Genomic DNA, 261035 nt, shown 5'->3' with positions numbered 1-261035 from the left:
CCCCACCTTCGCAGACGCTCTGCGCGCACCTCCCAAAAATTGTGACCACCGCAGAAGCCCCGCAGACAAGAGGGCTCTGATTGGTCCACTCTACATCCGCTGTACACGCACTTCCGCTTCCCTACTTTCCCGGTTTGGTTTGTTTTCACGACCGGCATTTTTAAAAACACGAGCGAAGCTGGAGCAGCACGAAGAGCGGTTGATTGAGGAAGTACGTACATCTATACGACTCCAGTTCTAGTCATTATAAAAAAAAAAGTTCTAGTCATTATAAGTAACCGGAGGATAAACACTCCACTAACCACACCCACCAACTACTCCTAGCGACTTCGCGCCCCCTTGCGTTGTGCCAGTGAATAACATCGCGCACACCTATTACTCCCCGCTCAACAATAAATTACAACTGTCTGCGAAAAGCTATCTGCGAAAGCCTTGTCGCAAGAGCATGCAGAGGCCTTAACACAGCACAAAAGTTTACCATTGTAGGTTTTTGATGAACCAAGTGCCTCGTGGGTTCACATACCGCACGCTGCCGTTATTTCCCCCTAATCACGAGTTTGTTGGTCTTCCAATATGGCGCAGAGTTTGTTTACTTCCGGTTTCGGGTGACGTCAGTGAAAGGGGTCTAATGGGGGCATTACCGCCACCCACTGGATTGGGGTGTAAAGCAGTCTGAACAAAACGTGTAAACATAAACATAGGAGAAATGAACCCGTTTTTCTAACTCGTCCTCACTTAGTCTACTTTTCTTTTTTGATTAGTCTGGATTTGATATTGTAAATTTAAATGTGAATCAATGTATATTCATCGGACATGAACAAATGAATAAATCTTGAGTAATCTTGAGGGGCGTGTGTGTCCGGGGGGGGGGACGAACCAACCCTCCGATCCCCCCTGGCTACGGGCCAGAAGTTATATTCTGAACAATTAATTGCTCATCCTACCAATGTTGAAAACTGGCCGGCAAAAGTGACGATGGTTCAACATCGTATATTCGACCTTCTCTGACGGTCGACAGATCAACCTTTACCCACGGTGATTCAACAGTGATAAATCGACCTTCTCCGACGGTGGAGAAATCGACGTTTCACGGCACCGTTTCAGCGTTGATTTTCTGACTTACGACGGAAACCGACCATTCTGACCAAGAATCGGCGCCGTTTCAACGTCCCTCTGCTATTTGGGAAATGTTATTACAGGGTAATTTAGGTATTTTATTATTAATTTTTCAACATATCTGAGGTAAATGTTAACGTTGTAGGTAATTCTGTGGCATTTCCATGCTCGCTGGGTTAGCAGTTTCATGCTAAATGTTATTACAGTGTAATTTAAATATTTTTCTGTTAATTTTTCAACACATCTGAGGTAAAAGTTGACGTTCTGGATGCCTCTATGTCATTTCCACTCTCACTGTGTTAGCAGTTTGATGCTAAATGTTATTACAGTGTAATTTAGGTATTTTCTTATTAATTTTTCAACATATCTGAGGTAAATGTTGACATTGTAGATAATTCTGTGCCATTTCCACTGTCATTGTGTTAGCAGTTTGATGTTAAGTGCAATTACAGTGTAATTTAAGTATTTTCGTAATAATCTTTCAACACATCTGAGGTAAAAGTTGACGTTCTGGATGATTCTGTGTCATTTCCACTGTCGCTGTGTTAGCAGTTTGATGCTAAATGTTATTGCAGTGTAATTTAGGTATTTTCTTATTAATTTTTCAACACATCTGAGGTAAATGTTGACGTTCGGGATGATTCTGTGCCATTTCCACTGTCACTGTGTTAGCAGTTTGATGCTAAGTGTAATTACAGTGTAATTTAAGCATTTTCGTAAAAATTTTTCAACACATCTGAGGTAAATGTTGACATTCTGGATGATTCTGTGCCATTTCCACTGTCACTGTGTTAGTAGTTTGATGCTAAGTGTAATTATAGTGTAATTTAAGTATTTTCGTAATAATTTTTCAGCACATCTGAGGTAAAAGTTGACATTCTGTATGATTCTGTGTCATTTCCACTGTCACTGTGTTAGCAGTTTGATGCTAAATGTTATTACAGTGTAATTTAGGTATTTTCTTATTAATTTTTCAACACATCTGAGGTAAATGTTGACATTCGGGATGATCCTATGTAATTTCCACTGTCACTTTTTTAGCAGTTTGATGCTAAATATTATTGCAGTGTAATTTAAGTATTTTCTTATTAATTTTTCGACATATCTGAGGTAAAAGTTTACATTCTGGATGCCTCTATATCATTTCCACTGTCACTGTGTCAGCAGTATGATGCTAATTAGAATTACAGTGTAATTTAAGTATTTTCGTAATAATTTTTCAACAAATCTGAGGTAAATGTGTTAGGACTTGGACTGTTTTGGCCTCTAGAGGCCGCTGTTATTTCCTTTTCGTGTCTTGTTTATTTTGGCCTCTAGAGGCCGCCACTGTTCCTGTGTTTTGTGTTTTTGTTAATTGCCTGTTAGTCCTAATTATCTTCACCTGTGTCCTTAATTAGTTTGTGTATTTATACCCCTGAGTTCAGTCCTCTTGTCACGGAGTCTTTGTGCTGTTATGTTTATCTCCAGTTTCCTTTGTACTGTGTTTTGTGGATCTTCTGAGCTTTTGCATTTTTGCCTTTTTCTTTTTGAATTATACTCTTTGTTTTTGTTTTTTTTTTGTTTTGCCCTGGATTGTATATAGTGTACATAGTATAAATAAACCTTTTGTTACTTTTTCTACTTCCGCCTCACGCCTCTGCATTTGAGTCATTCCCCTGGTGGCCTAGTGGGGGTTTGCTGGATCATCACACCAACGAACCAGGTTCGAATCCCAGCAAAACCCTAACAGAAAGACTCCGTCATGACCGACTCAGCAGAGGCTGCTTCAACTGTCTACCCGGCCAACCTTCAGGGAATTATGGCAGCTTTGACACGCTTCGGAGCGACCATGGACGCTCATGGACGTACGCTCACCAGCCAACGTGAGGCCCTTGCTCGCCACGAGGAACTGCTTCAGCAAATTGGGAAAACCCTGGCACAGCTGACATCTCTGCCTGCATCTCCTGCTCCTGATCCAGTTCCTGCTCCTGATCCAGCTCCCACTCCTGATCCAGCTCCCACTCCTGCTCCAGTGCCTCCTGCCATGCTGCCTTCTTCACCTCGCGAACCCAGCCTTCCTGCACCACAGAGGTATGACGGCAAGCACAGTGAGTGCCGAGAGTTCCTTACCCAGTGTCAACTCACCTTTGAGCTTCAGCCTACCACCTACACTACGGATCGCCGCAAGATTGCCTTTGTGATCACCTTATTAGCTGGTAAGGCGCGAGCCTGGGCTACTGCTATCTGGCAAAGACAGGGACCTGAGTGCTTTGATTTCCAGCTGTTTTCTGAAGAGATGCTTCGGGTCTTCGATCAGGCAGACATCAGTACCGACGCAGCCCGAAAGCTCATGACCATCCGGCAAGGAGGAAGCGTCGCAGATTACGCCATCTCGTTCCGAACACTCGCAGCAGTAAGTGGATGGAACGAGACTGCCCTGGTGTCAGCCTTCCACCATGGTCTGTCTGACCCCATCAAGGACGGTCTGGCCTCTATTGGATGCCCAAGTGACCTCGAAACCCTCATCTCACATGCTATTCGTCTGGACAACAGGATGAGAGAATGCCACCAAGCCTTGAGCCCCCCCAGCCTCCCTACCTCTACCTGGAGACCATCTACCTCCTTCAGTGACTGTCCAGAACCCATGCAAGTGGGTCGTACTCGCCTCTCCGCATCTGAGAGGGAGCGCAGAAGGAGGGACAAGTGCTGCATCTACTGTGGCAAGCCTGGTCACTTCCGAGCATCATGTCCCGAACTCTTGGGAAAAGGACCGCCCCGTCCAGCCGAGGGAGGGTTGTGACGGGGCCTACCCTCTCTCCCGGACTCCCTGGTCAAGGAATCTACATCCCGGTCTCCATCTCCTGGGGTGAGTCTGTCCACTCTTGTCAAGCTTTGATAGACTCAGGGGCGGCTGGGAACTTTATGGATATTCACTTCGCCCAAAGCATCAATATACCTACTGCACCTCTTGAAGTCCCTCTGTCTGTGTCTGCCCTCGATGGCCAAGCGTTAGGTGATGGAAGAGTCACCCAAGTTACTTCTCTAGTCTTCCTCCAGTCTCAAGGTCACAAGGAAGAAATATCCCTGCACCTGATTCCTTCACCTGAGTTCCCAGTTATTCTAGGCCTTCCTTGGCTTATTCGCCACAACCCTCGCATAGACTGGGTAACAAGCCAGGTTGTGGAATGGGGCCCTGCATGCCATGCCTCTTGTCTGCTCTCTAGCTCTCCTGTGTCTCCTGCCGAGCCCCCTGATCTCACTGAGTTATCTCAAGTTCCCACAGAGTACTGGGATCTCAAGGAAGTATTCAGCAAGAGCAGGGCCGCCGTTCTTCCTCCACACCGGGCCTACGACTGTGCCATCGACTTGCTCCCTGGGACTACCCCTCCTCGTGGCAGACTGTTTTCCCTCTCTCAGCCAGAATGCAAGGCTATGGAGGAATACCTCAAAGACGCCCTGGTCTCTGGGTTCATTCGACCCTCCACCTCACCTGCTGGTGCCGGCTTCTTCTTTGTCGGCAAGAAGGATGGGGGGCTTCGACCATGTATTGACTACAGGGGCCTGAACAAGATCACTGTGCGCAACCGATATCCCCTTCCGCTGATGTCCACTGCTTTCGACCTGCTCCAAGGCGCCACCGTCTTCACCAAGTTGGACCTACGGAACGCATACCACCTCATCCGTATCCGACAGGGAGACGAGTGGAAGACTGCCTTTAACACCCCGTCTGGGCACTACGAATACCAGGTGATGCCCTTCGGACTCACCAACGCACCAGCTGTTTTTCAGGCCCTAATCAACGACGTCTTAAGGGACATGATTAACCTGTACGTCTTTGTCTACCTCGATGACATCCTTATCTTTTCCAAGACCGTGCAGGAGCACCGCCACCATGTCCGCCAGGTTCTCCAGAGGCTGCTACAGAACAATCTGTTCGCCAAGGCCCAGAAATGCGAATTTCATGTTCCCGAGGTCTCCTTTCTGGGATTTATTGTACGGACAGGCCAACTCCAAATGGACCCTGCCAAGACCCTGGCCGTCCGGGACTGGCCTACTCCCAAGTCCGTTAAGGAGGTTCAGCGGTTCTTAGGATTCGCTAACTTCTACCGCAAGTTGATCAGGAACTTCAGTTCTGTGGCAGCACCCATGTCAGACCTCACCAAAGGGACAGGTGGATCTTATGTCTGGTCTCCTCAGGCAGAAAAGGCGTTCAAAGACCTCAAGGCCCGCTTCTGCACGGCACCCATTCTGGTCCTCCCGGACACCTCCCAACCATTCATCGTGGAGGTGGACGCCTCGGACAGTGGTGTCGGCGCGGTACTCTCTCAACGTTCGGAAGGAAAGCTGCACCCCTGCGCTTACTTCTCCCACCGCCTGAGTCCTGCGGAGTCCCGGTACGATGTGGGGGATCGAGAACTGTTAGCGGTCAAACTGGCCCTTGAGGAGTGGAGGCACTGGCTGGAGGGAGCGCAACATCCATTCCTGGTTTGGACTGACCACAAGAACCTGGAGTACCTCCAGCAAGCCAAGAGACTGAACCCTCGACAGGCTAGGTGGGCCCTGTTTTTCAGTCGGTTTGACTTCACCCTCTCGTACCGTCCCGGCTCCAAGAACACCAAACCTGACGCACTGTCCAGGCTGTTCTCTGCCACTAACAGGGAGAATGAAGTCGGGCCTATTATCCCGGTGTCCCGGATTGTGGCCCCTGTCCGCTGGGGTATTGAGGAGGCTGTTCGACGAGCCCAACGCCAGGACCCCGGTCCTGGGACGGGGCCACCGGGCCTCTTGTACGTCCCACATCAAGCCCGGGCCAAGGTTCTCCAGTGGGGTCACTCTTCCCCTCTCACCGCCCACCCGGGAGCTCGGAGGACCCTGGACTTCCTGAAAAGACGCTTCTGGTGGCCTAACATGGAGCAGGAAGTAAGGTCATTTGTCCTGTCCTGTGAGGTTTGCACCAGAACCAAGAACCCACGACAGCGTCCCCAGGGTCTCCTGCATCCTCTGACCATTCCCCGGCGTCCCTGGTCCCACGTGGCAGTCGACTTCATCACGGGTCTCCCTGAGTCACAAGGTAACATGGTCATTTTGGTCATTGTTGACAGATTCTCCAAGGCCTGCCGCTTCATACCTCTGTGCAAACTCCCCTCTGCTCTTGAAACAGCGAAACTTATATTTAATCATGTCTTCCGAGTCTTTGGTCTTCCACAGGACATCGTCTCAGACCGAGGGCCCCAGTTCTCCTCCCGAGTGTGGCACGGGTTCTGCAAGGTCATCGGAGCCACTGCCAGCCTCTCCTCTGGGTTTCACCCACAGTCCAATGGTCAGACGGAGAGGCTCAACCAGGACCTGGAAACCACCCTGCGAGGCCTGGCTATGGATAACCCGACATCATGGAGCACCTGGCTGCCATGGGCAGAGTACGCCCACAACACCCTGCAGTCATCGGCCACCAAGCTGTCGCCATTCCAGTGCCAATTCGGGTTCCAGCCACCTCTGTTCCCGGACCAGGAGGAGGACGCGGGGGTGCCCTCGGTCAACCAATATGTGAGACGGTGTCGCAAGACCTGGAGCAAGGTCAGGAAGACCCTCATACAGACCTCCAGAACCAACCAGACTCAGGCCAACCGCCACAGAAGACCTGCACACACTTTCCGCCCTGGGCAGCGGGTTTGGCTGTCCACTAAGGACCTTCCGCTGCGGGTGGAGAACCGCAAGCTTGCTCCTCGCTACATTGGCCCCTTCAAGGTGGTGCGCAGGGTGAACCCTGTCTCCTACCGGCTCCAGTTGCCCCGGACTCTGAGGATCAACCCCACTTTCCATGTTTCCCTGTTGCGGCCTGTACTGACGTCTACGTATGCCCCTGCCCCTAGGAACCCCCCACCCCCCCGCATCTTCCAGGGGCAGACTGTGTTCACTGTGCATCGCCTGCTTGACTCCTGCCGGGTCCGTGGCGGGTTGCAATATCTGGTGGACTGGGAGGGCTATGGTCCTGAGGAGCGCTGCTGGGTTCCTGCTCGGGATGTCCTAGATAAAGAACTGTGTCGGGACTTCCATTCGGCCCATCCGGATCGCCCTGGGAACGTCAGGAGACACTCCTAGAGGGGGGGGTCCTGTTAGGACTTGGACTGTTTTGGCCTCTAGAGGCCGCTGTTATTTCCTTTTCGTGTCTTGTTTATTTTGGCCTCTAGAGGCCGCCACTGTTCCTGTGTTTTGTGTTTTTGTTAATTGCCTGTTAGTCCTAATTATCTTCACCTGTGTCCTTAATTAGTTTGTGTATTTATACCCCTGAGTTCAGTCCTCTTGTCACGGAGTCTTTGTGCTGTTATGTTTATCTCCAGTTTCCTTTGTACTGTGTTTTGTGGATCTTCTGAGCTTTTGCATTTTTGCCTTTTTCTTTTTGAATTATACTCTTTGTTTTTGTTTTTTTTGTTTTGCCCTGGATTGTATATAGTGTACATAGTATAAATAAACCTTTTGTTACTTTTTCTACTTCCGCCTCACGCCTCTGCATTTGAGTCATTCCCCTGGTGGCCTAGTGGGGGTTTGCTGGATCATCACACCAACGAACCAGGTTCGAATCCCAGCAAAACCCTAACAAAATGTTGACGTTCGGGATGATTCTATGTCATTTCCACTGTCACTGTGTTAGTAGTTTGATGCTAAGTGTAGTTACAGTGTAATTTAAGTATTTTCGTAATAATTTTTCAACACATCTGAGGTAAATGTTGACGTTCTGGATGATTCTGTGTCATATCCACTGTCGGTGTGTTAGCAGTTTGATGCTAAGTGTAATTACAGTGTAATTTAAGTATTTTCGTAATAATTTTTCAACACATCATAGGTAAAAGTTGACGTTCTGGATGACTCTGTCATTTCCACTGGCACTGTGTTAGCAGTTTGATGCTAAAGGTTATTACAGTGTAATTTAGGTATTTGCTTATTAATTTTTCAACACATCTGAGGTAAATGTTGACGTTCTGGATGATGCTGTGTCATTTCCACTGTCACTGTGTCAGCAGTTTCATGCTAAATGTTATTACAATGTAATTTAGGTATTTTCTTATTAATTTTTCAACACATCTGAGGTAAATGTTGATGTTCGGGATGATTCTATGTCATTTCCACTGTCACTGTGTTAGCAGTTTGATGCTAAATGTTATTGCAGTGTAATTTAGGTATTTTCTTATTAATTTTTCGACATATCTGAGGTAAAAGTTGACGTTCTGGATGCCTCTATATCATTTCCACTGTCACTGTGTCAGCAGTTTGATGCTAAATGTTATTCCAATGTAATTTAGGTATTTTCTTATTAATTTTTCAACACATCTGAGGTAAATGTTGACGTTCTGGATGATTCTGTGTCATTTCCACTGTCGCTGTGTTAGCAGTTTGATGCTAAGTGTAATTACAGTGTAATTTAAATATTTTCGTAATAATTTTTCAACACATCTGAGGTAAAAGTTGACATTCTGGATGACTCTATGTCATTTCCACTGGCACTGTGTTCGCAGTTTGATGCTAAAGGTTATTACAGTGAAATTTAGGTATTTACTTATTAATTTTTCAACACATCTGAGGTAAATGTTGACGTTCTGGATGATGCTGTGTCATTTCCACTGTCACTGTGTTAGTAGTTTGATGCTAAGTGTAATTACAGTGTAATTTAAGCATTTTCGTAAAACTTTTTCAAGACATCTGAGGTAAATGTTGACATTCTGGATGATTCTGTGCCATTTCCACTGTCACTGTGTTAGAAGTTTGATGCTAAGTGTAATTACAGTGTAATTTAAGTATTTTCGTAATAATTTTTCAACACGTCTGAGGTAGAAGTTGACGTTCTGGATGATTCTGTGTCATTTCCACTGTCGCTGTGTTAGCAGTTTGATGCTAAATGTTATTACAGTGTAATTTAGGTATTTTCTTATTAATTTTTCAACACATCTGAGGGAAATGTTGACATTCGGGATGATCCTATGTAATTTCCACTGTCACTTTTTTAGCAGTTTGATGCTAAATATTATTGCAGTGTAATTTAGGTATTTTCTTATTAATTTATCGACATATCTGAGGTAAAAGTTTACATTCTGGATGCCTCTATATCATTTCCACTGTCACTGTGTCAGCAGTTTGATGCTAAGTGTAATTATAGTGTAATTTAAGTATTTTCTTATTAATTTTTCAACACATCTGAGGTAAATGTTGACGTTCTGGATGATTCTGTGTCATTTCCACTGTCGCTGTGTTAGCAGTTTGATGCTAAGTGTAATTACAGTGTAATTTAAGTATTTTCGTAAAAATTTTTCAACACATCTGAGGTAAAAGTTGATGTTCTTGATGATCCTGTGTCATTTCCACTGTCGCTGTGTTAGCAGTTTGATGCTAAATGTTATTACAGCGTAATATAGGTATTTTCTTATGAATTTTTCAACACATCTGAGGTAAATGTTGACATTCGGGATGATCCTATGTAATTTCCACTGTCACTTTTTTAGCAGTTTGATGCTAAATATTATTGCAGTGTAATTTAGGTATTTTCTTATTAATTTTTCGACATATCTGAGGTAAAAGTTTACATTCTGGATGCCTCTATATCATTTCCACTGTCACTGTGTCAGCAGTTTGATGCTAAGTGTAATCACAGTGTAATTTAAGTATTTTCGTAATAATTTTTCAACAAATCTGAGGTAAATGTTGACATTCGGGATGATCCTATGTAATTTCCACTGTCACTTTTTTAGCAGTTTGATGCTAAATGTTATTGCAGTGTAATTTAGGTATTTTCTTATTAATTTTTCGACATAGCTGAGGTAAAAGTTGACGTTCTGGATGCCTCTATATCATTTCCACTGTCACTGTGTCAGCAGTTTGATGCTAAATGTTATTCCAATGTAATTTAGGTATTTTCTTATTAATTTTTCAACACATCTGAGGTAAATGTTGACGTTCTGGATGATTCTGTGTCATTTCCACTGTCGCTGTGTTAGCAGTTTGATGCTAAGTGTAATTACAATGTAATTTAAATATTTTCGTAATAATTTTTCAACACATCAGAGGTAAAAGTTGACGTTCTGGATGACTCTATGTCATTTCCACTGGCACTGTGTTCGCAGTTTGATGCTAAAGGTTATTACAGTGTAATTTAGGTATTTACTTATTAATTTTTCAACACATCTGAGGTAAATGTTGACGTTCTGGATGATGCAGTGTCATTTCCACTGTCACTGTGTTAGTAGTTTGATGCTAAGTGTAATTACAGTGTACTTTAAGCATTTTCGTAAAACTTTTTCAAGACATCTGAGGTAAATGTTGACATTCTGGATGATTCTGTGCCATTTCCACTGTCACTGTGTTAGTAGTTTGATGCTAAGTGTAATTACAGTGTAATTTAAGTATTTTCGTAATAATTTTTCAACACGTCTGAGGTAAAAGTTGACGTTCTGGATGATTCTGTGTCATTTCCACTGTCGCTGTGTTAGCAGTTTGATGCTAAATGTTATTACAGTGTAATTTAGGTATTTTCTTATTAATTTTTCAACACATCTGAGGTAAATGTTGATGTTCGGGATGATTCAATGTAATTTCCACTGTCACTGTGTTAGCAGTTTGATGCTAAATGTTATTACAATGTAATTTAGGTATTTTCTTATTAATTTTTCAACACATCTGAGGTAAATGTTGACATTCGGGATGATTCTATGTAATTTCCACTGTCACTGTGTTAGCAGTTTGATGCTAAATGTTATTGCAGTGTTATTTAGGTATTTTCTTATTAATTTTTCGACATATCTGAGGTAAAAGTTGATGTTCTGGATGCCTCTATATCATTTCCACTGTCACTGTGTTAGCAGTTTGATGGTAAGTGTAATTACAGTGTAATTTAGGTATTTTCTTATTAATTTTTCAACACATCTGAGGTAAATGTTGACGTTTGGGATGATTCTATGTAATTTCCACTGTCACTGTGTTAGTAGTTTGATGCTAAGTGTAATTACAGTGTAATTTAAGTATTTTCGTAATAATTTTTCAACACATCTGAGGTAAAAGTTGACGTTCTGGATGCCTCTATATCATTTCCACTGTCACTGTGTTAGCAGTTTGATGCTAAGTGTAATTACAGTGTAATTTACGTATTTTCGTAATAATTTTTCAACACATCTGTGGTAAATGTTGACGTTCTGGATGATTCTGTGTCATTTCAACTTTCGCTGTGTTAGCAGTTTGATGCTAAATGTTATTACAGTGTAATTTAGGTATTTTCTTATTAATTTTTCAACACATCTGAGGTAAATGTTGACGTTCGGGATGATTCTATGTAATTTCCACTGTCACTGTGTTAACAGTTTGTTGCTAAAGGTTATTGCAGTGTAATTTAGGTATTTTCTTATTAATTTTTCGACATATCTGAGGTAAATGTTGACGTTCTGGATGCCTCTATATCATTTCCACTGTCACTGTGTTAGCAGTTTGATGCTAAGTGTAAATGCAGTGTAATTTAAGTATTTTCGTCATAATTTTTCAACACATCAGAGGTAAAAGTTGAAGTTCTGGATGACTCTATGTCATTTCCACTGGCACTGTGTTAGCAGTTTGACGCTAAATGTTATTACAGTGTAATTTAGGTATTTTCTTATTAATTTTTCAACACATCTGAGGTAAATGTTGACGTTCTGGATGATTCTGTGTCATTTCCACTGTCGCTGTGTTAGCAGTTTGATGCTAAGTGTAATTACAGTGTAATTTAAGTATTTTCGTAATAATTTTTCAACACATCAGAGGTAAAAGTTGACGTTCTGGATGACTCTATCTCATTTCCACTGGCACTGTGTTAGCAGTTTGATGCTAAAGGTTATTACAGTGTAATTTAGGTATTTGCTTATTAATTTTTCTTCACATCTGAGGTAAATGTTGACGTTCTGGATGATTCTGTGTCATTTCCACTGTCGCTGTGTTAGCAGTTTGATGCAAAGTGTAATTACAGTGTAATTTAAGTATTTTCGTAATAATTTTTCAACACATCTGAAGTAAATGTTGACTTTCTGGATGACTCTATGTCATTTCCACTGGCACTGTGTTAGCTGTTTGACGCTAAATGTTATTACAGTGTAATTTAGGTATTTTCTTATTAATTTTTCAACACATCTGAGGTAAATGTTGACATTCGGGATGATTCTATGTAATTTCCACTGTCACTGTGTTAGCAGTTTGATGCTAAATGTTATTGCAGTGTAATTTAGGTATTTTCTTATTAATTTTTCGACATATCTGAGGTAAAAGTTGATGTTCTGGATGCCTCTATATCATTTCCATTGTCACTGTGTTAGCAGTTTGATGCTAAATGTTATTACAGTGTAATTTAGGTATTTTCTTTTTAATTTTTCAACACATCTGAGGTAAATGTTGACGTTCTGGATGATTCTGTGTCATTTCCACTGTCGCTGTGTTAGCAGTTTGATGCTAAGTGTAATTACAGTGTAATTTAAGTATTTTCGTAATAATTTTTCAACACATCAGAGGTAAAAGTTGACGTTCTGGATGACTCTATCTCATTTCCACTGGCACTGTGTTAGCAGTTTGATGCTAAAGGTTATTACAGTGTAATTTAGGTATTTGCTTATTAATTTTTCAACACATCTGAGGTAAATGTTGACGTTCTGGATGATTCTGTGTCATTTCCACTGTCGCTGTGTTAGCAGTTTGATGCTAAGTGTAATTACAGTGTAATTTAAGTATTTTCGTAATAATTTCTCAACACATCAGAGGTAAATGTTGATGTTCGGGATGATTCTATGTCATTTCTACAGTCACTGTGTTAGCAATTTGATGCTAAATGTTATTACAGTGTAATTTAGGTATTTGCTTATTAAGTTTTCAACACATCTGAGGTAAATGTTGACGTTCAGAATGATGCTTTTTCATTTCCACTGTCACTGTGTTAGCAGTTTGATGCTCAATGTTATTACAATGTAATTTAGGTATTTTCTTATTAATTTTTCAACATATCTGAGGTAAATGTTGACGTTCGGGATGATTCTATGTAATTTCCACTGTCACTGTGTTAGCAGTTTGATGCTAAATGTTATTGCAGTGTAATTTAGGTATTTTCTTATTAATTTTTCAACATATCTGAGTTAAAAGTTGACGTTCTGGATGCCTCTATATCATTTCCACTGTCACTGTGTTCGCAGTTTGATGCTAAGTGTAATTACAGTGTAATTTAAGTATTTTTGTAATAATTTTTCAACACATCAGAGGTAAAAGTTGACGTTCTGAATGACTCTATGTCATTTCCACTGTCACTGTGTTAGCAGTTTGATGCTCAATGTTATTAAAGTGTAATTTAGGTATTTGCTTATTAATTTTTTAACACATCTGAGGTAAATGTTGACATTCTGGATGATGCTGTGTCATTTCCACTGTCACTGTGTTCGCAGTTTGATGCTAAGTGTAATTACAGTGTAATTTAAGTATTTTCGTAATAATTTTTCAACACATCTGAGGTAAATGTTGACGTTCTGGATGATTCTGTGCCATTTCCACTGTCACTGTGTTAGTAGTTTGATGCTAAGTTTAATTACAGTGTAATTTAAGTATTTTCGTAATAATTTTTCAACACATCTGAGGTAAAAGTTGACATTCTGGATGATTCTGTGTCATTTCCACTGTCGCTGTGTTAGCAGTTTCATGCTAAATGTTATTACAGTGTAATTTAAATATTTTTCTGTTAATTTTTCAAAACATCTGAGGTAAAAGTTGACGTTCTGGATGCCTCTATATCATTTCCACTGTTACTGTGTTAGCAATTTGATGCTAAGTGTAATTACAGTGTAATTTAAGTATTTTCGTAATAATTTTTCAACACATCTGAAGTAAATGTTGACTTTCTGGATGATTCTATGTCATTTCCACTGTCACTGTGTTAGTAGTTTGATGCTAAATGTTATTACTGTATAATTTAGGTATTTTATTATTAATTTTTCAACATATCTGAGGTAAATGTTAACATTGTAGGTACTTCTGTGGCATTTCCATGCTCGCTTTGTTAGCAGTTTCATGCTAAATGTTATTGCAGTGTAACTTAAATATTTTTCTGTTAATTTTTCAACACATCTGATGTAAAAGTTGACGTTCTGGATGCCTCTATGTCATTTCCACTGACGCTGTGTTAGCAGTTTGATGCTAAATGTTATTACAATGTAATTTAGGTATTTTCTTATTAATTTTTCAACACATCTGAGGTAAATGTTGACGTTCTGGATGATTCTGTGTCATTTCCACTGTCGCTGTGTTAGCAGTTTGATGCTAAATGTTATTACAGTGTAATTTAGGTATTTTCTTATTAATTTTTCAACACATCTGAGGTAAATGTTGACGTTTGGGATGATTCTATGTAATTTCCACTGTCACTGTGTTAGCAGTTTGATGCTAAATGTTATTACAATGTAATTTAGGTATTTTCTTATTAATTTTTCAACACATCTGAGGTAAATGTTGACGTTCGGGATGATTCTATGTAATTTCCACTGTCACTGTGTTAGCAGTTTGATGCTAAATGTTATTGCAGTGTAATTTAGGTATTTTCTTATTAATTTTTCGACATATCTGAGTTAAAAGTTGACGTTCTGGATGCCTCTATATCATTTCCACTGTCACTGTGTTCGCAGTTTGATGCTAAGTGTAATTACAGTGTAATTTAAGTATTTTTGTAATAATTTTTCAACACATCAGAGGTAAAAGTTGACGTTCTGGATGACTCTATGTCATTTCCACTGTCACTGTGTTAGCAGTTTGATGCTCAATGTTATTACAGTGTAATTTAGGTATTTGCTTATTAATTTTTTAACACATCTGAGGTAAATGTTGACATTCTGGATGATGCTGTGTCATTTCCACTGTCACTGTGTCAGCAGTTTGATGCTAAATGTTATTACAATGTAATTTAGGTATTTTCTTATTAACTTTTCAACACATCTGAGGTAAATGTTGATGTTCGGGATGATGCTGTGTCATTTCCACTGTCACTGTGTCAGCAGTTTGATGCTCAATGTTATTACAATGTAATTTAGGTATTTTCTTATTAATTTTTCAAGACATCTGAGGTAAAAGTTGACGTTCAGGATGCCTCTATATCATTTCCACTGTCACTGTGTTAGCAATTTGATGCAAAGTGTAATTACAGTGTAATTTAAGTATTTTCATAATAATGTTTCAACACATCTGAAGTAAATGTTGACTTTCTGGTTGACTCTATGTCATTTCCACTGTCACTGTGTTAGTAGTTTGATGTTAAATTTTATTACAGTGTAATTTAGGTATTTTATTATTAATTTTTCAACATGTCTGAGGTAAATGATAACAATGTAACTTCTGTGGCATTTCCATGCTCGCTTTGTTAGCAGTTTCATGCTAAATGTTATTGCAGTGTAATTTAAATATTTTTCTGTTAATTTTTCAACACATCTGATGTAAAAGTTGATGTTCTGGATGCCTCTATGTCATTTCCACTCTCACTGTGTTAGCAGTTTGATGCTTCATGTTATTACAGTGTAATTTAGTTAATTTCTTATTGATTTTTCAACAGATCTGAGGTAAATGTTGACATTGTAGATAATTCTGTGCCATTTCCACTGTCATTGTGTTAGCAGTTTGATGTTAAGTGAAATTACAGTGTAATTTAAGTATTTTCGTAATAATTTTTCAACACATCTGAGGTAAATGTTGATGTTCTGGATCATTCTGTGCCATTTCCACTGTCACTGTGTTAGTAGTTTGATGCTAAGTTTAATTACAGTGTAATTTAAGTATTTTCGTAATAATTTTTCAACACATCTGAGGTAAAAGTTGACGTTCTGGATGATTCTGTTTCATTTCCACTGTCGCTGTGTTAGCAGTTTGATGCTAAATGTTATTACAGTGTAATTTAGGTATTTTTCATTAATTTTTCGACATTTCTGAGGTAAAAGTATACGTTCTGGATGCCTCTATATCATTTCCACTGTCACTGTGTCAGCAGTTTGATGCTAAGTGTAATTACAGTGTAATTTGAGTATTTGCGTAATAAGTTTTCAACACATCTGAGGTAAATGTTGACGTTCTGGATGATTCTGTGCCATTTCCCCTGTCACTGTGTTAGTAGTTTGATGCTAAGTGTAGTTACAGTGTAATTTAAGTATTTTCGTAATAATTTTTCAACACATCTGAGGTAAATGCTGACGTTCTGGATGATTCTGTCATTTCCACTGTCGCTGTGTTAGCAGTTTGATGCTAAATGTTATTACAGTGTAATTTAGGTATTTTCTTATTAATTTTTCAACACATCTGAGGTAAATGTTGACGTTCGGGATGATTCTATGTAATTTCCACTGTCACTGTGTTAGCAGTTTGATGCTAAATGTTATTACAGTGTAATTTAGGTATTTTCTTATGAATTTTTTTACACATCTGAGGTAAATGTTGACATTCAGGATAATTCTATGTAATTTTCACTGTCACTGTGTTAGCAGTTTGATGCAAAATGTTATTGCAGTGTAATTTAGGCATTTTCTTATTAATTTTTCGACATATCTGAGGTAAAAGTTGACGTTCTGGATGCCTCTATATCATTTCCACTGTCACTGTGTTAGCAGTTTGATGGTAAGTGTAATTACAGTGTAATTTAAGTATTTTCATAATAATTTTTCAACATATCTGAGGTAAATTTTGAAGTTCTGGATAATTCTATGTCATTTCCACTGTCACTGTGTTAGCAGTTTGATGCTACATGTTATTGCAGTGTAATTTAGGTATTTTCTTTTTAATTTTTCGACATATCTGAGGTAAAAGTTGATGTTCTGGATGCCTCTATGTCATTTCCACTCTCACTGTGTTAGCAGTTTGATGCTAAATGTTATTACAGTGTAATTAAGGTATTTTCTTATTAATTTTTCAACACATCTGAGGTAAAAGTTGACGTTCTGGATGCCTCTATGTCATTTCCACTCTCACTGTGTTAGCAGTTTGATGCTAAATGTTATTACAGTGTAATTAAGGTATTTTCTTATTAATTTTTCAACATATCTGAGGTAAATGTTGACATTGTAGATAATTCTGTGCCATTTCCACTGTCATTGTGTTAGCAGTTTGATGTTAAGTGCAATTACAGTGTAATTTAAGTATTTTCGTAATAATTTTTCAACACATCTGAGGTAAATGTTGACGTTCTGGATGATTCTATGCCATTTCCACTGTCACTGTGTTAGTAGTTTGATGCTAAGTTTAATTACAGTGTAATTTAAGTATTTTCGTAATAATTTTTCAACACATCTGAGGTAAAAGTTGACATTCTGGATGATTCTGTGTCATTTCCACTGTCGCTGTGTTAGCAGTTTCATGCTAAATGTTATTACAGTGTAATTTAAATATTTTTCTGTTAATTTTTCAACACATCTGAGGTAAAAGTTGACGTTCTGGATGCCTCTATATCATTTCCACTGTTACTGTGTTAGCAATTTGATGCTAAGTGTAATTACAGTGTAATTTAAGTATTTTTGTAATAATTTTTCAACACATCTGAAGTAAATGTTGATTTTCTGGATGACTCTATGTCATTTCCACTGTCACTGTGTTAGTAGTTTGATGCTAAATGTTATTACAGTATAATTTAGGTAATTTATTATTAAGTTTTCAACATATCTGAGGTAAATGTTAACATTGTAGGTACTTCTGTGGCATTTCCATGCTTGCTTTGTTAGCAGTTTCATGCTAAATGTTATTGCAGTGTAACTTAAATATTTTTCTGTTAATTTTTCAACACATCTGATGTAAAAGTTGACGTTCTGGATGACTCTTTGTCATTTCCACTGGCACTGTGTTAGCAGTTTGATGCTCAATGTTATTACAGTGTAATTTAGGTATTTTCTTATTAATTTTTTAACACATCTGAGGTAAATGTTGATGTTCTGGATGATGCTGTGTCATTTCCACTGTCACTGTGTCAGCAGTTTGATGCTAAGTGTAATTACAGTGTAATTGAAGTATTTTCATAATAATTTTTCAACACATCTGAAGTAAATGTTGACTTTCTGGATGACTCTATGTCATTTCCACTGTCACTGTGTTAGTAGTTTGATGCTAAATGTTATTACAGTGTAATTTAGGTATTTAATTATTAATTTTTCAACATATCTGAGGTAAATGTTAACATTGTAGATAATTCTCTGGCATTTCCATGCTCGCTGTGTTAGCAGTTTCATGCTAAATGTTATTACAATGTAATTTAAATATTTTTCTGTTAATTTTTCAACACATCTGAGGTAAAAGTTGACATTCTGGATGCCTCTATGTCATTTCTACTCTCACTGTGTTAGCAGTTTGATGCTAAATGTTATTACAGTGTAATTACGGTATTTTCTTATTAATTTTTCAACATATCTGAGGTAAATGTTGACATTGTAGATAATTCTGTGCCATTTCCACTGTCATTGTGTTAGCAGTTTGATGTTAAGTGCAATTACAGTGTAATTTAGGTATTTTCGTAATAATTTTTCAACACATCTGAGGTAAATGTTGACGTTCTGGATGATTCTGTGCCATTTCCACTGTCACTGTGTTAGTAGTTTGATGCTAAGTTTAATTACAGTGTAATTTAAGTATTTTCGTAATAATTTTTCAACACATCTGAGGTAAAAGTTGACATTCTGGATGATTCTGTGTCATTTCCACTGTCGCTGTGTTAGCAGTTTCATGCTAAATGTTATTACAGTGTAATTTAAATATTTTTCTGTTAATTTTTCAAAACATCTGAGGTAAAAGTTGACGTTCTGGATGCCTCTATATCATTTCCACTGTTACTGTGTTAGCAATTTGATGCTAAGTGTAATTACAGTGTAATTTAAGTATTTTCGTAATAATTTTTCAACACATCTGAAGTAAATGTTGACTTTCTGGATGATTCTATGTCATTTCCACTGTCACTGTGTTAGTAGTTTGATGCTAAATGTTATTACTGTATAATTTAGGTATTTTATTATTAATTTTTCAACATATCTGAGGTAAATGTTAACATTGTAGGTACTTCTGTGGCATTTCCATGCTCGCTTTGTTAGCAGTTTCATGCTAAATGTTATTGCAGTGTAACTTAAATATTTTTCTGTTAATTTTTCAACACATCTGATGTAAAAGTTGACGTTCTGGATGCCTCTATGTCATTTCCACTGACGCTGTGTTAGCAGTTTGATGCTAAATGTTATTACAATGTAATTTAGGTATTTTCTTATTAATTTTTCAACACATCTGAGGTAAATGTTGACGTTCTGGATGATTCTGTGTCATTTCCACTGTCGCTGTGTTAGCAGTTTGATGCTAAATGTTATTACAGTGTAATTTAGGTATTTTCTTATTAATTTTTCAACACATCTGAGGTAAATGTTGACGTTTGGGATGATTCTATGTAATTTCCACTGTCACTGTGTTAGCAGTTTGATGCTAAATGTTATTACAATGTAATTTAGGTATTTTCTTATTAATTTTTCAACACATCTGAGGTAAATGTTGACGTTCGGGATGATTCTATGTAATTTCCACTGTCACTGTGTTAGCAGTTTGATGCTAAATGTTATTGCAGTGTAATTTAGGTATTTTCTTATTAATTTTTCGACATATCTGAGTTAAAAGTTGACGTTCTGGATGCCTCTATATCATTTCCACTGTCACTGTGTTCGCAGTTTGATGCTAAGTGTAATTACAGTGTAATTTAAGTATTTTTGTAATAATTTTTCAACACATCAGAGGTAAAAGTTGACGTTCTGGATGACTCTATGTCATTTCCACTGTCACTGTGTTAGCAGTTTGATGCTCAATGTTATTACAGTGTAATTTAGGTATTTGCTTATTAATTTTTTAACACATCTGAGGTAAATGTTGACATTCTGGATGATGCTGTGTCATTTCCACTGTCACTGTGTCAGCAGTTTGATGCTAAATGTTATTACAATGTAATTTAGGTATTTTCTTATTAACTTTTCAACACATCTGAGGTAAATGTTGATGTTCGGGATGATGCTGTGTCATTTCCACTGTCACTGTGTCAGCAGTTTGATGCTCAATGTTATTACAATGTAATTTAGGTATTTTCTTATTAATTTTTCAAGACATCTGAGGTAAAAGTTGACGTTCAGGATGCCTCTATATCATTTCCACTGTCACTGTGTTAGCAATTTGATGCAAAGTGTAATTACAGTGTAATTTAAGTATTTTCATAATAATGTTTCAACACATCTGAAGTAAATGTTGACTTTCTGGTTGACTCTATGTCATTTCCACTGTCACTGTGTTAGTAGTTTGATGTTAAATTTTATTACAGTGTAATTTAGGTATTTTATTATTAATTTTTCAACATGTCTGAGGTAAATGATAACAATGTAACTTCTGTGGCATTTCCATGCTCGCTTTGTTAGCAGTTTCATGCTAAATGTTATTGCAGTGTAATTTAAATATTTTTCTGTTAATTTTTCAACACATCTGATGTAAAAGTTGATGTTCTGGATGCCTCTATGTCATTTCCACTCTCACTGTGTTAGCAGTTTGATGCTTCATGTTATTACAGTGTAATTTAGTTAATTTCTTATTGATTTTTCAACAGATCTGAGGTAAATGTTGACATTGTAGATAATTCTGTGCCATTTCCACTGTCATTGTGTTAGCAGTTTGATGTTAAGTGAAATTACAGTGTAATTTAAGTATTTTCGTAATAATTTTTCAACACATCTGAGGTAAATGTTGATGTTCTGGATCATTCTGTGCCATTTCCACTGTCACTGTGTTAGTAGTTTGATGCTAAGTTTAATTACAGTGTAATTTAAGTATTTTCGTAATAATTTTTCAACACATCTGAGGTAAAAGTTGACGTTCTGGATGATTCTGTTTCATTTCCACTGTCGCTGTGTTAGCAGTTTGATGCTAAATGTTATTACAGTGTAATTTAGGTATTTTTCATTAATTTTTCGACATTTCTGAGGTAAAAGTATACGTTCTGGATGCCTCTATATCATTTCCACTGTCACTGTGTCAGCAGTTTGATGCTAAGTGTAATTACAGTGTAATTTGAGTATTTGCGTAATAAGTTTTCAACACATCTGAGGTAAATGTTGACGTTCTGGATGATTCTGTGCCATTTCCCCTGTCACTGTGTTAGTAGTTTGATGCTAAGTGTAGTTACAGTGTAATTTAAGTATTTTCGTAATAATTTTTCAACACATCTGAGGTAAATGCTGACGTTCTGGATGATTCTGTCATTTCCACTGTCGCTGTGTTAGCAGTTTGATGCTAAATGTTATTACAGTGTAATTTAGGTATTTTCTTATTAATTTTTCAACACATCTGAGGTAAATGTTGACGTTCGGGATGATTCTATGTAATTTCCACTGTCACTGTGTTAGCAGTTTGATGCTAAATGTTATTACAGTGTAATTTAGGTATTTTCTTATGAATTTTTTTACACATCTGAGGTAAATGTTGACATTCAGGATAATTCTATGTAATTTTCACTGTCACTGTGTTAGCAGTTTGATGCAAAATGTTATTGCAGTGTAATTTAGGCATTTTCTTATTAATTTTTCGACATATCTGAGGTAAAAGTTGACGTTCTGGATGCCTCTATATCATTTCCACTGTCACTGTGTTAGCAGTTTGATGGTAAGTGTAATTACAGTGTAATTTAAGTATTTTCATAATAATTTTTCAACATATCTGAGGTAAATTTTGAAGTTCTGGATAATTCTATGTCATTTCCACTGTCACTGTGTTAGCAGTTTGATGCTACATGTTATTGCAGTGTAATTTAGGTATTTTCTTTTTAATTTTTCGACATATCTGAGGTAAAAGTTGATGTTCTGGATGCCTCTATGTCATTTCCACTCTCACTGTGTTAGCAGTTTGATGCTAAATGTTATTACAGTGTAATTAAGGTATTTTCTTATTAATTTTTCAACACATCTGAGGTAAAAGTTGACGTTCTGGATGCCTCTATGTCATTTCCACTCTCACTGTGTTAGCAGTTTGATGCTAAATGTTATTACAGTGTAATTAAGGTATTTTCTTATTAATTTTTCAACATATCTGAGGTAAATGTTGACATTGTAGATAATTCTGTGCCATTTCCACTGTCATTGTGTTAGCAGTTTGATGTTAAGTGCAATTACAGTGTAATTTAAGTATTTTCGTAATAATTTTTCAACACATCTGAGGTAAATGTTGACGTTCTGGATGATTCTATGCCATTTCCACTGTCACTGTGTTAGTAGTTTGATGCTAAGTTTAATTACAGTGTAATTTAAGTATTTTCGTAATAATTTTTCAACACATCTGAGGTAAAAGTTGACATTCTGGATGATTCTGTGTCATTTCCACTGTCGCTGTGTTAGCAGTTTCATGCTAAATGTTATTACAGTGTAATTTAAATATTTTTCTGTTAATTTTTCAACACATCTGAGGTAAAAGTTGACGTTCTGGATGCCTCTATATCATTTCCACTGTTACTGTGTTAGCAATTTGATGCTAAGTGTAATTACAGTGTAATTTAAGTATTTTTGTAATAATTTTTCAACACATCTGAAGTAAATGTTGATTTTCTGGATGACTCTATGTCATTTCCACTGTCACTGTGTTAGTAGTTTGATGCTAAATGTTATTACAGTATAATTTAGGTAATTTATTATTAAGTTTTCAACATATCTGAGGTAAATGTTAACATTGTAGGTACTTCTGTGGCATTTCCATGCTTGCTTTGTTAGCAGTTTCATGCTAAATGTTATTGCAGTGTAACTTAAATATTTTTCTGTTAATTTTTCAACACATCTGATGTAAAAGTTGACGTTCTGGATGACTCTTTGTCATTTCCACTGGCACTGTGTTAGCAGTTTGATGCTCAATGTTATTACAGTGTAATTTAGGTATTTTCTTATTAATTTTTTAACACATCTGAGGTAAATGTTGATGTTCTGGATGATGCTGTGTCATTTCCACTGTCACTGTGTCAGCAGTTTGATGCTAAGTGTAATTACAGTGTAATTGAAGTATTTTCATAATAATTTTTCAACACATCTGAAGTAAATGTTGACTTTCTGGATGACTCTATGTCATTTCCACTGTCACTGTGTTAGTAGTTTGATGCTAAATGTTATTACAGTGTAATTTAGGTATTTAATTATTAATTTTTCAACATATCTGAGGTAAATGTTAACATTGTAGATAATTCTCTGGCATTTCCATGCTCGCTGTGTTAGCAGTTTCATGCTAAATGTTATTACAATGTAATTTAAATATTTTTCTGTTAATTTTTCAACACATCTGAGGTAAAAGTTGACATTCTGGATGCCTCTATGTCATTTCTACTCTCACTGTGTTAGCAGTTTGATGCTAAATGTTATTACAGTGTAATTACGGTATTTTCTTATTAATTTTTCAACATATCTGAGGTAAATGTTGACATTGTAGATAATTCTGTGCCATTTCCACTGTCATTGTGTTAGCAGTTTGATGTTAAGTGCAATTACAGTGTAATTTAGGTATTTTCGTAATAATTTTTCAACACATCTGAGGTAAATGTTGACGTTCTGGATGATTCTGTGCCATTTCCACTGTCACTGTGTTAGTAGTTTGATGCTAAGTTTAATTACAGTGTAATTTAAGTATTTTCGTAATAATTTTTCAACACATCTGAGGTAAAAGTTGACATTCTGGATGATTCTGTGTCATTTCCACTGTCGCTGTATTAGCAGTTTCATGCTAAATGTTATTACAGTGTAATTTAAATATTTTTCTGTTAATTTTTCAACACACCTGAGGTAAAAGTTGACGTTCTGGATGCCGCTATATCATTTCCACTGTTACTGTGTTAGCAATTTGATGCTAAGTGTAATTACAGTGTAATTTAAGTATTTTCGTAATAATTTTTCAACACATCTGAAGTAAATGTTGATTTTCTGGATGACTCTATGTCATTTCCACTGTCACTGTGTTAGTAGTTTGATGCTAAATGTTATTACAGTATAATTTAGGTAATTTATTATTAATTTTTCAACATATCTGAGGTAAATGTTAACATTGTAGGTACTTCTGTGACATTTCCATGCTTGCTTCGTTAGCCATTTCATGCTAAATGTTATTGCAGTGTAACTTAAATATTTTTCTGTTAATTTTTCAACACATCTGATGTAAAAGTTGACGTTCTGAATGCCTCTATGTCATTTCCACTGACGCTGTGTTAGCAGTTTGATGCTAAATGTTATTACAGTGTAATTTAGGTATTTTCTTATTAATTTTTTTACACATCTGAGGTAAATTTTGACGTTCGGGATGATTCTATGTAATTTCCACTGTCACTGTGTTAGCAGTTTGATGCTAAATGTTATTACAATGTAATTTAGGTATTTTCTTATTAATTTTTCAACACATCTGAGGTAAATGTTGACGTTCGGGATGATTCTGTGTAATTTCCACTGTCACTGTGTTAACAGTTTGACGCTAAATGTTATTGCAGTGTAATTTACGTATTTTCTTATTAATTTTTCGACATATCTGAGGTAAAAGTTGACGTTCTGGATGCCTCTATATCATTTCCACTGTCATTGTGTTAGCAGTTTGATGGTAATTGTAATTACAGCGTAATTTAAGTATTTTCGTAATAATTTTTCAACACATCTGAGGTAAAAGTTGACGTTCAGGATGATTCTATGTCATTTCCACTGTCACTGTGTTAGTAGTTTGATGCTAAGTGTAATTACAGTGTAATTTAAGTATTTTCATAATAATTTTTCAACACATCTGAGGTAAATTTTGACGTTCTGGATAATTCTATGTCATTTCCACTGTCACTGTGTTAGCAGTTTGATGCTAAATGTTATTGCAGTGTAATTTAGGTATTTTCTTTTTAATTTTTCGACATATCTGAGGTAAAAGTTGACGTTCTGGATGCCTCTATGTCATTTCCACTCTCACTGTGTTAGCAGTTTGATGCTAAATGTTATTACAGTGTAATTAAGGTATTTTCTTATTAATTTTTCAACATATCTGAGATAAATGTTGACATTGTAGATAATTCTGTGCCATTTCCACTGTCATTGTGTTAGCAGTTTGATTTTGGTTATGTTTTTCTGTTTCCATGTACAGGTATCTGTGCCGCAGGAGGAATATAGGCCACAATTATAAATTATAAATAAATCATAAAATGTTTCTAAGAGCTTGTTCAAGTGTGTTCTGTTCCTTATAAATGTTAAAAGTTATGCCTCATTAGATATTTTGACAAACATTAGGAGAGGTGCATTGTTGCATGCATTTTTATATCCTGTTGTACATAAAACAGGACGTAGCCTACGCACATTGATATAAATTAAGTTTCACTTTCATGGTTGAAGTATGCATGTGTGTGTTCATCCTAGGCAAGAGCCCCTATGCTTTATTGTTAACTAGTTTAATTTAGCCTGTTTTGCTTAATTTGTAGCCTTCCTGTTGTACACAAAACAGGAAGTAAAGTTGGATGAATCATCGCTGAAAATTAAACTATAAATCGACCGAAATCCGTAGTTGAATAAAGGGTGAAAGGGGGTCTATTCTCTGTCGGCCACCATCCACTTTTCAACGTCGTTTCAACGCAAACTCGTATGAGCAAAGCGGTGTTGAATCAACGCCGGTGATCCACGATGATTCGACGGCGTATGGTCGAAGAACATGCCGATGATTCCCCATCGAATCAACGCCCTTTTGCTATCTGGGTACCTACACCTTTCTGTGTGGAGTTTGCATGTTCTCCCCGTGTCCGCGTGGGTTTCCTCCGGTTGCCCCGGTTTCCCCCACAGTCCAAAGACATGCAGGTTAGATGAACTGGTGACTCTAAATTGACCGTAGGTGTGAATGTGAGTGTGAATGGTTGTCTGTGTCTATGTGTCAGCCCTGTGATGACCTGGCGACTTGTCCAGGGTGTACCCCGCCTTTCGCCCGTAGTCAGCTGGGATAGGCTCCAGCTTGCCTGCTACCCTGTAGAACAGGATAAAGTGGCTAGAGATAATGAGATGAGAATGAGACACTTCATGGACAGAAAGAAAGGACAAAATGGGAAAAGAAAATAAATGACCTGAAACTTTTTGAATCTCAGTTTAGGGCTAATATATTTAGATTTAGGCACTGCCTAAAAGCGGAGCTCCCATCTGTTTCTTGGTTGTAGAATTTTCTGATATCAAAGCCAGTCTCTTTTGTTTTATTTGTTTACTGGTGAGCACTGGCCACGAGGCGGTGTGTATGACTGGTAATTACTAACACTGGCCACTAGGCGGTGTGTATGACTGGTAATTACTAACACTGGCCACTAGGCGGTGTGTATGACTGGTAATTACTAACACTGGCCACTAGGCGGTGTGTATGACTGGTAATTACTAACACTGGCCACTAGGCGGTGTGTCTCATCTCATTATCTCTATGACTGGTAATTACTAACACTGGCCACGAGGCGGTGTGTATGACTGGTAATTACTAACACTGGCCACGAGGCGGTGTGTATGACTGGTAATTACTAACACTGGCCACTAGGCGGTGTGTATGACTGGTAATTACTAACACTGGCCACTAGGCGGTGTGTATGACTGGTAATTACTTACACTGGCCACTAGGCGGTGTGTATGACTGGTAATTACTAACACTGGCCACGAGGCGGTGTGTATGACTGGTAATTACTAACACTGGCCACTAGGCGGTGGTATGACTGGTAATTACTAACACTGGCCACGAGGCGGTGTGTATGACTGGTAATTACTAACACTCGCCACTAGGCGGTGTGTATGACTGGTAATTACTAACACTGGCCACGAGGCGGTGTGTATGTGTGGCACCCCTGGGAGGGAATGGCCACATTAATGTTATTTTATGCAAATTAATGGGACAATTTCATTAATGTATGTGTTTCAATTTCAGTTTAAAAGTGAAGAACCAGTTAAAGGGGGTAATTTTAGTTTAAAAGCAGTGGGGCGGAACATTTGTTGTTGCTGGTTGGGTGGAGAGGAAAAGCAGCTTGGGGCGTGGAGGTTTGGCCGCAATTCAATGAAGAAGAAGAAACAAGGCATGCAGTAAGCCACAGGAAGACATTTAACTGTACAGTGAATGTGAAGTGGACATGGCAGAAAAGTCAGATGGTTGTTTAAGAAATAATGACGTTAATGTGAATGAGGATATGTTTTGGGAAGAAGCCAGTCGAATTAGGAAACTGTCAGATAGAGATAGCAGTGGAGACGAGTCTGGAAAATCTGTTATCAAAAAAACCAAGGTTGATAGAAAGATGTCTAAGGGGTCAAGCGAAGAAGTATGGAAAGTTATGGTAGTTTTTAAACAAAAAGGAGGGCCAGATTTACATCCAATCCACATTACTAAGGCAATTGAGAGAGAAATAGGAAAGATAAATCACGCCAGATTCATGGGAAATGGGAGGCTTTTGATTTTTGCTAAGACTGAAAAGCAGCGAAATAGCATCCTGATGAAGGAGTCACTTAACAAACTTAAAATTACCTCACATATTCCAGGGGCAGCATCTAAAGCTAGAGGTGTCATAACAGGAATACCAACATCAGTCTTAATGGAAGAGATCAAGGAGAATCTGGCAAGGTATGCAATAACTGATGCTAACGCTTGACCAAGGGAAAAGAAAAAACTGAAAGTACATCAATTTTATTAAGCTTCAGTAAAGACTTGCCGACTAGAGTTCAGATGGGATATATGTCTTACATGGTCCGTGAATACATTCCACCTCCATTGCGGTGTTTTAAATGCCAAAGATTTGGTCATGTGGCAGGGCAATATAGAGGTAAAATAAGATGTGCAAAATGTGGTGGTGAACACGAATATGGTCAGTGTGGGGAAACTGTATTAAAGTGTTGCAATTGTGGAGGACCACACAGTGCTGCATATGGTGGTTGTGAGAAGCAAAAGGAGGCCAAAGAAATACAGAGTTACATACAAGATTTCTTATGCAGATGCCATTAAGATAGTTAAGAAGGATAAGAGAGTTACTAGTGTTCCTACTTCACCAGAACAATCCACTTGGAGCCAGTTTGATAACACGCTAAGACTGAAAAACAGAGTTCAATTAGAAGGGAATCCTCAACATGTTAACAGGCCTAGGCCTATTCCAGCTTCAGTTACATGTAAATGTGAATGCAAAACAAAAATCACAAAAGAAACACTACTTGTGGATAAGAATGAATTCATTGCGTTTATTTGCACAGTGATGAACACAGCACTACAACACTCAAGAAAAAGTGACAGGATTAAATCAATTGTTGACATTGCCAATGATTTTTTTGGGGCCTATGAGTAAAGCTGATGTAATTCATGAAATGATAAATCTTAAATATGGACAGACTCAAGGTAGTTGAATGTATTATGGTTCTTTTCATTTTACAATGGAATGCAAGGAGTCTATTAGCTAATGGACAAGAATTCAAAAGTTACATTCAAAACTTGACAGATAAACCTGATATAATATGTATTCAGGAAACATGGTTGAAACCACACCTAGATTTTATCATCAAAGGCTTTAAAGGCATTAGATTGGATAGAAGTAATGAGAGAGGTGGTGGATGTACGACATTCATAAAAGATGGGATTCCTTACAGACGTATTAATATAGATAAAGAACATGAATGTATTATCACAGAAATATTTAATGGGCCTAAGGAAATATATAGTGTTGTTAACTATTATAACCCATGTAAGAGTTTAACAACTGACATACTAAACAATATCTTTGAGAAAAAACATCCTGAAATATGGTGTGGTGACTTTAATGCCCACAACAGCTTATGGGGTAGTAAACATACAGACATGAATGGCTTAGCAGTTGAAGAATGTTAGTTTGTTTAAATAATGGTTCTGGTACTAGGATCAATATTTATAAGAATGAGACATCTTGCATTGATTTAACCTTAGTTGACAGAAGAATTGCTTATAGATCTAGGTGGGATGTAGATCAATCAACTAATATTGGAAGTGATCGTTTTCCAATATGGTGCAAAATGGATATGGAGTTTAAGATTGATCCAAATTATATACATCACAAATGGGTGTTTAGCAAAGCTAATTGGGATGAGTTTAAAGAAATCTCTGAAGATATGCTTTCAATGATACCAGAAGTTGATCAAAACGTGGATGATATGAATAGTAGCGTAAGGTCTCTTATATACTTTGCAGCAAGCCAAAGTATTCCAATTAGTGAAGGTAAAAAGAATAAAAGAAATGTACCATGGTGGGATGATAAATGTACTGAAGCAATTAAAGAATGAAATAAAGCTTTTAAGATTCTGTGTAAAACATTAACATCTGATAATCTCTTGAATTATCAAAAGAAAAGAGCCATAGCTAGGAAAGTTATTAAAGAAGCAAAAAGAGAATCCTGGAGGCAGTTTTGTTCAACAATAGGTAGAGAAACTACAATAAACCAAGTATGGATGATGATTAAAAAAATGACCGGAAGATATAAACCATCACATATCCCTGTGCTAATGGAAGGTGATAATCAATATGTTGCTGATTCTGATAAAGCGAACCTTTTAGGTAAAACCTTTGCAGATATCCATAAAGGTAACCATCTGGAAGAATGTTTTAAGAAAAGGAAAAAAGAAGTCTTGGAAGTAAATAAGGATACTCTAGTCATGAAGGAACCAAACATGTCCAGCATGGATGCTGAATTTAATATATCAGAATTAAAAATGGCTTTAAATAACACTGCATATTCTACTCCAGGCAGTGATTACTTATGCTATGTTTAGGCAATTACCTGATGCAGTTCTACAAAAGATTCTTAATCTATTTAATAAAGTATGGAATGAGGGTAAACTACCAAATGTATGGAAAAGATCTACAATTCTCCCATTTAATAAGCCCGGAAAGGACCCAAGCAACCCAGGGAATTATAGACCAATAGCTCTCACCTCACATTTAGGGAAACTGATGGAGAAAATGATTGTGTCAAGATTAAATTACTATTTAGAGTATAATTGTTCACTTCACAGCTATCAAACTGGATTCAGGAAACAGAAATCAACAACTGATGCATTAATCAAACTTACTAATGAAATTGAAAAAGCATTGGTTATGAAGGAGGCTATGGTAACAGTCTTTCTAGATATAGAGAAAGCTTATGATACCATGTGGAGGGAAGGATTATTAATAAAATTAGGAAAATTGGGAATTAATGGGAAGATGTACAACTACATATTAGACTTTCTTTCTCAACGTACCTTAAGGGTCAGAGTGGGTGAAGCTATTTCAGAAGAATTTACTGTTGAAAATGGAATACCCCAAGGGAGTGTCATTAGTCCAATACTTTTTAACATTATGATTAATGATATTTTTGAGAAATTGGGTGAAATGAATGAAGGTTTACTATATGCAGATGATGCTGTTATATGGAAAAGGGGACGTAACATATCGCACATTACTGAATCAATCCAGAAGGACATACACATCCTAGAACAATGGGGGATAGATTGGGGTTTTAAGTTCTCTGTTCAAAAATCTCAAGTCACATACTTTACAAGAAAGAAAGTTCCAGAAAATGTTAAAGTAATGCTCTATAATCATATTATTGAAATGGGGAATGCATTTAAATATCTAGGTATGTGGTTGGATAGTAAACTGACATGGAAACTTCATACTGAACATGTTGAAACTAAATGCAAAAAGGTACTGAACTTGATGAGGATGATATCTGGTCTTACCTGGGGAGCAGACAGACAATCTTTGCTGAATGTTTACAAAGCATTGATAAGATCAACTATTGACTACGGTTGTATAACATATAGCTCAGCTTGTAAAACATCCCTTCTGAAACTGGAAAGAATACAATTAAAGGCCATTAGAATAGCTTTGGGTGCTATTAAAACAACTCCTGCATGTGCTCTTCTGGTGGAGTCAGAGGAAACCCCACTTAATTTAAGGTTTAACAAGCTTTCTCTAATGTATTGGGTCAGACTGCAGGGCAGTATTAACAATCCAGCCATATCAGTACTTAAAGATTGCTGGGAATATTACAAGAAGCATAATGGGTTTGGGTGGAACATTGACAATACTGCAAACCAGTATGGTTTGAAGGAATTAACATACAGCCCTGCATTAGCTTTAAGTGGTGTCTCTCCATGGATTCTGCCTACCCCTGAGGTTAATATAGAACTGCTAGAGGCAAAGAAAGATTATCCAAATCAAAAGAGTTTTGCATTACTTTGCAAACAATACTTGACTTCTTCATTCTATGGATATCTCCAAATTTATACTGATGGATCAAAAGATGTATTAAGTGGTAAATGTAGCATTGGAATTTATATTCCAGAATTCAAAAAAACATATGGCTATAGACTGAATAATTTCCTATCAGTTTACTCAATTGAAATGGCTGGAATTCTTTCTGCATTAAGATGGATTGAAGAAATCAAACCACTCAAGTCAGTTATATGTACAGATTCAATGTCAGTTTTACAAAGTTTTTTATCAGGTAACTCAACAAGGGAAGACTTAGTAATTGAAGTTAAACATCTCTTAGCTCACATAAGGAATATGGGACTTACTATTGAGTTTTGTTGGATACCAGCCCATATAGGAATTAAAGGTAATGAAATAGCAGACCACATAGCCAAAGAATCCATTGATAAAGAACAGGTAGACATTCATATTCCACTGGGAAAAGGAGAAGCTAAAGCTTTAATTAAAACAGAGATTATGAAAAGATGGCAAAAAGAGTGGGAAACAGAACCCAAAGGTAGACAATACTTTAATATGCAGAGTCAGGTAGGAGGGAAAAGAATAACATCAATGGGATTTAACAGAAATAAGGAGGTAGTATATACAAGATTAAGACTGGGACACACAGGTCTTAATGCAACATTACAGATATTAGATAGGCGGCACGGTGGTGTAGTGGTTAGCGCTGTCGCCTCACAGCAAGAAGGTCCTGGGTTCGAGCCCCGGGGCCGGCGAGGGCCTTTCTGTGTGGAGTTTGCATGTTCTCCCCGTGTCCGCGTGGGTTTCCTCCGGGTGCTCCGGTTTCCCCCACAGTCCAAAGACATGCAGGTTAGGTTAACTGGTGACTCTAAATTGACTGTAGGTGTGAATGTGAGTGTGAATGGTTGTCTGTGTCTATGTGTCAGCCCTGTGATGACCTGGCGACTTGTCCAGGGTGTACCCCGCCTTTCGCCCGTAGTCAGCTGGGATAGGCTCCAGCTTGCCTGTGACCCTGTAGAACAGGGGTGGCCAACCAGTCGGAGCCCAAGAGCCACAATTCTTACTGTGTTACGGCAAAGAGCCACATCGGCACATGAACATGGGCACACAAATATTACCCTTCCTTCTGCGCGCGCGGACACACACACACACACAGCCACATTGATGTCACACTCCAACTTAACCAATGCCCCACACCAACATGATAATGATACATTTACTGCAGTACCAAGACCACAGGCCAGTCATTTTCAACAGTGGCGACTGGTGAAGAAAATTGTAGGTGGGGCAGAAAGGCAGACATTGTTTACATGTGGGGATTCCCCCCATTGGGGGGGTTCCGGGGGGCCTCCCCCGAAAAATTTTGGATTTCTTAGATGCAATTTCCTGTATTCTAGTGCATTTTGGAGTTACCTGTTTAACATCGAAAATGCAAAAGCCATTTTGATTCAGCTTGAATTCTCAATTGCATGACCTGCACAAGACCTGCATTCAAATAAATAAGTATTCAAATAAATACAGTCAGTCGGAAAATGGAAATTACAAAGTGCTAATTTAATTTCCTCAAACAGTATGTGTTACTGTCTCTGATTGTTTTGTACATTTTTTGAAGAGCTGTACCTGCGTTTGTGATTGACTTTTTAACGTGATTAACTTGTGTTTACGAAGTTCACTCCCTTTCGGAAAGTCCTGGTCGATTTTAGCATGTAGTGAGCTGAAGTGACGCTGAAGATTTGAAGCCTTGAAATGCGACAATGACGACTGACATAGAAGGCAGAATGGCTTGCCATAACGTTCAACGAAAAAATATAAATCCTCCCACTCTGTTAAAAACGTCCTGTTTTCAGCTTCATATTTTCTTTTTGAAGTGCATTTTTTCCCTGCCATTTTGAGATCTGAAATTTAGCATATCATCTCGCGCACCTGCGCATTTGTCATGATGTGAAAATACCGTAATGAAACTAAGCGAAGCACCTTTAATAAAATAACCGTAATTAACTGCAGTGAAGCGAAAACGCACATAAAACCACAAACGAACACCAACTTGGACGTGAAGGTGAGAGCCGCATGACACCAGGCAAAGAGCCGCATGCGGCTCGCGAGCCGCGGGTTGGCCACCTATGCTGTAGAAGGATAAAGCGGCTAGAGATAATGAGATGAGATGAGATATTAGATAAAAGTGATGGTCTTTGTCAAGGATGTAGAGTTAAGGAAGATGTTGAGCATGTTTTATTTCATTGTAGTAAATACAGTTATCAAAGACAGAAATGGTTGGAGCTTGAAGACAGACATTCAGACATTCACAACATACTAAAGGAAGAAGGAATACAGCGAAATAGAATTAAAGCACTAATTAGTTATCTTAATGATACAGGTCTAATGAAAAGAATATAATTTTTTTTTTGTAGCCTAGTAATCTGACATAGAATCTGTCCAGTCCCTTCACACACTCCTGTACAGTAGGTGGCGGTATACACAGATTGTGATTATCTGCCATTAAAAAGAAGAAGAATAAGAAGAATTTGTTGTTGCTTCAGGTGTTGGGGGGGTCCGGTAAGGGAGCCCCACCTCCCGCCCCTCCCTCAGACACATTCTGGAGGAAAACGGAGACGCATCCTGTCTTCCTTATTCTGCTTTCCACCTGCTTTTACAGGTCAGTAAACGGGGTGTTCACTTAAAAAAATGTTTTTATTTTACTCCTTTTTATCACCGCTAACATAAACAGGAGAGGTTCAGATGGTTCGCCGAAGTTATTGCAGGAGAAACGGAACAGGAAAGGGAGAATTCTACCAAATCGCAGTGACGTACTTCCGGTTAACATGAGATGCCCACGCGCGCGCCGTGAGTCAGTTCAACGTTGGACGCCGTGGAGTTCAGAGCTGCCTTGTGCTCTTCCTTCCAGAGCGGCGCTTTTTTTTTTGATTAAATTCGGTTTTATACAGGTAATTTATATTTATGGATATATTATATTCCTTTTCTTATAGTTTCTGTTATTTTTTTCTGTTAGAAATTTCCGACTTTATGTTTTGGGAGTTGTTTTATTAATGTTAGTCACATGGACTCGTATAACTTCACGAGAGCTTTCATACCTCAGTTGGTGTAAAGCCTAACGAGGAACTTTAGGGAAGTAAGTGATAGTTCCCTTAAAAGATTCACTAAGAAGGGAAAGTAAGTGATAGTTTCCCTACAGTCTAAATTCGTAATGCTGTTATTCTACTTAAAAGTCGACAATGTCATTAAAATTGGTAATAAAAAAGGGAAGTAAGTGTTAGTTCCCTAGCAAAAAAAAAAAAAAAAGGGGGGGGGGAGTAAGTGATAGTTTCCCTACAAATGATCCACAGTCGTATTAATTTTGGGAAACACTACGTTCATAATCTTCGATCTAGCTTTGCTTTGAAGAATATTCAATGAGTGGCGTACAACTCTGCTGTATGGATGCTCCAAACGGAATTTCGTTGTTGTTTTTTGAGACAATGACAATAAATATTCAGAATCTGAATAAGACTTGTGAATTCCTATTCACACTACATATATTTATTACTCGTTCGCGGCAATTATGTGTGACCCAGGAACCTCAACTGAAACCACATCCTCAGAAGATTTGAAAACTTCTATATCTGCCATGTTTTCAGAGATGAAAACTGATCTGAAACAACATGTAGAACAGTTTGTTGCGACTGCCATCGAAAACTACGCTTATAATGAAGATTTCTGGAGTGATGAAGAGGAGGAATCTGACAGGAATATCTCTAATGCAGATCTTGCTGGTGACTTAGAAAAATTCCTTTCTCAAGATAAAGATCAACAGAAAGAGAAAAATGCTGCCTCAAGTGAGTTCCAGGACCTCGCCCAGGAGTTTGCCACAAGTGAGAAAACAAGCTCACCAATCGATGACGATCTGGTGAAGATCATAGATGGTCTCATCAATGACAAACTACCCAAAGCAAAACTCGACGAGCTTACTGACAAATATCCCAGACCGGAAAATTGTAAGCTCTTACTGGCTCCTGAGACGAACAGGACTGTGTGGACTCAGCTTAAAGACAACACCAAGAAAGCAGATACTGGAATGCAGAGATGTCAACAGATGTTTTTAACTGCAGCTTATGCTATCCTTGATGCCTCAAAAACAGCATCCGGAGAAATGAAAACCAAACTAGTCCATGCTTTGGTGCTTATCCTGTCTGGCAATAGAGAAATCAATCTGAAGAGAAGAGCTGCTAAAGCCAGATCTCAATGCCCAATACAATGCTTTATGCAATGCCTCAACTCCTATTACAACAGAGTTGTTTGGTGATGACAAGGGGAAAGAAATTGATGCAGTGACCAAAGCAAACAAGTTGGGAAAAAAGCTTATACCCCATACCCCCTAGGAAGAGTCGTGGTTCACGCTTTCAGCCCTATGGCCAGGGAAGGTCTTCAGATCGCTTTGGCTCAGCGAGGGGTCGTTATGGCGGCCGAGGATTCAACAGGCCTTTTTTAGGGGAAAGATACGCCGACCGCAGGAGGACGTCGGCGAAGTCCGCATCCTACAACAAGAGCACTCAGAATTAACTCCTCCACAACAGGTCAGCTATGATAACTTGATAAATATACTACTCGGGTCACAACAGCCTTTTATAGCTGGGCAAATAAGCCGTTATTTGAAGGAATGGAGAAAGATCACTACGGATCCTTACATTTTGCAATGTGTAAGCAACTGTCCCATTGAATTTGACTATGATCCCTCCTGTATCCAAAATGTCACTAATTATGAGCATAAATTCTCCCCAGCTCAACAAGAGGCCATTGGCAATGAAATGGAGACATTTTTGAACAAGCATATTATTGAGCCTGCAGTCCCAGAACCAGAAGTTATTTCACCCATTTTTACATGGTTACTTCTTTTTAAAAAGTATTTGGTCTCTTAATATTATTCTGGTTGTTCTAGTGACTCCATAGTTAATATGATGCTCCACCATGTGGGTACTCTGCTCGAGATACCTGTATGAACCTGAAGGGAATCGACTACATACACATCCGCTTTAAATGAATAAAGAAGGCCACTCTTTAGTCATAACATGGCTGCAGAAAGAAGCCGCTCCAGTCACCTGATCAGCAAAACTTGATAAAAGAAGAAGGATTTGTGAATGAAAACAGACAACGTACAGGCAGCCCCAGAAATACCACCAGCTGATTTGGGCAGCAAAATTGTGATTAAAATCAAGAAAAGCAGCCGAGAAACAGCAGCAAGTCTTGATCTTGATGAGAATTAGCAGATACAACTAGATGAGATACGATTCAAATCAGGACCATGGAGCATGGGGACACGAAGAGTAACGCAGCAGAAACCATTCATCAGCCTCAAGAAGAAGAAAATAAAGGTGACATCTGCAAAAGAAACACAGCAGCTTCTGGAGAAACATCTTATTTTCAGATGAATCCAAACTGAACTTGGATGGATGTGGTGGTCGAGTGTTTGTGTGGAGAAAGCCAGGAGAAGAATTCCAACCAAACTGCACTAAGGTACTATAAAGCACGGAGGAGGCTGGGGCTGTTTCTCCTACAGCGCTGTTGGTGAGCTTGTGTTCAATAACAGCGTCATGAACTTTCAGAAATCTGCAGAGAAATGATTCAACCAACAGAAGTGGATTTTTCAGAAGGATAATGAACCAAAGCAGATGACTGACAGCGATAAACATGTCTCTGCCAACCGTACTGAACACAGTTGTATACAATTATACACAAAATATACAGATAAAAAAGGAAAAGTTTCCTGTAACTTGTTTAAATGATCAATAAAAGATCTTTTTATCATCTAAACCTTTATCTTTCTGGCTGCTGAGTCATTAATATCGCGATGTTCTCTTCTGCATTTCCTGGACAGAAAGTTTCTTCCTGAATTCGTCAAGAAAGAGGAGGGAGTGTGTGAATTGGTGAAGGTCAGAAGTGTGTGTTGTGATGGAGAAAACGAAAGAGATGGATTGTGTTTGTGTTCAAACCCGTTAGAGGAAGAGAGTTGGACTTCCAGATTTTTCTGAATTTTTTTTTTCACTTTTTTTTTTTTTTTGGACATTTTAGTGGAGTCCACTGAATCAACGTTCATAAAATGTCATGAAATTAATCCTAATCAGTGCGGCTACATGGGTTATATTTCTGCACTGAAAGGAGATGAAATGGTTAATAGGAGTGTTCATGACCTCTCTGTGTTTGTGCTCCTCCTCTTCCTATTACTCTCTCTCTTTCACACACAGGACCAGGAAGTGACTCGTCATTTCAGAGAAAACAAAACTGATCTCTCTCTCTCTCTTTCAGTGCGAGTTCAGGAAAATGGCTGAGGCCAGTATTTCAGTAGCTCAGGACCAGTTCATGTGTCCAGTGTGTCTGGATCTCCTGAAGGATGCGGTGACTATCTCCGGTCACAGTTTCTGTAAGGTGTGTATTAATGGCTGCTGGGATCAGAAGGGCGTCTACAGCTGTCCTCAGTGCAGAGATGCTTTCACTACAAGGCCTGTTCTATGCAGAAACAACATGCTGGCTGAAGTGGTGGAGAAACTGAAGAAGACTGAAGTCCAAGATGTGGAGTGTGATTTCTGCACCGGGAGAAAACACAAAGCCGTCAAGTCCTGTCTGATGTGTTTGGCTTCATTTTGTGAAACTCATCTGAAACCTCATCTTGAAGTTCCTGCTTTGAAAAAAACACATTAATTGAAGCCTCAGCAAAACTCCAAGAGAAGATCTGCTTTGAACATAACAAGCTGATTGAGATCTACTGTCGTACTGATCAAGCCTGCATCTGTTATTTGTGTATGTTGGAGAAACATAAAGACCATGATGCTGTTTCAGTTGCAACAGAAAGAGCTGAGAAACAGGTGAGAACTAGAAATCTTTCCAGAATTAAATCATCTTAATTATAGTTTCCCATCTAGAAACAGGTGCTTTAGTCAGTGATATGATTTGAACTTTAATTTCAATGTGTGTCTCAATCAGAAGGATTCTGTAAAAGCTGATTAAAATTGTCTGTGTTCTGGTGAACAGTGTGTTAAATTTATCTTCAGTGATGGTCGTAATCTGGTTCGGGGTGGGTTTCCTGATAACGGTGCCCTTTAGACCTAAAGAGAGAGGTGAGAGACTCTCTTAAGGAACGAACGTTGTCTCTGTACATGGTTTTCCTGAACTCACTTGTAAGAAGGAGTCTAAAGAGCAACAGGACGAAGAGCGTCTTTGCAGTTTGCGTCCCCCATATAGGCATTAGTAGCTGCTAAAGGCAATTGTATTAGACATAACGAACAATGTCCAAGTTAACTAACTGTGTAAACATTAGATGTGGAGAAGACTATGGCAACTTGGCGGGCAAATCCACAGAAAGTCATTTGACTAATCAGACTGCATAGAATAAAACATTTTATATCCCTCAATATGCTTCCGCAGGTTGGATGGTGAGTTTTTGTAGGCTGTGATGTGCTCCGTTTTAGGCAAACAAAGCCAACATTTAAAATGAAACGACTCTTTATTCCTTTCAGAAAACTGAACCATGGGTTCTAACTATAGAACCGTGGGTGTGTGCATTCCCCAGAAGAACCGCCTCCTTCCATTCTGCTGTCAACTGATCGTGTTAAATAATGCTGCGGAGAAATCATTGATCTTGATTTTATCCAGTCTATGGACGTGACGTGACCCTAGTGATTACTGATAGACTGTCTCAGTGTCACCTGCGGAAAAACCAATCACGTTTTAGAAAAGAAAAAAACATCCACTTTCAAAGCTGCTTCATAGTAACGAGTAACGAGGACCTTGATAGAAATGTAGTGGAGTAAAAAGTACGATATTTGTCTTTCAAATGGAGTGAAAGTCATAAGTTTCCACAAAAAATACTCAAGTAAAGTACAGATACTCAAAGTGTACTTCAGTACAGAACTCAGGTAAATGTACTTCGTTACTGTCCACCTCTGATAATTAACTCGATGTATTTGCAATGTAGAAGAAAACTAATTGAACACCACCAGCAGATTCAACACCAGTTTCCCCCGCTGACTGTGAGAGTCCCTCAGAGCCGCATGCGCATTCTGTGGATTCGGCAGCGAGCGAGTCGCTCTTTGTTTTGAACGAGTGCTCCGGGTCTCTCGTAAATTCCGAGCAAACTAAAGGACGACTTGTGCTACGATGTTGTTCGGGAAAACCACGTTAGCTTGATGATGGATCTTAAGAGGTCATTTAAAACTCTCTTGGCCTTAAGAGGCTTTCGGGAAACCCAGCCCAGATCAGTTAGTGAACATTTTTCTCTCTCACTCCACACACACACACACACACACACACACACACACACACACACACAGAGAGTACATAACCTTCAGAGTGAAACGTGAATGTACTTTGAACTGACATTAATATGGAACCAGTTCGCTCGTACTGTATAAAAAGCTGAATGTATTTTATTTGTCCTCAGAGTGAGTTAAAGGAGGAGCAGATGAAATCCCAGCAGAGAATCCAGGAGAAGCAGAAGGTGGTGCAGGAGCTGAAACAGGCTGTGAACACTATAAAGGTGAGCAGAGACAGAGCTGCTCCTAGAAACACGGACAACATGGACAACGAGTCATTTACAGTCCCAGTAAGAGAGGGAATGATAGATGAGCTTTAAATCTTGTGTGTGTCCTAACAGCTCAGTGCACAGACAGCAGTGGAGGACAGCGAGAGGATCTTTACTGAGCTGATCAGCTCCATGGAGAAAAAGCGCTGGGAGGTGACGGAGCTGATCAGAGATCAGGAGAAGGCTGAACTGAGTCGAGCTGAACGAGTCCTGGAGCAACTGGAGCAGGAGATTGCTGATCTTCAGAGGAGAGTCACTGAACTGGAGCAGCTTTCACACACACACAATCACATCCATTTCCTCCAGGTAACACTCACTGTCTGATCTACAGAGGCAGCTGTTCCTCACACACTCTCTAAAACACCTCTCATTAAGGGAGCAATAAATGTCCCTGTCTGACATCACAAGTGGGTTTTACATTTCATTTGCTTTCTGTAGGTTTTAGCTTCTGGACGTCGCTCTCCTCAACTTCAAAGACCAGATTTTCACACATCCAGCGTCACTGTCCATCAACATCTCTCATTTGATGGAGTGAGGAATTCTCTCTCAGATCTGAAAAAGAGACTCGGGGAATTCTGTGAGGAGGAATTCAGCAAAATCCCTCCACATGGTAAGAGGAGCTGTTCCTGCTGGAGAAACACAGTGATGTTATTTCTTAGCGATGCTCCTGCTTTCTTTTCTGCAGACACTTTATTCACCCGACACTTTGAACTAAAACACTGATTTAAAATTGTGCTGACTCTGTCAGTTACTGGGTGGGGTTAGGTTTCCCCTAGTGGTAGTTTTAGGCACTGCAGCTTTAATTTGTAGTCACTTCCTGTTATATGCACGAGGCACTTCTTGTTTCAACCATGCCTGTTACAAGCCATTACAAATGTGCTCCTCCAGAGATTCAGCTGTTTTAACCTTGGAGTGGAACCAACAGTGAGTTGTTGTTGTCGTTTAAGATCACTGTGGTGTTGAAAGTGATGATCAAAATGTTTAATTTAAGTTAAAACGAGATTGGCATTGTTAATTATGCTAATCATGGTTAGCAGTGCTAGTTAGCCACACTGCTGAGTCATTTAGCTTATTGTTAAGCCTCATTTACAACATGCTATACATTGTGTTTTGTGTGAAACGTTGCTAGTTAGTATATTTTCACTTTACCTGTTTACTTACCTGTGTAAATACAGGGATGTGATTTGGGGCTGGTGAAATTATCTGAAAACTTTAGCTGGGGGTCTGGGGGCCGCAGGCCCCCAGCTGGTCCAGGGCAGCGGCCTGGTGGGGGGACAAGGGGGGGAAGCCCCCCGAAGCTCCTGGGTCCTGGGAAGCTTCTGGGGTTTTCTGACTTAAAAATTGTACTAAAATGGCAAGCAAACACACATGAAAAAAACTTGTCATGATTAACAAATTCAAGCCAATTTAATGGTCAACATGCAACTCTGACACGCGCTCTCTCTCTCTCTCTCTCTCTCTCTCTCACTCTCACACACACACACACACTTGTCTTTGCGCACTTGTGGGTCAACCTGACAAGACCATGCATTGTGGGAACCACCCTTTCTAAAGGACATACAGCAATGAAAAAAATCCATGCAGCAGCCTTGAGTGGATGTGAACACACATGTGACCTTCAAATTATCAGACAGACAAAGTAGAGGTCTTTGACCTGACAAGAACCTAACTCCTGGGGACTTGTCAGGTTTCAGTGCTTTGTGGTACCACAACATACACACCCATTCTGGTTTTTCTTACATTCTTAGTACCACTTACTATGCATACCAATTTAACTTTAAAGAACTACTCGATCATGACTGCGGGGGTGAAATCAGTGGAAAAATATTGCTGCATGACATTAATTTACATTGATGACATACAAAAATGTGGATTATACTGCAACTGAACAAACCAACATCCCAGCCTGCCTAAAATCGGCCACCATCATCCCAGTCCCTAAAAAGACACCCACAACCAACTTGAACGACTTCCGCCCAGTAGCACTCTCCCCAGTCATCACAAAGTGCTTTGAAAAACTGGTACTGAGACACATCAAAGCCTGTCTCCCCCCCCCCCCCCCACCCTCGACCCACATCAGTTTGCATACGGACCAAACAGATCCACTGAGGATGCAATAACCACTGCCCTCCACTCTGCACTGAGCCACCTGGAGAAAAAGGGGAGCTATGTCAGGATGCTCTTCATTGACTATAGCTCAGCCTTTAACACAATAATACCGGACATCCTCATCCCCATGTTGGCCAACCTGGGGCTCCCACCCTCCACCTGCTCATGGATTAAAGACTTTCTGATTAACCGACCCCAGCACGTGAAGCTGGGCCCCCACCTCTCATCCGCCCGCACGCTCAGCACCGGCTCGCCACAAGGTTGTGTCCTGAGCCCTCTTCTCTACTCACTCTACACACATGACTGCAGACCCACCCACTCTGAGAACATCATTGTGAAATTTGCAGATGACACAACGGTGGTGGGGATGATCACAGAGGGGAATGAGGTGGCCTACAGAGATGAGGTCCTTAGACTCAGGGAGTGGTGTGCAGTCAACAACCTGGCGCTGAACATCACCAAGACTAAGGAACTCATCCTGGACTTCAGACGGAACAAAGCCGCCCCAGCCCCCCTGTACATCAACGGCGAGAGAGTGGAGACCTTCAAATTCCTAGGGGTTCACATCTCTGCCGACCTGTCCTGGTCAGCTAACACCACTGCACTGGTCAAAAATGTAAATGAATCAGAAGAAATGTGAAAAAAAAAAAAAAACATAACTTGCCAATGAATCTTGCCAATTGCACATCATTGAGCACATGAATTTAACACTGCCTAGACAGAGCCTAAAGCATTATCAAGGAGCTCTCTAACTCAGACCACTACCAACAGTTTGTTTAACATTAAATGGTATGTTTAATTCAATTGTAAAGACACAAACATGCATTATACAAACACAAACAAAAAAAAAACCTTTAATTGTATGCGATTGCATCATTTTGTGCGTTTGTTGTTCCTGTCAAAATGTGACATTATTTTAACAGTAGATTTACGCAGTTTAACACAGCTTCATGAGGACATCAGCTTTGAATGCTTTGTTGCCATCAGAACATGCAACTTGCACTTTCTAGAACTCAGTCACACAATTATGACGACAAAAAGGTTGCCAACATCTGTACTATAAAACAAAACATTTCTTTTACAAATCTTGTGTGTTGTGATCCGATTCTTCTGAATTTTACAGGCATCTATCAAGTAATTCTCGGGTAATTCTCGGAGGACTGAAATCCATCAAATGCTTTAAGTGAATGATCATTTTGCCATCAGAACATGCAACTTGCACTTTCTACAACTGTAAAAACCATTTTTAGCTTAACTCACTCAATTATGATGACAAAAAAGGTTGCCAACATCTGTACCATAAAACAAAACAAATTTCTTTTACATCTTGTGTTTTAGAGCTGTGATCCGATTCTTGGTGTAGAATTTTACAGCTAACCAATTCCTGTCTTTCAGAGCTACTTTCTCTTGTGCAAGGCGCCGTTCACATTCAGCTTTCCCAGGAACACGACACGTGGTAATGAACGCCATCATATGCTTTTCAACGGCAGCGATCTCCTCCTTATTCCACAACCTCCTCGTCACTGGTGGGCGACCTGTGTGAGATTTGTATACAGAGGGAAGGAAGGGAGGGATGGATGGATATAGAGGAGAAGAAGGGGAGAGAGACATGTGAAATTCCAGTTGTCAAAGACAAACAATCTCTATCAACTTGGAACACATCTTACATTTCTTCTTTGGGGACTTCCTTTTACAGGTTTTTGTAGGGGTCACGGTGCCCTGCAATGTTTCACAGCACGCCCTCACATCTGGATCCACTGTTGTCATCCCGCTGGGCTCAACACAGCGTCCTGAAATTCAGGGAAAATAAGTTTCTGTATATGTCTGTAACCACACATACATTTAGGTCCTGCATACATTGCATACATACATGTATTTGGGACCATGTGGGGGGGAAACATGCCTTGTGTGTCAGACTCACCCTGTCCCTTAGAAGCACTGTCAAGGTTTACATTCTCTGAGATAAGCAAGGACATGGAAAAGGCAAGCAGATTATAGATTGTCTGACTGGAACAACTGCAGTCAGTACATTCATTTAGACCTGCTAATATTCCTATCTAAAGTCTACCTTTTAGACAGAAACATATGAGGACAGACATCAGAATATGAAAGTGCATACCTTGTGTGTCAGACTCATCCTGTGCCTCATAGTCACTGTCAAGGTTCACATTCTCTAAAATAAGCAAAGGGATGAAAGGCAAAAAGTAAAAAATGTAGCAAATCATTTGATTGGTAAGACATGATTTTGATCTAAGAATTATTCTAGTTTAAGTCTACCTTTTACACAAAAATATATGAAGAAAGACATCAGAAGTACCTTCAGGATCAATTGCGATCTCGTCTAGGCTTTTTCCTTTAAATTCTGCCAAACGTCCCTGGTCAAGAGCCAAGAGGACTTTGCTTATTTTTGCAAGCTGAAGGATGCCTTCAGGTAGCCTGTAAAACTGGCGATGTACTCTGATATCATGGCCAAGAAATGTGGCCAACTGGTCCAACTCTGTATTACTGAGGTTGAGTACTTGAGAGAGAGTTCCAGTTTGTTTGCGCAGTTTTGTAGAAGTGAGACTTGTGCAGTTTTTAATACCGCAGTCCTTGGCAAAATCTCTGATGCAGTCAGAGCCACGGAAGCATGTCAATACACATGGCCTGGCAAATAGATAGCCATTTTCCTTAAGAACTCCACATTCATGCCGCTTAGCAACAAGGAGGTCCAACGATTGCTGCATTTCTGGAGTTAGGAGGACCGGGACTTTTCTCCCTCTCTTTCCTCTGATTTCCAACCTCCTGAAATGCTGACAGTTTTTTCTCGAGGTTGGAAAGGGCCTCACCCACATCTTCCTGCAGATCTAATGGATGTGGTGCTAAGTAGGCAGAGAGAGGAATTTTTGAAACTTCTCCTGTTCTACGTTGATTGAACATCATGACTTGTGTCAAAGTGATCTTCGCCAATTGTGACCAAGTCTTTTTAGATGGCTCTGAGGACAGTTTGTTGCAAAACTGTTCTTGCTGCACATCCAAATAGGAGTGGAGAGTCTGAACATCTTTAGTGAATGGAATCAACTGAGGAACATTCCATTTTGATTCTTGCAGTGTTCTCAGTGACGCAGCTGAAATTACTTCATTCCATCTGGCTTCGTATACTCTGCGGAATGAACGAGCACATTTTGCTGCAATGTTGTTGTTTTGAACACATGCACGACTTTCAAGAAGCTGCGATATCTTTACCAAACTGTGTCCAATTTTGAGTGCAAGACTTGGATGCTTGTAGGTGTTGGATTCAGACACAAAGCCAGCCACAAGTTGCACTGCTTGCACAACATGCATGAAATTTTCAGGTCTTATGTGATCTTCAATGGTGTGGTTTTCTTCGAACACATCAAAAGCCTTCCCAGTTCACGCATCTTTTGGCGGATATATTCGTGTTTGCTCACATCATGTTCATGCTTGTTAAACAAATGCTCACCATACTCCATGATACAGACATCAGATTTGACTGCAAAGTAAACATCATCTTGATTCATATTGTTTAAGACTTTCCAAAATTCTGCTTTGACTCCAGGTGGTGGTGGTAGAGCAAAAGCACAAAGAGCTTGCACTCGTGTTTTGCCAGGCTTCACATAGTCACTAGGCTTGAGCTTGCATATCATCACATGGCGCCACATCAGCTTCTTTGTGAAATAGCCCTGGCAAAATAAACAATGAGCAAAATCTTTAGAGGATTTAGTATCCTCTTTAGGTTGCTTCCGAGGAACAAGCTTTCCAACACCAGTGTTTAACACCTCAGAATTGTGTGCAAAGTTGCCTCTATTTCTCAAATGTTCCAGGTGCAGTCGTCTTTGTTTAGAACCTTTTGGAAGAGACACAGCCTTTGCAACTTCTCTCTCATTTTTATGAGCATGCTCCAAATGCCTGGCCATTTTTATGAATCCCTTTTTACAGTATAAACAGTACTGTTTTTTGTTGTATTGTCGTGATCCGTCTTTTTTTTTTTTTTTTACAGACAGCAGGTATGGTAGGGAAGTCAGCAGCTCCATCTGAAGTAGTACTGTCAGGACAAACCTGTGTCAAATTTCCATGAAGGTCTTCTGTATGTGATATTTCATTTTCTTCTGGTGACTGTCCATGAAAAGAATGTGTTTTGCAACGAGATGCACTTCTGGAACGCTGGAACCTTTTCCGTCTCAAAGCATTGCTGTTCCCCTTTCGTAGGGGCGAGCGTCCCCTTGGGACAATTTTCTTCTGATTGAACATTTCAAGAACTTCGCTTGTGTCTGTTGCATCAGAAGAATCCTCACTCGTAGAAGGAACGTATTCATCCTCACTCTCATCTGACATCTCAAAAAGCTCATAGGAATCAAAATCTGTTTCTGTTAATCTTTGGGGAAAAGAGATAAATTTTATTAAAAATAGCACAGTTAGTTCACTTTTTCAACTCAATTTTTAAGTCAAATGACCCAAACATAATATATAGTGTCTTGATTACCTGTATGCTTTTGGTCCTCCTCAGCTTTGGGACATAATGTTCGTCTTGGTCTGACTCAGACTCTGAGGACTGCAGAATTGGATTACAACTCTAAAGAATAACAAATTGACAACAAAGTGACATATAAGTGACAAAATAGAAATGCATTCCGAGAGGTAAAACAAAGAAAAAAACAAATACTTAGGTGGTAATAATGATTAAAAAGTAAACTTTCCACTTGAATTGTAACTGATCATCCAAATTCACATGTAAAGTGTGTGAAACCTTCATATAAAATTCAGAAGTAAATTCATGTAAAATCCACACTCAAATGTAGACTGTAAATCATTTGACGAGTGGCGGTGCTAGGATTTTCAGCAACCCTCTAGTGCCGCCCCTGCATTTGACAAAATTTAAATGACAATACATTGTGGTCCACAATTACTAACTAACCAGAAAATGGTGTGCTTGGTCATATTTAATGACTATGGTCTGTCCCCATGAAGGCACCAAAAACAAACTGACAGTTCAAAATGGGCTTTCCAGAAAATTTACCTTTTTCTTGGACGGTGGTGAAAGCGGATCACAGTCCACAGATGTATCGGAGCCGTCTGCTACTGCAGACTCATTCACAAGATGTTTTTCTCCAATCTAAAAGACATACCATATACATTTTTTTGGCACTCGCTGTTCAGGGCGGAGTGATTTGGAGCGCAGGATGCCTGCGGAGCCGAGTGTATCCGTGTATTGGCGTTGCTGTGTGCACGCGAATCGTTTTAAAAACGTTAATCTGATGATCCGCTGATACGGTCTAATGTAAACACCACCTATGTATTCTTATTATTGTTCAACTTTCTTCCGTGATGGAAGTCTATGGCAACCTATAGAACCGTATGGTAAAAAATTGTGAAATTTTGCACACACATTGGGGACGGCACCCTGATTAACTTGACCAAGTGTCATGTATGCAAGTTAAGTGGTCTAGCGCCACCAATGGATCAAATTTGGAGTTGCGTCCATGAGTGTAACTTTTGAGCTGTATGCCCGATTTTCAAAAATCAGGTACCCTTGGAATCCTTGGGTCAAGCCAAGTTCAACACATCCTATGATGTAATTTTCCGCCATTTTGGATTTTGTTGAAAGTGAAACAAAATTTTCAGCGGTCGCAAATTTAGCCTGCTTGTCATGAAAATTGGAACACATGGTCTTCAGGCCATTCCCCACAAAACTTACTGATAGCCGTTTAGAAATTCAAAAGCATTTGCCTGCCACAGCCAAACGAAAATGGCGGCGAAACCGCCAAACAGGAAGTGAGGTCATATCTCAGGAACGGTTTGACGTTCCAAGTTCAAACTTGGTACAGACTCTTGACCCCATCCTGAGGACACTCATTAAATATGGTGACCTTTGACCTCTGGGGGGGCGCTATAATTTTAACATTGTTATAAGATCATATTTTATAGGTCACACATTTTCTTATGAAATTGGTAACAGCTGATCTTCAGACCAATCCTCACAAAAAGGTACTCAGTGTCAATTTTTTTTTTTTTTAAGCATTTACCCAAAAGCTCCCAGGCAGGAGATAAGTTCACATCTCTGTGAATCTTTGGTTGTTTGTCATGTAACATGCAGTCAGTGTTGCATCTGAAGACCATTGCGGACGCTGCCATTTCTGCTAGACCCCCACATTGCTGCTTGCAGCTACACTATATTGCCAAGAGTATTTGCTCACCTGCCTTGACTCACATATGAGCTTAAGTGACATCCCATTCCTAATCCATAGGGTTCAATATGACATCAGTCCACCCTTTGCAGCTAGAACAGCTTCAACTCTTCTGGGAAGGCTGTCCACAAGGTTTAGGAGTGTGTTCATGGGAATTTTTGACCATTCTTCCAGAAGCGCATTTGTGAGGTCACACACTGATGTCGGACGAGAAGGCCTGGCTCTCAGTCTCCGCTCTAATTCATCCCAAAGGTGTTCTATCGGGTTGAGGTCAGGACTCTGTGCAGGCCAGTCAAGTTCATCCACACCAGACTCTGTCATCCATGTCTTTATGGACCTTGCTTTGTGCACTGGTGCACAGTCATGTTGGAAGAGGAAGGGGCCAGCTCCAAACTGTAAAAACAGTCTGCATGCCTAGGTGCTTGATTTTATACACCTGTGGCCATGGAAGTGATTGGAACACTTGATTCCGATAATTTGGATGGGTGAGCAAATACTTTTGGCAATATAGTGTATATTTTGCAGGTGAAATTAGAGTCAGGTGATTTCAGTCAGTGGGATGACAATCAGGCATGAATGGGCGCCCTGTTTGATTTAAAGAACAGGGATCTATCAAGGACGGCTCGGTGGTGTAGTGGTTAGTGCTGTCGTCTCACAGCAAGAAGGTCCTGGGTTCGAGCCCCGTGGCCAGCGAGGGCCTTTCTGTGCAGAGTTTGCATCTTCTCCCCGTGTCCGCGTGGGTTTCCTCCGGGTGCTCCGGTTTCCCCCACAGTCCAAAGACATGCAGGTTAGGTTAACTGGTGACTCTAAATTGAGCGTAGGTGTGAGTGTGAATGGTTGTCTGTGTCTATGTGTCAGCCCTGTGATGACCTGGCGACTTGTCCAGGGTGAACCCCGCCTTTTACCCGTAGTCAGCTGGGATAGGCTCCAGCTTGCCTGCAACCCTGTCGAAGGATAAAGCGGCTACAGATAATGAGATGAGATGAGGGATCTATCAAAGTCTGATCTTCACAACATGTTTGTGGAAGTGTATCATGGCACGAACAAAGGAGATTTCTGAGGACCTCAGAGAAAGTGTTGTTGATGCTCATCAGGCTGGAAAAGGTTATAAAACCATCTCTAATTTGCATTGTTGTCCTATATTACTTTTTAAAGGAATTTATTAGAAGCCTAAGAACGAGGGGTGCCAATAATTGTGGAGGGCGCTGTACTATCTATAGATTTTTATGTATGTATTTATTTTACATACAACTGCTGCTGTGTTATATTTTAACCCATCAGGCCCTTGTGAATAATAACTAATACACTGCAAATTATTGCTTTAGATCTGATTCCTTCTACTGTGGTTTACCTGTCTTGATCTTCGTTTGTAGTTTTGCAAACGACATTGGGATGTACAAGTTTCCTTCCCTAACTTTTCCTGAAGACACCGGTGATAATTTTCGGTTTCTTCTTCCACAAGCTCCCGAATGTGTCTCCTCAGTATGCGCAGAATATCGACCGCCTGAATCCAGCGTCCGAAATTTTTGTCACTACTCTTGGAGGAATCCATTAATGCTGATATGGTTTGTGGTACAATTGACCCGATTTCAAACAGAACATTTTTTTTTTTTTTCTTTTTCAAACAGAAACATGTCACGCCTATGGTTGCCCGATATTCAGTCTTTTCCACAGGGTCCAGTCACTGATCTGTACGTAAAATAGCTAGAGAGCTCATTGGCCAATCAGAGTGACGGAATCTGTCCGCCATATTACCACGCACATCGGATCGGTATGGTATAGACCCCTTCGCATGTTTGTAAACAAACCGACCGTTGCCAGGATGCGCGCGCAGCCTGGACTCAAACAATGGCGCTGCCCATAGACCGGCATTACGAGCTGTCAGATTATGCAAAACAATTGTCCTTACAAGATCGAGAATGCTACATAAATAAGTTAACTCTAACAAGTGGACATCGCCTACCGGATCCGCATTTAATTAAAGAGTGGACGGACGATGTTAGTATAAGTTTTCCTCTGATACCTGAAGGCAGTCATACCAGTGGCGGCTGGCTCATAGGGGGCGCTCGGGCGCCGCCCTCCCACATGTGGAGGGGAAAAAATATAAAATATATCGATATATATTTTTTACAAATTTTATTATCAATGTCAGTTTTACTTAATAGTGTGTGCCTACATGCGATCTGAATTATTTAAACAACATTTCCACCGACAGACGCGTATCATTTCTCTTCTTGGGCGCTCGGCAAAGCGCCCCAGAAGTGCAGCGGAATAGCCAATCGTGTATGGTTGCTCGGGAAAAATCATAAATATTTGGCCAATCAGCATCGCCGAATTTAATGGTTTTGGGGCGCTGGAAATTTCGCCCCTGCTACAGAAAATGCATCTCTCTCTCTCTCTCTCTCTCTCTCTCTCTCTCTCTCTTTGATGTTCAAAACTAGACTTTTGGTTCATATTGGACAATAATCACACAGCTTTCTTGTCATAGTTTGTATTCACAACAAGAGTGTCAACACTGTGTTTCACTCCCCCTCTCTCTCTCGTTTCACAGAAATACACAGAGCTCAGAACACACACACCTCATTTCAAAGTCACTCTCTTCACTACACAGTACATCAGCAAGGGGGCCGGATTAGATGTTCATTTGGGCCGGATCCGGCCCGCGGGCCGCCACCATGGCACCAGTGCTGTAGAAGGATAAAGTGGCTAGAGATAATGAGATGAGACTATCTTTATTTATTTATTTATTCCTTTCCTTGCTCTATAATTTTAAAGCAAGGTTTAGGTTTTTTGAAAGGCGATATATAAATTTAACTTATTATTTGTGCGAGAAGTGCAAATATTATTATTATTATTACACTTGTCCTATGTCTTTCCTCGGCCTCAGTCTTCATTCCTTTCTCATACGAATCCCTGGGAGCTTTTTTTTTTTCCTTCCTCATGAAATTTGCTGTCATCTTTTTCATTCGTCTCCTTCTTTTGTAAACACGTGTTCAGTCCTATGAACAAAATTTACTGTTTACAAAATTTACTGTATACTGTTGAACAAAAATTAAACAGAATATATTGAATATATGCATATAATATACAGAGTATAGTTAAAACTATAAATATATAATGTAATGTTATGTATCCACTTACATCTATCATTTGATGCAGCGTTGACACCATCGTCCTCATCGCCCTCCTCCTCCTCGGTCAGCTGACTCACAGGGGGAGTGCTTCCCTCATTCTGTGAACTGCCAGTGGAATCGGCTGTATCGCTTGTATTCAGAGAGAATGCTGGCGACACTGTAAAAAAAAAAAATCCGTTATTTTTACGGAAAAACACTGGCAGCTGTGGTTGCCAGAATAATCCTGTTAAAAATACAGTGAAATGTAAACATTACAGAATAACTTGTACATTTCACTGGGATTCCATGTACAATTAATGATAAATGTAAATTTTACAGGTATTCAATGTACAATAATCAATACATAACTGTTAATTTTACGGATATTCATTGTACAATAAACAATGATTCAAAATGGTTACAAGCAATGATCTACTAGATAGATATTTTTTGGGGGGGCTTTTTTCACCTTTATTGGATAGGACAGTGTCGAGACAGGAAATGAACTGGAGAGAGATCGGGAAATGACTTTGGGTCAGAATCGAACCTGGGTCCCCGGATTCATGGTATGGCGCCGTACTCGACTGAGCCACAACGGTGGCCATTTTTTTTTTTTTTAACAGGGCAATGATGTAATTTTAACTATCACATTCTGTTTTAGTATTACAGTTTGTCTGTGTTTAAACTACAATTTGTAAATTCTACAAAAAAATGATAAATTCAACATATTCTTACTATTTAACATATTTGGTTAGGAATTTTACAGTATATTGATGTAAATTACACACTGCTTCATTGTTTTTGTATTTACAGTTTTTTTTATGTCATGATTTTACATAAATTCACTGTTAATTCTATGGACGTTTTTTACAGTGTGTCAAGGGCTTATCTTGTAAAACCCGATCCATTATATAATAATATGGAAACTTACTACGTCCAGCCCCAGACCTATTGTGATTCTTTGCTTTGTGATAAACGCCCATCGACACTTATTTTCGATCGGCACTGCTCCGGAGTGCGACCGGCCGCATCTTCGCCCATGAAGCGGCGGAGATACTCGACAGTTGTCCGTACACGTCGATATTTCTACCAAGAGCTGTTAAACTGTGTTTTGTTGTTTCTAAAACAATGACAAAGTTCTAAAGTTCTATTATTGGCACCCCTGCATTGAATACTGTGTACACCCTCCCTTTGCCAGTAAAACAGCACTGAGTCTTCTCCTATAACATTTTATAAGGTTGGAGATACAAAGCAGGGAATCTGAAACCATTCCTCTTTACACAATCTCTCCAGATCATCCAGTGTCTGAGACCCTCTCTTGTGCTCCCTCCTCTTCAGCTCACCCACAGGTTTTCATTGGGGTTCAAGCCAGGGAACCGAGATGGCCATGGCAGAAGTTTGATTCAGTTTTAGTTTCCTGGCAGAGGCAGCCAGATTTTGATTTAAAATGTCCCAGTATTTCATGGAGTCCATGATGCCATGCACCCTAACAAGGTTTCCAGGGCCTTTGGAGGAAAAACAGCCCCAAAACATCACAGAACTTCCACCATATTGTACAGTTGGGATTGGGTTCTTTTCATTACAGCCATCCTTCTTTGAGCCATCCCACCTTGAGTGTTTATTGCCAAAAAGCTCCATTTTTGTTTCATCAGACCAGAGGACACGATTCCAGTCAAAGTTGTAGTAGCATTTCACAAACTTCAGGTACTTACGTTTGTGGTTAACTGACAGAAAAGGCTTTTTTTCCTGGCATAGCTTCCAAATAATCTGTTGGTATGGAGGTGGAGTCTGATGGTGGTTTTAGAGATTTGGAAACCCCAACATTTTATTTTTCTTCTAATTCACCAACAGTGATCCTTGGAGTTTTTTTGTTTTGTTTTTTTACCTCTCTTACCCTCCTCACTGTACATGGGGTCAAATAAACTGGTCATCTTCCAGTCAACTGTGTACAGTAACAGTTCCAGTTGGTGTCCACATTTTTATTATTGCCCTAACCGTAGAAATTGACATTTTCAGGCAAGTTGCTATTCTTTTAGAACAATTCTCTGACTTCTGAAGGTAAACACACTTCTCCCTCATTTGGTTTGTGTGTTCTCTTATCTTTCCCATGTTGATGGATGACTAAGGGAATTTGGCTTCTGTGTCACCTCATATTTGTTCCCCGGTTAATCAGGAAGTCATGGATTACAGCTTGAAAGTTCCTCCACACTCCAATCAACTCAAACATGTACAATTTAAATGGGAAACATGCTTCAGTTGCATTGTGTTCATTATCATTTCCAGGGGTGCCAATAATAGTGGCATGTGTTTTTGCTGAAAATAATTATTTCTTCACGAGGGATTTGTTTTTCCTCTGAATAAATTTATTCCAATTAAAGGTTGGATTCTTCTCATTTTTTTCAGTGTGAGATGAAGCAACTTCACTAAAAGGTGGAGTTTTTCTAACCCTTTTCACCAATCTTTACAAGGGGGGTGCCAATAATTATGGAGGGCACTGTACACTTGCACACTGCTAGCAAATCACAACAGCTCACACTCTGTTAAAAAGCACACACACGAACACTTTTCCACGTGTTCATGCTCTCCATTAATGATCTTGTTTAAATGCTCCCCAGAACTTCACTAGTTACAGTGTGTTTGACATGCCTTTTCCTTGGATCAATTAAAGATGACAAAAGATATATACTATCCATGTAGGTATAAGTCTAATCTGTTTCTATGTCTTTAATTTATCTTCATTCATCTTTCACTCACCGGGTACATCACTTCCCAGCTGGTCCACCCTGTCCCTCAGTTTTTTGATATCCTGTTCATAATCAGAAATCAGAAACACTTTAATTGCCAGGTATGTGGACACACACGAGGAATTTGACTCCAGTTCACTTAGCTCTCATAGTACAAAACAGATAAAAAAGCGTAGACACAAAATCAAACAAACAAGCAAACAACAACAAAAATAGGTGCATAGTGCAAAGTAATCCTGGTAAGTCAAGTACGGAATAGTTAAATAAATATAAAGTATACAGTGAGCACAGAATGACGGTATAAGTGTTCAGATATTTTACAAGTGATATTACTGATATATGAATCTGGATTTTAGCTGTTCATCACAGAGACAGCCTGAGAGAAGAAACTGTTCTTGTGTCTGGTTGTTTTTGCATACAGAGATCTATATCGCCTCCCTGAGGGGAGAAGATTAAACAGATTGTGACCAGGGTGTGATGGGTCCGCAGAGATGTTACCTGCCCGTTTCCTGACTCTGGACAAGTATAAGTCTTGAATGGAGGGCAGGTTGACACCAATAATTTTCTCTGCAGATCTTATTGTCCGTTGCAGTCTGTTCTTCTCCTGTTTGGTGACTGATCCAAACTAAACAGTGATGGAAGAGCAAAGAACAGACTGCATGATGGCAGAGTAGAATTGTGTCAGCAGCTTTTTAGGCAGGTTGAGCTTCCTGAGCTGGCGCAGAAAGTACAACCTCTGCTGAGCCTTTTTGATGATAGTGACTGTTTGTCTCCCATTTCAAGTCCTGAGAGATTGTGGAACCCAGAAACCTGAAGCTTTCAACGGCAGTCACAGTGTTGTTGTTGATGGTGATGGGCAGCAGAGTGTGTGTGGGGGGCCCCTCCTCCTAAAGTCCACTGTCATCTCCACAGTTTTGAGCGTGTTCAGCTCCCGATTGTTCTGACCACACCACCAGACCAGCCGTTCAACCTCCCGTCTGTATGCAGACTCGTCACCGTCCCGGATGAGGCCGATGACCGTTGTATCGTCTGCAAATTTCAGGAGTTTAATGGACAGGTCTCTTGAGGTGCAGTCGTTGGTATAAAGGGAGAAGAGCAGTGGGGAGAGCACACACCCTTGTGGAGCACCAGTGCTGACAGTCCGAGTGCTGGATATGAAGCTCCTCATCCTCACCTGCTGCTTTCTGTCAGTCAGGAAGTTTGTAATCCACTGACAGGTGGAGGAGGGCACAGTGAGCTGGGTAAGCTTGGTGTGGAGGATGTCTGGAATAATGGTGTTGAATGCCAAACTGAAGTCCATGAACAGAATCCTGGCGTACGTCCCTGCAGAGTCAAGGTGTTGCAGGATGTACAGTAGTGCAGTCCCATATTGATTGCATCAATGATGCTTGTTCATATCCTGTTCATGCTTGTTCATCTTCTCTTGTATTTCATTCAGCTGGTTTACTGGAGAGCCCAAGTTCTCCAGCAAATCTTTGTTTTGGTCCAGGAAATTTTTCATGCCCTGCATCTCTTCCTGAAGCCAGCATGGACATAAAAACAGACCAGCTATTTTTCCAGCGTTTGGATTAAAGATTCAAAGCTGCAACGGTGATGCTATTTTTTATATTTTATTTTGCTGTTTTTGACCAAACTGGCTTACCATTACATTACAGAGAGAGAGATGGCCTATCGATTTCATAAAATTGGTGAAATTTAGTTACCTCTGAAATTTGGTCACTGTGATATGATTATTTCTGCAATATCTCACAAAATATCAGGCCATTCTGTGGCTGGGAATTTATTTAATTAGAGGGGATTCCTGAGAAAATAATGAAATCGCTCACTTCGTGCAGTCAAGCAGACAGAGGAAGTCTGTATACGCATGCGCAGGTTTCCCTTTGAGCGTGCACTGACAGTTCCATCATTCTGTCGCTAAACGAACAGCTGATCACACCGGGGTGCTCGCTGACCGCCGATATTTATTAGTTTGGTCCTGCGTTTCCTTTCCTTCGCAACATCACATCTTTTCTTCTTGCTTTCCATTACTGTAGTCGGTCTTTCACGTTTCATTCGCACACTCACGTCCTCCGTTTTTCTCTCCTGTTTCAGATTTGTATCCCACAATGCCTTGCGCAAACGGGGAAAGCCCACCACGTGAAGTGTGACGTAGTATCTTGAATTGGGTCATGTTGAAGCAGGCAAAAATAGCGGAGAATTTAGGGCCACATGGCCCTAAATTCATTAATTGTTCTATTTTAAAAAACTTAATAAAATCGGAAGTCTGTGATTTCAATTGAGTAGCTTTCGGTCCACTAAACTAAAATAATTGGGTGTCAGGGAAAATTCTTTTTGTGACCTACAGCTAGAGCTGTGCAATATATCGTATTTTTATCACGATATCGATATTGGTGTCAAACGATATCAAAATTCATAATATCGATATGAAACGATTTTTTGTCATTTGTAAGGTAAAACAACCCTTCTGTCCCCTAAGGCACACCGTAGCCTTGTATACGTCATCCATTCTACTCCCGCGATATCTCCGCAACAGTAAAAAATCAGTTCTTCTGTTTTCATACGTGTTGGGTGATTTGATATATTGATTTAATATGTTGTTTGATTTGCTTGCTAATAGTTATAATAATACAATTAACATATATTTACGTCATATTTTTGGATGTGGGACTGGGTAATGTAAAAATGGCATCTACGGAAGAAAACAAGCACAACAATATTAGCACATATCCAGCTTGCTAGCTGTGTTAGATGTGTTAAACCGTGTGGATTTAAGTGGAATAATTGCGAGTCGTCCTGTGGTCAAGGCAGCGTTTTAAGGTAAGGCAATTTGGTTATTAATGTTGCCCGCCGCGGCATGTTTACTTGGGTTCATTTGATTTTGGCTTGTGCATCTGCAGCAAGCATCATGCTTTGAAGTAGGTTCTGCTAAGGACGGGTTTATTGCGCGATGTAGACGGACTCAGATGTAATTACATTGTTTTTAAAATTCCGTGCGCTTAAAACGGTGTCCCCCTGCTAATCATGTAGCCCTAATCATGTGTTGCTTTTACTTTTCCTAATGGCGAGTGAAATATCTCTGCAAATGGTATTTCAATGCTGACATGCCAAAAAGATAGCGGAGTCCACATTTGGAAGATGAAGGAAGAGAAGCCTGATGCTTGAAAATAGATCGCTTAATCCACAACGCATATCTGTATTTGAGACATAACCTGCAACTAGTGGGGATGTTTTGGAATGACTGTGCATAGGGTGTTTTGGCCACAGAACACTAACCCACAGTAGTAGGAGGACTACTGGGTTCGTGGATTTTGTCTGTTGACTGAGCGAAGCATGGTGTTTGCCTTGTGCCATTTCACGTAGCATCTAGCCGCAGTGCCACCTACACTTTCAGGGAATGTTTACATGCCGCTGAGCTATTTTCATGTATGTTAATTCTTAAGGACTTGTCTCTATATTGTGCGTGTTCACACACGGACTGGCCATCGGGAGTAGCGGGAGTTTTCCCGGTGGTTCAGCGTGGGCCGGCGGAGAAAAAAACAAAACAGTTGCGCTCTGGCCTTTAATATGATAAGCAATGTTAACAGTTTCTTAAAGAAACAGTTAACATTGCTTATTACAGTTGCGCGCTGGCCTTTAATATGATAAGCAATGTTAACAGTTTCTTTAAGAAACTGTTAACATTGCTTATCATATTAAAGGCCAGCGCGCAACTTTTTTTTTCTCCGCCGGCCCACACTGAACCACCGGCCCACCGGGAAAACTCCCGCTACTCCCGATGGCCAGTCCGTGTGTGTGCGTGTTTAATGTTGGTGTCTTAACAACACACAAGCTTACGTTGTAGTGTGTGTGTGTGTGAGAGAAAGAGATTTTATCCTTGGCTGGCTACGAGCCAGTGTGGACGTTACGCAGTAATCACTGGTAATACCAGCGCTGGCTCCATCCTCTGTGATCGGAAATGTTGAGTGAGGAGAACGTGAGCCTTGTGCAGGCTATAGGACCTATGCAAAGTACGCGCTTGCACAGTAAATAGTTTAAGTAAAAGGCGTTTCAGGGTACAACGGGAAGGGTTGACAGGTAGCCTATGAGGCCTGTACTATAAAAATGTGGCCCGGTGCCTCGGGTGTTGATGATCGGGGCTTTAAAAAAAAAGGTGTATAAATATCGTTTTAAAAATCGCGATATCGATATTTACTGAAAAAATCGTGATATTGATTTTTTTCCAATATCGAGCAGCCCTACCTACAGCTGAAAAATTTGAAAGGCAGTCTACCTTTAATCAAAACCATACCTAAAGTTTATTCAGTCTAAAGAGATGTTATAAATTTATTTATATAAACTTATAAAACACTCGTGTATAGACACAAGTGTTTTACTGGGAAATACACCACTTGTATTTTTCATATAAGCTACATCTGGGACATGGAGAACCAAAACCGTGACAAATCTCAATATCATTCCAATTATTTGGTATCGACTACAAATAGTCTGCTCATGCGCAGTTACTCCGCACGTTTGTATTTTGAGTTCTATGAGATATAAATAAAAGCGACTGCATCTGATTTCTTTGTTATCGTTTGAGTCGTCACGCTAACTTGAAAATCAGTAGTTCAAAAAAAAAAAAAGTATGGATGATAAAATATTTGTTGAATTTGGGTCTCACAAAATATCATGAGTTGTTAGTGTCTGTCTTCAGCATCGGCAAATGACTGCTTGCTCACCACTAACAAATCACGATATTTTATTCAACCTCGTCCAACGACTGCTTAACGTGTCTCTTGTGAAGAAATCGATGAATTGTTTTGATAAATTTGGGTACGTTTTGTTTGTTAATGTGTCTATATAATAAAAAGAAAATCACACGTTGGCTTGAAGATATGAAGTTTATCTTCTCATGTTGAAAAACTTGTATTTTTCATACAAAATACACTGAGGATCTGAGTGACATATTTTCTGATATTTCACTCCGATGATGTCACTCAGTGTTTTCCTGCTAACTTGATGCGTGTTGTCAAAATGATGAATCGGTTCAAAATTAAAATTTTCATTAACTTGCATATTTTTTGTGGATGTGTCCGTATAATATAAAGAACATTACACGGTTGTGGGAAGATATGAAGTTTATCTTTTCATGCTGAAAATATTTTCACTTGTTCGCTTCATGAAAATGTTCAGCACTCGAAGATAAACTTCATATCTTTGCACAATAGATAGATAGATATAGATAGATACTTAATATGTAAAATAATTATTGCTGTGTTGTGTCTTAAATAGCTGATACCTTCTGTATATTTTTTGATATGTCTTTTAGTCCCGGTGCATGCTTCTCAATAACCTCAGCCAGCTTCTGAACATTATTTATAAAGCCATCCAGCTCCTGTTTGCTGAACGTGAAGTCAGGAGAATGCATCATTTTGTTTCTCATAGTGATGACCTGCATGATGAACAGAAAAATGAAAATAAGCATGGCATCCCATTTGGCTTAAAATTTATACTTATTATATCATAGAGTTATCAGCTTTGTCTGTGCATATACAGGCAAAAACACAAACATTAAAATGAAAAAAGGAATACATGTGACCTGAACATTTCAATAATTTTACCTGGATTAGGTACTTGCCCTCTGTAAAGGCTTTAAAGTGCTTGCACTGAGTCATGAAGCTCAGGATGGCAGAAATGTCAAACTGATCAAAACTGTGATGATCTTTTGTTCCACGTGTAACTCTGCCTACCTGGGTAGGCTTCTCGTTGCTATCTAATAAATCTAATGCATCTAATAGTCAACTGAGTTCTTATCCCTGGGTTCGAACAGGAGGACTGCAGTAGTGAACACTATTATATTATAGTATTACCGCCACACCACCCAATAACACAGACAACAATTAAGGTTTATAAAAAAGAAATTATTCTGTATTGTTACCTTGAACGCAGAAGAGGATCAATAGAAGTCAATATCTAAATCTAAAATGGATTTAGCTTCAGTGTGCAGAGGGAATTATTATGTGATGGGAAATGAATGCAAGGTGTGAAACAAATGTGGTGTAGTACTACATGAATATCTGTAATGTAGAAGGAATACGGTGTAATATCAATATATAATATCAATGAATGTTATGTAGTGTTAAATGGGGTGTGATGTTCGATGAGTGTGGTGAAATGTAAATTTAGTGTTGTGTAAAGCTAAATGGCAATCACCGTGAAATTAGGGCATTCGGTGTACCATACCCAATATCAGGATATAAAGGAAGAAGTATCAATCAGGTATAATAGGCCAGGGATGAGAGTGGCTTGTGATGAAAAAATCTGAAATATTAGCCGGGGGTCTGGGGGCCCGGTGGGGGCCCAGGGGGCGAAGCCCCCCGGGAGCTCATGGATTTTAGAGATTTTTTACCCTAAAAACCATTTATCATCAAAATTTTACAAATGTTGTTGAAATACCATACCCTGTTTGCTTACAAAATTGACACTAATACAAAAGTAGAAGTCTCTTTCAAGTACATACATTACTTAAACTTTCATTTGATAAAGATCAACTACACCTATGTAAAGGAAACATTGACATAGGCCTTTTGTGATAAATTTTGCATATACATTCCAGGTGAGCACCAACATGATACTTCAGATTTGCTGCTCTAAATCCAAACTAAGGTAACACATTCACTGCTATATTAAATAATGGTTTATATGATTTATGAATACATTTTTCCTTTGGTTCTGTAAAGTGTTTGTCTATTTACAATATATACAACTATTTACAGTTTCATGGTGCAGAAAATTTATTTCTTCTTTAGTTTGAGCTTGGGCAGCACGGTGGTGTAGTGGTTAGCGCTGTCGCCTCACAGCAAGAAGGTCCTGGGTTCGAGCCCCGGGGCCGGCGAGGGCCTTTCTGTGCGGAGTTTGCATGTTCTCCCTGTGTCCGCGTGGGTTTCCTCTGGTATGGTATAGACCCCTTCGCATGTTTGTAAACAAACCGACCGTTGCCAGGATGCGCGCGCAGCCTGGACTCAGAAACAATGGCGCTGCCCATAGACCGGCATTACGAGCTGTCAGATTATGCAAAACAATTGTCCTTACAAGATCGAGAACGCTACATAAATAAGTTAACTCTAACAAGTGGACATCGCCTACCGGATCCGCATTTAATTAAAGAGTGGACGGACGATGTTAGTATAAGTTTTCCTCTGATACCTGAAGGCAGTCATACCAGTGGCGGCTGGCCCATAGGGGGCGCTCGGGCGCCGCCCTCCCAAATGTGGAGGGGAAAAAATATAAAATATATCGATATATATTTTTACAAATTTTATTATCAATGTCAGTTTTACTTAATAGTGTGTGCCTACATGCGATCTGAATTATTTAAACAACATTTCCACCAACTGACTCTCATTCAACGGTGAATTTCCACCGACAGACGCGTATCATTTCTCTTCTTGGGCCCTCGGCAAAGCGCCCCAGAAGTGCAGCGGAATAGCCAATCGTGTATGGTTGCTCGGGAAAAATCATAAATATTTGGCCAATCAGCATCGCCGAATTTAATGGTTTTGGGGCGCTGGAAATTTCGCCCCTGCTACAGAAAATGCATCTCTCTCTCTCTCTCTCTCTCTCTCTCTCTGTGTCTTTGATGTTCAAAACTAGACTTTTGGTTCATATTGGACAATAATCACACAGCTTTCTTGTCATAGTTTGTATTCACAACAAGAGTGTCAACACTGTGTTTCACTCCCCCTCTCTCTGTCTCGTTTCACAGAAATACACCGAGCTCAGAACACACACACCTCATTTCATAGTCACTCTCTCACACAGAAATCTTACACTCACCTTAGAATCAGACACACACACACACACACACACACACACACACACACCACCTCACTCAGTCCCACACTCACCTTAGAAACCTTCCTCCCTCTCTCTCTCACTCACTCATTCACTCTCTCTCTCTCTCTCTCTCTCACACACACATACACACACACACACACACACACACACACAGTTGATTTGTATAGATTCAGCTGAAATCACCCTTGCTGTAAACTTCACTCAAGAACTTGAGTATTGTATTGTATTTGAAACCGTTCCTTTCCAAAGCATAAATGGAGCCTAATATAGCTGTAAATTGTTAATTTACTTTATCTGTGAAACTGCTGATTTTGAGAAGGAAATTAAATTATTATTGTGGAATTGTCATTTTCTGACTGTTCATTTGAATGCTTATACTGGACTAGGCAGGGAACTCTACTGGCACACACCAGCCCCACCAAGAATTTTTTTCACCAGCCGCCACTGAGTCATACTATTTACAAAAAATGTCAAACTCAGAAAAAAAAAAAAAACTATTTACAAAAGTAGCCTGCCATCAACATTCTGGTTACAGCGAGACTACAACTTGATTAACAATGGGACATTCATATTCATTTTGTTTTAATCAAATTATGCCAGTGATGTGATGGCAATGTGGCTTTAGCTACAACAGCAAATACCAACACTAAACAGCAATTTGCAGGAGGTGATGGCATGAAAGGAATGATAGTGTAAAGAGCGCAGCTAAGAGAAATCAGAGCTGCGTAAAAAGCGAGAGGCAGAGAGCAGAAATGAAACTGAACGGGGTGGGAGCTAGGTTAGAGCAGTCAACGCAAGTTGGCATTTAGAGTGAGGGCACACAATTTTACCTTTCCATCCCTGCTTTAAAATTGTGATTTTCGGCATACACAAATAATGATGGCACAAAATCTGGACTGCTTGATTTTAACCCCATCACTGCTACGATTCTGACACCCGACAACACAACAACTAGGCATTCGCTGAGTCTTTTTTGAGTCCAGGCTGCATGCGCAATTTCCTCTTACGTATGAATGACGTTTACTGCGAAGGGGTCTATAGAGAGCGTGCACGTGACGTCACGAGGTCACATGATATTTGTTTATCCGCCATTTTGGACGGCAAGGTCGCGCATAGAACTTAGACGAACCCGTTCTAATTATCAAGTGTGTGGGAGTAGATCTTTCGAGAATGGTTATATCTTGTTCAGCATTTGGTTGTACCAATAGACAGGGCCAAAAGGAGGGCCTGTCATTTTATAGATTCCCTGCAGACGCGGAGAGATGCGAAAATGGGTGTCCGCTGTGCAAAGAGAAAACTGGAACCCCAGTTCTACCAGCCGAATTTGTAGTGAACACTTCATATCAGGTAGGTGTAATCTTCTAATTCAGTACTCCTAGTACATCTATTAAGTTGATTTTCGGATTGAATGATAGCTGCATACCACAGGCGATTGCTCTAAGACAACGAGGGAGGCTCAGCCTCCTCTAAAAATGACAAACATCGTGTAGGATGAATTGCGCTAGGCTTATGTTATAGCCGACCTTATAACATTGCTATTTCAGATCCAGAATCATAGAAATATATGTGCTCAACCCAACTACAGTGCGAAATCATTCCGTTATAACTTTCCCCAGTTCGCCTTATGTGTGCGTGAGTTTTTCCCCCTCGTGACAGCGCGATGCAGCCCAGCCTCAGTGGACTTCAATGGCATTTGGGAGCTATGCGCTTTCAATCTCAAAATGCAAGACGGTTATTGGACAAATACTGCGAAAACACCCACCCACCGACTCCCAGCCTCACAGTGGGAGGGACATGGCAGTTTCCGCGAGGAGACTGGTGATTGGTGAAAGCGGCCGGATATTTTCTTTGATTGACAGCTCGTTTCAAATATAGACAGGCAGTGGTGAATCTCAGTTCAGTCCCATGCGGATTCGCAAGTGCTGTGGTGTATTGTAAGAGATCAGCTTACATTTCGATTTCATTCATTACATACGGTTTCTACCAGCTTTTTTAGTTTGTATATATTTTCATTGTAAATAAAGTGTAAATATAGTGTTGTCAAGTTTGCTATCTTAGTTCCAGAAATTTCGTTTATTTGAGTGACTGAACTTGAAATTGAGGGGGCTAGTCAGCTAGCAAGAAAGCTGCGCACAGATGCCAAGCATTGCTGATTTAATTTTGGCGAAGCCATTTGCCAGTCTTACTTTCGAGGAAAAAATTAAAATTAAAGAGCAGGGTAGACCAACGCCTCAAATTGACTTGGTGAAAAAGGTAGGGAATAATACTCGTTCCTTTCAGCTCTCCTGGTACGAGAAAGTGAATTGGCTAACAGCAAGTGACCCACATCAACAACAGTAAATAGGCTACTTTAGTAATATGTCATGGATGGACCAAAAATATAGAATCTATTTAAAATGTTTATGCTGAGTATATTATATTGGAATATATATTTCTCTGGATATGAATTAAACACAGCTACAATTTGGAAAACATTTTTAAACAAAAACACAGCCGAGAACATTTCACACTACAGACCTGGATTAAATGTGAAGGGTTATCAAAATTGTCAATAGAACATTTCTCAGTCAAAATAAGTAAAAAATAGGGAAAGTGTCATTGAATGAATTGTGTGGCACCCAGCTCTATGTTTGGCTCCCCAAGGTCAGTGCTTGTGCCTATTCCAGAACACTCTGCTGTTACTGCTGAGGTTCCTGACAAAGAGCTGCTTTCAATAATGATCAATTTTTAAACAACATGCCACAATTTTAAAATATAAAATGTTAAAATGGCGGCATGGTGGTGTAGTGGTTAGCACTGTCGCCTCACAGCAAGAAGGTCCATGTCCGCGTGGGTTTCCTCCGGGTGCTCCGGTTTCCCCCACAGTCCAAAGACATGCAGGTTAGGTTAACTGGTGACTCTAAATTGAGCGTAGGTGTGAATGTGAGTGTGAATGGTTGTCTGTGTCTATGTGTCAGCCCTGTGATGACCTGGCGACTTGTCCAGGGTGTACCCCGCCTTTCGCCCATAGTCAGCTGGGATAGGCTCCAGCTTGCCTGCGACCCTGTAGAAGGATAAAGTGGCTAGAGATAATGAGATGAGAGATGAAAATGTTAAAATATACCCCCCCCCAACACCACCATCATGTATATTGGACAGTAGGCTAATGGGCCAAAAGAACCTGTTATTTCACAGTTTGTGACGCTGCCAACAATCAGCCAGATCAGAGGCAAGAGTATGGGCAAAATTGATGTGTTTTTTTCTTTTTTCTTTTAAAATCTGGAAATATCGTAACCGACCAGCCTCCCCTTTTTGAGAGACTACCAGCTGCCACTGCTGCATACTTAGAAACTAGACAGTCTCTAATGTTTAAAATGGCTATGCCTAGCCCTACTACCCTGGCCTAGTCTATGACAATGTTTTATCTTTTTGGCTCATATATGCCTTTGAAAGGCCAATCCATAGTAGGGATGGCGAAAACTAAAAAAAATCTTGACCGACCACCGAGCCTCATTAGCCGGTTAAAGTCGGTTAACCTATGAGTTTAAACAGGGATGCAAATGGCGGATGCCACCTTTTTCACGGCTGAATCGCGCAGATCCGATTTTTTTTTTTTTAGGGGGGGCGTTGGAGTGTTTTACTGTTTTTCAGACAAAAACATCAGAGACTCAGATTGTTTTGCAGGTCAAGGGGCCCAGAGGGCCCCTCCTGGGAAAAAAAACAGGGGCCCATTTCTACAATGGGGGGCCCAGTGATTATCCTTCAGTTGAAGCGAACCTAGTGAGCGAAGCGAGCCCAATGAACAGCTGGGGCAGCCCAGGGGCTGTTTTTTTCTTCTCAATTCTGTTTTTTTTTGGTATTAGGAGCCATATGAAGCAATGTAGATGACAAAAATCAATGCTTCAACCAAATATATTGAGATATTGTTTAATCAGTGGCAATATTTTGGAATTCAACCACAGGCCACTATATATCACATCTATATTATCTCATCTCATTATCTCTAGCCGCTTTATCCTTCTACAGGGTCGCAGGCAAGCTGGAGCCTATCCCAGCTGACTACGGGCGAAAGGCGGGGTACACCATGGACAAGTCGCCAGGTCATCACAGGGCTGACACATAGACACAGACAACCATTCACACTCACATTCACACCAACGGTCAATTTAGAGTCACCAGTTAACCTAACCTACATGTCTTTGGACTGTGGGGGAAACCGGAGCACCCGGAGGAAACTCACGCGGACACGGGGAGAACATGCAAACTCCACACAGAAAGGCCCTCGCCAGCCACGGGGCTCGAACCCGGACCTTCTTGCTGTGAGGCGACAGCGCTAACCACTACACCACCGTGCCGCCCTATATTATCTCCTCCTTGTAAATTATAATTGATTTTATTAACTTGTTTTCAGTTTGGTGTAGGTCTATAGTAGTAGTAGTAGTCACCAGTAGTAGTAGTAGTAGCTGTTGTAGTAGTTGATGTTGCAGTAGTAGTAGTCACCAGTGGCAATAGTAGTAGCTGTTGTAGTCGTTGATGTTGCAGTAGTAGTAGTCACCAGTGGCAATAGTAGTAGCTGTTGTAGTAGTTGATGTTGCAGTGGTAGTAGTCACCAGTGGCAGTAGTAGTAGCTGTTGTAGTAGGTGATGTTGCAGTAGTAGTAGTCACCAGTGGCAGTAGTAGTAGCTGTTGTAGTAGTCGATGTTGCAGTAGTAGTAGTCACCAGTGGCAGTAGTAGTAGCTGTTGTAGTAGGTGATGTTGCAGTAGTAGTAGTCACCAGTGGCAGTAGTAGTAGCTGTTGTAGTAGGTGATGTTGCAGTAGTAGTAGTCACCAGTGGCAGTAGTAGTAGCTGTTGTAGTAGTTGATGTTGCAGTAGTAGTAGTCACCAGTGGCAGTAGTAGTAGCTGTTGTAGTAGTTGATGTTGCAGTAGTAGTAGTCACCAGTGGCAGTAGTAGTAGCTGTTGTAGTAGTTGATGTTGCAGTAGTAGTAGTCACCAGAGGCAGTAGTAGTAGCTGTTGTAGTAGGTGATGTTGCAGTAGTAGTAGTCACCAGTGGCAGTAGTAGTAGCTGTTGTAGTAGTTGATGTTGCAGTAGTAGTAGTCACCAGTGGCAGTAGTAGTAGCTGTTGTAGTAGTTGATGTTGCAGTAGTAGTAGTCACCAGTGGCAGTAGTAGTAGCTGTTGTAGTAGTTGATGTTGCAGTAGTAGTAGTCACCAGTGGCAGTAGTAGTAGCTGTTGTAGTAGTTGATGTTGCAGTAGTAGTAGTCACCAGTGGCAGTAGTAGTAGCTGTTGTAGTAGTTGATGTTGCAGTAGTAGTAGTCACCAGTGGCAGTAGTAGTAGCTGTTGTAGTAGTTGATGTTGCAGTAGTTGTAGTCACCAGTGGCAGTAGTAGTAGCTGTTGTAGTAGTTGATGTTGCAGTAGTAGTTGTCACCAGTGGCAGTAGTAGTAGTTGATGTTGCAGTAGTAGTAGTTGTTGTAAATCTAGTATGACTAATTACCTTGGGTATCAGTTTTTTCAGGTGAATGTACTCTCTTTCTGTCGAAGAATGACAAAATAGATGTATTTTTCTTTTTTTTCTTATCCATGTTTTCTTGTCTCTTTTGAATATTTGTATATAGACCCAGGGTGTCCGCAGAGTCTAAAAAAGTCTAAAAAAGTCTAAAATTACACATTTTCAATTTTAGGCCTTAAAAAGTCTAAAATACAGAGATATTTTGCACTGTTGGTCTAAAATTTCATTTGGGTAATTTAAGACCTAGGTAAATCTTCCCGGAAGTTCCTTTCAGCACCTAGATGTCACCCGGGATTGGTTGGCATCTCGGTGCTGAAAGGAACTTCCGGGAAGATTTTCTAGTTTCGGTTGTGTTGCCAGATTGGGCGGTTTTAAGTGCGTTTTAGCGGGTTTTTAACATATTTTGGGCTGGAAAACGTCAGCAGTATCTGGCAACACTGCGAAGATTTTCTAGTTTCGGTTTACAGCGCTGACTCAGTTCGTGCAGTCGCTGGTGCTGCATAGGCTACCATGTAAGCTCTGTCAATTTCAGCGACAAATTAAAAATGGAAGTGGACGAATTGGTTCCTAAAAGAATTAGTAAGGGGTCAGTCATCTGGCATTTTTTTGGATATCATGAGGAGGACGTGGAACAGCAAATGGCAGTTTGTAAAGTGTGCAAAAAAAAACCTGTCATCACGAAAGGCAGCAGCACGACAAATATGTTCCATCACCTAAAACTCACCCGGTACAGTATGAAGAGTCTCTTCGGGTGTATTCAGACCAGGATAGTTCGATAGTTCACTTGCTTTGGTCCGAACCAAATGTTTTTTTTATTTTTTCATTTTGGTGCGGTTCGCTTTCACACTGTACATTTTAGTAAGCGGACCAAAATCTGTCAACAAAGCCACGCGCCCTGAGGTCGTTCAGTTATTGGTCAGAGACGACTTGCGCACAAAGCGTTAAGTTCAAAAGTAGTTATGGAGGCTTTCTGTGCTGTTATTCTTTTTAATGTCATCAAAGCTACATGTTTTTTCCAGTTTTTACTGTTTTCACAATTGTGCGATTACTATGCTGTTGTACAAGTAATTTATCAACGACGACTTCAAAGGGCAAGGCGGCTACGGAGGATAGCGCTGATGAGCGCACATCATGTTGTGACAGTTCTGGCTCTTCACACAAGACGGAGGAGGTATGTGTCGGGATATTCGCCTTATCCATCGTAATAGATGAATTTCTTTTTTGCGTCGCTAGTACCACCACTTTTTGAAAGGATGTCCCTGATTTTAATGTAGGTCTGACGGAGTTTCTTCACTTTTAGCCGACATTGTTCTGGGGAGCGCGTGAACCCCTTCTCCTTCATTTTCTCACTGAATACAGCAAACACGTCAGCATTTTTGTGTGTTCTCTCCAAAAGCTCAGATATGTGGACATCTGCCCATATATCCACAAGGGTACGCGTTTCTTCTTCGGCCCACGTTTGCCCCTACTCATTTTTTGTACTCTGTAGTCTAGCCTATCACTGGTCTGAATGACTGAACGACTGTTGTAAGGTTCCCTTGACAACCAAAACAGTGTTTGCACTTTGCAGTGGAGTGTCAAGACTCTGTTTCCCATAATGCTCGACAAACGATGGAAGCTCCCGAGGTACAAAAAAGCAACACTGTCAGATTAGGTCCGGTCTGCTTTCACACCTCCAAAAGGTCCGCACCAGAGTTCCTTTGGTCCGGACCGAGTCCGACCTTGCAGCTCGGTCTCGGTCCACTTGTTTGGTCCGGACCAGAGTTCGGTGGTTTGTATTCAGACCAACCCAAAAGGTCCAGACCAAGGGAAATTTGGGTCGTTTGGTCCGGACCAAACAACGTAGGTGTGAATACGCCCTTAAACTCCAAACTACTTTCCCACAAGCTAACCCCCCCCCCCCCCCCCCCCCCCCCACGAGCTAAACAAATGACCATAGCGGCCTCGTTCTCCAAAGCCACCCCATATGAGAAACCGAGTCAGAGATGGAGAGCTATAACAGATGCAATCACTAACATCATTGCCGAAGACGTGATCACAATTAGTATAGTGGAAAAACCAGGCTTCCAAAAATTACTAAACACACTCGATCCCAAATATGAGTTGCCTGGTTGCAGACATTTTACAGAGAAGGCAATACCGGAATTATACACATCTGAGAGGCAGAGCCAGAAAACATTCAGTTCAAAAGTGTGCAAAGAGAAAAATGATGATTTGCAGATCTCTCTCTTCTCTCCCTCAATCTCTCTCTCTATTGTGAATGTTCCAATGGTTCTCAGTAGTCAGGTTAATAGCTTGGAGATCTATTTTTTTTAATAATTTAATGAATGAGCACTTTTCTTATTTAGGCTAAATGTCTTTCTCAGTGTTGAGCTTGCACTTTATTGGTTTGAGCTCTGAGCAGCTCTGTATTGTGTTGCCCCTTTGTTGCAATTTTCAAGATTGTTTTTGCAGTTTGTGCCACATTTTTGTTGAATAAAAATAGTCTTATTTCAATTCAATTGTGATTAATCATGAACATGACAATGTAAAATGTGTTGTTGAAAACCACCTGTAAAGTTAACCAAGAATGTTATTTAATCTGCAGGGATTGTAGTGAAAACAGTAAAGAGTAAAAGTTAGATTTCATGGGGTCCTTTAAAGGAGATTTAAATATATTAAAATATATATCGTATATCGTGAAATGGAGAAAATGTATCGGGATATTCATTTTTTCCCATATCGCACAGCCCTATTGTCACGGTTTGTAGCAAAATGGGCAAATGCAAGTTTAATGACTGCTGGCTTGAACGCAATGATTCCGTAGACTGGTTAAAACGTGTACCAAACAATCCGTTTGAGGCGTACTGCACATTGTGCAAAAGAACACTCAAACTCAGCACCCTGGGTGTAAAGGCACCGGAATCGCACGCGAAAGCGGAGAAGCACCAGGCTGCCCATAAAAGTCTGCAACAATCGCATGCCATCACTCAATTTTGTTCACCGTTGTCAGGTCCAAGCACATCTCGAGACGGTGTATCAGCTAACTCCGTGCAAACTGTAACACTACAACATACAAACCGTACGGAATCGAATGCCTCATCCTCAAGTGATTTGCGGGATGTCTTTGGCTCCACTGCAACTTAGTTCCTCATTAATGCAAGAGCGCACCCTAGGGATGTAATGAGTTCATTGGTGAATGATAATAAATTTTGTTATTTCGAAAGTAATTCAGGCTCTCCCAATTTTCTTTATTTTTTTTTGTGCCGTATAAGTCTTAAATTTAACCTGCTATGGTCTTAAAAAGGTCTTAAAAAGTCTTAAATTGAACTTGTTCAAGCCTGCAGACACCCTGTAGACCGTAAGACGCCACCTAGTGAAAGACTTGGATCAGGTTTTACTCGCTTGGGACGCTACAAACTGGGCGGCGTAAATACACGAACGGGTCCGAACAGGTCCGACGTATATTCAATATGGCGGCGGTCAAAACAAATTCATCCGATGCTGAAATCTGTTGAATATCCAGATAATTATGTTGGAAGTTGCATATTTGTGCAAGATTTTCGATGTTGAGACCATGAAGTCAAGTAATACCAGTCCCCCCAGGATTTCGCGGGCCTTTTTTGTGATTGTTGCGGGCTAAAATGTCTGATGATGTGGGGGGGTTTCGAAAAATTGCGATGAAAGTTGTGGTGTTTTTTAGGTTTTTGTTGCGATTACATTGCAGGAGGAAGTGAAAGTTGCGAGAAATTGTTGCGGTTTTCTCTTTTTGTGATTAAAATTGAGTGATATGTTAAATATTAAGTTTTTACTGAAAATCTATTGATTAAAAAAACAAAGACACTGAGAAATGGTCCTATAAACAACTTTACCAATATAAAAGATTACCAGGACTACAAAAATGCAGAAAAATAGGCTTTACTTATCCAAATGCACCTGTTGGTTCAAAAGTTAAAGTGCATAGAACCTCACAGCACAACATGAAGTTACCTTAAAATATAATATAAATGCCTCAGCTTTCATGTAAGAAAAAAAAACTATTAATACTAGTACTGTGTGCAGGCAGTCTCTCCTGAAGACTAAATTAAACAATAATTATAAACTAATAAAATAAATGGCTCAGGCTTCATAGAAGAAAAAAAACAATTTGAACAGAATCTCACAGTATGATGCTGAAGCTGCCTAAACAATGGAAAATAAAATACCATTTTGGCAAAAATGTTGGCATCCATTAATTTCTTGTATTAAGTAAAAAAATAATGTAAAGTGCACACAGTCCTTCACTGTAAACATAACACACTTTCAGTAACAGAATTTAAGCCTACATAAACACTGACTCGCACATGCTGCTTCTCTTGAATGGAAACACGGAAGTAAGCAGTGTTGCCAGATACTGCTGACATTTTCCAGCCCAAAATATGTTCAAAACCCGCCAAAATGCACTTGAATCCCCCAACTGGATGGGAAACTGCCCAGTCTGGCAACACTGGAAGTAAGGCGGAAGGTAGATTGTCGACTTCACCTCAAGACGACGCCAACGATTGGTCAAATTTGTGGGAAAGTTGCGGTGATTGGATATAATTGCAACACCGTCCTGAATTCGCGGGGATTGGTTGAATTTGCATTGAAGTTGCAAATCGCAACATCGCGAAATCCTGGAGGGTCTGTAATACACCACGAAACATTCCAAATAGGGTATAAAATGCTCGCGTCCATATTGGCCCCTGCCCCGCTCGACAATGCGTTCATTATTCGAAATAGTGCGTCTTAGACGCGGGCGCGCCAACAATCTGAGTCTCTGAAACATACATATTTACAACCCTGTCATTACCTGGAACTCAGTTTAGATTTAGAACATTCTTAAGATAAAACGTCCTGCATAGTCTCTTTATGATAAACGTCTTAATGCTACTTACCCATGAGGTTATCAAGTAGACATTCTTCTTCGGGACCTTCCAGAGGTATAGTTGGGATACGCATCCCGCAACAAAATATTTATAAGCTTCCAGGCTCTTGTAAGCTTTGAGGGCTTTGCCAGTGTAACACGAGTCACGATTAACGAGAAAATTGTAAATGTCGTGGTAGGCCAGATCAGGCAAATCGCCGGCACCGCAGCTCCGAATTTCCCTGAACAAGGTTTGTGGCAAGTTGTACGGATCTGCAATCCCCAACCTGGAACACCTTTCCATGTAACGCTGCCTCACGTCACCTTCAAGATGCTGAACAAACTTAGACAAGTAATCGCGCGATGTAGATGGGGTATTTTCCGAATTTTCTTGGGGATTACTCCCTGGATCCATTACACTCACGCAAGGTAAACTATCCTGAAGCCGTCCAATATGGCGGAGTAAACACGGACGGGTCACGTGACTGCACATCCTCTATAGCGCATTTCATACACAGTGGCAGTTCAATGTGCTTTACAGAGGTAAAGGCAAAACAGTAAACAATAGAAAATGAAATTACATAAAATAAAGGGGGAAGAAGAGAGAAAAAAACTAAGAATTAAACAATAGTAGAAATAAAATAATAAAATGAAGTAAAAGTTCAGTAAAAAACAGCAGAATAAAATAGAATAAAAGTTAAGTAAAGTTTAAAACATGCAAAGACTGTAAAAGTTTAAAACATGTAAAGATGATGATATTTATCAGCAGGGGCGGTCCTGGGGGCGGGCCGACCGGGCAGCTGCCCGGGGCGGCACGAGCGCGGGCGCGAAAAAAACAACAAAAAACGGTCCCCCCCCCCAAAAAAAAAAGGTCCCCCCAAAAAAAAACCCCTGAAAAAAAAACAAGACGGGCGGTGTGTGTGTGTGTGTGTGTGTGAACATTTTGGATGGGGAAGCCCAATACCAAAGTTGCGCAGGTGACGTCATCAGTGTGTGTGTGCCTAACTTATCGTAGCCCCATAATATGCACAATCCCGCCAGCGGAACGTTGTACTAGTCATCAAAAAAACTTTACTACCATAGTACTACACTACTATGACATTACACAGAGTCTTAAGTAATACATTACGACTTGATCATTGCCATTCTGGTAACAGCAAATTTATAACGGGCCGTGTCCGCGATGTACAACACACGACGAGAAATGTTTAAACGACCATGTAAAGCTGTTAGTGTTGTGACGTTCGCGAACGAACCGATTCTTTTGAACGGCTCCTAGGCATGAACGATGAGAACCGAGTCTCGAGCTGGGGGAGCCGTTCTTTTTTGCCCAAGGACAAGAAGTAGGCTAAACAGCGTTTGCCTTTTATTTATTCAAGTTTTATCTGTTTGCCCGGGGAGTAAATCACTCTAGGATCGCCACTGTTTATCAGTTAGCAGAAAGCATCTGAGAACAGCTTGGTCTTTAGTCTAGATTTGAAGCTGCCAACAGCAGGAGCATTTTTGATGTCCTCTGGCAGTTGGTTCCATAGCTGTACTGCATAGTAGCTAAAAGCTGCTTCACCACACTTTGTTTTAACAACAGGTTTTACCAGTAAATTTTGCTGCTGCAATCTGGTAGATCTGATTGGGTTAGGCCGCTGCAACATGTGGAAGCCACACAAAACTGGATGTGTTATTCATCTAATTGTTGGGAAAAACACACAAAGAGGATAAGCTATTCATCAAACTGGACGTTATTTATGCATGCGTGTGTATTAAAGCTAGACTGGCTTTCAGAATTTTCCCTGACACCCAATTATTTTTGTTTAGTGGACCGAAAGCTACTGAATTTGAATCACAGACTTCCAATTTTATGAGGTTTTTTTTTTTTTAAATAGAACAATTAATGGGCGGCACGGTGGTGTAGTGGTTAGCACTGTTGCCTCACAGCAAGAAGGTCCGGGTTCGAGCCCCGTGGCCGGCGAGGGCCTTTCTGTGCGGAGTTTGCATGTTCTCCCCATGTCCGCGTGGGTTTCCTCCGGGTGCTCCGGTTTCCCCCACAGTCCAAAGACATGCAGGTTAGGTTAACTGGTGACTCTAAATTGACCGTAGGTGTGAATGGTTGTCTGTGTCTATGTGTCAGCCCTGTGATGACCTGGCGACTTGTCCAGGGTGTACCCCGCCTTTCGCCCGTAGTCAGCTGGGATAGGCTCCAGCTTGCCTGCGACCCTGGAGAACAGGATAAAGTGGCTAGAGATAATGAGATGAGATGAGAACAATTAATGAATTTGGGGCCACGTGACCCTAAATTCTCCGCTATTTTTTTCCTCCTTCACCATGACCCTATTCAAGCTACTACGTCATGAATCATGTGGTACAAATTTGAAACTGGAGGGAACAATGGAGGATGTGAATGAAACATGAAAGACTGACTACAGTAACGGAAAGCGAGAAGAAAAGAAAACATTATGTTACGAAGGAAAGGAAACTAATAAATATCGGCGGTCAGTGAGCACCTCGGTGTGATCAGCTGTTTGTTTAGCTACAGAATGATGGAACTGTCAGTGCGCGGTCAAAGGTAAACCTGTAGATGGCAGTAATGCAACACTGTGGATGCCAGCTGTTGTAAAACCCAAAAGAAGAAGAAGGTAAACCTGCACATGCACACATGGACTTCCTGTGGCTGCTTGACTGTGTGAAGCAAGCTATTTCATGCATGTTATTTGCTAGGGAATCCCCTCAAATTAAAGAACTTCCCAGCCGCAGAATGGCCTGTTTTTTTTTTTTTAGATATTACAGAAATAAACATATATCATAATGACCAAATTTCCGATGGAACTAAATTTCACCGATTTTATGAAATTGAAAGGCAGTCTCGTTTTAAGGTTATGAAAAATAAAACTTACCAAAAATTAAATGAAACTTTTTAGCATAATAGAAGAATATAACTTAAAAAGTTCATTCATTAATTTTTCCAATAAACCTCTTCTATGTTCTGACTTGCTTTTTTGTTATATGCACCTGAGCGTGTTGATCTTATGATGTTAAAAGCAAAGTTGTTTCTACATTTGGGAACTTGCTGAGATACATATTTGTTTATCATGCTTGCAACTGGTTTTGGCTGGTTTCAGTTTAATCCTTGAAACTTGTCTTCACTCACACATCTACTCTCCATTTTTCCATCGAGCTAACCTAATCAGTAATGTAATACTCTATCACCCATTGAAGCTACCCAATCACACACAGACAACTCGGCTTCTTGAATCACATCTTCCAATCATATCATTACCCCACACTCTTAAATGTGAATATATACTCATGTTTGTTCCTCAATAAACTGAGGAACATCTCTGAACAGCTGTGTCTGCGTCAGTGACTGTTACTCCGGGATCGAGCCATGAGGCAGAATCTCCCAGGCTGCAGAGGACTACATTTCTACATCATACTTTGTCAATTCAACTTCCTTCATGAGAGACAAATCAAAACCTATCACTTATTCAGTAAAAAGGGGAGAAAAAAGAAATGCTGCAGTGATACAGTGACTTGCACAAGTATTCATCCCTCTTGGTGTTTGTCCTGTTTTGTCGCATTACAAGATGGAATTAAAATGGATTTTTGGAGTGTTAGCACCATTTGATTTACACAGCATGCCTACCACTTAAAAGGTAAAAATTGTTGTTTTCTTGTGGCACAAACAATAATTAAGATGAAAAAACAGAACCGTGGATTGTGCATAGGTATTCACCCCCTTTCGTATGAAACCCCTAAATAAGAGCTGATCCAACCAATTCACAATTCACAACCAATTCAAGCAGGGGCGGACTTACCATTAGGCAAACCAAGGCGGTTGCCTAGGGCCCCCAAAATTTGGGGGCCCCTAACAGTCAGCCCCGTCACGGTAAACACCAAACAATATATATGTAATCTTAATTTGTCTCTGATATTAAGTAGTCAACGATATAAATGGAAAAACACACCAAAAAAGCATCAGAATATCGAATTCATGTGTATATAGTATTTGTCCCAGCACCCCCCGGTTGTTTTACATTGGACTCGTCCATGATCTGACGACGTAGACAGGTGCGCGATGGAAATTCAAACCAAAGCAGCGGGAACTGTAAACAAGATGAAGCGCAGTTATGAGAGTGGTTGCGCTAAACAAAAAAAAGGTCACAAAGCAAAAATAATGCAGCTGCACTTCTGAAACTAACTACATTTTTCAAATCACCCAAGTCTGCTACAGCCTCAACCTCCGCTGTTGAGGAATGTGTTCGTGTAGTTTGGCTTCCATACCTCTGCACACCACCTTTCTATGAAGACTTTGGAGAAGCCAGCAATAAGTAGGACTTTCTTTCTCATATGATTATGATGAACATGGATATTTGGAGATTAAGGACTTTTCAGTAATGTACTGGCTGCAACCTTTAAAAACTCATACCTCTCTCTTTCTCTACCCCCCCCCCCCCCCCCCCCCCCCCACCACACACACACAAACTCTCTCTCTCTCACACACACACACCCCATTATGGAATGGTGATGGAATACATGAGCAATGGAATTTTGAAGATTAAGGACATTTCAATAATGTACTGGCTGCATCCTTTACAAACTCACAATCCCTCTGTATCTGTCTCTCAACCACTGTATTGCCTGTCACTAAACGGCCCTCCCCCCACACACACAAACTCTCTCTCTCTCTCTCTCTCTCTCTCTCTCTCTCTCTCATACATTTATCTTGGCATCAGTTTTATCCCATTGAAATGTAGAGGTTTCGATAGAGTAATATCCATTTGTGTTGTAGTTCTGATAACAGTAAGATCATTTTGTATCTCTGGTAATGTGTATCTGGTAATATATATCCATTTGTGTTCTACTTCTGATAAGAATAAGATCATTTTATATCTGGTAATATGTATCTGTGGAGTAAAAATAATTGGATTTCAGATATCCTTGTTTTATTAAAATATGGAGATTGACTCTTAAAATTGGCTCTCTCTCTCTCTCTCTCTCTACTGTCCTTCTGTTGTTTGCCTTGTCGCTCTCTCTCTCTTCCTGGTTTGATCTGAGCAATAAACACTGTCAGAATTTTGGCAAATGCTGGAGTAATCTCAAACCTGTATCACTGTGGAGCTTATTTGGGGCACATTGTTAGTGGCAGTTTGCTATCTTTTTTTTCTGAATTTACAGCAAGGAGATATGGCATGTGCCAAGTAGGGATGACCATTATTCTGTGTGTGTGTTTCAAGACTGACTTTTGAGGGCCCCATGTCTGTATTTCGCCCCAAAATGGCTAGAACCGCCCCTGTTCATAAGTCACATCATTAGTTGATTAAGATCCACCTGTGTGCAATCAAAGTGTCACATGATCTGTCACATGATGTCTGTATAAATCAACCTGTTCTGGGAGGACCCTGACTCTGATACACTACTAAGCAAGCAACATGAAAACCAAGGAGCCTCCAAACAGGTCAGAGACAAAGTTATGGAGAAGTATAGATCAGGGTTGGGTTATAAAAAATATCCCAAACTTTGACTATCCCACGGAGTCCCATTAAATCCATCATAGCAAAATGGAAAGAATCTGGCACCACTACAAACCTGACAAGAGAAGGCCGCCCACCAAAACTCACAGACCGGGCAAGGAGGGCATTAATCAGAGATGCAACAAAGACACCAAAGATAACACTGAAGGAGCTGCAAAGATCCACAGCGGAGATGGGAGTATCTGTCCATAGGAACACTTTAAGCCGTACACTCCACAGAGTGGGGCTTTATGGAAGAGTTGCTAGAAAAATGTCATTGCTTAAGAAAACATGTTTGGAGTTTGCCCAACAGCATGTGTCAGACTCCCCAAACACATGGAAGAAGATTCTCTGGTCAAATGAGACTAAAATTGATCTCTTTGGTTATCATGGGAAATGCCATGTGTGGCACAAACCCAATACCCTGAGAATACCATTCCTACAGTGAAGCATGGTGGTGGCAGCATGCTGTGGGGATGTTTTTCATCTGCAGGGACAGGAAAGCTGGTCAGGACTGAAGGAAAGATGGATGTCACTAAATACAGGGCAATTCTGGAGGAAAACCTGTTTGAGTCAGGCAGAGGTTTGAGACTGGGACGAACGTTCACAATCCAGCAGGACAATGACCCGAAACATAGTGCTAAAGCTACACTGGAGTGGTTTAAAAGGAACCATTTAAATGTCTTAAAATGGCCTAATCAAAGCCCAGACCTCAATCCAATTGAGAATCTGTGGCATAACTTGAAGATTGCTGTATACCAATGTAGCCCATCTAACTTGAAGGAGCTGGAGCAGTTTTGCCTTGAGGAATGGGCATGAATCCCAGTGGCTAGATGAACTAAGCTAATACAGACATACCCCAAGAGATTTGCAACTGTAATTGCAGCAAAAGGTGGCTTGACAACATATTCACCTTGGGGGATACCTATGCACACTCCAGATTTGTTTTTTCATCTTAATTACTGTTTGTCTCACAATAAAACAACAATTTTTACCTTTAAAGTTGTAGGCATGTTGTGTAAATCAAATGGTGCTAACCCTCCAAAAATCAGTTTTAATTTCAGCTTGTAATGTGACAAAACAGGACAAACACAAAGAGGGATGAATACTTTGCAAGACACTGTAGATAGACCTTTATTATCATTGCAATGCACAAGTAAAGTGCAAGGAAATTGGTTGGCTGTCTTTTGCCAATGCAAATAACATAAAAGATAAGCCAAAAACACAACAGAAATGGTTTTGAACAAACAAGAAATGCTTCCAAGTGACACATAACATGCAGAAAACATCCAAGTAGGTTTCACTGTAGCCTGCAGGATTGGACGTGGGTAGAGAGAGATGTCATAAACTTGCCATATGTGGGCGATATGACATACAAGGGTTATGGTGAGGGTGGATCCTGTAGTTGTCCTTACATGGCTGGAGGGCCAGGTTGCAGATGTTTGTGCAGCGAGAAGCCTCTACAAACACCCAGCGGATTACTTGATAAAGTGTGGGACTGTCATGAAACCACCATTAGTCTCACTGCACGTAAAACTTAAAGGTGCAGCTTTTAGACACTTGGCAGTAATCATGCCAAAAGTTTTATTGTCATTAGTTTTAACAAATTAATGAAGCAATTTACATAAAAGCTGTCTGAGGTGACTATAAATCACTGAATAAATATTTAGAATTGCTCAAATGTAAAACAAGGTGAACTTCCCCTTTAAAATGTTCTTCATAAAGGAGTGGACCAAGATCCAGGGCAGGCATCACAAAATATTCACTGTTAGAATGCAGATAGTACCAATTAAAACATTTTGTTTGGAAAAAATAATGTCTCCCCATGTCCGCGTGGGTTTCCTCCGGGTGCTCCGGTTTCCCCCACAGTCCAAAGACATGCAGGTTAGGTTAACTGGTGACTCTAAATTGAGCGTAGGTGTGAATGTGAGTGTGAATGGTTGTCTGTGTCTATGTGTCAGCCCTGTGATGACCTGGCGACTTGTCCAGGGTGTACCCCGCCTTTCGCTCGTGGTCAGCTGGGATAGGCTCCAGCTCGCCTGTGACCCTGTAGAACAGGATAAAGCGGCTAGAGATAATGAGATGAGATGAGACTTGAATGATGCTGTTGAACTGGAGGTATTATGAAATGAGAGGTGTATGTTGGATATGTTAAAAAGAAAGCAGTCATGGTACTCAACCATTTTTTTAGTGATTTAAATTATTGTATTTTTATAAAGATGTACATTTAAATAAAGTTTGCAAGATGACACATTCAGAATGAACATGTAGGTCACGGAGTGCCCATGAACTTTTACCAGCGTTGTTGGCAGGGCAGTGAGAGCAAATTTTGACGCTTTTGTCGCGTTTGGTGTGAATGTAGGCTAAACTTTCAAATATTTGTTATTCAAAAACTCTAAACGCGACTGCTCCAGTGAGTCCATGAAAGGTTGATTTTCTGTCTTATTGTTGATAGATCAATTTCTTTAACAGTAAAAACAATCACCACAAACAACACAGAATTACCACAGATAGCCCTTCATAAATGAGCGCTTGCCATGATTGGAAGTGTTAACACAGAGATTTAGCATTTGGAGCAAATTGGAAGGCTACGTTTTTAATTTCTGTGGCATGCACTTGATAAAGTAGTGACGTTTAGCTATTACATACTACCTAGTATTCACTAGTAGTAAATACTTAAATTAAAGCACCTACATAACATATTGATTTGCAGCAAGATATAGCTTAATAAATATTGAAAATTAACTCTCTTTTGTGGCTGTTTATTAGCATACTGCTAAAGAAAAGTTACCTTGCTAGATATTGTTTTTTTTAACATAAACGATTGTGTGGTAATTTGTGTTTACAGATACCCTTTTTTGAAGAAGCAAATCTTTAATTTTCTTAATTATTAGATGGATATACAAAAATTATTCAGTGATGATTTATTACTTGTGCATGGAGTTTTAGATTATCTGTTTGTTCTAATAGCAGCAGAGAGAGAGAGAGAGAGAATGAGAGAAAAAAATAAAGAATGAAAGAGGAAGGGAGAGAGAATGAAAGAGAGAGACATACAGACAGAGAATGACAGAAAAATGAGAGAGAGAGAGAGAGAGAGAAAGAGAGAGGCTGGCAGCAGGTGAATGGTTTATAGCTTTCAATTGAGACTTCGTCATTTAATGAATAAAACATTGAAAATGTCAGTTTTATTACAGCTTATAAGTCCTGCTCTTTCTGACTAAACCAACTAAGATTGAACAAATCTGTCAGCTGAATAAAATGAATAACATTCTTAGGACCAGTAACTTGCATAAGAAAAGAAATATAAATATTCTTAGGTCACAAAATCGTTGCTCTGTGACTGCTGTAAGCTGATAGACAGCAATGATAAGAGTAGATCCATGCTGAATAGAAATTATGATGAGATTATGCTCTTTACGCTTAAGCTTAATTTATATCCATAAGGGGTAAGCATTCCCTCAGCCCCCCACCCAGTAATGGCTCAACCCCCAATCATTAATGTCTAGTGCTGTCCTTGAATGTCAGTGTAGTCTATTAGCTTACAAAGCAGTTACAACAATCTTAATAATAATAATAATAATAATAATACATTTTATTTATAAGCGCCTTTCAAGGTACCCAAGGACACTGAACAGTAGATAACCAACAATAAAAGCAGAACAATAAAATAACAATAATAAAATAATAAGAAATCAATAAAAACAATAACAATGTTATTAAAATCAAAGAGAAAAAGCCAAGCTAAAGAGATGTGTTTTTAGCTGTTTTTTAAAAGAGGACAGTGTTGAGCATTGGCGTAACGCTAGTGGCAGGGCATTCCACAGCTTTGGGCCATTTACACTGAAAGCTCTGTCACCCATAGAACAGAGCCGAGAGTAAGGGGCCGCTAATAGGTGGGCATCTGTAGAGCAAAGATTTAGAGGTGACTGATATGGAGTTAGGAGATTTGATAAATGGGGGGGGCCAGGTTATGTAGGAATTTGTAAACAAGTAAAATAATTTTGTACTGAATGCGGTATTTAACTGGGAGCCAGTGCAGGTTGTATAAAACAGGCGTGATATGATCCCAGGGCCTGGTGTGAGTGAGTACCCTAGCAGCTGAATTTTGGACTTATTGCAGCCTATTTAGTCACTTGGCTGGGATGCCATCGAGCAGGGCATTGCAGTAGTCCAGTCTTGAGGTGACAAAAGCATGTATAAGTGTTTCAGCTGCAGATGAAGTCAAGGAGGGACGGAGTTTGGAGAGACTTTTCAGGTGAAAAAAAGCTGTTTTAGTAATATTTTTAATGTGTGAATCAAAAGAGAGAGTAGAGTCCAGAATAACACCCAAATTTCTTAATTCAACAGTAGTGGAAGGCAAGGCAAGGCAAGTTTATTTATATAGCACATTTCATACACAAATGGCAGTTCAATGTGCTTTACAGAAGTAAAAACAAAAACAGTAAACAATAGAGAAATAAAATTACATAAAATAATTTTATTTTTATTCTAAAACAATTAATTAAAAGAATTAAAAGAAAATAATAAGAATTAAACAATAGTAAAAATAAAATAATAAAATGAAAAAAAAGTGAAATAACCAGGAATAGATAGCTGTGAGTGCTCCAGTTTTTTCAAGATAGAAGGGGTGGAAATGAGGATGGCTTCTGTTTTGTCTTGATTTAATTTAAGAAAATTCTGCACCATCCAGTTGTTCACAGCCTTTAGACAGTTAACGAGATTAGACGGAGGGAGTGAGTGAGAGGGTTTGGTATGAATATAAATTTGGGTGTCATCTGCATAACAGTGAAAGTTAAGCCCATAATGCTGTATTATGTGGCCAAGAGGAAGGATGTATATTACAAATAATAAGGGTCCCAAGACAGAGCCCTGAGGGACACCATGAAGGAGGGGTGATTTCGGGGATCTAAATTCTCCAATTGACACAAACTCTTCTCTCATGGTAAGATAAGATTTAAACTAGGCTAAAGAAGAACCAGTGATACCAAGCAGAGTTTCTAAGCGGCTCAATAAAAGATTGTGACATACAGTGTCAAAAGCTGCTGTAAGGTCGAGGAGAACAAGTATATTGACATGGCCAGTGTCAGCAGCTAACAGCAAATCATTGACAACCTTGACCAGGGCAGTCTCAGTGCTGTGCATGGCCCTAAACCCAGACTGAAACTTCTCCCAAAGATTATATTGAGTTAAATGCTCTTGGAGCTGATTGGCAACGATACGCTCAAGGACTTTTGCAATGAAGGGAAGATTGGAAATGGGGCGATAATTTTTAAAATCATCAATAGCTGCTCCAGGTTTTTTCAAGACAGGAGTGATAGCTGCTGTTTTGAGAGCCTGAGGGACTAATCCAGTTAAAAGGGACGAGTTTATTATCTTAACCAGCAGGGGACAGAGAACTGGGAGGCAAATCTTGACCAAAGAGGTGGGCATAGGGTCGAGGAGGCAGGTGGTAGGCCTGGATTTAGATACTAAGCCAAAGACATACTGCTCATCAACTAATGAAAAAACAGAGAAAGATCCAGCTGGTGGTGGACAGGAAAAGGGGACATTAGAGGGAGTGATGGAAGTGGATTTGATCTGCTTGTATATAGAGTTGATTTTATTTTGAAAAAATTCAAGAAATTTACAGCAAAGATCAGTGGAAGGAGTAAGAGGAAAGTTTTTAGCAGGCAAAAGAAGTTTGTTTACAGTAGAAAAAAGCTCTCTGGGGTTTCCTTGGCCTCTGGAAATAATGGTGGTGTAATAGCTGGTCTTGGCATCAATTAGAGACTCTTTATAGGCAGAGACATGGTTACTATATGCTAGTGCATGAACTGTCAGGCCAGTTTTACGACTTAGTCTCTCCAGCTGCCGACCAGCAGCCTTCATTTTACGAAGCTCAGGTGTGAACCACGGAGCAGAATGAGAGAAAGAGACAGTGTGCATCTTCAGGGGGGCAAGGTGATTGAGAGAGTCAGCAAGGTGAGAGTTATAGAGCATGACTAACTCCTCAGGGGATGAGTTTAATGATTTAGTGGTCAGAATAGGATGTAGTGTGTCTAATAAATCAGCTGTAGCTATGTTTTTTGTGTTCCTGTATGTGATGGTGCGAAATTCACGCCTACGATGGAGAGGCTCAGGGACAGCAATATTAAAAAAAATAGCCAAGTGATCAGAAACACAGAAATCTCTGGAATATAAATTTGATGGTGTAATGCCAGAGGTACAAACAAGATCTAAGATATGACCCTTTGAATGGGTGGGAAAATCTACATGTTGGGTGAAATCAAAACAATCAAGGACAGCCACAAAGTTTTTAGCAAAATCACAGTTATCTGAGTCAACATGAATGTTCAAATCACCAAGCACCAGTATAGATGGACACAGAGCACTGACAGATGAAAGCAGCTCAGACAATTCATTAATAAAAACAGAGGAAACTCTGGGAGGCCGGTAAATGAGCAAAAGCAGTAGAGGTAGACCACCAGTAAACTTCAGAGCAAGACATTCAAATGATGAAAATTCCTGCAAGGGCATAGATACAATCCTGTAACTGGAGCGATAGATCACAGCAAGACCGCCCCCCTGCCCAGTTAACCGTGGCTTCTCCATATACTCATAACCTACAGGAGTAGCTTCATTTAAAGCCAGAAAATCATTTGGTATTTGCCACATTTCAGTTAAACATATTACATCTATGCCAACATCAGTGATCAAATCATTAATATAGGGTGCTTTTTTATTAAGAGATCGCACATTTAATAAAACAAACTGCGCATTTATTGAGGAAGGGCAATTCTGCGAAGTTTTAACGAAATTTATGGGACACAAGTTCGTAAAGTCAACAGAGCGCCTCTCAACGACAGTCCGCTTGATGTTATTATTCCAGCTCCAAAACGAATCAACGTTGTTTGGATGTTGATGGCGAGCAAATGTCCGTCCAGAGCCCCTGTGTATATATTTAGGCCGACGCAGGAACCCAAGATGTTTGTGCGCAAGCAGAGTGTCAGGGAACTTGTATGTTTTATTCCCCAAATAGTGGAGATAGGTAGACGAATACTTAAGCGCCATGGAGAAGTCCCAGGAAAGCCGATGCAAAAGTTTTGGCTCACTGTAAAGCCGGTGTCGGTGGCATTAGATCAAAAACAAGGAGCCAGAGTAGAATCACTGTTGCACGCACCATCCAAGCGAGCAAACATAGGCTATACATAGAACAGCTAGACAGACACCTGTGCCCTTAACACGTTAGCCAACAGGATACTCACTTGACACTCCAGAGGGCAGGCAACTGAAATAGCCAGCCCTAGGGAGAGCAGTAGTTCATTCAAACAAAGAACTTACCCTCATAGCGAGTAAGATACTTACCCAAAAGAACAGGTAAGGCGGACACAGGGTAGTCAGCGTTAGTAGTAGCCTAGTCCATTAGTTTGACCAACAGTTCAGTAAACTCCTTTTAAAGTCCAGACAGGTAGATAAGATGAATCCCCAGTCAATACACAGTCTATCTCCTGATTTCAACAGTAGCAGATGGCTTATCTTAGGATGTCAAGAGCAAAACAGGTTTCCGAGAGCGTTGGAAATCTGACACAGGTAGTCCTGGAATCCGCTCAACAGGTTGCAGATGACATACAAGGAAGCGCGAGATAAGAAACACATCTCCAAAGAAGATTAGGGGAAAATAAAAAACACACAGATAGCGTGAAAGTAAAATGCTAAAAATAATAATAAACAAACAAATACAGGACCAAAGAGTAGCGGCTGCCAAAAGCGCCAGCATTCACTCAAAACCGGAATCTTTTCCCCCTTTCTTTTTTGTATTGTATCAGAGATTACAGTGTCTTGCAAAAGTATTCATCCCCCTTTGTGTTTGTCCTGTTTTGTTGCATTACAAACTGGAATTAAAATGGATTTTTGGAGTGTTAGCACCATTTGATTTACACAAAGTACCGACCACTTTAAAGGTGAAAATTGGTGTTTTATTGTAACACAAACAATAATTAAGATGAAAAAACAGAACCATGGAGTGTGCATAGGTATTCACCCCCTTTTGTATGAAACCCCTAAATAAGAGCTGATCCAACCAATTCACTTCATAAGTCATATAATTAGTTGATTAAGATCCACCTGTGTGCAATCAAAGTGTCACATGATGTCTGTATAAATCAACCTGTTCTGGAAGGATCCTGACTCTGCAACACCACTAAGCAAGCAACATGAAAACCAAGGAGCCTCCAAACAGGTCAGAGACAAAGTTATGGAGAAGTATAGATCAGGGTTGGGTTATAAAAAATATCCCAAACTTTGACTATCCCATGGAGTCCCATTAAATCCATTATAGCAAAATGGAAAGAATACGGCACCACTACAAACCTGACAAGAGAAGGCCACCCACCAAAACTCACAGACCGGGTAAGGAGGGCATTAATCAGAGATGCAACAAAGACACCAAAGAAAACACTGAAGGAGCTGCAATTTATTTGTATATATATGTATATAATATTTTTTTTTTTTTACTTGTGTGACTTGATATGTCCTCTTCTGCTGCTATCCACTGTCCTGCTGCAAACAGGAAATTTCCCCATTATGGGATAATAAAGGTCTTCTTATCTTATCCACAGCCGAGATGGGAGTATCTGTCCATAGGAACACTTTAAGCCCTACACTCCACAGAGTGGGGCTTTATGGAAGAGTGGCCAGAAAAAGTCAGCGCTTAAGAAAACACGCTTGGAGTTTGCCCAACAGCATGTGGCAGACTCCCCAAACACATGGAAGAAGATTCTCTGGTCAAATGAGACTAAAATTGATCTTTTTGGCCATCATGGGAAATGCAATTTGTGGTGCAAACCCTGAGAATACCATTCCTACAGTGAAGCATGGTGGTGGCAACATCATGCTGTGGGGATATTTTTTACCTGCAGGTACAGTAAAGCTGGTCAGGACTGAAGCAAAAATGGATGGCACTAAATAGGGCAATTCTGGAGGAAAACCTGTTTGAGTCAGCCAGAGGTTTGAGACTGGGACCAAGGTTCACATTCCAGCAGGACAATGACCCGAAACAGCGTGCTAAAGCTACACTGGAGTGGTTTAAAGGGAAACATTTAAATGTCTTAAAATGGCCTAATCAAAGCCCAGACTGCAATCCAGTTGAGAATCTGTGGCATAACTTGAAGATTGCTGTATACCAATAAAACAACTGTGTCACAATAAAACAATAATTTGCAACTTTAAAATTGTAGGCATGTTGTGTAAATCAAATGGGGCCAACCTCCCAAAAATCCATCTTAATTCCAGCTTGTAATGCGACAAAACAGGACAAACACCAAGGGAGATGAATACTTTTGCAAGACACTGTACATAAACATGACACACATGAGAACATTCTCCTTCCTTTCTAACAAATGCCCTGGATCGAAGGAGCACTTTACAACAATTTACTGACTGTAACTTGACTGCAACGGCATACTACTGAAATCTATGAATAGCACAGCGTGTGTTAAAGTGTACCATTCCAAGTTACATGGAACGACCTGCTTGTGAAAAACCTGAATGAACGATCTGACTGCTAATATTCCTGCTATATACAATTCAAACCAAAATGGAGTTATCCATTTATATGTATTAACCCCTGCAACAATGTCTGTCCTCCTTCTGTCGTCTCCATAGCACAGTCATCTTTCCCCATTGTTGTTCACTCCTTGCAGCTGTTGTGCCTTTAGGCTCTGAAGGCTCTGAAGTTCTGTCCTGAACTGCTCTTCAAGATCCTTGTGGCTGTTCAGGAATCTACAGATGTTCTGCAGTTTCTCCTAAACGGGAGGAAAATAAATAAATAAATAAATAAATAAATGTCACGGGACTCTAGCTTCAGCGAATTTGCCACCAAGATAAAGAATTTCTTGGAAAAAACTAGATTTGTATCAAAACTATATAATCAATTTAAAAAAACACAGGAAGCGCTCATTTTGTTTTAATTTAGTTTGCTGGCACAGAGGTGGTCACTGAGAGGAAGTCACTGTCGTTATAATATACTATAATTATAACTATTATAATATTGAGGATTTTTGGTTTGGTAGGTTATGTAGACCTTACCAGAGGTATGAGATCCCCCTGGAGCTCACGGTTGTTTAATAGGTCTCTCAGGGATTCCCTGAGCAATTCTGTCTCACACTGGCTGAGAGATTCAATCAATACTCCTTCCATTTTGGCTCCATCTACACTGTCCACCCCAGAGATGCGCGATTAACGCATGCGCGTTCTGTGCCCCTCCCCCATAGTTTGGGAAATCAGGAAGTGATGATGTATGAGCGAGCGATGTAGCAAGTAGCTGGTCGGCGTAAGAGAGGCCAAGATGGCGTCGTCGAGTACAGACGTGAAGTTAAGCTCTTCATCGGAATTCAAGTGAAGTGGACTGACAAATGGTTTAATCACAATTTGAGTAGCCTAATAACAGCATATAATTGATAATTGGAGCATACAGTTAGGCGTATGGGCAAAAGTTTGAAGAAAAAAGGAAAAAGAAGATCTCAAAAGAAGATGCAACAAGATATGGAGGTGGTGCAATTAGCGAGCTCCAGCCTTATACATTCGTCGGTGGATTCGGGTGAAGAAGACGGTAAAACTTGGTTTGATTCAAGTCCTTCTCTGGACACACATTTTACTGTGACTACCGAACCTAATACTCCTGTGAAACCCGCCAACAAGAAAAGTAAACGTGAGGAAAGAGAGATGCCGACCTACGCAAACTCTGAGAATAGCATGGACATTTTAGCTGTTATCCGAGAACTATCTGTTAAACACGATGCAACATTTCAAAAGATCTCTGCAATTGAGAAAACGACGCATGCTACTTCGAGAGAAATAGAGAGCCTCTCTGTTACGGTGAAACAGCTTGTTGTAGATGTAGGAGAAAATAAAAAAGAACTGCACCATATGGACACAGAGATTCGAGCTCTGAAAATGGAAAATCGCAACCTAAAAACTGCATTGGATGAATCCCGACGTTATGGCTGGAAATGGTTTTTGAAGCTTCACGGTTTGAACGAATCTGAAGGGGAGAATGTAAGAAAAAAAGTCATCGACATCCTTCAACAGGTGGCACCTGATGTTTCTGATCTTTTACAAGTAGGAGTGGACATCGCCCACCGTCTCGGACCCAAACAAGATAAGAAGAATCGGTCCATAATCATCCTATTCGCCGCGCGACAAGTTCGAGACGCAGTCTGGAATGCCGCGAGGAAATCCAAGTATCTTCAATCGAAACAACTATCCATCACGGAGCCCCTTTCAGCGGAGGACAGGGCAGCGAGGAAGAAGCTCTGGCCTTTAGTGAAGAAGGCTCGCGAGGAAGGCAAAAAAGCTTCTTTCAAGAACTCCTTTGCCCTCATTGACGGGAAGAAATACAACTTCTCAGATGTCTCATAAAGAATAAAAGACAACATTAACAAACAGCATAAGGCCTAAGCTGGGAAATTAAGGTTGCCCTACACACATCTGACACTTTTGGAAAGTATTATCATACCTTTTTTGTACTGCACTAACTGCATAGAGGAAATTTAAAAAATATATAACATGGCAGAATTGTCATTTTTTTAATAACTGTACCTTATATCTTGTTTTCTGTTTCTTTTTCTGCTAATTTTTTTTTTTTGATACATTTGATTCTAAACTGTGTTTCATCTTAACTAGTGTCATCACACTAGGCCTGATAGGTTGTGATTTGCCATATTGTTATCCACCTCTCCTTGGTAGGGAAGTTTGTAGTTTCCCGAAGTTTCTTCTAGTTCTAGGTAAGTGTTAATTGTTGTCTTTATGGATTTTATTTTCAAGTCTTTGTCTATGTTGTCCTTAAATGTGAGAGGGATGCGTGATATTGTGAAGAGAAAAGCCTTATTTTTATTTTGTAAAAGAAGTGAGGTTGACATTGTTTTGCTCCAAGAAACTCACTCATCTGAACTGGATGTCAAGTTGTGGAGATCACAATGGGGGAACACTATACATTATAGTCATGGGAGCAATAATTCAGCTGGGGTTGCTATTCTTTTGCATAAATTTAAAGGGGAGGTGTTAGAAACGGTGAAATCTCCTGAAGGTAGATGGGTAATGGTTGTCATTAAACAAGATAATGGCCTTTTCATTGTATGTAATGTATATGGCTATAATTCACATTTAGCAAACAAAATTTTATATGGTCAAATATTGAATAATACCAAATTACTTCTTGGAAAATATGCTGATGCTTATATAATCTTGGGAGGTGATTTCAACGAATGTGTTGACCCCAGTGTGGATAGATTCCCTTCAAAATCAAATCAGAGTACTGTAGCAAATAATTTAATTTTATCATTATGTTCCAATCTCTCCTTAGTAGACACTTGGCGATTCTTTAATCCCGACTCATTAGAATTCACTTGGTCAAACAGGAATTCCTCTCTTAAATCAAGAATTGATCTCTTTTTGATTTCTCATTCAGCACTAAATTTTGTTAAAGACATCTCACATTCTTTGGCACCTTTGTCTGATCATAAATTAGTAAAAATTAGATTAGGAGGGCAACAAGATAATCCACATTTACGAGGTTATTGGAAGATGAATAATAACTTATTAAAAGATGAAGAATTTAACCAAAGTATTAAAGATCTAATATCCGATATATTCTCTGACGTAAGTGAGGGGTATAAACAAAAATGGGAGTACTTTAAATACAAAGCAAGGAATATCGCTATCAAGAGATCTAAAATGATAAAAAATGCTAAATGGCAGTTCGAGACAAACTTATTTAACAGGATAAATGATTTGTCTAAAGACAATATTACAGAGGAAGAAAAAACAGACAAGGAAAAACTCAGATTGACACTTGAAAACTTGTATATAGATTTGGCGAAGGGGGCCTTTGTCAGATCAAGGGCCAAATGGCTTGAGGAGGGTGAAAAAAACTCAAGTTATTTTTTTTCCTTAGAGAAAAGGAATGGACAAAGAAAAGCTTTAACCTCTCTTAACATAAATGGTACTACATCCAATAACCCTTTTTCAATTTCTAAATTTGTTGAAGCCTTTTATAAAGATCTATATTCATCTAGATTTGACTGTAGCAATTGTACTGTGTTCATTGAAACAGTTAGAAACTGCATCCCGGTCATCAGTGATGCTTACAAAGCAGTTTGTGATGCCAATTTAAATACGGCTGAAGTAAAGAAAGTCCTCAATTCTATGAAAAAAGGAAAGTCACCTGGTATTGATGGCTTTTCAGCTGAATTTTATCAGCATTTTTGGGAATACATACAGGGTCCTCTGCTTTGTGTGTATAATGAATGTCTAGAACAAAAGGAGATGACAACTACTATGAAACAAGGAATAATTTCACTCATCCCTAAACCGGGCAAAGATTCGCTACTTATTGACAATTGGCGTCCGATCTCATTATTAACAATTGACTATAAACTATTAGCTCTGGTTTACGCTAGCAGACTTAAAACTGGTCTACATCATATTATATCAGAAACACAATCTGGCTTTATGAAAAACCGACATATAACCAATAATGTAAGACTTGTGCTGGATCTGCTGGACTATGCTGATGCAATACCTTCACAAGCTTTAGCTCTTTTCTTAGACTTTTACAAGGCATTCGATACAATCGAACATACATTTATTTTGAAAACCCTCAAATTATTCGGTTTTGGATCTTCTTTTATTAATATTGTTGAGATGCTTTATAGAGATATAAATAGTTCCATAATAGTCAACCAAAATACCACTAATAGGTTTGAGATTAAACGTGGAATTAGACAAGGGTGCCCAATCTCCCCCTTCTTATTTCTTTTGGTCACAGAGTTGCTCTCATTGAGTGTAAGTAACGATCTGAATTTAAAAGGTATACAAATTTTTGATAGGGAAATTAAACTCTCACAACTGGCAGATGACACTGTATTATTTTTACAGGATAAAAATCAGCTGTCTGGTGCCTTATCATTGATTGAGCTGTTCTCCAAGGCCTCAGGACTTAGATTGAATGTTGCAAAATGCGAAATCTTACCCGTAGGTAAATGTGATGATACTGTCATAAACAATATACCAGTTAAACACACTGTTAAATATCTAGGAATTCATATAACAAAGAATATGACTGATCGGCAACAACTAAATTTTACGTCCAAAATGGTTAAATCAAAAAGTATTTTTAACTCCTGGTTACAGAGAGACCGGAGTATATTTGGTAGAATCCTCTTGTCTAAGGCAGATGGTCTGTCACATTTTGTTTATCCTGCCCTCTCACTATTTATTAGTGATAAAACTCTAAAAGAAGTTAATAAGAATTTTCTTGACTTTATCTGGAAAAATAAACCTCATAAACTTAAGAAAGAGATCCTCTCAGATTGCAAAGCCCAGGGAGGCTTAGAATTTTTGGATTTTGCAGATACTGTAAATTCATTTAGAGTTGGCTGGGTCAGGAGATGTCTCCTAAACTCCAAATCCTTATGGTTTTTTATTCCGAGCTATATATTTAGTCAAATTGGCGGTCTTTCTTTTGTCTTAACATGTAATTATCTCCCTCCTAAACTACCCATCACACACTCAAAATTTCACCAGCAATGTCTCTTGGCATGGAAACTATGCTACACCCATAACTTCTCTCCTCATAAAGCACTTATTTGGAACAATACTGATATCACAATTAAAAACAAATCCATATTTTTCTCTAGATGGTATGATAATGGTATCTGTAATGTCATCTCTTTGTTTGATAGATCTGGTGTTTTATTGACCTATGAACAATTTCTGTCACGTTACAATCTCCCAGTATTATTTAAAGAATTTAACTCCATCATTAAAGCTATCCCTAAGGGTTTAATCCAATTGATAAAAAATCATTTAGCTTTTGGTGAAGATAATATAATTCAACATAAATTAATGTTAAATGGGATTGATATAATGGACATAAAGTGTAGTAATAAACATATTCGTCAGGTCCTGCAGGTTAAAAAGAGAATTACTCCAAGGGGGAAATTCTTCTGGGAATCTCTGTTTCACGACATTATCTGGAGAAAAGCTTGGCTTTTGCCTAATAAATACTGTATAACAAATAAAACAAAGGAAATTCATTTCAGAATTTTACATAAGATATATCCTGTGAATACCATTACAGCTAAATATACAGACGTCAGTGCAACTTGTTCATTTTGTGATGATGAGGATGAGACATTAGAACACCTGTTTTTTACTTGTAAAATGACCAAACTCTTTATCAATAATTTAAACAGTTACCTATTTGGCTCCTCTTATTCCCTTACTATGAAGGACTTTTTGTTTTATTATGACAACCCTGATGATAGATCTTTAGAATACGTAGTAAACTTTTTCATTTTACAGTCCAAGTTTTTTATCCACAAACGCAAATGGCAAAAGGTACAGCCCTCCTTCTGTGCCTTCAAGCTAGAAATGGACTCGCTCTTTAATTCTCTTCATGTCGTTAGAAATAATAAAAAAAATGACAGACTTTTGTGCCTTCTACATTTAGTATTAAAAAATTGATTGTCATCCTGTTGTTTCTTTTCCCCTTTGTACATTGTATATTGTTATAATATATTGGGTATTTTTTTTTCTCATTTTTCCTTTTATGTCGTGTCAGTTTGTCACTTCTAGATATTTGTATTATTATGTTGTGTACGGTTACTTATGTATTCTGTTTTTTGCATCAATAAAAAAAAAATAAAAAAAAAAATAGCTGGTCGGCGTAAGTCGTGATAAAGTGCACTTATATACATACAGAATCAACTTATATTGATGCATTCTGACTGTTTACATAAAATGTGTGTATTTTTTTAGGAGCTTTTGATGGTCCAGAGGGAAGAAAAGAAGACGTGTGAAGGTCCAGGTGTGTGTGTGTGTGTCTAAGCTCGTAGGCTGCACACTGGACTGAGAGAGTTTGTTTTATTCTGAGAAATTTGTGAGTGATGTAAAAGTGTTTATAAATGCAGTTTTTGCTCATGAACGTACTGTATATTTAACAGTGAGTTTTTGCATTTTACTGGAAAACATCTTTATGATCTGTGTGCCTTAAATGTATTTATTTGGGGTTTTGTATTTTGATTTTCTTTATTTAAAGATAGCCACTGCTGTTGTCCAGAGTCCACATCACCGAGTTTGTTTAGTTCAAGGGTTTTCAAAGTGTGGGAGAGTCAGCCCCCCCCCAGAGAGCAAATAAACAACAGTGTCCCCCCCCCTACAATTTTTGTTGTTGCTATACTTAATGTTCCATTCGTATTTTAAAAAAATGGTTGTTGTACACATTTTTTTCTTTAACACATTTTAAACATCTGTGCTTTTTTAAAACATCTTTTTTTTTTTTTACACATTTTAAACATCTCAGAGCATAGTTAGCTAGCACCTCTTGGCAGACAACACACTGTGGCAGTGGAGCATCTTCAGATCCAGTCCATGAAAATCCAAACTTTAAATAATCGTGGTCATACTTCCTTCTTTTTTTGCTTGGCCCAGACTCTGTCTCCTCACTCACTGTAGCTTTAGGTACTAAAAATCGATCCATTTTGTCTCTGGCAAAGGCTAGCTGAAGTTCGCTAAATGTCCGCAATAGCAACTGATTCTGGTTTATTTTTCCTCACGTTGCGCCACCCCCAAAGAACTCTGGCGCCCCCTAGGGGAGGCGCGCCCCACACTTTGAAAAGCCCTGGTTTAGTTAATTTTATTGCGTAGCTTGAGGCTGGAAGTTAAGTCCAGAACTCGAGGAAAATACTGTATTGTTTTGTTCACACTGAATTATGCTAAAGCCTCAAAATTATACAGTTGAAGCGGCTTTGTTTTTTTTTTAAATGCAGTAGGGGAATAAAATAACCACAAAAATAATTTTTGCTGTGTCCAGCATTATCTTTCCTGACCTGGCCACATACATTTACATAAAGCAAGCAGATTTGTCCACTCTCACTCCCCAAAAACTTGAAAAATATCCCTTTAAGGTACATTTAGAACAGATTTTTAAAAAGCGTGATTAATTTGTGATCAATTGTGAGTTAACTACAGATAATAATCAAAGCCAAAGTCCTTCCCACGCCATGTGGTGCATAGGGTGGCGCCGATCTCCGTTTCCGTAGCCCTCGGCCTTTCGCCTATTACGTAGCTAGGGTTACAGTGGGGCGTGGGTCCTCTGGTAACCGCGAGAGTTTGACTCCCCACTCACATCTGTATTGCAGCGTACCTTGCCAGACAGCAATAGGTACCATTTTTATGATGGTCTTTGGTATGACCTGACCGTGAATAGAACTCGCTATCTCCCGATCGAGAGTCGGACATGCTAACCTCTAGGCCAATTCGTGGTACAGATAATAATATTAACTATTTTAATCCATTGACAGCCCTAATTTATACACATAACCTCACTGTAAATTAGCCTGGTCAGTTAAACAATTTAAAGGGCATATTCTGGACCAATTTTGTTTTTTTTTTATCTGAAAGTACGCCCCTTTACACACTCATCCAGAAGGGTAATTTTGCACAAGGCCATCTGTCTACAGCAGAAAAAAATAAAATAACAAAATGCGTCTGGAAAAATCCCAAGGGAGTCTGGAGCCAGATTCGTGGCGTCACCTGCGGAAGCGCCAGCAGGCTGCGCGAGCTTTGCACGGTTTCAGTGCACAGTCTGTGTAGACCAAGCGCTCCCATTTCTCTCTCAGTGTCCGGTCTTTTGGAAAACGATGAGTACTAATCCCATCATGATTGGTGTTGCTACACCCTCCTACGATACATCTGTTAACCATTTTAATAATTATGCGATAACGTTGAAGAAATTTGCAGAAAACCACCAGGTCGTTTTCTCATAAACAAACCAGCGCTGACGTAGGATTCAGAGGGAGGCGTCCTGCATGCGACGTCACGAAAATCAACGTTTCTCTGGAAATTCAAATGCAAAGTTTTTTTCAGAGGCGGACCAATTCACCTCAAATGGCTTGATTTCAACTGAATTTTTCTGGTATTGTGCAAGGTAAACAAATTGCAGAGAATGCAGAATGTTACAGATATTTGACCAAAGTTTAATATAAAATAGTAGAATTAAATTGATATTGCTCCTGAATTTTCCCGTGATATGCACTTTAAAACTTCATCCACCATCATCAGTGAAGTGTGTGTAAGCGCTCTTCTGTGTTTTGAGGAAGACGTGACAACACGGGAGCACCACAGACATTTTGAAAATCTTTATCTGATCACAAGCTAATTTTATTAGGCTTATATCCATTATGCTATGTATGTTCTGTTATGTCCATGTAGCTATCCAAAAGCTTGAGCATGAGCTAATCTCATTTAGCGAGCAACATTTTAGACATTTGTTGGAGGAGGTTATGTTTTCGCTTCCGTTTGTTAGCCTGTTCCCAGCATAACTCAAAAAGCAGTAAACGGATTTTGATGAAATTTGGAGGAAAGGTGGGCCATGGGCCAAGACATTTATTAGATTTTGATGCAAATGCAGATATGTATGCAAATCCAAGATTTTATTTTGTCTGTTCCCAACGTAACTCAAAAAGTAGTGAACAGATTTGGATGAAATTTGGTGGACAGCTTTAGTATTATCCAGGCTTGTCATACTCGAGTCCAGGACTTGGACTTGAGTCTGACTCATGCCCTAATTTTAAGGACTCGTGACTTGACTTAGACTTGAGCACTGATGACTCGGACTCGTGCATTAACTGCATTCGGACTCGTAAATTGGAGACAAGGAATCTGATTTTTTCTTTAATTTTTGTAACATGCCATAATAATTTGGCATAAGATATTGATATCTACATTAATTTTTATGCTAATGTTGTGCAAGAGAATGCACATTCACCTGTTCATACATCATGTTCAGGAACAAACTAACATTAATGGCGTTAAAATGCCTGGAGAGACGCCCCTAGGATTGTCTGCTTTGCTTATACTGACTTCTCGTGCAGTGGAAGAAAATGCACTGCTGTGTGTTCCATATGTAGAAGAACTATCAAGGAGATGACGGGGATGACCTCGAACTTCGATCGTCATTTGGTAAGACTCCACCCAGAGAAGTGAGTGACACGCTATGTTCATTGCTCTATTGATAGCAGGGCTTGCTGAGCGATGAACTAGCTAGTGTTAACCCTCTCTCATGTTATTTGCCTTGTTGATAGTGGGCGGGGCTTGCTGAGTGATGAACAAGCTTTTTATCTGTAGCCTGTTAACTAAAATGAGGCAGTGGAGCAGGAACGTTAGTCCAACACAGTAGCAGAGACGCTTTCACATAAAGGCAGCAACAGCCACCATCAAATGGTGCGGTTGGAGTCTTATTCTCGGACTCGACTCATATCAATAGTGGACTTGACTAGAAATTTTCTTTAATGAATTGGACTTGAACACTGGACTTGAGTCTGGACTCGGACTCGAGGTTTAGTGACTCGACTACAACATTGGCATTACATGTTCAAGTGATTTGATTTTGATGTTGATAATATGTGGCCTGATGGAGGTATGCACTCTGCCAAGTGCCCTTCTCGTTATCACTGTGTTTCTTAAGTTGGCTTCTTGCCCAAGATGATTTTTGCAGGCATCATTTACTATTGTAATTAACAACATACTTTTTAGTTGACCAGTTATACTTTATCAAGAGTCTGACATTGCCAGTTCATTAGCAGTATAATAGTATGGATGATAACACTCCAACATGTACACATAAATGGACGATTATTTCAAAGGGCACTGCAGTGTTATTTTACAGCACCTTTGAAAATGAGTTGTAAGCAGATACTATATGGCAGTGGTTTTCAAAGTGGGGGCGCCAGGGGGCGCTAGGGGGGCCTCAGAAAGTTGGAGGGACGATAAAAAAATTGCAAAAAAAAAAATCCTTTTTTAAAAATAATTATTATTAAATATATTGTAATTAGTTTTTGAATCATTATTCTAAAATATAATTATTAATAATAATACATCATATCGAAACATTGTTTGCCATGCTTATCTCTCTGATTGCCTGTGATGTTGCTGTTTGCGCCATTTATCAACCTGCTTTGCTCCTCAAGCTAGCGTATTGCTAGCGCAAAATGGACAGGTTTTTGAAGAAGGGACCGAAGGAACAAACCAACAGCCCTGCTGTGGAGGACACTGCTGCGAAAAAAACTAAGAAGTCCTGGCCAACTAAAATCCGAAAATATGAGGCAGCATACATTAAGTATGGCTTTACAGCCATACAGAAAAATGTCCATGATTGCCCGAAATGTGTCCTCTGTCTGGAGACCCTGTCAAACGAGTGCTTAAAACCTTCGAAACTTCAGCGTCACTTGGTACAAAAACATCCGACAGATGCTGAAAAAACAGTAGATTTCTTCAGACGCAAAGAAGAGCATTTGGTCAGGCAATCTTCTGCATTCACCCAGCAAGCTACTGTCCCCGAGCGGGCCCTGAAGGCATCATTTTTAGCCTCGGACCACATTGCTCGTGCTAAAAAACCTCACTCAACTGGAGAAGATTTGATTTTACCAGTCACCAAAGACATTGTCCGAGAATTGCTTGGTGAGGATGCTGCCAAAAAAATCGATGCTGTCCCACTCTCTGATAACACCGTGAGCCGACGGATTGGTGACATGGCTCAAGACGCATCTGCTCAGCTGTTGGAGCAGGTGAGAGCCAGCGAATACTTCGCACTTCAGCTGGATGAGAGCACAGATTTATCCAATGAGGCCCAACTGCTTGTGTACATCAGATTTATTTCACAGGAAAGATTTGTGGAGGAAATACTATTTTGTAAAGCACTTGAAAGAAGAACTACTGGGAAAGACATTTTTCAAGTTTTGGACGATTACATCGAGTCTAACGGATTGGATTGGACCCGTTGTGTGGGGGGGTGTTCGGACGGAGCCGCGGCAATGACCGGGAAGATCAGTGGAGTGACCGTGCTCATTAAGCAGAAGGCCCCGCATGTAGTGGCCACACACTGCATGCTCCATCGCGAGGCACTGGTCGCAAAAAGGATGGATAACGAGTTGAATCAGGTACTACAGGAGGTTATACAGTTTATTGTTCAGTGCGAAAATATTTGTGTTGAAAACATGTTAGTTAATAATATTCTTATGCTAAACAAATGTAACAATTATTGACTATTGAATAAAAGTAAGACAAAACATTCTAAAAGTTGATGTTTCTTTACATATTTTGTAGCATTGTCTATGGGTTTGCAAAGGGGGTCCCCGGCCAGAAGCTAATGCTGTTTGGGGGGCCTTGGCATGGAAAAGTTTGGGAACCCCTGCTATATGATACTGGATTGGACTGTAGACTTTTCATACTGATCCATCTTAAACTTTTATTTATGCTGTGTTGTTTTGTCTTATACCTCCTGGATCTGCTGGCCTGCTGCAGCCACTTCAGGGACGTGGCGTAGAGTTAGTAACAACTGTTCCAGGCTCTTCTGAAAATGTGTCATCCACTCATTTGAGACCTGCATCTCACACGAGTGCATTAACTCATTCCTACAGCGTATGACCTGGGGGGAACAGAGGGATGAAATGTGTACGTCAGCTAAATGGATGAACTGTGTTTGCATGTCTCGACTACAGACAAATGAACTCCCTTTGGTCTGACTTGGAAAAGATGGTTTTTAAATACAGCTTCTCACGTCTGGAATAAGGCGGCACGGTGGTGTAGTGGTTAGCGCTGTCGCCTCACAGCAAGAAGGTCCTGGGTTCGAGCCCCGGGGCCGGCGAGGGCCTTTCTGTGTGGAGTTTGCATGTTCTCCCCGTGTCCGCGTGGGTTTCCTCCGGGTGCTCCGGTTTCCCCCACAGTCCAAAGACATGCAGGTTAGGTTAACTGGTGACTCTAAATTGACCGTAGGTGTGAATGTGAGTGTGAATGGTTGTCTGTGTCTATGTGTCAGCCCTGTGATGACCTGGCGACTTGTCCAGGGTGTACCCCGCCTTTCGCCCATAGTCAGCTGGGATAGGCTCCAGCTTGCCTGCGACCCTGTAGAAGGATAAAGCGGCTAGAGATAATGAGATGAGACATCTGGAATAAATTTTACACTAGCTTCAAACTGCAAACCTTGCGGATTTCTTCAGCCATCCTGTTCTCCTGTCATCCTCAGGGTCATTCAAAATCGGCAATTAATTGTAGCCCTAAAATGGACCTCAAATGATCAAAAACAATCAGAAGAGAATAACGAAAGCTTTTTTTGGTGTAAAGTTTTGAAAAAAAAAACAATGAGCACCATGTACACAGACGTTTGCTTTGGACTTTCAATTATATGTCAGTTAGGATCTCTCTCTCTCTTTTTTTTTCTTTGAACTCAGCATCACAGCAAATGAGGCCTTTTCTTCAACATGGTTCCTTATTCTTGAAATAAAGTACATATAATCTGACTTTGCTCACTCTTATTTGTGTGACTAGACGAGTGTCTCAAGCATTGCTTGGGAGTATGTAATACGATGTGCAACAGCGTTTCACCTCTGTGATGAGCCTCTGGTTGATGAAGCTGAAATGGTCACAGAAGTGGAGGAGATTAAGCAGTGCTGCTGCATCACATTGGTCTGCTCTGGATAAATCTGCAATCTTCGTGGCATGAAAGCCTACACAATGTAAGCAGAACCAGTAAACACATTAAAAACCAAACATCCTCAGCTGCTGAATGTGATAAGAGAAGCCACTCCATTTAACAAACAAAGTGCAGTCATACTGGGTCATTTTTGCCAACCTGCTGTATTTCTACAACGGCCTTCTTTAGGTTACCAATTTTTCTATAAACAGACAGACAGACCTACACATAAGGTGTAATGCAAACCTCAATATTAACTTTTGACACCTTAAATGGCCTCAAAAAATTTTTTTGCCCCCCTTGAATTTCCTTTTACCCTAAAATTTTGCTGTATTTCAGCAAGTTTTCAAGTACGTGGTTCAAGGCAATACGGATACGTTTTCTAGGGGTATAATTGAGTTATTTAGACAAAAGTACATGTTTAAAAAAAAAACAACATTTAAACATTTATTTCTGCAACAGAAGAACAAGACAAGCCCTGAAAACATGAAACAGAAATCAATATCATATATGTAAGACTTCCGTATGGTACTAGTACATAATACGTCTTTTTATTATAGAGTTTAGGACACAAAACACACTTTGTTTTGCCTATAACAATGACTAGCAATATCGCAAAGATGAATTATAAAACTAAAAACATTATAAAACAGGAGTCTGTATTGCAGTACCATCTTATCATTCAGTTTGCCATTGCATTTAGGAGGAAATTAAACAACCTTTATAGTGTGGTTTACTATTCGAGACACAAAAGCATGTCTTAGCATTCACTGAATGTACTTACTACGAGCTTTTTTACATATATATGCGGACGTCCTGAAGTCAACCTGGGAAAACATCGAGGGCCCCAGCGACCACTCGTAGTGATGAAAAGCACAAATGTGCACGTGCGCCTGAAGTGAGCCAATCAGAATCGCCGTTACAAATCGGGAAGAAAAAAAAAAACAAAATGATCACAGGGGAGGCGAGGATGCTGCTTAATACGCCTTGTTTTCTGTAATGTACTCGCTCGAAAATCATTTTTGTGCTTAAAGAAGGTGACCACAGGTGCGCCCGAACGGGTCTAACTCACTAAAATATTTCTGCCCGAACGTCTTGGTCGGGCAAATTGGGCATTCGGGCAATACCTGGCGTTGAGGCTTGTAATGTACAGCAAGCCAGTCATTATCAGGAAAGTAAATTCTCACAGGGTGATGCAGGACTGAAGGGGTTTATTTTGTGTTATTATATGGCATGAGCTACTTCTGATAAAATCGTGTTCTCTGATTGGTTCCTTGGCAGGCAGAATTTTCCTGTAATGCCCGTGGGCGATTACGGACTTTCTTTCTAAGGCTCCGGCTTTGAATGTTGTAAAAAATAAACAAAAACAAAATGACAAAGATGACCTGGAAATCAAAACGGAATTAAAAATAGCTGAAACACAAAAGAGTCACCGAGTTATTCAAGAAATGCGCAACAAAGAGCATTTCGAAACTGCTAACCGCTAACAGAAATTCAGTTTTGAAACGTGTTTTTTTCCTGTGTAAAACGGACCCGCCCACTCCATTCCCTCCCAGTGAAGCCGTGCGTCTGGGCGGGGCTCAAAACGACACGTTTAAAGCCTGTTGTCCAATGAGCTTTCGTCTTTCTGCCCATTAAAACAGCGAGTACACAAAGCCCTAACAGACACTAATAGATGCCGCGGCTCCAGTGGGGGTCTGTTAGCTGTGTGTGTGTGTGTCAGGGGCTTTTCACACAGACTGCACTGTTCACCACGAAACAGTGTGAGTTTAATGAACAAACAGCGCCACACTGCAGTGAGATCCTTCATCAATCTGATTCACTCAGATACTGAATTACACCAAGACGGAGGAATAAAATCGACACTTTGGGAAACGTTTCATTGCTGCATTTGAATGAAATTTTCGGGGAAGCTGGACTTCCAGTGGCGTCTTAAAGCGATCACCACTGACAGAGATGGACTCAAACATTACTGACTGTTTTAACATTTATTATTATTATTATTATTATTATTATTATTATTATTATATTTATTTATTTTTTATTTTTTTTGTGAATGAGTAAAGAGTATGCACATTGAGAACCTACTTTTTTATTATTGCTGGCGGTGGCTACTTTTAAGTGGCAGGGTTTTGATGAGATGAGAACTTTTGCACTATTTTGGATGAGAGAAGAAAACCTTATTGTTGGCAACCAAAGTTCAGTATTTGTGTTTGCAGCTTGATTGTAATTTGAAATATGAAACCAAATGTTCAGTGACAGTTTTTGCACAAGAGAACAAAAGCCTGTTCTGTCTGTGTACTTGAAGTAGTGTTATTAGAATATCTTTGTGTTCTTTAAGATGTGGACAATTTAATGTTTGGTGTCTTCTACACTATTTTGGATTACAGAACCTTTTCACTGTTTTTGCCATTTGCCTGATAGAAAACCTCTCTTACTTGAAGTACTGTTTACAATATCCACTTTTTTGTAAGAATTTTGTACTTCTGAGACACTATTCTTACTTCTGTTCTTCTGCACAATAAATGCTCAAATTACATATCTTTGGGTTTTTTGTTTTAAATCAATTTAGCTTTGCTAAGGGACTAAAAAACCCATTCAGAAACACTTCCATTATAAGCTTTACACCGCAGCATTTATACCGTGAGATAGATATCATTACCGTGAAGAGATTCAATTTATACCATGATATGAATTTTGGGTCATACTGCCCAGCCCTACCCAGAACTTTCTTGCTGTGAGGCGACAGTACTAGCCACGACACCACTGTGTCGCCTGGTGCCACCTGTCATTTCAGGTGTTTTGTCCCATTCTTCCTGTAAACAGGTCTTAAGGTATGCAACAGTACAGGGTCATTATCGTCATATTTTTAATTTCACAATTCTCCACACATTCTCTACTGGGGGAAGAGGGGACAGGCGCCCTCTCCTACAGCCATGCCAGGGGCGTGCACAGACATTTTGGGGGGGCAAGTGCTCTGGGGGGAAAAAAGGGCACTTTTTTTTTTTTTTTGCACATGTGGAACACCTTATTATAAAAGTCTGAGATTTAACCCTCCTCTTGTGTTCGGGTCGCCACTGACCCGTTTTAGTTTTTAAAGGTGTAAAACAACCACTTAATGTTAACTTATTACATCAAGGCTTTTTGACTTTGCCAGGAATCTCTAGTTGAACAAAATTAATTTTTTTTCCTAAATCTGAAAATGGTCTAGCAAAAAATATAATACTTATGTGCAGTTGTTTCTGTATGCGACGGGCTACTTCACGACAAAATAATTACAGCTTGGGCTTAGAGGGCGAACAATACATTTCCACTCGATTCATGTGTTACCTGGCTGGTGGGGCAGGGGAAGAGCTGACTGACTGCCCGATGTGTTGTCTGCGCTACGACAAGGCCGTGGCTTCCAGGACACTATGCTGCTGCAACCTCACATTGAATGCACTGCACGCTTGTTCACGTGACAGAGCAAGAGAGATAGAGGTGACACACACATGTGTGCGCGGAGGGGGCACACATCGGGACATTATTTTCACACACGCTTTTAATGCCGCGGCTTTTCTAAAAGATCATGTCAACATTGGCCTCAGTAAACTGTAAAAAAAAAATCAAAAGGGCACTTTTTTGGGCAGAGGGGCAGGTGCTTGAGCACCACCTCGTGTCTATCTGTGCACGCCACTGAGCCATGCTGTAATACGTCCCTGATGTGGGTGGAGTATAGAAGTACAGCAGGCGAGAGACGACGTTCACGCATTTTTTTTGATGCTTTTCAGCTTTAACATTTGTTTTAGACATGTACAGCCACAAACACACATGCATGCACATACAGAGTTGTGTTCTGGTCTGGGAAATCTCTGCTCTCTCCCTCCTTTTCTATCCTCCACCGTCACTGCAACAAACACAACATTAATTGACCACAGGTGCATTGACTTTGTCACTCACCTTTCCTGGCCACGCCCTCCATTCACAAACTGATGCTAGGCCACACCCCCACTGCCACACACACACACACACACACCTTTGTAATGTGAGCAGAATGTGGTTTTGCATTGTCCTGTTGAAGTCTCCCTGGTAAAGATGTTGTCTTCAAGGCAGCAGATGTTGCTCCAAAATTTCAGTGGACTTTTCTGCATTAATGCTCCATCACAGAAGTGTAAGCTACCTTTGCCAAGGGCACTGACCCAATGCCATACCATGACATACCCTGGCTTTTGGACTTGTTGCTGGTAGCAGCCTAGATGATCCTTTTCGTCTTTGGTCCAGAGCACATGGCGTCCATTTCTTACAAAAAAGACCTGAAATACTGATTCATCTGACCACAATACATGTTTCTGCTGTGTGATGATCCATCACAGATGCTTCCAAGCCCAGAGAAGTCAATGACGCTTCTGGACACAATTAACATGACTTTCTTTTTACACAGTAAAGTTTAACCTTGCAGTTGTAGATGTAACTCTGTGGATATAATTGTAGAGCTTGACAAAGATTTGCCAGAGTAATCCTGAGCCCATGTGGTTCTATCCGCTATAGATGAATGACAGTTCTTGATTCAGTACCATCTGAAGGATTGGAGACCATGGGTGTTCAGCTTAGGCTTCAGCCCTTATCCTTGACACACACATTTGTTGACAAACTGGAGATCCTCGGCCCATTTCGGCTCATAAAAGAGTTGGCCTTTCATGGATACTGATTTTGTACCAAATCATGATTACAGTCACCTGTTGTCATCACCGGTTTCAAATCACATAATTATTTAATTGTGTTACCTCGTTACGAGCCCTGAATTGCCCCTGCCACAGCTTTTTTTGGAATGTGTTGCAGGTCTGAAATGCAGGAATGGATGTATATTAACAAATGAAATAAAGTTGACCAACAAACCATGAAATATCTCAGGTTCATTCTGTCTGCAATGAAATACAAGTCAAAGTACATTAAGAAATTACTTCTTTTTTAAATTTGCATTTTCTATACTGTCCCAATTTTTTTTAAATTTGAAGTTGTAGTCTCTGGAGATTTGTTTTGAGGAATCCTGTTCGAACCCATCATTGTTACATGTATGAGACGCCAAATTGGTTAACACCACTTTATTGGTGAAGCTGGTTGCAAATTATTTGGCAACTTATTTCTAAATGTATTTTTTTTTACTATCCCGCTTATCTAAACATTTTTTTAATTCAATAAAGGTCTTCATATTGACTAAGGCATATCGGCATGAGCATCTTTTTCTTTGTTCCAAAAATGTCTAAAGAAATTGGGTGAAGTGCCTTTAAACTGAAATCTCCATCAGACTGGACTAACCTGCCCCCTTCACTTCGATCTGTTACTTTGGTTCATCGCTTTAAGGCATCTCTTTTTACTTATTTGCAAGTAACTTCCTCTTGATTCTAATTACACCTGAGATTTGGTAATAATTGATCTCTAATGTGCAGATGCATGTTAATGCATGTTTATTGCTGTGTATGGGTGTGTGGACATTTACTGGATGTGTTCTGGTATCACTGGGAAGTCAGTGGGAGTGGCTAGGACCAGGAGAGCTTTTGTCTGTGTGTATTCATGTTGATTTTGTTTTATGGATTTTTTTTTTTGGTGTGTGTGTTTTTTAAGGACCACCGTGAAACCGAGATGGTTCATCCTTCTAAGCAACTGTGCCTATTTTCATTTACAGACAACTTCATTTATACAAAGCAAATTAGAGGGAGGGGGAGAGACCTGGAAGTGGCCCTCGTTCAAATTTTCAAGCCAAGTCCACTGTCTTCTCAATCCTACTGACTGCAGCTTTAAAGGGTGAGATTGTCATGATATTTGTATAGAATTGATCGGTAGTAATCCCTGGTGTGTAGGAGAACTTTTTGGTGGATGAGACCCATGATTTCGTGTTCTGTCTGGAAGTGCTGACCTCTGAAAAAACTGAGCTCAAACTCCATCATCTAGCACAGGTTTAGAGCTGCTGTTATAGAAAATTAATCAACCCCTTCTGACCAGTCAGAATCCAGACCTGAATAAGATCTGTAGTATACGGTCTATGAAACGCTGTGTGCAGGGGCGTAGCCATCATTTTTAGAAGTGAGGGGGACAAATTGTTCAGAGGTCTATTGAGTGATTTATCATCCTCTCGCATTCAGTTGCACCTCTCCTTAGCAGCTAAAGAACCACATAACCACAAACAGCACAGCACCAGGGAACCGACTTTAGTTCTTTAAAATGATATACTGTCAAAATCTATAAATCCTATAAAGTAAAATTTATAAATAGAATTAAGAATAGTAGTAGTGACATAGCTAGTTATATTCTCTTCTCACCTGTAACCCTGCATAATCATCCCTGTTGGCCTCTGGTCCACTGTCTCCTCTCTCACTCTGCTCTTTCTGTTGTAGCAATAAAGATTAAAAAATATGTGGAAAGCAACATTTTGAAATAGAATTAGGAATACAGTAATAATAATCAACAAATTCATGTACGTTAAACTTTAACTACCACAAAAATAAATTAAATCTTTACAAAAATAAGTCAAAGGAACACAAATACATTTATATTCTTATTTTCTACCCAGAAGTGAGTAATCTTAGAGTAGCCAAAATAGTAACGTTACTCAAGTAAGAGTATTGTTACTTTAGAATAATATTACTCAAGTAAAAGTAAAACGTATTTTGCAACAAAACAACTCTTAAGAGTACAATTTATCCAAAAAGTTACTCAAGTAAATGTAACTAGTTACTACCGCCTCTAAGTTAGCTAGCTAGCTTAACTAACTAAACTGACATCTATTTGTCATCTTTTAGCTCAACATTATCTCCATTCAACAGCATTACTCAACTTACACGGTTTGTTTGGAAAAAACTGTGTAAAGTCTTTAGCCTCTTGGCTGGTTTGCTGAACATACAGAAGCGCTGCCCAGATCTGAATCACACCAAAGATACTCATACAATATTTTCTAAAGCGTCTCTGATCACCACAGCGGGGTTTGTTTGCCGCCTCAGCTCCGCCTGCTCATGATGCGTTTAGAGGCGGCTCGGAAAAACGCGTTTCCACGTGTTAAACATGAATTGAGTGGCTGTAATGGCTGTAAAAAGTGCGGGGGACAGAGGGCACAAATACGGGAAGTGCGGGGGACATGTCCCCCACGTACCCCGTGTCCGCTACGCCCATGGCTGTGTGTGTTTTAGGATGATGATGTCAAGTCCACAAAACTGGAGCTGCTCTGATTGGCTCTGGCACATAACCTGGCAGGAACAGCCAAGACCTCATGCAGTATATGTGTACACACACACACACACACACACGTGATGGTGGAGTGACTGGCTGCTTTGTGTCCCAGGGCTCCGTCATGTCTGTGTTTCCTTCTGGCTCTCCGTTTTAGTTATACTACCACAGTTAGCCATGCTGGAATCCCTGCTTGCACTCAGCGCACAATATACACTGTTTTTAACCATGACATGATGATGCACAGACCGAACAATCTGTGTTTCTGTTTCTCTCAAGTTACATGTCACTCCTGAGATGCGAGTGATGTTGGCGTCTCCTGCTCTCCAGACCTGACTGATCCATTCTGATGCTCTACTTCTAGCTGAGGTTCTCATGACTTGGCTCCTGTGGAGGACGGCCCCAAATAAAGACAGCACAAACATACACTTAGAAGATGGCTCAGGACACTTAATACAAACGATTTTACTCAGATTGTTTCGGACTACAATCACCCTGACAACTTTAGGACTGAATTTCTATTAATTCACACAAAGCCCTCACATTATCTCACCATGGGTGCCCCCAGGGGGGGAAAGGTTAGAACAATTCTAGGGGCCTAGCACTGCCATGAGGCCCTTCAAGGGGCTGATAATATGCTTTTAATGATTTTAATAAGACTTTTGAAATAACAACAATGCAATATTCCATCTGGTAAAATGAGCTAATTGAACAAGGTTGTCTATTTCTTGAGTTCTTCAACATATTGTCATTTAACCCTCCCCCTTTTGCGAAATGGTACGGTCCAGTTCTGGTAGAAGCGCGATGCGTTAAATCTGTGTGCTGATCAGTGCAACGCTACTTGCTGCTGTGTCGCGGTGCAGCAGCCAGCCAGCCAGCAGTGGAGTGCGTACAGTCTATGATCGCTAAATATGAAGAGTGGCTGTCAAAAACGTAAAGAAAGGCAGCTGAAAGCTGAGAGGGACCGGAGAGGCAGGCAACTGGTCACTCGGTTTTTCCCAAAGAAAGGTAGCTATCGCTCACGTGTGTGTTCAAAATATTAGCGAATGGTAAATGAACAGTATGAACGTGGTTGGATTAGCCTATCAAGAGAACACTTTTACAGTTTGTACAGTGACATTTTTTCCATTTTAATAACTGAACTGACTTGCGTGATAAACAAGATGAAATATTACGTTATGCTGGTGCTAATAACTAGTGCTAATAACCAGTTTCATAACTAATGGGGTGCCCTAAATATGCACAGATTCAGCCTCATGGGGACCTCCGCCCTACCAAACCACTGAACCCCCCCTTTGGAGGAGGAGATAAGCAGCAATACAACCCATAATGCTTTAGGATTGAAGTTTTTAATGAGCGAGCGCCATATACAGTTTGCTAGATTAAAGTGTTGCTAATAACAGACACCAGTCAAGTGTTTTGACATGGTTACGTGTGTGGAATGTTCACGCGTTCTAAACCATTGGTTTCAAATTGAGGAGCTGGAGAAAGCGCAGCACACATAAAAGAGGGATAGCAGTTACAACATATGAAGAAATACGTACGTAATTGATCAAATTGAAATGTCACTCTGTGTCACTTTGAAATAAATTTATAATAAGATGTTTCCTGTCTTTTATGGGTAACATTTGTAAGGCTACTGAGTATGGAGTTCATTTAAATGCATCAAACTTGAATGCATCAAACTTTTTCATGCATTAACTAACCCCTCATCAGGCCATGATGCAGCAGCCATCAAAAGTCAAATAATGACAATAGTGCAGTTGTGACGAGGGTGGGCAAAGTTGGGGGGCCCAAAATTACTGGCGGCGCCCCTGTATCTCACTGTACTGTATATAAAATTAAATGAATATGTTTTAAAACACCATTACACCTGAAATACCGAGAAATAAACACGGCACCCAAATCAGTTTTTATATATTTTGTTGCTGGACAATGAACTTATTTTCAGGAACTGTTAATTGTTTTGTGTGTGTGAAAAAATTTCATTTTAAATCAATAAACTAATTTGATACAACACAAATAATTACACTGGATATATTCAGTTCTTCAAATTGTATATGACTGATACAATTATACAATATATTGGAAGTAGTGTATACTTCAGTAAAAGGGATGGCACTGATCCCATATCAGGTTCGATCGTCTGATATCAGAGTAAATGAACAGATTTGGTCTGATCCTGTTACAAAAAGATCTAAACTACATTAAACACCAACCAAAGGACAAAGTGATAAATGTGCCTTGTAGTGAGTCTCCTCGGGGCCTCAGATTAACTCCCCAAATGCCGATCCTGTCAGGTGAGAATCCCACCAATGTCCTGAAACTGTTCCTGTCCATTTCAGCTCCCTCTCCCACTGACTGGGTTCAGATCGAGTCCCTGTGCTTTTCCACCTGCTCTTTCAGGGTTTTTAAGGGACTGAGGTCCAGGCAGTTTCATGCAGATCACAAGTTGTTCCACATTCAGTGTAGAATTGTGTGCAGTCTGATTCACTGTGCACCATGAACACACACTGACCACGTCTCCGAGTCTCTTTCATTTGTTAGAACTAAACGACTGATGTGTTTATGAATGTGTTGTCTGTTCCTCAACATGGAAATGCAGGAACACCAGAGTCTTCATCACACACACAGATGTTCATCACACACTGAAAATAAAAGAAAAACATCTGGATTAATCCCCACACACTGGACTGTGGTACTTCATGACCAACAGCATGGAATCATCTCCTGTTTATAATTTAATTCAACATTTATTCAGTCTTATATAATATCTGTGTTCTAACATTGAGCTACAACAAACGGGAACTTCCACAAGATCTAACAGGAAAGTGAGCAGACGTTTCCCATCACTGCTCTTATCCAATCCCAGGCTTTGGAGCTTTTTAAACAGTAACTCACACTGCGGTGGGTTTGATCTCTTGTTCTACATGTGCAGACATGTCATTAAGTGCAGACTTTAAGAAGAAGCCGAGGTGAAGTTTACAGGAACGACAGAAGACACGGTGTGGAGGTGGAGAGCAGGAAGGAGTGTCAGAGTGAGTCAAGTGGCTCCTTAAATCACATATTTGTGGCCGTGTGGCATTAAAGATGATCATTTTACTGAGTTTTGAGGAGAGTTGAGAAGAAAGTGTGCTGCTGATCAGAAACAGGGAAAAGCCGAGATCATCTTATTCAGACAAAAGCAGCAGGATGAAGTCAGAGACAGCAGGGTGAACATTTCTCACACTGGTTTCATTCCATGGCCTGGTCATGTGATATTTACTGACATTAAAGAAAAATAACAATAAGCTGAAATGATTATTCTTTTTTTTGACATTTATCTAAAAAAGGTGATGACTCACCTCAGTGTCTGTAGTTTGTAATGTTCATCATTCTTAAGAGCAGAGAGCAGCTTCTCTCCTGAGTCGCTTATTTCATTTCCGGACAGATTCAGGTATCTCAGGTGTGAGGGGTTTGATCTCAGAGCTGAAGCGAGAGCAGCACAGCCTTCATCTGAGACACTACAACCACCCAACCTGCAGAGACACAATGACACACACTTCACTGCCTCAGTTTATGAACATCAAGATTTACTTTGTGTGTCTTTAAATTAGAGGTGTGTGTGTGTGTGTGTGTGTGTGTGTGTGTGTAAGCTGCTTGCTGAAGGAGGAAGTGACCGCTCGCTCATTGTAATCAGAAACAAATTTCAGAAATAAATACAAATAATCAAACAGAACTTTATACGTACAATTTATTTGCAGTATTTACAAATTATTCCACCACTGCAGACTCCAATATGTTCAAGTTTGAGATGTCAATCATGTTCATTCCTGATTTACTGATTGGCAGTTGGTTATGAGGTTCCGCCCCTTTGAGAGATCTACCAATCATAATAAGGAGAAGCCGTGTGTCCAGGCGGGACAAAGGAAAAGCACACTGTCCAATAACCACAGAGATGTGTTTTTTTCCTGTGTAAAACGGACCCGCCCACACTCCATTCCCTCCCAGTGAAGCCGTGCGTCTGGGCGGGGCTCAAAACGACACGTTTAAAGCCTGTTGTCCAATGAGCTTTCGTCTTTCTGCCCATTAAAACAGCGAGTACACAAAGCCCTAACAGACACTAATGCCGCTTTTCCACTACAAACGCGGCTGAGCCGTGCCGTGCCGAGTCGAGCTGAGCGGGGCTGTTGGAGTTGCATTTCCACTACAACCGTGCTGAACCGTGCTGGCTGGAAGTGGGTGGACACATTGGGTGGAGTTAGCGAAAGTGGGTGGACGTCACGTGATGTCGTTAAGCAGCGCAAACAGTGACATCAGTGACAGTGGCGGAACAAGTCAGAGCCGGGCCGGGGGTGGGGCAAATGACCGGGCCCTTTATTAAAGCTTATCATAACATCATTTTAGGCTACAAAATGTCCGCAACTGCGGTGTTTACCAATTTCAACACTACCGGGTGCAACTATGTTATTTAGTACATCAAATTCTTCAAACGAACATGTAACTCAGAAACAAAAAACATTAGGATACTGTACATGGCTCATAATAAAACATCAATAGCCTATACTGTGCACATTATTTGAAGGGCATACGAATGAGCGCTCAGAGGTTGCAACGGTGACAGGAAGAGTCAGAAATAAAAGGAGGGCGGTGCAAACCTCACTGAATGCACTGTGTTTACCAGTTTCAACACTATGGGGTGCAACTATGTTATTTTGTACATTAAGTCCTTCAAACGAACATGTAACTCAGAAACAAAAAAACATTAGGCGACATACTGTACATGGCTCATAATAAAACATCAATAGCCTACTGCGCGCATTATTTGAAGGGCATACGACGAGCCTTGCGCTCCGCGAACTCGTCCACGATGCTCTGTATGTCACTGATTCAGTGATCTTTTAAGCGGTAGTCTCACGACCCGGATAGTAAACAATAAACATGGAGGACATGGAGTCGTTAGTGTTGCTGGTCTTGGTGCTGTGGCTTGTTGTCACCGACAACGCCAACAGATACTGGCAAGAGCGTATAGATGAGGCGAGGTGCATAAGGCTTCAGAAATTCTCGTAATTCATAATTATTCTCCTTCCGGGTTTGCGGTGTTTACAGATCCCAGCGCGCTCGCGGGGCGTGTGTGGGCATGTGAGGACACGCCTCCTCACCGATCAGTGTACAGGGGAGTGTCTGCTCACGCCCCCAACCTCAGTCGGCACGGTTTGGCTCGCTTCAGCCCCACTCCAAAACGGTGCGAGTTTTAGGGGCTAAGCAGGGCTGAAACGAGCTGAGTCGTGCTGGTTTTTGGTAGTCGAAACGCGAGCCGTGTCGGGCTGAAGTGAGCTGAAGCGAGCTGAAGTGAGCTGAAAAAGGGTAGTGGAAAAGGGCCATAATAGATGCCGAGGCTCCAGTGGGGGTCTGTTAGCTGTGTGTGTGTGTGTCAGGGGCTTTTCACACAGACTGCACTGTTCACCACGAAACAGTGTGAGTTTAATGAACAAACAGCGCCACGCTGCAGTGAGATCCTTCATCAATCTGATTCACTCAGATACTGAATTACACCAAGACGGAGGAATAAAATCGACACTTTGGGAAACGTTTCATTGCTGCATTTGAATGAAATGTTCGGGGAAGCTGGACTTCCAGTGGCGTCTTAAAGCGATCACCACTGACAGAGATGGACTCAAACATTACTGACTGTTTTAACATTTATTATTATTATTATTATTATTATTATTATTAACAACTAATAATAACTGTATTGTTGCCATGGTTTTGAATTTATTGGAAGTTCTTTTCTGCTCCTTTTTAATTTTTATTTATATGTAATTTTTTTTCTCTCTTTATTTTTGTTCCTGCATCAGTTCTCTGCAGTGGCGGCTGGTAGTCTTTCAAACAGGGGAGGCTGGTCGGTTACAATATTTCCAGACTTTAAAAGAAAAAACACATCAATTTTGCCCATACTCTTGCCTCTGATCTGGCTGATTGTTGGCAGGGTCACAAACTGTGAAATAACAGGTTCTTTTGGCCCATTAGCCTACTGTCCAATATACATGATGGTGGTGTTGGGGGGGGGGGGGGGGTATATTTTAATATTTTATATTTTAAAATTGTGGCATGTTGTTTAAAAATTGATCATTATTGAAAGCAGCTCTTTGTCAGGAACCTCAGCAGTAACAGCAGAGTCTTCTGGAATCGGCACAAGCACTGACCTTGGGGAGCCAAACATAGAGCTGGGGGCCACACATTTCATTCAATGACACTTTCCCTATATTTTACTTATTTTGACTGAGAAATGTTTTATTGACAATTTTGATAACCCTTCACTTTTAATCCAGGTCTGTAGTGTGAAATGTTCTCGGCTGTGTTTTTGTTTAAAAATGTTTTCCAAATTGTAGCTGTGTTTAATTCATATCCAGAAAAATATATATTCCAATATAATATCTCATCTCATCTCATTATCTCTAGCCGCTTTATCCTTCTACAGGGTCGCAGGCAAGCTGGAGCCTATCCCAGCTGACTACGGGCGAAAGGCGGGGTACACCCTGGACAAGTCGCCAGGTCCAATATAATATACTCAGCATAAACATTTTAAATAGATTCTATATTTTTGGTCCATCCATGACATATTACTAAAGTAGCCTATTTACTGTTGTTGATGTGGGTCACTTGCTGTTAGCCAATTCACTTTCTCGTACCAGGAGAGCTGAAAGGTATTATTCCCTACCTTTTTCACCAAGTCAATTTGAGGCGTTGGTCTACCCTGCTCTTTAATTTTAATTTTTTCCTCGAAAGGAAGCCTGGCAAATGGTTTCGCCAAAATTAAATCAGCAATGCTTGGCATCCGTGCGCAGCTTTCTTGCTAGCTGACTAGCCCCCTCAAGTTCAAGTTCAGTCACTCAAATAAACGACATTTCTGGAACTAAGATAGCAAACTTGACAACACTATATTTACACTTTATTTACAATGAAAATATATACAAATTAAAAAAGCTGGTAGAAACCATATGTAATGAATGAAATCGAAATGTAAGCTGATCTCTTACAATACACCACAGCACTTGCGAATCCGCATGGGACTGAACTGAGATTCACTGCTGCCTGTCTATATTTGAAACGAGCTGTCAATCAAAGAAAATATCTGGCCGCTTTCACCAATCACCAGTCTCCTCGCGGAAACTGCCATGTCCCTCCCACTGTGAGGCTCGGAATCTGTAGGAGGGCATTTTCACAGTATTTGGCCAATAACCGTCTTGCATTTTGAGATTGAAAAGCGCAGAGTTCCCAAATGCCATTGAAGTCCACTGAGGCTGGGCTGCATCGCGCTGTCACGAGGGAGAAAAACTCACGCACACATTAGGCGAACTGGGGAAAGTTATAACGGAATGATTTCGCACTGTAGTGAGTTGAGCACATATATTTCAATGATTCTGGATCTGAAATAGCAACGTTATAAGGTCGGCTATAACATAAGCCTAGCACAATTCATCCTACACGATGTTCGTCATTTTTAGAGGAGGCTGAGCCTCCCTCGTTGTCTTAGAGCAATCGCCCGTGGTCCTCTGGCATTAACAACTCATTTTCGTTTCAAATTCTATATTCCTGAGATCATTTCCACCATGTCACTGCTGCTCACACAGAGGGCAGTTAGTTTGAGTCTCAGGTGCAGTTTGTGGGATTCGTTACAGTGTTGTAGTAAATTTCACAGTGAGTTCAGACACATCGCAGTCGGATCAAGTCCCGTTTTGTGCTGCAGCTTCTCACATACGTCCATCTGACCCAAAGACTCTGTGACAAATCATCAGTGTGCAGTGAACAGAAACAATCTTCCTCCTCAGGACACTGATGATGAAGCTAAAACCTCTGCTTCAGTCTCACTATTAGAGAATGGGTCTTACTGAGGAGCAGGTCATGTGACTCTCAGAGAGATGATCTTACCCCAGTATCTCCAGTTTACAGTGAGGATTCTCCAGTCCAGCACAGAGACGCTTCACTCCTGAGTCTCCGAGTTTATTAGAGGACAGAGCCAGGTGTCTCAGGTGTGAAGGGTTTGATCTCAGAGCTGAACTCAGAGCAGCACAGCCTTCATCTGAGACACCACAACCATACAACCTGCAGAGACACAATGACACACACTTCATCAACAGATTTCCATCTTGGTTTAATACTGACTTTAAAGATGATGAGTGTAAAATTAATTTTATTATTCAGAATGTCATGAGGATTTAATATCACCTGTTTATTCTCATTAACAGTGTCATTAATAATGATAATACTGAGTGTTATATTGAGTTTCTCTCCTCTGTTGTGTGTGATATTAAACCATCAGCAGCTGAAGCTGAACAGAGAACAGCAGAGAGACCATGAACTTTAATCAGAGAGAGAGAGAGAGAGAGAGACTGAATCTCAGATGGGTCTCTACTAGACTTATAGTGCACTACACAGGGGCAATAAACTTGTTTCTCCATCGTCTACACAGTGCATTAACATGTATATCTATCATTTCCATGTATATCTATCCTGCGCTTCTTTCTGACTAAGATTGTCCAAGTAATCCAGTAGTAGAACTTTTTTAGCTGTAGTTTTCTTCGGACAACAGCAACAGATGCTGGACATCTCCGCTCGGCTTCAGTATGTGAACAGCCAATCAGCGGGTCCCGTATGTGTTTATGATTTTTATGCCACAATTTACAACCAATGGGAGACACCCTTTGTCAGCTGTCCACCAATCACAGGCTCCCGTGCCACAATGGCGGTTTGTTGATAAATATTTAGAAAATAAAAATATTATTACGAAATATATGAAACCATCAAAAACAATAAAAATGGTAATATATATACTGGTTAGAGGTAAGGAACATTATTCAGTGATATCGTTTATTATTAACTCCAATCGTGATATAAAAGTTTCAAGTTTGACACCTGCCCACTTCAACCGCGCTGCTGGCACACGATGTCCTTGACCCTCATCGCTCTGAGCCAATTGGTATAATTGCGACATATTTTTTGTACTTTTATATATTGTCATGTTGATGAATAAAACAAACACATTTCCCGTGAAACAAGATGAGCTACTTTAGACTGGTTCCCTGCTCTCTTAGCGCAGAGTGAGGATACAGTCCATGTCTCTGACGCTTGGTAGGATTCATTTTATTCAGGAACCAGTTCAGGAAAACACGATTTTCAATAGACACAGGTGAACTTTGTTTTGAGGAGGAGTCAGATGTCATGATGCATGATTCACTTTGCAGAATAATAATAATAATAATAAAGTTAAATTTATATAGCGCCTTTCACAAACCCAAGGACGCTTTACACAGGAGTTACCAAAAAAAAAAAAGCCACACTCGGAAGAGTAGTGTGAAGTAAAGAGAAAAGTTTTCAAGTTAGCTTTGAAGGAAGAGAGAGTGGAACATTCACGAAGTGATTGTGGTAACGAGTTCCAAAGTTTAGTAGCAGCAACACTGAATGATCTGCCACCCATAGATGCCAGTTTAAAACGTGGGACAGTCAGAAGTCCACAGACAGAAGATCTGAGGGAGCAGGAGGGACAGTACAAATGAATTAGCTCACAGAGATAATGTAACCGAGCGTTGGTACTTATCTTATAAACAGAGTTTTGTAATAACTGAGGAGACACACGTTCGGAGGGAGACACAGATCTTCATTCCATTTATTAGAACACTTTCCCACCATTCCAACTCACACACACAGATCTCGCGAGAGCATTAATACATGGCAGTCCTATGGAAAGTCCCCGAGGGGATAACATGCATTTTAAAGCTCATATTAAATCTGGGGGCGGCACGGTGGTGTAGTGGTTAGCGCTGTCGCCTCACAGCAAGAAGGTCCTGGGTTCGAGCCCCGGGGCCGGCGAGGGCCTTTCTGTGTGGAGTTTGCATGTTCTCCCCGTGTCCGCGTGGGTTTCCTCCGGGTACTCCGGTTTCCCCCACAGTCCAAAGACATGCAGGTTAGGTTAACTGGTGACTCTAAATTGACCGTAGGTGTGAATGTGAGTGTGAATGGTTGTCTGTGTCTATGTGTCAGCCCTGTGATGACCTGGCGACTTGTCCAGGGTGTACCCCGCCTCTCGCCCATAGTCAGCTGGGATAGGCTCCAGCTTGCCTGCGACCCTGTAGAAGGATAAAGCGGCTAGAGATAATGAGATGAGATGAGATGAGATATTAAATCTGCTACATACGTCCCCCCCAACGAGAATAAACGTCCCGTTTATAACAAAACAAGACACAAAACAAGGAGGGAATGCATGAAATGAAAAAAAAAAACACAGCATGAAATATGAAAAAAAAACACACTAAACAGAGACAATGCCGGCTAAACACCAGCCTAGACCCATTGCATAGAGAATACAATATAGCAACATTGCACATCCTGTTTTTTTTTGTTTGTTTGTTTTTATGTCAACATTTTTTTTTCCTGACAAGCAGTGGCGGTTCTAGACCAAAATTACTAGGGGGGCCAAGGTGGGGCCAGTGTTTTTTCAGGGGGGCACATATGGACAAAACATGGCAATATTTAAGCGTTCAAAATGTTTAGTTTAGTTTATTTAAAACCAAAACAAAATACATTGAGCATAAATACAATGAGATAAACATTCTGTCTCAATAGCCTAAACATAAAATAAATTGTGCTCAATAAATCTTAAAACCATGTTTCTCTTTTTTGTAAAATAAGATTTCTATTTTTGCATACAATGAATCTTTTCTTCAGATGTTGCTGCACTGGAGTGTCGTCCAAGCACTTGCTGATATCTGGAGAAAGATGAATACAGTAAATATGAGAGTGCTACTGAGAACAACATTTATTTATCATTATTCATTTATTAATTTATTATTATTTATATTTTATATTTATTACTTATTATTCAGACTTCACACTTTCAGGGTAGGCTATATGAATTGTAGGCCAACACTGCTCACACACATGCATTTGTTCAACATCACAAACCTGATGGTGCTGTACTTGATATGCATGGTGAATCTGGTTGTCCCAATGACTCGTTGGGTTGTCCCTCATTCTGTCCCTCAATCTGATCCTGAATGTCTTCATCCTCACTCTCAGATTGCCTTTCAGATGCCTCACTTTCCACCTCTCCAACCCTCTCTCCACCTCTGGCTCTCTCTCCACCTCTGGCTCTCTCTCCTCTTTCATAATCTTCATCTTCCTTACTCTCTCTATGTTGCTTTTTGCCAACAGGGGCAAAAAAGGACATAATGTCCTTCTTGCTCCTTTTCATGATGATAGCCTACAGTAGGCCTATACCAGGGGTGCCCACAATATTTTGATTCGCGAGCTACTTTTAAAATGACCATGTTAATATGATCTACTCGGACTAGGTTGTTACCACTACTAGGCCTACTATGACTACTAGTACTGCTACTACTACTACTACTAGGCCTACTACTACTACTACTACTACTAATAATAATAATAATAATAACAATAATGACACTTGTTTTCATTTATAAACATTCATATGCAATTTGTTTAATAATATGCAAACATGCATACAAAAAGGTGACTGAAATTTACATTCAAATTATGTTAAATGCATAAGCTTTGTACTCCTAAACATATTTTTGTTCAAATCACTGTTAACTTTTATAAACCGCAAACTACTAATATGTAAACATGAAACAAGCCCACTGTAAAAAAAAAAAGGGCTATGTTTAGAAAAAAAAGTTAAATGCATCCAGACAGGCATTGTAAACCCCAAAACATTTTTGTTCACATCAATTGACTTTTGTATAGACAGAGATTTGACATTTACAACAATTTTATATAAAAATATTTTTCCTTCTTTTATATTTTTTTCCTTCTTTCTTTTCTTTTCTTTTCTTTCTTTTTTTTTTTTTTTTACCGTGGAACTTAGCAACAGCACAACTTTAATACATAGCATACTGATGTAGGCCCTAAATCAGATCTTAATCCGATGATGATCGGCACTGGAGGGAGTCAGAGAGGGCTGCATAGTCCGGACAGTAGCTGCTGGTTGCGAGCTTCAAGCAGGCCTCGAGATGATCGTCGGACATACTGGAGCGGTATTTGGACTTAATGATCTTCATATGCGAAAAGGCCGACTCGCACAAATAAGTGGAGCCGAACAATGCGGTTAAGGAGGTGCCATTGCCGCATGTTCGGGTACTTCGCCTCCGTGAGTAAATTCCAAAACGGCCCATGCGCCGTGGACTTCAACTCGATGTCAGACTGCAGCATCAGCATCTCGTCTTCCACGGCAGACGTGTTCAGCTGAAACAGTGCCGCAACTTTTGAGGCGAGGGAATCCACCTCAGTATCTTCCCCAAATGGGTGTCACATGAATGTAGCTAGTGGCTCGAGCAAAGCAAAGCCTTGAAATCGCTTCTCAAACTCTGACTGGAGAATTTCAATCTGCTCAGTGGCGCGCACTGTTAAGTTGCGCAAACGCCCTCCCTTGCATCTCCAGCTCCGAGGCGAGGTTTCGGAAGTTTCCTAAATTACGGCGCTGCATCTTTGAAACCAGCAGTTTCATTTTGCTGGTTGTCATGGTAACCCAATGTAACAATTTTTTTGACGCAGCGCTTGGCTGACATTTCGCTTCAGGGAAAAAGCGAATTTGTTTACATGTAAAAATGACCACAACGGTTTTTTTTTTAATTTTCATAACAAATATATTAATATTTACATATCAATCATGAGATCTACCATCCCTGCCTTCGAGATCGACCGGTCGATCGTGATCGACGTAGTGCGCACCCAGGGTAAAGTAAACGGAGAGGAATGTAGCCTCTACATATCACAAGGCCATTCGAGTTTTACAAGAAGGTTAAACACTGTCGGTTATTTTACCCATTTCCCAAAAATATTAAAAGTTAGGCTACTTATTGCTGTGCAACGCACTTTTAAGAAAGCGCAATAAAACGTATTTATTATTGTAGTGAACAACAACAGTAAAACACGGATATGTGCAAACACTGATGTTACAAAATTGAATAATTTTCCTTACCTTCGCCCCTTTGCAATAGCCTAGTTCTTGCAGGGCTGCAGCTGTTATCTCTCACGTCTGAAGTTTACAATTCACGCTGCTGCTGGTCTTTCTGCTGCAGGTAACAGTGTGCGTGTAGCACTTTAAGGAGTCCGTGTAGAACACTCCGTCATGTCAGTTCCGATCTTTGAGCCAGCGCACATTGAAATTAATAAAGCTTATTATCTGTTCAGCACAGGGGCCATAACAGGGGCCAGGAGCAATTTTACAGGGGCACTGGCCCCCCCGGCCCCCGTTTAAAACCGCCTATGCTGACAAGATCACGGAACAACTTGTCACAAATGCACAATCAGTAAACAACAAAATCACTCAAATGACCAGGCGCTCTAAGCACCCTACCTGCCCTGCTACTGACCGGTCCAGGCAACACAGTGGCCTCTGCAGAACAAGGCAACTCAGCAGAAGCCGTCAGGTCATCCAGGCCAGCATCTGGTAACACAGGAGAACCAGGGATGGGGGACAAGGAAGTGTCTAATGTCAGTGGCTGAGGGGGCAATTGAACTGGTAATGTATAAGGTCTCAGTCTGTTATAATGCACGACCTGTTGCCGCTCATCACTATTGAAGGGGTTGGAGATGCGGTAAGTGAGGCCGGGAACCTCACCTGAGTCCATCACCTGCAAGACCTGATAAGGCCCTTTCCAGTGAGGGGCTAGTTTCATGCGACTTTCAACCGGGTTGTCAAGCCACACCATAGCACCTACTCCATAGGGTTTGTGCCTTGCCCTCTCATCATGGTAAAGCTTCTGGCGCTCATGAGCTTCAGCACTACGCATTCCGGCTCTACTGAAAGCAATGTCCAGTTTTGTTTGTAAAGAGGAGGCAAACTCTGTGTGAGACTCAGGACTCTGCGACTCAATAATATGGGTAGGTATCAGTACGTCTACTGGGACTCTGGCTTCGCGCCCATGGGTAAGAAAGTAAGGAGTGTAATGTGTACTAGCATGAACTGAGGTATTGTACGCAAAGGCCACCTGTTTCACATAATCGTCCCAGTCACCCCCACAGTCCAGTAATGTTTTAGCCAGTTGATCAATCAAAGTTCTGTTAAAGCGCTCAACCATCCCATCCGATTGCGGATGGTAGGGAGTAGTGCGCGTTTTTATCATCTTTAACAGACGACAAAGACCCTGCACAACGTCCGCCTCAAACTGCCGTCCCTGATCGCTGTGCAAGCACTCAGGTACACCGTGTACCAGTACATAATCTTCAAAGAGGCACCGTGCCACTGTTTGTGCTGTCTGATTAGGTAGGGGATAGAGATTAACAAACTTCGTAAAATAGTCCTCGACTACCAGTACATACCTATTTCCTCTGCTAGTCACTGGCAACTCAACAATGTCGGCCGCCACTCTCTCAAAAGGACGAGTCACACCAGAGCCTCCCAGCGGAGCACAATGAGATGGCACTGGGGACCGACGCGTCTGGCATGCCTTGCACTGCTCACACCATTTCTTTATGTCTCTGAACATGGATGGCCAATAGCAAGTCTGACGTGCTCGTTCCCACACATGCTCCACCGCAAAGTGGGCTGACGCGGGGCTTCCATGCAGCTGCTTCAGGAGGTCAGGCACCAGTGAAGAGGGGACCACAATCTGATGGAGCCTCTCACCACTGCAGGGGGAGACAACAGACCGACACAACAGTCCATCTCGCATGAGCAGGCGATCAAACTCTGCCCACAGTTTCCTCACATTAATAGAGGCCCCCCTCAACTGCGCCCTAGACAGCTTTCGTGATGATTTTAGCCAGCTGCAAACAACCTGAATATCCGCATCTGCCTCCTGATGAGCTTTAACATCCGCCAGGTCATGGTCCAAGGCGAAAAACAGTGGCTGAATAGGCCTTGGGTCACCAGTAGATGCTCCTAATGACCCGCAGGCTACTGTCAGAGGCTGCTCAGGGGAGGGTGTGGTACTGTCTATTAGCTGGTGAACGGCATTAACCCCTCCTGTGGTGTCAGGTGGGTGTATTTCACAATCAGCTCGGCTGTCTCTCTCCGGGCGTCGGGAGAGAGTGTCAGCATTCATGTGACGTTGACCATCCTTATACACTATGTCCCAGTTAAGGGGGTCTAGCTCCAAAATCCATCTACCCCGTCGGCCAGTTGGGTCATCACTAAGCGCCATGCGTCGCAGGCCCAACAGAGGACGATGGTCAGTGACAATGGTAAAAGGCCTAAGCCCAATGTAATGCCGGAATTCGCGAACAGCCCATACAACTGCCCACAGCTCGCGGTCAAATGTTGACCATCTCCGCTGTGTTTGGCTCAGAGTCTGGCTGGCGTAAGCCACCACATGCTCCACCCCTTCCTTTATCTGAGCCAGAACAGCACCTACAGCCTCCCTAGAGGCGTCAGTGAACACCCTGAAGGGCATACTGAAGTCTGGGAGGGTCACGATGGGAGCAGAGGATAGCACGTCTTTAAGGTAACGAAACGACGTTTCACAGTCCACAGTCCATTGAAAAGGCACGTTTTTACCCATTAAGTGATTCAGGGGAGCAGCATGTTTGGCAAAATTGCGTACAAAGCGCCTATAGTATGAGCATAAACCCACAAATGCCCGGACTTCTGACGTGGACTGAGGGGCAGGCCAATTCTTGACCTTATCTGTGTTTTTTGGATCGGGCTGGAGACCCTGCCGGGAAATTACATGGCCTAGGAAAATTACATGATTTCTGGCAAGGTGACACTTGGACGGATTTAACTTAAGCCCAGCGGCCTCAATCCTAGCAAGTACTTCCCTTAAGCTGGAGAGGTGCTGTTCGAATGTGTTACTATACAGAAGGACATCATCTAGGTAAACCATGCAAATATTCCAAGGCAAACCCCTCAGAACTAACTCCATCATCCTTTGGTACGTGGCAGGTGAGTTAGATAAACCCATTGGCATAGAACGCCATTGGTAAAGACCCCTACCTGTAGTGAATGCTGTTTTTTCACGGTCCTGCTCAGCGACCTCGACCTGCCAGAACCCGTTTGAAAAGTCCAACGTGCTGAACCACACGGCGCCAGCTAGTGCATCCAGTGTGTCGTCCACCCGCGGCAGAGGGTGGCAATCTTTCACAGTCACACTGTTAAGACGCCTGTAATCAACACAGAATCTCCACTGACCATTTTTCTTTTTGACTAAAACGACCGGAGAGGCCCAGGGGCTGCAGCTGTCCTCAATTACACCATCAGCTAGCAGGTCAGCCACTTGTTTCTCAATCTCGGCCCTTTTTTCAGGAGTGGTGCGGTAGGCCCGTTGTTCAATTGGTGGGTGATTCCCTGTATGGATACGGTGTTGCACAAGCGTACACTTGCCGACGTTCCTATCATTGGAAGAAAAAACATCCCTATACCGTAGGAGCAATGCAGACAGAGCCGCTTTCTGTGATGGTGAGACAGGCGAATCGGCTAGCGACACAGGGGGGGTCAAATCAGAAAAAGAGGGGTCATTAGCAGCCACCGTGGCCACAACGTGTGGTAGTGCATATACGTCTGCCTCGTCGACAGAGTAGATCTCCCCTAGATGAGTACCTTGTTGTAAAACAACATCACCTTTAGTGGGGTTCAAGACCCGAGCACAAGTCATCCCATTTTTCACTGATGTAACTGTGTGTGCTACCACTAGGCTAGAGCTATCAGGGATATTGGGCTCTAAATAGCCGACAAAATTACACGAATAGGCCTCGGATGATGTAGGTGGAAGGACATTAACAGGCACAATAATTTCACTAAGTGGGGGGAAAGTCATAGTGTTGGCTATGGTGACATTACAGCATACAGGGGTTAGGTCATTTCTCGTAAGTAAGGGGATGGTAGAGCCCTGCAGTTGAACCCTGCCGTACGGGAGGTCCAAAAGAGCATTGGTTTTCAGCATGAAATCCCAACCTAAAAGCACAGCTTGTGTAGTTCCCCTAATTACATGAAAAGTGTGCTGCCATGATGCTGTCCCCAACCACAAAACAACAGATATAGTACCCAAAGTGTCCAACATTTGTCCATTCACTGCACGGGCACTGACATAGTCTTTCTTCAGGGGACGGTTACGAAGTGCAGGGACAGACGTGCGGAAGTCAGCACTAATAAGAGACACACTTGACCCAGAGTCTAACAACACAGGGACTACTGTGCCTTCAATCACACCATTAACATAGGATACAGGGATCTCACCTTCAGTGCTGTTCACAGAGTCATACATTACAGGGGTGCTGCCACAGGTAGTGGTTGAAGGGCCCAAGAAAAGGGCAGCTGGCATTCGGCCCGCAACATCAGCTACACCCCGTTTCCCTGATGGCTGGACTGGTGGTTGCTGTGTGGGGAGATGAAGCGCACACCCCGTCTCCTGTGAGCGTCGTCCTCATATTGCATGCGTCGACCCGGGCTGAGGCTGCGTCCTCTTGGTGACCAGGTAGCACCAGGGCTCCGACTGCGGGATGGTGTGAACTGGCCCCGGTCTCTGCCAGGTGATGGGAATCTTCTGTCAGGTGAACGGCTATATTGAGGCTCATGTGACACCTGCGACTGGCATCCATAGCCTCCACAGGTGCAACGGCATGACATCCTCCCTGGTGAAGAAGAGCCACGCCACCCCCCTGGACTCGTCCTCGCCCGTAGCCGCTGATTCTCCTCCGCCATCCTTTTCATGTCGACTCTCATCTCCCTAAGCTCCTCCGTCAGGCTGTGTACCGCCCTGTGAAGCCCTCCATAATCAGTCACAGAATGAACAGAGGCGATATGCCCTACTGCGCTGCCAGCTGCTGTGACTTTGGAGGCAAAGTCCTGCTTGACTGCCTCTCTGGCGTTCTCACAACGCTCAGCAATCACCAACGCCTCCTCCATGTCTGTGGCACCTTGTTCATGACACTTGAGTTTAAGTTCAGAATCGAGACCGCCAAGGAAACGGCGGAATTTCTCCTCTCTAGTCGCATTCTCACCATAGTCTGGGAAAGCCTCCGAAACGAGACGGCTGATCTCAGCAGCATAAACAACGAGGCTCTCGTGAGGAGTGCGTGGGCGAGCCGACAGGTCGGTCCTGAAACGGTTCAAAAACTGCTTACGACCAAAGGCTTCTTTGAGTCTCTCTTTCACTGCACTGTAATCGCTCTGCACTGTCGCGGGCAGATTATCCCACAACAGGAATGCAGCTTTGCTCAAACGGGTTGGCAGAATCCTTACAAGTTCGTATTGATAGTCTCTTTCATTGCCCCGCTCGGTGAGAGCGCGCACTGCTACCTCAAATTGACGTGCCCAGCAGAGAAAACTTTGTTTGTCGTCTTCACCACAAAACGGAGGTGGGAGGTCAATCTTCACTCGAGCAACGTGACAATCCTTCCCCTGATGAAAGGGAAATGCATCCAAATTCTCTTCCTCCTTGAAATACATTTCGAATTGTCCACTAAGTTCTCCACGCTTAGGTCTGAATTAGCATAGGAAGCTGTACGTGCAAAGCTAGGCACGGATAGTTAACAGCGGTATACAAAAACTGGTAAAAGAAACGACTATTACAAAATAACCGTTCGTAAAACAAATTCAACCTACACCGCTGCCACCAATGTAACCGAGCGTTGGTACTTATCTTATAAACAGAGTTTTGTAATAACTGAGGAGACACACGTTCAGAGGGAGACACAGATCTTCATTCCGTTTATTAGAACACTTTCCCACCATTCCAACTCACACACACAGATCTCGCGAGAGCATTAATACATGGCAGTCCTATGGAAAGTCCCCGAGGGGATAACATGCATTTTAAAGCTCATATTAAATCTGCTACAATAGGAAGGGGCGAAACCATGAAGAGCTTTATAGGTTAAAAGCAAGATTTTGTATTTGATCCGAGAGATAACTGGCAACCAATGCAGTTGCTGTAAAACAGGAGTGATGTGAGCAGTGCGCTTGGCGAGTGTGAAGACTCTAGCTGCTGAGTTTTGGATGGACTGCAGGTGATTGAGCAATGTGGCAGGGAGACCATAAAAGAGAGAACTGCAATAGTCAAGACGAGAAAAAATAAATGCATTGACCAACACTTTGGCATCAGTTTCCAAGAGAAAAGGGCAGAGATGTGCAATATTGCAGAGGTGAAAGAAAGCATTCTTAGTAATTAGTTTAAAATGGGGTTCAAACGTAAGGGTGGAGTCAAAGAGAACTCCAAGGTTTTTTGTAACTTGGGAAGGACTAATAGACACACCATCAACATCAATAGTAAAACTGGAGAAGTTCAGAACCTGTCTTTTGGTACCTACTAATAGAACCTCCGTTTTGCTAGCATTAAGTTTAAGGCAGTTCTTATGCAACCATTGCTTAAGGTCAGTGATGCAAGTCCTTAGCAGCTGGACAGAGGCTATGGAAGGGGTGATAGTGATGTAGATTTGAATGTCATCAGCATAACAATGAAAGTTAAGGCCATGGTTACGAATAATCTGGCCTATAGGAGAAACATAGAATATAAAAAGAAGGGGATCAAGGACAGAACCCTGAGGCACACCTTGAGCAACAATAGCAGTGGATGATTTATGAACACCAATAGAGATGAACTGTTGCCTGTTTGCTAGATATGACTGAAATCAGGCTAAAGCTAAGCCAGTAATACCAAAAGAAGATAGTCTGGAAATGAGTATCTCATGATGTACAGTGTCAAAGGCAGCTGTGAGGTCCAAGAGAGCAAGGACATTGAGATGACCAGCATCAGTTGAGAGCAGGAGGTCATTAACAACTCTTAAGAGAGCAGATTCAGTGCTGTGCAGATTGCGAAAGCCTGACTGAAAGGGTTCATAGAGATCATTATGAGCAAGGAAAGTATGAAGCTGAGAGGCTACAACTCGCTGTTACTTTAGCTAGGAAAGGGAGATTTGAAATGGGTCTGTAATTGGACAGTGAAAGAGAATCTAGACCAGGTTTCTTTAGTATTGGTGTAACAGAAGCAATTTTGAGGGAGATGGGAACAGTGCCTAAAGCAAAACACTGATTAATCATATGAGCAATATAAGGGGAGATAGCAGGTACACAGGATTTAAGAAGTGCAGTGGGTGCAGGGTCCAGCAGACATGAGGAGGAGGACTTAGTCATAATTTCCGATACTTTAGAAGAATCAACAGGAGAGAAAGCAGAGAGACAGCAGTCAGCTTTATGAGAAAGAGCTACTTGCGAGACAGAAGAATGAATTTCAGAATGAAAGTGTTGGTAAATACTGTCAATTTTATCCTTGAAAAAATCCAAAAAAGCCTGACACTGAGCAGGGGAACTGGGAGTGGTTGAGGAAGGAGGCTGAAGAAGTTTATTTATTGTATTAAACAGAGTTTTGGGTCTATGGTTGCCACTCTTAATGATGTTAGCGTAGTAAGAGGATCGGGCAGCATTAAGAGCATCCTTATACTTTGCGATGTGTTCAGAGAAGAGTGAAAATGAACAGTAAGGCCAGTTTTCTTATAAGGGCGCTCTAGCCGCCTTCCCTTGGCCTTCATGGCCCTAAGCTCAGAGGTGAACCAAGGAGAGGCGCGATTTGCGGAGACCTGTCTAGTTTTAAGGGGAGTGAAAGTATTAAGTGTGTTAGATATAGTATTATTGTAAATAGAAACTGTATCATCAGCAGAGTAGAGATGAAAGTGGAGCAAAGAAAAAATTCTGAACTTTTGAAAGTCAAACTAAGATGGGGGGGGGGGGGGGGGGGCAATGTCCCCCGAAAAAATTTTAATAACACGCAAACCCCTGCATTCTAGTACTTATTTTCACTAAAACAAGTTATAACTTTTAAGCCTTTTTCTTTCATGTACATTAATGATTAACATGTCAAAAATATAAAATTTTATTTCCTTAGTTAATGAATAATTTTCAGGAGTGCATTGTTCTAAATTCAGAATTTTCACTATTGGATGTCAAAACTTATATAAAGTGATGCTGTCACATCTTATGTGCAATACTGCATATATGTTTAGAAAATAATAATTCAACTAGTTAATTGTTAGTTAACTAATTAAATAGTTCACACTTTCATGAAATTGAATTGATTCAACATCAAAACAGTCTTATTAATCAGATATATATTTATTGTAACAGTAAACTCATTCAGAACAGAAAAGATAAATCAGCCACATTATCTTGTAAAATTGAGCTTATTCAACACAAACTATTATCAAAAAGAGTATTTTCTTATCATCATGCCACTTTAAAGATTTCAAACTATTAATAATGCACTAAAACTTAACTGGTTTGAACTTATATATATATATATATATATATATATATATATATATATATATATATATATATATACAGGGTGCGATTTGTTTGTCAAAAAAACAGAAGGGGGGATTTTTTTTTTTAATCATGAAACGTCACAAAATTAAGGTAACAATAGGCTAACAGCTCAATAACATCCGATGATATCAAATGAATAACACTAAATGAAAATGAACACTAAACCAGAGATAGTAAATTAATCTTCCTATCTCTCTGACTAAATACACGAACACTAACACACAATAAAGTTCGCATTGCTTGTCGCGTTGCTGTGATGTTTCTCTCCCTCCGGATTAAATGGACAGTGACTCGAAAATCACTAAAATACATGAATACTAAATGAACAGTTTGCTCTGATGGCGCAGTTCATGTGGCCTTTTCTGCTTTCCCGTCGGTGCGCTATCCGCCGCGTTTCGCCCTTCTTTAATCCACATTTCTGCGAATTTCTCAGCAGGGAAGGAACGCAGGTCTGGCCCATTGACAGCGAGGAAAAGAAGGCTGTCAGTGTGGATACATTCATTCTGTTGCGCTCATCAATAAGGATGTGATTCATGGCGCTAAATCCACGTTCACACTCTGGATATTGTTATTATCTACAATGTATCTATTTGCTGGGGACGTTCGTGAACATCAAAGCTGCCACTTTGGGTCATTTTGAAAGTGAGTGCAATGTAGACCATAGAAAACTGTGTCACAACATGCCTGTCATGTCAACTTTTTTTTTTCGGTTTGTTTATTTTATTGACGGGGTTGTACCCGAGGATTTTTTTTCAGCAGAGATAAAACCAGAGGGGGGGATGATCCCCCCCATCCCCCCCAGCAAATCGCACCCAGTATATATATATATATATACATATGTGTGTGTGTGTGTGTGTGTGTGTGTGTGTGTGTCTCAGTGAGAGACATGGAATGCACTGCAAAGTTCATAGTTTTGTAAAAGTCAAAGAAGACAGTCTGCTAGGGTAAGTGAAAACCAGCTGTGAAACGGACACCACTAAATCTAGACCCTCTTCTTCTTCTTCGGTTGTTCCACAGCCTTACAGCTGTTTTGTTTTCTCCTACGCTTTCCCCAAAAGGTTCGTTCCATAGACATGGCATTTGTGACTCTTGTGTCGCGAGAGAACTCTTGAGCAAACTTTATTAGATGTGGAGACATGGACAGTGGTAGGGAATGTTCTGCCATGAATGATAAGAAAGAAGCCTCCTGGTCTGATTTCCTATCAAGAAAACTAATGATTGGTTTTGCTGGAGTCGTCTGACTGGCTGAGCAAGAAGCAGCACTGTGAACATTCTCAGAAGGCATCGTGCAAGTAGTACTGGTGGCTCCTTTCTCCATTGCATTTACATTGTGAAATACTGCGGGAAGAGTCTGGTTTGTTCTCTTCAGTCTACGAGCTTCAATGTGCTTCTTACGCTTACTGTGGCTTAGGAGGTCTTTCTTCCCAGATGACTCGTATTTAAGCAGGTCAAAACAAAAAATGGAAAAAATATATTCTCTCACACTTAAAATGTTAATATTTAGAGGTATACAAATTCATAAATGACTCATTAAATATAGCTAACCAATTATATCCCAATAAATGGCATACTAATAAATTATAATTAGAGGTCGACCGATATGGGTTTTTCTAAAGCCGATGCCGATACCGATATTTAGAGGTCAGAGTCAGCCGATGGCCGATATGAGCTGCCGATTTTTAGAGCCGATATGCTATCGTATTGTCCTTAATTGGCATGCTAAAATATCATACTAGTAAGAGGACGCACAACACTTATAAACTTAACACGATTTATTGAAAATTGAACACTCTGAAAAAATGCCTTAAATGTTACTATGTGTAAGAATATAATCCTGAATACTCCTAAACCTACTCTTGTAAATGCGCGGCCCAAGGGTGACTGTCGTGTAGTGTAGCAGTTTAGGGTTAACTTTAGGCCAGAGATAATACGCGCTGCTCTGTACATTTTGTACTTTTCATATGTTCTGTTCCTGTTTCATATCCTGATTTTGTCTATGTTTTTGTGAGAAACATCTTGTTGAACTGTGCATAACTCTTGTGTGACCTTGATACTGAGTGTGCAAAGCACATTCCATAACTTTCCACTGCTGATACTCCCTATGAAGTGTATATAAACGCCCTGACGCAGCTGTGTGTCAGGGCACGCCGAGAATAAACCAGATTGATTTAACTCATGTGGTTCGCTCTCTTCTTGTCCTCGGAGATCTCCTGGTAACGCATCTGAACAGCACGCAGCGCAATCTTAACAATTTGGTGACCCCGACGTGATACTCTCAATCAGGTAAGACATGTTTGATTGACTACCTGGTTGGAAGTAGTTCCGTAGTGCCCTAAGGAGGGCTTTGTTTTCCCTGGTTCGAGTCCAGGAAGAGCGCGCTATAGAAATTTGTGTAGTGCCCTAAGGAGGGCTTTGTTTTCCCTGGTTCGAGTCCAGGAAGAGCGTGCTATAGAAATTTAGATAAATATCTGCTGTTTGTTTCTGTTCAGATCCGTTTGCTTTACTGTATGATGGGGGGCTCGTATCCTAAACCTGAGGTCACAGACACCCCGGCGGAATGGATGAATAAGTGTGGTTTAGGCTATTACGTTACGCCGTGGCTGGACAATTTGGCTGGGTGGACGGAGGCAAATCCTCAGATTCCATCGTATCCCCGTGATGGGACGTTTAATCCAGGCTTTCTTGCTTCAGCGCACCGTATGATTTATGAAAGCTTAGGCGATCCGGATTGGGACCGCCCTTATATGCGCGCAGGGTATGATAAATGGTTTGACATGAAGAAGGTATGGGATAAATCAAAGGGTGTTTACACCCCGAGACCTGTTTTAAAGGCTATTCCAAAACCAAAACTTTCTCAGTCAACCTCCCATGTAAAGCGAGGGAGGAATAGTTACGTCCCACTCATTCCTCATCTCATATACATGTCCAGTAAATTTGTTAGCACATGATTTAATGTGCAAATTAGAAGTAAATCTCACATCCACTCCAGATGGACTAACTATTGAAGTAAGTGAAATGTGCGGTGTGCAGTATGGGTTTGGAAGCCCTCTGTATGTGTATGTCTGGCAGCTCTGTTCAGATCAGCTCGCACACTTGAACACCTCATCAGTTGACACAGATTATATGATGAGGAGCGTTTGCTCGAAATAGTCGATGTGTTGCAACCTAGAAATAACGTCGCTATGAATATAAAGGAAGAAATAGCTCCGGCTCAGGAAGGTGGCCGTCCGCGTCAGCGCACCGTGTCGACATTTTTTTGGAGGGACACACCGAATGCTTTGCAGCTCCTGCGTGAGCAGTTAACTAGGTATTTACTGGCTATGAAACAAGCGAACCGTGATCTGTCGCAGGTTACTAACTGTAAACAGGAAAAGTCAGAAGTGACGTCGGCCTTTTGGAAACGTTTTGGTGAAGTTTGGCAGCACCTGGGTGGGTTACAATTGGACATGACTCAACCCAATCCAATGTTCCTGTCCACCTTTTTATCTAACTGCCGCCCTGAGGTTCAGAACGTTTTGAAACATCACTTGAGCGATAGGACTCATTTGGTCCTCCGCCAAGCGGGTGAACGGTTGAGGACAATGGAAAGTGATGGGTTGTTAGATTGTAAGACTAATAAAGCATGTTTATCTGTGGCCCCACAGGGCCCCGGGTCGTATCGTCATAATAATGACAAAACACGCACCGGGCCTCGCACATGGTCGGGTGGGAACCGGAAGAAAACAGGCAGGTGCCACTATTGTGGAAAGGAGGGCCACTGGATGAGGGAATGCTATGCGCGGCGGAGGGATGAGCAGAGTAGGACGGGAGAATTAGGGGATGTGTTGCAAGGCCAGAATCCCGGACCTAAGGGCTATCGGCAGAATAACGGACAGGACCAGCGCTATCACGCCCCGCTATAGGGCTGCCCCCAGGGTACGGAATCCACAGCCGTTGCCATGTTAAATCTCTCTTTTAGCTCTCCTCGTAACGCGGAGCTCCCTCTTGTGCCTCTGTGTTTGGCAGGAAGGGAGTATCCGTTTATACTTGATACTGGGGCCACTATGTCCTCAGTAGGGAGGGATTATGAGGGTCCTTTATCTACACGGTTTGTTAGCTCTGTGGGGATAGAAGGGGTTCCTTTTGACTCTAGTTGTACACCACCCTTACCTGTCATCTGCACTCTGGACCCTTCATTGCGTTTTTCACACTCTTTCATTTTTATGCCAGAGTGCCCTTTTAATCTTTTAGGTCGCGACCTCATGAGTCTTCTCGGACTCTCGATCTCCTTTAGCGGCTCACACATGATTGTTGATACTCCGGACGGTGCTCCGCCTGATGGTTTTGCTCTATCCAGTTCTGTGCTGCCACATAACATTCTGAACGCTGCTTGTACGTCCCAAGCTCTTTCCCCTGTTCTCTCTGCTCTTCCTAACACCCTGTGGGCGGATCATAAGGACGATGTGGGCTCTGTGAGCTGCTCTCCGTATGAAGCTGTTATTAAACACTCTACACCTGTTTATGTTAAACAATACCCTCTGTCTCCTAGTAAGCTCGATGGTATTGACAATATTCTACAATCTCTTTTGCAGCAAGGTGTCGTGGTTCCTTGTGTCAGCCCGTATAACACCCCAGTGAACCCGGTCCCAAAACCGGATGGCACATGGCGCCTCACTCAAGATCTACGTAAAATAAATGAACTCATCGTTCCCGTGGCTCCAGTGGTCCCTGACGTTCCTTCTCTTATGTCTTCTATTCCGTGTGACCATGCTTATTTCTCTGTGATTGATTTGTGCTCTGCCTTTTTCAGTGTTCCTGTGGGCCATGAGACTCAGCCCCTGTTTGCTTTCACACACAGGGGAAGACAATACACGTGGACGCGGTTGCCACAGGGTTTCATTGACTCACCGGCGGTCTTCACTGCCGTATTGCGGGACGCGCTGGCTGATCTCTGTCTTCCCCGGGGCTCCACGGTGCTCCAGTACGCGGATGATCTTCTGGTAACGGCGGAGGATCAAGACGCTTGTGCTGCCGCCACATTGTCTCTCCTCACACTCCTGGCGCAGAAGGGTTTCAAGGTCTCCCGCACGAAGTTGCAGTTTTGCCTCACAACTGTTCGCTACTTGGGACATGACCTCTCCCAGGGTTCCAGGAGGCTTAGCCCGGAACGCGTTCAAGTCATTATGGACACTCAGGTACCTGCAACCAAGCACGCTCTCATGGCATTTCTGGGCCTCATCAATTACTGTCGTCAATGGATCCCTGACTGTTCAATCTATGACAAGTGTTTGCGTTCAGCTATAAGTCACTCAGATCCTTTGACTCAGCCCCTGGTCTGGACTGAGGACATGCTAACGGCCTTCAAGGCTCTGAAGCAAGCTTTGTGCTCCGCCCCTGCTCTCGGGCTGCCGAACTATCGTTTGCCGTTTCACCTGTATGTGTGCAATCAGAAGGGGACCGCCTCTGGGGTGCTGGCTCAGGAGCACGGGGGGGGCATGCGACCTTGCGCGTTTCTGTCTAAAACTCTTGACGCTGTGGCACAAGGGCTTCCTGGCTGTCTTAGGGCTGTTGCTGCGTGTGCTCTCATGGTCACGGACGCTGAAAAACTTGTTTTGTCGCATCCGCTCATTTTACACACTTCACATGACGTCGTGTACATTCTGCGGAATCTTAGCACTCAGCATTTGTCTGCTCAGCGTCGCTCTGGCTATGAGTTTATTCTTTTGGCCACAGAGCATCTCACTGTTAAGCCCTCCTCGTCGTTTGATTCTGTCGCCCACGCTCTTCAGCGTCTTCTTAACTCACAGGATGACGATGTTGCGTTTGACTCACATGACTGTCTTTCTAATATCGTTTTTGAGACTAGCATCCGCCCAGACTTACACTCCACCCCTCTTTCCACAGGCGACTCTCTTTTTGTAGATGGTTCCTGTTCCCGCCCTGCGGATGGTGTGTTCCTGTGTGGTTACTCTGTTTGTCGCCTCCCTGATGAAATTGTTGAAGCTCATTCTTTGCCTTTTTCTTCTGCTCAGGCTGCGGAGCTCTATGCTTTGACTCGCGCATGTATTTTGGCTCAAGACACAGATGTTACTATTTACACCGACTCACGCTACGCTTTCGGCGTGGCGCACGACTTCGGCCGCATTTGGGCGTCTCGGGGGTTTACGACAGCCGACGGTAAGCCCATTTCTCATTCTTCACTTGTTACTGATTTAATCACCGCCTGTCTCCTTCCGTGCACGTTGGCCATTGTTAAGACACGCGCGCACACAAGAGGGGACTCATTTGAAGTAAAGGGCAATTCATTCGCTGATCGAGTCGCTAAAGCTGCAGCCGCATCCGGTGTCCTGCCTCCAGGCTTTAATTGCGCTTTAGTTTCTACTGATCGCATGGTTAGCGCTGTCTTACCTGACATAGATCTCATTTCTATCCAGGCCTCGGCCTCTGTGGCAGATACACAGTTCTGGGACGCCCAGGGCGCGACAGAGAAGAGTGGCGTTTTGCTTGACGCACAGGGCCGTCTTTGTTTACCTCGTCACTGTACTCCCTTTCTCGTCCGCGAGTTCCATGGTCCCACTCATCGCGGCCGAAGAGGGGTAGTGGAGGATATGAACAGAACATTCTGCATCAATAATTTGCACACAGACGCACACAACATTCTGGACAAGTGTTTAACGTGCGCCCAGAATAATCTATCTAAACCAGGCGCGGTACATCAGCACCTTCCCATACCCGACACGCCTTTCCAAGAATGGCAGATCGACTTCACTCACATGCCAAAGCAGGGCCCGTTCAAATACCTTTTGGTCATGATTGACAAATTTTCACGGTGGATTGAGGCTTTCCCGTGCAGCAAAGAGAACGCCCGAACAGCAGTGAACAAACTTACACAGGAAATTATCCCACGTTACGGTCTTCCGGTAGGAATTGACTCTGATAAGGGAACGCCGTTCACCTCTAAGGTAACGCAGGAGCTATGTAAAGACCTCAAGATCAATTGGCGTTTTCATATCCCATACCATCCACAGTCCTCTGGCATTGTGGAGCGCGCGAATAGAACAATTAAGGGTAAGTTGCGTAAGGCTATGCAAGACGCAGGCACGAAAAATTGGGTCCAAGTTTTACCGTTGGTCCTCGCTGATATGCGCATGACTGCTCAGGTCGCTCTCGACAATTTATCTCCGTACGAGCTCGTCATGGGACGCCCCTTTCCTGTCCCTTGGCGTAGAGGCATGCAGGTTATAGGAACGGGTGATCTTGAAGTACATCTCAGCGAGTACGCGGTGGGTCTCATGCGGGTGCTGGATGAGTATTGGGCGAGAGTAAATTCCAAAAAGCCTCCCATTCCAGAGGCACACACTCACCCCTTTGAGGTAGGGGACAGAGTTTTAGTAAAGAGATTCGCTAAACTAAACGCTCCCATGGAGGAGTCACCCTACAGTGGGCCCACCGATGTACTCGCTGTAACTCGCACGGCTGTGCTAACGGACCTTTTTCCACAGTGGATCCATGCCAGCAGAATAAAGAAGGCTCCAATGTAATAGAAATCTATATTGTTGATGCTTAACAGACTTTTGTGTTTCAGAAAGTTGCTGTGACAATAGCTGACGGCCTTTTCAGGGATCCCCTTCCAGCATCTGGAGCAATCCAGTTTCGGCTGATCTACAAAGAGGGGATGGTTGGTGAGTCTTGCAAAGTTCTGGGCTGAAGAGTCTGAAAAGCACGGGAGCCTGTGATATTTTTCGCCGTCTGCACCCTGTGAGCATTAGAGAACAAAGTCAGTGACCAGTATGACTTTCTTCATCATCGTGCTGATCTCAACGCTTGGGGCAGGGTTACCCGCACAAGCAATACACCGGGACCCAAGGGATAACGAGTTTTGGAAATATATAAACTTCACTGTAAAAACATCAATGAATATGAGTAAACCCTGTTATGTGTGTTCTTTGTTACCCCATGACAGCAGCGATCCTTTTCCGGTCCGAATAGCCCCATCTAACTACTCTAAGGTTAATATGACATGGCTCAGCCTGTGGCCCTCGTATACTCAAACTAAGGTTTTCCTGACAGACAATACAGACCCAGAGGTAAGGTCGGCCAAGACTGGGGTGTGAATAATACTCTGGGCTTGCGTCAGAGTATTAAAGAGGGGATTGTAAGAATATAATCCTGAATACTCCTAAACCTACTCTTGTAAATGCGCGGCCCAAGGGTGACTGTCGTGTAGTGTAGCAGTTTAGGGTTAACTTTAGGCCAGAGATAATACGCGCTGCTCTGTACATTTTGTACTTTTCATATGTTCTGTTCCTGTTTCATATCCTGATTTTGTCTATGTTTTTGTGTGAAACATCTTGTTGAACTGTGCATAACTCTTGTGTGACCTTGATACTGAGTGTGCAAAGCACATTCCATAACTTTCCACTGCTGATACTCCCTATGAAGTGTATATAAACGCCCTGACGCAGCTGTGTGTCAGGGCACGCCGAGAATAAACCAGATTGATTTAACTCATGTGGTTCGCTCTCTTCTTGTCCTCGGAGATCTCCTGGTAACGCATCTGAACAGCACGCAGCGCAATCTTAACACTATGTTACTACATGTTAATGAAAGAAATTATTAATTTCATTTAGATTTTATTATTCATAACATTTTATTCATTATAAATAACATAATATATAAATATTATGTATTATATAAAAATGACTGTACTCATCATAACAATAAGAATTAACAAATTAATGACTTAAACGTATTAAAATGAATAATCAATAGACTAACAGAGTGCAAGAAGACTTCCATGATGTGACAACTTCAGATAGTTACTTCAAAACGGCAAAATACATGTTCAAGTTATACAGTTTCACTGTGGAACTTCCATGCCTTGAACTTTCACACGTTTCCGTTTCAACAATATAAAACTCCATCTCCCAGCATGCTGTGCAGGAAACCGGAAATAGGAACTGCAGAGGTCTAGCATCGGTCTCTGGTTCACAATCAAATCAAACATGTATACATTGCGAAAACGAATGGACATGGGATGGCAATACGTTCACAGGTTAGTTTTGCGTCCTCTTTTTGTTAACTTTTCACTTAGATTGTCCGTTACTACAGTTTAGATCGGAACATAGCGGTCACCAGCGCACTCGCGGCCACAAGGCTACGCATCGCAATGTTTCGTTTCGAGAGGAATTCTACAACTCCGATGCAGTTGAAATGCTATTCGTTTTTCCTTTCGCTAAATGAAGCAACACATCACAGATTACAACTATCATGAGAGCAAATATACGACTTTAGGACATTGAAATGTAAGAATTGAAGCCTTACCTGTAGGCTATCTCTGCTGACTCCTGAAACGTTTGTTGGCTTGGGTCTTTTGCACGCCGCGTTCTACGTAGCTGTCGTGCCAGACTTTAAATCGGCGTGACCAAATAAGAAAATCGGCCGATGCCGATTCATTAAAAAATGGCAAAAATCGGCCGATTAAATCGGCCGGCCGATAGATTGGTCGACCTCTAATTATAATATCATTTATATTGAGTGTGTGGTTAATTTTTTATTTTTACTAACATTAACACTTCAATACGCCGATACGGTTTACAATATCACGCACGCTCACTGATAACTACTTTTATTTGCGGTCATTATCAGTCACGTCAAGTCAATAAGAATTCATTCACAATTTTCTAAATCTCAACATGGATCTCAAGTCCAACAAATTAAGAATAAGAAAAAATTACTTACCACGTGCATAATGCATATCCTGGCCTGTCCACTTTCCTCACACAGTCCGATAAAAAGTCACCGTTTGCATCTTTCTCCTCCAGCCACGACCATTTGAACTTGTTCTTTACCTTTCCTTCTATGCTACGGATATCCGCCGACCTGTCAACTTGTTTGTACATTATTATTGCTGAATCGGTAAACACATTTCAATAGAGGAGGCTCTTCAATTGTCTCGCTCAATAGAAAGGTACACAAAAGAAAGACCGCGTTTTCTAAAGCACGATATCGCGATAAAATCTCGTTCACATGACATGAGGTATGTATATAAGCATATAAGGTCTCGTACACACCAACAAGCATTGCAAGACTACAAAAACGGCAACGCCCTGTCGCTGAACGTAAACAAGCCGTACGATCGCAAAACCGAATTTCTATGAAACGGAACGCGAAAAATCTGAAAAATAAATTTCTTCATTCGGAAAACCGGAGATTTTCAAGAGTTTTGTCAAATATCCGGATTTCCGGGTAAATCCAGAAGACTTTCATCTACAGGAGAGGAAACCTCAGCAAATTTACAAAAAGAAGAGAGGAGAGAGACAGAGAAAGAATGCACATCAATAGAAGAAAGATTACAGAAAGAGACAGTAGAACGCAGAGGAAGTTTAGAAGAAGGCACACTGAGACAACACTCAATCAACTTGTGGTCAGTAAAACCTCCATCAGAACCCGATACAGATACAATTTTTATACCAGTAGAGCGAAGCAAGTCAAGTATATGACCAGGATTATGTGTGGGAAAGTCAACATGCTGAGTTCAACCAAAACATTCAAAGACAGTCAAGAGCTCATCAGTCAGGGAGCAACTAGCGTCAACATAAATATTAAAGTCACCCAGAAGAATGACGGCAGGACAGACAGATGAGGCGACAGTTAGCAGCTCATTCAGTTCAGACAGAAAAAGAGATGGCGATGATTTGGGAGGTCGATAGATTAAGATCAGCAACATCGGTGTGGGAGTGGAGGTTTTCAAAGCCAGATATTCACAGGATGTGACATAATGAAAAACAATCTCTTTAAGTTTCAAACCACATCAGAAAACTGCAGCGAGACCTCCACCTTTCCCTGTGAGACGTGGCTTTGATATATATGTGTATCCAGCTGGTGAAGACATATAATAATAATAATAATAATAATAATAATAATAATAAAACTATGCTACTGCCGGACTGACAGTTCAGACTAGAGGTCTGCGTGGGTCTGATTTTTCAGTCCCGCTCCCGCCCGCATTGTGCAGTCCCACTCCCGCCCGCGCCCGCAAAGAATTATGATTTTCAGTCCCGCTCCCGCCCGCGCCCACAAAAAAAATATGATTTTCAGTCCTGCTCCCGCCCGCGCCTGCCATATTTTGTCCCGCTCCCACCCGCAAATCCCGCGTGATACAGACGTTCACGTTATTTCTCAGGAAAGTTCTTGTCTTGACACAGCGTGATGGTGCCCCACCCCCTACTTTGAGTGGATTTCAGCATAAATATCTACAGCTCACGTTGTTATTATTTACCTTGTTTCGGAATTCAGCATTTACTGTCTCTAATAATAATATTTAGTGCTGTCAAACAATTAAAATATTTAATCGCGAATCACACATTTTTATCATATGAGAAACCATTGTAATTCTCTGATCAGCATAAAAAAGTGAATGGTGCTTGCTTTGTACCAATGGTGTTCTTTTTTTTTTTATCACAAAGCAGAGCTAGTAAGAGAAGTGAATTGATTTACTGCTTGAGTTAGTCTACAACTTTAATCAGAGAGACAGGTTACACAGTGACGGTGGGCTTGACTCAATGCTATCCCAGAAATCCTTCCTGTAATATGCAAATTTGGCCACCTCTGATTGGACAGCCAAATTTGCATATTACAGGAAGGATTTCTGGGATAGCATTGAGTCAAGCCTACCGTCACTGTGTAACATGTCTCTCTGACTAAAGTTGTAGACTTATGGTGATGATACATGGGGCAACTTTTTGGGCAATGTTGCCGAGCAATGTTGCTGGCAACGGGCAACTAGGTGAGACACAGGGCAACTTTTCAGGGCAACTAACAATGGGCAACAACAGTTAGCAACGGCAGTTTACAGTTAGCTAAAAAAAATCGATGTCTTATGGTGATGATTAATTTTTGCTGTGACCATTTAATCAAGCTGTCTGTTGTTTTTTAGAGCTTTGGTGAGGTAAATTCCTCCATATAGAATATTAAAATAACAACTTACCGGCGTAAAAACAGATGAGGAGTCTCTCCATCTCTTCACTCCACTGACACTGAGCGGCCACCATATTTGTTTGAAATTTCTGATCCGAACCTCACCGGAGGTCACATGACTCGATACTCGCGTTCTGATTGGCTTATTTCAAAAAGTTGCCAGAGATCATCAAAACCATTCAGAAAGAAACAATGTTGCCCAATCTCAGTAGAAAAGAGTCAAAACGCAATTGCCCAGCAACATTGCTCGGCAACATTGCCCAAAAAGTTGCCCCGTGTATCATCACCATAACGCAAGCCGTAAATCACTTCACTCATGATTCTCTTGCTAGCTGGGTGTGAACTGCGAGTCATTAGAGTGATCAAAGGATTTCCCGTTAGAGTGATCAATGGCAAATTTAAGATGCTATTCCTCTGCCAATCTAACTCTCTCTGCAAATTTAGGCATCTTAAAATGTTTTTATTAATGCCAAATAAAATATCCAGCACAAATTATATATGATAGACATAAATTAATAATTTATACATTTTATTTCAAACACATTTTTAGTTAGCGGGACTGCAGCTTATCACCGCTCCCGTCCGCGCCACATATGTGCATTCCCGCTCCCGCCCGCGTGCGCATATGTGCACTTCCGGTCCCGCCCGCGCCCGCAATGAGCTTTCAAAATTTGTCCTGCGCCGCACTGCTTTGCGGCGGGTTCCGCGAGTCCCGCGGGACTCCCGTGGGAGTGCAGGGCTCTAGTTCAGACCTGCATCACGGAGCAGTTGCCTGTGTTGTTTAGGTTGCCAGCACTAACTTTTGTCGTCTGATCGGAGGATTACCATTCAAGTTTTACTCGTCCTTGCACAGACTTTAGTCGTCTCGGACAATCGGACGTGGGGTTTTTCGAGCATAGCACTTCTTTCAAAAATTCAATGTTTTAATGATCTTTCCTGCTCAGACAAAAATAAAAATTCCAAAATCTATTTTCCTGTAAAAATTTAAAACCAAGGATCAGCAAAGTAGCAGCAATAAAATAAAAACCTACACCAGTTTCCCCTTCATCAGGTAAACCATACAACCATCTAAATGTAAACAGTGAGGAAGGAACGTGCTTTCTGCAGCCTCAACTCTGTTACAGCTAAATCAGGCTCCAATCACAGTTCTGTACTGAAATGGAGGAAAGTCAGCATCTCCACATGCTCTTGTGAGAGACTCGCTATAGCTCCGCCCACCAGACAAACCAAATCCAAAAATAAATCAATTAACTCGTTCATACCTCAATTATAAAATAATGATTCAACTAAACACCAAACAAACATATAAAACACTTCCTGTTCACCCAGACCGCTTTACACACACAAAACACCCATATTTACCATTTCCATTAAAAACACCCCTGTCAGAATGGACCACACCACCAAACACCCCTATTTCCCTGTGGTGGTACAGTCCCCCGCTTTCCCACTGGAACCAGGAGGTGGTGGTGGAGTTGAACGGTGGTGAATGAAACTGGATATGGGGTTGTTTTACAAAGTTTTAACCAATAAATGAGAATATTTTAACAGCCAGTGTGGATGTCTGCATTTCTTGATCCCAGATGTTTCTACAGATGAGAGATGAACACGACAAAGCTGAAGGAGGGAATATTTCAGTTTGGACACAAACGTGTTTAAAAAGCCGGGAGGTCTTTCCCTGCACTTCTAAAACAACCGAGTTCGTTCAAATGGAGTTAATCTTTAGTGAACGGTGATAATGTTAGGTTGGGCTAGGAATCGAACCCAGGTCGCTGGTGTAGCGTCCCAGCAAACCCCCACTAGGCCACCAGGCAAATGACTCAAGTGCAGAGGAGTGAGACCAAAGCTAGGGTTCAAACAGTTTATTGCCAAAGCTCAGAAGTCCAGGAAAATCCAAAGCAAAAATCCACAAAAGTAAAATCCAAACACACAGGAGATACAAGGGAAAACAAAACATCCAAAAGTGCAGAGTCCAAAAATCCAAAACCAAAGAAAAGGCAAAAATCCAAACGCTCAGAAGATACAAAATGGCAAGTCTCTCATTAACAAAAAACAGCCCAAATGTCCCAAGAAAGCAAAATACCAAAAACAAAAGTACACAGGCAAAGGTACACAGAACAGAGGTGACTAGCCATGAACAGCACAAAGACTCAGTAACTAGAGACACAAACTGGGGTAGTATAAATACCCAAAGTAATAGAACACATGACCAGGAGCCTGTACTACAAACGGAGGTTAACATACCCAGAAGTAACCCAGGGTTCCCCCGCTAAACCGGGGTTGACAAAACCTGGTTATCTTGTTTGGGGTTAAACGGTACTACGACGCCAGTTATGAAGTTGATTTGTTGAACCTGTGTTAACCTAATCAGGGTTAATGCGTGTTCACGTTAAAGGGAAGGTTATCAGCGCAAATCACCACTGTTCACAATGGCACGGTCGCCGTACTTCACGGAGGAAGAATACGCTGTCATAATTAGTGTTGTGACGTTCGCGAACGAACCGATTCTTTTGAACGGCTCCTAGGCATGAATGATGAGAACCGAGTCTCGAGCTGGGGGAGCCGTTCTTTTTCTGTACTGTGTTTCAGATGAAAAAGCTTTTGCCCAAGGACAAGAAGTAGGCTAAACAGCATTTGCCTTTTATTTATTCAAGTTTTATCTGTTTGCCTAATAGTTCAAATTGTTTTGTATACAGTTTATAATGTTGTTGTGTGATATTAATGATAATATTGTGGGAAAACTACTTTGCACAGACGTTCATTTAATTTATTCTATCGTCATTTTGTTTGTTCTATTTTTGTGTATTTTATTTATTTATCTGTTTGTCTAGTTGTATCTATTTTTCTAATAATAATATATTTTTTGCATTAATAGTTTGTTTTTTCCTATTAAAATAATCTTGTGTTCTTGTTATAACTTTATCTATTCATCTGACTGTTTAGTTGTATCTATTTTTGTTACAATTTCAATATTTTTAATATAGAAAGTTTGTTTTTTTTCTATTAAAATGTTCTTGTGTGATAACTAGTTCTTGTGTTATATTTATTGTAGTTGCATCTATTTTGTATCTCAGACTTAAATATTTTTGTAAAACAAGTGTTTTTCTATAAAATATTCTTGTGTTCTTGATAACTATGTTCTTGAGTGGCTTCTTTTTTTTGTACAGAAAAGCCGTTCTGCATGGACATTCACTGAAGCCCTCATTGTTTTTTAATGGTTATTTATGAGCGTTTAGGGGTTACAATAATGTAAGTCTAGGTTGCTTTATATAAAAGGTATGTCCAGAAATATTGATGTCACTGTCTAAGCAGAGGGATCTGGCTTCTTTAGACGCTGTCTTCTTAAAACTGAATAAATATTTAAAAAGAGCCAAATGAGCCAGTCTTTTGAACGGCTCTTTTCAAAGAACGGATCACAAAGATGTGGATCCCATCAAAGAGCCATAAATCCCATCTCTAATCTGCGCTCCGATATCGCACGGGTCATCCAGGTACGCTGGCATTGTCTCTAGAGGAAATGTCGGTGGAGAGGTGGTGTTTAAAGGTCCCATGGCATGAAATTTTCACTTTCTGAGGTTTTTTAACATCAAAATGAGTTCCTCTGACCTTCTTAAGTCACCCCAGTGGCTAGAAATTTCATAATGTGTAAACCAAACTATGCCCAATATTTGAGAATGGCATGTCAAAACGGCGCGTTGAGAAGCTCTTCCCTTGCCGACGTCAGCAAGGGAGATGATCCCCACGCCCCCCCTCTGGATTCCCACCCACCGTATGGATTGCCCGCCCAGTTGTAGTGAGGAGACCATAGAGGACACAACAACATGGCATCACCTAAGCGAGCGAAACATGGAAATTGCGCTGTACATGGATGTGACAACACAGAAAGGAGTCTGTTTTTACTGCTGACGGGAGAGCCCCTGAAGACGCAGTGGCTTAATTTTATTTACTCCAATAATACGCCGTCGAGTCTACCTAAGACGGTGTATGTTTGTCGGAAGCATTTTCCTGATGAATGTTTCCACAACTTGGGACAGTACCGGGCAGGTTTTGCACATCAACTGTCACTGAAGCCTGGGTCCTTACCAAGCATCCCTGCCGCATCAGCCACAAACACCGAACAAGTAAGTGTATAACTGTTAAGTTGTTTTGCCGTGTTTTAAAATCGGTGCATTAGCCTTGCAATGGCTACATTAGCTGTGCAGCTAACCGCTTCCTGCAGTTAGCCAGGTACTCTGTGCTACAAAACCAAAAAGCATGCAGCATGCTCTGTTATAATAGCCAATCAAAACAGTTTTTACAAAGACACCCACATTATTTTTTTTAAGTCACTCATTCATTTTATTTGTTTGTTCAGTAAAAACCCAAACATTTGTTGAATTTATTTTATTTCCTCGCGTCGCACCTTAATGACATCAGCGCGCAGTATTTTTCCCTTCGCGGCTTGTTCCTTCTCTCTCGCCATAGTAAGACACCCACATCCGCTTGTTCTGACCCACTGGAGGTAGCGTCACAGTGCTGTTAGCCAATCAGAGGTAACACATTTACATGTCATGAATATTAATGATAAGACCCGCCCCCACCCTCTACCCTTCCCCGCCTCCATGCTTCTCATTAGCAAAACGACGCACTGGGAAAAGCGCTGAAATGGGGCTTTCTCCCAGGAGGCTATATCTACGTGCCGAGGGTTCATTTCCAGAAAGGCTGCGGATATAACATCCGGAAACCTCCATGAGCCTGTTTAAAGCATCAACAAACCACCATGCCATGGGTCCTTTAAAAAGGGTGTGGTTAATCGGAAACCTCGCGTTAACCAAGAACATAACCTGAGACGAGCAGGTTTGAGATGCAGCGTAAATTGCCATGGCAGCATACCTCGGTTTGAACATAGCCAACTTTCGTAGTATGGGTTAATCGGGAAGTTACGCTGCACGTGATCAAGTTACTCTCGAAGTTACCCTGGTAAGCCAGAAAACCCGCTTCATAGTACAGGGCCCTGGTTAAACTAGGCAATTAAGAACATAGGCGGGACAGTAAATAAAGAACAGGTGGGGCACAAGGCATATGAAAAACAAAGAAGCACATGGCTGTCAAAACAAACACAAATCACAGAAACAATAGCCGCCTCTAGAGGCCGAGATAGTCACAACGCCTAACAGATAAATGAGACAGTGAACAGTAAAACAGTACAGAAACAGTAGCAGCAGTTCAGCTCCTAGCTGTTTTTGTCGATAAACGGTTTAGTGCTCGCTCCCGCGCGTCACCGCTCCGTCCCTCACACTCTGCTTAAGAAATCTACATTTAAACCTTATTTTTGTTTTGATTCTAGAATCCTGTGTAGATATCGAAACGTGCTCTAAATAAATGTTTCCCCTCTATCGGTGCAGTTTCACGATAAATGGAGATGTTCGTTATTCAGGCTGTCACTTTTTCCCCAAACATCAACTTCACCGAGATCAAACCCAGAAACCCTTCACTTTGGCCACGCCCATAAACAGGAGGTGCAGAATTTTCATTGCGGTTTTGTGAGAAAATATCAAATTCTCCAGACATCTGCAAACTCGTGCAGTCAGCAGCAGCACCATCTCCAGCTGTAAACGTCGCCGTAACATTATGACGTCGATGTAACGTTTAAAAGTGTAAATGGTATTCGGACTGTGAACAGGTTCGCTGGGAATAACAGGTTGTTAGTTGCTTCTCTGTTCCAACTCCATCAACAAATCAAGAGACTCTGCATTTCAAATAAACGTTACAGCTCATAACATGAAGACCATAAGACGGCCTTCACCATTAACGTTAGCCAACTAGCTAGCTAACTTCCTGAGATGAACCTTCATCTAGTGAGCTGACCTGCTTCCTCTTCACACGCTCCGACAGAGAGGATGTGCTTCCATACCAGCTAAGGTCAGCTTTACAAACTGGGTCATTCACAACCTTTCCTTTCAGAGTTCAGTGTGAAAAGCTCCCACACTTTGGAGGTTTTTGTTTTTGAAGCTGCCTTCACGCTTTTGTGAATTTCTCTCCAGTAAGCGCGAACGTCAAAGCATTCCGAGTTAGCGCGAAAAACACACGTGATGATGTCACCAACTAATCAACTATTACATCAGTTGGGAACTAATTTGGTCATCAGTTTTAGTCGACGAAATCGATTAATCGTTACACCCCGAGTGAACAGAAACAATCTTCCTCCTCAGGACACTGATGATGAAGCTAAAACCTCTGCTTCAGTCTCACTATTAGAGAATGGGTCTTACTGAGGAGCAGGTCATGTGACTCTCAGAGAGATGATCTTACCTCAGTGTCTCCAGTTTACAGTGAGGATTCTCCAGTCCAGCACAGAGACGCTTCACTCCTGAGTCTCCGAGATTATTAGAGGACAGATTCAGGTATCTCAGGTGTGAGGGGTTTGATCTCAGAGCTGAACTCAGAGCAGCACAGCCTTCATCTGAGACACCACAATCCCGCAACCTGCAGAGACACAATGACACACACTTCATCAACAGATTTCCATCTTGGTTTAATTCTGACTTTAAAGATGATGAGTGTAAAATTAATTTTATTATTCAGAATGTCATAAGGATTTAATATCACCTGTTTATTCTCATTAACAGTGTCATTAATAATGATAATACTGAGTGTTATATTGAGTTTCTCTCCTCTGTTGTGTGTGATATTAAACCATCAGCAGCTGAAGCTGAACAGAGAACAGCAGAGAGACCATGAACTTTAATCAGAGAGAGAGAGAGAGAGAGAGAGAGACTGAATCTCAGATGGGTCTCTACTAGACTTATAGTGCACTACACAGGGGCAATAAACTCGTTTCTCCGTCGTCTACACAGTGCATTTATAGAACACTATAGATTTATATTATTGGAGAATCAAGGAAGTAAACAAAGATCATTCCATATAAATCCTACAAACATTCAGCCACTCGTTCTTGAGACAGCGTGAGAACAACAATCTCACACAAATGGGCAGAAACCCAAACCATAACGGTTTCACCTCTCAGTGGCGGAGGCAGAAAAATGTCAGTGTAATTTATGATTATGTTCGTTTGTCTAATTACTTTTTCATCCCTCAAAAAATAGGGACCACAAATAAAAAGTGCTGTAATTTCAACACCAGTCGTCCAATTTAGACGCAAGTTTCTCAAAATAAAGCTGAAGGTCTGCACTTTGAGCTCATCTTCATTATTTCATTCCATCAACAATATACTGTGGAGGACAGTGGCGGCTGGTAGTCTTTCAAACAGGGGAGGCTGGTCAGTTACGATATTTCCAGATTTTAAAAGAAAAAAGAAAAAACACATCAATTTTGCCCATACTCTTGCCTCTGATCTGGCTGATTGTTGGCAGGATCACAAACTGTGAAATAACAGGTTCTTTTGGCCCATTAGCCTACTGTCCAATATACATGATGGTGGTGTTGGGGGGGTATATTTTAACATTTTATATTTAAAAATTGTGGCATGTTGTTTAAAAATTGATCATTATTGAAAGCAGCTCTTTGTCAGGAACCTCAGCAGTAACAGCAGAGTCTTCTGGAATAGGCACAAGCACTGACCTTGGGGAGCCAAACATAGAGCTGGGGGCCACACATTTCATTCAATGACACTTTCCCTATATTTTACTTATTTTGACTGAGAAATGTTTTATTGACAATTTTGATAACCCTTATATATGCAAAATACGATAGGGGTATCGCACCTGGCTCACCTCTACAGGTACTCGGCCCTGCACCATCTGTGAGCCAGTGGGATCGCTCTCTCTCTTTCTCCTTCCCTCAAGGCACCAGCGGGGCTCTGCGTGGCAGGGCGCCCTCCTCCCTAAGCCAAGACAAAGCTTGACTGCATGCCACAACTAGACAAGAGTTGGCTGGCTTCAGCAGGTTGTCAAATGGGCACCCCCCTTCACTGGTGTTTCATCGATTTAAGCCCATGACACCTCGGAGGGGCTCGACGGCAGAACCAGCATCCTGGCTCTACCCCCGCTTGAACGCCACCCAACTCTATGCCTTCAGTTCTTCAGTAGGCCGGCTCTACCACCGCACCTCCCTTTGGATCCAAATCCAGCGTGACGCTTCTTCTGCCCGCTTGGTGGTGTTGGCCACCAGCTGCTTCCTAGCTGACCCTTCAATTCCCAACAGTCCAAGGGCTCTCCAGAGCGACCGCCCAGCAAAACCCCTGCAGCCCACCTCCACCGGCAAGTTCCAGGCCTTCCATCCATTATGCTGGATCTCGAGGATGAGGGCTTGATATTTTTTAAGCTTACGCTCATATGCCTCCTCTATCCTCTCTTCCCAGGGAACCGTCAGTTCTATGAGCACCACCTGTTTGGTACCTTTAGACCACAGTACAATGTCTGGTCTCAGGCTAGTGTGGGCTATCTCCTCTGGGAATTTGAGCTGCTTTTTCAGGTCAGCCCGCATCTCCCAGTCGCTTGCTGTGGCAAGGACCCCTTTGCTCCTCCCTCCTGCTACAGAGCTTTCTCCCGCTCTGACAAAATGGATGAAGCGAGGCCCCCTGGAAAGCTGTCTTGCCTTTTTCCTCGCCTGCTCAACACCATCGACCAACTGTGCGAGGATCTGGTCATGTCGCCATCGGAACTTCCCATCTGCAAGGCTTGAGTGACACGAGGAGAGGACATGCTCTAGGTTAGCTGTCCTTCCACAGAGCTTGCAGCTCGGGCTCTCTACCATTCCCCAGGTGTAGAGGTTCGATGGAGTCGGCAGGACATCATATGTGGAACGCAACAGGAACTTAATCCGGTGGCCTTCCATGCTCCAGATGTCCCGCCAAGATAAAGCTCTCTCCCTCGCTCCCTCCCATTTAGTCCAGCTGCCTTGTTTGCTCATGGCCACGGCTTTGACATGCCGGCTTTCCTCCTCTGCCTTCCGCAGCTCCCTTTGCACCAAGCCTCGACGCTCCTTTGGATCGGCTTTGTTCCAGCTTGTTCTGGTGAAGCAACCCAGCCCAAGCTTTCCCTGGGCTACTGACCCAATGATGTCAGCATGATGCAGTCGATCTTCCACCTCTTTCAGTGCTGTACTGGCTGACCATTTCCGGCCTGTTCTGACAACAATGCCCGCCTGCCGCACTCTCTCATCTCTACTATCTCGTAGCATCATGGCCTGCCGTATCTTTGCGACCTTATACTCCTCCACCACCGATGTTATTGGCAGCTGTAGCTTGCTGCCTGAGCTGTACAGGCCAATGGAGCAGAAGCTTCTTGGGACACCCAACCATCTCCTCAAGTAAGTGTTCAGCTTCCTCTCCAGCCTCTCCACTGTGGAAACAGGTACCTCATAAACCAGGAGTGGCCAGAGCAGTCTGGGGAGAACCCCATGTTGGTAGCCCCAGGCCTTATAATTACCCGGCAGACCACTCTTCTCCAGAGATGGCATCCAGGTTTCTGCTTGGTTAAGCATCTCTTTCACGCTCTGTCTGTCATTGAGGTCTGACCTAAACCACTTCCCCAAGCACTTCACAGGTTTTTCTTGGACAGATGGAATAATGTCCTCTCCAATCTTGAAGCGAAATCGTTCCTGGACACGCCCCTTTTTCAGAACTAGGCTTCTGGATTTTGCCGGTTTGAACTCCATTCTTGCCCAATTTATGAGCTCAATCAAGTCCTCCAAAATCCATCTTCCTTCTGACACTGATCTTGCTGTGATGGTGAGGTCATCCATAAACGCTCTTATAGGCAGCATCTGCATGCCGCTTGCCAGGACTGCACCTCGACGCAACTTCTCTGCTGACTTGACGAGAAGGTTCATCGCTGCAGAAAACAGAATCACTGAAATTGTGCAGCCAGTGACGATGCCCACCTCTAGCCTCTGCCAACTCGTGGTGAATTCTCCGCAGGTGAAACGCATGTTAAATCTGTCGAAGTAGTTCTGCAAGAGCTTCTGGAATCGCTCTGGGATATGGTAGGTCTTCAGAGTCAACTCCACTAGCTTATGGGGTATCGTCCCATAGGCATTTGTTAAATCAAGCCACAGGACTGCCAGATTGCCATTGTTCCTCTTTGCGTCCTCAATGATCTTGGAGATTACGCTGGTGTGTTCGAGACAGCCAGATACCCCTGGCATGCCACCTTTTTGAACTGAAGTGTCAATATACCCATTGTCCAACAAAAAGGTGGTCAACCTCTTTGCCAGGATCCCTAGAAAGATCTTAGCTTCCACATTAAGCAGTGAGATGGTACGAAATTGCTTGATCCCTACGGAATTTTCTTCCTTAGGGATGAAGCACCCCTCGGCAAGCAACCATTCGTCAGCAAGGAAGTTCTTCCGCCATGCCACCTTCAGTAGCTTCCAGAGTCGTTTCCTAAGCCTCTCGCAATGCTTGTAGACATTGTACGGGATGCCGTTTGGACCTGGGGCTGATTTTCCTCTGGTCTTCTTGAGAAAGCTGTTGACTTCCTGCCAGCTCGGTTCTTCACTTTTAATCCAGGTCTGTAGTGTGAAATGTTCTCGGCTGTGTTTTTGTTTAAAAATGTTTTCCAAATTGTAGCTGTTTAATTCATATCCAGAGAAATATATATTCCAATATAATATACTCAGCATAAACATTTTAAATAGATTCTATATTTTTGGTCCATCCATGACATATTACTAAAGTAGCCTATTTACTGTTGTTGATGTGGGTCACTTGCTGTTAGCCAATTCACTTTCTCGTACCAGGAGAGCTGAAAGGAACGAGTATTATTCCCTACCTTTTTCACCAAGTCAGTTTGAGGCGTTGGTCTACTCTGCTCTTTAATTTTAATTTTTTCCTCGAAAGGAAGACTGGCAAATGGCTTCGCCAAAATTAAATCAGCAATGCTTGGCATCCGTGCGCAGCTTTCTTGCTAGCTGACTAGCCCCCTCAAGTTCAAGTTCAGTCACTCAAATAAACGAAATTTCTGGAACTAAGATAGCAAACTTGACAACACTATATTTACACTTTATTTACAGTGAAAATATATACAAACTAAAAAAGCTGGTAGAAACCGTATGTAATGAATGAAATCGAAATGTAAGCTGATCTCTTACAATACACCACAGCACTTGCAAATCCGCATGGGACTGACCTGAGATTCACCGCTGCCTGTCTATATTTGAAACAGGGATGTGATTTTTCCGCGAATTCACGGAATTCCGCTTTTTTCACCTCAAAATTTGAAAAAAAAAATTTTTCCGAATTTTTTCAATTTTATGGGTTCGTAACATAAATGGGGACTTGTCCGGGAGAGAATTAATTGATTTATTAATTAATAAATAATCAAAATTTGGTCCTTGCTCGTGCGTAAGTCACCTTACGTTTTAGATCCGCTTTTGAGGCTTTTTGCGCTCTGCGCTTCCTTAAACACCCCTTGTGTTTTGTCCTCGCTGCGAATCTTTCTCCGTCCCAGGTGGTAGGTTTGTATTTTTTGCTGGTGCCTACTAGCTGTTTAGAGTTGTATTTTTTTTGTGTGTGTGTGCCGTTAACCGTAGTTATGCTTAACCTAGATGAGTTTGTTAAAGCGCCAACGCAGGAAGCGCTGCTTGGTATAACTCGTGATGAGCTTCTACGCGTTGCAGGGCATTATAAAGTTGATGTTCGTGGCAGTATCACTAAAAGTGAGTTGCAGGTGCAGCTTATCGACGCGCTGTATAGCCAAGGTGTGTTTGGCGAAGTCGAGAAAGTCGCCCCTGAACCTCCGACCACTCCCACTAAAAGCTCACTCGAGTGGAAGCGCCTAGCGCTGAGAGAGAGGGAGCTTGAATGGGAGCAAACTAAATTAAGAGAGCAGAGGGAGCATGAGCTCTGTTTAAAAAACCTGGAACACGATCACGCTGTACGCTTAAAGGAACTAGAGTTGCAGGCTAGGGCAGCTGGCGTACCATCCAGGCATGATTTTGACGTGGCTCGAAATATACGTGTAGTTCCACCGTTTAATGAAAAAGAAGTCGATAAATTCTTTAATCACTTTGATCGTGTGGCTACTACATTAAAATGGCCACCCGAGGTCTGGACAATGGTATTACAATGTGTTTTTACTGGTAAGGCCCAGGAAGCATATTCCTCTTTGCCACTAGAAGACGCTTCTGATTACCAGAAGGTCAAAGAGGCAGTACTTAGGATATATTCGCTCGTTCCTGAAGCCTATCGGCAAAAGTTCCGGTTATTTTTAAAACCCGACTCGCTGACGTATGTGGAATTTGTTAGGGAGAAGGAAATCCTCTTTGACCGTTGGTTGCAGTCACAAAATGTCACCACCCTTGAGGCGGTTCGCAACTTAATTATAGTAGAGGACTTCACCAACGGACTTCCACAGGGCGTCGCCACCTACCTGAGCGAGCATAAAGACTTAACACCTGCCAGAGCAGCTGTGCTAGCAGATGAATATGCTCTTGCTCATAAACGCGATCTCACTGGAAAAACTAGCTCTTCAAAACAAAGTGGGCTCGTTAAAGGGCCGGTGCGTGGTCGCACGCCTTCCCCGCCCTGTCAGTCGAGCGTTAGCCGAGTCAGCCAGGCGTCTAGAAACACAGTTCCAACATGCGTTTACTGTAAGAAAAAGGGCCACGTCATGGCTGATTGTTACAGGTTTAAGCGTAAAAATCAAACTTATCCCGCTTCACCAGTCAAAACGGAGACTGGTTTATGTGTTTCCAGTTCTAAAAAGGACAAAATAAATGTATCTGATTCAGATGCGGACAAATCCCCAAGTGGGTCTTTTGCGCCGTTTATTTTGGATGGCACTGTCGCTTTACCTGGAGTGCCTGGCGAATGTGTGCGTATTAAAATATTGCGCGATACCGGTGCTTCACAAAGTTTTTTGCTTAAGGAGGTGTTGCCTTTCAGCGACAGTACATATACTGGAGATGATCTCCTCGTACGAGGATTTGAAATGGGTTTCGTTAATGTCCCTTTGCTTAAGGTGTCCCTTTCGTCCGACTTAGTTACCGGTGATGTAGTTGTGAGGGTTCGCCCCTGTCTCCCCGTTGAAGGTGTAGCAATGCTGCTGGGGAATGATCGAGCCGGTGGGAAAGTTTTGCCTTGGCCAATAGTATCTCCACAGTCTTCAGGTGTTCGTCCGTCCGCTGTTGTCCCTGAAGTTTATCCATCCACCGTAGTTACACGCGCCATGGCGCAGCGCTATAAATGTGACAGTCCAGATGTTATGGTGGATTTAAGAGACACTTTCCTTGCTCATCCGTTAATGAGCAGTGTCTCATCGCCTCGCGGTTCTCATTCGGTCACGTCTAAACTCCCCCTTAGCCGCGAGCAGCTAATTAAAGAGCAAAAAGACGATCCCTCTCTGACACCGCTCTTGTCCGAGGCCACATCGAAATGTGATAATCATGTGAAACCTCCGGGCTATTTTATACAGGATGGTGTGTTGATGCGCAGATGGCGGCCTTTGACTGCCCCTGCGCATGATACATGGCGTGTTGTTAATCAAATTGTGGTGCCAGCAGTTTATAGGGATGAAGTGTTAAGTCTAGCTCACGACCACCATTTTGCGGGACATCTGGGTGTCAATAAAACTTCCGACCGAGTGCTACAACATTTTTTCTGGCCAGGAATTAAACGTGACGTCATAAGGTTCTGTAGGACATGTCACCTGTGCCAAGTCATAGGGAAGCCTAATCAAGTAATTCCGCCTGCTCCCCTACAGCCAATCCCCGTGTCTTCTGAAGCATTCGAGCATGTAATCTTAGACTGTGTGGGTCCTCTGCCTAGAACTAAGTCGGGAAATCAGTACCTACTCACGATCATGTGCAGCCTCACGCGTTTCCCCGAGGCCGTTCCCTTAAGGAAAATTACAGCCCTGGTCATCGTGAAGGCGGTTTTGAAATTTTTTTTCTGTGTTTGGTCTCCCAAAAGTCGTTCAGACAGATCAAGGGACAAATTTTCTGTCTAAGATATTCAGGCAAGTCCCTTTAACCGAGCGTGGTAAGGAGATCTCAGCTTTCGTTACACCTGATCATTTTCTACAGTATGTGTGCATGCCTTTTGGTCTTCGAAACGCCCCAGCCACCTTTCAACGATTAGTTAATCGAATTTTTGATGGTATGTCTAATTGTGAGGCGTACTTAGACGACTTGATTGTGTATAGCGCCACCTGGCGGGCTCACGTGGAACATCTTGCCACCACCTTTGAAAGACTGTCTAATGCGAACTTGACAGTGAATCTAGCCAAGTGCGTATTTGGCAAGGCCACCGTGGTGTACCTCGGCAAAGTTGTTGGACGTGGAGAAGTTCGTCCAGTGCTTGCCAAAGTGGAAGCAATTCTGAACTTTCCACCTCCAACCTCACGATGTGAATTGCGCCGTTTCCTGGGCATGGTGGGCTACTACAGATCATTCTGTAGAAATTTTTCGTGCGTTGCTGCCCCTCTTACTGACATGCTCAGCACAAAGCGTGTGTTTGACTGGGATACACCCTGTCAATCCGCCTTTGAATCAATCAAAGCGCTGCTCACTACTGTGCCTGTGCTGGCCGCGCCTAACTTTAACATGCCTTTCTCTATTACGGTGGATGCAAGCGATTTAGGGGCAGGTGCTGTCTTGTTTCAGGTGGGCAACGATGGTCTGGACCATCCTGTTGGGTTTTACTCACGCAAATTTAACCAGTACCAACGCGCCTATTCCACCATCGAAAAAGAAGCGCTTGCGCTCGTGCTGGCTCTACAGCACTTCGAGGTATATGTTGGCGGGGCAGCTAAGGTTACCGTATTCACAGACCACAACCCTCTAACATTTCTCAACCATATGTGCAACAACAACCAAAGGTTAATGCATTGGAGTCTAGTGCTTCAGGGCTATAACCTTGACATTAAACACATTTGTGGTCGGGATAATGTCGTGGCTGACGCGTTATCCCGGGTTTAGTTATACTGTTAAATGGAATTAATAATAAATTGTCGGGCTGCATTTTTCTTTTCTTCCTGTAATGTAAACCTGTTAAATATATCCTTGTGTGATTTGAAACTGTTGTGAAACACTCAAATTGTATATGCCTTTACTCTTTATGCAGACTTCCCCTGAAAGGTTCAGAATGTACTCTGGTGGGTACATTATTTTTTATTTTGCCTTTCTTGTTTTTGGGCGGTCACGTGGTTACGAGCAGTTGTCTCGGGGGCACCACCAAGGCTTGGGCAACTACTTGTTACTGGGTAGTTCTACCGGCCAATGGGTTTAAGGTGCGTAAGTACCAACCACAACGGCTGCCCGAAGATTAGGGTCTACTGTTAGGTAGATTTGTGTGTATAGTTAGTGGGGAAAATCTGAGTTTTTATATTTATGCAGTCGGTTTCACAAAAAAAAAAAAAAAAAAAAAAAAAAATATATATATATATATATATATATATATATATATATATATATATATATATATATTTTGCAATGTCTTCACCCTCCAATTTATTTCTTAAGGGTGGGGGTGTTACGTAGCCTAGATGCTGCGTTGCTTCTACTGTTTGCCCATGTGGTTGCTGTGTTTTTTTTTCTTAAGAGTGATTGTTTGCAGGTGCGCGATTCGCTGCAGGTGTGCCTTGGGTGCCGGAGCTGCCCAATTGGCCGGTGCCGCCAATAAAAGACTCCAGTCTCCCTGGGTGGATTCTCTCAGCTCTCGGATCCTCTGCTCTTTCGCTTTTGAGCCTCGCCTGCGACACTGTCTCTTCCAGCTAGTGGGCACATTCTGGGGCTTTGACCCACTCTATTTTTTGTTAAATAACACTTTTGTAGCCGCTTTTGTATTTTTGGTAAGACGCTGTTTTATTTTTCCTTTTTCAAAATGTGTGTGTAAGAATCCCTTGTTTATTTCGTTTTTTTGGAGGGATTGTTTAAGTTGAATTTTAAGACTCGCAGGCCATTATTGATGCCTTTTTGTTAACCCTTTCTCCAAGAGCATTAAAAAAAAACATTTACTTTTGAAATCGCCATCTCCTGGGCTTCTTATGTTGTGTTCCCATTTTTTCAATTTTATGGGTTCGTAACACTTATACAATTTTCTATTTATTCTAATGCAGATTTAATTTAGAATGACATTTTTAGGTTTCATGTTTTGGCTTTTTGTCAGTTAAGAATCATTGAATTTACTATAGGGGCTCAGAGTTGCATGTTGACCATTAAATTGGCTTGAATTTGTTAATCATGACAAGTTTTTTTTTGTGTGTTTGCTTGCCATTTTAGTACAATTTTTAAGTCAGAAAACCCCAGAACCCAGAAGCTTCGGGGGGCTTCGCCCCCCTTGTCCCCCCACCAGGGCGCTGCCCTGGACCAGCTGGGGGCCTGCGGCCCTCAGACCCCCAGCTAAAATTTTCAGATAATTTCACCAGCCCCAAATCACATCCCTGTTGAAACGAGCTGTCAATCAAAGAAAATATCCGGCCGCTTTTACCAATCACCAGTCTCCTCGCGGAAACTGCCATGTCCCTCCCACTGTGAGGCTCGGAGTCCGCGGGCGGGCATTTTCGCAGTATTTGTCCAATAACCGTCTTGCATTTTGAGATTGACAAGCGCATAGCTCCCAAATGCCGTTGAAGTCCACTGAGGCTGGGAGTCCGTGAGACTCCGTGGGCGGGCATTTTCGCAGTATTTGTCCAATAACCATCTTGCATTTTGAGATTGAAAAGCGCAGAGCTCCCAAATGCCATTGAAGTCCACTGAGGCTGGGCTGCATCGCGCTGTTACGAGGGGGAAAAACTCATGCACACATTAGGCAAACTGGGGAAAGTTATAACGGAATGATTTCGCACTGTATTGGGTTGAGCACATATATTTCTATGATTCTGGATCTGAAATAGCAATGTTATAAGGTCGGCTATAACATAAGCCTAGCGCAATTCATCCTACACGATGTTTGTCATTTTTAGAGGAGGCTGAGCCTCCCTCGTTGTCTTAGAGCAATCGCCCGTGGTGGAGGACAATAAAAACCCCAATAATTATTTATATCCAGGTCAGGGCTGGATTTAGGGGGGTCCTGGGTTGGGACATGCCCCACCCCCAACCGGTCCCTGCACTGCATCAAGACTTTTTTAGGACCGCATTATCTCCTGAATTAATTTACGAATCTCGTGTCAAACCTAAAGCTTGCAGGTCAAAATACGGCTTTTTACGGTTGAAAAAAAAAAACAGTTAAAAAATAATGAGTTTGGACCTTTTATCCTCTCCATCTCAGAAACTAATGCAGATACAAGCCTGAAATTTTACACGCTATTAATGGGAACAGTGACATTATTCAAAAAGTACGAAGCAAATCTGAGATGGACAGCTGGGAACATTTTTAGAAAATCTGGTGATTATTCATTTCCATTCATTCAATTTCTAAAAATTATATTTCAGACACACTGCAGTCGGATCAAGTCCCGTTTTGTGCTGCAGCTTCTCACATACGTCCATCTGACCCAAAGACTCTGTGACAAATCATCAGTGTGCAGTGAACAGAAACAATCTTCCTCCTCAGGACACTGATGATGAAGCTAAAACCTCTGCTTCAGTCTCACTATTAGAGAATGGGTCTTACTGAGGAGCAGGTCATGTGACTCTCAGAGAGATGATCTTACCCCAGTGTCTCCAGTTTACAGTGAGGATTCTCCAGTCCAGCACAGAGACGCTTCACTCCTGAGTCTCCGAGTTTATTAAAGGACAGACTCAGTTCTCTCAGGTGTGAGGGGTTTGATCTCAGAGCTGAACTCAGAGCAGCACAGTCTTCATCTGAGACACCACAATCCCGCAACCTGCAGAGACACAATGACACACACTTCATCAACAGATTTTCATCTTGGTTTAATTGCGGTTGTGAAGATGACGTGTCTCATGTTGGACTGTCTCCCGTCTCTTGTCCCAGGGCCGGTTCTGGAGGGGTAGCAACGGTAGCATTTGCACCCGGGACTGGTGTGGAGAGGGGCCCCAAAAAATAAAATAAAAAATAAAAAGAGTTCTCTCTGTTCCTGAATAAGTGCATTACTGAGTGCCTGTGAGCAAAGGAGAGCCTGAACGTTGCAACCTCCCTATTGGCTGTTTATTGGTTGTTTGTAAAAATGTATCAATTGTTGCCCTTCCCACGGGAATCATTGCGGGCTTGAGAGACGAGACCTGACGAGTTAGTTCGTTGGTTGCAGAACAAAATGTCTGGACACAAATCGGGTTTTCAGAAAAGGAAAGAAAATAAACGCAGGGTCGAAAATACAAAAAAGGAGGCAGAAAATGCAAAACGAGTATATACTTCTTGGCTTAGTAGACGAACAGAAGAAATCGAGGACACAGGGACTATCTCCGCAACACATGTTGTACAAGACATATTTAAGATCAACGATGTCCCAGGAAAGACTGTCTGCATTGGCTGTATTGTCAATCGAAAACCAAACTGCAAGACAAGTGGATTACAAAGACATCACCAGATTTGCGACAGCCAAGACATGACGCATACAGTTTTAAGGTAGGACAAATGGTTACTTTTTAAGGCAGCCCGCCGTGGCTGCAGGCTTATTTATTATAGCCCATTTAGTTAAAATAGTTGATGTAAAATGTTTATAGTTATAGTTATGTGATGGTTGTCCTGATTTAGACTGGTGTGTGTGTGTGTTTTTTTTTTTTTGGGGGGGGGTTTGCGCGATGTTGCACCCGGGTCCAGATTAGGGCAGAACCGGCCCTGTCTTGTCCAATCACAAGATATTAATAATGACGACTGAAACATTACCACTGTTACTGACAATTATTAACATTCAGTTTATTAGAGGTGCAAATGTTTCAGCACAAAGTAAATAAAGGTTGAAGAGTCGGGTTTTGTAGAATTTCTCTGCTTGACTATTTGTCACGCTCACATATTTAATTGTAAATACATATATATTATTTACCAGCTGGGAGGTCCGTATCGTGAAATTCCGTGACTGAGGTCTTGAAAGTCCTGAGCGAGGCCCTCTGGGTCGAGGTCAGTATTCAAGGCCGAGGTCATGGTATTTCAGCATACGGACCGACCTTAAGCTGGTAAATAATATATTTATTTTTTTCTTTCTTTATTTTTTTTTATTTATTTATTTGCACATGATAAAATAGATTTACAAGAAAACATAAATGGAACAAAAAACAGAAAATGTGCTGGGGGAAGAAAAAAAGCACAATGGCTTGTTCTAAGTCTTCCCCCATTTAAATTAACAAGTAATTAATGCAAATTTAACAAATTAGAGAATAACTATATTAACAATAGTAAATAATAACAAATAACAAAGATAATAATAATATAATAATTGGTAACACAATTATACATTAAACTATAACTGGTATCATAACTGAAATAAATATAAACAATGTCAATTGCAGATAAAATATAAGTTAACGAGTGAAAATAAGAAACGAATAAAATGTAACCTAGGATCTATACATAAAGTAAAAAAAGTGTAATTGATTGATTTCGAATGGTGAATAAATATTGAACTAATAACAGAAGCCTGGTGCATGGTGTAGTGTAATATTTTACAATTTGATCCGACTGAACTATATTTAAAGATAAAGGTCAAGTGTGGCTGGGGAATGAAAATAGGTGGTTTTTGAGATTACGTTTAAAACTATTCATGGATGTAAAACTTTTAAGGTGGAGGGGGAGGTTATTCCATTCAATTACACATTTGAATTGAACACTCTTTTGACCTAGGGATGTTCGCACTAGGGGGATATGTAGTTGGTCGCTTTGTCGAGTTTGGTAAGCATGAAATTGGGAATTAAGATTTAAAAAACTGTCAAACGTGTCTGGAACAGAATTTCTAAGAAATTGGAAAGTGAAGCTATTTAGCTGAAGTCTATTGATATCAATAATATTTAAAATCTTAAGCTTCGTAAATAGAGGTAAAGAATGGGCATAAAAACTGGATCCGGTGGCCATACGAACAAATCTTTTTTGGAGTAGTATTAGGGGCTGTAGTGTAGTTTTGTAGGCAGATCCCCATACAATATTTCCGTAGGTCAGATATGGGTATATTAAGCTATTATATATGGTGATAATGGTTTGTTGAGTGAGAAGATGTTTGATTTTTCCCAAAAGTTCAATAGTTTTAGATATTTTATTATATAACATGGCTATATGTGGTTTCCAGGTCAGTTTGTCATCTATTATTACACCTAAGAATTTAGCTTGACACTTTTGAGAAAGTGGCATACTTTTTAGTAAGATTTTTGCGTTATTTCTATTGTAGGTTTCATTTGTATTACAGAAAATAAGGAAGTTTTTTTTTTTTGCATTGACAGATAATTTGTTAGCCTCGAACCAGATAACTTTTTCTAATTCTTGATTAGCTAGTTTTATTAGAGTATTAAAGTTTGAGTGTGAAAGGAAAAGATTGGAGTCATCTGCAAATAAGATAAAGAAGATGATTGTGGAAGCTTGTGGAAGGTCATTGATGTAAATTAGAAATAGTAAAGGTCCTAAAATTGATCCCTGTGGTACTCCACATTGTACTGTTTTAAGTGTAGATTTAGTGTTGTTAATTTTTACATATTGCTGTCTGTCAGATAGATAAGAAGAGAACCATTTTAATGCAGAGTCATTTATGCCATATCGTTTTAGTTTGCTTAGTAGAATAGAATGATTTACTGTGTCAAATGCTTTAGATAAATCCAGAAAAATCCCAATGGTGTACTCTTTGTTGTTTATAGCTGAGGAAATTTTGTCCACTAACTGAATCAGTGCCACAGAGGTGGAATAGCCCTTTCTGAAGCCATACTGGTGTTTGTATAGGATGTTATTATGATCTAAATGTTTCAGAAGACGGTTATATATTAGTTTTTCAAGAACTTTAGATATACAGGGGAGGACAGATATGGGTCGATAATTGTTGATATTAAGCGGATCACTACTTTTAAAGATGGGAGTTACCGTTGCAACTTTTCGTAAGTGAGGAACAACTCCATTTTGCAAGGAAAGAGTAAGAATGTGTGTAAGAGGGGCAATGATAAAGGGCAGGGAAAGTTTTAGAACTTTAGCACTTATTTCACCATGCCCAGCAGCTGAATCTTTTAGGTTTTTGATGATGTCTGTGATTTCGGCATTAGTTGGTGGTATAAAGGTCGATAAATTAGATTCTACTTGTAAGGTAATGTAGTTCAGAGGGTCCTGTGGTCCTTTTTGTATTTTGCGTTCTAGTGAAGGCCCAATGTAGGAGCCATTTATTTTCACCTATGGACCCTTTTCACGTGACGTCACGACAAACGCGACCGCCATTTTGGACATGTACTACCAGTAGTTTACCACAGCCAGCATTGAGGAATGGCAGCAAAGAAAGTGTTTATTTTCAGCAAGACTTCCATCATGCCACTATATTGTTGTGCACCTGGATGTAGTAACCATCAACAAACAAGGCAAGGGTTATCATTTTATCAGATCCCGGTAGATGCTGACCGACGGAGAAGATGGATAGCGGCATACCACCGCTTGTGTAGTGACCACTTTGTTGGAAGTAAGACGAATAAAATTAGCCAGAAAAGGCATTACATTGCTGTTAACATTCTGTGGCGGTGAGTGTGTAACCAAATAGGCTAAAATAACCCATTGTAACCTCTTTGTTCTTCTGTAGTAGCTATTAGCTAACGACATTAGCTAGCGTTGTGTTCCTTTGCTGTTGGTAGACTGTAGGACAGATCAGAGGCAGTGTCCTACAAACAGCGCTTAATTTGAGGGGGAGCAAGCCGGAGCGCGCTCCGGAACCTCGGGCGTTGGCTCCGGCAGCTATTTACACTGGATCCGGTGATCCGACACCTCTCTTTACTATGTAACAAAAAAAACAAACAAACAAATAATTAAATAAAAAAATGCAAGTTTATTTAGTGTTAATGTCTGATTTTGATATCTGTCTTGTTGGCGATTTCTCTCATGAAACGACATCCACAAAATATCTGCAGATGAATTTAATTTGCAGTGTTATTACAAAACATGCCCAGAAGCGCAGCGCCGCACCCCCCTCCCCCCTCTTTTTTTTCCGCACCGGAGCCGCTCATCCTCTGCGCTCCGGGACCTCCCACTTTACAAATTAAGCACTGCCTACAAATAAGTGTTCAAAACAAGAGGAACATGTATTTGTCTCTTAAATCCAGGCCATTCCCTGTAATCTGTAACAACGATTGGAGAAAGTAATGGCAAATAGTGAGTGCACAAACCATAGAAGGTAAACTGTACACAGCGCCAGGGCAGTGTGATGGTATGTCTACTTTTAGATTGTGTTAGCTTATCAATGAACACACTCGTCACTCGACGAGTTTCACGTCTTTACGACGGATACTTAAATGTGTGTTACGTATTATTGTTGCAGTCTAAGCAGTCATTGTAGCAGCTAGATGAGCGAGAACCGAAAGGGTCTGTGCCATAAACCGTTATTTCTGTATGGCGTTGCTAATGTGTCGTTACTGTTGTTATTTCTCCCTCTGCTCGCCCTGTAAATGCCCTATGTCGCTGGATAGCGAAGGTGTTTTCTGCATCTCGCTCCTTTTTCTTGTATGTTCTCCGTTTGTCGCCTTCCTCACATTCAAACCAATTCGAGCCGAAGTCCGCTACATGTCCAAAATGGTGGTCGCGTTTACGAAGGTCACGTGACTGAAAAGGGTCTATAGGTAGGTTAGTGTAGTTTTAGATTTAGTCACTAGGGGGAGCACTTCACTTTTAGCGTAGGTCATGCAGGCACAGGTATATTACAGGTGCCTGTAATTAGAGTTAAGGAAGGCTTGGACTGGGGAAGACACGGTTCTTACCGTAGCCGTGTGGACCAGCCAAAAGGCCAAAATATCTTTTTTTTTTTTTTAACACGGCACAAACAGCACGGCGGTGAACTAGCTTTTATATTAAATTATATTTTGCAATAAACGGGGAACAACCCCAAAAGGATACAACCGGCTGGACATTCCATTGTTTGCTGCGCATTGAGAACACCTGCAATCCAGGCTGAGGCTTACAGGGTAGCCTCCACAATGTAAGAACCGTTCCCATTTTTCAATGGACTTATGACCATTTAGCTGTGGACATTGTAAGAACTCGTCTCACTTGCAATGGATTGTGAACATTTGCACTGGATACTGTAAGAACATTGGAATATTTGAACCTTTTTCTGTGGATATCATACGAATCGTTTCATTTTTATTGGACGTAAGAAATATTTCACTTTTATGTGAGCTTTTTCCGAGGACAAAATAAAACAAAGGATTAAGGAAACGCAAATTGGAAACAGGACAAACAAAGGGTTTTCTAACAGAGCTCGCTGGTGGCTCATCAAGAGGATTCCCATCTAATTGGAAAAGTTTGGAGGATCTGCGCCTACAAGCCCGCGCGAAGTGGAAGTGAGTAGCCGTGATTGGGAAACGGATTACTTACTTGTTGCGGTGCCCTTCGGCATTGATGAACTGCTGTGATTGAGTAAAAATCCTGTATGCTGAAAACCCGAAAGTGGTTGCTGAAATCTGGTGCGTGAAACTCATCTTTTTCTTGGGAATATAAGCAACGTGGACTTTCAATGAGAAAAGAAAACGTACCGGCTTTTCTAGTTCACATTTCGTTTGCCGTGTTGTTGTTTTAAGTGCTGTGCTGTTTACAGACCTATCTTTGTGCCACCTCCACATAGAGGTCTGAAAGTTTAACACAAAGACTGTTGGCTGCCGCTGCATTATTTCAATTATTATTATTTTTTGTATTCAGTGGTGTTTGTGCTCGACGTGCGCTTTGCGCAACATGGATGAAGGAAAGTCTAGCGAGGCTTCGGCCACTGCTTCCACATCAGAACACTCCAATGTGCTGAGTAATACAACTAAAGAGGATTCTGAAAAACGTGTGAAGAAATTAACAACTAAGGGGTTTTCTATGGTGTGTGATAATTTGCAAAAGAATCGTAAATCCAAGTTCATGCAAGCTGGTAAGACAAAAAGAAGGATAAATGAGCTGCTGCCTGCAAAAGTCACTTCTTATGGACCTTTTTCACTCACGTGACCTTCGTAAGTGCGACCGCTATTTTGGACATGAAGAAATAACGGTTTATGGCACAGACCCTTTCGGTTCTCGCTCGCTGCTACAATGACTGCTTAGACTGCAACAATAATACCTAACACACATTTAAGTATCCGTCGTAAAGACGTGAAACTCGTCGAGTGACGAGTGTGTTCATTGATAAGCTAACACAATCTAAAAGCAGACATACCATCACACTGCCCTGGCGCTGTGTACAGTTTACCTTCTATGGTTTGTGCACTCACTATTTGCCATTACTTTCTCCAACCCAGTGTTCGAACTATGCCGATATTTTCGGGGGGTCCCTTTTTTTCCCTTGGGGGTGTGTGCTCGTCTCAGAGCGCAGATCTCCAAACACATGAGAAGCCTATCTTAGGCACATATCACGCGGACTCCACACCTCCACACACGCATCGCGTCTGAAGTCATAACTCATCAGGGGAAATCGTGTCCGCATTGGCATGTTCAAAAAACAACCTCGCGTCAACAATGATACCTCACGCAAGAAAAAAAAAAAAAAAAAAAACAGTCAGGCTACTCAACACATCTGATCCACAGCAGCACCAAAGCATCACTGGAAATCATGTCAACAACCAATCTTCCATTTCAACACGCATCAACAAACAAATGGCACCACAAACATGAACGAATCGGTCAGGCTACCGATTCCAAACCCACAGCAGACGAATAATTAAATGCATCTTACCTTAAAGCAGAATCGACCACAAAGGAAGTGTGTTGGCACTACTGGCACAGTTCCTTTCTACTAGTTTGTGTCCCCAACCTGGCAGCAGCAGTCGTTGTCATATCGGTTTATTTTATCTTTGATGTAAACACAACACTTTGGATATGCAAATGCTTCCCGTTACACACGATTGCTATGTCAATAAACATCATTTTGCCAAAATTTTAGAGACCATCCATCTTCTCCGTCGGTCAGCATCTGTCGGGATCCAATAAAATGATAAATCTTGCCTTGTGTCTTGATGGTTACTACATCCAGGTGCACAACAATATAATGGCATGATGGAAGTCTTGCTGAAAGTAAAAACTTTCTTTGATGGCTATATTCCTTTCGATGCTTCGCCATCGTTCCTCGTTGTTGGCTGTGGTAGACTACTGGTAGTTCATGTCCAAAATGGCAGCCACGTTTGTCGTGACATCACGTGAAAAGGGTCCATACCATCAACGATGTCAAGAAGAATTTAAATGAATTTTCTGTTCTGTGCAAAGAGGCTATAGAAATGCAAAATACTCTGCTGGAGATGCCAATGCCAGACTTTGAATACCAAGCACAACAAACTTGGCTTATAGAAAAAACTAAGGAAATTAGTAAATTTGAAAATGAAGTTTGTCAATGGCTGGCTGGTGCTGTGTCCGAGGTTGATTCTCAATTTCCTAATGCTAATGTATTACCTGATGTGAGGCCTGATGATAGCATTTCCAATGTATCAAGTAAAAGATCCAGACACAAGTCAATTGTCTATCTATTCACAGTCTTCCAGCATCATTTCTACACGTTTAAAGGCTAAGGCCGAAAGAGCTGCTCTTTTACAGTCTGCTGTTGTTCTAAAGAAAATGCATGACGTAGATGCAGAGGAGGAAGCTCTTCAAATGGAGAGAACAAGACTGAAAAGAAAGAAGGAACAACTGGAAATTGAGGCAAAATTGGCAGCCGTTACAGCCAAGTTGTCTGTCCTTGTAAGTGATGGTGGGGATGGAAAGGATGCAATGAATGCCTACCTTCATGCTCAGTTACAGTTGTCAAATCGTTCTGTTTCTCATCTTAAATCTCTTGTGGTCCAACAGGACAGTGCAGCACCCCTAGTGGTGAGGCCTAAGAATAAGCATGTTTTTCAAGCCCGGTCTTCTCTTGGGCCTAGTAACCCTCTACCTTCAGTATTGCAGATACCATCACAAAGACCTGAAGCATCGAGGGATAGCTGTGGACCCAGGAACATCAATCCAGCCCCGCTTCAACACCACCTGCCATCTGTTAATGGAAATGCACCCACTCAGACACATGCAAGCCATGCTGTGTCCTCTGGTAACAATCAGCCCTCTGTGTATGATCTTATGCAACAGCAGAATGACATCATTGCTCAGTTGGTTAAAAATCAAGCTCTAGCCTCCCTTCCACCGAGAGTGATCAGAGTTTGATGGACACCCACTTAAATATGCTGCATTTATTAGATCATTTGAACAAGCTATTGAAAAGAAAACTGCTGACAAAGAAGAGTGTCTGTATTATCTTGACCAATACACCAGAGGGCAGCCAAGAGAGTTGGTTAGGAGTTGCTTTAACATGGCTCCTGGTCAAGGCTATACCAGGGCAAAGAAATTGTTAAAGGAGTACTTTGGCAATGAAATGAGAATTTCTGCAGCTTACATGGACAGGGCTATGCAATGGCCAATGATGAAGCCTGATGATGTTAATGCCCTGCAGTCTTTCTCTGTCTTTCTAATGGACTGTTGCAATGTAATGGAAGATCTACAGCACCTGGAGGAGATGAATGTTCCATCTAATCTTCGTCTGATGATGATGAAGTTGCCATACAAGCTGAGAGAAAAGCGGAGGGCAGTTGCATGTGAACTCCAGGAGAGGCGCGGCACAAGGGCGATGTTTGCTGACTTTGTGGTCTTCATTGAGCGGCAGGTGAAAATTCTGTCTGACCCTCTCTTTAGGGACTTGCAGGGTACACCATCAAACCCCTCCTTTAAGTCCAAGGCCAGACCATCAGGAAGAGGGCATGCTACAGTTGCTGCTGTTGATGCTGTCCGACCTCTAAATCCATCTGCACCCCAAGATCAGCATAAGGGTCCATCTGGACAGAGGTATGACCATGGTACATGCTTTGTGTGTAAAGACCAACATTCAGTGGTGAATTGTTCAGCTCTTGAGAGAATGACCCACAGAGAAAAACTTGATGCTCTTAAAGAAAATCGACTCTGCTTCCGCTGCCTCATGCCAGGTCACATGAGTAAGGTGTGTGATAGGCCTCTAACTTGTGCTGTATGCAAGAAGAGTCATCCAACTGTGTTACATGTTGAGTCTAAAACATCAGATGTTTCAGTCAATGCTCTTGTGTCATTGCAGACGTGTGGCCATACTGGGGCCGGGAAAGATGAGTATGTCCTCTCCATTGTGCCTGTACAGGTGAAGGCCAAGTCTGGGAGTCACATTATTAACACTTATGCTTTCCTTGACCCTGGGAGCTCAGCCTCTTTCTGCACCGAAAACCTCATGAGAGCTGAATCTTGCAGGTACCAAAACTAACATTCTCCTTCGTACACTTGGCCAAGAAAAAACAGTTACAACATTCTCACTTAATGGCCTCCAGGTATCTAGCCTGACAGGAGAAAGGTTTTTGGATTTACCTGAAGTGTTCACACAGAAAATAATGCCTGTGAGCAAAAGTAACATTCTTACTCAGCAGGATCTGAAGAATTGGCCATATCTCAAAGACATTAACATTCCCAGTCTGGAGGCAGAGGTGGAATTGCTCATAGGTACCAATGCATCAAAACTTATGGAGCCATGGGAAGTAATCAATAGCCATGGTGAAAGGCCATATGCAGTTAGGACCCTACTGGGGTGGGTCATAAATGGTCCACTGAGAGGCAGTGAAGTTAAGGGCATGTATGGCTGTTCTACTGTTACTACCAATAGGATCTCAGTTGCCAAACTACAAGATCTGTTAATTGTCCAATACAACCAGGATTTCAATGAAGTAACATCAGATGATTCATGTTTGTCCCGGGATGACCATAGGTTTATGCAAATTGTAGAGTCATCAATCCATCCAGATGAGGGTCACTACTGCTTTGACTTGCTCTTTAAATCTGCAAATGTCACATTTCCAGACAATCGTTGTGTTGCAGAGCAGCATCTCTTTGGTCTTCAAAGAAAGCTGAAAAGAAACAAAGAATACCATCAAGAATACACAGATTTCATGTCTGAAGTCATTGCAAATGGTTATGCTGAGCCTGTCCCCCATCAACAGCTGAATAGGTCTGATGGGAAGGTTTGGTATATTCCCTATCACGGGATATACCACCCTAAAAAGAAAACACTTAGGGTTGTCTTTGATTGTGCCTCTGTCTTTCAAGGAACCTCTTTGAATTCCCAGCTCCTGCAAGGTCCCCTCCTCACCAGCACTTTGCTCGGTGTACTCACCAGGTTCAGACAGGAATGTGTAGCATTGATGGCAGACATCCAAGCAATGTTTCATCAGGTGAGAGTGTCTCCAGAGCACACTGATTTTTTACATTTTTTGTGGTATCCTGATGGTGACCTAACACTTGCCCCTATGCAGTATAGGATGAAAGTGCACCTTTTTGGAGCAGTATCGGCACCTAGTTGTGCAAATTATGCATTGAGGAGAATTGTGCAAGATTACAAAGACCACTTTGAACCATCCATTCTAAACACAATACTCCATAACTTTTACATGGATGACTGCTTAATGTCTGTGTCCTCAGAAGTGAAGGCCATAAAGATGGTGAACGAGTTGACCGCAGCATGTGCCAAAGGAGGGTTCTGCCTGTTGAAGTGGACAAGCAATAGCAGTGAAGTCTTGGCCAGCATTCCAGAGGCTCAGAGATCAAAGACCACCAGGGAGCTCGATCTAGATCAAAATGCAAATGCTGTTGAAACTGCTCTTGGTCTGCATTGGCATATTGACGCTGATGTCCTAACCTTTAAGTTGGCCTTAGAAGAGCGCCCACACACATGACGTGGCATATTGTCTGTTGTGTCTTCTGTGTTTGACCCCTTAGGCTTTCTTGCACCATTCATGCTGCCAGTGAAAAGAATGCTGCAGGAGATGCGCAGACAGAACATTGGCTGGGATGCTCAAATACCTCATCTCTTCTCTCAGCAGTGGTCCAACTGGCTTGCAAACTTGCATCAAATTGCTGAGCTCAAAGTGGACCGGTGCATGAAGCCCAAGAACTTTGGGGAACTTACTCACATGCAGCTACACCACTTCTCAGACGCCAGTGAGTATGGCTATGGGACTGCTTCCTACCTCAGAATGGAGAATAAGGAGAAGTGAGTCTTGCTTTTATCTTGGGAAAGGCTAGGTTGAGGTTGCCCCTTTTAAAGCAAACAACCATTTCTCGTCTTGAATTGATTGCTGCTGTCTTAGCTGTCCATGTAGACAAGATGCTGAGAAAGGAAATGCAGCTTGAGTTGCAGCCATCAGTGTTCTGGACAGACAGCACCACTGTTTTAAAGGAAAATGACCAGATGACCTGGCCGCTCTAAGACATTTAGTCTTAAGAACTCACTTCGATTAGCTCTGCCAAAATGGCTCCTTAGTTTTAATTGGGTAATTGTGGTTTAGTATTCACTCACAATTAGGGGCCGGGGTGTAGGAGCTATTTATTTTCACCTATAGGTAGGTTAGTGTAGTTTTAGATTTAGTCACTAGGGGGAGCACTTCACTTTTAGCGTAGGTCATGCAGGCACAGGTATATTATAGGTGCCTGTAATTAGAGTTAAGGAAGGCTTAGACTGGGTTCTTACCGTAGCCGTATGGACCAGCCAAAAGGCCAAAATATCTTTTTTTTTTTTTTTTTTTTTTTTTAACACGGCACAAACAGCACGGCGGTGAACTAGCTTTTATATTAAATTATATTTTGCAATAAACGGGAAACAACCCCAAAAGGATACAACCAGCTGGACATTCCATTGTTTGCTGCGCGTTGAGAACACCTGCAGTCCAGGCTGAGGCTTACAGGGTAGCCTCCACACCCAATATTGACAAAAAAATCATTGAATTCATCACATAGTTCTTCTTTATTTTCGATAGTTTTATTTCCAATTTGAATTTTGTTCGGACTGGGTGTTTTTATTTTGTCACGATTTAAGACGTCATTTATCATTCTCCATGTTTGTTTTATATTAGAAGTGGCTTCAGTAAACTTTCTGTGATAGTATTCTGTCTTTGCAGTTCTAAGGAGATGATTTAGCTGATTTCGGTACTTTTTGTAGACACTGTGGTTAAGGGGTGTAGGGTTCTTGACGTACTTGGCATAAAGTTTGTTTTTTCTGCGTATTGATTTGAATATTCCGCTACTTAACCAAGGTTTATTTTTTTGAGAATGGTTGACAATTTTTGCGTTTTTCTTTGGAAAACATTTTTCATATAAAGATCCGTACGTTTCAAGAAACTGATTGTAAGCTTTCTCTGTGTCCATCTCGCTAAGTATGTTGTCCCAAACTATACCTGATAGGGATTCTGTAAATTTCTGAATGTTTGTCATGTTAATGAGACGGTAAGATATTTTGTCTGTCTTCCTAGTTGGTTCCACTAAATCAGATATAAGGAATATCGGAAAGTGATCCAATATATCTGTTACCATAATCCCAGCCGTGTAGTCGATGTTAAGTGTGTTTGTGTATATGTTATCAATTAAGGTAGCAGAGTGTGGGGTAATCCTGGTAGGCTTGTATACAAGAGGGGGAAAAGGAGTTAGAGAAAATGTTATTAATGTGATCAGTAGTAGGGGAATGTGAGGTTTTAAGTAAGTCTATGTTACAGTCTCCAAGAATGTAACAAGTACTCTTTTCTTTGTTGATGTTATTCAGGCATTCTGTCAATTGGTTATTAAATTGTTGAATGTCTGTATTAGGAGGACAGTATACGCAGCCAATGATGATTTTTTCCCCCTCATTACCATTTGAAAACAGTTCAACAAAAATACACTGCGTGCCCAATTCACCAATTTCAAATTTATAGAGATTTATAGAGTATAGGTATTCATTGAGCTCCTCAAAATGGCGTGGAAGGCTCCTTACATTTAAATGAAACATGGAGAGAGAATTGCTTTTTCTTGATTTGCATGTATTGATGAATGAGTCAGTGTTGTAATACTGTGTGGTGCTCTTAGAAGAACTATAGTAGTTATTAAAGAAATTTAAATCAGGGTCGAGAGATAAAGTGTGATTCATAAACATTTTCATTTAAGTCAAAGGGGTTAAAAACTAAGGTACTTAAGTCACTGTTACTTATTTTTGAAGGTAGATGGCTGTTTTTCAGTAGTGGAGATCATGAGGTTTGATTACTGGCAATGTCTTAGTCGAGTCTGGTTTCTTCATGTGTTGTCCCTCCTTGGTGTGTCTCTCGATGGGTGCACGACCAGCCGATCATACCGCAAGTATGCCACGTTTCCTCTCTCTCTTGCTGCCCGCATTTCCAGGAAGAGTTCTTTCCTCTTTTGGCGTACTGCTTCCGAAAAGTCTTCGTTGATGTAGATGTTTGATCCTTTGAGGTACTTTGCTCTCTGCATGATGGCTTATTTGTCTTTGTATCAGAGAAGTTTCGCAACAATGGGTCGTGGCTGGCCGTCTTCCTGGAATTTTCCATTACGATGAGAACGTTCGATTTCAATCTTAAGTGGGTCGAGCTTGAGTTTGTCATTGAGGATTTCTCTGACTTTCTGTTCACATTGGTACCAGTTCTCTTGTTTGTTGTCAGGGACGCCGTTGATCAGAATGTTATTACGACGAGACTGGTTCTCCAAGTAATCGGATTTATGAAGGATCGTGTTGATGTCAGCTCCTAGACGATCTATTTTCATCTCAACTTCCTTGATATTGTGGCTCTGGTCATGTTGTTTTGCTTTACTGTCTTGGATTTCCACCTGGGAGAATTGTAGACTGTCCTTTATTTCCTGCACCTCGCAGATGAGACTGTCCATTCTTTTGTTGTTAGTATCCATTACTGTTGCGATGAAAGACTGAAAGGTGGATTGTTGTCTCATCAACAGGTCCTCATATTTTGCCCTTTGTTGATCTAGCATTTCTTTCAGGGTACCAAGAGTGACTATGTCCTCATCATTTAGTTGTTTTTGTCCTCGAGTAGGCATGGTATCAATGGTATGTGGGAATTTAGAGATCACACAATTCCTACTTGGGTAGATCTAATTAGCGGAATCCGATGTAAATTTGGCGGGAGTGGGGATGGACATGCCGCGCCGTGGGGGCTCCTTTTAAGCCCACTACGGTTAATCCGTGTGAAACAGAAGTGTAGACAACTTGCTGCCAGGCTCGCCAGGCTGATCTTTACCAAATTCTAACAGAAAACGAGAGCGCCCGAAAGGGAAAACCGAGCTGAGGCGAGCCGCCATTTTGAATCCTCATTCACGGCTGTAATGCAAATGGCTTCCTCCTCGGTATACAAGTGCACTTCCATGGCAGGAAAAAACTACATTTTGCTGCCTATGTAGTCCCCTATTTATACAAAATTGAGTCATTCAGGATTCAGCCATGTTTTTGCTCGGCGTTAGCAACAGTTACAGGTTTTTAACTTTCTCCTGAAATGTTTTATTTTTTCTTCCTCAGGGTAGAAAAACTCACTTTCGCTGTGAAGACTGTAGTTATCGCTATCCATGTTGTAAAATTAATGCTATTCTCCTGAGAAATGTGAAAATAAATGTTGACAAAAATTGCGACTGTTTTTTGTTGTTGTGAACGAGCGAGTCGCCAGAGGTCGTAGGATACGGACCTGCTCGCCAGCCAATCAGAGCGCAGGATTTCATGGAAACAGGGCTGCGAAAAAAATAAATTTTAATTATTTCTTTTATGTAAAAGTGATTCTGGGGAGAAACGATCACTTAAAGAGAGAGAGCGAGCATTGGCACCTGGGGATTTTTTTTTTTTAGAATTGGAAGCTTTTATTTGTTGCTTTGTTGTTGTGTACTGAAGGGAAACAACGTTCGAGTGTTCTGGTGGCGTCCCAGGCAGATATCCGGTTTCAGCGCTGCATCCAGGGAAGCCTATTTTTAGCAATATCATAACTTTTAAAATGGATAAATTTTTGTTCGAAAGTATTTTTAATTGAAACCTGCAGGGGGAGGGGCACATCAGGGCAGTTTCCATGATCAACAAATGACATTTATTTTTGGATTTTGTTTGACTTTAAACGCTGTAACAGTAATTCACAGTTCGAGCTGTTCGGATTTGAGTTTTCTGTTGCACACGTCATCACTGACACATGGGATAAACACGAAACAAAATCTGATCACCAACTCGGGAAATAAGAGTCTGATCTAAAATATTTATAAGAGGAGAAAGGAAAAGAGTTTCAAAAGTCAGGTTTAGATGAAGCAGGCAGAGTCATATTTACTGGAACAGATCAGACATCTGATTTGTTCTCTAATTACTGAGCGACTGAAATGATCACAGCCCAGTGCTGAAGGGGTTTTATGGAGCAACTCAGGATGAGCTCACTGGCTAACAGTGCATGTGTGTATTTGTGTGTGTTGCCAGGTGCTCCTTATTTGTTCCTGGTGCCAGTGATTTACAGACTGGACATGATGTTCTCCTTACACTCTGTGTTGTCTCTCCCTGTCTGACTTTCCCTGTGTGTGGGGGGTAAAGACCTCTCCCAGAAAAGGACACCGAAATTTTAGACAGAGGTTTTTGTTTCAGAGACAAATAAATCCATCAAAGAGCTTCAGCATGAAAAAGAATAAAAGCTGTGAGGAGGTCAACAAAGTTACAATTTATAAAAGATGTCCAGACATGAGAACAACAAAAGAATAATTAGCATGTGAGGGGACTTCCGGTTTGCAGCCAGCGAGGGTGGACATGCAAGCGTGAGGTCCACAGGCGTACCTCAACAGTTGCTTTTATTTTCCGTTAAACTTTTCAAAACCATGATACTAAAACCCTAGAAAGTAATTGACTCTTTGTTGTGGCGTATGGCACAGTAGAACTTAAGGGGTCTTCAGGATATTACACCGCTGTCTAAGCGAACAGCCAGACCCGCGCACACAACCAGAATGGCGACCGGCTCTCCTAAAGGTGAAAGCCCTACCCTTGATGCAGTGATGGCAGCCATTCAGGAAAGTAAGGAAGAGATATCAAGACAGATTGATGCTAAAACAACTTCCATCCAGTCCTCACTCTCTAAGATTGAAATGGTGGTGTCAACACTAGCGGACCAAGTCGAAGAAATGGAGGGATGCATATCAGCAAATGAGGATAACATTAAAGATGCCACCACGCATATTGGGAAACTGGAGAAGGAGGTACAGTCCCTCAAAGATAAAGTGGACGACTTGGAGAACAGGAGCCGGTGAAACAACATCCGCATACTCGGGCTCCCCGAGGAGGCTGAAGGCCGCACTGCTGCGGGGTTTTTGGAGCGAGTCATACCAGAAATCCTCGGTATCGAAAACTTTCCTACCCCCATTACCTGCAAAAGAGCTCACCGCCTGGGAACCCCCCCCCCCCCCAGCAGAGGGGACATGCCGAGGCTGAGACCCATGATTGCAAAGCTCCTCAACTTTAAGAACAAGGAGAAAATAATGCGCCTCGCCAGACAAAAGGGAGAGATTCATTATGATAACAGCAGGGTTTACATCTTCCTAGACTGCAGCCCCAGTCTGCAATGCCTTAAAGACACCTTTAAGGATGTTAAAAAGAGCCTTCGGGCAAGAGGAATTGCTTATTCCCTGCATCATCCAGCCAAACTACAGATTACGCATGAGGGCAACATCAGGTGGTTTGCATCACCTTCCGCAGTGGCAGACTTTTTGAAAACTATTGGCCAACTAAACTTAATTTCTTTGAATGTCAGGGGAATCAATTCTCCAATTAAGAGGAGGAAAATTTTGACGTACTTAGAGACTGTCCATTGATCTTTCATTTATTCAAGAAACTCACTTTTCCGATGCAGAGCATATCAAACTAAGGAGAGATTGGATGGGACACGTCTACCACTCATTTAACACAAAAGCTAGGGGGGTTGCCATCCTTATTAAAAAAAATTGAACTTCAAATTAACATCAATAGAAAAAGATAGTAATGGAAGATTTGTCTTAGTTAAGGGTGAATTGAACTCCAATAGGGTTACACTTGTTAATATATGCCCCAACCACGACGATCCTGCTTTTTTTTTTTTTTAATGACCTTGTATTAAAACTTGCAACTGCTGAGGGGCACTGTTTGGTTGGTGGTGACTTCAATTTGATATTGGACCCCAATTTAGATCGATCCACGCCAAGATCTCTTAATCGCTCTAAAGCTGCTTCAACTCTGCTCAGGGGGATGAGGGATTTGGGACTGTGTGATATTTGGCGGTAACTTAACCCAAAAGCTAAAGACTTTTCATTCTTTTCAAATGTTCACAAATCGTATTCCAGAATTGACATGTTTTTAATACCCTATAATATGGCCGCCAGGGTCACTGATTGCTCTTATTTATCAGCTACGTTGTCCGGTCATAATCCTATAATATATAGATTTAGGCACTACCTAAAACCGGAGCTCCCATCTGTTTCTGGGTTGTTGAATTTTCTTATATCATAGCCAGTCTCTTTTGTTTTATTTCTTTACTGGCTAGCACTGGCCACTAGGTGGTGTGTATGACTGGTAATTACTAACACTGGCCACTAGGCGGTGTGTATGACTGGTAATTGCTAACACTGGCCACTAGGCGGTGTGTATGACTGGTAACTACTAACACTGGCCACTAGGCGGTGTGTATGACCGGTGATGCATGTACAAGTACACACACGGACAAACCACAAAAAATCGACTCGATGGGTTTACCATTTTTTCTTGGGTATGGTGCTCCGCTAAAAATAACCTGGGAGTTTGATGCTACACAATCGAAAGCCTTTACCTGGAGGTTTAAATCCTATATGCTGAAGGACCCTGAATTTATTAGATTTATGAGCGCTCACATTGATGTATTTATGGAAACGAATATTAATTCCTCATCTCATGCTTTTATATGGGAGGCCTTAAAAGCGTATATGAGAGGCCAGATCCTATCGTATAGCTCTTACAAGATCAGAGGAAGAAAGAAAACTCTTGCGAATTTGGAAAATGAAATAAGAGACCTGGAGCGTGATCATGCTCACACTAAAAGTGAAGTGGTGCTCAATACCTTGTCTTTAAAACGAATTCAATATAATAACTTATGTACTAATAAGGCGAAGCTGATTTAGCTAGGACCAGCTATCATGACTACAAATTTGGCGACAAAACCAGCAAGCTACTAGCTTGGCAAATTAAAAGGGAAGAAAACAAAAAAACTATACATTCTATTATCACAGATGATGGAAGATCCATTTTTAATCCACATGATATCAATCGTGAATTTCAATTATTCCATGAGACACTATATCAGACAGAACATGGGATTGAGAACACCAAAGCAACAACATTAAGTTCATTAACCCTGCCTAAATTAGACCCTGTTGAAAAAAACTGCCTGGATGCTAATATATCTGAAAAGGAGGTTCTTGATGTTATGAAATCCCTACAAAATAATAAAGCCCCTGGGCCAGATGGCTTCTCATCTCATCTCATTATCTCCAACCGCTCTATCCTGTTCCACAGGGTCGCAGGCAAGCCGGAGCACATCCCAGCTGACTACAGGTGAAAGGCGGGGTACACCCTGGACAAGTCACCAGGTCATCACAGGGCTGACACATAGACACGGACAACCATTCACACTCACATTCACACCTACGGTCAATTTAGTTAAAAAAAAGTTAAAGTCCTTCCCATGCCATGTAGCACATCGGGCGGCGCCGATCTCCGTTTCCATAGCCCTCGGCCTCTCGCCTATTACATAGCTAGGGTTACAGTGGGGGGCTAGTCCTCTGGTAACCACAAGAGTTTAACTCCCCACTTGCATCTGTATTGCAGCGTGCCTTGCCAGATGATAGTAGGTACCATTTTTATGATGGTCTTTGGTATGACCCGACCGTGAATAGAACTCACGATCTCCCGATCGAGAGGCGGACACGCTGCCACTAGCCGGTACGGTCAATTTAGAGTCACCAATTAACCTAACCTGCATGTCTTTGGACTGTGGGGGAAACCGGAGCACCCGGAGGAAACCCACGCGGACACAGGGAGAACATGCAAACTCCACACAGAAAGGCCCTCGCCGGCCACGGGGCTTGAACCCGGACCTTCTTGCTGTGAGGCGACAGCGCTAACCACTACACCACCGTGCTGCCGCCAGATGGCTTTCCAATTTAATTCTTTAAAACCTTTTCTGATAAGCTCATAACCCCTTTAACAAACATGATCAACAAAGCACTGACTAATAAAACTCTCCCTAACTCTTTGAAATTGGCTACGATAATTTTGCTACCAAAACCGGGAAAGGTTTGCCAAAAATGTACTTCTTATCGTCCTCTCAGTCTTCTGAATTTGGACTATAAAATTTTATCAAAGTTAATTGCATTAAGATTGGAATGTATAATCCCAAAAATTGTTAATGCTGATCAGACAGGCTTTGTTAAAAATCGATATGGATCGGACAATGTGTGTGGGCTTTTTCATATAATTGAATCAGCCCACTCACAAAACGACCCCATGCTAATACTGTCCATGGACGCGGAAAAGGCGTTCGACAGGATCGAACCCAGCTTTCTCTTTCAAACTGCTGAAGCAATGAATTTTGGAACTAAATTTATTTACTACATTAAAACACTGTTCAACGGCCCTAAGGCCCCGGTCACACCGCCCGAACTTTGCTGGAGCGTTCCTGGAGCAGTGAAAAAAATTCATCACCGCTCGTAACCGTTCACCACTGTTTAACAAAAGTTGGCCCCCGTTAAAGCAACGCCGTATACGCTCGGCCACCGCTGATGTTTCTCGAGGGGCCCTCCTACCGCTCCGAAAGTTTTGAGCTGCACAAAATATTGCGAGCGGTGAGGAGGGGGCAATTTTCCGCCCCGGCAAAGTTCACCCCCGCTCCACCAAGGCCCAGTCAAAGTTTGGCACCGCTAGACGCAAGTTCGTGGACGCTTGGGTCCGCTAGGCCAACGCAGAAATCTTGAACGCTGGACCACCGCTGCTTCGCCAGCGTTGCCCGGGCGGCGATTAAACGTTGCACAAACTTCGGTGGAGCGGTTGTAAGCATTTTACGAGCGGACACGGGGTTGCTGGAACGGTGTCGGGCGTTGAAGCAGCTATCCATGGCGGCGATGAACTTTGGTTTGGCGTTGGTATAGAGGTGTCGGAGCGGGACCAGAATTTGGCTATAAATACGGGGAGAAATGGACCAGGAGCTCATTTGGAATCGAGCTACCATTGAGTTCAGACCTCATCTATATCGAATTTGCTCAAAGTTACAGTAAAACTGTATCACCATGGATGCTGAGAGACTTGCTATGATTGGTGCACTAGTCCAGCAGCAGAATCAGAACCTCCTCAGATTGCAACAAGCTGTTGACAGATTTTTTGATTTGATTTTATTCGATCATAATGTAAAATGAAGTACAAAATACATTAAAATCAGGATTACACAAGAAAGCGCAAGCACTTATTTCCATTGTGGTCCCATTAAAACACGTAAAACAGCAATGGCAACGTTATGATTTGACTTAATATTGACTCACTGTACTATGTAAATGGTGAAAATAATAATAATAATAATAATAATAATAATAATAATTAACAACCACAATAATAAAATAATAATAATAATAATAATAATAATAATAAATTGACTTAAATTGACTAGACTAGTAGACAATGAAAATGCATTGTATAGACTAAACTGGAATTTGATTATAAAATTTGATTTCAAAAAGTATGACTAGTACCTATGGATAACAATTATAAAGTAAAATGTTGTATATATTAATAGTAAATATTAAATGATGATTAAATAATGATAAAGATAATATAATAGCAAATAATAATAACATTAAGGAAAAGACAGCAAAAACATAATGAAAATAGAAATAATCTGACTGACAGCAAACAATAAACAAAAAATAAAGTAATATGAATGATAAAGTATAAAGTAATATAAATAATATTAATAACAAACGTTTTTATAGATAAAAATATGATAAGATCAACTAAACAACAGTGAAAAAAGGGGAAAAGCTATACAGACAACAGAACAGTAATAAGAATTTTAACTAGAAAAGAAAAAAAGAAGAGAGAGAAGAAGGAGAGACAGAGTTGTGTGGGTCAGACAGTGGATACTGAGAAGGCCTGAACATGGACTGTATGACAAGCTGATGGTGGAGCTTCTATCAAAAATCTATCAGAACTTGTATCAAAACGATCCGTTCAGCTCCGTAGTCACAAGCGGTGCCGCTAAACCAACTTTATACCCCCGCCGAGCCAAAGCCCACATGCGCAGAACGCCGCTATACCAACGCTCGCTACCGCTCGCTACCGCTAAACCAACGCTAAAGCAACGCCGGCTTCAGCGGTGCACCGCTAAGCCAACGCCCGTGTTTTCGATTTTTTTCCCATTTTGTGCGCGGTGACGAGCGTTGTCGAAATTCGGCCCCCCCCCTCCCTACCGTTCAAGGAACGCTCCAGCAAAGTTCGGGCGGTGTGACCGGGGCCTAAGGCAAAAAATTTTAACAAATGGGGTCTTATTGGATATCTTCTCACAATCCAGGGGGGTCCGCCCCTGCTCTCCATTGTTGTTCTTCATAGCCATAGAACCTCTGGCTATTGCTATTCGCTCTAACACAATTACTGGTATTAGATTTGGGACGAGTGAGCATAAACTGGTTTTGTATGCAGATGACCTATTAGCTTTTGTGTCTGACCCTGCAAACTCTTCCCCCCCCCCCTACAATATTTCCAACAGTACAGTGCAGCTTCTGGCTATAAACTAAACCTTATGAAAAGTGAGGTCCTGCCCTTAAACATATAGGACAACTATATCAAGAACTTAACCAAACTTTTGCAATGGTGCTCCAGTGGACTTAAATACTTGGGCATAGAAATTCAAACTTCTGTAGATAAAACCTTTAAAGAAAATTGTCAGTCTCTTAGACCAAGTTAAAATAGATTTACAAAACTGGAGGGACCTTCCGTTATCACTAATTGGCAGAGCTAATCTAATTAAGATGTGCATCCCCCCCAAATTCTTATATCTTTCCAATGCATCCCATTTAAAGTACCCAAATTTTTCTTTGATGACCTAAATAAATCTTTATGTAGTTTTCTTTGGAAAGGTAAATCCCCCAGAGTCAAACTATCAACTCTTCAGGCTGCATACTCTAAAGGAGGGTTAAATCTTCCCAATTTTAGATGCTATCACCTTGCAGCTCAGTTTCGCTCAGTATGGTGCTGGCTACATGGGGACAAATGTCAGTGCTGCTTTTTTTGGCTGCCCCTAGTGGGTGAATTAAGCATTTCGGTTATTTCTTTAAAAATTCATAAGTCGTCACAGGAATGGGCTAGAGATTTACTTTTTTTTGACATCCTTAGAAATTTTTTCTCTACAAGTCTGGGGCCAGATTAAACCATCTGGCAGGCTGGATCTGGCCCGCGGGCCGTATGTTTGACACCTCTGTTCTAGAGCAACATATGCTCCCATCCAGACGACGTCTCTTTCAGGGAAGACATTGCATTTTCCAACATGACAATGCCAAACCACATACTGCATCAATTACAGCATCATGGCTGCGTAGAAGAAGGGTCCGGGTACTGAACTGGCCAGCCTGCAGTCCAGATCTTTCACCCATAGAAAACATTTGGCGCATCATAAAACGGAAGATACGACAAAAAAGACCTAAGACAGTTGAGCAACTAGAATCCTACATTAGACAAGAATGGGTTAACATTCCTATCCCTAAACTTGAGCAACTTGTCTCCTCAGTCCCCAGACGTTTACAGACTGTTGTAAAGAGAAAAGGGGATGTCTCACAGTGGGAAACATGGCCTTGTCCCAACGTTTTTGAGATTTGGTGTTGTCATGAAATTTAAAATCACCAAATTTTTCTCTTTAAATGATACATTTTCTCAGTTTAAACATTTGATATGTCATCTATGTTCTATTCTGAATAAAATATGGAATTTTGAAACTTCCACATCATTGCATTCTGTTTTTATTTACAATTTGTACTTCGTCCCAACTTTTTTGGAATCGGGGTTGTAATAACCTTACGATATATAATAAGATTAATACAAAGAAGAAATGGGAATCAGATCTTAACATAAGATACGACGATAATGACTGGTGTAATATCCTTGAAATCTCTCAATTAGTACTAATCTCAACAAAACACAGACAAATACAGTTTAATATATTTAATAGAACTTATATACTCCATATAGACTGCACAAAATACACCACAACTCCTCTCCAAATTGTCAGAGATATAGAACCTGTGAGGGGGACTTGCTTCATATGCTTTGGACATGTCCTAGCTTGGAAACCTATTGGAAATACATCATTAATATAGCTTCAAAAACTACAAATGTCAAGATTCCCCCTGACCCGAGGATATGGATTCTGGGAGATATACAGGTACAAACTCTAGATGTAAGCTTTACTAAAAAATATTTCATATTACTTGCGGGTACAGCTGGTAAAAAATTTATTTTGCAGAATTGGAAATCGGAGTTTCCTCCATCGCAGAGACAATGGTTAAATGAATTAACATCCTACAGCACACCTGAAAAAATCTTATTCAGTGTGAGGAGGAACCCAGAGAAGTATGAAAAGATACGGGGCTCTTTCTTGGCCTTACCATCATTACACTACTTTAATTAGTACGTCAGTATATAACTTGCTCCCCTTTACTATTTTTACTATTTTGCCTACTAAACTTCAATGATTTTATGATTATTTGGGACCTCATACATCATTTGATTGTATTATTTTTTTTTTCAGATGTAACCAAAGGTGAACTCATGCAATTGTTTATTTTATTTATATATATATATATATATATATGTACATATATATATATATATATATATATATATATATATATATGTACATATATATATATATATATATATATATATATATATGTACATATATATATATATATATATATATATATATATATATATATATATATGTACATATATATATATATATATATATATATATATATATGTACATATATATTAGTGCTGTCAAGCGATTAAAATATTTAATTGCGATTAATGTCGCAACTGTCATAGTTAACTCGTGATTAATCGCAATTTAATCGCACATTTTTGTCACATGAAAAACCATTGTAATTCTCTTATCAGCATAAAGTGAATGGGCTTGTTTTGTACCAATGTTATTTTTATTGCAAAGCATAACACGTCTTAACACAGCCACTGCAAAGTGAAACCTCAGCCGAGCACCGGTGCTAGCAAAAGTGAAGTGATCTACTGCTTGAGTTAGTCTACAACTCACAGTGACGGTAGGCTTGACATGCTTGATTATAATATAAAGTACACTATTATATTAACTTTAAGTTGTTCGTTGATAAATATTGCATTGAATCTGATCTTTACTGTTTCAGCTCACTTAACACATTTTGTACTTTTACACTTTCTGCCTGTTGATGCGTCGCGCTGTCCAATCAGAGGCGGCCAAATTTGCATATTACAGGAAGGATTTCTGGGATAGCATTGAGTTTACAGTTTAGAGGGATCTGGCTTCTTTAGATGCTGTCTTCTTAAAACTGAATAAATATTTAAAAAGAGCCAAATGAGCCAGTCTTTTGAACGGCTCTTTTCAAAGAACGGATCACAAAGATGCGGATCCCATCAAAGAGCCATAAATCCCATCTCTACTAGCGCGCCCTACCTGCGCTGGTTCTTTGGGGGGGGGGGGGGGGGGCAAAGGACTCTGGCTGTGCGGGGCGTGGCATTACAGTCTAGCTGATATCGGTTTTCTGTTCCAAGTTCCTGGCAGTTTCAAAAGCTTATGAAAAACCTACATCATGTCACAGAGCGTTAATCTCGCGATAAAAAAAATTATCGCCGTTAAAATTGAGTCAAGTTAAGGTGTTAATAACGCAACATTTTTGACAGCACTTTTATATATATATATATATATATATATATATATATATATATATATATATATATATATGTGCTAACTGGGCTTTCTTATAGCTCCCCAGCTCAGCCGCCATGTGTTGGAGTTTACCCCAGTGAACGAGAGGGTCGCCTCTCTGCGCCTTCGGATTGGGGAGAGGGCTCTTGCTGCTGTTTGTGCCTACAGGCCGAATAGCAGTATAGAGTATCCGGCCTTCTTGGAGTCCCTGGGAGAGGTACTGAGAGGTGCTTAGACTGGGGACTCCATTGTTCTACTGGGGGACTTCAATGCTCACGTGGGCGACAACAGTGACACCTGGAGGGGCGTGGTTGGGAGGAACGGCCTCCCCGATCTGAACCTGAGTGGTGTTTTGTTATTGGACTTCTGTGCTAGTCACGGTTTGTCCATAACGAACACCATGTTCAAGCTTAGGGGTGTCCATAAGTGCACGTGGCACCAGGACACCTTAGGTCGGAGGTCGATGATTGACTTTGTTGTCGTTTCATCTGATCTCTGGCCCTATGTATTGGACACTCGGGTGAAGAGAGGGACTGAGCTGTCAACTGATCACCACCTGGTGGTAAGTTGGATCCGCTGGCAGAGGAGGAAGCCGGACAGACCCGGCAGGCTCAAACGTATGTTGAGGGTCTGCTGGGAACGTCTGACGGAGCACTCTGTCGGGGGGGGGTCTTTAACTCCCACCTCCGGGAGAGCTTTTCCCAGCTTCTGAGGGAGGCGGGGGACATTGAGTCTGAGTGGACCATGTTCTCTACCTCCATTGCAGACGCAGCTGTTCAGAGCCGTGGCCGCAAGGTCTCCGGTGCCTGTCGTGGCGGCAATCCCCGAACCCGGTGGTGGACACCAGAAGTAAGGGATGCTGTCAAGCTGAAGGAGTCCTATCGGGCCATGTTGACCTCCAGGACTCCTGAGGCAGCTGACGGGTATCGGCAGGCCAGGCGTGCTGCAGCTCGGGCAGTTGCGGAGGCAAAAACTCGGAACTGGGAGGAGTTCGGGGAGGCCATGGAGAAGGACTATTGGTCGGCCTCAAAGAAATTCTGGAAAACCGTCCGGTGCCTCAGGAGGGGGAAGCAGTACTCTGCCAACACTGTTTACAGTGCGGGTGGGGAGCTGTTGACCTCGACTGGGGACATTGTCGGGCGGTGGAAGGAATACTTTGAGGATCTCCTCAATCCCACCGTCATGTCTTCCATTGAGGAGACTGAGGCTGATGACTCAGAGGTGGACTCATCCATTACCCAAGCCGAAGTCACTGAGGTGGTTTGCAAGCTCTTCAGTGGCAAGGCACCGGGGGTGGATGAGATCCGCCCTGAGCAGATCGACCCATAACCCGCGGATATCTGTGGGTTGACCCGCGAGTTGGGCGGATTTGGGTATTAATTTTTCTAAATAGTGCGGGTGCGGGCGGGGCGGGTCAGAAATAGCGAAAATTTCTCTCATACATTTCTCAGTTGGGAATTTTATGAGATATAGGTGCAATAAACATTTTGCATTATAGATGTTCTAAATTGCATGCAACAATCTATGACTGCTACAAGTGCAGACCTGCAGTATCTTGCACTCAAAGCTCTCACACGTACTGTTCTCAGTCTGGATAAACGGAGGTATTAGATGTCTACCTTGGGTTTCCTTCTCACATTTTATTCTGTATTCTGTGTTCTGTAATATTTTTTTCCTTTTGAAACGGAGATATTAATTATGTAGCCTCTTGTTCATTTTGACAGAACATTTACTGAAAAGGCGCAGGATGTTCCTGGAATGGGAAGACATGCCGGATCTTATAGAGCCAGATGAAGTACAGCATTATATGCAGTCACACTTCAGCCTTGATGAATGTAATGAAGACGTCCTTGGCTTTTGGGGGGCTCATTGTCACGATTTCCCTCTAATGTCGATACTGGCAAGAGCGGTGCTTTGAGTTCCTGCAACCAGCGCTTCAAGCGAGCGTGCGTTCAGTTCGGCAGGTCGCGTGTTGGAAGCGTGCCGAAATAGGCTAAACCCAGGGACGGTGGATGCCATTCTCTTTCTCCATAGTGCTTCCAAACAGTTGTCATAAATAGCCTACAATCGGCCAGTATTTTTTTTCAGTTTTGTTGTTTTCAATTTGTAGGATAACCTAGTTTGGCGAAATACCACAGTTATTAAATGGGCAAAATTGCGTGAAAAGACCTACAGAAGTTAAATTTGTCAGATCTGATGTTTAAATCGTTTGAGTCAGTTACTGTTGAAAACTAGTGTTTTGCGATACAAGGGATTTTGTGTCTGTGTGCGCAAGAGAGCGATGTCTTTCATCCAATGTTTCACAATCCTTCAACAAAGAACGGTGTAAAATCCATCTTTTGGTTTCTTTGTTGCTGTTTGATACACAATGTTTCCCTAAAAACGTGAATTCAGCGCATACCCTTATTGTTTTGATTAGTGTTACAAATTAATACCCCCCCCCCCCCCCCCCCGCCCTGTCCCCCTCGGGTCAGGTCGGATTTGGGTCACAATCCGAACACATTTTTGCGGGTTGGGCGGGGCGGGTTGGAAGTCCGCACGGGTCGGGTTGGGGCGGGTGTTAATAAAAAAGCCGACCTGCGCATCACTAATCTCAAGTCTCTGGATGTTGTGGGGCTGTCTTGGTTGACACGCCTCTGCAACATCGTGTGGCAGTCGGGGACAGTGCCTCTGGAGTGGCAGACTGGGGTGGTGGTCCCTCTTTTTAAGAAAGGGGACTGGAGAGTGTGCTCCAACTATAGGGGAATCACACTTCTCAGCCTCCCAGGGAAGGTTTACTCCAGGGTACTGGAGAGGAGAATTCGACCAATAGTCAAACCTCGGATCCAGGGGGAACAACGTGGTTTTCGTCCTGGCCGCGGAACACTGGACCAGCTCGATACCCTTCATAGGGTGCTCGAGGGTTCATGGGAGTTTGCCCAACCAGTCCACATGTGCTTTGTGGATCTGGAGAAGGCATTCGACCGTGTACCTTGTGGTATTCTGTGGGGGGTGCTTTGGGAGTATGGGGTTCGGGGCTCTTTGCTAAGGGCTGTCCGGTCCCTGTACGAACGGAGCAGGAGTCTGGTTCACATTGCCGACAGTAAGTCAGACCTGTTCCCAGTGCATGTTGGACTCCGGCAGGGCTGCCCTTTGTCACCGGTTCTGTTCATAATAACATAGCTGTGACTAAGCTGCATAGCCAATGTGTATTGGGAATTAAAAGTTAGATTTAAAGCCATGATTTAAGTGAGTTTTATAATTACAGAATATAATTTAGGGTTGTTAAGACTTTATGATTCTAATGTTAAGACTTTATGAGTTTAATCCTGAATCCTAGGCTTGTGACCTTCCTCCAGTCACAGAGAAGTGCTGACCTACTTTGCTAGACGTAAACATATTTGTTTAACATTGTTAAAGGCATATTCTTATTTGTTATTTTGCTTATGATTGTCTTACTACATATTGATGAAATCAAGATGTAATTTGCCTTTTCATCTTTTAGCTTTTAGATTCTTTAAACTATTCCTGTTTAAATTGGCATTAATTTCTGATGTTCTTTGACTAGACTTCGTAGACTAGATATATTATCTGTGTTTAAAAATTCCATCTTAAGTACATAGTGCCCTGACCTGAAGGGGTGTACGTAGCAATGACCTTTAAAATCTGTTTGTACCTTGCTATCATGTCATATGATCAGAAATATGTCATTATGTTATGATTTACAAACACACACACACACACACACACACATTTGACAGACACAATAGCCGTTTAGAGAGATTATAATTTTTTATAAAAGGTGTTTGTAATATTTCATCTTTGGTGAGAAGACTGTGAATAAACAGCATTGAAACCGATCTCTGGTTCTCTGTTTTTTTGCGGTGTTCCGTCCCAGACGTCTGGGTGGTACGAGGGCGGGGGTCCCGAGAAGTTGACCGATTGACCGTTCAGACTGGGTTGGACCCTAACAATTCCCATGTTGTTCCGGGTTTGTCGAACTCGCCGTAAGCCTCGCGCAGAGCATGAATTCTCCATCAACGGCGATCGGCATGCCATGATTTCGTGGAGGAGCAACTCGTGTACCAATGACCAGAGCAGGATTTCCACATTCGGGAAATCTTCTTTCTTCTTTTATATTATTTTATGATGGTTGGCAAACAGCTTTTAGGTGCATTACCGCCACCTTCTGGACTGGAGTGTGAACCAGAATGTTTACGACCCTATTGTGCTAAATTCTAATAATAATTCCTGTATCATTTAAAAACCTAAAAATAGCCCGATATCCCACATTATCTGACCTCAACTGCAATATCTCTCTGATACCTAGTGTCATATGATTTAAATCACGTAAAAGACTGAATAAGAGAGAGCTATTCAGGACACAACTGTGCCTAAAGACACAGCTTGCATCTTAAATCCACACAGTTGTGTAAGTGTGGGTGGAATCAGTGACTTGGCGCTTGGTCCTCTTGTTGATGATCGTCTTCAACACTGGCCTTTCATTTAAACTAAGATCTTTAACCTGACTACATGCTGTGAATTGCGCTGCCGATTCTTGTGATGTGACTGAAAAACCTTTTGTGTCACGAGTCTGCTACAGGTTTGTCTCTCTGATGGCAACAGTGCAGAACTTGCGTTTTCATTCCCAGGCTGCTTTCCTCCAGGCTCTCCTCAGGCCCCAACACCTCTTTTAAATCCTAACTAACTGTATTCTAATTATTTTTGTCATGTACATCAAGAGGGATTAATGCTGTAGACATTTTGCAATAAAGGTAAAAATAATTCATAGATTTCTTTATTAATTCATAACTTTGTAGCTAAAAAATCAGCAGCAGGTTTAAACACAGAGCCCTGGGAAAACAGCACTCTGCGCGTGCAGAAAAACCCAAATTACCCTGCATCACGACGGAAAAGGCCCAAATTCAGAAATACAGGATGGAGCCCAAATTGTCATTGAAAGGCCTGACATGACTGAGCAGTTTTTTCCAGAGTTAAAAGTATTTTCCTCAAAAATAGTTAATTTTACTGTATTTTGAGTTTAGAGAGTAAAATTTGGAGTTGAAGTAAAATTACAGAGTAATTGTGTAACAGAGTTGACTGTGGTTCTGAACTGAGTAAAATAGTTAATTTCAAGACACACTGAATCGAGTCAAATACCAAAATAAAGTCAAACACCAGATAAATGAAGATGTTGTAAAAATCAGTTTTAGAACTGTGTTGGAATGTGTGAAAAACATGACCTTACCCATTGGGACTTGACCTGATGGGATTAAGAGTTGGCAGTGGGAGGAGTTTTCAATCTTCTCATTGAATGGAATGGAATTTTTACCCTTCTCATTGAATACCCCTCCCACTGCCAACCCTTTATCCCAAAGCAACAGGGCATACATTTTTTGATGGCCAGTTAATTGTCCAAATCAATGGAGCAGATTTAAGTTTGTGTGTTTGATCCATTCCTCAGACTGAACAGAATCACCTCAAGTGACCAAAAAGGTTCGACACAATGGGATTGGTCATGTTTTTACACACATTCCAACACAGTTCTAAAACTGCTTTTTACAACATCATTTATCTGTTATATTTTTAAAAGCACAATCATGACATACAGACTACAGAGATATTATTGTAGCTGAGATTGTGCTGAAAACAAACGAGTGCTCCGAGAGCACAATATCCCCCGCTGGCAACTTGGCCATAACTCTGGTAAAATGCGACTGAATTGAACAAAATTGCAATATGCGTATTACCGACAGAGAACAAAGAATCCTGCCAAGTTTTGTAAAATTCCTCCAGAAATTGCGAGAGGAGTTGATTTCAGAAGGTCAGTACCCTTCCTGGGATGGACGGACGGACGGACATCGCTACGACATAATCCCCCTTCGGGCCTTTCGGCCAGCGGGAGATAATAATTGTGAGGGAAGTTGATTTCAGAAAGCAAGCACATCTTGATTAAATTGCCAAAGTACAAGTCTGTTAATAATCAAGGGTAAAATTTGTCCAAATTAAACGAAATTTCAATATGCATATAACTGTCATATAACAAAGCCTTTTGTCAAATTTGGTGAAATTCCTCCAAATATTGTGAGAGGAGTTGGTGTCAGAAGGAAAACACACCTTCATGAAATTGTCAAAGTACAAGGTTGTTAATCAAGAGCCACAACTCTGGTAAAATACGACCAAATTTAACAAAATAACAATATGCGTACTACCGACACATAAGACCTTTTGCCAAATTTCCTGAAATTCCTCCACAAATTGTGAGAGGAGTTGATGTCCGAAGGAAAACACATTCTCATAAAATTGTGAAAAGTATAATTTTGTTAATCAAGGGCCGTAACTCTGGTAAAATGTGACCGAATTTAACAAAATTACAACATGCGTATTACTGACATATAACAGTGCCTCTTGTCGAGTTTCATGAAATCCTTCCACAAATTGTGAGGGGAGTTGATTTCAGAAGCTTCCCTGGAGGACAGAAGGATGGACATCACCACAACATAATTCCCCTTTGGGCCTTTCGGCCAGTGGGGGATTAAAAAAGAAAAAAGTCATATGACTTTGAAAATACTGCTAGGATTTGTTGAAATTGACAACAAAATCAGAGCACGCCAAAATCACTCGAGTGGCATAAAATACCCTCTGACCCCAGAGGGTTAAAAGCAAATACTCCAGTAAAAATTCCACTGAACAACTTTCACTTGGATTGGAGTCACATTTGACCAGGAGGATCCAGAGATGGGGACTCGAGTCTGAGACTCGAACTTGAGTTACACTTAAGTCGCACAAACAAAGACTTGAAACTTGACTTTAGACTTGCCCTCAGCGAATTGAGACTTGACTTGGACTTACGTGTTGTGACTCGTGAACAACGTTCATTTCACAGAAGTATTTATTTCATTATTTCAGTTTTTCCAACGTGTTGCCTAGCCTTATGGGAAAATCAGAGGCAGATTGAATATTTCCCTTCCTTGATAGGTTGTTACGCGCAACGTAACACATGCGTGCAGCCACAGATTTCAAATCAACACTGACCGTGGTGATGGCAAGTTCACCTGGAACTGTGCCATTTGTTATCACATTTGGATATAAAGCCTTCACACAGACAGCTAACAAGCGAGCGGCCGCTTGCAAAGTGTGTGGCATCAGGATAAATGATGCCAGCTCAACTACATCCAACTTTATCAGGCACCTCAGAACACACAAGGATAGGTCAGTTACTTGGTTAGGTGAAACGAAAATTTAGCATGTATGGACAGATAACGTTACCGCTAGCAAACTAATCGAACCACAGATTACATGCAAATTATAGATTTATCGTTACCCGCCCGACGTTAGGGTTTTATTTGATTAACATCTCACCACGTTTGAGCCTACTATTATACTCTGCTACCTGTTACCAGATAGTGGCAGAGTAGGCTATATGGATGTAGTTCATGGATGTAGTCTAACGTTAATCTTATGCATTAATTGCGGTTTCAGAATAGGCTACTGTTATGATCTGGTAAAACTACATTCAGCTCCCCAAGTGTTTATTCAGAAAAAATATTAAAACGTATTTATTTCAGAACATCTATCACAAACCAGGGCTCGAAATTCATATATTGTTTCACCAGCCAGCCGGACTAGTTCCCTTCCAAAGTAACTCGCCAAACAGAAAATCAACTCGCCAAAATTTGTTCATGTATGAATTTTACTTCTGTCAAAAATAACACAAAAGAGAGTAGTTACCATTGTTCATGACTAATGTGCATTTATTTCAAGACCCGAGTATTTTGATACTGTTTTTTTTTTTGCACACTTTACAAACTGGCATTTGCTGTTCCACGTCCTCCTCGCGATATCCAAAAAAATGCCAGATGACTGACCCCTTACTAGTTCTTTTAGGAACCAATTCGTCCGCTTCCATTTTTAATTTGTCGCTGAAATTGACTGAGCTAACATGGTAGCCAATGCAGCACCAGCGACTGCACGAACTGAGTCAGCGCTGTAAACCGAAACCAGTGTTGCCAGACACTGCTGACGTTTTCCAGCCCAAAATATGTTCAAAACCCCCCAAAATGTAAAATGTACTTGATGCCTGTCTTGTAAAGTAAAAATATGCAGCTAAAGTCCAGTATACTATTTGTAAATCGAACAAATGGCACCATGAGCTCGTCAGTGCTGGAGGTGAAGAATCTGCTGTCTGGTACTCGGCTCCGTGTGGTTCAATCAGATTATAACTCTGCAATCATCTGCTGGGTTCTGAATCCTACATGCACCAGTAGGTGGCACACACGCATAATATTCTGTAGGCTATGTTAGGCTACGATGCATATCTAACATCTGCATTGCTGAGGTTATTTATTTTTTTATTTGTCTTTTATTTATCTTTTTATTTATCCTGTTTGTTTTATTAATTTTATAGCCCTAGTTATTCTGCTTAATTTATTTTTGTCTACGTCCATGTATTTTCTTCATCTGTTATCCTGATTTTTGTGGATTTGTTAGATTGTACCTGTTTTATATACTTCAATTTAAAAAAAAAGTTAGGCTGCGATGCATGGCTGACTGTAGCATGAGGAGAGAAAATGGAGAATGGATTGCGTCATTCTTATTTATTAGTTTGAGTTCAGTTTCTGCACTACATTACACACATTCATATTAGTCTTACAGTTACATCGAATTTTTTTTGTTTAAATAATACTTAATGAGATTAATGTTTATTGTTAATGATTAATTTAGGCCAATGCTTGATTTTGGTTGTTTAAAATACCTAAGGGCTCCTGGGTAAACTCGGTCTCTGACTTGCCTCAGTTGACCAAAGAGAGCTGTTTTTCCTGATTTCCTTCGCATATTCAAGAACATCATTTGGCTTAGGCGTTTACATTCTCTCCCATCTCTGCTTTCTAGTGGGAGTGAAACTATATAAACATCTGATAAAAACCCGCCCAATTTTTGTCAACCAGCCCAAGCCATTTTTTGCCCACAAAGTAGAATTCAAAACCGCCCAATCTGGCAACACTGACCGAAACTAGAAAATCTTCCCGCAAGTTCCTTTCAGCACCGAGATGTCGCCCGGGATTGGTTGGCGAGTGTGTGACGTTATTGTTTTTTTTACCCTTCGGCAGCCTCTCATGTTACTGCAGGGACAGGGAGAAAACCACCGGAAAAGGTTTTAAACAAACACGAAACAAACGCAAGTCGGCAGATGACCATAAAATACTCTAGTTATGATATAATAATTTTATGTATCTCACACAGAATTTTTGGAGCTATATCGAGTATATTCGATATATCGCACAGCCCTAGTCTGAATCTTCACTTCATATATATTTTTTATTTTCAACTAGCCAGCCGGGCTGCCTAGTGACAGGAATTACCCGCCAAATGACAAATTAAGTCGCCTCGGGCGACCGGACCACCGCGAATTTTGAGCTTTGCAAACATACTGTTGGCCTATTCCACTGCATTATTACTGTTAGCCTAATATTGCTCTGGAGTAAATGTCATATTTTGGACAAACTGAATGTATACAAAATAGCCGACTGGATTTTACTGCAAAAATGCAATATGGTATAAAAAATATTGCAGCAATGCAGTTAATATAAAATAACAGCAGGGTTTTTAATTTTGAAGGTACATCCACATGTAGTATTTTGTCTATAAGCAACAATATTAGCTTTATCATCCATATAAATGGATTTATATGTTCATCTTCAGGTTTGCAGAATTCAGCAAAGCAAAGACAGGGACCAGTGAAGAGGGACAGAGCAGCATTGAGTCTTTCTTGGTTCAGACGAGAGGTGGGCGAGTATACCACCAGGGTCATCCTAGACAGAGGATCATCACTGAATCAATAGTCAATGACCTTGTCAATGGATGCAATTTGCCCCTGTCTTTGATTGAACACCCCAACTTCAGGAAATTTTTGTCAGTGACAGAGGAGAGATATAAACCAGTAAGTCGATGCACAGTTACAAGACGTCTGAGTGATCGAACATCAGAGAAACAGGCCTCTATCGAATCAAAACTAGAAAAGACAGGCACTGTGGCTGTGACTGTGGACATTTGGACAGACAGGACCATGTTAGACCTTAAGAATGAAAAGGCGACACAACATAATACATTTGTTAACGTATCCTGTGGTATTTTTTTCAAAATATATTTATCAAGTTCAAACAAAGCTTTCATGTTTCTTCACATTACACATTGAAATAGCCCTCCTAGGTTACCATGCTCTGATCAGTTTTGATATTGTGTATAATAGCCGAATAGATGATAAAGTACAGTAAATGCTTTCAATCCAAAACATACAGAAATGCAGTATTATCTCAGATAGCATCTAATGAGAGAACGTTAATTTCAGTCATTTGAGACTTGACTTGGGACAAAAGACTCGAGACTTGACTTGGCATTGACTTGGACTCGAGTACAAAGACTTGAGACTTGACTTGGAAAAAATGACTTGTGAACATCTCTGGGAGGATCTTGGTCAAATGTGACTCTTCTAAGCACCTTCTCCATTACGGTTATTGTATTATATTTGCACTACTGCTATTTTGTACATTGTTTGATTTTAGAATGTATTTTACTGATATTATCTATATTTTATAAATAAATAAATTTTGTTTTTTTCTTTTTTTTTTAAATAAATATTTTTATCTGATTTTACAAGGTGAGAGAGAAACGGCATTTCGATTCTCCTATATGTCCTGGACACACAGTGACTTGACAATAAAAATCTTTGAATCTATACTTTCACTCAACTAATGGAGTTGTGGATTTTGCCCTCCTCTGTCCCAAAGTGAGTTTCTGTCAAAGTGCTTTCAGTTTCTCTCTTTCTAACAATAGAAGAGTTATATTCAGCTTTACTTACACTGCTTTTCTGGATGCTGCAATCACAGGCATCACCTTCACAAGAACCTCATGTGTTATCTTCTCTGTACTGGTATATTTCCTCAGGTCAAACTCCTCCAGCTCCTGTGCTGAAGTCAGTAACACAAACGCCAGAGCAGACCACTGTGAAGGAGAGAGTTTACTTCGTTTCCCAGATTTCAGGTAGCGTTGGATTTCCTCCACGAGAGAATCATCACCCAGTTCATTCAGACAGTGGAACAGATTGATGGATTTTTCTGCAGGAAGATCTCTACTGATCATCTTCTTAATGTACTGAACTGCTTCCTTTTTGCTCTGGAAGCTACTTCCTGTCTGTGTTACTAAGGCATGTAAGAGTTTCTGATTGGACTCCAGTGAGAGACCCAGAAGAAAGCGGAGGAACAGATCCAGATGTCCAGTCTGACTTTTTAAGGTCTGATCTACAGCACTGCTGTGTACATCTGAAATTGTCTGAAAGGACCAAATCTGATCAAGAACATTTCTTATTTTTTTATACATTTTTCTTGTAGAGGAATTATCCTGATCAAGAACATTTCTCTTTTCCTTCATGAAGGTCAGATGCACATACAGAGCTGCGAGATGTTCCTGAATGCTCAGATGAACAAAGCAGTACACTTTACTCTGGTGAAGCCCAGGCTCCTCTCTGAAGATCTGCGTACACACACCTGAGTACACTGCTGCTTCTGTCACATCAATGCCACACCCTCGCAGGTCTTCCTCATAGAAGATCAGGTTGCCTTTCTTCAGCTGCTCAAAAGCTAGTTTTCCCAGTTTCAGCAGCATTTCTTTATCACGCTCCTGCTTCTTTGAGTATTTTTCTCTGATGACGTTTGTCTGAATGATGAGGAAGTGTGTGTACATTTGAGTCAGAGTCTTGGGGATCTCTCCACTCTCTGCTTCACCCAACATTCTCTCGAGAACAGCAGCTGAAATCCAGCAGAAGACTGGGATGTGACACATGATGTAGAGGCTTCTTAATGACTTCAGGTGTGTGATGATGTTCTCGGCCAGGCTCTGATCACTGACCCTCTTCCTGAAGTACTCCTCCTTCTGGGGGTTACTGAACCCTCGTACCTCTGTGACTCGATGGACGTACTCAGAGGGGATTTGATCAGCTGCTGCTGGTCGGGAGGTGATCCAGATGAGAGCAGAGGGAAGCAGATCCCCTTTGATCAGGTTTATCAGCAGCACACACACTGATGCTGATTCAGTTACATCACACACTCTCACTGTGTTCTGGAAATCCAGAGGGAAACGACACTCATCCAATCCATCAAAAATGAACAGAACCTTTTCCAACCTGGACATTTCGGTTTCTTTTGTTTCCTTAAAACAGACATGAAGGAGCTCCATCAGACTCAGTTTTTGGTCCTTTATCAGATTCAGCTCTCTGAAAGGAAGTGGAAATATGAGGGGGACGTCCTGATTTGCTTTCCCTTCAGCCCAGTCCACAATGAACTTCTGTACAGAGACTGTTTTTCCGATACCAGCCACGCCCTTTGTCACTACAGTTCTGATGGGTTCGTCTTCTTCAGATAAGGGCTTAAAGATGTCGCTGCATTTGATTGGTGTTTCCTCTGTTGTTTTTCTCCTGGACGCTGCCTCGATCCGTCTCACCTCATGTTCTTTATTGACGTCTCCACTGTCTCCCTCTGTGATGTAGAGCTCGGTGTAGATCTCATTCAGGAGCACTCGGTTTTCCTGCTTTATCACCACTCCATTTAAACACTGAAACTTCTCCTTCAGATTTAATCTGAACTTTTTCTGGAATTCCTTTACAGCAGGAGATTCTGGGGCGTGTCTGTGTGACGGGGTGAAATAAGAAGACGTGGTGAGACCTGGGCTCCAATTATTACAGTTTAACATCGCATTTTTTCTGACTGGTTTCCACAGATAACCGATCTTTATGATGCTAACATGATGGATTTATCTGATTTGACTGTATGTTTTCTATAATCTAATCCTGTGTAGATAATAACAGCAGAGAGGTTTATAATACCAGAGCGTCAGTGTCAGTCATGGTGTTGGGTTTGATCTTACCCTGTATCTGTGATGAAGATCTTTTCTCTTCTGTCTCCTGCCTTCTGTAAAACACTGGGAACAAAAATAGTTTCTGTTAAAGACAAGAACTTTAATCCCTTTAAGACTACAATCTAAACTTTAGCCCTAATTTTACTGCAGTTATTCTTTGAGTGCAGTAACATTTCGAGAGCACAGTGCTCAATACAACATGACAAACATATTGACTGAACTGGAGAAAAAAATATCTGCCCCGGTTTTAATTTGAGTTTTTCTCGTTTTTCCTTCTTATAAGGTCATTAGGGATGGAACAGAACATCACCTCATCGCGCAGAATGAACAGATCGTGTGTTTTAAATGGATCCTAAAGCAGATGTGTATTTTTAAGAAAGCCGGCCAGACATCAGCAGTTTCAGAGTTTAGGGGAATAAAAGGGTCCGAGGCGGAGAATAGGAGGGTATATAATTAAAAAGGCTGAAGCCCTTCACCGTGAACCAAAGCCGAGAAAAATGGAAAACTGGGTTTATCTGAGACACAGTTAAGACATTTGGGGAGGAATTTCCAATTTATTGTAAACAGCAAAATAGTCTGAAGTGATGAGAATCAATACTAAACATTTAACAGAACTGCCATATAGTAATGAATCAAAAAGAAATTTGACAATGCAAAACTTTATATATTTTTGTTTACAAAATCAAGTCACAGTTACAATAACTTGATCTTGTAAACATCAAAAATATAAGTTTTGTTTAGTCAAATTACTTTTTGATTCATTATTCAATTTCTGAACATTCTGAGTATTGATCTAATCCTAAAGCTTCTGGAACAGGGTGTAGTGAGATCAGGTACTGAACCTGATTCAGGTTTTTATATGTTCTATCTTCCCCTTTATCCTTCTTTTCTTTGAAAGGAACTGCTCTCTTACATTTTATATAATTAATATATATATATATATATATATATATATATATATATATATATATATATATATATATATATATAAGCCTGTGATATCCCCTTTATATTAAGGAGGTTCAGAGTTCAAAAGATTTTTCAGATATTTTGAAAAAATATATGAAATAATTTATCACAGTATTTTTATGTGGCATTGCACTATAAGTTATAATAAGTGAATCTATATTCATCTGATAATGAGTCACAGTTCCTGCAACTGGACAAAAACAAATGTGTATAAACTCATATATTTATAATTTTAATGATTACCGTTAACATTAACTGCATGACAGACGTCGAGTCTCGATATGTGACTCCCCTCCAAGGATACACTGCATTCCATCACAAGTCAAAATGTAAACAATGTGCCGAGTGGGCGGGTTTAACCCAAAACTGGCTGTAGACAATAATGGGATAACAATTGAGATATACAATTTAATATTTAGCTGACCAGCATTTCTACATCGACACAGACGTATTTGGGGTGGATCCAAGAAAATGGGGGGGGGTTCAACCCAGTCAGGCCAGGGGTCCGGGGGGCTGCCAGAGTCCCCTGGATACTCTGCAGTCTTTAAATGTCCAGAGATGCATTTTGAGCTGTCAGAGACATGTTGTAAATGAAATCTCTTAAGAAAATGACCATAATCAAAAATATTTAAAAACTAGGAACTTTCAAAACCATTTTATTAGTCACTGAAAATGATATTGTCAGAGTTGGGTCATTCCATGTCAAATCTCCGATTGCTCCCACTTGACCATCTCAGATTTGGCTGAAAAAATTCCAGGAGGTTCACACACTTCCCAATAGGAAAAGTCCCAAATTTTAGCTCCCAATTCCTTAGTTTCGTCATAAAAAATATTTTTGCAACTAACCTCGGACCCGTTTTGAGCAGTTTTTTGGGCAACCACTTTGAGATTGCTGTATCTAGGAGAGTATTTAAGCTAGGTCCTTCACATTTTCAAGGGTTAAAATCTGGCACCAGTACTTGTAGAATATGGACTTTTACATGTGCGCTTTTGGTTTATCATAGAATTCTGGGGGCTTGAATTTGCTCAGAAATTCTACACTACGCTCTGTGGCACCATATTTGAAGGACTGTGGAAAGTACAATTTCAAAGACAGAGGCTTGATATTGCACATACGCCTTCCCATATATACTGTGTACTTTGTATTCTAAAACTGCCCCTCTGATGAGCGGTTTGGAAGATCTCATCTCATTATCTGTAGCTGCTTTATCCTGTTCTACAGGGTCGCAGGCAAGCTGAAGCCTATCCCAGCTGACTACAGGCGAAAGGCGGGGTACACCCTGGACAAGTCGCCAGGTCATCACAGGGCTGACACATAGACACAGACAACCATTCACACTCACATTCACACCTACGGTCAATTTAGAGTCACCAGTTAACCTAACCTGCATGTCTTTGGACTGTGGGGGAAACCGGAGCACCCGGAGGAAACCCACGTGGACACGGGGACAACATGCAAACTCTGCACAGAAAGGCCCTCGCCTGCCACGGGGCTCGAACCCGGACCTTCTTGCTGTGAGGCGACAGGGCTAACCACTACACCACCGTGCCACCCCCGGTTTGGAAGATATTAAAGTTTAAAAATGGAAAAAATTAATTTGGTGACATTTTTGGAATGTTATAGCAAAAAAATGACAGCATCCACCAACATAAAATTGACTGTTTTAGAAAGATTAGATGTCTGTTTTTAACATATCCAAAATGTGTGATGGTGTTCTGCCTTATTTTTGCAAAATGATTTTTTGAAAATGTGGTGTTCGCATACACGCACAGCATTCATGGCCTATGAAAGCATTTTCAAATGCTAACAAAATGCTTCATTTGGTTCATGGTAAACTATACCTGAAGGATAACCTATCTGCAACCTTTAGATCCTGAAATATTGGAGCTCCACTATGGGTGAAAACTTAAACTTGTTTTCATTACAACATTTCTGTTGTACCATAATTTAGAAGAAAAAGCAACCTGTGTGCTTCAGTTAGTATTTATCCATGATAAAAAAGTCTTTGACAGTCCAGTAGAATTGATTATTATTTATGACACTTATTGAATTTATTAAATTTATTATAAAGCTGGTAACTTTGGGACAACTCTTGTAAATTATTTGAACTCTTTCATGAAACTTTCAGATGCTTTGTCACATTCCTTAAGTGTATATACACGTCTAGTTGTAGTGCTAGGAACATCTATTTTAGAAATTGTGTGTTGCACAGGTACCCAGCACAAATCTTCTCTCCTGGGCCAGAAGAAACTTTTTGCTGGGCCGTGTGGATGCAAGAATTGTATCAAAACATCTTGCTGGGCTTCAGATGCCTCTCTGATGCTTCCAACCCACCAGTGATGGTCGTAAACACAGGTTATATATTGGCCAGGTATCATGTCACTGATCTGGAAGCCCTGTGAAACCTCTTCGTCTACATGTTCTACCTCATAGTTGACTAAAAATCCAGGAGTTCCAGACACTCTGCTGACCTCAAGTGTTGTTGCATTGACTGGCTTGAAACAGTGATTATCTCTAGTACATGGCACTGCGACTGCCTTTGCAAATCTGCTTTCCAGCTCTTCAGCCATGGACTTCACACTTTCTTTACTGATCCAGATAAATTTGGAGAGTTGTCCCAAAAGAGTTGTCCCAAAAGAGTTGTCCTGAAGTTACCATCTTTATCATAAATTCAATAAGTGTCATAAATAATAAATAATAATCAATTCTACTGGACTGTCAAATACTTTTTATCATGGATAAATACTAACTGAAGCACACGGGTTGCTTTTTCTTCTAAATTATGGTACAACAGAAATGTTGTAATGAAAACAAGTTTCAGTTTTCACCCATAGTGGAGCTCCAATATTTCAGGATCTAAAGGTTGCATATAGGTTATCCTTCAGGTATAGTTTACCATGAACCAAACGAAGCATTTTGTTGAGTTTAAGCTGTGTGTCATAAATTCAGGGCATTTTGTTAGCATTTGAAAATGCTTTCATAGGCCATGAATGCTGTGCGTGTATGCGAACACCACATTTTCAAAAATTCATTTTGCAAAAATAAGGCAGAACACCATCACAAATTTTGGATATGTTAAAAACAGACATCTAATCTTTCTAAAACAGTCAATTTTATGTTGGTGGATGCGTTCATTTTTTTTGCTATAACATGCAAAAAATGTCACAAAATTAATTTTTTTCCATTTTTAAACTTTAATATCTTCCAAACCGCTCATCAGAGGGGCAGTTTTAGAATACAAAGTACATATGGGAAGGCGTATGTGCAAGATCAAGCCTCTGTCTTTGAAATTGTACTTTCCACAGTTCTTCAAATATGCTGCCACAGAGCGTAGTGTAGAATTTTCGAGCAAATTCAAGCCCCCAGAATTCTATGATAAACCAAAAGCGCACATGTAAAAGTCCATATTCTACAAGTACTGGTGCCAGATTTTGACCCTTGAAAGTTTGAAGGACCTAGCTTAAATACTCTCCTAGATGCAGCAATCTCAAAGTGGCTGCCCAAAAAACTGCTCAAAACGGGTCCGAGGCTAGTTGCAAAAATATATTTTTTATGACAAAACTATAAGGAATTGGGAGCTAAAATTTGGGACTTTTCCTATTGGGAAGTGTGTGGACCTCCTGGAATTTTTTCAGCCAAATCTGAGATGGTCGAGTGGGAGCATTCGGAGATTTGACATGGAATGACCCAGTTGTTGGTATATGTGTGGAACATAATCACAACTGATATACAGTCGTAGGTGGCACGGTGGTGTAGTGGTTAGCCTCAGTCACACCGGAGTCGGAGCGCGCACTTACGCATTCATAAAAGACTGTTCCCATGGTAACGGCATGATAATCACTTTCACTCTTTCCGTTTCGATTGGTTTCTCTTTCGTGGTGGGAACGCCCACCGTAAACAGAATAAAATCTGTCAAAGTTTAAGCAATTTGGAAGTAAAACTTATTGCAAGATGACACACAGTTTTTATGCACTTCGGGTGATTCAGGACAGCGATTCAATTTCAGGAGAGCGATTCAATTCAATCTTGAACTGCAATGCGGTGCATTTTTATTTTTTAACTTCGACTCGATCCAGCCAAAGATAAACACGATTAAGTGTGAATATTTTTTCTATTTCTGTTGAGCAGATCGGTTGATATGCGTGCGCCCTCACGGATTTTATGCGCTTCGGATGATTCAGGACAGCGATTCAATTCGTGATTCATTTCATGATTCAGGACAGAGATTCAATTCAATCTTGAACTGCAACACGGTGCCTTTGTTTGTATTTTTTATTTTTTTTACTTTGACTCGATCCAGCCAAAGAAACTCGAGTAAGTCTAAATATTTCTATTTCTGATGAGCAGATCGGTTGATATGCGTGCGCTCCAGTGCAAACACAGGAAACATGACTGAGCAATTATTCCAGAGTTAAAAGTATTTTCCTCAAAAATAGTTAATTTTGCTCTATTTTGAGTTTAGAGAGTAAAATTTGGAGTTGGAGCAAAATTTCAGAGTAATTGCGTAACAGAGTTGATTGTGGTTCTGAACTGAGTAAAATAGTACAAGAGTTAATTTCAAGACACTGAATCGAGTCAAACACCAAAATAAAGTCAAACACCAGATAAATGAAGATGTTGTAAAAGCAGCTTTAGAACTGTGTTGGATCATTAAATCAAAACAGCTGCTAATGTCAGTGTAGCACAGCCTGTAACTGTGACTTTAACTCTGAGAATTATGGGATGTTACCTGTGTACAGGTGAGGAGTCTCTATTTTTAAACTTCAAAGGACGACCCATAGACGCATCACTCTTCATGGAGACACAGCTGGGTTCTGGGGAGTCTGATCTCTTTCTCTGGAGTTCACTGTTCAACATTACAGAGGAGGCATGAGACAGAATTTCATCATCTCAAACATCACAATACAAAATACACGGAGAGACGAATCTCCTGCTCATATCATGCATCACGAGATTTCTGTTGAATATTCTTTATTCAACAGAATAAAGAGCTTCACGGTGGGGGGGGGCTTCTGTCAGTAAACCCGCTGAGAACAACCAGACTACAAACATGGACTCTGAACTACAACTCCCAAGAAACACAGCACCCTCTGTCACCAGCTTATTGATGACAGCTGTCACTCATCCCACTAATTGCCAGTCACGCTATTTAAGCTCTTCACTCACTCAGCTCCAGTGCGAAGTATTGTTCTTTGTTTCTCCAGTTCATACCAAGCCTTTAACACTGTCTGCCTCGCGTTATTCTGACCTCCGCTTATTCTCTTCGTTGACGTTTCAGTCTCGGTCTTAGTCTTACTCCATTACTCTGTTTGCTGATTGACTGACACACGCTTGGTTTCTGACCACGCTTCCTGTCTCACGATTTGGCTTTGCCGACAGTTCACATCCTGGTCTCCTTTGCACATAAATCTGTAAGTGCCTGCACTCTGACACAGGGGAGGCAGAGCCTCACCCATCATGCTCCAATGAACACAGACGACATGAATGTAAAATAATATTTCATAAATCATGATTCTTCTCCTTGATCTGTGTTCTAAATGTCATTTCTGTATGATGCAGATTGTTTTTATTGTCAAAATTGCTGACTGGTGGAACTCAGCAGCAAGTACACGCAAGGTACAGAGAGGTGCGGCGGCGGTGAGCTCTGCCTCTCCTCTGATTGCGCGATCCTATTGAAACCGAGCTGAGCGCAGGTAATAAGCGCATGCCTGTTACCATTTCTGTAAATATCGCTAATATAATGTTCGTACACCCCTTCTTTGTGCGTCCTCACTTTCTATAGTCTAGGTAACTTATTTCACAGATGTGCAAAAGACATTGAGGCTTGTTGCACTCGACATAAAACTGCAATGAAAAAGTACGAGGTGAGGCAGCTATTACCTCTGCTGCACTGAGGAGGGCGTACGCGAGCCCAAGTAACGATGACGCTCCCTCTCCTCCTACTGTTAGCTAGCTCGAGCAAAATTTGACAGTCACACAAATACAAATATATGACAGTTACAACTTTTAATTCCTCTGCTTTCATTTATTTTAAATGTCCCTGCACCATATGGGCACCAAAAATGGAACATACAAGATCTAACCTTCAAAATTGGGCTTTCAAACTACAGCCCCAATTCCAAAAAAGTTGGGATGCTGCATAAACTGGAAATAAAAAGAGAATACCATGATAGCCAAATCTCTGAAACCCTATTTTTCATTGAAAATAGTACAAAGACAACATATAAAAATGTTGAAACTGAGAAATTTTGTTGTTTTTTGAAATTTAGAATTTGATGTCAGCAGCACGTTTCAAAAAAAAATGGAACAGGGCGTGTTTACCACGCTGTTGCATCACCTCTACTTTTAACAACACTAAACGTTTGGGAACTGAGGAGACCAATTGCTGGAGTTTTGAAAGAGAAATGTTGTCCCATTCTTGCCTGATATACAATTTCAGTTCGGAGTCTCCTTTGTCGTATTTTGCGCTTCATAATGCACCAAATGTTGTAAATGGGAGACAGGTCTAGACTGCAGACAGGCCAGTTTAGCACCTGGACTCTTTTACTACAGAGCCATGCAGTTTTAATATGTGCAGAAAGCGGTTTGGTGTTGTCTTGCTGAAAGAAAGACGGCCTTCCCTGAAAAAGATTTTATCTGGATGGCTCGTGCAGGGATTGGCCAAAAATGGCTCACACGACATAAAATAGTTCCACCATTGATTAAGCAATGAATTTCGTGATGTCAAAAATTAACCCTTTGGGGTCGAGAGCTTTTCCAGCGATGTTTGTCAGGTTTAGAATGAGTAGGTCATGTATTTAGATAAATTTGAGAGTTTTTATCAAACAAGCATGATAAACATATTGAGAGAAACTTTATACTTTACACTTTCCTCTGTGCCCACTGACAAATAATATAGTATTTAAATTACCCAGATTAGACGAAATATAAAACTTGTCCCTTCCTCAGTCACACCGGAGTCGGAGGGCGCACTTACGCATTCATAAAAGACTGTTCTCATGGTAACGGCATGATAATCACTTTCACTCTTTCCGTTTCGATTGGTTTCTCTTTCGTGGTGGGAACGCCCACCGTAAACAGAATAAAATCTGTCAGACAAAGTTTAAGCAATTTGGAAGTAAAACTTGTTGCGAGATGGCACACGGATTTTATGCACTTCGGGTGATTCAGGACAGCAATTCAATTCAATCTTGAACTGCAACGCGGTGCCTTTGTTTGTATTTTTTTTTACTTCGACTCGATCCAGCCAAAGATAAACTCGAGTAAGTCTAAATATTTCTATTTCTGATGAGCAGATCGGTTGATATGCGTGCGCTGTAGTGCAAACACACGGAACATGGCTGAGCAATTATTCCAGAGTTAAAAGTATTTTCCTCAAAAATAGTTAATTTTACTCTATTTTGAGTTTAGAGAGTAAAATTTGGAGTTGGAGCAAAATTTCAGAGTAATTGCGTAACAGAGCTGATTGTGGCTCTGAACTGAGTAAAATAGTACAAGAGTTAATTTCAAGACACTGAATCGAGTCAAACACTAAAATAAAGTCAAACACCAGATAAATGAAGATGTTGTAAAAGCAGCTTTAGAACTGTGTTGGATCATTAAATCAAAACAGCTGCTAATGTCAGTGTAGCACAGCCTGTAACTGTGACTTTAACTCTGAGAATTATGGGATGTTACCTATGTACAGGTGAGGAGTCTCTATTTTTAAACTCCAAAGGAAGATCCATAGACCGATCGCTCTTCATGGAGACACAGCTGGGTTCTGGGGAGTCTGATCTCTTTCTCTGGAGTTCACTGTTCAACATTACAGAGCAGGCATGAGACAGAATTTCATCATCTCAAACATCACAATACAAAATACAGGTAGAGATGAATCTCCTGCTCATATCATGCATCACGAGATTTCTGTTGAATATTCTTTATGAGCTCTACCTCTTCTTACACACTAGATGGCAGCACCAGAGGTCGCAGCCCACAGAGTTCTCATCTCATCTCATTATCTGTAGCCGCTTTATCCTGTTCTACAGGGTGACAGGCAAGCTGGAGCCTATCCCAGCTGACTACGGGTGAAAGGCGGGGTACACCCTGGACAAGTCGCCAGGTCATCACAGGGCTGACACATAGACACAGACAACCATTCACACTCACATTCACACCTACGGTCAATTTAGAGTCACCAGTTAACCTAACCTGCATGTCTTTGGACTGTGGGGGAAACCGGAGCACCCGGAGGAAACCCACGCGGACATGGGGAGAACATGCAAACTCCACACAGAAAGGCCCTCGCCGGCCACGGGGCTGGCAGAGTTATAGAAGGAAACCTCACTGCCTCAAAGCACGCTGACTTTACAGTCCAGAAAGTGAAGCTGATCAGAAGTAAGTGTTCTGGCACACGGGTCAGACAGCGGGCCCACAGCCTCGTTTCATTCGGCTCACGTGAACTTGGAAAAAATAATCCTAAAACAGCCTGAAGGAGGGCAATTCCATGTAAATGTCAACCTCACCATGCAAAAATAAAGCAACATGTAATACATCAAAACCACTCCCAGAGATATCACCTAGGCCTGTATTTTACAGATGTGAATAAGTTGAACCAATTTGTAACCAACCTAATATGTCACTGTCAGTCTTTCTTTCTTATAATGTAAACCCCAAGCTAAAATCAACTTTGATCGTGTACAATTCTATATTATTCCCACAAGCCACAGAAATGTATGCTAAAATCCACAAAACAGCAAAACAATAGCCATCCTAAATATTATTTAAGAACTTTGTTAGTTTCAGCTGATATTTAGAGAGTTTTTCAAAGGGTTATGGTGGTTAAATTGCTGATTTTCTAAACATATGCCATGTCTATTTCAGACGCGTCACACCCGTAACGGAATTTTGTCACATCCATAACGCTGACTTTTCCTTCCGAAACTCTGCATGAAATACAAAATATTTTAAACAAAGATTTTTTTAATATTCACCTTGGATCCCTCTATCAAATGGATATCTCCATTTCGACATTAGGTTTACAATTTCACAGAGTTTGATAAAAATGTACAGTCACCCAAGAAAAGTGATACTTTTTCTGTCACATCCATAACGCATCTTTTATTGGCATTTTCTGGCATGCCCTAGATGTACTATGGGAATTGTTCTTGTTCTATCACTTCTCCAGTATGGTACAGCCTTAAAATATACAACACCTGTTTAAATACTGGGAGACAATAAAACATGCACTGGGTCATTTGTTGCCATTTTGAGTTCAAGTGTCACGTCCATAACGCTGGAATTGCTCAGAACACGGCTGCTTAACATTTTCACACGATCCAGAACTCACAGCAGATCTGTAGTGGAGCCATCTGAAGGTAGTTACAGTAAACCGCTGTAGATACAGACGTGCACTCCAGTTTCCATCACAGCTGGATTGACTATGTTCTGAAATGCAGGTTAAAATAAACACCTGGATTTGACACAGAATCTGAGTTTAACGCCCCGACTGGAGTGAGACTGCAGTGGTTTGATTTGCTGCCGTTACAAATCAAAATAAATGTTTTACACTTTAAAATGTAGTGTTCTGTGTCAACACCGTCTCCATCAGTCTGGTCTTGTGAAGCCTGTACTGGGATACGATTCGTATCGTGGCTTTAATGTATCGCCTCATACGACTGCATTTTTAATTTCATCAGAACATACTTTTACTGGGCACGGTGGTGTAGTGGTTAGCGCTGTCACCTCACAGCAAGAAGGTCCGGGTTCGAGCCCTGTGGCCTGCGAGGGCCTTCCTGTGCGGAGTTTGCCTGTTCTCCCCGTGTCCGCGTGGGTTTCCTCCGGGTGCTCTGGTTTCCCCCACAGTCCAAAGACCATGCAGGTTAGGTTAACTGGTGACTCTAAATTGAGCGTAGGTGTGAATGTGAGTGTGAATGGTTGTCTGTGTCTATGTGTCAGCCCTGTGATGACCTGGCGACTTGTTCAGGGTGAACCCCGCCTTTCGCCCGTAGTCAGCTGGGATAGGCTCCAGCTCGCCTGCGACCCTGTAAAACAGGATAAAGCGGCTACAGATAATGAGATGAGATAATTTTCCTGACAGTGAACAGAATCTGGCATTTTTTCAAGTGGTGACTATTAACTTTTCATTCTTAGTCTGAATTTTTGTTCAGTTAATCTTTTCATATAAACTCACTACACATTTCAGATCTGAACAGTTAATGACTAAAATATTAGAACATGACAGTTTACCGCTTTTCTGAGGGTGGGGTCACATTATCTGTGTCCAGATCACAGCTCTCCATTTTTGAATATTAGCGTACGGACACAGCTCATGGACTCACTGCTGATTCCTGAAGACGCGGATCTCTTGAATTACTCATGAGTTGAATAAATGATGCTCCTAAAAATCAGAAAAAACCCAACAACAAACATGCTGTTAAAACTGGAGAAAACAATCTTTCATATCTAATGAACTGCACATGTGAAAAGATCCAAACTTAAGAATCAGGAGGATTCACAGTGAGAGAAGTTTTAAAGATCATACAGCAGTGTTATGCCATGTTAGATGCAGAAGACAAGTCTCCGTGTCCATCTACACAGGAGATGAGGTGGACAGTTCAGTAATCAGGGGAGGGAGACCTCTGCTGGAAGGTAGGAGAAACAGTTTGAAGTGGAAGCAGGTCAGCTGTGATGCCTTCACTAAAAAAGCTGAACCTGCTTCCTGCTTACTTTCTCTTTCCCAGCATTAAATGAGTTTTTAGTTTGAATAAATTCTGATCCAGAAGTCAGTCAGTCTGAAGTCAGTTGGACTAAACGGACATGATTTCTGTGAGCCTAAAGTCGAGGAGTGTGATATGACTGTTTTAGACCGTGAACAATCCATGATCTGTTTTTACTGAGGGATCACATGGCCCATGATACTGAATATATTTTGTCAGTTGTGCTGAAAATGCTTAGACATGGCACCTTGTTTTATGAACCAGACTTTACTCTGTTCATTAGTCCAGCTCATGGTCTCCCTGAAAGACACAGGAACGAACCAATAAGAACCCAGAGTAAGCAGTTCCTTGGCCTACGGTTCCTCGTTTTGTTTGGGAACGGCGTGGCCAAGAACACAGAGAACCTGGTGCCGAAAAAATTCCACATCAGTGAAATGGAAAATGCTGGAATTTACACAACAGACACGGTGAAAACAACAGGTGTTTGAAAAATATGCAAAAGCAAGAAAGCAGTGTAAAGACACTCCTTATGAGAAAACACTGATCACTGATGCCATGACATTGGACACTGCACCTGCACCGACCCATTCAGCAACTTCTAAATATCGCTGATCCTCATTACGACTGACTGAGTCTCAAATATTTTTCTAACATCTCCATTCCTCAGCTGAACACAGAATGGCAAGAAAAGTACCATAAAAACACACAATAAAATAAATATCCTGTTTAAAAGTAAATTAATATAAATGTAAACAAACTCAGCTGAAGTGTTCTGGACTTACATATTTATCATAAAGGGGAGGCTGAAACAGATGCAAATGCAGTTTGAAGCTGGAATGAAGAGACTGGCACCCAGATAAAAACTGTTCAAAAACAGGCAAAGGCCAGACGGTCATCAAACATCAACACCGAGGCAGAATCCAAACTCAAGCAGCAGAATCAGAACACAGAAATAAAGGCTTGGTAAGTTCTGGGAGACGCACAAGTGGATGTGGGAATGGAGTCCTTAAATCAAGTTCAAGTTCTTTATTGTCATTGTTAAGGTACAACGAAATTTCTTTTCTGCTGGTTCCAAAGGTGCAAAAAGTTAAGGTGCAAAAGACAAAAAAAAACCTACACACACCTGACCGAGCAAGTACCTGAGAGCTAATAAAGGGGATAAATAAATACAAAATGAGCATAAATATACTTAACAGAAATGATATGGAAATCCAGCAATATGTACAGGTTGTGGGTTGAATAGAAAAACAATGTATTGCACGTCATATCTCAGACTGTGGAGAGATCAGAGTTCAGCAAGTTTATTGCAGTTGGAAGGAAACTGTTTATAATTCTGTTGGTACGTGTTGATCTGATTGTGAACTGGTGTGTGTGTGTGTTAGAGATCAGAAGTCAGTGTGACGCAGTCCGTGTGTTTGTGGTGTGTTCTGGGAAACAGTTTATTTTTAATCTGACACATATTTAACAGATAATACAAGAGCTGATGTAGATTTATATTGCATTTTTTAATTTGTTATCTTTATTTTCCTTTAAGGAATAATGGTTTACATTTTGCAGTGAAGTGCACTTTATTAAAATGTGTCTGAAAATTTGCTTTGGCCTCAGGTGTCTTATTCTTTTTCAATGAAGTTATGTTTCCTTTTAAAGATATCGGCATTTTTTCACTCAGGGTCCACATTTCTGTTCCAAAATGGTCATTTTTTAAAAGTTTAGTTTTCAGATTTGTAGTCAGTGCATGTTGTTTCCACATATCTTAATATTACAGTGTGAAAATTTCATGAGGTATCCTCATCTGATTCAGAAGATATGGCCTGCTGATCAAGACCACCATTTCGGTGAATTGGTGGGGGCTACAGAGACTACACCAGGGGATATTTTTTTCCACAGAATAAAAAAAGAAAGATTTAAAAAGGTATAACTAGATATATTTTGTTGGAAATATTATGAAATACAATGTGTATGGCAATGAGCACAGAATCAAATATCTTTTCTAACGAAGAAACGCCTAACGGAGAATTGGGGGCTACGGAGACTACATTTCTCAATTAAACCACTCAGTGCAATTACTTCAAGTCTGTAATGACTAAAGGCATTTTTATACCTTTACTTCTCATGGTAATTATAAAAACATTATGGGAAATTCTTTGACCCTGATTAAACCGTGAGTTTAGAGAGGGTGACTGAGACTACACCGCTTTTTCCATTATCCCAGTGAACATTTTCAATGAACGCTGAAAGGTGTCGGTGCCTTACAGTCAACACATTTTTTCTGTGCATTATTCCGACATATATAGCGATTGAACCTACCAAAATGGATACCATTAAAAGAATCAGTGATTGAATTTTTAGGTTCCTTTTTGAGAACACCGACCAAAAACATCATTTGGCATAACTACGGACACATCATTAAAGAACTACAAAATCTTTGCCAGGTGATAAATGACTCCTTTCTATGCATATATTAAATTAAGCAGAGATACGACATTATCATTTCATATTAATCTTATAGCACAAAATGCACTAGAAACATGGGATTCTGTATGATGTTATATAGATCAGTGTACAGTGGAACAATATAACATGCCAAAACAGCCCTAAAATGGACCAAAAAGGCATAAAAAATGAACGAATCAACATGGAAACAAAATTTAAAAACTGTTCCCTGTGGTGAGCCGATGACATGAATGTAAACGTATGAGTTTAATACAAGAAACTTGACATATTTTTAAATCCACCTGCACAACATCTTATTTCTCCAAATGTGACCCTGAGTGAAAAAATGCTGTATATTTACATCAATGAGGAAATTAGTTTGTTTGCTCTGGAAAATAGTCTTAAAAACCAACATTAAAACACAAAACCACCCCATGATAATATTGTTGATGATCCAGGCTGGAAAATTTTGATATATTTTTGCCAGATCTCCCAGCCCAAAATTAACCACATTAAATGGCACTTTATTTAGTTTTACTGGTTTGATGATGACTGGAACTTCCCTTCCCCACATTTATAGCAGTGTAAATGACTAATCTGTGTGCAGGTCATTAAAAGTGCTGTAAGATGTCCTCCTCTTATTAGATTTCCTCACTGACTGAAACTCCTCCACTTCAGGAGCTTTTCACACACACTCCATTAAAGTCCCAGTAAACTTTACATCACCACATTATGGGATGAAGGGAAACAAAAATGCGTTCCAGTTAAACTCCCCCAAACTCTCTGAGTGTTTAATAGATGAGAAACTGAAGAGAGAAACTCGAATATAGAACACACAGCCGATAAACAGCAGCTTTACAGGGAAGATGATTTCAGTTGCGCAGTTTTACTGCTGTTTTTACACGAGCTCAGTCAAATACAACCACATTTCTCTCCAACACAGCACTTACTTTTACTCAGCACTCCATGCTGGGCTTCATTCATCTCACCGCTTCTGCCTGGAGTTGCAGTTTTTCTTTAGTTTTATTATTTTCTCCAAACAACAACAAAATGGCGCCGAGGCTGAAGGAGAAACACTTTCACTTCTGTAAAACTGATTCACTCCGAGTGAAGTGTCGCTCGGGAAAAGAATCGACTCTTTGATTCGGCTCTTTTAGATGAATGTAAAAGTGAAAGAGCAAACAGTGAAGTTGAAATGTTTCCTCATTCAGGGAGACTCTAGACGTTTTGCTGTTCTGAAGTGACACTACAAGTCCAGTCCACTTTAATTACCAAGAGACAGAATAAAAGTGCTGTCATTAATGATTGGTTTGGTTTGGCTGTCGCAGCGACAGATCCATGTTCAGCAGCAGCGTCTCATCGGTCTCCTTTGCGGTCGTGAGTCCGGCGATAGCTCACGAGTCCGATTGCCGATCCACAGATTGGTGGACATTTATCACAAGATTAACTTCCAGGTGCTGATATTTGTTCCTTTCGACAACGAGGACGCCGTTTATTCTGCATGCGTGAGCAGTGCTTGAAGTGGAAAAAAAGAAGTGCAGGAACCCTGATTTTCTGACAATGCCATCCCGGTCATTCAAATAAGTTCAAATCAAGTTCTTCAAAAAGGCTCCAAAATTGCTTGGGGTCGTCATCTTTGGGAGGATGAGGAGCTTCGCAAGCTGTGTCATCTGCAGACCTCCGCCCATGCGCTAGCCATGACTGGACATACTTCTCAGGGTGGAACAGCTCCAATGGTGGCCCATTTGTTTTGAGAAAGACGAGGTTGGACACTCGATCGATAGCCAGGGCATTCCTTTTTGCAGTGAGAATGTCATTCATGGAGCTGAAAGCTCTTTCGCATTCACTGGTGGAAATGGCAATTGTGTGCGTAGCTTTCAGAAGAGGCATGAGGGATTTTGGGGTCCTTGAGGCTCTGGTTTCCTTGTACTCTCTGAATCCCTGGATGCTCTCCCTCTTGTTGACTCTGAACATCTCACATAATCGCCCAATTTCTGCATCACCATGCTGAATGTCCATTTCCACCGGCCAGGTATCTGGTTGAAGAATCCTCATGTCAGTCATGGTTCTGCATTCCTCCTGAGTGCCACGCTGACTGACATGAGAAGAGGTAGGAGCAGCCATCCTAGAAGATAAATTGTCTGCCATGCTGTGGAAGAACTGGGCAGGATTTATCTTCACAATTTGTCCATTTGCATGTAGAGGGATGCTCTGAAATGACTTCTCTCTCTCTGCCTGCAGCACTGCTTGTGTGTAGGGACCAGGGGTTGTCATCATTGATTCAAAAACTTGAATCTGGCGAGAAAGAAGCCTCCCAGCATCAGGCAAGGTGGTTTCGCGTTTTTGCAACATCCTCGAGAGATCACTCAATTCTGTTAGCGTGTCATACATAATTCCCAGGTTTGTCACAAAAGAATCAGACGTAAGAATGTTTTCCAGGCCACTGTACTTTGCCCTCTCCTTGGAATCCCTCGAAGAATCTTGAGCAGCCTCGTGGAAGTGTTCCCTGAGAGCCCTGTAGTTTTCCCAAACCGCTCTCACGGTGCGCTCACTGGATGCGACCCAACGCACGGAAAGGATGCGGCCAATAACAAGAAGGCGCTGCTCAACGCGCTGCGCACAGCTGCTCAGCTCGCGCTGATGTTTTGGCGAAGCATGATAAAGGCTGTACAGCTTGTCGAAGAAGATCTTAAAGTTGTTCATGGTGCATGGTGAAAATAAAGAAGTGCAGGAACGCAGTTCCGGTGCATTCCAGCCCACTTCAAGCCCTGTGCATGAGTCAACAATGTTACAAATATGACGTGACTAAAAGCAGCGTCATGCCTCATTATAATGACCGTCTATTTTAATCTTAGAAATAAAAATGCCTGATAATAAACTCCTTATTAACCTAGCTTGCTTGGTCTTTACAGGGAACTATCAGACTGTGGTCTTGACAGTACGGACCGAGCCCGTACAAAAAGACAGAGGTCTGATATTTTCCCGTAAAGACCTCATGCTCACTTAATAAGTAGTTAATAATGACCAGCTCGCTGTACATTATTCCAACTTATAACACAGCTATAAAGAAATAAACAATTTCACCGTTTCCGTGTTTTGTTGCCTCACATGCAGCAAGTCACACTGAAATACAGGAAACACCCCACAACCTAATTTTGAGTGTTTTGCATTGAGTTCCAATTCGTAAAACGAAGTGAAGAACCAATCCAGAAATATTAAAATTGTTCAATTCTTGCGACCTAGTACAGAACGAGGAAATGACATGAGAAGAAGAAGAAACCTTTATTTGTCACATGCACACTTCAAGCACAGTGAAATTCATCCTCTGCATTTAACCCATCTGAAGCGGTGAGCACACACACACCCAGAGCACCAGGCAGCCACACTAGAGTGCCCAGGGAGCAGTCAGGGGTTAAGTACCTTGCTCAAGGGCACCTTAGCCCACGTTAACCTAACCACATGTCTTTGGACTGTGGGGGAAACCGGAGCACCCAGAGGAAACCCACACAGACACAGGGAGAACATGCAAACTCCGCACAGAAAGGCCCTTGCCGGCCGCTGGGTTTGAACCCAGAACCTTCTTGCTGTGAGGCGACCGTGCCACCCTGAGAACAACAGGTTTACATAATAATGAGTCCCAGGGTGGGTTATTAAATAAGTAGAAATTACATTTCTATTTCACTTAATTTATTCTCAGCAGTAAGTCAGGTTGTTCACCTCAGATAGTACTTTGTTTGTGATGTTTTGGAAAGTCTGATATTTTTCGATTCAGACTTTCTTATGTTTAACCTCAAACTTTGCATAAAAACTGATCACATTACAGGGAAAGATTTCAGTGTTTCACAAATGCATAGTGTATTGGAGCATGAAATGCATATTGGCAGCAGACGATATATTTTTTAAAAATCTGAAAAATATATTGACTGTATGGCCAAAATTTGTGGATACTTAACCTTCTTGCCCAAACTGTTGGCACAAAGGTAGAAGCACACAATTATTTTAAATATCTTTGTATGTTGTAGCATTAGCCTTCACTGGAACTAAGAGGCCCAAACATATTTTAGTATGACAATGCTCCTGTGCACAAAGTGAGCCCCATGAAGACATGGTTTGCCAAGGTTGGAGTGGAAGAACTTGAGTATCCTGCAGTGAGCCCTGACCTCAACCCCACTGAACATCTTTGGTATGAACTTTAACACTGACGACATCCCAGGTCTCCTCACCGAACATCAGCATCTGACCTCACTAATGCTCTTGTGGCTGAATGGGAAAATCCCCACAGCTATGCCGCAAAATCCTGTGGAAAGCCTCCCCAGAAGAGTGGAGATTATTATAATAGTAACAGAGGACTAAATGTGGAATGGGATGTTCGAAAAGCACATATGGGCCAGTGTTGTATTCGAGTCACTAAACTTCGAGTCCGAGTCCAGTCTCGACTACCCACTGTTCAGGTCTGAGTCAAGTCCAAGTCATTAAAAAAATTTCATGTCGAGTCCAAGTCAAGTCCACGATTGATCTGAGTTGAGTCTGAATCGAGTCCGAGAACAAGACTCCAACCGCACTATTTAACGGTGGCTGTTTTAGTGCGATTAACATTAGTTTGTTCCTGAACATGACGTATGAACATGTGAATGTGCATTCTCTTTGTCAGGGAGTGCGAAGTATTCTGTTAGAGATAGTTGGGAAATGGATGTAATTGCAGAAGGTGTATTTATTAATACAAGTGAAGACAGGTGAACAATCCAGAACGGCAGGCAAAATCATAAAACAGTGAAACAGGCAAAAGGTCGAGTGAGGCACAAACAGGCTATCATAGAGTTGGCAGAATCAAAGACAAGAAACAGGAAATCAGGGATCAGGAAACTAAACAAGGAAATAAGGCTTGGTAATGTGTCAGCAATGCAACTAAATACTTTGTAAAGTAACCGTGTTTTCACCATTTTTATATAGGCATGGTGATTGTGCCTTAATCCTGTGCAGGTGTGAGTCGTTTATGGTGTGCATGAGAGTCCGCTTGGCGTGCACGCTGTCCGGAGCGCACCCGAGAGTCTATCTAATGCATGCGCCAAGGCACGCAGGTGTGACACTCTTGCATGAAGTTAGTATAAAAATTAATGTATACAGTGGTGCTTGAAAGTTTTTGAACCCTTTAGAATTTTCTATATTTCTGCATAAATATGACCTAAAACATCATCAGATTTTCACACAAGTCCTAAAAGTAGATAAAGAGAACCAATGAGACAAAAATATTATACTTGGTCATTTATTCCATGATATCATCTTGGAATTAGAGGTCTGCGCGGGACAGAATTTTCAGTCCCGCTCCCGCCCGCTCCTGCATTGTGCAGTCCCGCTCCTGCCCGCTCCCGCAAAGAATTATGATTTTCAGTCCCGCTCCCGCCCACGCCTGCCATATTTTGTCCCACTCCGGCCCGCAAATCCCGCATGATGCAGACGTTCACGTTATTTCTCACGAAAGTTCTTGTCATTGGCTTGGGGAATTAAACATGCTGAGCTTAGCTGAGCTCTCCACTGACTGATCCTTCACCTAGCGCACGTAGCGAGGGTGCGCGTTGCCAGGCGGCATGCGCAGCTGAGGCTTTACAGAGATACCCAACACACCTACCAAAATCTACAGTGGATATTAACAATATTGTACATTGCACATAGCTTATATGTCACTCCTCACATTTACATTCTAGGAAATACAAGTAGGCCTATAAGAAATTAATATAATTTAAAGACACAGCGTGATGGTGCCCCGCCCCCTACTTTGAGTGGATTTGAGCATAAATATCTACAGCTCACGTTCAGGGGTGCGTTTCCCAAACAACCAACCACGAGTGAGAACGACTTCCACGAGTGAGAACGACTTCCAAATGTCTGATTTCAGGACTCTTGACTTTTTAACGGTAAATGTACCTCTTTTTAAAGCAGCACTTGCTTCTGAAGCACTGTGAGCTTCACTAGAGGAGCTCTGCTCTTCTGCCATGATCGGAGATCTCAAACACGGAAGAGCGGAAAGGAATCGGAAACGTACGCGAGATTAGACCACATCCGCAAATTTAGGCAACTTAAAATGTTTTTATTAATGCCGAATAAAATATCCAGCACAAATTATACATGATAGACATAAATTAATAATTTATAAATTTTATTTTAAACATGTTTTTAGTTAGCGGGTGTGGCAGCGGGGGCGTGGTCTAGCATCGGTCTGTGACAGGAGGGCGGAGTTGGGGAAGTTAAGTGGCAGAATCATTTCACCTGTTGTTAATTGATGTTTGTGTGTCTTCCCAGTGACCGCGCCCTTCTTAAGGAGAGAGAGTGAGAGCAGAGGGACTCTCTCCATAACCAGACAGCTAATGTGTGTGCATGTGTCTGTGTGTGTGTATTTACAGTTGAAAAGCTGAATAAAGAGAGTTTTGTATGCTCAGTTCTGTCCTGCCGTCCTTCTGTGCTCCACCCATTTACACGAACTGCCACAGTGGTGCCGAAACCCGGGAATGAGCACAGAAGACAACAGCCCCATGGAGTCCTCCACCTTCACTGACCTGATCCACGCCTTCGCCACGGCCCAACAGAGCCAGCACCAGGGGCTGCTTGCCCTCCGAAAGGAGCAAAAACAACGGTTCGAGGCCCTGGTGCTGGCGCAACAGGAAGATCGTCGGGCGTTCCGGCACCTCCTCGCGTCAGCGGGGTCCACCAACTCCACCGCCGCGGGCCCTTCCCCCCTCACCCTCACGAAGATGGGCCCGCAGGACGACCCCGAGGCATTCTTCACGCTCTTTGAGCAGGTAGCAGAGACCTCGGGGTGGCCGGTGGAACAGCGCGCGGCGCGCCTCCTCCCCCTGCTAACGGGAGAGGCGCAGCTGGCCACGCTACAGCTCCCTGCCGACCGCCGGCTGGCCTACGCGGACCTTCGCCGGGCCGTCCTCCAGCGGGTGGGACGCACCCCAGAGCAACATCATCAGCGTTTCCGCGCTCTGCGCTTGGAGGAAGTCGGCCGGCCGTTCGCGTTTGGCCAGCAACTCCGGGACGCCTGCTGGCAGTGGTTGAGGGCCGACAGCTGCGACACCGAGGGACTCATCGACCAGGTGGTACTGGAACAGTTTGTCGCGCGTCTACCAGCGGGAACCGCAGAGTGGGTCCAGTGCCACCGCCCGGCGTCGCTGGATCAGGCAATCGAGCTGGCGGAGGATCATCTGGCGGCTGTCCCGACGGCAGGACAGCAGACGACCTCTTCTCTTCTCTCCTCTCTCTCTCTCCCTCCTGTGTCTTCTCCTCGCCCCATTCCCCCACCGCGGAGACGGGGGCCGGCGCCACCTCAGCCGGCCCGCCGCACCCGCGGTGCCCTTCCGTGTCTCCCTTCTGTGTCTGTCTCTCCCCCCCCTCAGGTGAGTGAGCCCCAGAGCACTAGTGCAGAGAGGAAGCCTGGGCCGGTTTGCTGGCGCTGCGGGGAACCAGGCCACCTCCAACAGCAGTGCTCGATAATGGAGGTGGGCGCGGTGGTTCGGATCCCCAACGCGCCAGGAGCCGCCCTCGATCGGGCCGGAGCGTATCGCATACCGGTGAGTATCCAAGGGGATACATATCAGGCGTTGGTGGATTCTGGCTGTAATCAGACCTCAATCCACCAAAACCTGGTGCAAGACGAGGCATTGGGGGGAGCACAATTGGTGAAGGTGTTATGTGTGCACGGGGATGTTCACAACTACCCTTTGGTGTCGGTCAGAGGGGAAAAATTTATAGTGAAGGCGGCGGTTAATCCTCGCCTTACCCACTCTTTAATTTTGGGGACTGATTGGCAGGGATTTCGGGGTTTAATGACGCACTTGGTCAAGAGTGGGTCCTGCCATTTGACAGGGGGAGGTCCCGGTGTCGCTTTGGCGGGAGAAGCTGTCACAGAGCCGTCCACGTCATCTCCGCGCCAGAGTGAGGAGCCGCCGGCTCCTCCTCTCTCTATTGGGGAATCCCTCGCGGATTTCCCGTTAGAGCAATCGCGAGACGAGACTCTGCGGCATGCTTTTGACCAAGTGAGAGTAATCGATGGTCAAACGCTCCAGCCGAACGCCACCCCGTCCTTCCCCTACTTCGCGATTATGAAGGATAGATTATACCGAGTGACGCAGGACACTCAAACTAAAGAGCGAGTCACGCAGCTGTTAATTCCGAAGAGCTGCCGGGAATTGGTATTCCAGGCGGCTCACTTTAATCCCATGGCTGGACACTTGGGGCAGGATAAAACACTAGCCCGAATAATGGCCCGATTCTATTGGCCGGGGATTCGCGGCGATGTCCGTAGGTGGTGTACGGCATGCCGCGAATGCCAGTTAGTAAATCCAGCGGCCATCCCAAAAGCGCCTTTGCGCCCTCTACCGTTAATCGAGACCCCGTTCGAAAGAATTGGCATGGATCTCGTCGGGCCATTAGATCGGTCAACACGAGGGTACCGCTTTATATTAGTTCTGGTGGACAATGCAACGCGATACCCGGAAGCAGTGCCTCTTCGCAATATCTCAGCACGCAGTATTGCGGAGGTGCTCTTCTGCGTCATCTCCCGAGTTGGAATCCCGAAAGAGATTCTGCCTGATCAAGGCACCTCGTTTATGTCACGAACACTGAAGGAACTGTATGGGTTATTAGGTATTAAGCCGATCCGCACCAGCGTTTATCACCCACAAACGGACGGCTTAGTGGAACGGTTTAATCGCACCCTTAAAAACATAATTAAGAAATTTGTAAGCGAGGACGCACGTAACTGGGATAAATGGCTCGAACCCTTGCTCTTTGCAGTGCGAGAAGTTCCCCAAGCCTCCACGGGGTTCTCCCCGTTTGAATTATTATATGGGCATAAGCCGCGCGGCATTTTAGATGTGCTGCGAGAAAATTGGGAGGAGGGACTTTCACCAAGCAAAAATGAAATTCAATACGTTATTGACCTGCGCGCAAAACTCCACACACTCACACAACTAACCCAGGAGAATTTGCGGCAGGCCCAAGAATGGCAAACCCACCTGTACGACAAGGGTACGCGCCTTAGAGAGTTTGCACCGGGAGAGAAAGTACTCGTACTGTTGCCCACATCGAGCTCTAAATTAGTCGCCAAGTAGCAAGGACCCTTTGAGGTCACACGGCGAGTCGGGGACGTCGACTATGAGGTGAAACGAACGGACAGGGGTGGGGCGCTACAGATTTACCACCTCAACCTACTCAAACTCTGGAACGAGGAGGTCCCCGTGGCGTTGGTGTCGGTGGTTCCAGAGAAGGCGGAGCTGGGGCCGGAGGTTCAAAAAGGAACATTAGCATCACGTCCCTCTCCGGTCCCCTGTGGAGAGCACCTCTCCCCGACCCAACTCGCGGAGGTTGCCCAGTTGCAGACCGAGTTTTCGGACGTGTTCTCACCCCTGCCCGGCCGCACTAACCTCATAGAGCACCACATTGAGACGCCCCCGGGGGTGGTAGTGCGTAGCCGCCCTTACAGGTTACCTGAGCACAAGAAAAAGGTGGTTCGGGAAGAACTCGAGGCCATGCTCGAAATGGGCATCGTCGAGGAGTCCCACAGTGACTGGAGCAGCCCGGTGGTCTTGGTACCCAAGGCCGAAGGGTCGGTCCGGTTCTGTGTGGACTATAGAAAAGTCAACGCGGTGTCTAAATTCGATGCGTACCCAATGCCTCGTATTGATGAGTTGCTCGATCGGCTAGGCACGGCTCGTTTTTACTCGACACTGGATTTAACAAAGGGTTATTGGCAGATCCCCTTGACTCCATTATCCCGTGAAAAAACGGCCTTTTCCACACCGTTCGGCTTACACCAATTCGTCACACTTCCTTTTGGGCTGTTTGGGGCGCCTGCTACGTTTCAGCGGCTGATGGACAGGGTCCTCCGCCCCCACGCCACCTATGCGGCCGCGTACTTGGATGATATCATTATTTATAGTAATGACTGGCCGCGGCACCTACAACACCTGAGGGCCGTCCTTAGGTCGCTGAGGCGGGCGGGTCTCACGGCCAACCCGAAGAAGTGTGCGATTGGGCGGGTGGAAGTACGGTATCTGGGCTTCCACTTGGGCAACGGGCAGGTGCGTCCCCAAATTAACAAGACTGCAGCAATTGCGGCCTGCCCGAGGCCCAAGACCAAAAAGGGGGTGAGACAGTTCCTGGGGCTGGCTGGCTATTATCGTAGGTTTATACCTAATTATTCGGACGTCACCAGCCCGCTGACTGATCTGACTAAAAAGGGGGCACCAGATCCGGTCCAGTGGACGGAGCAATGCCAGCGGGCTTTTTCTAAGGTTAAGGCTGCACTGTGTGGGGGGCCACTTTTACACTCCCCTGACTTTTCTCTCCCTTTTATGTTGCAGACGGATGCGTCGGACAGAGGGCTGGGGGCCGTTTTGTCCCAGCAGGTGGAGGGGGAGGATCGCCCTGTCTTGTACATTAGCCGCAAGCTGTCGGTGCGTGAGGGGCGCTACAGTACCATCGAAAAGGAGTGCCTGGCAATCAAGTGGGCGGTCCTCGCCCTCCGGTACTACCTGCTGGGATGCCCTTTCACCCTCTGTTCGGACCACGCGCCCCTCCAGTGGCTCCACCGCATGAAGGATGCCAATGCGCGGATCACCCGTTGGTATCTGGCACTCCAACCCTTTAACTTCAAGGTGATCCACAGGCCGGGGGCGCAGATGGTCGTGGCGGACTTCCTCTCCCGTCAAGGGGGGGCGGAGTCGGCTGCGGGCCGGACGGCTGCCCGGCCTGAGTCGGGCGGTGGGGGTATGTGGCAGCGGGGGCGTGGTCTAGCATCGGTCTGTGACAGGAGGGCGGAGTTGGGGAAGTTAAGTGGCAGAATCATTTCACCTGTTGTTAATTGATGTTTGTGTGTCTTCCCAGTGACCGCGCCCTTCTTAAGGAGAGAGAGTGAGAGCAGAGGGACTCTCTCCATAACCAGACAGCTAATGTGTGTGCATGTGTCTGTGTGTGTGTATTTACAGTTGAAAAGCTGAATAAAGAGAGTTTTGTATGCTCAGTTCTGTCCTGCCGTCCTTCTGTGCTCCACCCATTTACACGAACTGCCACAGCGGGACTGCAGCTTATCACCTCTCCCGCTCGTTCCCGCATTGTGCACTCCCCCTCCCGCCCACGCCCGCAATGAGCTTTCAAAATTTGTCCCGTGCCGCAGTGCTTTGCGTCGGGTCCTGCGGGAGTGCAGGGCTCTACTTGGAATTAAAAAATTCAGCACCAGGTCATGATGGCATAAAGAGCATTTTAATCAAAGAAACTATTAGTTATATCATTCAACTTTTAACCCACATTCTTTCCTTAATTGTTACAATCTGGAGTTGTTCCCCTTGATCTCAAAATTGCAAAAGTTATTCCTATTTTCAAAACAGGTGATGGCAAGGACTTCGGTAATTATTGACCTATATCCATCCTGCCCTGCATTTCTAAAATTTTGGAGAAATTAGTTTATTCAAAAATACCTAAACATTTAGCTGAAAATAACATCCTATATGCACACCAATATGGATTTCGAAAAAATACTCAACAGAGCATGCGTTACTTCAGCTAACAAACATTATTTCAACCACCATGGATGAAAGAAAGTTTGTCCTTGGGGTCATTTTAGACTTAAGTAAAGCTTTCGAAACTGTCAACCACAGTATTTTGATTTCCAAATTAAATAGATATGGAGTACAGGATATTGCCCTAATGTGGTTTAAAAATTACTTAACAAACAGGGAACAATATGTATCTCTAAATGGATACTCTTTCACCAAATCCAGAATCATACACAGAGTTGCTCAGGGTTCAATTCTTGGCCCTTTATTATTTTTGATTTATATAAATGATTTAGCCAAATCTTGCAAACATCTTCTTCCCATATTATTTGCTGATGACAATCTTATTGCAACACATAATGACTTCAATCATTTGATTAATAGTGTGAATGATCTCATCTCATTATCTGTAGCCGCTTTATCCTGTTCTACAGGGTCGCAGGCAAGCTGGAGCCTATCCCAGCTGACTACGGGCGAAAGGCGGGGTACACCCTGGACAAGTCGCCAGGTCATCACAGGGCTGACACATAGACACAGACAACCATTCACACTCACATTCACACCTACGGTCAATTTAGAGTCACCAGTTAACCTAACCTGCATGTCTTTGGACTGTGGGGGAAACCAGAGCACCCGGAGGAAACCCACATGGGGAGAACATGCAAACTCCGCACAGAAAGGCCCTCGCCGGCCACGGGGCTCGAACCTGGACCTTCTTGCTGTGAGGTGACAGTGCTAACCACTACACCACCGTGCCACCCAGTGTGAATGATGAATTATCTAATATTTCTAAATGGTTCCAACTCAATAAATTAACACTTAATGTAAAGAAATGCAACTTTGTGATCTTTTGCAACACAAATAAGTCTTACCCAAAGGAGCTAGCTAAATTATATATTAACGATTCTGAAATATTGCAAGTAAAAGGTACTAAATTTCTGGGAATTATAGTTGATCAAAGACTTAAGTGGTCAAATCATATCGACCTTGTTTGCAAAAGATCTACAAAGATGCTGGGCATATTAAGAAAGGTCTGTCCATTAATACATCCCTCAGCCCACCTAATTCTGTACTACAGTTTCTTGTTTCCTTATATGAATTACTGCAATATTGTTTGGGCAGCCTCTTACCCTACTCATCTTAACAAATTATGTATTATTCAGAAGAAGTTCCGAAAGTTCATTTCATATTCTAACAGATATACTCCATCTGCACCACTTTTTGAAAAATATTCTTTATTGCCAATTCAAAAACTGAATATGTACCAAATATGTTTATTCATTCACAAGTTTATTTACAAAAACCAAGATCTCCCTGACACGTTCCAAAATTTCTTCATCTACACATCAGATGTCCATTCATATCGCACAAGATATAGTAATAATAATAATCTATACTTACCCTTTTCTAGTACATCACACCATCAATTCAACATATCTTATAGAGACCCTAAGCTATGGAATGAACTACCTCTCCCATTAAGATCCATATCTTCCCTCTCACTCTTCAAAAAGCAGCTTAAAATACATTTTACCTTTTCATGAATCTTCCAGTCATCGCATCTACTCTCTGCCCTCTCCATTGCCTCACTTCTTCACTTTTATTCATTTTTTTGTTTTTTGTGTGTCCTTTTTCCATGATTATTATCCCTCCTTGATGTTTCTTTTCATTATGTACCTTGTCTCCATATTATTCACTTACATTGTTTTCTTTTGTATCTTGTTTCTATATTTTCCCTTTTACAGTGACTATTTTGTACATTGTCTCCTTACGTTTTAAAGTTCATTTGTTAGCCATCATCATAATGATTGATGCTGATTATTGATAGGGGTGGAACTCTTGTACAAGCCCTTCGGGCTTCGTTCCCTCCTTGCACCATTATTCTTATGAGTGCTAAATAAATAAACCTAAACCTATTTATTGAGGAAAATGATCCAATATTACATATCTGTGAGTGGCAAAAGTATGTGAACCTTTGCTTTCAGTATCTGGTGTGACCCCCTTGTGCAGCAATAACTGCAACTAAACGTTTCCGGTAATTGTTGGTCAGTCCTGCACACCGGCTTGGAGGAATTTTAGCCCGTTCCTCCGTACAGAACAGCTTCAACTCTGGGATATTGGTGGGTTTCCTCACATGAACTGCTCGCTTCAGGTCCTTCCACAACATTTTGATTGGATTAAGGTCAGGACTTTGACTTGGCCATTCCAAAACATTAACTTTATTCTTCTCGAACCATTCTTTGGAAGAACGACTTGTGGTCATTGTCTTGCTGCATGACCCACCTTCTCTTGAGATTCAGTTCATGGACAGATGTCGTGACATTTTCCTTTAGAATTTGCTGGTATAATTAAGAATTCATTGTTCCATCAATGATGACAAGCCGTCCTGATGCAGCGAAACAGGCCCAAGATGCAGCGAAACAGGCCCAAACCATGATACAACCACCACCATGGTTCACAGATGGGATGAGGTTCTTATGCTGGAATGCAGTGTTTTTCTTTCTCCAAACATAATGCTTCTCATTTAAACCAAAAAGTTCTATTTTGGTCTCATCTGTTCGCAAAACATTTTTCCAATAGCATTCTGGCTTGTCCACGTGATCTTTAGCAAACTGCAGATGAGCAGCAATGTTCTTTTTGGGGAGCAGTGGCTTTCTCCTTGCAACCCTGCCATGCACACCACTGTTGTTAAGTGTTCTCCTGATGGTGGACTCATGACCATTAACATTAGCCAATGTGAGAAAGGCCTTCAGTTGCTTAGAAGTTACCCTGGGGTCCTTTGTGACCTCGCTGACTATTACATGCCTTACTCTTGGAGTGATCTTTGTTGGTCGACCACTCCTGGGGAGGGTAACAATGGTCTTGAGCTTCCTCCATTTGTACACAATCTGTCTGACTGTGGATTGGTGGAGTCCAAACTCTTTAGAGATGGTTTTGTAACCTTTTCCAGCCTGATGAGCATCAACAACGCTTTTTCTGAGGTCCTCAGAAATCTCCTTTGTTTGTGCATTGATACACTTCCACAAACATGTGTTGTGAAGATCAGACTTTGATAGATCCCTGTTCTTTAAATAAAACAGGGTGCCCACTCACACCTGATTGTCATCCCACTGATTGAAAACACCTGACTCTAATTTCACCTTCAAATTAACTGCTAATCCTAGAGCAGGGGTCTTCAATCCTATCCGCAAAGGGCCGGTGTAGCTGCAGGCTTTCATTACAGCCAAATTGGAGGCTCACTTGATTGTTGATTGGAGACGAGGGTGAAATGATTAAACAAGTGAAATCAGGTGTAGCTCCTGCTTGGTTGGAATGAAAGCCTGCAGCCACACTGGCCCTTTGCGGATAGGATTGAAGACCCCTGTCCTAGAGGTTCACATACTTTTGCCACTCATAGATATGTAATATTGGATCATTTTCCTCAATAAATAAATGGCCAAGTATAATATTTTTGTCTCATTTGTTTAACTGGGTTCTCTTTATCTACTTTTAGGACTTTTGTGAAAATCTGATGATGTTTTAGATCATATTTATGCAGAAATATAGAAAATTCTAAAGGGTTCACAAACTTTCAAGCACCACTGTAAATATCTTTTGCCAAATTATTAGGGCATGTTACAAAAAATAAAGAAAAAATCAGAGCCCTCTTCTCCAGTTTACGAGTCCAAATGCAGTTAATGCATGAGTCTGAGTTCAAGTCCGAGTCATCAGTGCTCAAGTCCAAGTCAAGTCACAAGTCCTTAAAATTAGGGCACAAGTCAGACTCGAGTACTACAAGCCTGATATGGGCATAATGGTCTGGTGTTCACATATATGCAGTTTGAAATATTGTCTATGTGGACTTCCTGTCTCCAGGTTCCCATCGGTTGCCTCTAGGTTCTCTAGTTTCCTCTGATCAGCTGCAAAACCACCGTTCCCCTACAGGCAACACCTCCCTCAGCCAACACACAGTTTAGACAAAGTTATCTCTGACCCAGCTTTTGGTGATCTTTTCAAAGCTGCAACCAATAAGATGAGGCCTCATACAGTATGTGACACAGCAAAAAACAAGTATTTTCTCCATCTTCTCCAAACAATGACTTCTCTAAAGCCAGAACCTTTTTTTTATTCATATGCATGCTAGATTGACACATGTAGAATGGACTCGATCTGTGAATGATCCATGTTTCAAACATGCTTTGAATAAGTAGAACCACTTAACCTTTACTTTAAACTTATTATTTATACAGTAAATTCACGGTGAGCAAAGTGCAAAACACTGATTATCCATAGCCACTCTAGCTGTGAGTGTGTGTGGGCATGGTCCCTTGAAATTATGGCTCTGAGTAATAACTATTGTTAATGTAAAAAGAAAAGGTTTGACTGGTGTTTGTTAACCTGTTTGTTTGTTCCTGTATAATAGTACATGTCTAATGAACAGTTAAGTGCCACTGCATTTTGAGTCTAGTGTTTGCATTCTCCATTTTGAAACCCCCCTTCCTCTCTCTCTCTCCCTCTCTACACGCTGTTTGCACTGATATTGGAGATGCTTTAATCTCATTGTACATGTGTATAGTGACAGTAAAGGCATTCTATTCTATTCTAATATGTAAGACGCTCTTGCTCTTTTTGTTTGTTTTTAGGAGTTCTAACAGCAAAAAGCGACCATTATCACTTATGTTTGAGATAAAATTGAGCAATGTCATCGTGTACCATCAGCAAATAACCACTAACTACAAATAATGAAAGTACAGCACCAATGAACAAATCTGCACCAGACGCACTCATCATATTACAAATATTTCAATACGAACATATCACAAGCACTAACACTTTGTTCTTAGCATTAAAATAAATCACATTGTGACCAGGGCCGTAACCAGGATTTTTCAAATACTGAGGTCAAACATTGCGATACATCTTATTTGCCAAAAAAAAAATGTCCTAATATGGTGACTTTTCATACATTTTGGAAACGAGTCAAAATCACAAGCCCAACAAGATGAACATGTTTATTTTAACAATTTCAAAACTGCACAATCACAAAAGTATTTTGTGTGTGTGTGTGCGTGAGTGAGTGAGTGAGTGTGGGTGAGTGAGTGAGTGTGTGAGAGTGAGTGAGAGTTTGAGTGAGTGATGGAGTGTGAGTGAGTGAGAGAGAGTGAGTGAGTGAGTGAGTGATGGAGTGTGAGTGAGTGAGTGATGGAGTGTGAGTGAGTGAGTGAGTGAGTGAGTGAGTGAGTGAGTGAGTGAGTGAGTGAGTGATGGAGTGTGAGTGAGTGAGTGATAGAGTGTGAGTGAGTGAGTGAGTGAGTGAGTGAGTGAGTGAGTGAGTGAGTGAGTGAGTGATGGAGTGTGAGTGAGTGAGTGATGGAGTGTGAGTGAGTGAGTGAGTGAGTGAGTGAGTGAGTGAGTGAGTGAGTGAGAGAGAGAGTTTGAGTGAGTGTGGGTGAGTGAGTGAGTGAGTGAGTGAGTGAGTGAGTGAGTGAGTGATGGAGTGTGAGTGAGTGAGTGATGGAGTGTGAGTGAGTGAGTGAGTGAGTGAGTGAGTGAGTGAGTGAGTGATGGAGTGTGAGTGAGTGAGTGAGTGAGTGAGTGAGTGAGTGAGTGAGTGAGTGATGGAGTGTGAGTGAGTGAGTGATAGAGTGTGAGTGAGTGAGTGAGAGAGAGAGTTTGAGTGAGTGATGGAGTGTGAGTGAGTGAGTGAGTGAGTGAGTGAGTGAGTGAGTGAGTGAGTGATGGAGTGTGAGTGAGTGAGAGAGAGAGTTTGAGTGAGTGATGGAGTGTGAGTGAGTGAGTGATGGAGTGTGAGTGAGTGATGGAGTGTGAGTGAGTGAGTGATAGAGTGAGTGAGTGAGTGAGTGAGTGAGTGAGTGAGTGAGTGAGTGATGGAGTGTGAGTGAGTGAGTGATGGAGTGTGAGTGAGTGAGTGAGTGAGTGAGTGAGTGATGGAGTGTGAGTGAGTGAGTGATGGAGTGTGAGTGAGTGAGTGATGGAGTGTGAGTGAGTGAGTGAGTGAGTGATGGAGTGTGAGTGAGTGAGAGAGAGAGTTTGAGTGAGTGATAGAGTGTGAGTGAGTGAGTGATGGAGTGTGAGTGAGTGATGGAGTGTGAGTGAGTGAGTGATTAAACGCGACTGAGCCTCACTGGAGATGGGAGTCAATAAGAGGGACGGGACAAGACTTCCCGAGAGGAGGCTCATCTCCAGCTGCTGATTGGAGGAGGAGCTGTGAACGCGGCTGGGCTCTTCATGATTGACAGAAAGCAGTCAGAGGTGGTGCATCATGTTGTAAATAAAATGTGAACATAACAAGTTTGCTATCCGTTTTCATTTCCGTTCGAAAATACAACCAATGATCAAAACAATAGTGTCTTGTGTTCACGTTAGGCAAGGCAAGTTTATTTATATAGCAGATTTCATACACAGTGGCAGTTCAATGTGCTTTACAGAAGTAAAAGCAAAACAGTAAGCAATAGAAAATAAAATTACATAAAATAAATGGGGAAGAAAAATAATAAGAATTAAACAATAGTAGAAATAAAATAATAAAATGAAATAAAAGTTCAATTTTAAAAAAAGCCTATAGTCTGGTAAGTTAGCAAAATAGCTCAAGTCTCGTCAGCACCCAATAACTTCATAAACAACAGGTCACGACTGTCCAGCCTTTTCTGATCTGAAACGCACCAAATCAAATCGAGAGAGAGAATAAAAGAGTTTGTGCCGCCTGGAAAACGAAAATCCTAAGTGGCTCCGACTGTTGTCAGGACCGTAACTACCATTGAGGACACCGAGGTCATGTCCTCGGCATTTTTTTCCCACGGTATTTTTTTTTTCACTCAATGTGAAATTAATATATGATGAAAATCGTTCTGACTTTGATCGGTGGAAAATTCTAAATTCAGCTTGCATCCCCCTGTTCTCATTTGTTTGTCTAAAAATAAAGTCCACATAATCATTTTTAAACGAAGCTGAAATATCCGACATTGGAAACATTTCATATCCGGCAGCCTCGCGATAGTCAGCTAAGCACCGCGGGATACACAAGAGCTGAGAAGTGTTCTCATCAAGGTCCGACTCCGCAGCCAGCCAGTTTGTCAATTAGTCGTGGAATCTGAAAATTGACATAAGATGAAGAAGTCTACTCCACTAAAACAAACCAAACTCAGCTCTGGAAAGTCAGCAAGTGAGAGAAAAAGAAAGAGGGAAGAAGGGGAGTTAATTTTGCCAGTCACTGACAGTTATGTGCCGGAATGCTTATGATCATTAACAGTGCAATTTTAATTAGCATTTCAAGCAACAACAGTCGAAGCCACTTAGCTAGATAGGATTTTCGTTTTCCAGGCGGCACAAACTCTTTTATTCTCTCTCTCGATTTGATTTGCCAGATGTTTTCTGTTTATAGACAGCCTAAGGTTTTTTTTATGCACTTAAAGATGCCCGTGCACTTTACAACAAAGGCGAAGGCTTTTTTCTTTAAAATAACTTGAATCACCTTTCTATTTTTTTGACATTGTAATCTGCCAAATGTTTAGTTTTTCAAACTGAAAGATGCACTTGGGCAAACAAATAAAACTGAGTTAAATAGTTATTTTGTGTTGTGTACAGTACTTTAAGTAGATTAGATTAGATTAGATTAGATTAGATTAGATTAGATTAGATTAGATTAGATTACATTAGATTCAACTTTATTGTCATTTTCACTCACTCACTCACTCACTCACTCACTCACTCACTCACTCACTCACTCACTCACTCACTATCCGTTTACGTCATTATGTTCCACTTGGGGGCGGGTATGACGTTGCATGTGAGTATTCACAGCCTTCTTCCAGGCAACCCAGTCAGTGGCCACTTCCGGGGACAGATGGAATGTCTTCAGGTCGTCAGCGACCACCTTGGCCCACGTCTTCCTGGGTCTGCCTCTTCTCCTGGTGCCAGCGACCTCCAACTTCTCAATGGCTGATATTGGGCCAGATGCTCTTTTGGTGTGGCCGAACCACCGAAGCCGTCCACGGCGAAGTGCGGCTTCAAGGGGGACAATTTCAAGTTTGTCCCAGATACTTGGGCTGGTTTCATCATTGGGGTTCAGGCCACACATCCACCTCAACATAGCCCGCTCATTCCTTTCAAGTCTTAACAGGTCAACCTTTTTAGGGGCCCAGCACTCACTTGCGTAGAGCAGGGCACCCCGACACAGCTACCATAGACTCTACCCCTTGTTCTGAGCGATAAACTCTTGCATGTCAGCAAAGGGAGCAGCTCCCTGAACTTTCCCCAAGCAGCTCTTACTCTTGCTATTATGGCAGCTTCACAGCCACCACCAGCACAGATGGTATCGCCAAGATAACGGAAGGAATCTACTACTTCAAGGTGTTGCTCGTTCACCATAACATAATCACATGGTCTGCCATCGACCAGTATAAATACAGGGTAACGAAATGCAGTTAGCATCTAATCAGAAGTGCAAATACCAGAAATGCAGTATAATACAAATAAATACAGTATGTGCAGATAAGCAATATGTATAGATGAATGCAGCTATGTACAGCTAGTGTAAATGAGACGGTTATAGTGAGTAGAGAATGTACAGATAAATAAATAAATAAATAAATAGGATGTTCAGTAGTTCTGTGCAGTATATGTACGGTACACTGTAAAAAATAGAACTTCATTTTTTTCTGCCCACACGTTGATATGAGTAAACAGAACTAAGATGACAAGAAAACACTATTAACTCGCAATAAGAAGTTGTCATATCAAGTTCTGAATGTATTCATCTGGAGACTTCTATAACTAAGTGAGCTCAACTTGTCTGGAAAAAACGGGGCACGCAACAGGGTTTCCCCGAGCCACAGGGGCTGATAATGTCCGAAGCGACTCGAGGGGCACTAGAGACACAACTCCACGCACGCTTTTGGAAGTGGATCAAATTCAGAAGCTCATCCCTCGCGTCATCATCAGGAACGAAGGTTAATCTTTTACCACTCAAAAATAATCGATAAACTAATCAACATTGCACATTGCACCTGTTTTATGTGAAGTACAAAACTTATCTAGCCTATATCCTTGTACAGTCCGTTTTGAAATGACCGGCTAGTTTTACCTCAGTTTATGAATGTTAAAAGCCTACTTTTTGTTGATGAGGCTTATTGATATATTGACTATTGATGTGTAGGAGGGCATCTATGTTCAGTTGTAATTACACTTTATTCATGTTGATTCAAACAACTGTTATATTGCCTGCTGCAAAAGGGTCTGTTGAAGGCTCTAGGTAGCTAATTGAAAACGTGGGTTGCACTTGTCGTTAGCGTGGAAGTTCTCCCTCCCTCCCTCGACGTTAGCTTGATTAACGTTGGCCTCAGTCTAAATTAGAAAAGCATAAACGAACGGGACTCGTATTATGTCTAGGTTCTACTGTTAGAGCAGGAAAAGGTGGCACATAAATGCTTGTTTGTTCTATCACAATGGAGACCGACTACTTGTTTATTTCACCGACGTTAGTCAGGACCAGGGGCGTCACTAGACCCAAGACCATACTGGGGCACAAAAGGGGCACAGGAAATGTATGCGAGCGCGCGAAGCGCGCGAGCTAAAAATTTTGCACTATATTTATATTTATATTTATATTTTTTATATAATATATATTACATTTTATGTAATATATATTATATTTTATGTAATATATATTTATATATTGATATTTATATTTAGAAACGGCCTGCTTAAAACTAGTCACTAGAGCTGTAAAACTCAAAATGATTACGAGGACACTGAATCCAGGTCAATCATTTAATAATAACAGTATGAATATTTGCAACATTTGTGATAATAGCAATGTAATACTTATACTGTTGGTAATATTGTAAAAGAACATATTAACATACAATACAACACCGCCGAGTTTTTAAACTCAACCAAGAGTACTTAATGGCCAACAGTATTCACACTTGATACCTTTTAAATCACCAAACATATCTTTGTAAGCACACGCATTTTCAGCATTGAACATCTCTAAACACAATCCAAAAGCCTCTAAAAGCACCACTGTGTGTGTGTGTGTGTGTGTGTGTGTGTGTGTGTGTGTGTGTGTGTTTGTGTGTAGTTGTAGTACAAAAACACAGATAAAGTTGGGCCTCAGTTGGCAAGCAAAGCAATCATTTTTTAAGAAGTAATCGGTAACGCCTTGGCTTCATTTTGGCAAAGCAGTCAATCACTTGACAGTGGTTCAACTTAGAGAGTTCCTCTCTCTCAACTGTCAAGATGGCTAGATTATGAAGTCTTTCTTGCCCCATTGTGCTTCTTAGCCAAGTGTGGAGGCGTCTAAGCACACTGAAAGTTCGTTCACATGAGCAGCTGGACACTGGAATGGTCAGGGATATCTGAATGACCTGTGTCAATGTTGGAAACATGACATGATCCAACAAGCCTAAAAGACATTGCATGTCTTTAATTGGAAGGTTTTCCTGCTTTCTGGACAGATAATTTTTAGCCACTAACACTTCCTCATGATTAACATCAACATTGTAATGCTCTGCCAGACCTCTGAGGTCTTCCTCACAGAGGAAGTTTTTTGATCCTGGATTACAAGCCATAACACCTTTTAGCACCTTGCTGTTGAGAGAAGAAAAACGCTGCTCCATTTCAGCAACCATCCTGTCAAGGCAAGGTATATACAAGGATTCTCTCAGCTTCTCTGCATTGCCTAGGTCACTCAGTGCCCCACAACTGGACTCCACAACATAGTCATCCATGCGCTTCTGTTTCTGCCTCTGTCTAGGCACAGCACACGTCACTGGGACTTGGTTGGCTTCACAGAAGGCCTTTGCGGCGTCATATACCTCAGCAGCCTTTTCCTCTGTGCGCATGTCTTTTAAAGTGTCACACACAGCACACTTGTATTCTTCAGCTTTTGCCATGTCTACCGTTTCACTTTGCAAAAACTTATGTAGGTTTTCAGTCACCGACAACAACGTCTTAAACATCATCAACAGGTACACAGTGGAAAACCTAGCAAGTTTGACATGGAGACCTACAGCCGTAGGGTTGTTGATGCTGGAGAGGCACTGAAGCACAGCAGGAAAATGTTCTATCATGGCATTGATAGACTTCAACTGGCATGACCAGCGTGTTTTTGACAGCTGCACTAGTTCAGTTGGCTGTAAGCCAAGCAGCTTCTGGGTCTCCTTAAATTTCTGGTGATTAACCAGGGAGACTGAAAAGAATGTGTATACACTCTGCAGTAAGTCAAATAAATTCTTGGCCTCTGGTATTGCTTGGCAAGTGCAACAAAGGACCAAGTTTAATTGATGTGCATAGCAGTGCACATAAATGGCCATGGGATGATTCTCCCTAAACTTGCATTGGACTCCTCCAACAGTCCCACTCATAACGGAGGCACCATCATAAGTCTGCGCAACCACCTTCACATCTTCTATGCCATTCAGTCTTAGCTGTTCTTCAATTGCATTTGTAAGAGATGCTGCATCAAATGCTTCGAGATCTACCATAGCCAGCAAACGCTCCTTCACACACCCTTCAGAAACATATCTGACACAAACAGCGAGCTGCTCGGTGCTGCCATCTCTGGCTTCATCTGCCATTATTGCGAACATGCCTGCTTGTTCTATTTCTTGGCTGATAGTTTTAACAATTTCTTTGGCACAGCATTCAATTACTTCATTTTGTGATGAAGGTGATAAGTATGTGCTGTGTGATGGTGCTGAATAGGATTGAAGAAATGGGTCAAACTCTTTCAAGAGATTCATACACTCTAGAAAATTGCCCTGATTGTTGCTGGACATGCTCTCATCATGGCCACGGAATGGGATATTTTGCTTCCCCAAAAACTTGCTAACAGCCACAACCCGGCTGAGGTACTGGCGTCTCTCTTTAATTTCTTGCTCACTTGCGGAGTCTAACTGTTCTATTACACTGCCATGAGCTGCACTGGCTTTATAACCATGCCAGGAAACCATGCTTGCCTTATGGGCCGGTGTTTTCTCATGGTCTTTAAAGAGTTCCAAAGCTTTTTTCCAATTTTGAAGGCCAGTGCTGACAAAGGTGTCATGCTTCACATGTTTCCCAAAAATTCTACAGGGAAAACAAAAGGCTGCATCTTTCTTTTTGGAATATTTCAACCATGTAAAACTGTCAAACCAATTTGCATTAAATGAGTGCTTCTTTGCACCAAAGGTGTGCTGGGGATATTGTGGCAACTTAACTTGGTTTGGGCCAGAATTTTTTTCCCCTAGATCACAAACATGGCCTTCAAGACTGTGGACATTACTTTTCCCCCTTGCCCCTAGTCTTTTGTCCTCTTCCTCTGTCTCCTGTTGTCCTTCAACCTCTCTCTCGATTTCCCCTGCCTCATCCAATTCAATCCCTGCACTCTGCTTCTCCTGTCTGGGTCGACATAAAAATATGAGCACTATGATCAACTGTTAGGCTTACATCAGATTAAGCCATTAAACCTAACATTTATCACATCTGCAAGTAGCGTAGTTTACAGTAGCCAGCCAGTAATACATTGTCAGTCAGGACTTACCCCTCAATGTCACCTCTCATGTCTCCCTGTGACACTTCAAGCTCCTTCTCTCCTCTGCACTCTGCTGCACTGGGTCTTAAAGCAACATGAAAATATTACAAATACAATGGATACTTCGCTCAAAATCTCCAGTCAAATACATTGGATACTTCGCTCAAAATTTCCTGTCAAATACAATGGATACTTCGCTCAAAATCTCCTGTCTGTTTAATTAATTTGTTAGTCATTTCACCTCTGCTCATGTTCACCGATGTCCAACCCTTCACTTGCACTCTGCTGCTCCACATTGTCTGGACAGAGATGTTAATATATAATAAGGCCATCCACAAACATAATGACTATACCGTAAAATACCAAATAATAGCCCGGGCGATTATTTGTCTCAATCACGTAAGAGACCCGGCGCGTATTAGAGACTAGGCGGCTATTTGGAACAGGCGATTAATTCCTTCTTCACAAACACCTTCCCCAAAATCTACCTCAAAACGGGGAAAAAAATCATTCTCAGATAGGCCTACTTTTAACCAGTATAACTTACAGTTTGTTTAGAGTTAGATTACAGATAGCACGGTGCCGACTTCGGGGAATTTTGAAGACGCAGAATGCATCTTCGCATGGCACAGTCGGGGTGGATAAAGGATAAATCACACACCTTTTCCTGTTAATGACTAGTTAAGCGCATGCTTTACAAAATAATCAAGAAACCACACCATTGTCTGTGCGCAGCACTGTGATTTAATTACTCTGCAAAGTTATGGTCACTTGCTATCACCCTCACCCATGCAGCCTCCACCCTTTGCGCTTCGCGATGTCTGTCAATCTGAAATTGCATGGAGGGCGCGACGTTGAAGCAACATAATTAGGGTGCGAAGTGTCAAACCAAAGGGTTTTTTCTTATGCTGAAAAATAAGTGACCTGCAGTGGCTACATACTGTCATCTTGCATCACGTTTCTCTCCAAGACGTCTCCCTATTTGGCCGATATGAGCCTATTCCCCGAGTGAGTTGGTACGGTGGCTCGACCCCGTAGAAAACTTAAAGTTCGGATGAAAGTTAGTTGAATAGGTTACTGACTTGTAGGCCTACATGTTGCCTGCCTGACGCGTGCTTCTGCCCAACTTGCACGACAGATTACTTGTTGAAAAGGCCCCTTCCCAGATAGCAATAGGTCAGTGGCCCACTGGCGGCCCACCAGTGGCAGAGTTGTCGGTCCAACGGCGGCTCCCACCAGTGGCCCACTGGCGTTTTGCTCATCGGTTCTTTGGCGGTCCGCCGGCGGCTCAAAAGCGGTTTCAGATAAAGGGCCGCCTTTTTACCGATTGTTACCCACCATTTTTTTAATAGCCTTATTATGGCCATATAATTCAAACAAGGCATTAAAATGAATATAAATGGAATTCAATTTATGATCTAAATTAATATAAATGTATACATGTAAACATATTATCCCACAGACTGACCACACATAAGGTTCAATACATTTTGTTTATTTTTAATGTGTTAACGGTTTTTATATGAATAAATAAATAACTAAATAACAATTAATAATTTATAATATCACATTTAAAGACCAGCCAGGTTCAATACATTTTTGTTTTTTCAATGTGTCTACGGTTTTAAATAAATAAATAAACAAACAAATAAATAACAATTAACAACATCACATTTAAAGATCAGCCAGGTTCAATATTTTTTTTATGTTTTTACAGTTTGAAGTAAGTAAATAAATAAATATGAACAATTTATAATAAATATATAATACATAAATATAAAATGACTAGTTCAAATATTCCCCATCTCCCCATTGCCCACTTTTTTCTGCCTGTCTTTTCTCCCTCCCTCTCGGTCAGCTGCCCCCTTTAGGTACTTCGCAACTTCTTTTTGCAGGTCCTCTTCTGTTGCTGTGTGCACCACTCTCCTAACAGCTCCTGTTGTAAAACAAGGAGCAAGTAAGAAAAAAATGCTTTTGCCAGGGGTTGTAAATACTTCACAATAATGATTCAAAATGTAAAAAAAAAAGGTTTTTTTTTTAGCTTACTGTGTAACACATTCTTCAGGTGTAAAGACTTGAACGCCACCTTTCCTCCAGCACCAGTCCAATTTATTTGAAGCGCCAGGGACTTCCTCAAAATACGGCCCAACATCCTCTTCACCGCGTCTTTGGTGGTTTTCCCCCCCAAAACAGCAAGTATGTTCACCTGGAATACAAAGACCAAAATTACAATGGCATAACATTCAGTCAAACATCTTAGCTGTTTGATAGTTCATCTGTAACCTTCAAATACAGTGGGTATGATGTTGAAAATTGGAAACATATATATGATTTATTGTGCACACATCGCTCCCCTTGGGAATGGGATCAATTTTAGCAATGCTCAATCAGTGGGATCACCTGGCTCTCGCCAGATCTGTGTGTTTCCGCACAGCTTTATGAGCTACTCGTGGATCTGGGTGGATTTTCAGATTTACCCAGGCAGCCTGACCAATCCGGCTCGCAGGGCTTTCATAGATGTAACATTGTCGACAAATCACTTAATTCAGGGAGAGGTGTAAAATGAACTAATTTCCAGAAATGTTACAGTAGTGCTTTAATTGTCAGACAAGTGTTTTTTCCAATCATGTGCAAGGATTTTTAATAAAACATTTGGAGAGCTAAGCCAGAGACGGTATTTTAAGACAGGAACTTTGGCTAAGCGCACTACGGCCATAGTTACAGATAAATGTTTGTGGAGCAACTCAGAGCAACATTCATCACGAGAGCCAGGTTAAGACTTGTATGCCTTCAAATTCATATTGCAACATTTTAAAACCCAGACTTACCAGTTGGTTTTTCAGGTCAATGTCAGACCCAAGCTGCCTCTCCAGCTCCTCCAGTTCCTCCAGGTTACTGAGGGGCATGTTGGTTTCCTGGACGAGGCAAAGGTCTGCCACACCAGCACCCCCTAGCTTCTGCAGAATGGCCGTATTTGCAGCCACCTGCTGCTTAACCTCCTTAACCTCCTCCTCAATCGTCCGGAGGTGCTGCAGAACAAGTCTGCAAAAATCTATGAATCAAAGACAACAGATTAGAAATGGTATAAGTATAGATGTAGTAATTCAGATACTTAGTTTCCATTTACACAGCTTTCAAACAACATCAACATCGGTGTTACTGAAATTGACATAATCAAGGATGAATGTATGGTGTCCTTCTCAAAACAAAAACAAACAAAACTTTCATAGCCCCTTAACACACGCCATTCCACCAAAAGGACGCTGTAATGGCCACTGAGAAAAACTTTACTGCCATAGTACCACTATGACAGTGCATAGGGCCTTTAGTAATACATTACGACTTGGTCATTGCCATTCTGGTAACAGCTATTCAGCTAATTTATAACAGGGGCTGTATCTTAAGGGGTTAGTCTGCTTCTCCTTTAATATTGGTGCCAGATGAATGATAATTCAGTTCTACCTTGCTGGATGCTGATTTGCTGATTTGATGGATGATGCTGTGCCTGACTGGTAAACTCTGTTGAACAGATTGGAAATGTGGTTAGTAAATAGTGAGATGGTGCAATGCTATGATTACACTGAATGCAATGTTATGGCATTATACTTAACTGATACTTTTGTCCAAAGCAACTTATAAAATAGAAAATGAACAAAGTAACATACACTGCGTTCCAAATTATTATGCAAATGACATTTTTCACTGGTTTTCCAAAATAAATAACTAAATGACAAGTCATCATAATTTTCCAAGTCATCAACCGTTAGAGTACAAAGCAAATGTTTTTGAACGAACCTTCCAACTCGCAGCTTCAAAAGTGACTTGTTTGTTGCTTTGTAATAGTATTTTATCATTTACTCTCTTGTTCTGATGTATTTATCTGGAAGAACCTTTCTTAATGTGCCTTTATCTGCACAAACCTGTGTGCGCTCTGAATCAGCTACACATCCAGTAATGCAACTTGAACTGTAAGATTTTTTGATTGAACTAGGTTTTGATTCCAGTAATTATCACCTGCTAATGCTTCAAATTTCATAAATGGCCATTTTCAGTTCTTTACAAGAACAACATCTTTTGAAACTCTGCTTTGCATAATAATTTGGAACAGTGCATTTTCAGTTTTTCAATTTTTAAAAAAATACCGTTATCATTGGAAGGTTCGTTCAAAAATATTTGCTTTGTACTCTAACGGTTGATGACTTGAAAATTATGATGACTTGTCATCTAGTTATTTATTTAGGAAAACCAGTGAAAAATGTCATTTGCATAATAATTTGGAACGCAGTGTACAGTGGGTATGATAAGTTTACATACCCCTGTTCAAATGCCAGGTTCATGACATAAAATAGTTTGTCTTTTTTGTCATTTTTTTACATCATGAACACCTGGCATTTGAACAGGGGTGTGTACATTTTCAATAGGCACTGTATTATGTATTTACCTCCATGGCTGGATGTTCGAAAAAGAGGTGACTTCGATGGAAGCTGTGGTGGTGCTGGCAGAGGTGAAATCGTTGGAAGCTGTGGTAGTGGTGGTAGAGGTGATGGTGGTGGTAGAGGCAGGGTGGTGGTGGTGGGGAGCTGTGGTGCCTGACTGGTAAACTCTGTTGAACAGATTGGAAATGAAAAGGCGTGTTTAGTGAGATTATTACGGCAATGATTATTATTGATTATTACTGCAACTTTTGTCCAAACCCAAAGCAACTTATAAAGTACACATATGAGTTTACATACCCCTGTTCAAGTGCCAGGTTGTCATGACGTTAAATAGTTTCTTTTTGTCATTTTTTTTTACATCATGAACACCTGGCATTTGAACAGGGGTGTAGACTTTCAATAGCCAATGTATTATGTGTATACCTCCATGGCTGGATGTCAGAAAAAGATGTGAGGTTTCCAACGGGGGACTGGCTGCTTGGTTGGACAACACTGCAAACAGAGTGAAAAGACACATGATATACAAGTATTCATGGTAATTAGAAGACCAAATCATGGTACTAAGTACACAGTGGCCAATATTACCTGCAGGGTAAGTACTGGTCCTGGTGACTGAAGGGGTTCTGTGTGATTGACTGTACACTGTTTGAAAGAGATTAAGACTTAAATGGTTATCTAAGAAGCATATTCATTGCAGTACATTAATTACCAATTACTAATTAATTTATGAGCATTAGCAGTGGTTGTACCACCTGATATCAGAGCACAATAAATGACATTGACAATGACATTGACCCATTTACCTTCATGGCTGGGTGGGCGCTGCGGTAGTGGTGGTAGAGGTGGGAGTTGTGGTGGTGGTGGTAGAGGCAGGGTGGTGGTGGTTGGGACCTGTGGTGCCTGACTGGTAAACTCTGTTGAATAGATTGGAAATGAAAAGGCGTGTTTAGTGAGATGATACAATGCTATGATTACACTTAATGCAATGGTATGACATTATACTTAACTGACACTTTTGTCCAAATGCAACATAAAAAATAAACAAAGGAAGATATGCAGAAGGCCTGTGTCAAATGTGGGTGCATGAAATGTAAGGCAACACAAAATGAAAAGTAACAGAGACCATGAAAAAAGAAAAATGAATTTCTTTTCAGAGATATCACTAACCTGAATTTGGTACAGAAATTTTCTCTGGCAGTCGCCGAATTTTTGGAGCCGGAGGGAAATAGGGACGGTCATCTTCTTCATCACTGGATTGGATGAATTTCATGTTTGGCCTAGAGATTACACAAGTTACAAAATGTTAAAGAATGTGACACTGAGGGCAATATCATTGGTACAAATAATATTTATGGTTAGTTAAAAATATAGAAAAGGCTATATAAACCAGACAAGTAGTCTGGCTTATATAGTCCACTTCCTTAGTTCACCTTGAAGAACCCTTATGTTGATATTTCTAGTTTCAGGATATGACCTCATGTCTGCCAAGCAATGTAGGTCAATGTAGAACATCGAACAGGAGGCTCCTGCATGTTGGTTACTTACTCAGATGCCATGATTCAGCTTCACCTCACTTTGAGAAGTTTGTTACCTCATCTAAGCGAATCCAGTATTTCTTTGCATAAATGACCAAAGTAATTAAATATTGTTGTATTGATTGAGTTGACTTAGTATTTATGCATATTTTGATATATTTGTGAGTAATTCAGTAGTTATTTGGTAGATTGTGTCAAACCTGTCTAGATCACATGCTGCCTATGTAATTCAGTCAATCTACCTCCGTTTATATATTAGTGACTAGTATGATGCAAATATTATCTTACTTTCTTTTTCTTTTCATGGTCTCCTCATCTGTCTCCAGCTTCTCTCCTCTTTTTGCTTTAAGGTAGTGGCCGTGGGCCTTTTCGTATGTGTCTACATAAAAAAAAACAACAATAGCAAACAAGCAAAATTCAAATAGTTGAATTGTCTCCTTTTCTCCCAAATCAAAATGCTGCATTATGATATTTAAATATACAACCGAGCCTACCTTTAACTTTAAGCACCTCAACTGGATGAAGTGTCCAACAGTTGGGGTCAGGGGTTTCATTTTGTAGGGCAGCCTTTTTTACCTTGTCCAGCGTTTTAAAGGGAGGCCAGTAACATTTATCTTCTATGAGCCATGAAACAGGCACCACAAAAAACAAGCCCTCCGCGGGGAAGGAAACGACTACATACATTTCTGTGGAAAGAAGAAATAGTTACACTTAAGTGGGCTTGCCAAGGCATCTTAATAATCAATTCCTACAGCTACAGCATTTCCTAAATGAGATGGGAAACCTGAATATATCACCTGAACAAAATTGTGATTTGAACACTTACACCAACATAAAAAACAGCAATCCTACTGATGCAACATTGGTAGCCCAGCAAAGCCATCCTTAACTGGAAGGAGGACATATTTTCTCTCTATGTGTGCAGCTAGAGTGTGATGCAGTTGAGGTGTCAGGGCAGACAGATGGTAGATGCCAACTTCAGATGACTCGAGTGGGTAGTCAAAGAGGTTGCAGAGCTTTGAGAAGGACCTAAACACTATGTGCACTTCTGCCTTGTTGTCAACTATGATGTTTTCGATGACCACTATCCTTCCCCCCGCTAACTCCACACAACTGTCACTTGTTGAGACCTGAATGATGACCCTCTGAACATGCATTCTTTTAAATTGTTTTATGGCAGTAAGATGCGGTGGTACAGGGCCACTGTAATGTTCCATTGTTAGGCCTGACTCGATACTTAGACACTCACTGGACTTAAACCTTTTTTCAGACAAGCGACGAATGACCTGCTCTAGGGGCTTGTTGGGTTTCCGGATCGTTGTTTTTAGCTGGCCGAGGAAATTTTCGAAAGGGAAGCAGGATATGTTGTCTAACGCTCCATATGTCTTTGTTTCCTCACTGAGGTGGAGTAAGGCATGCATATTGTACCCAATGTACTCCCTACCATACAGTTGGTTGCAGTGTTTCACAAATGCCAAGAGTAGACTGTGTGCATAGTCAGCATAATCTCCCACTAAAGATACACTAAGTAAAATAGTCATGGCCACAGACAGCAACATGAAGTTGTTGTAAATTGCTGCTGGTACTCTGCCCTTTAAGCAAGCTGGCCCAGTGTATAGCAGGAATGAGCGAAGCTCAGTAGCTTTCCACCTCTCAAAATCAGTAAGAGTTCGGGGCTTCCGGTTGAATTCAATGGGGAAATATGAGCGATAACCCAAAAGCGTAGTTGACACCTCCTGCACGACAGCTGTACCTACTCGAGTGTGCAATGGCTTCCTCATCCAGAAGTATAACAGTTTCCGCACTACCCCTAAGCACACCACATGCATATAGTCATGAGGAAACTGTGTGACTATTCCAACTGACAAAAGATTGAATGGACTAAATCCTGTGAAATGCTGCTCATCACTAAACTCATCAAATGTTTCGCTGTCCAGTCTAGGTGGTGCATCTGATTGTGGAAAGGTCATTCTTCCTTGGTATGTCACTCCCTTTTGATGGCATTTGTGACAACTGTAGAACCCAGTGTGTCCCTTTGACCTTCGGATAAATGCCCGTGCAGGCGCGTCACAGACCACTGCTGACAATGCTATAGCGATAGAAGCACCCTGGTAAAAAAAGCCATCTCTCTCAAGAACACGTGCGTCACTGACAAACTCATCTAGAAACTCTAGTGTTGTAGGTTTCTGATTTCCAAAGTAGATCCCGATAACAAATGGCTCCCTGTTTGTCTGTACCCGATTCTCAAAACACTCAATGAGCCCTAAAATAGGCCAGAACTGTGCATTTGAGCTTTTATAGAGGGGCAGGCCATCTATGTTCACTTGGATTGTTAAAGACGGGCAAGTCAAAGGAGTTTTTTTGTTAGCAAGATGAGAGGAAATGCCATGATCGAAGCCAAAATGATGGTAGCTACCGCCTGAAATATTTTTAACATGATACGTGGTTTTTGTTTTTAGTAACGTTCTAGGATTTTTTGGCAAGCCATGCAATTTTCCAGAGAGAAAAGATAATAAATCTGCCAAAGCAGCATGGCTTATCCTTCTCCTAACTGCCCATTGAGCAAGGTGACTTCGTGTGTCTTCGCCTGAAGAACAGATTTCCTCACTGCCATCACTGTCATGTGCATGTTCACTGGACTGTTCATCCTCACTCACTCCACCACTGCTCTGTCCTGAATGGACCTGCTCACTCACTCCACCACTGCTCTGTCCTGAATGGACCTGCTCACTCACTCCACCACTGCTCTGTCCTGAATGGACCTGCTCACTAACTCCACCACTGCTCTGTCCTGAATGGGCACTATGTCCTGGTAGGGGTTCTACCCCACTGCCCCCATGAGTAAATTGGACCTCAGTCACTTCATATGACACCCCTTCCCCCCCACACTCTGCTGAAGAAGTTAGGCCTATACTCAGTAAGTCTGATTCAACGCCTTTAGCAATCCTTCTTCTCTTACTCCAGTAACTAGACATTGCGCCACAAGTGTTGCCTATTACCTTAAATTACCCCAAATTACCTTACAGACTTGTACTCTTGGTGACCTGTAAAGGGAAAAGAGACAACATATCACCATCTGTCTTATTACAAAGCTGCATCAACATTCTCTCTCTCTCTCTCTCTCTCTCTCTCTCACACACTCTCTCTCTCTCTCTCTCTCTCTCTCTCTCTCATCACCTAGGTTCACAAAATGTTTTTTATACGTTTCTTTTTACTACGTTCATAAACATTAAATATGTGAATCAGCATTTGGGATCATGTTGAGTGGCGTATATTTTAAATTCTGTCAAATACATATGTCGTGTTTTGGTTACAGCTTACTGCATAACTGCTGGTAGAAGAAGGCCTACCTGAAATATTGATACTGTGATACTGTGATATTTCGGTGCACGACATTGAAGAAGAGTTGGTGTAAGGAGTGAGTAAAGTCACAGCCCTATTATTCCTTAAAATTTCTGTGGTAAAGTGAACAGGTTTACATGCCTAGTCCTGTTCTTCCTTCTTTATAATTTTATACTCGTTCACGTCTAGTAGCCTGTAGAACAAATCACTGCTGGCAATACACTGACACTGGCTGGCATTTGTATCATTTCCAAACGCTTCAATTCAATGTTTTAAGGGTTTTTAAGACCCCGCGGGAACCCCGATGTTGTCTACACATCAGTTGCAGTAGCTGCCTCAAAACACCAGCGGATGCAGACATGAACTCCAGAAACAAAACAATATCGGGGCGATAGCTATGATAGCTAGGCTAACAACCATGGACAGCCAAGGCGAGGAAAGTTGCTGTGCTGACCTGAAACTTTTTTTTTTGTCACAGGACAAATGTTAAACCCCATCTGTCATCTATTAACCAATAAAGTTGCCTTCATTTTTAAAAAGTCGGACAGGTTTGCCTAGCAAAGGCTACATCAATCTACATGCAAAACTGATTGTCAGTTAGGGTAATGAAGAATTAGTAAGTTTAGTGTTAATAAATTAGAGATTAGCGTTACTGAGGTAAATGTTGGTGTTATTGAGTAAAGGTTAGTGTTACTGAGGTAAAAATTAGTGTTATTAAATAAAGGTTAGCATTATTAAGATAACACTTAGCATTACTGAGGTAAATGTTGGTGTTATTGAGTAAAGGTTAGTGTTACTGAGGTAAAAGTTAGTGTTATTAAATAAAGGTTAGCATTATTAAGATAACACTTAGCATTACTGAGGTAAATGTTGGTGTTATTGAGTAAAGGTTAGTGTTACTGAGGTAAAAGTTAGTGTTATTAAATAAAGGTTAGCATTATTAAGCATTACTGAGGTAAATGTTGGTGTTATTGAGTAAAGGTTAGTGTTACTGAGGTAAAAATTAGTGTTATTAAATAAAGGTTAGCATTATTAAGATAACACTTAGCATTACTGAGGTAAATGTTGGTGTTATTGAGTAAAGGTTAGTGTTACTGAGGTAAAAATTAGTGTTATTAAATAAAAGTTAGCATTAAGATAACACAGCATTACTGAGGTAAATGTTAGTGTTACTGAGGCAAAAAAAGTGTTATTTCATAAAGGTTAGCAATAATGAGGTAAAGTTTAGCCTTACTGAGGTAAAGGAGAGTTACTGAGGTAGAGGTTACCATTATTGAGGTGAAGTTTAGTGTAATTAAGTAAAGTTTCGTGGACAGAATTTCTAGGCACAGCCAAGGGGCAGAGGGTGTCTTAATACAGGCGAGTACACTTTCGGATAGCCAAAGTAATTTCCCCCCTTTCTCATATGTGAATAAAAACACTTCACCCCAGGTGCATATACTAGGGTGATATGTAGGCTACTTTATTTATCCTTCGTTGGCTAATTATGTCAAACTATGGTAAGCCATCATGTCCGTTTTCTGAACGAGTCCTAATGAATGAGTTTGTCTCTGTCTTGCTGTCAGAAATGTCATACCACAACAGTTCACGAAGTTTTGAAGTGTAGGCTAGCATTACGTTTACTATAGTTTTTGTATATGATAATTTTAGAAGAGATAAGAAGATGGTGTACTTACCTAGTCCTATTAAGTTGTGGCTGGTTCTTCCGTCCGTTGTCGTCTATGGGTAGCGGTCCTTCAGCGGTCCAAGGATGGCGAGCCGCCACTGTCTTGCGCAGTGGATTCGAATCCTCGCGCACCATCGCGGGGCGCCAACCAAAAGCCACTCACGCCCCGAGCTGTGATTTGTGCTAGCCAGCGGCCCGACTTCGGACCACGGCTGGCATACCACCGACGGCTTGCCGTCCAAAAGCCACCAGTGGTCCACTATATACATGCTAGCTGGGTTGGATTAGATTGGCCGCGAGCAGACTGAAATGCATGTTAGAACGCTCTCACCTTTTTTGTAAAGCGTCTTCCAGATCCGAATGGGTAAGGGCAAGTGAAATGGTATAAGGTCTTTAATAAAACTCAGTGTGTGCTTTGACGCATGCATTCGGCAATTTAGGTCGTTTAACAGAAGCAGCAGTCCAACCTTGGAAACCCGCAGTCCTCAATGTCACCACACACGCTGGCTTTCGTTGGGTATACCCAAAGGGGTGGCTAAGACATCTGTCAAAAGTTACGGAGTTGCATTCCTCAAGAAATATTACGGTAGACCAAGATTATAACATTGAAATGGCATGTTTATTATCACGTAACAAAATGTTGTAAACAGTATTATAGAAATAATTTCATTCATTCATTCATTCATTCATTCATTCATTCATATTGTTTCGGTAGAAAACTATGCAATGCAAAATCGTTTAAACACCAGAAAACCAGAAAAGTGCTGGGCCTCAAGATTCTAGATAGAACGTTCGGACGCTTTTTTTTTTTTTTTTTTTTTTTAGACCCCGGCGAGTATTCGGAACCGGCCTTTATTTGTCACAACACACGCGTACACCCGGCCGTTAAAGGGAACTCGGCGGTTAATTGGAACTCGGCTATTATTTGGTATTTTACGGTATATTTTAACTGTTACATAGGCTAGTGTACTAGTTGAACAGTGATCAGCTTGTGGTTCATCACCCACATGTTGCCTAGTTACCTTGTTCATTCTTCCTTTCTGCTTTATTCCTGCTCCTAGCAAATAGCTTTCTGATATCCATCTAGAAGAGGAAGTTTGCAAAATTGAAACCATACTAATAAACACCTGCCAGTAGCCTACACAAGTAGGGTGGAGGCTTGCTCAGAATGGCAGTCCAAAACGCCTCTCCAAGCGCTAGGCCTACTGTGTGTGTGTGTGTGTGTGCGTGTGTGTGTGTGTGTGCGCGCGCGCGTGTGTGTCTGTGCGCGCGCGCGCGTGTGTGTGTGTGCGCAGAGCGCGTGCATGTGCAATTGAAATTCGGTTCAATAATTCAATTACAATACTCAACTGGACGTAGCCTCCAAAACAACAGTTGTGTGTCATTACGTTAGGTGGCTATCTTCACACAGTCCATCACAAAACTATCAACGCGATCTGGCAACACGCAAACTGAGGGCTCGCGGCTTGCCACGTTGCAGACGACGGAATGAATGCAAACTTTTCAATATCCCTTCGTTTCAAACAAAAAATCAAGACAACACGAAAACAATGTCCCAACACATATTAATTCTACAGCGTTACAAAAATGACAGTGGAATTACTGTCTACTAACCTGTAAACAGTTGAAAAACACGGAGAGATGGTTTCCCCTGCTCTGAATTTCATTGCATCTGAGGGCTGCTGGAGTCTGCGGTCCCCATAGCAACCAAGATGTTACTCATGTCACGCGCATCGGCGTCGCCAGGGGTATTTTACTGGGGCACGTGCCCCAGTATAGATCTGTAGTGCCCCAGTAAAAAAAATCCAGTGACGAAACGCTCTGAATTTTAAACTTGGGAATAGCTGCAATTTAATTAATTCATAACGTGGGGTAGGCTAACCGATGCGCGAAGTAGACCATCTACAATGCTTTTACATTGGTAGTTTTGGCTGGCCTCGCGCACACTAAGCAATGTGAAAAAAGTGTGCGCGTGACATGAGTAACATCTTGGTTGCTATGGGGACCGCAGACTCCAGCAGCCCTCAGATGCAATGAAATTCAGAGCAGGGGAAACCATCTCTCCGTGTTTTTCAACCTTGACCTTAGGTCAGCAGCAGGATCGCTATCGCCTTCTTTGTGCAAGGTGGCACAGAAAAACCACTGCCAGAGCCCTGCAAAAAGAGCTTTGCAGGCCACTGATGTGCATGTTGATGCTCAAATGGTCAGAAACAGACTTCATGAGGAGGGTATGAGGGTCTGGTGTCCACACGTGGTTCCTATGCTTACAGAGTGGCACCGTAGGGATTGATTTGCATATACCATAGAACATCAAGATTGGCACATTCACCATTGGTGCCCTGTGCTCTTCACAGATGAGAGCAGTTCACACTGAACACATGTGACAGACATGACAACGTCAGGAGATGCCATGGAGAATGGTATGCTGCCTGCAACATCATTTGTGAAGAGCACAGGGTGCCAATGCAAGAATATGTAGATTTTGATGTTCTCTCGTTTATGCAAATTGCTCCATACGGTGCCGCTCTGTGAGCATAGGCCTCACGTACCAGGCCCTCATACCCTCCTCATGAAGTCTGGTTCTGACCATTTGAGCATCAACATGCACATTAGTGGCCTGCAAAGCTCATTTTGCAGGGCTCTGGCAGTGCTCTTTCCGTGCCACCTGGTACAAGGAAGGAGAAAGCAATTCCGCTGCTGGGTTGTAAACTGTCCTATGGCCTCCTCCACGTCCCCTGGTGTACTGGCATGTCTCCTGGCATCTCCTCCACGCTCTGGACACTGTGCTGGGGGACACAGCAAACCTTCTTGCCGCAGCACACATTGTGTCATCTTGGATGAAGAGCACTACCTAAGCAAATTCAGTGGGTGAAGGAGATTGTCACGTGGTACCTACAAGGGTGTGAAACTGTCAAAATGCACATGTGACCAAAAAAAATCAGCCAGAAAGGATGAAAGAAGAGAAATGGCCTGTGTGGGGTGTATTTTGGTTATTACCTCTACTTTCTACCCATTGCTTGTTAAATTTGCTCAAAATGGATTCATAATGAGCGTTGCTTCATTACTAACTGGACTGGCTGGTATCACAGAAGTATGATTGACTTGGAGTTGCATTGCATGGTTTTGGTGTTCCCTTTATTTATTGGAGCAGTGAATTTCATTCACATATTCAGTAATGTCTTCTGTCTTTGCACACTCTCAGGACACAGATGAAGAGGAGGATTACACCAAAGGTGTAAAAATTGCCATACTGACAGTCTTTGAGGATGATGTAGCATCCGTTACGTCCCTACCTACGGTCATCAACATTGGCGTGATTTTGGAAGAGAGTGTCATCGTTCAGGGCATAAAGGACCTTCCTTCAGCAGTCGCATACTTGTTTGGCCTGCTGTATTGCATCAACATGGAATACCCCAAAAACCTGAGATACACTTTTGAGGTTTTACAGAAAGTTTTCCTTAACATGGGAGCACACTGCTGCTCTGCACGAGCTCAATCACTCCGAGGTAAAATGCAGAAATGTCTGCGCTAATGTGGCAAGTCCATTTCTCTCTCTCTCTCTCTCTCTCTCTCTCTCTCTCTCTCTCTCGGAGCTGCAAGTCAGGTGAGGGCAAGAGGCGGAAAAGTTTGTTGAACAGTTAATTGATTGTTTTATACGGATTTTTACTTCTTAATTGTTTAAGGGCTTAAGGTTTATTTACTAAATACTACAGGTCACACCACTGTGTATACAGTAACTGCTTATGTTTACAAGTCCTGTATGTGCTAAAATGTGTGTTTTGAGACTATTTTGATCAATTCAAAAACCTGAGATACACTTTTGAGGTTATACAGAAAGTCTCTCTCTCTCTGTGATGGGTGTTTTTAAGCGTATTTTTTAAGCGTATTCAGTGAAATGTGTTGAAACTGTTTTGATCAAATTTAGTAAGAAGAGTCATTTGGAAGAATGTCCCAGTTGCCTTTCCACTTTACCTGGTTTGAAACCCCCAGTGCATGTTTTTTGCATACTGTTAGTATGTGTTTAAAATAAAGGAAATGGTTGTGCACATGAATTGTCTATTTGACTTTTTTCCCCCTACTTTTTAATCTAAGTTGTGACAATCATTTAACATAACTTTAGTTTTTAAGTCACAAAAATAGCTAGTAAAAATGATTTTTCAAGTAAGAAGATATTTTGATTTAATTGATTAAACAAGTTTTGTCCTCTTGTTGGGCATACTTGGAAAAACAAGTAAAAAAGATATTTTAATTTAATTGATTGAACAAGTTCTGTCGTCTTGTTGGGCATACTTGGAAAAACCCTTAAATACATTTCTTGATTTCTTAGTTGAGTTTACTCCAAAAAACCCTTGATATGGGTTGCCTTGCTTTTTCAAGTAAACTGAGCAAATATTTTTTTTACAGTGTAGTTAAGGGAGAAGTAACTACAGGTAGATATTGTTGGAACAAATGCAGACAGTACAGAATGCAGAAATATAAATTAAACACAAGTTTATTAAATAAATCCAACATAACTCTGTTCACCAAATGCAACATGATGTTGTTAATTAAATCCAACATAACTTTGTCAGCTAAATCCAACATGGCTTTATTTAATACCGTCCATGCAACATTGTGTAGTAAATCTAACATAACTCTGTTGAATAAACTCAACATAACTGTATTCAATACATCTAAATTAGCACAGTTTCGTGGGACCGGTTGCCATAACTCGGTTAAGTAAATCCAATGTTTTATTTTTTTGAGTGTACACACTCATTAATACCAAGCAGGTCGACAAGCAAATTTGGTAGCTAGCTTACGTTAATGGTAGTTATCTTGTAGACAGTGTTTATAACAGTGATGTAAATGTTGTCATGCACAACAGGCTTACAAACTTGCAAGGACTGGCTAAAAATTCTAATATGTGTCACACAAATAGGTGAAAGACTGTCAACTTCTCCCAGATTAACTTATTGTGTTTATCAAATGTCATAGTCAGAGTTAGTTTCAGCGAGCTGCATGGCTTTCATCAGAAGTAGCTAGTGTGTCATGAGCATGAATGGAGCAGGACAGGGGATGGCTCACAAGAAAGCTCTTTTTTACATAAATAGGCTACGTTTGTGACCTTGGTCGGATATTAATGCAGTAATTCAGCTAAGAAACCCGAACTTTCTGCAAGGAAGCCCTGCTGCGATCAGCACAGCTAATGGCTACGACATGGCAAGTTTGCTTCGCTTGTGTCTCTGTATTGTTTTTGCTTCCATGGGAAGGAAGGACAGCCCTTGCCATTTTCTCTGATTCTAGTAACCTCTGCAAGAATTCCATGCATCATGACTGAACTGGAACATTTAATCACCATTTGAAGTTATTTCTACTTGTGTATATACTGTAAATATTTAGTGTTGTGTTATTTGCACATTTTATATTACTTTGTCTTATTTTCATATATATATATATATATATATATATATATATATATATATATATATATATATATATATGTGTGTGTGTGTGTGTGTGTGTGTGTGTGTGTGTGTGTGTATTTTGTCTATTCTTGTGTTTAATTGGGTTTGATAATTATTTATAATAATGTAAAGAGTTAATTTATTAAGTAAAAATCGTAAGAATGATTACAATATGTGTGATGTTTATTTATTAAGTCTTCAGTGGGTAGGCGGCCATAAGGCCTTTTGTCGAGGGGGGGATAATTATGGGCCCCAGATCCCCCTTTGCCTAGGGCCCCGAAATAGCTTGAAATGGGCCTGCCCTGTACAACAAAGTATTTACCCCTGCTAACTTGCTGGGTGTTTTATCGCTTAAGACGGTAAATGACTCTTTTTTTTTTTTTACCGCTTGTTCTCAAACTTTTTCAGTCCCAATTAAAGCAGCATCAAACTCTTTTATCCACACCCATAGGATGAAGATAAACATCATTGTGCTCCTACGTAACGCTGTTTTAATCTATTTATATAGCGTGGATGAATTTTACAGTTTATAACACAAGTCGAAGGCATCTCGTTCAACACTGTATTCCTGCCTTACCCCGGATGAAAAAAACCCATCCGAGTCGTTGAATAATATTCTGCTCCTATACGTAACGCTATAAATGCTGGCAAATTCCGTCTCCAAATTTGTATGAACCTTGTATTAATGAAAAACAAACACATAGTGTAGAGCCTCTGATTTTCCGTTTCAAAAAACAGCAAATTCCGTTTCGGAGGATAGTGAATTCCGTTTCAGATAATTTGATATTTAATTTAGAAAAAAATTAATAAAATTTAAAAACTGTGACATTTAGCCCACTTTGTTATATGTTACAATAAAATTATATTTTATTTGATGTTTATATCTTTGATTTTGCTACAATTAATAACTCGTATGCTTTCGCAAATGCTTTTTTTGGCACTGAAAACTAGGTTTAAGATTATTTCAAGGACATTTTAACATATAAAGTTATTGTTTCAGGTATCTGGTGGTGGGAGGCTTCTGCAGAGCTTTATTGTGGCTGTTTGAATGTTGCTAGCACCAGCCTCTTGTGCTCGAAATGTAGTTTATACTTAAAGAAGCTTGTAAACTGTCTATGTAGTCTGATGTCTTATTGCACCTCTATAACGGTAAAAAACACTCACATTTCATGTTTTTGCATGTGGTGTTTTGTATGCTTTTAATTTGGCTATCATTAAAACATTGTTTCATAAGACTTTCCCCCTTTGTGAAATTGTCAATGTTGAGAATTTTATTTTGCATTTCCAAATTTGATAATTTTGACTTTTTTCAACATTAAAAATGTGTTGACTGACCTATCATTTTTTATAAAATAATAAATAAATTAAATTATATTTTTGGTGCACAAATTATAGGGGGGCCTATAACCAAAAAAGTCACCCATAGCCTTCATCATTCAATTATTTAACTGCCCCCTCCCAAAGAAATATTTCATATTTTTTAATTAAAGTATTTATTACCCCCTCATCAAGGAAATTAAAAAGTTTTAGTAGCTTTTTTTAACCTGCCCCCGACATTTCATTTTAACAACCCATTCTTGAAAAATATAACTTCTCCTAATTTTTGTATATTTTTCATTAGTTATCATTAAATCATTTTTAGTTATTTAATTTTGGGTATTTTTATTAATTTATTTTAGTCATTTAAGAAAAATATGTAGCTGAATCAAGTGCTGCCATCTAGTGTCAAGTGACAGCAAATGGAAACATTTCACAAGACACCATACACAGGCCATGTAGCAACCTGAAAACTGACTTGCCTTAACAGGTCTCTATCTCAGTCCATTCTTAACGGATTTTTAAACCGAAAAAAGTTTTAGAAAGCTTAGAATGTGTAGATTCCATTTCTAACAATAAATTCCGTTTCAGATGCATAATTCCGCGATTTCCGTCCGTTTTCCGCGATCGCGGATTTTCAGTCCCTCTAATAGTGGCCCACTGAGTTAGTGAAGGTGGGCTATTCAGGAGTGGTGGGCTGCCTGCTTGCGCCCGAGGAGCAGAGATGCGGTTTTGTCTGCTCAAGCAAACGTGAATTACAATCGTTAGTGCATCCATTGTTGTAAGTGTTTAAAAGCTAAAATATTGTCTTGTCTCACTTCAGAACTACAACTGGAATTATTACGTGCTTGCTTTTTGCATTTCTTGTCTGTCTTTTCTTTAAGGTAAGGGTGGGAAGGGAATTCGTCAACCATCTAATGGTGAGGTTGGAGGAGGCCTTGGCAAGGCAACCAATTGATGTGGACTACGTCGAGTTCATTTGTAGGAGTGACTTAGCAGTGATGGAGTCTTTGGCCCAGCACATCCACTTCCCGGATGAGGTAGTTTAATAATCCTTCCAGGGTAGCCATGCATTATAATAGCATGCATCTCTATTAAAGGACTGTAAGGTGTGATGATGCCAATGATGTAATTGATTTTTTTTACAGAGCGGGACACTGTACAATGATTATTACCTTATGGAACATGTAAACACGCCAGGCTTAGTCTCTGCTGTGGCGCACTGTGCATTGACCAAAAAAAAAAAAAAAAAATGCCACATTAGTTATGAGTGCATGCTTGTTTATTATTTAATTTATTTATTAATTGTGCATGGGACGCAAGCGCAGGTTTGATCAGCCTGTAGCTGGCCGCCTGTGGTGAGCGTGTATAGTGTTTAAAGGCAGAAACACCCCATGACCCAGAGGAACACTACTGATGATGCACCCTAAATTCAGCTTACAACCCATCATTCGCTAAGGTTTAGCTCAATTGTGCTGAGTAGATCAGGGAGGCAGCCCCAGCAACCAACAACCACAACCTAAGTTCAACTAAGCATCCATCATTTATCTAGTCTACCACTCTTCATACACCAAATGTTGCTGCCTTGGCACCAACCAACAAACTCCAAAATGTTGCTGCCCCAGCAACCAACTAACACCAATGTTGTTGAGGGGACAGGAAAAAAGCCCTGGCAACCAACAAACTCCAACAGCTCCTAAATTCAACTTTGTCAGGTTTTCTGCACAAGGAATGTAACATCTCATCCTGCGTTTTTTAAATCTCACTGTGTGTAATGTGGCCAGAAAAGTTAAAATGTTTTTTTTTTTTGGTAAAACTAGCCCAGTCAGTCTTGACTTGAAATTCTGCCCTACATATTTTTGTGTTTGTGAACCCTGCTGTATGAAATGTACTACAGTTTGTAACTACTACACCAAAATATTGCAGTGACATACATCTTTTTTTTTTAGATTCATCAGGGTCTTCTACATCTGCTGTCCCTCATCACCGAAGAGATCGATAGTCCAGAGAGCCCAGCAGTAATTGAAAAAAATAGAGGAATGTAAGAAACTATCAGCAGGGGTCAAGGGGGCTGCAAGCCCCCTGAAGCTGTTGAGATTTTAACATTTAAAGATGCTATAGAACACATTTTTTACATAGATTTAACATAGAAAAGCAACAGAATTTAACAATAATGTGTATCTATTTGATGCCATATTTTGTAATCAGTGACATAAGTGGCAAAAAAAATTATTATTTATAAAAATTAGATGAAAATGTAGCTTTGAAGAATATACTTCTTCTAACTGTTCCGCTATCTCTTTTATGGACGATATCTTTTTTCCACGACGTATTGAATTAAGTTCAACGCATTAGAAACAAAAGCACGAAAGGAGTTAAAACACATTTTCTAGCAAATGGGTGCAGCCATATTGTTTTCTCGTTCAGCAGGGCTATTCAATTAGTTTTCCATTTGGGCCACATTTCAAATCCAAGAACTTGAGGTGGGCCACAAATTTTCCGCGGTCACGAACAAGTGGTAATTTTTCAGTTTTCAAGTAGCCTACAAGGTCTCATCTCATCTCATTATCTGTAGCCGCTTTATCCTTCTACAGGGTCGCAGGCAAGCTGGAGCCTATCCCAGCTGACTACGGGCAAAAGGCGGGGTACACCCTGGACAAGTCGCCAGGTCATCACAGGGCTGACACATAGACACAGACAACCATTCACACTCACACCTACGGTCAATTTAGAGTCACCAGTTAACCTAACCTGCATGTCTTTGGACTGTGGGGGAAACCGGAGCACCCGGAGGAAACCCACGCGGACACGGGGAGAACATGCAAACTCCCCACAGAAAGGCCCTCGCCGGCCCTGGGGCTCGAACTCAGGACCTTCTTGCTGTGAGGCGACAGCGCTAACCACTACACCACCGTGCCGCCCGCCTACAAGGTCTATTATATTATATTTCATTTTTAGCCTTCAACTTAACATTGAATATTCAAAATGCACACAAACAACTCTCTTTCCCATCTCCTTTATTTAAAACAAACAAAAAAATAGAACATTTATCTCAACATTGATATGCTTGTCAGGCTACTGATACTAAACAGAACACAGCTTTAGCCCACAGCTGCCGTTGACTTTAGTGAGAGAAGTGACATTTCTTGTTTTGCACAAGATCTGTGATGTTTGGTTCATAAGATGTCAATGCAATCGCGACACGTTGATTGAGAATGCATATGTGGCAGCGGGGGCGTGGTCAAGCGCCGGTCTGTGACAGGAGGGCGGAGTCAGGGAAGGTAAGTGGCAGAATCACTACACCTGTCGTTAATTCATGTGTTTAAGGAGAGAGAGAGAGGGAGAGCAGAGGGAGCTCTCTCCACAACTAGACGACTGATGTGTGTGCGTGTGTCTGAGTGTGTGTGAGAGAGTGCAGATATACGCTGAAAAGCTAAATGAAAGCGAGTTTTGTCCTGCCGTCCTTCTGTGCTCCACCCACCTACACGAACTGTCACAGTGGTGCCGAAACCCAGGACGAGCACACCACTGTGACAGTTCGTGTAGGTGGGTGGAGCACAGAAGGACGGCAGGACAAAACTCGCTTTCATTTAGCTTTTCAGCGTATATCTGCACTCTCTCACACACACTCAGACACACGCACACACATCAGTCGTCTAGTTGTGGAGAGAGCTCTCTCTCTCTCTCCTTAAACACATGAATTAACGACAGGTGTAGTGATTCTGCCACTTACTGTACCTTCCCTGACTCCGCCCTCCTGTCACAGACCGGCGCTTGACCACGCCCCCGCTGCCACAGCATATTTGCTAACTATTTGCATTTTACTGAGTTAACAGTAGCTGGGAAATAATAAAAGTGCAAAATAACTATTATAACATCATCTATTTATTGATATTCAGTAAATTAAAATACATATATTAAGTTTTGGAGACTGGTGAATGGTATTTTACTTTTAAAGGTGAAGCATCACGTCGGCCGCATCCGGGCCGCGGGCCGCCAATTGAATAGGCCTGGCGTACAGTCTCGCGGTATTTACATCAATTTAACTTCCGAGTGTTCCCGAATGTCAACGAGAACAAATGAAGCTGACAAAAACATCGCTAAACAAGCAAACCAAATCAGAACGTATTCTGCTGGTCATTCTACTTAAACAAACATATTTTTAATGGATATACAAGAGATTAAAAAAAAAAACACCACCACTTTGGCTAGAAAAATAGCGGAATTCTGCTAAATAGCGGACTTCTGGGATCCCTGGATAGCTGAAGACCTACTGTTTTTCTTGAAAGAACTGGTCACACCGGTCGTCCAAAGATCGTCGTATCTCAAGACCACTTACAACATTTACTAGATATAGACCTCTCTGTATCCTGTATTGCCAAATTACTTGGTGTATCAGAGAGAACAGTATATCAGAGGATGGAGCAGTGGGGTTTGTCAATATCACAGACCTACAGTCAAATCTCTGATGATGAGTTGGACCACCTGACCACCCAAATAAAAATCACAGCTCCAAACTCAGGTTGGTACTTGACAGCCACCATAATTCTTTCCATGAAACACAAATTGCTTACCCATTCTTGCCCATAGTGCAGATCACTATATTGTCTCTTTTTCTACTAAATGCCACACACAGCCCAGCCCGTACATACTCCACTACTCACACTCCCACCACTTGACATGTACAGAAACTGTTGCAATTCCTGCAGTTCAAGCACATCTCGTTTGTTTCATTGCAAATCCATTGTAGTGATGCAAAAAAGCCATTAGGATGAAAATTGTGTTGGTGTTCCAATATTTATGTAGGGAACTGTATATTAGAAACTATCCCTTTCTATTCCACAGGTTATGTCATGGTTAGAGGACGGTTACGTGCTCAGGGATACAAAATCCAATGGACAAGGGTGTGGGATTCAATGCACCGGATAGATTCACTTGGGATCTATGAGAGAATGCAGCAAGTCTGATGCATAGTGAGAAGAACATGCAAAGTGCCTGCACCGTTGTCTCTGGTTCATATTGACACCAATCATAAACTGATACGGTAATTATATCCCCGAAACGCAAAGTGTTTTTGGTCCGACCGCCGCCGGCATATATATTTTGTGTTGACGCGATAACTTTTGACCGGTTGGACAGATTTGGCACAAATTTTGTATGCTAACACTTTACAATTGGTACATGAAATGATTCAATTTTGGAACTATTTTTACTTTACTTTTTCAGATATGGTCTGGTGATCTTCGGAGCCATTGACGGCTTCTCCAGAAAAGTTAGTATTGCACCCTCAAAGGAAATTTGTGGGTTAGAACGACTGTTTATAAATGTTAACCTATACATTGTAACACATACCAAGGAGCTGTAACCATATAATACTTCATTCATTAAAACACCCCAAGGTACAGTGCCCTATATAATTATTGACACCCCTGGTTAACTTGTGTTCTGTAGCTCCTATTTTTTCCCTAAATAATATAGGACAAAGTCGAGAGAAGTCGACAATCCTAACTGTAATTCAAGTGCATTCATTAAGTGAGAAAAAAACCCACATCAAGAAATAAATATTTTACATGAACGCATAGTCCTACTCATCACCTTCATTGCTACCTTCACAATTTTGCTTACTGGTGCTTTTAATTGAGCAGATAGTGGGCCAAACCAGACTACCATTCCATGCCTGATTAGACTTTCCATTACCGCATTATAGAATAATGACATGATCCTGGTGATTACTCCAAACAACCTAAGTCTCCTTAGAAAATTTAATCGCGGGTTCACAGATGCTCTACATGTGCACTCCATTTAAGCAGGTTGTCTATGTGGATAGTATCCACTGGATACCCAGATACTTAAAGGATGCTACTTGCTCAATAATGCCGTTATTTATTACCACTGGATCAAAATAAACATGCACCCTTGTCCAGGCTGATTTACCACTGTTCCAGTTATTTTAAACGTCTTGATTCCTCTGACAGTAGACATGGCCTCATATAGTTTTTAACTTATTTTCTTGTAGGTGATGTACTTACGGGTTGCAAACAACAACCAAGCGGCCACGGCTTTGGAGTTTTTCCTTGAGGGTGTAGAAACTCATGGCTGTCCATCAAGGTATTTTATTTTGGCATATTGACAATGGCCTAAGCACTCTGTTAGTACTGACATTACCAACATGTATCCCTAGTAGGCCTAAACATTCATAGGCCTATTCTACAGGGTGTCTCAAAAAAAATGTACTCACACTTTAAATGATGAGAAAACCTTTATTTATGAACATAGAGTGAAATGGAATAGCTTCGAATACAGAAGACAAATGTAATTGAAGAATCATGTTCGCAAATGTTCAAATTGATGACCATTATTGTCCAGACAACGCTGATAACGCGCACCAAGGGATTCGCAAACGTCACGAAACAGGTCATTAGGAATATCGCGACATTGTCTTTCAATTTCCAATTTCAATGCATCAATTGTTCTTGGTTTGGTGCGATAATTTCCTGCCATGCTGTGATTAATTAATTACACCTGCAACACAAAAAAGGCAGCATGTTAGGGACAGTTAAAGTGTGAGTACATTTTTTTTTGAGACACCCTGTATATAATAACCCTGTTTCCAGCACCTTGTAAGATAGTTACTGTATACTGTTTCTATAGAAAACCTAATGTAAATCAAGTTTAAGTTGAAGTACTGATGTCATTGATTCATGCCCTGCTTCAAATCTATACAATCTTAGAGTTCGAGGAGACCAAGGAGTCGAAAATGTCGACATTGCCCGTTACATGTTTACGGTCCGTGGTTGTGGCAGGGGAAGTTTTATCTCTGGCAAAAGCGTCCGTAATCAGCGGTATGCCTTTTTTTTTTTTTTACTTCAGTTCACAGGCTTGTCGCCAACCCCCCCCACCCCTATTCCACAAACTGTCAAGCCAGTCACCTTGTCCTCCCCAAACACATACACACACAGGACTGCTACATTCACTTAAATTCACTTGTCCAAAACACTGCTTTATTGAAATGCGCCTGCTTACTACTTGAATACTAGAGTAAATCATTTTTTTTTGTCTGTATCTGTTTTCAGTATTGAGCGCCTATGGCGAGATGTATGGAATGCTGTCTCCAGACTCTATTATGACCTGCTCCACACCTTGGAGGAGGATGGGCTGCTTGACCCAGCAAACAGCACACATCTCAGGGTGGCCGCGGGTCCTTAAAAAGTCTTAAATTTAATTTTCCTAAAATAAGGCCATTAAAAAGTCTTAAATTTCAAATCCCGTGGTCTTAAATTTTCAATCTTAAATTTATGGAGATTTTACTCAGTCATATCGTTAAAATGTGGTACACTTTGGATGGGGAAAAAGTTTAATCGTTTTTGATGCTCACAGTTGTACCGCGCAGGCTCCGAATCCACTGGTTGCTAGACACACACGTGCTTGACAACCACTCAGTCAGGGCTTTCCACTAAGGCTCATACTAGCCAGCCATGACAAATAAGTAGCCAGCCGGGGGGGGGGAGTAAACACAAAACTAGAGGCGACAATCCCCCTGTGTGAAATGGTGAGAGTGCTGCAGGGCACGTATCGCAGGCTGTGAGGCTCCAATGCCTGTGTGAAATGGTGAGAGTGCTGCAGGGCGCGTATCGCAGGCTGTGAGGCTCCGATGCCTGTGTGAAATGGTGAGAGTGCTGCAGGGCGCGTATCGCAGGCTATGAGGCTCCGATGCCTGTGTGAAATGGTGAGAGTGCTGCAGGGCGCGTATCGCAGGCTATGAGGCTCCGATGCCTGTGTGAAATGGTGAGAGTGCTGCAGGGCGCATATCGCAGGCTATGAGGCTCCGATGCCTGTGTGAAATGGTGAGAGTGCTGCAGGGCGCGTATCGCAGGCTATGAGGCTCCGATGCCTGTGTGAAATGGTGAGAGTGCTGCAGGGCGCATATCGCAGGCTATGAGGCTCCGATGCCTGTGTGAAATGGTGAGAGTGCTGCAGGGCGCGTATCGCAGGCTATGAGGCTCCGATGCCTGTGTGAAATGGTGAGAGTGCTGCAGGGCGTGTATCGCAGGCTGTGAGGCTCCGATGCCTGTGTGAAATGGTGAGAGTGCTGCAGGGCGCGTATCGCAGGCTATGAGGCTCCGATGCCTGTGTGAAATGGTGAGAGTGCTGCAGGCGCGTATCGCAGGCTATGAGGCTCCGATGCTCTGAGCCTGTGTGTGTGAGAGAGAGAGAGCAGCCCCGCCCCGCCCCTCTCTGCTCCCTGAGTGGAGCTCGTCGCCTTGGTAACGGTGCTCAGGTGCAGGGAAGAGACACAATATGACAAGCAAAGAGCGCTTTTTCTCAGAGTTCCCTCTCCTCGAACAACGGGGATTTACACAGAAACGGAAGGAGCTGTTCACAAAATTCTTGCACATTGAGAGCTACAAGGTTATCATGAACACATTGATATAATTTTTTTGTCCCTAGTGTAAAAAATGTGGACAATAGAGCGAGTTACAAACAAGTGACTTTTCTGATTTTGTAGTAAAAGCGCTGCCAGGTTTATAATGGGAGTCTATGGGGCAGCGCGCCTGTCCTCTCCTTACTTTCAGGCTTCTCATTCACAAACTGTAAATCCTATCGCTCATGTAGACACATTGTGTGAATCAGGACAAGTGTGGCTACTACTTTTGAGAAAATTGTGTGTGTAGAGTGAAATTTGTGGCTGAAAACACAGTTTAAATGAGAAAGTTTGAGCTTTTTTTTCAAGCTCTCCACACTCTAACTTAACGAGCTCCACTGAAGTGTAACGCTATAGACACCCATTATAAAGCCGGAATTTCTCCAGAACTGATCGGGAGGA

At 41.5% G+C, this 261035-nt stretch overlaps 4 protein-coding genes and 1 long non-coding RNA gene across 19 annotated transcripts; 3 read left to right on the top strand and 2 right to left on the bottom strand.

Moving 5' to 3' along the window:
- Nucleotides 1–37576: 37576 nt before the first annotated feature.
- Nucleotides 37577–38010, top strand: LOC132870560 (E3 ubiquitin/ISG15 ligase TRIM25-like). Its single transcript, XM_060904244.1, has one exon. The coding sequence runs from the start codon at nucleotides 37633–37635 to the stop codon at nucleotides 38008–38010; it is 378 nt and encodes a 125-aa protein (XP_060760227.1). The 5' UTR covers nucleotides 37577–37632.
- Nucleotides 37813–108169, top strand: LOC132870558 (tripartite motif-containing protein 29-like). Of its 2 annotated transcripts, XR_009651136.1 has the most exons (7): nucleotides 37814–38174; nucleotides 39749–39844; nucleotides 39962–40195; nucleotides 40328–40499; nucleotides 43394–43524; nucleotides 105913–106031; nucleotides 107727–108169. XR_009651136.1 is itself a non-coding variant. In XM_060904243.1 (6 exons), exons 1-6 carry the CDS (start codon nucleotides 38112–38114, stop codon nucleotides 93546–93548), a joined length of 636 nt encoding a protein of 211 aa, XP_060760226.1. In that variant the 5' UTR covers nucleotides 37813–38111; the 3' UTR covers nucleotides 93549–93666. The 2 variants fall into 2 exon arrangements, 1 of the variants encoding a protein (XP_060760226.1); XM_060904243.1 differs by lacking the exons at nucleotides 105913–106031; nucleotides 107727–108169 and adding an exon at nucleotides 93539–93666 and having other exon boundaries at nucleotides 37813–38174; nucleotides 43394–43454.
- Nucleotides 108170–108755: 586 nt separating this feature from the next.
- LOC132870557 (NACHT, LRR and PYD domains-containing protein 3-like) lies at nucleotides 108756–211494 on the bottom strand. 13 transcript variants are annotated; one of them, XM_060904238.1, is made up of 11 exons: nucleotides 211353–211494; nucleotides 207500–207650; nucleotides 204950–205066; nucleotides 202002–202118; nucleotides 196312–196365; nucleotides 194252–196072; nucleotides 158199–158372; nucleotides 146956–147129; nucleotides 115359–115532; nucleotides 110792–110965; nucleotides 108757–110095 (listed from the first exon to the last, which is right to left on the bottom strand). In XM_060904238.1, the coding sequence occupies exons 2-11, from the start codon at nucleotides 207550–207552 to the stop codon at nucleotides 110089–110091; spliced, it is 2865 nt and encodes a 954-aa protein (XP_060760221.1). In that variant the 5' UTR covers nucleotides 207553–207650; nucleotides 211353–211494; the 3' UTR covers nucleotides 108757–110088. The 13 variants fall into 13 exon arrangements, 5 of the variants coding, with proteins under 5 accessions (XP_060760222.1, XP_060760221.1, XP_060760223.1 ...); XR_009651133.1 differs by lacking the exons at nucleotides 108757–110095; nucleotides 110792–110965 and adding exons at nucleotides 118134–118192; nucleotides 120427–120894 and having other exon boundaries at nucleotides 115516–115532; XR_009651132.1 differs by lacking the exons at nucleotides 108757–110095; nucleotides 110792–110965; nucleotides 115359–115532 and adding exons at nucleotides 116939–116953; nucleotides 118134–118192; nucleotides 120427–120894.
- Nucleotides 211495–236141: 24647 nt separating this feature from the next.
- On the bottom strand, nucleotides 236142–245719 carry LOC132870549 (zinc finger homeobox protein 3-like). Of its 2 annotated transcripts, XM_060904222.1 has the most exons (13): nucleotides 245458–245719; nucleotides 243459–243483; nucleotides 240934–241125; nucleotides 240728–240818; nucleotides 240072–240181; nucleotides 239708–239818; nucleotides 239490–239546; nucleotides 239328–239396; nucleotides 238910–239071; nucleotides 237931–237987; nucleotides 237297–237520; nucleotides 236515–236674; nucleotides 236142–236404 (listed from the first exon to the last, which is right to left on the bottom strand). In XM_060904222.1, exons 3-13 carry the CDS (start codon nucleotides 241121–241123, stop codon nucleotides 236259–236261), a joined length of 1377 nt encoding a protein of 458 aa, XP_060760205.1. In that variant the 5' UTR covers nucleotides 241124–241125; nucleotides 243459–243483; nucleotides 245458–245719; the 3' UTR covers nucleotides 236142–236258. The 2 variants fall into 2 exon arrangements, with proteins under 2 accessions (XP_060760205.1, XP_060760206.1); XM_060904223.1 differs by lacking the exon at nucleotides 245458–245719 and having other exon boundaries at nucleotides 243459–243588.
- Nucleotides 245720–257436: 11717 nt separating this feature from the next.
- Nucleotides 257437–259019, top strand: LOC132870470 (uncharacterized). The gene is made up of 3 exons (XR_009651113.1): nucleotides 257437–257483; nucleotides 258228–258319; nucleotides 258943–259019. It is a non-coding gene; the product is annotated as an uncharacterized LOC132870470 (long non-coding RNA).
- Nucleotides 259020–261035: the final 2016 nt, after the last annotated feature.

This window comes from Neoarius graeffei, chromosome 22 (assembly GCF_027579695.1).
Source record: "Neoarius graeffei isolate fNeoGra1 chromosome 22, fNeoGra1.pri, whole genome shotgun sequence".
NCBI classification, from domain to species: domain Eukaryota; kingdom Metazoa; phylum Chordata; class Actinopteri; order Siluriformes; family Ariidae; genus Neoarius; species Neoarius graeffei.
The sequence above is the reverse complement of the archived record's forward strand: the minus strand, read 5'-3'. Positions and strand labels throughout refer to the sequence as shown.

Bases quoted from the DNA above. Each gene is read 5' to 3' on its own strand.
- LOC132870549 (XM_060904222.1), bottom strand. From the start codon at position 241,123: ATGTATGTAGTCGTTTCCTTCCCCGCGGAGGGCTTGTTTTTTGTGGTG. The intron at 236,675-237,296 runs GTAAGTCTGGGT...TTTGTATTCCAG, and splicing joins TTGACCTGAAAAACCAACTG to GTGAACATACTTGCTGTTTT. The intron at 236,405-236,514 runs GTAAGCTAAAAA...GTTTTACAACAG, and splicing joins CCTGAAGAATGTGTTACACA to GAGCTGTTAGGAGAGTGGTG.
- LOC132870558 (XM_060904243.1), top strand. From the start codon at position 38,112: ATGTTGGAGAAACATAAAGACCATGATGCTGTTTCAGTTGCAACAGAA. The intron at 39,845-39,961 runs GTGAGCAGAGAC...GTGTCCTAACAG, and splicing joins AGGCTGTGAACACTATAAAG to CTCAGTGCACAGACAGCAGT. The intron at 40,196-40,327 runs GTAACACTCACT...TGCTTTCTGTAG, and splicing joins ATCACATCCATTTCCTCCAG to GTTTTAGCTTCTGGACGTCG.
- LOC132870557 (XM_060904238.1), bottom strand. From the start codon at position 207,552: ATGGAGAGCTGTGATCTGGACACAGATAATGTGACCCCACCCTCAGAA. The intron at 196,073-196,311 runs GTAAGATCAAAC...CCCGTCACACAG, and splicing joins ATCTTCATCACAGATACAGG to ACACGCCCCAGAATCTCCTG. The intron at 115,533-146,955 runs GTAAGATCATCT...GTGTCTCTGCAG, and splicing joins TGTAAACTGGAGACACTGAG to GTTGTATGGTTGTGGTGTCT.
- LOC132870560 (XM_060904244.1), top strand. From the start codon at position 37,633: ATGGCTGAGGCCAGTATTTCAGTAGCTCAGGACCAGTTCATGTGTCCA.